The sequence below is a fragment of the Haliotis rufescens genome, unplaced genomic scaffold (assembly GCF_023055435.1).
Source record: "Haliotis rufescens isolate VD_foot unplaced genomic scaffold, xgHalRufe1.0.p SCAF_3, whole genome shotgun sequence".
NCBI lineage: Eukaryota > Metazoa > Mollusca > Gastropoda > Lepetellida > Haliotidae > Haliotis > Haliotis rufescens.
In genome coordinates, this window is record NW_025964001.1 from 25,040,826 (window position 1) to 25,297,871 (window position 257,046).

A 257,046-nucleotide genomic window follows, 5' to 3' on the forward strand; every position below is an offset into this window, starting at 1 on the left:
GGTGCGTCCCGTAACATTCGGGAAACTCAGCCGATTCTGCTGTATCGGATCAAAATCGTAACAATGACCTGTGTTGTCTGGACGCTGTCCTGTGGATCGGGACGTGGTCGTGATGAACGGGCACAAATTGTTAATTCCCGTTTCTTGTCGATTGAGTCCAGATTGCGTCCAGATCTTGCCGAATGCGATCGCTGTCTGATCTCTGTCGGATCGCATTCGGGAGAATCGGGACGCTGTCGGGTCAGATTCGGTCTTTTTTTACCACGCGGAGATCAGATCGGATCAGATTCGGATTGAGAACGGGAGAATCGGGACGGATTCAGCTGAAAACGGCTGAATTAGGATGCTTCCTGAACAATATCTGATTGTTTTTGAATTTCTTGCCACGAACCACATGATCGTGATCAGATTTTTTACAAATTTTAATTGGGAATGGTCCTATCAAGGACGGCAGTAAAAATGCTGAATGTGTGATTGAGCCCTTAGTGTCTTTGTGAAAGATTACATATAATATAAAACGTCAGCGCCAGAGAACAAATTAGTCGCGATTATCTGCCGAAACAGAATGATTCAATTGGGCCTAAAAGAAAAATAGCGGTGACAATTTTATGAATGGATCTCTGAAAATCGAAATGCTCTGTATTGGTTGCATTTTGTTATCCCGAAATTCGTTCAACCTGTTATACGTTAACGTGTTACAAGTGTATGTTAAACAATTGATAAGGTTTCTGGCCTCCTCCGTAGACTAGTGGATAGAGCGTCTGTCCGGAAAGCGGAAGGTTTAAGATGGTACTTGTTGTTACCCTGTCTGGCGCTCGGAGTCAGTATACTGTGTCTGAGTTGGTACCCATGTTAAAACTAAAGCATGATATCTCAGTGTGCTAGCACTATAAAGCCGTCATTAGTCCAGACTTGTAACAAATAAGCACTTTGCCATCCCAAAGCCCTAGACCTTCTCCTTAAGTGACCGTCTGTGGTATCATGGTGTTTTGCAATATGCTAGTATCCTCTTCTTGTAAGGGAGCACGGGTGGCACGGCGCTTTACGTTGCAGCAATACAGTTACATGTAGTGTTTCGTTTGGCGTGTAACAGTGTTCAGATTATGCCTCTGTTCAGCCAGCAGCTAATGGGTACCCGATATGATAAAGGGGTTATGCGACTGTTAACTTTCTATAGCCTCGTAGGTTGTATGTCTACACTGATCCATTAGTGATGGTAGGGCTTTAGCACATACTGTTGTATTGAATTTATCGTATTGTTTGTTTTTTGTTTGTTTGTTTGTTTACGGTGGGGTAGGCTCATGCCAATGTGCAGTCCAAGCAAGTTCGTTTCAGGTCATCCATACACCGCATCCCAAATTTTATTATAACGATCAATCGAGCAATAAGCTAATTCAACATAGGAACAACAAAATACCCAGACTAGATGTGTTTGTTTGTTTTTATGATGCTGCACTCAGCAATATTCCAGCTGTATGACGGCGGTCTGTAAATAATTGACGAGCTTCAACCACGTCAGCAAGCCTGACCACCCGGTCCCGTCAGCCCAAGACACCATGCCTCAAATAAATGTGATCCACAGTATGACCGGGAAGTATGTGAACTGGCAAACATCGCAATGCGTGCTTTCGGAGAGGAATTGTGTGTAGAATATCTATTACGTCAACGGTTGTCGTGTGACTGCTCGAACTACATAGTCCATGGGTGCTGCTGCCCTCACGACTGGAAAAAGACGCAGGCGGCAAAGATGTTGACACATTTACCAGATGTTGTTAACAAGTAGCTCGATGTAACTCTACATGGGCTTGAGTGTGCAAATACCATCTGCGCTGTCACTGGTGTGTGTGAAATGTACAAGGCAGGTGTAAAATAGGTTTTTGCTCTGTTGCAAAATCCCAGGAAGTTAGAATACGCGCATCTCTCATTCAACTGATCCCTGAAGATAAGCATCTTTAATGTATATGGTATATGTACGCGATGTATGTGTGCGTGTGTGGAGAGCCAACTTCCTGGGCAATACTATATGTTTCGCCAAGTTCTTTTCTTTCGAGTCTTTTACGATAAAAGCTTTATTCACTGTAAAGATTTCCTGTGCTGACAGCGTTAGAGCTATTTCCAGCTAAACAGATGTTATTATGCACAGAACTGTCGAAGTGTTACCAGTATAGTTATGGCGTTTCGACAGGTTTTATCAATTATATATTTTGGGAAATGGCTGTATATAAAATCCAATTGCCAACACACCATTTCTTAAGACATGTTAACCTCACTTCGTGTTCACATCAGACTGCTATAAAACAACAGTCACATCTTTTCTCAAATCATCAAAGGAGATACAATGGTTAAAAACATGTGGCACCAGCAATATAATAGGCCCTATTACAAAATTTAGTGCACTCACGAATTTCCAGTATTTGTTACAGTAGATAAGTCGCAAGTCAAAGGAAGGATTCGAACCGCCCTCGTCTTTCGCTTATAAAGGTCGTTGGTTGGTTTGTTGTTTAACGCCTCACTCAGCAATGTTCAAGCTATGTTACGGCGGTCTGTAAATAATCGAGTCTGGACCAGACAATCCAGTGATTCATGTCATGAGCATCGATCCATGTAAATGTGATCGATGACATGCATCAACCAAGTCAGCGAGTCGGACCACCTAATCCCTCGCTTATAAAGGATTAGCCAGAAAATGTTGCCTGTTCACAAGACAAGCTCCTCACAGCGAAACCCTCTACGCCGGTAGAGTAACGAGAGTTCTTGGACGGAGTTTGAACAAGGGAGGTCACTCTAGATCAAGGTCATTACCACAACTCTGCATTATACAACCGCTTCAATCAAATTGTTCACACTTACATCCATCAGAAATAAACTTACACGTACATTTAATACTGCCAATAACATAACTGCAGGACGTAACACTGTTAAGACAACCGTGTAGTGCATTCCCCATTATCGTGTGTATTATACCTATGAGGAGGTAAGACTCATTTGATAATCGACGGTGGAAGGGTCTATGCACCGAATCCTTGCTTCAAGATAATAATGTTTCGAAACCTTAGATATTTTCCTTTCTTTATTGACTGATGTTCACATATCCTGAAGTATCAATGAGTATGTTTGTGTGTCTGTCTGTTGTTTAACGCCACACTGCAATATTCCTGCTATATGACGGCGGTCTGTGAATAATCGAGTCTGGACCAAACAATCTAGTGATTGACATTATGAACATCGATCCACGCATTCGGGACACGATGACATGCATCCACCACGTCAGTGAGCCTGTATGTTGTTACTTATTATGTTTTAACTGCCATAGCAGAGAGTAAAATGAACTGAAAAGTACGATACAAAAAATCAAGGATTTGTCTTACTTTGAAAACAAAAAATACAACGGTTCACGATATTCCGCTTACATATTTTACGTACACTTCTTCGTGTATTTTACCAAGAGGATGTGTACGTTGTGCCACGTCACAAATCAGGTGAAGTTAAATAAGGCTGGCTGCGATCGCAGCATTACGACCACCGTAAGTCTATCGTAAAGAATTTGAATGGAAGAACAGTTTGACGTTGTGTTATTTTTTTTAAGAACAACTGGCTCCCTTGGCGGAAAATAGGCACCAACCCGTGAAGGATATTTCTTTTCCTTGAATTTGGGGTCTGTTCAGGACATTAGCATTGTGTTACGCGTCAAATAATATTGTAATTTGCACGCAGATTCAACATTTACAAATGCAGTACATACAAAACTGCTAATTTTATTTCAGTACATGTAGTTTAAACTTCTAATCGAACCCTTTTCTCAAAGCTTTTGAGATTTATGTTTAGTATTCGTGATTCAGGGATGAGCAATGAAAACATAGATGGAATTCGAGATGCAAGGGAGTGGAGGGCGGGGTGGCACCCTCATATGGGTCATTGAACATGTGTCGATTACCTGTTAGTCATCATTGTTGAATTGGCCGAACACTTAAAGTGAGTATGGTTTTGCGCCGCTTTTAACAATATTCCATCAATATCACTTTTGTGGACACTAGAAATAGGCTTCACTCATTGTACCCGGGTCTACGTCGTGGCGAGCGAACGCTTCAACCACTTGGCTACCCCACCGCCCATGATAAGCTCGGACGAATGGAGATTCAAGACATAGAACTCAACAATGACCATGATGTACCTGGTACGATAGCAGTCTAGCATTCAATGACTTCCCAAGTTACACGGAGAAAATGACTCAGTTTACACCTCCAGCTGATAACAGCATCTAGACATAGACATCTGGACCAGACTGTACAGTGTAGCGCCCATTTAACTACAGCTGAAGTGGAATGAGTCTGATTTTATGCACTTTGATTAATGGCACATCGGTTTGAGAACGGAGGTTGGACTCGCCCATTGTTGGCACTACGTGGTAAGGTAGATTTCTGTGTACTGAACTCTACACCCTTTATGGCAGAGATTATATCTATAGAGTAACGAATGCGTCACGCGCTGAGAAGGAACTTGTTCTGTTAAAGGTCAAAGGAAGACGTCTCAATAAAAGGTTCCATGCACTCACTTCAGTGTTTTGTTGTTAGCGGAATATATGCCGAGTGGCCATGGGTGTAGCTTCATGGGCCGCACACCGACGATTTCAGTTTCATTTCGATCCACACGCCTTATTCTATTACCAACGAAGGTTTACCAAAGGGAAGTAACTGTAAATCATGTTTACATTTGCTACACAGACTTACCTCCCTTTGGGACAAGGGAGGTAACTCTTAATTTGTAGTACGCGGTAAGCTCAAGTTTGCGTTCAACTTCAAGCATTGTTGTGGCCACCTATCACAGTTGGGAGCTTTGACTGGTGGCCGCGATAGTATTATATATAGAGAGATCCGTGAATGGGCTATCACTGTGAGGAGCTTGGTGTGGTGTGTGAGAGTGTAACGAAGGTGTCACGCGCTGGGAAGGAGCTTGTGAAGTTTTTAACAGACGCTGTTCAGAGTTCGGTCAGGGGACAAACACGATTACCTCCCTTTGACCATAAACAAAACCATTCCCGACTGCAGTGCAGTCAGTCCTTTGCGATGTTTATTTGCTATACCAAATTTATATTTAGAAAAAAAGAGAACCCCCATAAAGGAGAACGAATATTCAGATGCACGTTTTATTTTTAATTCACGTAGCTTTACCAGCTTGCATCGGTAGTACCGGGAGGGTCATGAACGCGTCACGTGCTGGAACGGCTTCGTGCACTCATTTCTTTTGTAGTTCGCGCAATGGTATGCTGAATGGCCACGGGTGTGGTTTCGTGGGCCTTGCGATTCGAGTCTGGCTTTATCCGTCAGATCCATCTACCGACAAACATCGATACGACTCCTTGGATTTGAGGAGCCGTGCCAATGATCGAAGGGATGTAACTGTAAATCCTGTTTACATTTGCTAAATTGACTTACCTCCCTTTGTACGCGCTAAACGCTTCTGTCTACCTACATAGCGATAGGCTTGCGTCACCAACAGTGGAACCAGTTTATGAGCACCCTTTGATTGACGGCGTATGCGAAATGTTAAAACAGGACACTGTGCGGAGTTCAATCTCTTTTCCAGCGCGTGACACCTTTGTTACACTTTCGTTAACATCGCTTCCGTCAGTGTGGAAGCGGCCATGACAAGAATCTTGAAATTTGCCCCCTAACCCCAAATGTGGTAACGTTTATACTTTTATTTTATGTCTTTGGGAATGCCATCATAGCGAACTTTAAACAGGTTTACACTGATCAGATTTCCCAGATGAATTTTGGTTTGTTTTATCAGATTGGTTCGAGATTACAGACATCACCTAAACTCCCCACCCCAAACCGTCCCTTACATTCTTACTATGCCAAGTACATGATAGTTTAAATGAAATAGAAATTCAAATTGAAAAACAAAGAAAATAATGTAGCTGGGGTAAGAGTAGATCTATTAGGCGTCACGACTCTCACTACTTGATGTAAACCAAAGACGTATATATACGTCCGTGTGTAAACATATCGGTCAGTCGGTTGCGTATTCAACTCCATGCCAAGTTGAAGCCAGCTATCACAGTGGGGAGCTTTGACATGGTGGCTGCGATGGAGCTCCGCGAACGGTTTATCGCTGTGAGGAGCCTACCGAGGGTGTAGCGAACGTGTCACGCGCCGGGAAGGAGCTTGTTCGGAGTTTAACCAAGGGAGATAACTCTTGAACAAAACACGATTACTTCCCTTTGACCATAAACAATACCACATGTATACCTTGTAGTCTTTTGTGATACATTTTTCTATACTAAATCCAGTTTTAGAAGAAAACAAATTGCATAAAGGAAGAAGAATATTAAAAAGTGCAAAAAGAGTTTTAAATCCGCAGGAATATCTGTTTATAAAGGCGTTTACCGTTTGTTTGTTTGTTTGTTTGTTTGTTCGTTTGTTTGTTTGTTCGTTCGTTCGTTAACGCCGCACTAGGCTATATTCCACCTACATAACGGCGGTCTGTAAATAATCGAGTTGATCGATTGCTTTAAGCCTTCAGTAAAGACCGTGAAAAATGGACAATCCCTCAATTCAAAGCTGAAACGTAGGAGAACAACCCGTGTCGTGTGATTATTTTGTGCTTTTCTGAACATACACACACACACAAAATGTATTCTATAATACATTTGGGGCAGTTTAAACTTACTGCACTTTCATAGACAATTTCTTAACAATCATTAGCAATTTATATGTGGACACTGCCTCCATAAGATGCAATATTAGTATATGAGTATCTTACGAAAACTTTCTCAATTTTGCCTCAAAATAATGGAAATATTTAAATCCTCCGTAAACGCTGTCTAGAGCTACTCAAACAAACCCAGTGGTGGCATATTTTTGTCTTAGTATGAAACAAATAAAGTCCTGGAAGTCTGACGGTGTAACAAGAAGTTTAGACAGTCGGTGATTGAATTACTCAAGTGTTATATGTTTGTTTGCTTGTCATTTCACGTCGCACTCAGCAATATTCCAGCTCTATGACGGCGGCCTTAAAGTAATCGAGTCTGGACCAGACAATCCAGTGATTGATATCGTAGGACATCGATCCACGCTGTTCGGATACGATTACATGCATCAACCAAGTCAGCGAGCCTAACCTCGCGATTCCGTTAGTCCCCCATTATACTTACAAGCATAGTCGTCTTTACGGTAAGCATAGTCGTCTTTACGGTAAGCATAGTCGTCTTTACGGTAAGCATGGCTTGCTGAAGACATATCTCATCCGGGTCTGTGTTATTAGAGACACATAACAAACAATGTCAAAATTGAAAACATGTTTAATCAATGTTTTGCTGCATAGCTGATACTTTTCAGCAGCGATTTTCAGCACTATACGGATTTTCCGGAATTTAAGCTATTGTTTCATTACAACAGCCCGGTCACATCAGCATCGACGGTGTCAAATATCATTTCCAGGTCATTGCTACAGAGAACAATGGAATCCTATGACGTGTAAAATCATATAAATTTTAATTTGAACTTTACACGATATACGGCTTTTCCACCATGACCGTGAAATTGACGTCCATAATTGTATGAACGACACAATTTGACGTTCATACGATTTTAACAAGACTGTATTCTTGAAATGGCGTAAACACTGACGGACTACTTACACATTCCTGGTTTACTTACACATTTTATACAGTTTGGCCCTCATTCTACATCTCCCCGAGGCAAGGGGGTTAACTGACTATGCGACTGGAAACTGGACTTTTACAGTTAGTTAACTCCATTGCTTTCGGGAAGATGTCATCCTATGAAGGTTCATACAAAGTGAAAGTAAAATTGTTTGATTGATGCATGGTAGATTTTCATTTGGCATATTTCCAAAAAAATAACGTAAGAATAAAAAAATAATAATCGGATGTAACTTTAATTTTGATATAAAAGTAACTCGTTCCACCGAAGACGCGTTCACATTGTACATGTACATTTATTCGTTGGCTGACCCGTATACACAAGCTAACATCCATTCTGTTACTCATACACCTGTGTTTTTTAATTTTGGTAATATATAAATACAAACTTAAACAACCGTAACAAAAACGAGGCACTATTTTCTTATATCTAATAATATTCCTATTATTCCATTCGTTTAAAAGAGCATAACTTTGATTCTGTACATCATTGTCAGGACCGATTGATGTTCATTGCAAGCTGGTTGAAATTAGTTGTGACGAAAACGTGGTCGTGCGAGAGGTCAGAGTTACGTCCCCTTACTTGCCGGCGTGAAAACAAAACATGTGTTGACAGTGAGTCTTTCCCTCGTTTTATAGGTAAGAATGAAAGACTTGCTCACACAGAGAAATACTAGTATGTTTGTGAATGTCGAGTGTTTAATTGATAAATATATGTTTTAAAATTATTATCGAGAATTAAAATGTTTTCTCCAACTAGCGCAGAAGAATTTTGGCACCCAAGACTCTAGTTTTATTTAAAAGTCGCAGTATTTATGATTATGGAATTGAACAATAATACATGGTATTGATGGTAATGCTCTTACAAATTATCGATCATAATGAAATCTGACATGTCGATAATTTATTAATTGTTCATAAACGTAGTGTTTATAATATTTATAAATGTTTTGGAAATATATTTATATCTTACATCTGCTGGTTGTGCTCAGAGAAAATTAAATTTCGCGGACGTTTTATCATCTGGGTATTAATATTTCAGTAGCTTCATTCAGCATTCTTCAGTTCAAACTCTATTTCTATTTATATTTGTATGAAGAGAACAAAGCCGGTTTCTCTTGACAGTAAGGCCTATAACATTTTTAAGTGAAAGTGAAAGTATCAAGACACTTAGCCTGTAGGTTGTAGCACTATACACAAAATATTTATATTTAATCATTGTAATGACAACAACAGTAAAAGGCAAATATGAGTCTGATTAACATGGCTCCAAATTGTCAATTCAAACTGAAAAGAATTCTAAATCAATTGGATCAAAATCTTTTACATGTCTCAGGCAAAGATTTTTCAAATTGGATGCATTTATGAGGATCGAGCATTACTGCGCATTTTCTCTTTACCTTTATTATTTTGGAGAAATCCAGTGGATTCCAAGGTAGAATAGATCCGAAGAACCCATGCTTGCCATTAGAGTTGACTAATGAGGATCAGGTGATCACAATGTGTGGCCATGTCAACCATGGGTCTGGCTGGCCAAGACTTGATCATTTACAGGTTGACAGTATATTGCTGGCATATTGCTTACCAAGGTGTAGAACAGTTTACTCTCACTCATTCACTCCAAAAAGTTTAATCATGAGCAGTGTTTTAATTAATAATGAAAGTCATAACCCTTTTGTTAAAATTCAAAGATTTAAGGAGTCCTCCGATTCAAAGACAAAAGTAAAGCCCCAAGACAAGGACATGCACCTCTTCAATTTGAATACTTAACTTTTGATAATATTTGTGATTTTACTTGATTTTACTCTGCACATTGTAAGCCATAATTTCTACCCTGGGACAGAATAGGTTGTCACTATCCCATGTTTGTTGAGGGTTGGTGGTCACAGTGTGCACTTGACTGATTGTGTGTCATCATATTACCTTGGCATTGGGAATGAATCATCATGATCATGTCTGCCTGGTCCAGAGTGGAATCTTTACATGTAGCTGCGACATTTACAGGTCGTCATAATTTAGCAACAATATTTACAATACATGCTCAAGTCGCAATGTTGTAACTGGAATATGTACAGATCATCGTGATGCAGCTGGAATTTTGCAGAAAATAGTGTCTTTATCTTAAAACAATATTCACTCAGTCACTCTAACCACTGAATTTGGTGTGAAACCAGAACGTGTTCAGCAATCAATCATGTTTATTCATGCCCATGTTTTTACAGTACGATCACTGGTGTCCAGCCGAAATAATGACATCTATCATCAAGCTACATGTATTCTCGGGGTCACAAGGAGAGAGCCCGCCCTGCTACATGCTGCAAGTGGATGAGTTCCGCTTCCTCCTTGACTGTGGCTGGGATGAGGACTACAGCATGGACCACATCCGAGAACTCAAACGGTACCAGACTTTATCTTCAGTTGCTCTTAAACCCAGATACCCCTTGATTCGAATACTGTGGTACTCAAACGGTACCAGATATTAACTTGAGTTGCTCTTAAACCAGGATACCCCTTGATTCGAATTCTGTAGAACTCAAACGGTACCAGACTTTATCTTGAGTTGTTCATAGACCCAGATTCCCCTTGATTCAAATACTGTGGAACTCAAACGAAACCAGACATTATCTTGAGTTGTTCATAAACCCAGATTCCCCTTGATTCGAATTCTGTAGAACTCAAACGGTACCAGATATTAACTTGAGTTGCTCATAAACCCATTGCTGTGTTTGAAATTCAGCATGAAAGTCAAAGGGGCCTTGTTATAACCCCATGTAAAAAGGGGCTGCTCGATTCAAATGCATGTACTGTGGCAGCAAACCTCAGGGACCCCTTTGGTTTCTAACAATGCCCCTGGTAGAATTGGCCCAAAGTAACATATGTTTGTTTAAGGGGACTTAAGTCATTGTAAATGGTTCTGGTTTTCAGACTCACTGACTTTGTAGGTTGTATGTCTTTGTACCCAGATGGTGTAAATGATGCTCATTATATCAACCACCGGTTGTTTGGACCAGATTTGATTATTTAGGCTGTCATGAAATAGCCGTGATATTGCTGACTGCTGACTGCTGCGCTAAACATTCATTCATTCAACATTTATTCACTTCTGTCATTCCTTCAAGGGGCTAATTTTCATTAACATAGGTGATGTGTAAAAAGTCAATATTTCATAAGCCCGACCCTTATCCTGTTTATCCAACATGAAAAATGGTTATAGCTGATACCTCACCAGTTTGTTTTGGTTCTGTTACCAATCAAGTGGCAATTTTTTTTAAATGTCGATGCTCACACAGGCGATATCTCCTGTGGGAGAAATAATTCAGGATTATGTGGTTAAATATAAGAACTTAAGAAAATACCAATTTAGGACCAAGTAATTGATTTTTCCCAATTTCCTAGGGCACTTAGTTTAGAATTGTAAATATATCCGTGGATTGTTGTCAATCTGTTTCAGCCACCTTCACCAGATAGATGCAGTGTTGTTGTCATATCCTGACCAGCAACACTTGGGTGCAGTCCCATACCTCGTGGGCAAAGCTGGTCTCTCCTGCCCCATATACTCAACTATTCCAGTGTACAAGATGGGGCAAATGTTCATGTATGACCTGTTCCAGGTAAAGCATCAGTTACCTCCCTTTAACTGGCCAACATTTTTTAAGTTATCATGGTTATTAGCATGTTTGATTCCAGGTATTTAGACATAGTTTTTTCTGTAAGAACTCGTTTTGAGATATGTTTTCTGGGACATATGAGGTTCTATTGATTTGTTTAATTGGAAGTTGGATTTGAACCATGAGAACAATTTGTAATGATTATGAAAATGAAACGGCTTGTTAATGGAATTTGAACAAGTTTAAAAATCTTGGTTATTTATTTTGATTTGCTTTATGAAATTTATGAAATAACATTTAATAAGAATACTTTACCTGTTTCAGTCTCGTCACAACACTGAAGACTTTGATATGTTTACATTGGATGATGTGGATGCTGCCTTTGACAAGATCATTCAGTTGAAGTACTCACAAACTATCACACTCAAAGGTGAGATGTTGGCATGCATGTGCAAGGCCTGTGTCCAGTATGTCCAGTTGTATTGAGTCCAGGGGCGGTCGGGTAGCCTAGTGGTTAAAGCGTTTGCTCGTCACGCCAAAGACCCGGGTTCGATTCCCGACATGGGTACAATGTGTGAAGCCCATTTCTGGTGTCCCCCGCCGTGATATTGCTGGAATATTGCTAAAAGCGGCATAAAACCAAACTCACTCACTCACCATTGCTCACTGTATTGAGTCCAAGAATGTGGATTATTTCATCACCCAACACCAATCTGTGTCATGTTCCCCAGAAATTTGTAAAAATTGAAGGATAGCTAACTTAAGTATCAAATTCAAGCTCTGTTTTAAAATGCAAATTTTAATAGAGTAGTTCCCAAGCACCGATCTATTTTCGCCATATTTGGGTGCCGTGGGGTAGCCTAGTGGTTACATCTTGCCTAAGGGCCTGGTTGAATCCCCACATAGGTACAAATGTGTCATGCCTGTTCTTGTTGAACACTCCCTCCAACCAAACCCAAAGGATTGTCTGATCTGCTATTAGAGCTGTTTCAATGAAATGTCTGATTTTTAACAGAATCATTGATGATCCACAATCACAATGGAGAAACTTGTCGACTCGAGAGTAATATTTATAAAAAAAAAACACCAGTGCATCTTCTCAGTCATTGGGGGCATGGGTGACCCAGTCGTCTAAGGCGCCTTGGGCTCGCCAGAAACCTATGATAGTGGGTTCGAATCCTGGTTCGCCCCAATCATGTTTCTAGGTTTGTCAGCACCATACCCATGCTCGTGGGTTTCACCAAAGTGGTAAATGTCTGAGACCTGCACCACTGTTGGGTTTTCCTCCCACATTAAGCTGACACCCTGTGATATAACTGGAATAATGTTAAAAGCGGTGTTAAATCCAACTCACTCACACTCCCAGTTCTAATGAAGACACTATACATAGTACTGCCATGGTGTGGCTAAATGAAACAATTGATGGTTTCCTGGGCCATATTCGAAAAAAGTAATCTTTCAACAACTCCTCTACCTCAATGATAGTGCAAAGATTGCTTGTGAAATTGGGACCTCTCGCATGAAACTATTTTGTTTCTATTATCAATGTAAACAATGGTTCCTGTGGGAATTCTGAGGCAGTGGAGGGTGCCAGTGTTCTTGTTCAGATTAGAATAGGGGATTGGTTGATCACAGCGTAACCACAGCCCGTTTAACAAAGTAGATTTAGCGCGACAAGTGTTGTGTATGTTGTAGTTTGTAAACTGTAGATTTACAATGGTACTACACCCGTGAAGATCCGGGGTAGAATAGGTCTTCAGCAACCCATGCTTACCGTAAGAGGCGGCTAATATTGTCACAAGAGGCGACTAACGGGATTGGTTGGTCAGGCTCACTGACTTGGTTGATGGATGTCATCATCCCAATTGTGTGGATGGATGCTCAAGATGTCAATCACTGGACTGTCTGGTCCAGACTCTATTATTTACACACCACGGTCATATAGCTGAAATATTGCGGAGTGCAATGTTAAACAACAAACAAACAAACGATGGTACTAGCACTAAGATGTGCACACTGTTTCCAGGCAAAGGCCATGGTCTGCAGATAACGCCCCTAGCTGCAGGTCACATGATCGGAGGCACAATATGGAAGATCGTCAAGGATGGGGAGGAGGAGATTGTGTATGCTGTAGACTACAATCACAAGAAAGAAAGGTCAGTTGTCCAAACCTGCAGCATAGTAATCACATTGATTTGCTTTCAATTTTTATTTTTCATTTTTTAATAAGATATAACCAGCCAACAAAGTACAGTGACATTTATGTGATGTGTGTTCCAGACATTTAAATGGCTGCGTGCTGGAGATGTTCAACAAGCCGTCGCTGATGATCACTGATTCTTTCAATGCAACATACAACCAACCTAGGAGACGGCTAAGAGATGAACAGCTCATGAGTGAGTGGCATGCACAAATATGTCTCATGTGAAATAACTGTGACAAAAGAAGAACCAATTGCAGATATGTCACGAGAGATGACTGACAAAGTCTTTGATGAGGGGTCATTAGAACATGTAGAATACACCAACTTTTGGTGTTCCCCATTGTAATATGACTACAATGATGCTAAGGCTTAAAAAAATAGAAGAATTGGTTCTCAGGCAATGACTTTTGAAAATAAAGTACGGGTGGGCTGTTTTGTTTTTTTTGTGTTTTTTTTCGCTTGTTGAAACTAGAATGTAACCAAATAAACATTGTGTACCATCAACCTGGGAAAGGGCATCCATACATTAACAAGGACACAAACTCCTATTGCCGCCATGACCATTACACGAAATGCGCAGGAAAGCAGTTCGCATGTAAGGGGAAGTAACTGAGTGCGATATTGGACTGCATTGTTTTAAAGTAGGATTTTTTAAATCTTTTTGAAAATGGAAATAAAAACGAAACATGCGGCAGACTTTTGGATGATGCGGGCAGTGCCTGGGAGCCAAGACTATTATTTCTTTTAGTCTGAAAGGAGTGAAAAGTGTACTCCTGCCATGAGATACATGTTGGACCTATGCTTGTTGTAAGAGGCGACTAACGGGATCAGGTGGTCAGGCCTGCTGACTTGGTTGATACATGTCATCATTCCCCAATTGCATAGGTCGATGCTCATGATGTTAATCACTGGATTATCTGGTCGAGACAAAAAGATGTAATATTTCTGAGTGCGGCATTAAACAACAAACAAACACACCAACAGATGAGGATGAAGTTTTTCTGACAAGAAATCAATGACAAATCTATTGGCAATATTCTGATAACTAATTTGTATGTTTCATAGCCACTATCCTACAGACAATGAGGAATGATGGGAATGTTTTGGTTGCTGTGGATACAGCAGGAAGAATGCTGGAACTTGCACAGTTACTGGTAAGTCCTTTGTGCATATCAGCTTAAGCATGTTAAATTTATGGGAACTGATAACAAGATGAGATATGATCATCACATCCAGCTATTGGGAAGGAAAGTGTGAGATGTTTGTGATTGTTTTCAATGTTTGGCACAGTGGTTGTCCAGAAAAAGTGACCTATATTAAAATTGTAGATGTTATATCAAGTTGTGGGAGCTAGAACTATCAGTTCCCTTTTCTTGTGTCTCTCTCCCTATGTTGGAGTCACTCTCCCTCTGTTTCTGTCACTGGCTCCCTGTATGTGTTTCAGGATCAGATGTGGAGGAGTGCTGAGTCAGGCCTCTCTCCCTATGTTGGTGTCACTCTCCCTCTGTTTCTGTCACTGGCTCCCTGTATGTGTTTCAGGATCAGATGTGGAGGAGTGCTGAGTCAGGCCTCTCACCCTACTCCCTTGCTCTCCTCAACAATGTCAGCTTTAACGTGGTCGAGTTTGCCAAGTCACAGGTAATACATGATCCGGCTCAAGCTTAAGATGTCTGCTGATGTATATTTGTGTTCACATATTTTAGAGTTGATACATGTCATCGATCCCAATTGCATGGATCGATGCTCATGATATTAATCACTGGATTGTCTGGTCCAGACTCAATTATTTACAGACCGCCGTCATATAGCTGGAATATTGCTGAGTGCAGCGTTAAACAACAAACCAACCAACCAAGCATATTTTAGAAAGATAAATACTGTGAACATTGTATATGATTTCCTTGTGTGCCTCTTAAGTAAACTGTGAACTGGACACAAAAGTTCATAGTCAAGCGCAATCCTATTTTTTTTTCTTTTGGACACTTCAAATAAATTGTTTAAATTTTGAAATGTTAAAAACTGTTAAAGATCAGCAAACATCCTTAATTTAGTGTTGATATGTGTTCATGTAGGTGAATCTGGTTGTATGAAAATGTGAAACTTCATGATAGGCTTCTTCAGGCGAAACCAAGCAGTTGCAGTCTGATGACCAACATGATATCTGAAGTGACTGCTGCGATAACTGCACTTCATCTGTACGTTGTTCACAGTGTGTCAACCTACCTGATAGGTCATTCAGCATTTATCTTCACAAATGCTCACTCAAGGAACAAGACCAGCTTTCTAAATCCACGGAACCTGAAAAATCGCCCATACCAAAAGACGTTAAAAGATGGTACTTGTTGTTACCCTGTCTGGCGCTCGGCATTAAGGGGCTAAAACAAGGACTGGTCGGCTCGGAGTCAGTATACTGTGTCTGAGTGGGGAATTCATGTTAAACTGCGGCATGGTATCTCAGTTAGCTAGCACTATAAATCGGCATCAGTCCAGACTAGTACAAGCAGCCACACAAACACACACGTACATGCACGTCGCTATATAAGTGCAATAATCTTGGACGTGATGTTAAACCCCATTTCACCTTACATCACCTCAGAGGTGTTTGGGTGAACTGGTTTTAGAAGCTGGACACCATTTGTTTAAGTTTGTTTCCACATAGGATCTAAAGAAGAATGAAAAATGCATAGTGTGAGATAGGATAAGTATATATGATATAAAAATACAATTTATTTTAAAATTTCCAATTTATTAAGTAAGACATTTTGCTGAAATGAGCAAGTTTTTTAGCTATGTTAACTCTGCAATGTTCGCATGATTCGAACATGGATTTCTTCACTATACCTCTATTTAAGGTGGAATGGATGAGTGACAAGATCATGCGAGCGTTTGAGGACAACCGCAGTAACCCATTCCAGTTCAAGCACCTCAAACTGTGCCACAACCTGGCGGAGTTGGCCAGAGTGCCGGAACCTAAGGTAGGCCTTCGCACTAATGCTGAGGATGCATGTTTGGCACCTTGATTTCATTTCAGGTTTTTATTCACAATGCAGCCATAGCATCCATTATAAAGACTGAAATTTTCCTCGCCCGTAGAATACCTTTACCACTACACAGACTGACTTGGGTTTTTGCGGATTTCTGCCCATGCTGTTGCGTGGTTCTGTTGTCCGACTCTAATTGAATTTTATTGTCTCTTAAAATTGCTGTTCAAGTGGTAAAATCACTGAAGAAGGGTAGTGTGTTGTTTCCATGTGGTATGTGGTGTGTGCTGAGTCAGTCTCTGTGACGGATCGAATGAACACTGCAGAAACCTTGACTATTTATTCACAGATTTCAGAGCTAGTATGGCCATTCTTGAAGAACAACTTTAACCCAACTTGGATATAGCTGAAATTTTTAGCTATTATCGTCCTGTAGCAGGGTTTTACCAGAGCTCCAGATAAGCTGCGTATCTGTGTAAAATACGCATCAGAAATGCAGAAATATGCAGTAAAATAAAATCCAAGCATATCAAATACGCAGCGAACATTACAGATACGCTACAAAAATAAAACTTGTGCGTATCATCAAAATATTGTGAAGTAACCCTGCGTATTCGATAAGCAAGTCAGCAACTTATTTTGAAATTATAAACTGGGATTCCGTCAACCTTGCCAAACTCCACAATGACAGTTACATCATGATCATTTGCCATCACACTTTCTTGTGGAAGTATCGTGGTATTTTTTAGTATAAAGCTCTCGAACCCACACGACACCAGTTTGCAGGGACTAGATGTATAGTGTTTTTAAATATTTAACTTAAATACCCACATGTATAAAAACTAGTGGGTAAAAGAAATTTGAATACCCAGATAGAATTACTGATACCCAATGATTTTAAAATGCATGAGTAAAATACCCACAACACCAAAACTTATCTGGAGCTCTGTTTTACAGGATACGCAATATTGCATCTTATGTGGATACCCGTGAGAATTGATGCAAACAATTTACAGTGCAAGTCCTATATGGCACAAGGCAGTATAGCTGTATAACTCATTAAATTTATCACTGTAGCTATGTGTAGGTTGCATGTTACATGTTTAACTGACACTTCTATTCTGACAAAGTTCATTGTGTCGGCATTGTCAATGGTTGCTTTTTCTTCTCTACACCATTGACAACCTCATGGATGAAGGCTGCTGAGGGTGTCCAATGAAATGACATCAATAAAATTATTTGGAATCATCTGAAGGGGGACAAATGTCACTACAGGAAACAGAATTTTGACCCCAGAAGTAATGAATGATCTGTGGGGAGGTGTGTCCTGAGTCGTGCTGGGCTCCCCAAAGTGGTAAATTTACGACCTGTATCACTTCAGACATTCCTCCATCACTAAGCTGACTCATATACATGTATTACGCTGAGAACTGAAAGGCTTTTGAATGTGGCATAAACCAAACTCACTGACCATGCTGACTTAGGCATGTGGGAGACCCCGCAAGTTTGGAGACATTTCCTGTCAGTTTTACTCATTTCCAATTTTGGAGCAAAGTTGAAGCTCTGAGAGCTGTTTCAGAATTATAGCCCATGACGACTACCATCATTTGGTGTTTACTTGTCATCAGCACAATTTAGTAGTCTTCAGCTAGCAGACTAGTGAAATTTTCAAGTCTGAAATGATTGATGTTATGAGCAAAATCTGTCACTGTCTGCACACAATAAATCCATCAAGTCACCAAGCCTGACCACCTGATAGCTTCGTTTGCTTGGGGACCTATTTGTATTGAAATCCCGATAGGGTCTTGCAATATGAATAATGCTAATTCAAAGACCAGGTTTGCATCAATCATAAAAGTCGTACACATCCTATGATGTTAAATATTCATCCTAACAGATGCTTTTAATCACACAACCTTAAGCTCTGAATTACTTCTTGAGACCCATTTTATGCACTGTAGATATTAAAGGGAGACAATTCTGTCGCAACAAGTGCCCTGACTGTCTTGTTGCAGAGCCTGTTATTGAACAAAGTGATTTCAATTGTTTATGCTTGAAGGTAAGGTGATGTTTCCTTTGTTCACACCTTATTTACAAAGAGGTCCTGCCGATAACCCATTAGAGATCACTGTGCATGGTGTGTATCACATCCAGCTGCCATTCAAAAACAAGAGGCTAGGTTTCTTATTGAGGGGAATGCAGGGTCCATGTGGTCTATGTCTCCATTAGGAGCATGGTTTATGTATGGCCATGCTCTAAATGTCAGCCCTCTAGAACTTGTGTGGAAACATGCCGTAAAATATAGAAGTGTAAAACCATGATATTGACCTTCTTCTTTCAAGTCCATTACTGCATTAGGAAGCATGTTTGAATGGAGTTGTCACTCAGGGTGTGGTATCATTCACGTGTCATTCACCTTATCTTTCATGTGGTAATAGGCCGGCTCTGCGGTGTAGGGGATAGAGTGTCTACCCAGAGAGAGAAAGTCGGTGGTTCTATCTACTGGACATGACATACCAAAAGACTTTAACATTTGGTACTTCTTGTTACCCTGCATGCTGCATGGCATTAAGGGGATAAAACAAGGATTGGTCAGCTCAGAGTCAATATGCTTGTTGTGAGAGAAGAAGCCACATACACACACATGTGCACGTCGCTACACACGTGCAATAATCTTAAAACACTCTGTGATTTAGTGATATGAGGATTAAACTTGTGTTGCCTGGTCATGGCGGTATTTTCAGTGGTAAAGTAAGGAAGAGAATTTATGGATGTCAACTTCTTTATGAGCAACACAACGTTTCAGAGTATACCGTATTCGATGTAATAAGCACCCAGGGCGCTCTCAAAATTAGAAATAGTGGGCTCTTATTAGAATATTTTTTTGGTGAGAAAAAACCAGAGTTGAAAATCGGAATTTCATGGTTTATGCTGACAGCCTGAAATACATACGACAGATATATTTTTCGAGAATTTAATTGCCCATAATTAAGGATGCGTATAACACACAAGTGCGCATTATACACGAATAAATAAGTCTTGTGTACATTGATCAATCGGAAGGGGTGCTAACTGGGATTATGCACTCGCCAATATATTAGCAAATATCGCCGTGGGTGCTTATTAGAGTGGGGCGCTTATTACGTTGAATACGGTATGCTTACTGCTGCATCGGGTGAATAAATGCCATCAGACATAGTGTAAGCATGTACTCCGAAACGTTGTGTTCCTCATAATAAAGAAGTTGACATCCATATATTCTCTTCCTTATGTGTATCACTTCTAAATGCCTTGCAAAGAAGTGGTAAAGTGGTTGATTACTTGGGGTATCTTTTGTATCACTCATGTTATTTTGATCTATAATGGTCTATAGACCCACTCTTCCAAAATGTTGAAAAAAAAACCAACCTAAAGAACAATATATTTTTCTTCCAAACAGATTGTTAACTTGTTTCAGAAATGTAAAAGGGACAGGAAGGGAGATTTCCCTTTGACTTTGTCATGGCATTCATTTAATTTATCCCCTCTGACATTTGTAAAAGAAACAACTTTTTAAGATTCTGCTTTGACCATGGATATGTTTTACCTCATGACTTAGGAAATGAGCTGTCAGTCCAGTAATAAGAAAGAGTCAAACTAGAGATGAGAATCAATTGCTAAAAAACAGAGCAAGTCAAAATATATGACTGATAGGGACTTGAGACATGCCCAACAGCATGACACTCTGATGGACATACATGTCATGTATCACTTTTGACTTACTACATGTTTAAAGTTTTTATCAAGTTTATAAGCTGGATTTATTTTCAACAATATGGTTGATAGTTGCCTTCATACCAAGATACCTGTGTCTGTAAACAATCCTTTTGAAAACCATGGCATTTGTGCTTGAGAAATTGCATTAAATACATTGATTATCAGAAATAACATGACTGAACCTTTAATGTCTACTGGCAGGATGTCAAGAAGGTTTATGTTAATGTTCACATCAGCATGGTTTTCTTGGACTGCTGTCACATGACAGTAATTGACAGTAATAAATGACAGCGATATTCTTACTACTGATGGGTTTTTTTATACTGTTTTGGACCTTCACAATTAATTTGTCACTACAATCACTGACCTGCTTACAGATGTTTGAATTATCATGAGATACAATGACATGCATCAACGAAGGCCCATGAAGTTCCGGGTTAGAATAGGTCTTCAGCAACCCATGCTTGTCATAAGAGGTGACTAACGGGATCGGGTGGTCAGGCTCGCTGACTTGGTTGATGCATGTCATCTATCCCAATTGCGTGGATCGATGCTCATGTTGTCAATCACTGGATTGTCTGGATTACTTACAGAAAGCCGTCATATAGTTGGAATATTGCTGAGTGTGGTGTTAAACAACAAACAAACAAACATGCATCAACCAAGTCAGCGAAACTGACCACCTGATTCCGTCAGTCGCCTCTTATGACAAGCATTGTCACCTTTTATAGCAAGTATGGGTTGCTGAAGACCTATTCTAACCCGGATCTTCATAGGTCCAGTCAGTCCCTGTTGTCTGGCTGCCCTTGTGTGAGGTTTAACCCATGGTTTTGATACTCTCACTCAGTCAGTATCTGTGGTCTGGCTGCCCTTGTGTGAGGTTTAACCCATGGTTTTGATACTCTCACTCAGTCAGTATCTGTGGTCTGGCTGCCCTTGTGTGAGGTTTTACCCATGGTTTTGATACTCTCACTCAGTCAGTATCTGTGGTCTGGCTGCCATGGTGTGACCATGTACACATGGTATTGATACTCCCACTCACTCAGTAACCATGGTAACTGAGGCCTGGTCAATTGGTGTCAGATTTCCAAATCAGTCAGTCCTACAATTCCTTTAACTTGACTTCATATGTGACCCCCCTAAATGTCCAAGCTTCCTCCCACACAGTGCACACAATACAATGGCAGAGCGCACAATGACAACCGGTAACATACTGGCCATTTCATCATGCTCATGCAATAATTGACTCAACTTCATTTGAGCTGTGAGCACATTTAATGAAATGTGGTCTGAAATAGCATGTAATAATGCTGGCCGTCCTGTTCAAGGTCTCTGACAAGCCTGTGGGCATTTTGTCTGATGTGGAAAATGTGGTATTTATCCTGGCCCAAATGGAGCAGACACACAGACTCTTAACGATCACTTCTCCACACTCTGCAGCAAAGTAAGTTACAGCCAGTGAATTACGGCTGTCTTATTTTGATTTCAGTTGTCAGAATTCTCTTCAAGGGAACACAGACACACTGTCAAATTGGAAATTTGAAGTGCTAAGTCATATGACCAAGGTTAATTTAGCAGCCACAGTCACGTAAAGGCTAAATTGAATAACATAATGTAAAAAATCAGGGTCCCAGAATGCTGTGGATGCAGCATTGGTTGACCTCTATGGTAGTACAGTACCATTGGTTGGTAGGTGGTTAGCTTGTCCATGGGACAGCTCAGTGGTAGTGCCATTAAGTGCTATTGATGTAAATGTGGCAGAAATATTCAGGGATTAAATATGGCAACTGGGCAAGTCAGTCGGTGTCAAACATATTACAGTCTACTTGTCCAAACTTGGCTCTTTGCACCATTCTCAGTAGCTATTCTATTATTATGTGCAAAATACCGAAAGAAGTTTTTACTCTGGTTTGAGACAAGTGCTGAAGTCTGAGACTTGCTGAATTTTGTCATCACAATTTTTCTTAATTAAAACAAACAAAAAGACATATATTTAGAGAGATACATTTTATCTGTATTCAAGTCCATGAGTTCTAATCAAGTTAACTTTTTCGTTATACTGATATTTGTAGTTGATGGAAGGAGAGCCTGATGTCCCTTTTTCATTGTATTTACTGGTTCTGAGCTGTATGTCATTGGTTCCAGTTGATTAACTGGGTTTAGAGAAGTTACATCAAGGACTACATTTCAAAAACATTATCTGGGAACAGATCATTTCTGACAGAACAATATCAAGGTTAAACATGTTAAAAAGACTTAAAAATTTCAAGCAAAAACTATGAAAGTATGCAACGGTAATCAAGGCTGCAGTTAACTTTTTTTGACAGGGGGAGCAAATAAGATTATTCATATCTTATTCAAGTTAACTTCACAAGGAAAAATGTTTTCTATAAAAAAAACCTGGCTACAGCACTGGTAATGCAATTTAATCGCACATGGGTCGATCTAATGTGTGTGAAAAACATGTTCAAAAGACATTTGTAGTTATGTTTATCGAGCAGTGTTTGGTTTTTTCAAACATGCACATGCATTGCTTCTTCTCACAGGGCAACGACACTATGACCTGGTGTATTGTCTATGACATATTTTCCTGTTGATCTTACCATTATTTTCAAAAAATGGTCACAAAAGTAAAGGAATTGTTTATATATTGATACTAATTACCTGTGGCCTACATCAGGTCATAACAAAGCCAGTTAACCTGAGTGGAGCAATCTATCATGAATAAAATACTCTATTGTAAAAAAACGTTTACGTCACACATTGTCTCTGTGTATATGTAACCATGGTAACTGCAACTTAAAATGTGTGAAAAGGCTTCACACCAAGTGTTTGGACGCTAAGCCTTAGATGTTTCTTGTATTGCTGTGTTTATTTACCTAATTAGCTCTTTGACATTTTCTGTCATCTCTTGGACCATGGGTATATGTATTCTCTAAAGACGTGTACTGCAAGATTGCCTTTGGCAGAGGAGGAAATTGGTATTTGGATTTGAAGAGTTTTATCCGGTCTGATTGGACAATTTAATAATGTTTGTACAAATCCTTTTCTGCGTACAGTTATCAAACATCCGTTATAATTTTTGACTTCGAGTGCTTGACCTGTGGTCATGGTGGTCAAGAAGCTCAGAAAGGAAGACAGTTTTATGGCCTTGAGTTTAAATATCTCATTAAATAATTGTTTGAATTACTTTTTGTAATTATAATATTGACTTATATCATATTAGTTGAAACGGAACTATCAAAGAGGATTTTCCTTACCTGTTGAATGGGTACAATGTGTGAAGCCCATTTCTGGTGTCCCCCAACATGATATTGCTGGAATATTGCTAAAAGCGGCGTAAAACCATACTCACTCACTCACTTACCTGTTGAAAAATAGATCAAACTTTACGTATGACATCTCAGTTTCTGTACAATTTGAAATTATCTGGCCAAATGTGTTCTTATGATATGGATACTATGACTAATGAGGCTAGTTTTGTATGGTAGACTGTTGCATTGCGACACTGTGCAGAGTGAAATATGTGTAGGCTTGCAACCACACATCAGTGCAAATGAAGACTTCAGCTTACTTCACAACATAAGGTGTGGAATCTTTGGTAAGATTTTGACCACCAATGTTGGATTTATAACAGAAGGAAGATCCTGTTCCAATCATGCTTGAGACATCGATTGATGAATGCTCATACTATTGACCACTAGCTTGTGGGATCCAGGCCAGATTTTGCATATCTTTGTTGGTGAAATACAGTAAAAATGCACTTAAAAAAGACATGCTTACTCAGCATCTCCTATGTTGCAGCGTTTGACAATAAAGTGGTGCATGTTTTGGCATTAATGTCTCACAGTGACAGAACTGATAATATTTTATGGACTTTCCAATTGAAAACTCAGTCTTTATGGTGCCTGGAACCAATTTTATGTCGTTCCTGAAAAAGTCATAAGGTAATGACTGTTGTTTGCTGTATGGCTATATAGGGAGATGTTAAGAGTGTACTGTAATCGGCAAACGTGACCTATGACTTATAACAGCTTCATCCCAATGCCCCAAAACGAAACACAGGTCATAAGATATGATGCAACTTCCGGAAATTTCAAATATTCCAGAGATACGCCCATACAGCACAATGTTAAAATGCCCCATTGTATTTGAAAATGTGGGCCTTTTTCAAATTTAGGGGTAAAAGCACAAGGTCCCACCCTAGAATAATCCCTGCCACTTCTCTTTTATATGTGAGGCAGATTATTTTCAAAAATAAGTGTGTAGTTCTTTTCTCTCAGCAGGAAATGGGTAGGATGAGATTGCGATGGAATACAAAACCTTCTTGTACCTAACAGGCAGCTTTGATTGTATGTTCCCCAGGGAGCTGAGAATGTAAAACACGAGGATACATTACCTTGGGTAATAATGTCAAATACTTTGCACTTTTATCATGTTTATTGTGTTTCATGTTTCTGATTGCCCAATTATCATCACTTTTACTTGTTGGCTCTGGTTCCTGCAAGTCTTGTACTGAAATGTCAGTGGCAGTAGCAGGACTGGAAAGCTTTAGCTGACTGTTACATCTGACTCGACAAGACATGGTCTGATTCAAAATTTAAGATTGAACAAACTCTTGTATCAAACTGTTATCACCACTCAAGAGAAGTTAAAGAACACCTGATTTTTGCATAATGGTATGTTCTTGACTTCTTTTGAGTTGCATACTTTTACAAATTCAATTTAAGTGATTTTTATGTCTGTCTGAGCATTAGTGACCTTCTACATGGCACTTGTCAATGCATTATCATGTAGATTCTTCTTGTCAACTTTGTCTTTTTTTGGGCAATCACAAGGTTTTGAGAGTTGAATTTTCCAAGCAATTAAGTGATGAAAAATGTAGTATGTTCAATATACTATAAATGTCAGATGAAAATCATAAACAATAAAAAAAATGTAGGTACATTTATTTTTGACAATTTTCAGTATCTTAATCTTAATATAAACTAATTTATAATTTGATTTATGCAGTGTCCCCTATAAATTACAGTATATGATACCAAACATGATATGGTTTGCTTGACTGGCTGCAGTGTAACCAATAGAGTCCTGTGTCTGGTTACCATGCAGGCAGGTAGATACAGCAACCGCAGCCAGCAGAGAACGCTGTTACTGATGATGAAGTTTTCCCACTTGTAATTCGTGTCCAAGTCTGAGGCATCCAGCGGGAACAGTATTGGAAAGCCTCCACTAACTGGCATCTAAGTGGCTCCGGGCACTTGCTAATGAGATATATCGGAAGAACTGATCAGACATCTTAAGGTAGTCTTTATTGGAAATGGATACTTGTCACTGAAAGGCTGATTCTTGGAATGGATCGGAACATGTTTGGCCTCTGTCGTAGAGGAAAATGATGTTCTGTGTTATTTGTTCATTTTGAAAAAAATGACATTAAGTAGAAAAAGATGAAAGTGATAGGGATTGATTTTTGGCTGCCATGTGTCTTTAATACATGTGATTGAGAGTGAGCTGCGATGCTCTCAGGACGAGTATTTAAGACTGGAGGCCAACTTTGCCTGGAATGAGGCCTTACTCTATGAGGCAACTGATCTTTGACCAGTTGGATGTTTGAATTTTAATAATACTGGTTTGACTAACTCTATGTTCTCACTTAGAACTTGATTTGTTCACTCACAGTGTCTAATCTCGTTTTGTATTAATTTCTTTGTGTGTGTGTACCAAAGTATTTTTACGGTATGTTTTTTTTAGTTATTTTCATTCCTTCAGCCTGTTACATAAGTTCACAAAGAGAATTTCTTGTCAATTGTTGTTCTAGTCAATTGTTAATTTATGTAACACTAGATCAAAGAAACATATTAATTGAAAAGTCACTGCACAATCTTGCTTTGTCAAATAAGTAATTTTGCTTTCTGTTTTGGAAAGACATATTTTGAACTCTATATTCTTTCTACGAGAACTTAAAACGCACACTTAGCTCAACATCAAATTCAAATTCAGATTTCAGCCCTTTTGATCTGACAGGAATAGAGCAAAAATATTTTCTTTGGAACCTGACAAAAAAGCCTGTGGCAAAGTATGTGTTTCATATTTCCATGTATGTATTGCTTTGAAGGAGACCTCCTGTGAACAATGGTCTTTAGTGCCTTTGGCTTCCTTCCACAGAGTGATGGTAAAGTTATGTCATGTTTCCCCCTCTCCCTCCCTCCCTCTCCTTTCCCTGCCTTCTTCCCTACCCCATTGTCACTCCATTCCTCCTCTCACTCTTACCCTCCTCTACCCCTCACTCCTTTCTTCCCTCCTTATTCCTTCATTCTTTCCTTAATTCCCTTTCCTACCTTTCCCCCTGGCTCTTCCCTCCTCATGCCTTCCCTCCCTTACCCTCACTCCTTTCCTCCCTCCCTCTCATTCCTTCCTTTCCTTCCCTTCCTTCTCCCTCCCTCTTCCCTCCTCATGCCTTCCCTCCCTTACCCTCACTCCTTTCCTCCCTCCCTCTCATTCCTTCCTTTCCTTCCCTTCCTTCTCCCTCCCTCTTCCCTCCTCACGCCTTCCCTCCCCTAACCCTCACTCCTTTCCTCCCTCCCTCCCTCTCATTCCTTCATCCCCAACCCTTATCACCCTCCTCCCTCCCTCAAACCCTCCTTCAAACCCTCACTCACTCCAACCCTCGCTCACCCATCCAACCCACCCATTAAATCAGCTCCCCAGTCAAACATGCACTCATCCAGTCCTTCCTTGTCTTTCACCATCTGGCCAGCAAATTGTTGGTACAGTACCATGCCTGGACTCTGCCTGTCAGCCTGCAGCCTCCAGCTTTGTGCTGGTGTGAGTTATGATGGACATGGGACAGACCAATTCCACTTGTTTACAAGCAGCTGGTCACTGCTGAGAGATTCCACTGTGATGGCCTGGCTGGAGTACTTGTCTTAGGACAGGGCAACTTTCAACAAGGGCCACCATTAATTAGATGTACCAGTTGCCTTCAGCTTGTAGCTTCTATCTTCATCTTCACTTTATACACAAAGGATGGTATTTAATTGTGCCCTTTATTTCGGAATCAGAAATTATTTTATTTTTTATTCGCTTTCTCATTATCTGGGGTTCCTTGGGATACAGAGATCATGGATAGGATGACTTGGAGACAAGTTGGAATGGAAAGAATATGTGTTTGTTATGCTTTGTGTGTTGCTGTTGTGTTTCTTAGATCTATCGGGTTAGAATTGGTCTTCAGCAACCCTTGCTTGTTGTAATAGGTGGACAAGACAGAGACACCCAACAGGATCGGGTGGTCAGACTCACTGACTTGGTTGATGCATGTCATTGTATCCCAATTGCGTAGATTGATGCTCATGATGTCACTCACTGGATTGTCTGGCTGCTATCATATAGCTGGAATATTACTGAGTTTTGAGTGAAACAACAAACAAACAAACAAATCTTAGATGTCTGTTAGGCATGTTGTAAAGCTATTGTAGCCTAAGGGTATAATCGTGTGTACTCCAGTGCCTTATGGATGGGTTAGGTGGTCCATTGTTTGTTTTTGTCAGTTTAAGGATACAACTGAACAGAGCCGAAAGCCGTAATCTTTGAAGGAGACAGAGATCTCAACTGATTTGTTCTTTCAATGTAATGTTTTGGTACAGTTTTTCTGGTACGGACATGATTATTTAATTCTGGTTCAATCAGATCTTCAATTGCAGTTCCATGATGGACTGCCTCCGTGGTCTAGTGGTAGAGCATCCGCCCAGAGAGTGGAAGGTTCGGGGCTCGATCCCCAGCCGCGTCCTACCAAAAGACAGTGCTCAGCTTTAAGGGGCTAAAACAAGTACAGGGCCCCATTGCACAAAGTGATCTTAGCGCTTTGACTGTATTAAGCCAATGTTAGAGAAATGCATGTCACTATGTAAGTGCAATAATCTTGGATGCAACACTAAACCCCATTTCACTTCAGCTCTAACTGAGATGGAACGACTTGTGAACTGATGAATAAGGTTCCCTTTGCCAATTGTTTGCTGTCTTGTTAGAATACATTTGTGCAACAATGACAAAGACATGCAGGGATTTTTCGAGGGCTCGAAACTCAGTGCCTTTGGCTGCTGAGGCAATTTGGGAGAAAAACTACTTTTTTGCTCAAATTTGCCAGTGAGATACAAGTCACTTCCATAAAGCCATGATATATGTTATAAGTATATAAAATGACTTGGGAATTTTGTTATTACAATTTGGGAATTTGTACTGACATTTGCTGCAGAGTGTGGCAGACTGTTGGCCTCTGAGCTCTACATTAGTCCTGGTAGCATATCTTAGGGCATACTTTTTGATTTCTTTGTAAACTTTTATGGCTGGGGAAAAATATTATAAGCAAAGCTGAATATTGCTGAATATACTTCTGTTTGAACCAATGTGAAGATGAACTGTAGAGTGTGTGCACCATGTTTAGATTTTTGGGTTAACCTATAGGTTTGCAATTCATCTTCATTTGACAGTATACGGTTGATCTTGACCACATATATAGGAGGTCAGTAAAGAGGTAATTAGTTACAAGATGTTACAATCTGTAATCCTTCAAGACCGACAAAACTGGCTTGTCAAACATGTCTCACATAGAAATATGTTCAGATATATTCAGCATGCATTCAGCAGCAGCAAACAAATACTATTTTATTATATGGGGTCAGCAGGTCTGCAACCTAATTTTGTTTAAACATGTCACACGTGTAATTTCAGTGTTTGATTACAACCCTACCAATTATGGCATCCTTCACATTTATGCCAGTTGTTATTATCACAATTAACACTCACTGTCTGAACACAGTGTCACAATGACTTGGAAGAGATAATCATCACAGTGTGAACTCTGTCAAAGAAGATATATAGACACCATTGGCGCCACTGTCTCTGACATTTCCGAAGAGAAACTGCAAAGGTGTTTCAGGAACTAGGTAAGAGGAATAAGTGACAGCTGATCATTAAGCACATGTAGGTGTTCCTGGCTTGACCAGGTTATCAAATGGGCAATCCATCACAGTGTTTACTCCTGAAGGAAGCCATGGCACTGTCAGTGTGAAAGGTAGGCTTGTTTCCACCTGGGTTGTAGTGGGACTGACAAGCACCTGCTAGGTCTGGAGGCTTCAAACACTGGGGAAGTGAGAACATTGCATGATGTATCATCTCTACTTGATCTAGTTTTGTTGATCATCAACTTGAGAGTGCAGTGCTGTCAAGTAGGAAGCTTCTTGAAGAATATGACACTGTGTGGTCTATACATCATGATACATCGATCATACTCTTAACAGTTTGTTTCCAAGTGATATTCTGTGTTTTGCATAGGGTTGTCATCGTACATTGTCATGTCGATGTATCAATTTGATAAGTATTTATGAATATCCATACTAAATTGCCTATATGTTAAAGAGGGTAATTTATTTTTTATCCATTTTCCGTCTGATAAGGAAGTTTTTTAAAATCATTTTGAAGTTTATTTACTCCACATAGTGAAAACTTTGCGTTCTCTCCGGTGGATATGAGTGAGTGAGTTTATGCTTTACGTCACATCGCCAATATTTCAACCATATCGTGACGATCTGGTTGATATGACCTGAAGAGTAAAGTTATTTTTGTGTACACACATACATTTATCATACTGATTTTGTTTACACTTTATTCAGTGGATGTTACCAAGGTTTTGTAAACACTGTCATCAATCATTTGTCATATTTGCACCGAATGTCACTGAAGCATGCAAACTATAATACTTTCATTTGTGACAAAGAAGTTAAGCAAGAGGTTGATAGTACCTCAAGAGATATTTTTTTTCATTTCCCTTCTCCGCATTTACTATTTCGGAAGCGTGGGTGCATTAGTTCATTATGCTTCGGAAATCAATATACATTCATTCCTCAGAGGTCTGTAAATACCATGAAGATAGTATAATCAATAAAGGACAGTCATCATTTTAGCTTCATGTGTTCATCTCTTAGTGACAACTGTCCAAAAGATGAAGACTTAATTACTTAAGATTCCAAGGAGCAGCCGTGGGTTGAAAGGCCATGCTAGCCTAAGGGCAATATTCCCGAACCTATCGTCCATACAGATGGTCAGTTCATCATTGTTGTCCGAGGCATCCAATATCGAACACCCAGCAGTACCAAACACGCTGGACCCAATAATGACCAGTACTCGACAAACAAAGCATGTAGGGGCCATTGACTTTCAAGGTGATCTGCATAAATCAGTGTGTTTGCTCAGTGGGCAGGCAGGTAATTACCTCAATGGTCATTACCTGGACATGTCCCTGCTGCCTGTGATGACCAAAGTCTGACCAGTGGGGAGAACTGGCAGTACAGGCTATTCCATAATTGTAAACATAGCAATTTGGTTTTTTTCATTAGGCCCAGATTGACATGTGCATTATTGACAGTGTACAGAACTATTTACTGCTTTGTGAGGAGACGGTAGACAGCGCTGGCTTTTAAACCAGGCATTAGGCGTTGATTGTTGCCGCACTTGCATGAAGGAGGAATCATAGAGGGATAATGGAGGCTTGATTATTAGATTAAATATACACAAGATGATTATTAGATTAAATATACCAGATGATTATTAGATTGAACATATACCAGATGATTATTAGATTGAACATATACCAGATGATTATAAGATTGAACATATACCAGATGATTATTAGATTGAACATACACAAGATGATTATAAGATTGAACATATACCAGATGATTATTAGATTGAACATATACCAGATGATTATTAGATTGAACATATACCAGATGATTATTAGATTGAACATATACCAGATGATTATTAGATTGAACATATACCAGATGATTATTAGATTGAACATATACCAGATGATTATAAGATTGAACATACACCAGATGATTATTAGATTGAACATATACCAGATGATTATTAGATTGAACATACACAAGATGATTATAAGATTGAACATATACCAGATGATTATTAGATTGAACATATACCAGATGATTATTAGATTGAACATATACCAGATGATTATTAGATTGAACATATACCAGATGATTATAAGATTGAACATATACCAGATGATTATTAGATTGAACATATACCAGATGATTATTAGATTGAACATATACCAGATGATTATTAGATTGAACATATACCAGATGATTATTACTTTGAACATATACCAGATGATTATTAGATTGAACATATACCAGATGATTATTCGATTGAACATATACCAGATGATTATTAGATTGAACATATACCAGATGAATAATAGATTGAACATATACCAGATGACATTGGCTTGTGAAGAAGTAAATATACATATCTCAGATACTTATTATGTTTTGTATATAACTCATAAAAATTGTTTTCTAGCTAATCATTCTTCAAGCAAAATCTTTTGTGGGGAAAGATGCGATCTCCCTGTTACTGGTTATATATAGTCAAATGATACTAGACTAGCAACTAATATTTACATGTACAGACCTTGTGATGAAATTAGTCAAGAATATTCAACTGAACTAAGTGATTATGTAAAGGTAGTGGTTTACAGTTACCACTGCTTCATAGACAATAATACAAGGTGACGGAATGGAGACCGTAATCTTAGGTGCTACAATAAGAGAGTCAGGATCCATTTGTATGTGCTTCAAGTCCCATAGAAGAAGAATATTTATTGTACATAAACACCCACAGGGGGCAGGGTACAAAACATGAACATGACTAATTAAACATTGACATACACAATAGAACACAAATATTGCTATAATTCTATTGCTAGAGAGGAGATGCAGATTTTCTTTGCCTGAACATTTGGTGAATGAAATTGGAGATAATTTGATCCTTGGTCTGGTTGGTTTATTCCTTGTCTTGTAGACTGCATCAATATGATAAACCTTCTGTGATTATTCCAGTTTAGAACTGGTCCCCAGGAGCATATACTTGAAGAACTAGCTAGAACTAGATCAGGTGGTCAGACTCGGTGACTTGGTTGATAGTGTATCAATCTTGCTCAGCATATCAATCACTAGTACTGACTTGATTGTTTACAGGCTTAGTGACCATCATGTAGCTGGAATATTGTTGAGTGCAGCAACAGCACCAACCGGCAAGTCACTTGACTTTCTTTCCATATTTTCCAACACTCTGTTTTATAACTCAAATTATGTTCCTATGGGTTTAACACCCAACTCACTCCTCATATCCAAAGATGAAGAATATCAGTGGAAATTTCATTTCACAATTGTCACTATACTTCAAAGGAAAAACGAATGACATCTATTTTGAAAAGTACATTTGTTCAATGTCATGATTAAGAATCTTAACTTCCAAATATACCTGCTACCAGGGGTCCGGAAACCGTCATATGCGCCGGACATGTCCGATTGGGAATCTCAAATGTCCGTTTTAAAATATTGCTTACCGGACATTTTAAAAAGTATTGTCCGGACATTCTTAAATTTTGACCGGACATGATCAACAGTTAGGACTGAGCAGTTTCTGTCTGCAGTTGCAACACAATGAAGATTAACTACACTGACAAGCTTTGTTTGTTTTGATTGCGGAAAATACATCGTACCTACATTATAGTCCAATCGGTCAATCACTGTAATAGGCAATAAACTGAGTTGACACTGATTAATCGAGGATTAATTACTGAGAACATCTTGTTAATTTGAGTGAAAGGTGTTTACAACTGTACATTAATACCTTGCATCATCGATGTACCTCATTATCCTCACAATGCTACGATACGTAACCTCAGACAAGAAGCGAAAGCGTGACGACAGCCAGTCGACCGATGCAGATCAGTCGAGCGGATCTGCCAAACCCTCAAAGTCTGGACGATCATTTTGTAAGTCGTGGCTAACGACTTTCACTTGGTTGACATACAATGAGGATTTGCAGATTTTATTGTTTTCAGTAGCTAGTCGTATATTGAATCTTGATTGACCGCCATTTTGCTTTCTCGGACGATCGATATCCAATTTTTTTATGGTCAATAATTAAGTACAGATGAAAAAAGTATTCAAATAACTATTGCTATCAACGATATTTTAGTATTTGTGATTAAATTATCTGTCTTGTTTTTAAGAAAATCTTTAGTTTAAAAAAAACTTTTCCCGTGAGGTCACGTGATAACCAAATATGGGATAATAGTCTCGATCCAAATGTTACAACGCGTACACTTGAGCGGACTCATGAATATGACTCATGAATATTAATTAGACCGTTCACTACGTTAACAGACCGTTATTATAACAGAAACAAACGTATGTTTTCCATGTAAATCTAAAATGATATTATTTGTTATTAATTGTCCGGTGAATTAAACAATTTAAATTGAAAAAATTCATAATTCATCATATTATGAATACTTAAACTTGTAATGTGTGTGAAAAGTCGTACTAAAATACGCTATTTGAAGGGGGCGTGGCCTAAATGCAAATGTCCGATTGGGATTTTAAATTTTCCGGACCCCTGCCTGCTACATAAGGATGACATATTGAATAATTGAAACCCTGATATGTTAGCTTCCGAATCCAATTATATATACTTACAAGAGCACTTAACAATTGAGCGTCTCAGCACGTATAGTCTATAAGCTTGGTCAACTGATATTGGAGGCTCTCGTTTCAGCCCACTTAGACACATCTGCTATAGATTATGAGATGGGAGCATGAAGTGGGTGATCTCCTCCTTTTCTAGGCCATAGTGCTGGTTCCATCAGGATGTAAGACAAATGTCTCAAGCTGCCAGTCTTTGACCCTTTGTCCAGTAAAGCACCTGAAGCATCTGAGGCTGTCAGTGATGTGAGATGGAGCTATTGTCTTCCATCATCTTTTAGACATGCGGGGAGGGGACAACTGTGTATCAAGGTATATCAAGTTGTGCTTCCTCCTTAGACTTACATCTAGTCTCTGAAATGAACATATCGTACCAAAAAAATAGTTGTTAAATTATCTTAATAAAAATTAATAAAAAGGAGCCCAGCGACTCTTCATTTCCAGATACTGCAGAAATCTAGACTTGCCAAACATTATAGACTTGCATGGGCTGTATTTGATATATTTGTATCAGGGTCTGTAAAACAGACTACTTCCTCCTGTACATGGCAACATATGCACAAGCCCCTAAGGCAATACTTATTAGTTGCAATCATAATTTCTAGATTATATAAATATTAAGAACAAGTTATCCCTATAAGGGACTGGTACCCTGTACTGTTCGCTTATCTGGACTATCAGTAGGGTAGAATTACTACACATCCATGGACCTATCTTTCAGTACAGCCTTGGAGCAAGACATGTCACAAGGCAAACTTCAGTGCTTATCAAAATAAGACAGGTAAACTTGCACACATTAGGATCACCTTCACAGATACCCTGACCTTGAACAGAAATTGCTCAGGAGTTTTACAGTTAGCAGGCTTAGAAATTGGCACTAGTCCTGTAGTCCTTACCTATCTGCCCAATAGTAAAGGTATCCTAAGGACTAGTAGAAATTTGCCATTTTTAAAGGTTTTGCCATATGTTATCATTATAAGGACTAGTGGACTGAAACTGTTAGTTTCTACTGCTGAGTTAGTGTGTTCAGGTACTGGTCATATATTAAGAGGGGTAGGGGGTGAAAGTGGTCTTAAGACTGGAACATAATTTTCTGAAAATAATATTTGGTACTGTGAGTGAGTTATGATCATCAGCTGTTTGGTACAGGTGCAGATCATGAGAGATAAGGATACTTGAAAGTCAATTTACAGCTGATCTAGAGTGAGTGAGTGAGTATGGTTTTACGCAACTTTAGCAATATTCCAGCAATATCACGGCGGGGGACACCAGAAATGGGCTTCACACATGGTACCCATGTCGGGAATCGAACCCGGGTCTTCGGTGTGACAAGCAAATGATTTAACCACTAGGCTACCCGACCGCCCCTGGTCGAGAGAGTGAGGGGTAGCCTTGTGGTAAAGTGTTTGCTCATCATGCTGAAGGACTGGGTTCAACTTCCAACATGGATACATTTCTGGTGTTCCCCGCCGTGATATTGCTGGAATATTGCTAACAGCATGAAGAGTGGCATAAAACTATACTCATTCCAACATGGATACAATGTCTGAAGCCTAGTTCTAGTGTCCCCCAGCTGTGGTGCTTCTGGAATATGCCTAAAAGCTGCCTTAAAACTAAATCACTCACTTTCAGCTGTTCAAGGGCAACCTGTATTTGTCTCAAAACCTCAGTCAAATTTTTTATTAAGCTGTCATTCTGGAAGTATCTTCCTGTTCTAACACTTTCAGATGCTCTCCGTGAAGACCCATGCTTGTCGTAAGAGTAACTGGGATTGGGTGGTTAGGCTCGCTGACTTGGTCGTTGCTGGTCATTTTTTCCCAATTGCATGAATCGATGCTCATGATGTCAATCCCTGGATTGTCTGGTCCCGATTTGATTATTTACAGACTGCTGTCATATACATGATATAGCTGGAATATTGCTGAGTGTCGTGTTAAACAACAAACAAACAAACAAATTTCTAGATGCAGTTGAAGGCTTCATGTGTTTAGGAGATGATATCAGTTATCGAAATACTTGGCCCTTGTCTCAGAAGAAGAATGAATTACTGTAAAACGAGATATTCCGGTATTGTTATGGTGATGATCTATTTTTATATAATTCCATGGTTATGTTACTAAATAGACGCTATTGCCCAAATTTGAACTTAGTTTGTTGTTTCAACAGATGTTACAGCAACTATATATTATCGTAGCTATGAGGGGGGCACGGTTTGCCCAGGTGCATCCATTTTCTTTTTGAAGTTGCTATCCCTTGGTCATGCCAGAAACCTATGATTGTGGGTTCCAATCCCTGTTTGCCCCGATTATGTTTCTATGTTTGTCAACACCATACTCATTCTCGTGGTTTTCACCAGTGATTAATGTCTTCAATCTGCATCTCTTCGGGCTTTCCTTCCTCATTAAGCTGACACGCTGTGATATATACTCACTCGTAGCTTATGAATTCATACTAGTATCAACAACCTTTATTCAAAACAACATTTCCAACACTACAGAAAGATGTTTGGTGAATGCATAATGTTTATTGACTGAGATATCACACAAGATTTTCTATTCTTTGAAGAGCATACACATCTATTTAACATTTAATGACTAAGTTATCACTCTCCTTTTCCAATTCTTTGAAGAACATGCATTCTTATTAACTAAATTATTATGAGATATGACCCCTAAAACCAGACTTGCAGCAAACTATACAAATCTAAGATTAGAGATTAGGGACATCCTTTCCATGATCAAATGCTGCTTGCAATCCATCTATTCAGACAGCTGCCTGAAAATTTGCTGAGAAAGCAATATTATTTTAACATTTCTGACAGGTCAATCCAAACAAAATCATTTCATTCCTTTTGGAAATATCCCTATGATAGTTTTGAAAGGAATGTGGCATGAATTGTGATCCTTGTGGAAAAGGTGGAAATGTCAGAGGTTTGTATTGCATGATCGGATTATTGTTTCGTTTCTTCTTGTAAATATCATGAATATGTTGCGCAGACGTCCTTGTACAACTGAAATCCAAGTGAAGCATTTTGTTTTCAAAAATAGCATGTCTTGGTAGATACTCAGTGCAAGATGGATACCTCAGCCTATCATGTGATTACAACCAGCGGACACTGAACACTGCAAGGCTACTTTTCCTTCCCCTCATTACCATGGCAAATACACACTTTGTTCCATGTGACAAAGCACAGAAGCTGTCCTTATTGGATCTTGATCATAGCCTTAGATGGTACAAAGGCCATGTCTTACAGGGTATCGAAAGATGAATTAAAGTGGCCTGTTTTCAGGTCATCGGGAATGATGTTAATCATTTGATGGTTGTTGCTTGTCATGAAAAAGTCTCTGATGGATGTGGTTTGAAATGTAATGTAATGTAATTTGAACCTTGCTGAAAATGTCTTATTGGGCCACCTACAGACCATATATTTTGTTCCTTGAAGAGAAAGAGGAAGAAGTATCAGTTAACAGTTTATTGATTCATTGTTCTGCCAATCTTTTTTTTGTCGATTGATGTAATTGCAAGCAATATATTTTGTGGCCTTTGCTTGCCTCACAAACTGAGCCAACCATAATTGCTGTCTCAGATTTAATACACATACATTATTAAGATAGTTGGTCTTCGTTAAACATTCAGTTATAAAGTTTCAGAAGCAATATTTTTCTTTGGAAAGGGTTTCATGTACCATGCTCATTTACTTGCTGAGGAATATATTTGATCATGATGCAATTGTGTTAACCTGGTCACTTGATCAGTGCCTGAGTGTTTGAAATTAAGGAGGGCCTTGCGTACTTGAGGTCTTCTGAAGGTACCCCTTAACTTTGTCTTATTAGGGTTATGACATGACCTCCTAGACTTTCATGCTTAATTTTGTTCACTGACTGTGCATTCACATTTCTTTGTCAGTTCCATGGGGAGTATACAACCCAAGCTGCCTGCAGTGATTTAGACAGGGACAATGACATTAGGACATTTCATGATCTTTTATCAACTTTTGATGACATTCTGCAAAATTCTAAAAATCTTCAGGATATTTCTGGTGACATCAGTCCATGAAAATGAAAATGAACCGATCTGTTTCCATGTGCCTGGTATGGGTCAGAAATGTTTTCATTCACAGGACCTTGGCGGCCATTTCATCCAACCAGGAACCCATTCAATGCTGGGTGAACACAGGGATTTGTTAACAGAGTCTAAGGAGACAGAAGTGTCATTCAGAATGGGACAGGGGTCAAGCTTACCAAGCATCCATCAGCCTTCTCACCTCTGCTAGAATTGCTGAACTTCACTGTGCACTGGCCCACACACAATCCATATATTGTCCTGAGCTTTGGTCTGGCTTTGGCCTGAATATCCTATAAAGGCTAAGGTCACAGTGATGGCTCTCTTTATTGATATTTTTTAGAGAACTTTCATTATTTTTCAGAACATTTTCATACTAGTTTCTCTAACAGCTTCCAGTGGATTTTTTTTTTTTAAAAAGTCTCCATTCCAATCTTATGCCTTTCACGGCTCTCCTAGCTAATTCACATGTCAATTTCATCAAGAGGCTTTGTGTTCTATAGAAATCGAGGTTTCCTTTATAAATGTTTGTATTCAATCTCATACATGTCATATATATGAACATACAATTCCATTTAGAAAGTGGTCAAATGTAACATGTGTTATATTTGGGAAAACTCTTTCTGAGTGGCTGAGTGAGTTAGATCACTGACTGTGTGTGCTGGTGGTTAGGTGCCTCACAGTGTGGGTTCGAATCCAAAAAATGGTATGAGAATCTGTACTTTACTCAGAAAGTGTTAGATATAACATTTATTACATGGCAGACATAGCTTTATAACAGCAACTATTTGTTAATTGGGGCGGAATCTTGAGATATCATATGAATGTATTGGTTTTTTGACAATAATAATATAATAAACCTTAGAAGAGACAATTTATTGATAACAACTTCTTTATTTACTTCTTTGTTATCCGGGGTCACGGGTGGCCCAGTCGTCTAAGGTGCCGCGATTCGCTGTGCAGAGTTGCGTCCCTTGGGCAAGCCAGGAACCTATGATTGTGGGTTCGAATCCTGGTTCGCCCCGATTATGTTTCTAGGTTTGTCAGCACCATACCCATGCTCATGGGTTTCACCGAAGTGGTAAACGTCTGAGACCTGCATCACTTCGGGCTTTCCTCCCACATTAAGCTGACACGCCGTGATATAACTGGAATATTGTTAAAAGCGGCGTTAAACCCAACTCACTCACTCACTCTTTGTTATCCATAAATTGTCTCTACTATGTCATCAATCAACTTCTAAAGAATGCCTATCAAACAATTCAATAATAAACCTCATTCACAACAGTTCATCTCATACATCCATTTTGCCACTAACAGTTATGTGCAATGTGACACATTTTCTGTTTGTATATAGTTCAAAAGCTTTTCATGTTTAAAATGGAAATAAATCAACTTTAAAAAATGTGGACAGGTTGCATTCATTTCATCCAGAAGGCAGTGATATCAATGAGATTCCTATGTCCTGATGTATGATACTGCAGTGGGGAGCCCCATGGCATGACGTAACCACTAAGTAGGGAACATTCTTGTAATGAAAGTAATTCCTGCAAATTATACAGGAACATGGACGACAAACACGGTCTGTAGCAGCTTGACAGAGAAGCTGACTGCCTCAGGTGTCATCATGCCGTCCAGATAACAGTGTTTGTGTGAACAGAACATCATATATATGGAATTATACTTATATTTAGTCTATTATTACCTAAAGCGAGTCATTTGAGCTACGTGTAAGAGCTATCACAGGTTGTCATTTGTTGGGTTGCGACCTTTAGCAAAATGGATGTTTTTCGGTCAGATGAATCAGGTGACTGGTAATAACTATAATCGAAACAGTAGCATTATTCAGCATCCATGTGATGGGTTCATCTTCTTTTTGCTGTCTTTTTTTTGTGTGATGGATGTAATACCAGAACATCTCGGTTTTGTTAGTGATGGGTTCAGTCAACCTTGTGAACATGAAACACTGTAATACTCAGCACAACTATTCAAGGGTTGTCGATCATGCATGGTGATGTACGAATATGGGGAATCACTGAGGCACTGTGCGACAGATAGGAATGGGCAACATGTGTCTTTCAGCAATGTTAGATGGTGCGGCCACTTGACCAGGACTTCACCAAATGCAATGCCTATTAATGTGAAAATGCACTGTTGACAAGTTGGTAAGAGTGTTTTCTGGAAAGGTGTAATCATAAACTGTCAGACAAAGTCTTGAATGTGAAGTGAAAAGTCCTCTCAGATAACAATTGTCCAAGTTTGGCTTGTAAAATGTTTGAATACTGTTAACATGGTTAAGCGGTGTTAAACCCAATTCACTCACTTATTCCAGAATGTCCTACTGCTATCCTGTCAACTGGTTATATGGGGGCGGTCGGGTAGCCTAGTGGTTAAAGCGTTCGCTCGTCACACCGAAGATCCAGGTTCGATTTCTGACATGGGTACAAAGTGTGAAGCCCATTTCTGTTGTCCCCCGCCGTGATATTGCTGGAATATTGCTAAAAGTAAAAGCAGCGTAAAACCATACTCACTCACTCACTCAACTGGTTATACCAATAGTCACCTGATTCTTTACTGACAACAACTTATTCTTTATAAAAATTATCTCAGTATGCACACAGGCACGCACGCACACAGCGAGTTGCCCCATTATCCCTGTAAACTAAGAAATGCACCAAACTGTTAATTATCATCATGGAAAACTTCCAACGCCCCATTGTGCCTGTAAACTGAGAAATGCATCCAACTGTTAATTATCATCATTCCTATCCTATCTGTCTGCCAACAAAATACAGGACATCATGAAAGCTTATTTGCTTAGTCACAGTGTTTGTAATTCTTGGGGAGATTTGTCACCATTACACAGCAGAAGGAAGGGCCCTCTGGAGGGTCTTCTGAAGGACATGCCACAATGATGTATGTTGGCCGTAATTTTCAGATCAGACTAACACAAAGAACAGCCCAAATCATGTATTCATGATCTGTAAATTAAACGGTTTGTATGAACAATTGTGGATGGTACAGGTTTCATAACAACTTATTATGTCTTTTTGAGATGGATGAAGTTCCTTTGATGGTGAAGTCCACTAATGCAGTCTTGTCTAAACTGTATGGCACTGCTATGTAAGGGTAAATACGATGATGAAGTCTCCTGTCGCTTATCAAGATAAAAGAACATGTCTCAAACTCTTATGCTTGGTAGGGAATAGGGGTGAAATAATATCAACATGATATTTGACCCTTTCTGCAATATAATGCTTGTAGATATCTATTTAGCAGTAGGGGTGCAATGATTGGGCTGGCCTGGTGTGACGATACGATACGCATCTCTGTACACTGGTCACAATATATGTATCTTGATATGCAAGAACACAAAGACCTGAACTTAAACATTTTTTTTAATTTATAATAAAATAAAGTCACTTACAGGACAGTCACCTAAGTCACAGAAAATCCTCTCAAGACTGGTTGGTTGGTTGGTTTGTTGTTTAACGCCGCACTCAGCAATATTCCAGCTATATGACGGCGGTCTGTAAATATCATGAGCATCGATCCACGCAATTGGGATTGATGACATGCATCAACCAAGTCAGTGAGCCTGACCACCCGATCCCGTTAGTCGCCTTTTACGACAAGCATAGTCACCTTTCACAGCAAGCATGGGTTGCTGAAGACCTATTCTACCCTGGAATCTGGCCCATGACATGAGTATTTTAGACTTTAGAACATCTTTAAGATGAAGCTGACTTCTAAATAGGATGAATCAACGCTTGGTATAGTAGCTACTTTGGCATTATGCATGGCACCAGTCGGCTAATGTCAATGTTCATGTGATGATGGCAAGGATCACACTGAGTGAAACAATATGGCCACAGACTCCTTCTGTGTTAACCATTGTGAGGCCATCAGAAAATGTAACAGAGAAGCCAAAATTATCCCAAACAGATGATTTGTAGGACATGGCTGGCTTTTCAAGCTCACATTTGTCCCTGCCCTCTGCTATGGTCAGCTCTTGTGTATCCAGTAGAGATGAGTATTGGAAGTTCGAAGTGAATCACAATATTTATGATGGACAAGGCCATATTGCAATACGTATCATGATATATTGTTTAATTCTAAATTTTAAATTCAGAAGCAATTTGAAACACCAGTGTATGAATTGAAGTTCATTAATGGAACAAAACAAGATGCTGGTACAACATGATATTTATGCATTCAAAAGATATGCTTGAAAGCACACTCCCGGCAAATGCTTAATACGTAACATATGATAAAACACGCTATTTGAATTAACATATAATACAAAATGACACTTTGATACATTTTGTGGAAAGAGTTAACCTCAATTTTTACCGCTATACTGGTAATATCGCACACCCTTAGTATCCAGCCATGTTGAAGCAGTGTACCTGTGAAGCCTTGCGATTGGCTGTTGAGTGAACATGAACTAACCAAAATAGGAAATGTTTAGCATGTCAAGTTGACAACTGGAGAACTTTTATTAGAGCACATTACTTAGCTTGTAGAGCAAGATCGGGGAATTATTTCATTGAGTAAAAATTATGTATTTTGAATTGTCCTGTATTGCGATACAGGTTTGTGTGTATCATACTGAAGGCCAAGTGTAGCAGTGCATTGGAGTTGTGGTGTATAAGTTCACCCACATTTAGCAGTTGGTCCATGAGGAGTCCGTATCCTGAATAGATTTCTTGCCAAATGTAGAGGCATCTAAGTGGATCAGAACGTCTTGGTTGATTACGTGTCATTGTACTCGGTGGTGTGGTACGTGACATGTCTACATCATATTGTATTTTGGTATAATTACATCATGTCAGAACAATGGTATGTGACCAGACAATATCGAATAGAACCATCCCACTATCTTGATGTTAGACCTGAGTGTGTTAAGGCTTATTTACACCTAGGGAAATGATTGCTGTCTGTTCTGAAGGCTATTTCAATATACTGATATAGGTTGGAGGAAATAATTCTTTTGGTGAACCAATTAGTGTGTCCTTCTAACTACAGTTTGTTATTAATATGTATAATTATCATCCTACTTTTCCATGTTGATTATAAGAGTGTCTGTTATCAGTTTAGCTCTGAGGAAGGGTCCTGCCCTTATCATTTGTTGTCATTATTGGTTTTTTGTAGAGGTCCATTTATGACACACATAAAAACCTTCATTAATTGACTAGTCGTAAGGGGGTCAGTACTTAAGTTCTCGTAAGTAGAAATAATGCTTAACCCAGCTAATTTCGACCTCTTGCAATAAGCTTTATGGAGTTTTGTAACCTTAATAGATTTGTCCTTTAGTTAGCCTTCATGACGTTGACTTCTTAGGTGGAAAAGATAGCCTTATATTTCCGTTTTCTTATGTTTTGTTTTATTCTTGGGTATAATTCCTATTCTTTTATGGGTTTTTTAAAAATAACCTGTAATTTCCAAATCATTCTGTTAAAATACATTTATCATTTTTGTGTGACATATATCATGTAATTTCATATCATTTTAGAAAATGTTTCATAGTTTCCTGATCATGCTTTTGCCTTTATTCTGTATTAAGGTCTGAAAGTGATTGACTTATTGATTCCCGTATAATTGAAGCTGGTTAAGAGTGCTTGCTCATGAGTCCGATCGTTGATAAGTCACTTTACTTCTCATGGCACGTTCACACCTCCAGTAGATGAAGACTGAGAAATTAACTGGCGTATCAATAGTTGGTAGGAAAGTAGCAGCACTTGTAAGTCTTAGTAATTACATGGGATCTCTTCAACATTAGACTCAGTAATAGGATGACACACTAAACCAGGTATTTCTACACTTGCGCTATTAATCTCTTTAGCAAGCAGGTGTATTAATTTCCCCTAATAGAGTTCATTTTCTGGTCTACCAGCACTTCTCATAAATATGTCTGCATTTCCTTAGATGACAAATGATTGAGGTTTTCATCTCATCTGTCGATGTAAGACGCACTGGATACTGACAGTGTTACCATTCCACCAACTATTATAAGGAGATGCAAGATTTCTTCCATCCAATCAAATCTTTCAGATTGGATCATTACGAAAATTGGAAATCAATTTACTGAGTCCCCTTCTGTTCCGATTCCACTAAACTAAGCGTCTGGTGAAGATGTGTCCAAACTCACCACTTCTGACACATCCCACGCGTCAGGCATCCCCTTACTCACCGGGGAAACTCGAGAGGAAATCCTTAACGTTTCACACTGATTTAGTTCAACTGTTTTGCGACAAACGAAAGACCATGCAAAATTGGATTATGTGAAGTAGATGTAGTCTATTGTTTTCAGTTGGATGTGTTGCTTCTTTGTTGACATTTTGTTTGATCACCAGCTGTTGCTCCTGGGATAAGAAGGAAGAAACAGGAGTAAATATATTTTGATGTACATGGAAGTGTTACTTTATACAGAACAATAAGAATAAAAATCAAATGAAGTCCCTCGTTGTAAAATCACCAGTTATGCATGTGAGGTCCTGGGTTTTGTTTTAGACAAAATATTCTTTCAGTCATCCCTTTTATCTGAAAGCGCCGTATTTTACCCATAAATTATTCTTCAGAACAACCAGTATAGCCAGCCAACTAGTTTTTAAATTTCTATCAACCAGTGAGGACAAATTATTGTTTTTCACATGCTTGTGCACTGTGGTTTGTTTATGTTTAAATATCTCAAGGTGCTAATTGTTTGTCAGATTTGTGGAGTCAGTTGTTTTGGATTACAGCAGATGATTTGATAGAATTATCATGATAACTTATAAAAGCACTTGCTGTGGATCTAATTATTATATGAAAACTTATTATAAATGTTATATCATGAATAAAAGTTCAAGGCAATCGATAAGACTATGTAGACATATCTTTTGTCTTATTGGATATTATGTCTGGGAGATCGGATCTTGATACCTTAGACTAGTATTTATCTGAAAGCTTTAAATCTATTAAACTATGTAGACATAACTTTGGTCTTATTGAATAGTATGTCTAGGAGATGTGTTCTTGTTACCTTAGACTAGCATTTATCTAAAAAGCTATGACTGAAACTACTGTTATTTTGGATATGCATTTTACCTGATGATATGTATTACTTGCTCAACTCTAATTATATGAAATGTTGTATAACTTGCTGTGGATCTAATTATTATATGAAAACTTAGTATAAATGTTATATCATGATAGAATAGAGAATTTCCCTGCAGAATCCAAAACTATGAAGTGTATTTGTGTGGGGGATGTATTTGAGTTTTATTCAACATCAAACTGAGGATGGAAGGGGAGGGATGTGGATGTCCCTGTGACATCCAGGGATTTAAAGTAAGATGTTTTTGTGAAGTAAAGGTTAGATGTTTAAGAGAAAAAGAACTGAAGGTTTCAATATGAATAGACACAAAAATATGTATACTTTTGTCAGTATTTTCACATTTGATATTTGATTTTAATTTTGTACTTTTGAAAAGGCAGATATATAACCAAATAATTTTATTTATTACATTTATTTGTATTCAATGAGAGTCCTTTGTTAAGATTGATGTTGAAATGTGAATCCACCTTCCTGCTCGAATGAGCAAACAATCTTGTTCTTTCTAGAAGTGTTTGACATTTTGAAGCTCAAGAGGAAATTTGGGTCAAATTGTGAGGGATAAGGGATGCAAAGGACCAGATCCCATACAGATTTCATTTTTTTTGGTTTTCCCAAAGTAATTACTTCCCTGGGAGAAAGCCTTCTTTCCCATCCTGCTGAGGACATCTAGTTAGGTAACAAACCTATCCATGGTCAAAAGAATGGTCCGTACATTTTGAGACAAGCTGAAGCAATAAATCAAACATGTATATATGCAAGATTGATCCATCTAAAGACAACACAACCAGGAGTCTGACTCTAAGGGCCTGAGAAGGTTTAGCTGTCCTTTGAGTGTGTTATTGTCTGAAACCTTATGATCTCTGCCAATCTGTGAAACACTTGTCTACCTCTTTCTGTAATCTTCACAAATTGGGGTCACTGGATTAAGCGTTTGTTTCATCATGGTCCTGACTTTGAATTTATTTTTTTGAGGCAAATTAAGACAACCATGTGCAAAGGATCAAGTGATGTCAAGCAGTTGATTTGGATAGGATACCAACATCCATCCTGTCTGGAAATAAATGAATCATGAGGCCCAGAAGGAACCTGCTGTCTGGTTGAAAAGTGTCCTAGAACGTTTTGGTGACTCACTGTGTCAACTTCAGGATGATTTGGTCTACCTTTTAGCTAACCTTGTTGTGGTTAATCTAGTGGAAAGGTTTCATGGGGTTTGAACCAAATGCTTTTGAATGTTACATATGGACCCCAATGGCAAAAACTTCTTGGGTGTATTGGATGTGGTTAGCACAAACCGCCATTTGTATAAATCAATTGATTTATCTTCTAGAAGCGCACTTACAAAGTCTATGCATTTTGTAACATGTCTCTATGAGCTTTTGGGGTGGTGCAAGGGTAGCCTAGTGGTTAAAGCGTTTACTTCATGCTGAAGACCGTGGTGTGATTCCCCTACATGGATACAATGTGTGAAAACCATTTATTGTGTCCCCCGTCATGATATTGCTTGAATATTGCTAAAAGCAGCTTAAAACCTCACTCACTCACTCACTCACTCACTCACTCACTCCAATAGTGACCATTTCTTTGCAGCATTTGACATGATGCCAAAGGCTACAAGTACTTTCCAACATTGCTATTGCAAAACACGTAATTTTGTTTCAACAACATGAACAATATCACAATCCAGAAGGATCTTGTTTTTTAATAAAGCTGTCGTTAACTCAATAACATGTGGTCAGCAGACATTCCTGATTCCCTCACCATATTGACCAGGTGGCACAAGGCAATATCATATAACTATAAACAAACAAATCTTGTGCCTGGCTGTGTTGCTTTTCACCCACTTTCTGTGATATTCATAGGAGTAAATAGTGTATTTTTAATTATTACAGCAGTAAAAGTACCGTGGATAGTGAGCCCTAATAAAACCATGCCACATGTGTCCAAAGTGCAATCTTCTCCATTTCACCAAGGAAACACTTTTTTGGTCCTGTATTCCAGAAGCTTATGGTGTATAACACACCAACATTACTTGCTTCAAGAAGTGTGGTTACATTGTTATCCTTCCTTCATCAAGTCTTTGGCAAGTGTTAATGTCAGTGCCTGTACAAGTGTTGTGGTCAGATGGAGACCCTATCATTGATGAGCTGATATTGATCTTATGGATTGCTGTTAGCACCAGGATCTGGTCAAATTAGGCACACCCTCACCCACAAGAATGCCAAATACTGTCAGTCGTCTTTCATCAGCATGACTGTTAAACCCTATTTAATGCTGACCACGTGTGTAATACTTCATCAGTGGAGATCTCTGTTTACCATCTTCTCCAGGCTCAGCCTTATACAGCTGCCTGTAGGCCAGTTGTCTGATCAGCCCCGGACAGCGGCAAAGGCTGGGTCCTCTTTTACAGATCATGGAAAGGATGAAAATAAAAGCAACAAAACCCTTTCCAAAATCATAAGAAATCTCTGCTAAATGCAGAGTCGATTGTACAATTCTGACTGTATCATGAGCATGTGTTTATGTGTTCACTTTCAAATGGTGATGATACCAGGTGTTCGTTTCCTGCCCCACTAGTGGCACACATCACAGACACATTCAAAGGCAAGTCAAACACTTGGGCATTTGATACAAGTCAAAACATGAGACATTTTGTCACTGCTATGTCAAATTTGGAAATGTCTTCCACATGTCAACCATGAAACTATTTGAAAGCTTTACTGAGGCCTGGAATGTTGTAACATTGATTAAACAACTTTTGAGTCACTTTTCTCATGCCATACTTCTAGTCTGTCTCACAGCCCTGAACCATTATATTTTCACTTCCTCGTAGCCCTTTCTGGGATGCTGTGGCCCTAATTGAAGCAAGTCTAGATTTTCCACAGAGTCATGCCTGAAACGCCGGGGCTTCTTTTCAATTTAATTCTTTTCAATGTAGTTGCTTGTGGTTTCAGAGATTATTAAACATTAGTGGCACACCTCTTGTAAGGAAATGCTTACCTCTTGTATGGTACATTCCATACCTCTTGTATGGTCAGGTCTATACCTCTTGTATGGCGCAGACCATACCTCTTGTGTGTCACAGACCATACATACCTCTAGTATGTCACAGACCATACCTCTTGTATGTCACAGACCATACCTCTTGTATGTCACTGACCATACCTCTTGTATGGCGCAGACCATACCTCTTGTATGGCGCAGACCATACCTCTTGTATGTCACAGTCCATAACTCTTGTATGACACAGACCATACCTCTTGTATGTCACAGACCATACCTCTTGTATGTCACAGATCATACCTCTTGTATGTCACAGACCATACCTCTTGTATGTCACAGACCATACCTCTTGTATGTCACTGACCATACCTCTTGTATGTCACAGTCCATACCTCTTGTGTGTCACAGACCATACATACCTCTAGTATGTCACAGACCATACCTCTTGTATGTCACAGACCATACCTCTTGTGTGTCACTGACCATACCTCTTGTATGTCACAGTCCATACCTCTTGTGTGTCACAGACCATACATACCTCTAGTATGTCACAGACCATACCTCTTGTATGTCACAGACCATACCTCTTGTGGGTCACAGACCATACCTCTTGTATGACACAGACCATACCTCTTGTATGGCGCAGACCATACCTCTTGTGGGTCACAGACCATACATACCTCTTGTATGTCACAGACCATACCTCTTGTATGTCACAGTCCATACCTCTTGTATGTCACAGACCATACCTCTTGTATGACACAGACCATACCTCTTGTATGTCACAGTCCATACCTCTTGTATGTCACAGACCATACCTCTTGTATGACACAGATCATACCTCTTGTATGTCACAGACCATACCTCTTGTATGTCACAGTCCATAACTCTTGTATGACACAGACCATACCTCTTGTATGTCACAGACTATACCTCTTGTATTGCGCAGACCATACCTCTTGTATGGCGCAGACCATACCTCTTGTGTGTCACAGACCATACATACCTCTAGTATGTCACAGACCATACCTCTTGTATGTCACAGACCATACCTCTTGTATGTCACTGACCATACCTCTTGTATGGCGCAGACCATACCTCTTGTATGGCGCAGACCATACCTCTTGTGTGTCACAGACCATACATACCTCTAGTATGTCACAGACCATACCTCTTGTATGTCACAGACCATACCTCTTGTATGTCACTGACCATACCTCTTGTATGGCGCAGACCATACCTCTTGTATGTCACAGTCCATACCTCTTGTATGTCACAGACCATACCTCTTGTGTGTCACAGACCATACATACCTCTAGTATGTCACAGACCATACCTCTTGTATGTCACAGACCATACCTCTTGTGGGTCACAGACCATACCTCTTGTATGACACAGACCATACCTCTTGTATGGCGCAGACCATACCTCTTGTGGGTCACAGACCATACATACCTCTAGTATGTCACAGACCATACCTCTTGTATGTCACAGACCATACCTCTTGTATGTCACAGACCATACCTCTTGTGTGTCACAGACCATACATACCTCTAGTATGTCACAGACCATACCTCTTGTATGTCACAGACCATCCCTCTTGTATGTCACTGACCATACCTCTTGTATGACACAGACCATACCTCTTGTATGGCGCAGACCATACCTCTTGTATGACACAGATCATACCTCTTGTGTGTCACAGACCATACCTCTTGTATGTCACAGTCCATACCTCTTGTATGTCACAGACCATACCTCTTGTGGGTCACAGACCATACATACCTCTTGTATGTCACAGACCATACCTCTTGTATGTCACAGTCCATACCTCTTGTATGTCACAGACCATACCTCTTGTATGACACAGATCATACCTCTTGTATGTCACAGTCCATACCTCTTGTATGTCACAGACCATACCTCTTGTATGTCACTGACCATACCTCTTGTATGACACAGATCATACCTCTTGTATGTCACAGTCCATACCTCTTGTATGTCACAGACCATACCTCTTGTATGTCACTGACCATACCTCTTGTATGACACAGATCATACCTCTTGTATGTCACAGTCCATACCTCTTGTATGTCACAGTCCATACCTCTTGTATGGCGCAGACCATACCTCTTGTGGGTCACAGACCATACATACCTCTTGTATGTCACAGACCATACCTCTTGTATGTCACAGTCCATACCTCTTGTGGGTCACTGACCATACCTCTTGTATGTCACAGTCCATACCTCTTGTATGTCACAGACCATACCTCTTGTATGTCACTGACCATACCTCTTGTATGACACAGATCATACCTCTTGTATGTCACAGTCCATACCTCTTGTATGTCACAGACCATACCTCTTGTATGTCACTGACCATACCTCTTGTATGGTGCAGACCATACATACCTCTTGTATGGTACATTCCATACCTCTTGTATGGTCAGGTCTATACCTCTTGTATGTCACAGACCATACCTCTTGTGGGTCACAGACCATACCTCTTGTATGTCACAGACCATACCTCTTGTGTGTCACTGACCATACCTCTTGTATGTCACAGACCATACCTCTTGTATGTCACTGACCATACCTCTTGTATGTCACAGACTATACCTCTTGTATGTCACAGACCATACCTCTTGTATGTCACTGACCATACCTCTTGTATGTCACAGACCATACCTCTTGTATGGCGCAGACCATACCTCTTGTATGTCACAGACCATACCTCTTGTATGTCACAGACCATACCTCTTGTATGTCACAGACCATACCTCTTGTATGTCACAGACTATACCTCTTGTATGTCACAGACCATACCTCTTGTATGTCACTGACCATACCTCTTGTATGTCACAGTCCATACCTCTTGTGTGTCACAGACCATACATACCTCTTGTATGTCACAGACCATACCTCTTGTATGTCACAGACCATACCTCTTGTATGACACAGATCATACCTCTTGTATGTCACAGACCATACCTCTTGTATGTCACAGTCCATAACTCTTGTATGACACAGACCATACCTCTTGTATGTCACAGACTATACCTCTTGTATTGCGCAGACCATACCTCTTGTATTGCGCAGACCATACCTCTTGTATTGCGCAGACCATACCTCTAGCTTCTAGTCTTTTGCATGGAAACAAAGAGCTTCTTGAAGTAGCCTTCAATGTCCAAGCCAAATGATATCCAACTTTCCTGACCTTGGTCTGTGGTTGTGCAAATGTATTGTATGTGATTTATGCATGCATCATGTGCATTGACCATAGTGCTTTGGTAACTCGGCTAGAGCTGCTGTTGTGTTGGAAGTACCGCCAAATCTAGGTCATTAGTCTGTCTTACAGACCCTGATACAAATATATATCAAATATAGCCCATGCAAGTCTATAATGTTTGGCAAGTCTAGATCACTGCAGTATCTGAAAATGAAGAGAGTCACTGGGCTCCTTTTTATTTATATTTTTATTAAGATAACTGACCAACTGTTTTTTTATGTACGATATGTTCATTTCAGAGACTAGATTTTAGTCTACTAGGTCATTTATAACATCAAATTGCTACTTCCTTTGTCAGTAGTCCTTACAGATAAACTGAATGAAATGGTTGGTCATTTGAAATTCTTATGGGACAAAATGTGATTGACCTGTTAGATTAGAAGTTTATTTGAAATCAATTCAGTGTTTAAACTATTCATCCAAATAAAAATTGTATCAACATCTTATGATGCACTTTACTTTGTCAGATCCAAGGGAAGATCTGGGTTGCTTGATCTTCATCAACCCATGGCATACTTATAAAATGGCAACAAGCAGGACCAGGTGGTCAGGCTCGCTGAGTTGTCAAGACTTGATGCATGTCATTGTATCCCAATTATGTAGATTGATGCTCATGATGCCAATCACTGGATTGTCTGGTCCTGACTTGATTATTTATGCGTTGCCATAATATAGCTGGGATAATGCCGGGTGTCCTGAAAAAATGTGTAAATAAAACGTAAGTCCTAGCTAGAATCCCCTCCCACTAGAATATTTAGTAATTGGTTCCTCAATCCGGATGCCATTATCTCGAAACCACACCGTCAAGACAATTACACAACATGGCATTGCTTTATACCCAACGTCGTATTTGGCAACTTCATGGATCGGGTGGTCACACACAGTGACTTGGTTGATGGCGTGTCATCGTACCCCAACGTCATAGATCATTGCTCACAATATCAATCACTAAATTGTCTCCGACTCGATTATTGACAGGTTGCCATCATAGAGTTTGAATATTGCTTAGTTTGGCTTTAACACCAAACACAGCATTCGGCATTTCTTAAAAAAATGTTTCACCACATCCACTTTATGCACTCTTTGATGACAACATAAACAATATGATCAACGTTCCACTGAGAAATGACCCAAATTGTCTGTATGGAAGAACCCCCAAGACAGGTGACCTGTAAGCTAGGTCATAGTATCCTGAATAAGCTCAAATTATTCACCTGATTGAGCAATTATGGTCTACTGGCTATCTTTCCCCAAATAACATAAGTTCCTGTCTATTATCTGAGAGCTCGAGGGGCCATGTTCCCTGGCAGTAGTGATGAATTGTTATCCCCAGTTTATCCCACTAGTCCCATACCGGCTTCCTGTCTCAACGTAGCTGTGAGCATGTCAGGAAGTGGAGACAAATCACCAGAGTCTATTTTGACTATAATTTACAGCTATTACCGTGTCCTGATTCTCAAGAATCTGAAGATATTCTGCCTGCATGCAAAATTTAATCACCCCGCTTCTGATAAATGCAATTTCGTAATATTTGATCATTTTTATGCCTTATCTGGGATTGATTTAACCTTGATTTGGGATTTGAGTGTATCCTTAGAAAGTTACATTCATGAATACTGTTAAATGTCTTGATTGTGCAATCAGTGGCAATTGGATAATTTGAGGGTAAGGTGACAGGAATACTTGAATTTTGGAGACAATTACAATTACTTTATTTCAGGAAATAGTTTTTAAGGTTCTTTATGTGGAATGTTTTTTTTTAGGGTAGTTATAAAAAGTTCTATTTGTTATGTTAACCTATGAATCCAGCTTCAACTCATGGAATCCATTAGGGAGACGTTTTCATGAATAGCAGAAAACTTGTAAATGCAGCGTTAAGCAATATTCATTCTCTCAGCAAGTATCAATTGATTAAATCACATACAAAAAATCACTCAATTTGTTTTTGCTTTTTTGGTGTATATCTTTGAGAGACGACCTTGTATTTTTGTCCCAGGGGATCTTCTGAAACCAACCAATACCAAATCAGATCAAGGTTTGCTCAGCTTTAAGCCATTTTGTTGTGGATGACCATTTCTTGAGTTTAGCACACAATCAGTTCTAACATGCTTGTGTCGACATTGTACCTGGGAAGCTATGGTTCGGATTCCTGGCCATCATGGGACACATTTAATGAAGACGTGAACGTGTTACATTCCAATTTCAATTTTTTCCAATCCAAGTCGACTTTGTTTTGCATGAAATGAAAATGGCAATTCTGAAGGTTCGGACATTAAAGTGCCAATATTGAGCAGTGCCAAAGATGATTGACAGTTTAAGCATGAGAATTGTAATAACCCAGTAACTATTTTTCCATGCTAGCGTCATTGTCATGGCTTTGTGCTTGGATGTAGAAGTTTGTGTATTTGAGGCTGCTTCAGTTCTAACTGTTTTTAACATTTCAACCATTTTTGACTTTTTTATCTTCGCATAAAAAAGAAACAATTTTTCATGAAAACATTTAAAGTTTTATTACATTGTTGAATAAGATGACAATTGAGAGTTATAACATGGTTGTGGAAGAATGAAATATCAAATGCTCTCCAGAATCTTGTTAAACGTCAAACACATTTAGTAAATTAACAAAAATGTATTTCTATGTGAAAAATGTGAAAACCATGTGCATCTCATGGAAAAGTCAGCAAAATGTAAGAAACAGGTGTATATTCTGAAAGGTATAGAATATGATTGCAGTGCGAAGTTAAAAATAACTCTGTATACACAGGTGCAGATTCACGTTCCGTCAGTGACCCTTATTTGTCATTTTTCACATGGATGAAATGACTAGTGAGCAATGTGTGCTAATTGTCTTGCATCGTGAGTTCTTCAACCACCTAGAACCATGTATATTAAGTTGTACATACTTCTAGCATTACTTTGAATAATTTGATAATTTTGTTATTCCATTTAATACATTAGTCTCTTTACCTCCAAGATCAATTAATCACTCAGGGGTCTTCTATTGATGTCAATATCTCATATCTCAGAAACAGCAGCATACTAAAACTGAGGTCGAACATTTGTCTATCATTGCCTCAAATCAATAGTGATGATTGATTCTTATTTTTTAAGTGATTCCCAATACTATCATCATTTGTGCCTTCATTGAGAGCCATGAACTGTGGTTGGAGATTCTTTAGAGTTTAAGTACCAACTGGTCAATTCCACTGGTCAAAGCCATTGGCCAGGTCCTGATAAATGATAGCCGAATGATTTGTTCGATACTAACAAGGTCATGTAAAGGTCACGACCAACAGGCAACTGATGTCAGACAGATTTCCATCTGAAATCATCAACAACTTGCACACTTTAACAGATGACTGTGCTCCAGGACAAAGTGGAGATGAATTAGGATAAGAAAAAATGCTGAACTAAAACGCAAAGTTTATGATGCTGCGGATGAAAGAAGCAATCGTTCAAATCAGGATTTTGAATTTGTTGGAAGACAAGGGTAAAGAATTTGTGGGGACATCATATCACCATTAGAAGAAGATGTATTGAAAGCCTGCCCTTATGTTAAGGGTTCACCATACACTGCAGCTGAAATTGTCACGTCTTCACTCCAGCATGAATTTGGACAATACTCAATTCGGATTCATCAATCTGATTTTTCAAAACACAATTATAACTTCTGATTGAAAGATCTTTCCAAAGTTCACTCAAGAATTAATGTTTTGCGCTGTTCGAAAGTTGAAATGTATTTAAAGAATATCTGCATGTATGATTTTGTTATCAGTGCACAACTCAAACTGTTCTGTACAGGAATGTTCTAATGACATAATGTAAATCAATCTATGGCGGATATGAAGCTTTGATGTCCAGAGTCTAATAAGAAAAGTCAAATTATCACAGATGCAGCATTATGTATTTAACAAACAGGAATTATACAGCTGAATGGGAGTAGTGCCTCAACATCATTTAAACTTTGACGTAACTGAGTTGTTAGTACTTGTTACCTCGTTGCCTGACATCATAGCGCTGTATGAGGTCATCCATGAAAAGTAGCAGCACGATAAAAATTGAGGGAAAATTGTAAATGGTCATTTTTTATTGATTTGCGGAAAAATGGTACAATGATAATAGAAGAGATAAATGTGTTTTCATGTGTGGTTAAAATATTTTGTAAAGTTAAATATTATTAATAAGAATTCATAGCAAAACTGAGAATACTGTGAAGGATTTTCTCATTGTGCATGTTAGCTCACAAGCACCCAGCACAAAAAGATGCACTGTTGACACTTATTTCCTTCTTTTATCATTTGGACATTTAGATTAGATTAACTATTTCAAAGATAGGTACATATTTCTAAAATCTGTTTGATTTTCTCTTTTTTAAAGTTTAATGGATGTACTCTAAATCATGTTAATACAGGTCCTGGATATCACCACTTATGCCTTTTTGAGTGTAGTTAAAATAATTTGTGTTGGTGTTTTTTTGCAACCCACGAGATTTATAATGTCTGGTTGAAATTGGTGTGATTATATAAGAAACATTCAAATCCTTATACATTGTTGATAGCATTGATGGTTTCAGTCTTTCATTTTTTACTCTAAGTTGTTACAATGAATGTCAAATGTTGTTACAATAATTGTCAAATGAACATTATAATTTTATAATTAATTTTTTATTTTATGTATATTATCTAAATTGTTGGGGGAGGGGGGGGGGGGGGGGTTGTTGAAAAGAAAATGAATTGTGAATTTTATTGTTCACTGTGTGATAAATAAATTAAATCAGCATCTGACATTTCTTGAATTGCATGAAACAGCATATATGTAAAGAAAGTGCTTGTGAGATAAATATCTTTGAAATACAGGGGTTTGACAATAAAATATAATGTGCTTGCTAACTTGTAGTATTTGCTCAAATAACTAATGATGTTGCATTATACAAACAATAAATATCAGATAAGTATACTTAAAGAGTAAAAATAGTCTGAGGTTTTTCTAAAATAAAAGAAGTTTCAATTTCATGTTCAATGGCATAGCTGTTTGAAATGTACAAACATTTAAAAAAACATTGTTCTGTACCAATGTCATATTCGATCAAACATAATCATTTTTCAAGGACATCAAATTTGTAATGTTTGTGTTAATGCTGGGTCAGGTTCATATTCTTGTGCATAACTTTTCAAAATATACAGAAATGCCAACCAATTTGAATTTGGCAGGACAGTTATGATATTAAGAACATACTTCCACCAATATGGTCAAGTGAAATATTTTACAATCTTTTTCCCAAAAAATGTTGCCTGTAACCATCATAAAAGTCAATGTCATATATACATCCAATTAATAATCAATAAATGGTTTTAGCTTGTGATGGGAAGGTTTACAGATTGTGGGTGATAAAATATAAGGTGAAAGATGATAAATTTTCGTCCAGAACATACAGTCAGAGATTCTAATAATGATTACAAATTTTGTTAAACGCTACTAAATTTAGATGACAAGTACCCCAGATATTCCTCAAGTTGGGGTTGCCATCTTGTGAGTATACATCTGAGATACGGTCATTGAGGAAACAACAAGTTGAACTGTAGATAAAAGCGACAAAACCCTTTCAACATTCATAAGAAATCTCTGCCAAAAGCAGATTCGATTGTACGATTCCGACTATATCCTGAACCTGTGTTAATGTTAATGATACTGGGTGTTCGCGAAAAGGTAAGCGTATCCTGCCCCACCGGTGGCACCTGTCACAAACACATGCAAAGGGCCCTGTTTCACAAACTGATCGTCGTAATTGTCATAAGTCTGTGTTAAGTATAGGAGTTACAATAGACTCACATTTTGTCCCAGAAGTAAAGTTATCATGTTTAAAAATATATGTCTACAAAATAAAAATTATAGTCCAAATGGAGCCCAGATAAATGCTTAATAATTTCCAAGAGCTGAGACTTTAATAATCATTCTAGGCTTTACATCTGTGTATAATTTGGGGTCAAGACATTTAGGCAAGTAGAAGGTTCCATGGTGAACATATGGAGGACATTTCCAAATTTGACACATCAGTGACACTAATAAAAGTCTGATGCAATTCCCTAGTTTAACTTGTACCATGTGTTCCCATGTCTTTTCAGGTCAACAATTGACTTGCCTTTGCATGTGTTTGTTATGTTTACCATCGGTATTGGAGGCTATGCTCATCTTTTCATCATCAGTATTTGATAGTGATTCATAAACACATGTTCATTATATAGTCGGAATCGTACAATCGACTCAAATCAAGAGATTTCTATTTAATATGGAAAGAGTTTGTTACTTTTATTAAGTCGGAATTTAGTTTATTCTCTAGGGTCAAGGCGACACTCTAGCATTACGATAGTCAAAGTGCTATGATTGCTTGTGGAATTGGGCCCAGCAGTACATCTCAGAAATATAAGCAGACTATGTTGCCATTTACAAATGTCATTGTCCCTATTATCTTTTGCATGTGTTGGAAGTAGTGGCTTAAATGTTTGTTGACACTTGCTAGTGTCATGTTTCATTTTATTTGTTATTCAACAAACAGGACATGAAAGAAGTTAACCATTCCTTACACTGACCATCATCCTGTTAGCAGTCACCAATTAACTTACAATGGCAAGATTTACTTTATTGAATTGTCCATGCTTATGAAGAGTTCTCAACAAGGTTCCTTGATTTTTTGAGCATGTAAATGTTAAACTGTATAATCCTTTTTTCCACATGAATGTCACCATAATTGTCCACTTCCTGTGGAAAATGATTTTCCATGAACACTGAAGTCAACAAGTTCATAATCCACAAAAGTGTTCTTGAGATTGCCTCTTTAATTACCTTTCACATTCCTCCTTAACAAGTACAAGACTGAAGCTGCATCCTCTTCGACAGCATTTTGCACTGGAGTGCCTATCCTCACACTCAGGAAAACTTGCTTTTTTTATGAAAAAGACAAGACGAATGACACACTGTATTTCTTTTGAGCAAACACTAATGAAAATGAATATCCACTTGCCAACTTGAAACCGTTTGTTAGTATGGGGTGGTGTGTCGGTCCATCTCAATCCGAGGACTTTGCTGCAGGTTTGTCTTCTTGGTTGGTTGAGCTAAGGAATACCCATTTGTATTGTTGACTCGGCCAAATCCATTTTGATGCCCGACCATTCGCCCTAATTCTTTTCTGAAGTTGTCATTTAACCAACCATAAAGGAATGGGTTTATGCATGAGGAACTCATGGCAAAAATTTTAAGTAACAGATCAATGAGTTTGAAATATTTCCCACGAACAACACTATGATGGAACTCTGCGGTCAGGCTGAATATATTCCATGGAAGCCAGCACAGAGTGAATGTTAAAACCACAGCGATTAAGATTTTGGTTGTTCTTTGGTTTCGTCGGGTTTCATTTTTTTTAATGGGTCTGTTCTTTAACACAGCACAAATATGAGTATAGAAGAAGGTCGTTAACATCAGTGGAATACAGAACTGCAGCACAAACACTGTGACAGCGTATGCCCGTTTACTCTTGTACGAAGGCCAGTTTTCGACACAGTACACTTGATACAGTTTGAACAAGGGCTCATCAATGATCTCCACACGAGTGTAGACCATCAGCGGTATGGCCAAACCTGTTGTTACACAACCAATGACAACAACAACACCCAGCGCAAACGCATTGGTCATCCTCTGCGTGAAGGGGAACACGATGAGGATGTAGCGGTCAACAGCTATGCTGAGAATGGACAGAGAGGAGACGAAAATAGGCACTCCAAATGTGGGCATGGTGATGTGACACAGAATAGATCCGAATGTCCACGTGTCTGTCAGCTGGTAGTGAAGCTGAAAGGGAAGGTTGAACACACACAGAGCAATGTCTGCCACAGCCAGGTTGGCAATAAAGATGTTTGTAACTGTATGCAGCTGCTTGTACTTTGCTATCACTATCACCACCACCAGGTTCCCCAGGAACCCGAACACGATGACCACAACATAGAGGATAATGACCACAACCTGCCAGCGCTTGTCCTTCAAGATGTCCCAGTCGGTCTGCTTGATGTCTTGGGAGAAGTTGGAGTACAGCTCAAACTGTTGCTGTATCTCCTCTGAGGACATGTTCTCAAAGTCCATATTCAACAGAATATCTTCCATATCCATGTTGAATCTTGATGTGGGAAACCAGTGGCTTATTCAGACTAAGATTAGTAGGGAGCCACACACAGGAGCAACCAAGGGTTCCATAATGCTAGGTTGATATTTTAAAATATTGTCTGTTATTGTTTCATACTCATCACTCCTCTTTGACCCTTGATCAGTTTTTGAAGTTATTCAATTGGTGATAAGTGAATAAAAGTTTCAATGTTCAAAACACATGTCAGTTTTGATCACTATCCAGGAGCTCAGCATGTTCCATGTAGAATCTTGGCAGAAATGAGTTGCTTCAATTTTTCTAAAGTCCAGATCTCAAAATTACAGGCAACTCAGCAGTCTGTGTGATAAAATTGCTGGATATCACATTATTGACTGGGACACACTTATTTTCGGTTACACTCAGCTTCAGTATAAAACCTGCTCTTAGATGAAGTGCTGTGATGAAAACTGAAGGAATGTGAATGAGCCCCTAAAAAGCATAAAAAAATATTGGTGTGGGGGGTCCTTTGGCATCAGTTAAACCTTTCATCCTCTTGCTCTCTGATTGACTTGTGCGGTGTTGTGACAATTTTCATATTTACCCACAAGCTGGGATAACGATTTCTTTTGCCTGTTAACACATTTTTCAGTTCTCAACACATTTTGATAAAAGTATATTAAACTTTTCATAAAAAAATGTGATGAAAGTTTTCATCATGTGATTCAAATCTCCAGAGAAATAAGACTGTCTTGTTCCTTTTGCAACAAAAAATCAAAACACACACATTTGGTGCCAGATAGCTAAAAATATTGTCAATCAAGAGACCCTTCCATTCAGCATGCTCAATTCCTATAATAGAAATCACATTGTTTGAGTCTTGTCTCTGGAGGAATGCTGGCCAAGACCCCTGTGGCTTTCTCCAATGTCAAGGTCACAGAGTTAATGGTGGCTGTGTATTGTGAATTAGCTTGAATAACCTGGTCATGTTCGCCTTCTTTGCAAAGCTCTTATGATTACTGCTGATGAAACATTTCCCTCATATGTTGTCTCCCAACATCCCAGCCACCAGAGAAATGGTGGCTTCATGATTGCTGAAGGATTCTGCTTGACTTGTAATCATTCTGTGAATATAAAAAAAGTGAAATTAACATATAAACATTGGATGTGAATGGTAAGCTAGTTGAAGATTTACTTTGAAAACTGCATTCAAACTGGAAAAAAGGTTTTTGTTGTTTATTCAAAACACATTTTTACCTCTTTATCTTTTGGTCTCTTTGATATCATTTTGTTTAAAAGTTGTTTGAAAAACAGCAACTTTAGAAGTCTGAAAAAGAAACCTTTTTGTTTGTTAAATATATGTTCACGATCCTGAGGTCACTGAGACCTCCAATTTGTTTAAATTTGTTGTTGTTTTTCTATATTTATAACACATAGAAGTAGTATTTGTCTTTTTCTAGAGCTTATGTTTGGGTGTTAAAATATTTCCCTACTGGAATTGAGGTGTATTTTGGTTCCTAAATCGATACCTGGTTTAAATTGTTTTTATTTGATTTTTTTTTTTTTCAAGTTGTAAATGTTGAAGTATCTAATAAATGCAACTCTTTTCAAAAGTTGTCACATTGATCAGAGATGCCAACATTATGCGTTTTGCATAATAATTACGCTTTGAGCCTAAAATTACGCCATTATGCTGGTCCTGTCCAAGATATGATTTTTTACATTTGTTTCACGAATTATTTACTTTCATAAGATATCACGGAGAGCAAATTGTTAATGCACTGGTCACATGACACATTCTACTGGGAACTAATTGCATGTAGACCTATATTTCTTCGGAACTCGAAACACCACATTGTCTTTCAGCAATACATTTATCAGATAATGTATTGTCACGTGTTGAATTTGTTTAATGTGTAGATCTGGAATACATGTACTGTTAAAAGCGGCGTTAAACCAAACTCACTCACTCACTCACTCACTCTTGTATGATCACCAATACTTGCAATGAATGCTTGTATGATCATCATCACTTGCAGTGAAGGCTTGTATGATCATCATCACTTGCAGGGAAGGCTTGTATGATCATCATCACTTGCAGGGAAGGCTTGTATGATCATCATCACTTGTAGTGATTGCTTGTATGATCATCATCACTTGCAGGGAAGGCTTGTATGATCATCATCACTTGTAGTGAAGGCTTGTATGATCATCATCACTTGCAGTGAATGCTTGTATGATCATCATCACTTGTAGTGAAGGCTTGTATGATCATCATCACTTGCAGTGAATGCTTGTATGATCATCATCACTTGCAGTGAATGCTTGTATGATCATCATCACTTGCAGGGAAGGCTTGTATGATCATCATCACTTGTAGTGAATGCTTGTATGATCATCATCACTTGCAGTGAATGCTTGTATGATCATCATCACTTGCAGTGAATGCTTGTATGATCATCATCACTTGCAGTGAAGGCTTGTATGATCATCACCACTTGCAGTGAAGGCTTGTATGATCATCATCACTTGCAGTGAATGCTTGTATGATCATTATCACTTTTAGTGAATGCTTGTATGATCATCATCACTTGCAGGGAAGGCTTGTATGATCATCATCACTTGCAGTGAATGCTTGTATGATCATCATCACTTGCAGTGAAGGCTTGTATGATCATCATTTGCAGTGAATGCTTGTATGATCATCATCACTTGCAGTGAAGGCTTGTATGATCATCACTTGCAGTGAATGCTTGTATGATCATCATCACTTGCAGGGAAGGCTTGTATGATCATCACTTGCAGTGAATGCTTGTATGATCATCATCACTTGCAGTGAATGCTTGTATGATCATCATCACTTGCAGTGAATGCTTGTATGATCATCATCACTTGCAGGGAAGGCTTGTATGATCATCATCACTTGCAGGGAAGGCTTGTATGATCATCAATACTTGCAATGAATGCTTGTATGATCATCATCACTTGCAGTGAAGGCTTGTATGATCATCATCACTTGCAGTGAATGCTTGTATGATCATCATCACTTGCAGTGAATGCTTGTATGATCATCATCACTTGCAGGGAAGGCTTGTATGATCATCATCACTTGTAGTGAAGGCTTGTATGATCATCATCACTTGCAGTGAATGCTTGTATGATCATCATCACTTGCAGTGAATGCTTGTATGATCATCATCACTTGTAGTGAAGGCTTGTATGATCATCATCACTTGCAGTGAATGCTTGTATGATCATCATCACTTGCAGTGAATGCTTGTATGATCATCATCACTTGCAGGGAAGGCTTGTATGATCATCATCACTTGTAGTGAAGGCTTGTATGATCATCATCACTTGCAGTGAAGGCTTGTATGATCATCATCACTTGCAGGGAAGGCTTGTATGATCATCATCACTTGCAGGGAAGGCTTGTATGATCATCATCACTTGTAGTGATTGCTTGTATGATCATCATCACTTGCAGTGAATGCTTGTATGATCATCATCACTTGCAGTGAATGCTTGTATGATCATCATCACTTGCAGTGAATGCTTGTATGATCATCATCACTTGCAGTGAATGCTTGTATGATCATCATCACTTGCAGTGAATGCTTGTATGATCATCACCACTTGCAGTGAATGCTTGTATGATCATCACCACTTGCAGTGAAGGCTTGTATGATCATCATCACTTGCAGTGAATGCTTGTATGATCATCATCACTTGCAGTGAAGGCTTGTATGATCATCATCACTTGCAGGGAAGGCTTGTATGATCATCATCACTTGCAGGGAAGGCTTGTATGATCATCATCACTTGTAGTGATTGCTTGTATGATCATCATCACTTGCAGTGAATGCTTGTATGATCATCATCACTTGCAGTGAATGCTTGTATGATCATCATCACTTGCAGTGAATGCTTGTATGATCATCACCACTTGCAGTGAATGCTTGTATGATCATCACCACTTGCAGTGAAGGCTTGTATGATCATCATCACTTGCAGTGAATGCTTGTATGATCATCACCACTTGCAGTGAATGCTTGTATGATCATCACCACTTGCAGTGAAGGCTTGTATGATCATCATCACTTGCAGTGAATGCTTGTATGATCATCACTTTTAGTGAATGCTTGTATGATCATCACTTTTAGTGAATGTTTGTATGATCATCATCACCTTTAGTGAATGTTTGTATGATCATCATCACTTGCAGTAGATGTTTGTATGATCATCATCACTGGCAGTGAATGCTTGTATGATCATCATCACTTGCAGTGAATGCTTGTATGGTCATCATCTGTGACTTACAGAATGCCATGAATACTTGTATTATCATCATCACATACGAAACAGGAGACAGCCTTTCAACATTAACAGAAATGTTAAGCCAAGAAGAAATGGATTCATGCATAAGGTAAACGAGGTGATTTCAAATGTCACATTGACTAACCTGGGATTGGCAAATCTAGTGTCCTATTCAGTTTGACCTGTGCTCCTTTTGCTGACGAATCATGTTTGTTCCAAGTACTGTTATGAAGTCCCTGAACACATGATGACTACCGTGTGTAGGATGGCAACCTGGTCATCCATTAGGTCAACAGTTCACATGAGGAGCTATTTCATTGCTTGGACTGCACAAACAGTCATTAACAGGAAGCCCGATTGTTGGCGTATTTGTGAATTGATCTACACAAATATCCAAACAAAAGTCACAGAAGTCATGTAACATAGATTTGGGCAAATGACAAAATGTTCTGACCAGGAACCCCCACAGCTCCAAACATATGGTCTCCATATTGAATTTTGTAATTGGGTTTTAATGGTCAAGTAGGGGTACCAAGAATATGTCCATGAATACTGACTATCAGTCTTCAGTGTAATAACATGTCAGATAATATTTGCACAAAGTTTTCTTTTTCATCACCTACTGCTTCCCTTTAGGGGATACAAGTGGCACAGACAGAGGCTCTAAGGCGAAACTGGCTGTGGGGTAGCCTAGTGGTTAAATCGTTCGCTAGTCACTCTGAAGACATGAGTACAATGTGTGAAGCCCATTTCTGGTGTCCGCTGCTGGCTGTTGCTGGAATATTGCTTGAGGCAGCGTAAAAGCACACTCACCCACTCTAAAGATGCCACAATTCAAAGTGCAGAGTTGTGTTCCTTAGACATGCCAGGAACCTATGAACCTTGGATTGAATCCTGATTTGTCCTGGTTATGTTTCTTGGTTTGTCAGGACCATGCTTATGCTTGTTGGTTTCACCAAAGTGGTACATGTCTAAAGAAGTTGCTGTCCATAAAAATTCCACATTTAAATGCTGTTATACATGCAAGGCATTTGAGTAATTGTAGACTTGAATAGAACAAGATTTTTCTAATAAGAGAAAAACTCAATTTATTTTATCAAAAACTACCTGACACCAACATCAACAATTTAATCTCTGAATATACAGCTGAAGGAATTGGTCGTTGCAGAAACCTGTATTATTCACTTGAGCTTGTTATTGATTTTTGTTCTCAACAGTGACAATCTGATTAATAGGATAAAGTACACATAGGTTAGTGATGGTGAAAGAAGTAACTAGAGTCTTTAAGGCATTTATTATTTATATATATCTTGACAAAGGAAGGACTGAAATATGTCAATACCTTCCATTATTTGTTTGTCATTGTAGCAGAGCCATTGTGTCCTGCAGTCTCCTCATGTCTTTACTTTATGCATGATTTACGAAGACCAAAGTATATTTGTACATGTCTTCAATGATCACTAATTGTAACAAGAAGGATATCAGAGTTGGTGTTCTTTCGGGGTTGTTGTTGCTATTTATTGAAGTTGATCGTAGAAACAGTTGAGTCATGTCTTCAAATTGATTCTTTAAAACATTTTTAGCTTGTAGTCTGTGTTACGTGTTGAAAATGACTTGTAACAAAGGGATAACACCGGCAATTTTTCATGTCATTAACAATAATCCACTGTTAGATCAGTGTAACAAATTCTTTATGGTTAATAATAGGATATTTTGCTTCAGATAAAATCAAGTAATAAATTTCCTTTCAAATTTTCAAATTCTCTGTTCAATTAGCTCTAAAACTGCTGCTGCATTTTGTCACAAACATTTTGTCATGAATTCACTCATGTATCATGTACATATGCAGTGTAACAATTAGGCTTTTTTTCATGACTATTACAGAGGAAATTGTCTAACTAACAGAAACATTAATGGCCAATTGTAGTTGTATTAGTGTCTCAAAGTAGCTCTCTCACAGCTGATCGCCTTGTAACAATATAATTTTGCTCTTTAGCTTGAAGTAGAAATGTCAACAGTTTACACCTATCTAATTAGTTTGCCTCTGGTTGAAGTTTATGCAAAATGAGAATAACAACTAGCAGTATGTGTTCCATTTGCAACAGAGGAGCTAAGGAAATAATGGACACCTGGTAGTATTATGTCTCACCTTGCAATTATTTTCTTTTTAATCGCTAAAAAGACAAATCCATTTTGTGATGATTCAGCAGTTCTCTGAAATACTCAATGTAGAGATCTAAATGTTTGTTTGAAAGGGGTTTCTATTAAATCTGATTGCCTTATAAAGTTTTAAAGCTGGAAGACAAAATTAGTAACCAAATCAAAAATCTCTTTTTTGAATATTCAGACAAGTGATTCAGCAATAATTTAGAAAGAAATTCTTGTTCGATAAGAATGATAAAATGAACACACAACATTGACTTCTTGCAAATGGAAGTGCCAAAGCAAATTAGTATCTTCCACAATTGTCAGAGAAATCAATTTCTGCAGTTGCCAATGGTGTCAATGTAGAATTTCTCCTAGCTTGTCACAGCAGTGGGGAGCGATTCAAAGGAATCTAGCCATTAAGTACATGATCTAAAGGTATGCATGCCTTCGTCAGCAGATTCAGCTGGAACAATTTTCTGTTCCAAGAAGCAAAACAAGTTCTTTCACATGTAACGGAAACAGCACTGTTTACCTACCTAATCATCAGGCTTAAGTAATCCTTATCTTTTTAAAGTGCGAGCAAGCAAGTCTGACCAAGTCCAGTTGCCTATCAATTTGTTTTCCTTGTGACTGAGATGAGATTGGTCAGCCTAAATCAATACATGCTGGTCACTGCATTGTCTGGCGTCCACCGTCACTCTTACTACATGTCCACTCTTCTGGACAGGCATGTTCTGTCTTAATCACTGGTGCTAGGGCAGTTCTCAATTACTGGACATGCAAGGCCAGTGCTGGATCGCATGCCTCCTGATCTTATTAGATAGGCAGCCATTGCTTCTCAATGAGATTTCATATGGCTGCATCTTCATTTACAAGTCACAAATAGAGAGAATGGGTAATAAATAGGCTTTTTATTCTGATGTTGTGGGGAAACTGAATCATTAGGTTGACTGGCTTAGTATTGTCATCATTGGGGAAATGTTTGTTTTGAAACTGACTTTGTGTTTTTAAGATGTATCATATAAGGGTAACGCTATTTTTCAGGGCATTATCATTTGCAGAAGCCCGAGGTCTTCTGTTAACTGCCCGATGAAGGAGGGCAGTTGAAAAGACCGAGGGCTTCTGCAAATGATAATGCCCTGAAAAAAGGTGTTACCGTTATTATAGCTAAAATGGATGGAATTTGTTATCAAATAAAAAGAAACAACAATATCGGTTTTGAAACATTTACTACAAGCAACACCAATGTCACTGACCAACTTTTACAAATATGGAAACGTCATAGAACAAACCAGATGACGTGACTATTGAACGTGATGTCACCTATCCCTATCCTATGACGTCACCTAACAAGGGGCGTGATAATGGCCCGTCGTCAAGCAATATGAGGGCATTATCAAGTTACAGTGGCCTGCTCATTTTTGATAACATGCAGGTGGTTTCATGATAATTCTATCCATTTTAGCTATAATAACAGTCACACTATTTTTCAGGGCGTTATCATTTGCAGAAGCCCTCGGTCCTTAAGATGGGGTAGGCAATGGTAAATGAAGGTTTTTACGAGTCATTGAAAGAAATTGCCTGAGACCATTCATAAACATAAACTTGAACATGTTCATGCTAAAGCATAGGATAAGTCATTTCAGCTGCATTGGCCAATAGCATAATCACGGACTAGTAAAATTCAGAAAAGATATTGCGTTTTCAATATTGTTAATCACCAAATATGGTCCCATAAACCACTGGTATATAAAGCAGCATTGTGGATGAAAGTTACACCTTCATCACTTTCTGCAAGTGATAACGAGGACTTGACAGGAAAAGAGTTAAGGGGACTAATGATGACTTCAGATAATCTGACAAATATGATGCAAAGACTTGCATTTTTACACTGTCAGATCAGTATAGGCCCCCATTAACCCATTTCAGAATCAAAGCAACATATCTCAATATACAGTTGACATTATGTCCCTGGAAACGGAAAAACAAACCGATTTGTGTATTAAGAAGCTAATCACCCCAAAAACATAACTGGTTGCATTCAACTCAGAAGTGCTTATTTTCCCACCTTTTATTGGGTTTTTGATGTGTGAAAAATTGTTTTCTAATGTTTTGAGAACTTTGGTTGTAATATTCCATCGATTTTAATTGCTTTGGATAATTGTATTTGTAGAATTTTGGCATAATTCGAACATAATTCTTCCATTTTACAGGATAGGATAGGATAGGATTTTCATTGTTGTATCCACACAATGAAGAGCTTTAAGTGTTTGAGTACTGGATTTTTGCCTCACTTCTTGATTTTCCTGTCAGCCTTTGTAACATTTGTGTCGTGTTTTGAAGCGCTTGCTGTCTTTGATATTGAGTTAGGAAGATATGCCTTCCTCCTTTACCAGAATATGCTATGTCTTGAGGAAATCATTTTTCGTTTGAAGAATAGTTTTTTATGTATGTCCTGATCCAAGTAAACATGATACATGTCACAGGACGGAACAAGAAATCTCTTTTGCGTGTCGGTGTTGTCAGTGTTGAAAGCCACCCATATTCTGAACGGGGATCAGCTGTTTGAACAAACACTCTAAGCCCTGAATGTGTTTTACAAAGGTGTTGGGTGGATTTGAATAGATGTAGGTGAGATGTTTCTCATCAGTATGTTCCAGCTTTGGTGGCTTTGTCTGTTTATCAGTGCATGGTTAGCTTGGATATTATGGCATTTCTGTTTTTGACAAAAGAGAGAATGAGTCTAATTTAGTCTGGTCTAGTGCCTACCCACCAATCCAAGACGAGTAACATTTTTACAGGATCAACTGGCTATGTACACCTATGATACTGGTTAAAACCACACTTATGTACTCCAAACATTTTCTTTATTTATTCTGTTTCAATTGGTATTTTCCAATACAACAACTCCACACATGATGATAACATAACCAGAAAAATGGCGTAAGGAGTTGACATTGTAAAGGCATTGCTTGACCTTCATCCTGTAACATGTTGATGAAGATGATATAATCCTCTACTTGAGGCTGATGTGACATGGCAGTTGCAGTAGCAGCAGCTCTAACAAGAGAAGAGAATCAAGAATAATTTATTGTACAAAAACACCCACTTGGTACAAAAAAATAGTGTTTATATGGTCAGATGTGGAGTCATGCAGACTGTTTGGGGTGTGGGGGAGGAGGATGGGCTATGCCACCTGTGTGTGAAGTTGTCACTAGTACAACAATTGCAGCCTGTTATCATGCTTTGTTTCACAGATCTAGTTACCATTCTCTGTCAACTAAAGGCATCAATAGCGGTAATCTGACCATGGTTGCTGTTAAAAACAGTGAGTTGTGCGATCTTCTGATCGCTTCACAAACGATTTCGTCGAAATTAATTAAAACAATATTAAAAGGAATTTTTAATAAAATTTATGAAATAAGTTACAAACATAAGTCCAGATATACAAAGAACACTTTTTATAGCCAAACTGTGTAATGACATGATTAATTTGTTGACATGGTATTTCCGGTGTTACATGCTCAAGGTAATGTCTTTCCATTGGGGGAAAAAAACATCAAAACTCATTATTGCGTGTATAATGCGCACCCCCTTCTACACAGCTGTGGTGGGGTTTTTTTAAAAGTGTGCACTATACTCCATAAAATACGGTAGATTAGGAATCACTTACATATCAGTGTTTATCTATTAAGTAATGGTGGACCTGTTGAACACTCCTGCATCTGTTCTCCTGTGCTTCACATTTGGTTTGGATTGTTGTGTGAAACGTATGTATGGTTCATTTCAAGGCAGACCCATTTCATATTTTGTTTACAGTCGCTAAAATAGAAATAAAATTATTATCCAGGGTGATTTGATGTTGACTTCAAAATGACAGCAATATTCCAGACAGTGACCTGGAAGTAATCAAGTCTGGGTCAGACAAGCCAGTGATTGATATTATGAGGAACAATGTATGCCGTCGGAGTATGATGACACACAATCAGTCAAGTATCTGACAAGTCTGACCACCCGATCCATAAAGCCACCTCTTTATCATTGGCATCAGTTGTGGGGGACCAATTAAAACTTGGAATCCCATGGCATACCACAAACCAGATGTTATAAAGCATATGTATCTATAGAGTAACTATGTTGATACCTATCTCCAGTTGACGTAATTAGTACCATGATTGAAACTGAGATGTTGTCTCTGTATATTTGGCACTTAACTGCAACATTAATATTCATGATCGATTTGAAAACAAAGTAGGTTTTGAGGGACTTAAGGCCTTATATTGTTTGGTTTGGTTTACGACACCAACCGACAAACATTTTTTTTGCCAACTCTATTTTACAATAAGGTGAAATGAAAAAAAACCAAAAGATATAAGTCCACTGTATCATAAGAAATGGTGAATAATGTGTGTAAAAAACTAAATCAATTATCTGACGGTATTGTTTAGTGATCGTACTTCCAGATTGGTGTGAACGTGTTTTTATTCAATAGTAGCAGTACTAATCTGAAAGTTGGTAGTTTTTCAAATTTGATGTCGACATTTTTTATAACCAACTTATAAAATAAAATTAGAGACCAAAGACAAACTTGTTGGGGGTGACATATCTGCCAAGGTCCTACATACATAATCATCAAAACTCTTTTTTAATTTTATATTCATCCATTGAACTATGATGATGCACTGTTTCATGATGTGTTGCCAATGCTCAAACTTTGAAAACTTTCTTGTTTCTGTGCACGGTAGTCATTGAGTTAGCTTTGAGGTTAAGCAATAATGAATACATGTTTCAAATATTTACAAATGTAGACATTTGCTAATGGTCAGTGTGTTATTGTCTGTATAGTAACGACTATGTCCCATGACAATTCCAACAATACTACCAGTGTAATTAGATGATAATTTGTCATGGAAACCCTGAGAATAAAGTTTGAAGTCATTTTAAAGTTGGAGTACAAGGTAAGGAGGGACATTTAGGTGCAGGTTCTAACACTGTTGTCAAGCTAATGAATCAACCAAGTAAGTAAAAGATATATTGATGAACAACTTCTTTATTACAATTAGGAGGAACGTTGCTTGATAACGTTGTTAAAACGTACACTGAAATGTCATTCCCAATTGCAATGACGAAGTTATTCATCCTTTAATCATATCTTTACTTAATAAAGTTATGTGAAAATAGTTTGCCGTTGGTAATGCATTTAAGATGTTTTATGAATGATACCTTCCTGATTTTTTTTGTATTTTCATCTTGAAAAGTGTAAATATTTTGAATTAAAACATGCAAGAGACAAAAATAATCAGCATTATCGCAAAGTGATGTCTGGTGCTGGGCATGCATGCTTCCAGCATATCTTTAGTGATAAACATCACAGCTCTGGTCAGGTGGACTTACTGTGATGAAGTTAACCAGCTTCTAATTTTGGTGTGGAGCCGGTGATTAGCTTGCTTTGCCTTGTAACAGAGTGCGTAGCTTTCTTGGCCACAACCAGCAGGAATCTTTATGTTCGCAAATTTAGGCACTTAGGACCTTTAATTGCATTATTGATTGTTCCATAGGAAGCATGTCTATACCCCATAGGGTTAGGGCAAATCTCCGGGGTCTAGATGCTACCCATTTAGTGTCAGAAATTAAAAACAAACGTCAAAGAGCCTTGTCATATCACTAATATTTAGAAAATTGATTAGATATTAAGTTAACCTCAAGGACCCTGTTTTCCTCTTAATGTTTGATGGTGTCCCAGCTGACTAGGTTGGTCTGTTATCTGCTGGGTCTTACTTTGAGACCTAACCTGTACCAGATACCAAGATCTACATCACTTTGTCCTTCCCACCCAAAACCCACCCACCCACCCACCCACCCGCCCACTCACTCACTCACACACTTACTCACCCACTCACTCACTCACTCACTCACTCACTCACTCACTCACTCACTCACAAACCTATCTCAGTGTTATAAATCAACACAAGCTCATGGCGATTACATTTCAGAAAAAAAAAATCAATTTTTTACTGGGTGCTTTTCGATCTTGGTGATTCACTCAGTTGCATCCATTAGGTGTCCCTGGACTTGGGATTCAAATCCCAGATTTGCCACATGTATGATCCTTTGCCTTGTGCTTGTCAGTTATGGGTTTCACTGAAGTAGACAGTGCTTAGTATTGCAGAGAGTTGGCATTGTGAGATTTCCTCAAACATCAGCTGGCACACTGTCTGGGTTTTACAGGATGCAAAGTATTGCATCATGTACGCATACAAATTAGGCATGGACGCAAATAATTCACATTGCGAGTCCTGTGGGATGCAAAAATGTATGGCAGTTTGAATGATAAAATGAATCAATTTTGTACATTCCTGTAACTCGTAACTGACATTTCTATTCTTGTAAGAAATACACCCAATGTGCAGGGTGTCAGTGGTTGATTTTCTATCGACAATAGACCTCCTGAGCAAATGCAACAATTGACATCATTTGAAGTCCTGATAAACAAGCGAAAGGGTCCTTATGTTGCCAGCCTTGTGCTCCAGCATGTCTGTCCTTTAACCCGAATGTTCATTGCTCAAAGAGTCCCCAGGACACAAACTTAGATAGAACCAGGTAAATCCCTGCCATAATATGACTGAAATAGTGTTCAAATCAGTGTTAATGTGTTTCAACCCTTCCTAATGTTATCTGGGTTTCAGCAGCCTCTTGTGAGAGTCTGTCTAAAGCAAACTCACTGTACCAATCACCACTGAACTCTTCTGAAGTGAGGGCTATGGTGCATGTTCATCACAGCTTGTAAGTGTTTCTAACTAGTCCAAATGGTCAGTGAAGCTATAAATTCAATTTTCCACTATGGCATATTCTGAATAGAACTCAAGATGTGCTACATATATCTGCAGGGGGTTATCATGGATGGCACTCTAACTGTCACTTAGTACTAATAGTATTCCAATGGTGTTGTATAGAGTCGGGAGCTTTTGCATGAGTTTGGAACTTTGGTCTTTTATAATATATCTTGGGGGCACGGGTGGCCCAGTCGTCTAAGGCGCCACGATTCGCTGTGCAGAGTTGCGTCCCATGGACACGCCAGAAATCTATGTTTGTGGGTTCGAATCCCGGTTCGCCCCGATTATGTTTCTAGGTTTGTCAGCACCATACCCGTGCTCGTGGGTTTCACCAAAGTGATAAACGTCTGAGACCTGCATCACTTCGGGCTTTCCTCCCTCATTAAGCTGACACGCCGTGATATAACTGGAATAATGTTAAAAGCGGCGTTAAACACAACTCACTCACTATAATATATCTTGGTAAAATGAAGTTCTTGTTTCTTATGACAAACCTGACCCTAAATTTGTACTGGCACCATTTTTTACCAGCCCTTCTGGATTCTATGTAAGAGGGGGCACGGGTGGCCCAGTCGTCTTAGGCGCCGCTATTCGCTGTGCAGAGTTGCGTCCCTTGGGCACGCCAGAAACCTATGATTGTGGGTTCGAATCCCAGTTCGCCCCGATTATGTTTCTAGGTTTGTCAGCACCATACCCTTGCTCGTGGGTTTCACCGTAGAGGTAAATGTCTGAGACCTGCATCACTTCGGGCTTTTCTCCCACATTAAGGTGACTTAATATGTAACTGGAATACTGTTAAAAGCGGCGTTAAACACAACTCACTCTTTGTAAGAATATAGGGCCCCAGCAGCCTATGCTTGAACCAATAGATGACTGAATCAGCTGGTCAAGCTCAGGGACTTGGTTGATAGGTTGTGATCATATCCCAATTACATGTATCAAAGCTCATGATTTCAGTCACTAGATTATCTGATCCAGATTTGATTGTTCACTGGCCACTATCACAGGAGTTAACCAACAGAAAATCAAATGCTACCTACTAGAGAAATATGATAATAAAGTAAAGTACTCCCTCCCTACCCAGTAATTTTTTACTGACTTTTTTTAATATAAGCCCATATTTGATCCCATCAATATCTACAGAAATCAATTCTTCTGGGGCTTTAAACACACAAGTTCTTGACACAGACTGGTATCTGACATGGTCAGTGTTGAGAGAGACACAACATTCAAGGACATGTTTCTATATTTCTCTTTTGGTAAGTTAGAAAAGAGACAGAAACAAGTTGAGGCTAATTATAAGATAAACATGATGGAGAAATCAAGAGAATCTTTGATTCCAGAAGTAGATGCAACATGCCCCAAAACGTGACATTGATTCTACTTCCAGAATCCACCGATTCGAGTCATTTCTCTGGCTTAAACCATGTTATATGTGATATATAATGTCTCTATAAGTTTGCATAATAATTGCATCAGTATTACTTGTTTAAATGCACATTCAGAATGGCCAGTAAATTCCGTACACCGAATCAACTGCAAAACCAGTATCATAACATCATCATAATGGTTAAAAGCCTCTTTATCGAATATGTCTTCGGCAACCCATTCTTGCCATAAAAGGCAACTATACTTGTCGTAAGAGTCGACTTACGGGATCGTGTGGTCAGGCTCGCTGACTTGGTTGATGCATGTCATCGATCCATGATCATGATATTAATCACTGGATTGTCTGGTTCAGACTCAATTATTTACAGACTGCCATCATATAGCTGGCGTTAAACAACAAAACAAACAACCAAACCAAAATTTGTCAAATACCAAAGTCATGTTTACCAATGAATTAAGTGATATCAAAAATTCCCAACACTATTTTCTTGGATCTTACCAACTCGTCCAAGCTTGTCACTAACAACTGATAGTTGTTTTGAGACTTTTGAAGCACATGATTGTTGTGGCAAGAACTTATTCCATTGTGAAAGAATCTATAAAATGCCAGTATGAGCAAACAGTTGGCAAGAATTAAAACGATTCCAGGCAGATTTGTTTACCGAACAGAAGTCAAAAACAAACAACATCAGTGTCAGTATTGAAAGATAAAATCAAATGAATAATAAACCAGAACTGGATGTCTGTTGGGAGATTAGACATTGATCCAGGAGCTTTGCTAGAAATACACCAGAAACCTGCCCCAGGATGAGAGTCACAGCTGTCGTTAGTGTTTGGCTATAAATAACCACCAACCAGGTATAGTTTTAATTTGTGTTTTGCTTTTGATGGTTGATATGATCTGTCTGTACTTTAGTACTTATTGTTTTCCAAAAGACGTTTTGCCTTCTTTCAAGAGAAGAAGATTTCTTGGATGTAAAATGTCTATAACTCAACCTGGGAGGATTGCTTATTCAAATATGATAATTATTCATAGGAAAAGTTATACTTTTGGAAGAAATTATTAAGAGAACACATCCTATGGAATATGTTTTATGGGAATGTTATGTATTGGAGGAAATTGGATTTGTGACAGAGTATTTTCTTAGAGAAAATTGAAATACTTTGATTGTTTTGAGATTGATACAATTGTTCAGTTCAGTTCAGTTCAGTTCAGTTCAGTTCAGTTCAGTTCAGTTCAGTTCAATTGTTGACCCATGAAGATCCGGGGTAGAATAGGCCTCCAGCAACCCATGCTTGCCGAAAAGGCGACTATGCTTTTCGTAGGAGGCGACTATCGGGATTGGATGGTCAGGCTCGCTGACTTGGTTGATACATGTCATCATATCCCAATTGCGTGGATTGATGCTCACTGGATTGTCTGGTTCAGACTTGATTATTTTCAGATTGCCTTGATCTACTGTAGCTGGAATATTGCTGAGTGTGGCGTTTAACAACAAACAAACAAACAGTTCAATTGTTACATTCAGTATTAGAGCACGCTATCCTATCTTAGTCTCTGTTTCACTAACCAAACTCACTTCCTATCTCTTGCCACCCATTTCACCACCCAATAACATCTCACCATCCATCTCGCCACCACATCTCACCACCCCATCTCACCACCCATCTCACCACCACATCTCGCCACCACATCTCACCACCCATCTCGCCACCCCATCTCACCACCCATCTCACCACCACATCTCGCCACCACATCTCACCACCCATCTCGCCACCCCATCTCACCACCCATCTCACCACCACATCTCATCACCCCATCTCACCATCCATCTCACCACCCATCTCACCACCACATCTCGCCACCACATCTCACCACCCATCTCACCACCCATCTCACCACCCCATCTCACCACCCCATCTCACCACCACATCTCACCACCAATCTCGCCACCACGTCTCACCACCCATCTCAACACCACATCTCAATACCACATCTCAACACCACATCTCACATTACACTACCTTCCAACCCATTCTCAACATGCTTTGTTTTGTTTTTTTGTTATTTTTTCCACAAGCATGGGTTGCCGAAGAAGGATTTTAATATGTATCCTCATGGGTCTCACCATGCCACTGCCCATTTCACCACAACTCTCAACCACGCCACACTTGTCTAAGCACCATCAGAACAAACACTCCATCCCAACAAATGGTGGAATTAAAAATATTATCATCTGAACTGTTATTCAAACATTTTTGCTTGTCACTTACAAAATTCCACACGATTAATTCAAACACATAAGGCATTAAATATTGATGATGAATCTTTTCTTTGACAAAACAGAAGTAACTTGAGCAAATAAAAGAGGATCAGAACAAAAAAATGTAATTTAGGCAGGAATAACTGATGCACATAACTACTTTGAAATCGTATTTGTCATCATGAACTACTAAAATAGATTGAAATAAGATTTGTTGGGAATGGTTTAGTTTTCATCCCGCAGTGAAATCCTTAAATGGTGAACTAAAGGCATGAGATGAGTAGGATATTTGTGTTTTATGTGGATGTGATTTTGGCAATGGGGACCCCAGCTGGTTCGTGATTGCAAATGGATGGAGCTGAATGAGTCATGCTATCTATCTACGAGACACCCTTCCTCTCCACTGATTATCTTTACTGGTTCAAAATTGCAATTTCGTTGGATGTCAGTTTAATTTACCTTGTGGCCTTTTTTTTCATTTCTATTTAATCTATGATAAAGGATTAATTACTTCTGTGTGCAGCTGATATGAGACGATGTCCAAGTTACTAGCCTGTATTGATATAGATCATATATGGTTATTATGCCCATATCGACTAGATTTACAGTTTGCTCACTATGATTAACGTCGGTAGACTTTGTCAAATGGATTTATTCACGATGGAGAAGGATTCTTTGAAATCAATGACAATTTGATGGAAGAAAGAAAAGGTATGAATCCCAATTTGGTTCAAATGTGGCTGTTGAGGACTAAATGTGGCTTGTTTCGATCATCATGCTTTAATACGTCAATTCCGAAGTCCCATGGTTGAAACATTTTGTGGATTTTATCATACTGCTGCTGTGTGAATGTTAATGAAGAAGTGTAAATATAGCGACAAAACCCATTCCATATCGAATAGAAATCTCTGCATAAAGCAGTCAGTCGATTGTACGATGCCAACTCTTATCATGAGCATGTGTTTATGAATCACTTTGAAATAGTAATGATAACAGGTGTTCGCTAAAATGTGAGTGTATCCTGCCCCAACGGTGGCACCCATCACAAACACATGCAAAGGCAAGTCAATTGTTCACCTGATAAAACTCAGGAACATAAGGTACAAGTCAAAATAGGGAATTTTGACCATGTCATATCAAAAGATGTTAAAAGATGGTACTTGTTGTTATCCTGCTTGGCGCTCGTAATTAATAAGCTTAAGAGTCAGTATACTGTGTCTGAGTGGGGTATTCATGTTAAACTGCGGCATGGCATCTCAGTGAGCTAGCACTATAAAATCGGGATTAGTCCGAACAAGTTCAAGCACACACAAGCACACACAAGCACACTCACACTCACACTCACACTCACACTCACACTAATTCTATATCCTGGAATTCCAAATAGCGTGTTTATTATAATGAAAGATTATATAAGCTGAAGTCATGTGACTAGAAATATTCTCAAGGTGAAAGTGATTGATAATATATATGTATTGATAACTGAAAATTAGGAATAATTATGACACTTGTTTTACCCATATATCAGTCTTCTAACTGTGTATACAACCTGTCACATCAGGCAAGGTTAGCTTCCAAAAGTATATCCTCAAACTTTCTTTCCCTGTAAACTGCTGAACATTTCAAGTGGACAGTGAAAATAACCAGACATTGTCCGTATCTTGTGTGAGAAACACAAAAATAGCTTGGAGGAATTTAGATACTGAACTGAAAATCTTTCAAAAGCCCAATATAATGCCAGTAGCTTTAAAGCTTCAAAGAAATGCATTGGACTTATTTAAGTACCTCCAGAAAATAACAGATAAAAGCATGATCACAGTTTCTTGTGCTTATGTATGGATATTCTGTGTCACTTCTGTTTTTTCTCACAGATCAATATGAATCTCATGATTTGTGGCTAGATCCTGATATCATGTTTTTTTAGTAAACCTAACAGTCGCCGAGTCTGACATCCTTTTCCCGATGCACCTCCACCATGTTTGCCCAACCCAACATAGACTCCATGGTCAGAGGGAAGACCTCATCAATGAAGTTTATCCTGACTGTGGGAAATGTTTAAGCTCCAGGGGAAGATGACCCCATGTAACAAATACCTCCTTTGTGCCTCTTCCACCAGGATTAATGTTCAGAAAATGAAATTTATTTCTTCCATTTCGATTTTTTTTCACCCACTCCTGATATGATTTGCTATCCTGTCTGAAAACTTGTTAAGTATGTGACCACTGTCATCTTTTCAGTTTCTATATGCATATAGACTTCCACCTGTTATGATGTAGATGATCTAGTTGTGGAGTTGTTATTATCCAGTCCAACACATAACATGTAATTAATGGAAGTCGGACACCACAGAGGAACCCATCACCAGGATTGATTTGAATTGTACTTGGGGCTTCGATTCAGAAGCCTTTAACATTTCTGGAACTTTTTATGAACTGTTGTGGTTTCTGTGGTGGATGTTTGTATTTGATAAACTCATCATAGTCCGAATCTGTTTCATGTCGAATGGGAATATTCAGACACTGAAACAAGGGGCCATTCCAATTATTAAGTGATGGATAGCTGCTGTTGTGCTGTGCTGTTGAAATAGTGCCACTATTTCTGTATGTTATCTGACTTTAATGTGTCCATTTAATTGGGAAATAAATAGAGAATATTCCTTGACTTTACCTTCGTCTGAAAAGAGGTAACCTCAATTGGCACAATGTCATATCTCAGTTTCTTAAATAAAGAGAGAAATGAAACTATAGATATGTTATCATATGGTACATTGTTTATACGCCGCACTCAGCAATATTCCAGCTATATGATGGTGAGTCTGGACCAGACAATCCAGTGATTGACATCATGAGCATTGATCCACATAATTGGGATATGATGACATGCATCAACCAAGTCAGTGAGCCTGACCACCTGATCCAGTTAGTCGCCTCTTATAACAAACAGTCGCAAGAATGGGTAGCTGAAGACCAATCTACCTTGGATCTTCACAGGTCTCATATGGTACATTCAAGGTGTAGCTGTCTAGGACCTGATGGAAAATTCCATCTGTGTCTTGCCTGGAAGTATCTTTTTCTTGAGTTAGAATATGCAATAAATTATACAAAGAGTTGCAGCTCAACTTTCTGAACTCCGCTACAGACACACATTACTCAGCTGCATTATGTCATAGTGGCTGATGTTTTATGGATCTATAGAGTATAAAATCCTTTTTGATGGGAATATGCTCAACGATATATCTATTTGGCCTCACGTCTACAGCAAATATTGGTCGAATTTTTCATATTGAAATTTCCCAATTCTGTAAGACAGTGTATAGTAATGTTACAGTTTTGCAAAAGGGAAATGTATTTAACTGATAACAGGACCAATAAACAGTGATAAAGACAAAGACATTGAATACAAGGTTAAGATACTCTGAATTTAAGATACTTCACAGTGCACAGTTCATGTCTAAATATTTGTCTGCCATGGATTCTTTATTAAAATTTAAAGATAACTCCTGATATTTGATTTGCTTTGGCTTAAGGTTAATTGTCTGAACCAATGAATACCAGTTATCAGGAAAGGCTGATGTTGTGATCTGGTTGCTTTTGAGAGAGGTCGGTTTCAGCACCTCTCAGTGAGTGATGGCCCGAAGTACACTCCTGAAGAGACTGTTGGCTGGGTGTGATACTGTAACACTGCGATCCTTGGAGACCCTTGACGTGGCAAGACAGTGCAGGTCAGCTCCAGTAAGTCAGGCGATGACCTGCAGTCCTGTTCTGATGAGAATGTGTGGGCTGGGTGTAATACTACAGACTTAGACCCTTGGTGGAGACCCTTGACATGGCCACCCAGAGCAGGTCATCACCAGTAAGTCAGTGGACCAGACAGGCTAATGCAAACATGACAAATTATCTAGGAGATTGCACACTTAATGGAAGAAAAATATTTGTGAGTGCACTGCCAATATAATCTTGTCAAGGAGCCATTTGTAATTATCTTTTGACACACTGACCAATGTCCGTTTTTCTTGCTTCGGGCTCTTGGAAGAGAATGGTCAAATTTGCTATTGCTTCTGGCTCGGGTAGGATGAGTGGTTGAACTGTAACTCTTCCTTCTGGCAATAGGAGGAGGAGGAGGAGTCAAAGACTCCTTGCGTAAACTCATCGTCATCATGCTCTAGGCATCACCTTATGAAGCATAGATTTGGTGACCTCAATAAAATGCCATTATGGGTATATATCATTGTAAGTTGATTTTAGCTTTTGGAAGTATTTGGAAATAATGGTTTTGGATCGTAGTATTTAGCTTCCAGATACCTCATCAGATAAAAGTATCTTGTTTCACATCTTATTTCAGCTTGCAGCAGAGCTGGATTTAGTTTTTTGCAGATTGGTTTGAATAAATTTATATGAATATTTATTTGAGACCATCAAATCTTTACATTATGTACCATGCCTTACAGTCATATGTACTGATATACTAAAAACTTGCAGTGGTTAAGTTATTTGCTGTTCAACTGCAATATAGAAGTAGGAATAAGCATGGGATTTGCCTTCAATCAGGCCACAACTCTTTGCATGTTTAAAAGACTGTCATTTGCTGGTTTACTGGACTTTCACCCAAGGTTGATGGCTGCTACAGGATTTGACTTGTGACTCCCCAAATCCCTTACAATGAGATGTAACAAATTTATCATTACTCACAAGCCAGAAGGATCTATTTTCAGTCAATTTTCTTGTGTGCCCATTTATCTTAGATCCCACTGCTGGGTCAAGATTCATGGTTTCATGACAGTACAGTTTTAGGCCAAGAAACCGACTTTCATTGCTGTTCACAAATCAACCCATTGCAGATTTTTGCTGGAGTGATGATATTGTAATGTCGACATAGTGCACTAACTGCAGCGTATGAAGAAGTTGGATATACATTTACATGGCTGTGATTGATACAAGTGCACTTCAGTATTCATGTACATTATCATACCATGTTCACACATTTTGGATGCAAGGAGCCGATTTTAAGAGTACATTGTGGAAAAAAGTTGTGACATTTTGGATCTAAGAAACTGATTCTAAGGGTACATTTTGAGTTTAGGTTCACACTTTTTAGAAACTGTTTTTAAGAGTTCATTTCAACTCCTTGTTGAATGAGTCCATTGCGTAAGGAAATCCCAGTTTCTGAGGCTGAATTGTGTACCAGATATACTGTCAGCTCATGTCTCCAATCCTGCACTCAAATAGACTTAGTGACATTATGATAAAGTGCATGGACCTTTTGAAAATCAATCTCCTCACCATCTTGCACTTATCTACCCAGCCTTGCTCATTTACTGCAATTAATCTGATCAGCCACAAGAGGACTTGAGATTTGATGAGGCATCCGAAACAAGTGTGATGAAGTTGTCTTCTGCGACATAGTTGATGGCCTTGTCTTGTCATTATGACCGCTAAGTGAGAGACTTACTGAGGAGCCATTGCCAAGTTATTACAAGTTGTGCCCAACAGATATTATAATATATTACAAGGGGACATGATGGCCGAGAATCTGTTGTTTTGAAGAGGTCATCTGGGCCCTCTTGCACAAAAGAGATTTCAGGGCTAAGACTGTTTTAAACCTATGTTAAAATGTAAACATTATGTTAGTGCTTAGATAGCTCTGTTGACTCTAAGTACTCTCATTATCTACTGGTTTATCTTAACTGATTAATGACAATCTCATTAAAATTAGATCCTTTACTCTGATAGAATACCTCTTGAGGAAACCATAGGAGGTTGTGTCAGGTGAATATTCTAATCAGGCAATCAGTATCAAGGATTCTAGCAAAGCATTCCGACCAGCATGTCATATTTGTGTATCTGGAAAACGAACTAAAATGACTAGTTCTGAATGGAGAAGAATAAAATCGTGCCAGTATGACCTGAAATTGGACATTATCTAATATTAAGCTGACAAGCTTTGATGATACTGAAATATGCAGGGTACCATGGGTAATCAGTGTTCAAACTCACTAAACCAGACAAACAGACTTTCTCATAGCTTAGGAATTATGTTATGATTCACAAAACAAACCCAATGCTATTTTGGGGAGGATGTTGGTGGCCTTACTACAGTGATGACAGCTGATGTGGGTAGTCATTGGTATTTTTTAAATTAGATGAAATTTGAATACTATATTTATATGTTTAATTTCTGAGATTGAAATCTGTTTTGTTTTGTGTATCACAATGATAAACATTGAGTCAAAGTGTCTCCAATGTTTGACTGAGATCGGAAAGCAGTTTACTATTTCTTTAACTTATTTATTAAAAAAAACAGGTAGTCCATATTTAAAGTGCTTTTTCATATCTTGACAAATCTTATAAAACTTTCAAATTTTTTACCCACATGACAAGAATTGCCTTCCCAACCAATTGATTAACCTTCCTTTATGTAAGTCCCCATACTCTATTATTCCAGCACCATGCTTTCCCCCCTGTCCATTGTCATTTATTTCCCAACTTTGTACATATTTCTCTGAAGCCAAGTAGTCTTGGGTAATCTAGCTGACAGCCATGTGTCTCATCTCTTGCCAAGGTGATATCCATGTGTCTAGCTTCCTGCTAAGCCAATGCACCAATGTCACCAGGCCAGTTGTATACAACTCAATCACAATCCTACTTGCAACTTATCTTCCAAGATGTCCTGGGTAATTCTATCACCTTCTCTGTTGAGACTGAAATATTTTTTCCGCACTCCCGTAAACTGGGATTTGTCACACTCCATGGAGTGGTGTAATTACATTGGTGCTGAAATAGTCACATCCCAGGACTGATTAAATTGATGCTCAGTAATCAAATAAACTTACCCATCCATTGTTATTTTTAGTTCAAGTGATACCCTTAATGTGTCAATGTGGTGTCAGAGTGAGTAGGGAGGGTTTTACAGCACTGTAACTCTCTCACAGCTGGAGACACAGACTATTGTCTTCATTCATTGCATCCATATAGGGATCTGAACTCTTGACATTCCATGATGAGCGACCCCAGTACCAACTGTGCCACCTGAAAACCCATCTAAATTGTTCATCTGTTCAGTGGTGGAAACTCATTAAAGTAACCATAGTACCTACTGATGTTGGTATGGACAATGGGGACCTGAACCCTGACAGTCTGTGATGAACCAACACCGTACCCACTGTGCTACATCACAAACCCCTGAAATTGTTCATATTGATGTCAGATTTAAACTCGATGAAGTCACTGTAACACTTATGATAATGTGTATTTGGGGAAACTGAACCCTGACAGTCTGTGATGAGCCAACACCGTACCCACTGTGCTACATCACAAACCCCTGAAATTGTTCATATTGATGTCAGATTTAAACTCGATGAAGTCACTGTAGCACTTATGATAATGTGTATTTGGGGAAACTGAACCCTGACAGTCTGTGATGAACAAACACAGTACCCACTGTGCTACATCACAAACCCCTGAAATTGTTCATATTGTTGTCAGAAACTCAATGAAGTCACTGTAGCACTTATGATATGTATCCTGGAAATCTGAAAGTCTCAAGGTTGTATCTTCAGGTCATCACTTTTTTGTAAACACGGGAACAAAAAACTAACAGATGTCCCTTGCAATATTGACGCTGTCAATCAAGCTCATGTGACTGGCGGCTATTGATTTCTCCCATGTGTATTTGACTCCCTTTGAGGGCTTATTACCAGCTGAAAGTAACCAGTGTGATCCACTTGTTTGTGAAAACACCACAGCAAGTACCCTCATTTCCGCCAACCACTTTTCTTCATCACTGATGCAGTATTACTTACAACAAGCAGCTTTATGCCTGGCATGCAGGCTCCCTATAGCCTTGCTGACAACCCGCCACTTTAACTGAGATTATATTCTCTTGTTTCAAAGGGAACTCAGCTTCATCGCTTCAATACAATGCGTTTATATTAGCACAGCATATGTCTATTTTCTGTGGATATGAGGGGCGATGGGGTAGCCTTGTGGTTAAAGCGTTTGCTCGTCACGCCGAAGACCCGGGTTCGATTCCCGACATGGGTACAATGTGTGAAGCCCATTTCTGGTGTCCCCCGCCATGATATTGCTGGAATATTGCTAAAAGCGGTGTAAAACCATACTCACTCACTCACTCACTCACTCACTCACTCACTCACTCACTCACTCACTCACTCACTCACTCTGTGGATATGATGTTCGGAACTTTTCTTTGTTGAAGAGAAAAAAATTGAAATTTGTTGTCAGATTTAGATAATATTAACACAGGACTCATGAAACACTGAAACTTTTGGCGACTATGCTTAACATAAGAAGTAATTGCCTGGATCAATGTTCATGATATCAATCACTGGATTGTCTGGTCCTGACTCGATTATTTACAGACTGCCGTCATATAGCTGGAATATTGCTGAGTGCAGCATAAAACAAAAAACCAACCAACCAACTGATCTTTGGCATGATTAGTAGATGCTTTAACCGCTGACCAACTTCTCAGACAATTATTTTCTCCAAGTACTGGAATGGTTCTGGTCTTTGTTCCATGAATCATCAGCAATATATTCATTACTATCAATCATGTTTACATTTTGACCCTTTTCATTTAAACCGGTACGTTTTTCTCAAAACAAAAAATTTAAAAGTACTCACTATAGACTGGTGTCCATGCAAAATACTTTCAAAGGGCATTGGTTTGGGGAGATTGGCCAACCTCCTTTTCTGTCCCTTGGATCTGACTGTTAAAAACTCCTATGCTCAGTGCTATATGGTGTCTTCTCAGCTCACTTCTTCTGATATGAAGCCATGAGCAACATATGTTAGCTTGCTTGTTTGCCAATCCCTCCACTTTATGGAAATAAATATGTTTATATCATGTGTTAGCATGCATTGTATATGGATTGACCTCTGGTTCAGCTGCTGCCTGTTTACCATTTCCCGGATTGTTCACATGTATGCATGATAGATCATTTAACAATGGTTCAATTCTAATTAATAATAATTGACATGGTACACATAATCCTTGGAAACGTTTTAATTGAGCTCCAGCTGGTAAGTCAAGTGTTGCTTAATGAGCACTGCATTTTCCTATATGTCAATACTGTAAATTGTGAAATTAGAGTACTTCTGCTAAATTACATGCCAGTGCCGTAGCCAGCCTAGGGGGGGGCAGGGTGGGCAGGGTGGGCAGTTGCCCCCCCTGGATTTTTTTTATAGAAAACAGTTTTATTTGAATCAAGTTGGGGACAAGTGATACTTGTACACATATTTGCCCCCCCTGTCAAAAAAAGTTAACTACGGCCTTGCATGCGTGCTGGCTTGTGTCGGCCTATGACGCAGTTGCAAAGAACAAAGACACCCTGTCGCGAGGGTGGCATCTGTCTGAACTTGCAGGTGTGATCAGTGATGACATAAGTGAGTAGAACTCTTGTCTTCACCCCAGCAGTGACAATTCACAGGATGTAATTACTGTTTGAATGACATTGTTTATATACTTGTTACAAGTGCTGCTCAATAAACAGTGGTGTGGAATACATAGTTGTTTGTTTTCAGCGTGTGTCTAAGTTGGTATTTATAATATCCAAAAAGTCTTATTGTTGATATAAATGCAAGTTTTAATCATGCAAGCAAAGACCACTCACATTTTTCGCATTTAAATCACGCTCGCGTTAATTTCACGATTTACAGTATCTTTTCACACTTCTAATTGAATTGTCTTCAATTTATGTCTCCAACAAGTGTGAGTTACATTGGTTGGTTCAGCTCTGATTTGAACAGCATTGTGGCTACACCATGTTGTAAGTCAGAGATCTTTACAACATAGGCACAGATATGGTGCTGACAGACCAGTGATAATTATTTCTATCTGTTCCTTGGATGCCAGATCCTGACTTAGCTAAGGGATGTAATTCTGCCCACAGAAATGCAGCAGCTTAGAAACTCTTCCACTTATGCTCCTTTTGTGAGGCAATAAACAGCAACGAGATGACCACAACGTTTCAATGAAAGTTTTCACTTTCACAGAGTGGAAGTAACTTTGGACCTATTCGGCCACAGAATATGATCATGATGGATGCAAAAGAGAACTGATCTCCTTATGCAATGATACTCACGTTGGTATTTATTTTCATAAGGATATTGCCACTTCTTTAGATTAAGGTTGGGTGTAAATGGCCATATTCCTGTCTGAAAGGTATGAAGATCCTTTGTGGACTGTCTGGTTAATGAATGAATCCATTACTAAGTTTGAGACAGTCGGAACAGGCAGCTGCAAATCTTATGCATGTTTTGTCTGCAAGTGCAATTAGATCTTTATGTACAGGCTATGACCTATTGAAACAGCAACACTTGGCCAATATTTCCAGTTTTAAATGTCACCTTAGTCACCATTCTCTTGTTTTTGTAGTATACTTAAATTATTTCAAAGGACAACAGCGATATATTGATGAATCAGAAAACTCTTGGGAAAACTAATTATCAGGTGTGCCCTTTGCCTGTTTCAGTGTGGGGTGTTTTTCTGTCTGGGGATATGTCAGTGAAGTGCTACTTATGGTCCTAATGAAATAATGTCATTGTTTGTTTTATTCCGCAGGGGGATAAGGGGGAGATAACTGTGTCTGGACCAACTAAAGTAATGAAATCTGGACCGTTTGATTTGGGTTCTGCATAGTTCTCCTTCTTGACCGCCATTTCCATGAAAAAAAAAGGATCAGCAAAGTTTTTTCGTACAAAAAGTACATGTTATTAGGAAAATACCAAGAATTTAATGTGTCTTTCAAATATATTTCCTTATTGATTTGGTGCTTTGTGTGTCCTTTGGTAGCCTTTCATCGCTAATACTTATTTCAAGAGCTGTATTTCTTTCAAAGAATATAGAGGCCAATATCAAGGAAGTTTTTTATGAGGACATTTAGAAATATATGGTCATGTATCATACATGCATGTTTGCTGAGCTCACTCACTCACTCTCTCAGTCACTCTCTCACTCACTCATTCACTCACTCACTCACTCACTGATTTGTCCACATCCACATTAGCAATGAACTTAATTACCTTTCTTTGCTTCATTATTATTCATGGATTACCAGTGCATTATGTATTATGATTAGTGTTGTGCAGGATGTTGTTTCCTCTCGAACAACCTAATATAATCAGGGTTTTATGCGAATCACCAATGTGCGTCCAGCACTCACAAATGTTTAGATTGGACGAAGAAAAAGAATATACTGCATCCCGGGGGACACAGCATAATATTCATTGTACCTACATCATATCAAGAGCAGTTATGGGTGTCTGTTATTTCACCCATCAATCATGACCACTGTCCACATGATCTTTGATTGATACCAGGCTCTAAAGTAATTATCTGAATGTACAGTACACTACACCATTTCATTACTTTACAGGACCCTCATATTGCCTGCAGGGATGCTTAAAATTAATTATTGGGGGTCCAGTCCCCCACTGTTGTAAGTCAAGGTAAAACCCTGTATCATGTTTCTGCAACACTCCATTTCATGTATAAATTATGAGTGAAGTAGAAAAATGAAACCTGTAACAAATATTTTTATTACTTTTGAACTTATTGTTTTGCTCTGCTGTTTTTTGTGAGAAAGTTGATATAAGCAAAGCGATATGTGACCATGTGTTGACAACCCTCTGATGATGTCCTCTACGTGAACTCGGCAATATTCCATCTGTATGACGGTGGTCTGTAAATAATTGAGTCTGGACCAGTTAATCTAGTGATTGACATCATGAGCATCCATCTGCGTTATCTGGATCCAATGACATGCATCCACTAAATCTGCGAGCCTGACCACCCTATACCATAAGTCTCTAATGGCAAGCATGGGCTGTGAGAACAATTCTTCCCCGAATCTTCACGGGGAGCATTGATGTTTGAAGATCGATGCCTGTATTATTTTGAGGAATTGGTTGTCAATTAACTGAGATGTAGTGTTACAGCTAAAAGACAACATTGTTTCATATTTAAGATGGGGATTATAAATTGAGAAGCCTTCCTCCTAGTTTTCTTTATACTAAGGCTGCAGCTGGCTTCACACTTAAATGTCTCAAATCAAAACAGAGGGACAGGTGATCTATGGTCTGTGAAGTAATCAATGCAGCTGCATGTTGCTGTGCAGTGCTGTATACCTTAGTTGTGCTTCACTGCCGTGTTTGATTCCAACATTTGGCCTGTGTAATGCCCCTTGATTTATCAGCACCAAACCAATGCTTGTGGGTTTTGTCAGTGGATAATGCCCTGCAACCCTTTGAGCTTTCCTCCAACATTTCTTGACATGCTGTGATATGACTGAAATACTGTTCAAAGCAGAATTAAACTCAATTAACTCGGAAGAGGCTATCAATGATGAAAGTAAGATAATGTTACTGGAATCAAAGTTGTGAAACAATCTGTACGATAAACATCACAGAGACCCTCAGTTTGACATTTCTATTTGTTGCAAATACTTTTATCAGCAGCACAGATGGCAAGTAAAGAAAATTTCAAATGTCCTTTAAACCTAAAACAGAGATGAATGGAACCACTATATGAACAGAATCCTGTTTATGACCTCATCTCCATCTTATAATGTCTATTTATGAAGGCCGCTCCATAGAATAGACATTGGGATAAAAAAAAGAGTTGAACCTTCCTTTGTGGGTCTCTGAATCCTTGCAAATGTCTCCTCTCATTTAGGATATTCTGGTGAGGATGAGTGTTCAGGAAAACCTCATCTAGACAGGTGGGCTGAAAGGGCTGGTGACATTGAGGCTGTCCAGGTTATTTTTATCTATTCCTTTGATGGTCTCAGTTGTGGTGGAGTTGACATGGAGGCCAGATGGGGAAGTTATTTTCTACCTCAAAGTCTCTCGAAGGTATTTAGGCTATGGATGCTGCATCACACAAACCTTCTTGCCACCAGACATGAACATTGATTTTTGTTGTGTAACTCTTCTTTTTAGGAGGAGCAATTATCCTCATCGAGATAACTACATATTTTGGGGGGCAAAAGCTCCCATTACACTCTCATATGTTGAAATATTTCGATCATCAATTTGGGTGGCAGATTTGAGAGTTTTATCTTATGGGGTAGATATGTAACTGCAGTGATGGTTCAAGACTAAGGTTGAGTGAGCGTGAGATGCTGATATCATGGCCAGCTACTGCCAATCTAAGGTCCCATGAGCCGGCCCACGCGATTAAGGTATTGAAAATTGCTGGTTGTGTGAAGGAGGAATTATTGATGGGTTTCATGTGTGTATGATTTTATGCCTCTTTCAGCCATATTCTGGAGAAATTTATGACTCATACAAAATGAGTGAGTGAGTTGGATTTGCCGACACTTTGAACAAGTTTCAGTTATATCACAGCGTGTCAGCTTGATCTTGGAGGTAATGGTTTTGTTTGTTTGTTTGTTTGTTTGTCTGTCTGTTTGTGTTCAATGCTGCACTCAGCAATATTCCAGCTATATAACGGCAGTGTGTAAATAATCAAGTCTGGACCAGATAATCCAGTGATTGACATCATGAGCATTGTACACAATTGGGATACGATGACATGCATCAACCAAGCCCGACCACCCGACTCCTTAGTCACCTCTTATGACAAGCATGGGTTGGTGAAAGTCTAACCCAAATCCTCACGTGTAGGAAGATCATGGTGATGCAGGTCTTTTGCAACTTTGGTGAAACCAAGAAAGTTAATCAAGGAGAATCGTGGATACGAACCCAGAGTCACAGGTTTATAGCACCGTGACAAATGACAATAGTTTGAATACGTTAATACAGAAGATAGTTTCTGTGTTGGAAGATGACGGCTGCAGACCCACTGCACCACTGAATGTCATACCTTAACTGCCACATTCACACAGCTAACATCTAGCCGTGTAACTTCATATAGCAGCACTGGCTTTTTACTAGTGATGGACTAACGTGATCGGGTGGTCAGGCTCGCTGACTTGGATGATGCATGTCATCGTATCCCACTTGCGTGGAGCGATGCTCATGACATCAATCACTGGATTGTCTGGTCCAGACTCGGTTATTTACAGACCTCAGTCATATAGATGGAATATTGCTGAGTACAGTGTTAAACAACAACAAACAAACAAACAAACAAAATTGTGATAGGTGTATTGGCCTGGATTTTTGTATTGCAATTTATTGCACTAATGATTTCATGTATTGTGATACATACCACAATATATTACATACATTCCATCATCTGTAATTTGTTATGAACCTGAACAAAAAAACTCCCCCTGCAAGTTTTTGACAATTTTATGTTTTGTTGGATGTTGCTATGGTCACCAACTGTCGGTAATAGTTTCATTGTTTTGACCACAGGAAAAAATAGCTAATTTCTTAATTTCCTCTTGAGTTGACACTTGTGTCAAATCTGCCAACAAGATGATATGCATGATTTTGAAAAACGCAATATACCAGTTTTTTCCAAATGTATTGTGCTACTTATTCATTGGTATTTAATATTGTGGTATACCAATGTACCAGTAATATCGCTCACCTCTATTTGTCACAATACACATTGTCCTTATTGACTTGTATCAATATGATCTTTCTGAAACAGAGGTTTATTAATATATTCATATGTCCGTTTAAACTAGATATCAGTAGGGAATACGGTGTTGTCAGAACTAGCAATACGTTTTGAATGCACCCCATAAAATCAGTAGAAAACTTTAACTTAAACAATCTTAGACTTACACTGAATTGATCAAACATTCTTGGTGAATTGGAAGAATGTCTTTAAAAGACATATCACCATGCTGGTATTTAAAAAATATAGAGCTGCAGAGCATTGTAAAAAATCGCAATGCAATTTTAACTGGTAATACTGATCACCTGATCATATTACTTCCTCACGAAACTGGCCAATATGATGAAGTTTCAAACTACAACTAATTGCTACATGCTTAGACACACATTATGCCATGAATTATAAATATACTTGAGGCTCATATGTTCAGTCCAAGGTTTCAAATTCAATATTACCACCTCTGATAGCAATGTCTGATTTGACGACTACATCATTGCTGAAACAAATTAATATTTATAGAAAAGTATTTCTTTCTTATTCAAAGTCTATAGGTCCCATCAAATAATGTTATTAACAAATAAAGTTTGCTTCACAGTTGGTTTCAAGTTCAATTTTGTGCCCTAAAATCTAGAGATAGGTTGAAAACACTGACACCATGTCTGTCTCCTAATTATACCTCACACTCAGTCAATGAGATTGGGAAAACATTGGCCTTTCCTGACGTTAAGAGCAGTGAATAGTCTATCAATAGATAATTATCCCAAATATATCATTGGGTTTGGGACAATCGTATCATTATGAAGTGAAATAATATTCTTTACTACCGAATGTTATATTCTTACGACAGACTGTTGACATTTAGGTATGATGAAATAATGTCTAAACAAGAAGAGAGAATACCTGTTTGGTTATGCATAATTGCCAATGTTAGTTACCTTTGATTTGAAAATTCACTTTTATAAAACCTTTTGTTGTTGTTCGTCTTATGGTTGTGTTCAGTTTATGTGACATGTCATGGATTAATTCAATACTTGTCAGGGACATGTCATGGATTAATTCAATACTTGTCAGGGACATGTCATGGATTAATTCAATACTTGTCAGGGACATGTCATGGATTAATTCAATATTTGTCAGCAACATCATGGATTAATTCAATACTTGTCAGGGACATGTCATAGATTAATTCAATACTTGTCAAGGACATGTCATGGATTAATTCAATACTTGTCAAAGACATGTCATGGATTAATTCAATACTTTCAGGGACATGTCATGGATTACTTCAATACTTTTCAGGGACAGGTCATGGATTGATTCAATACTTGTCAGGGACATGTCATGGATTAATTCACTACTTGTTACTTCAGTACTTCTCAGGTAAATGCCGTGGAATAATTCAATACTAACCAGGGACATGGATTTTTCTCCACCAATAAAGAAGGTTACTGATATAGTTCAGCTAAAATACACTTTGTGCAGTCTAGCAGGCAAGTTTTCATCAGTTCCTCTGAACTAGAAAATATTTATTTATGTTGACAGTCAATTTTATCCCATGCTCTTGTTTTATAGCTTGTGAAAAGAATCACCTGAAGCTGTCGTGGTAGTGACACATCTATAACTTGATTTCCTTCCCTTTGTACAAGCGGGAGACGAGTTTCCGTGTATGTACCTTACGGCTACTCCGACTCTCTGCGACTCATTCAGGCCTTTTTAGAAGAAATTGGGACCGATGATTACCATGTTACTTGGCTCTGGCTCATTCTGAGGCATAATCGATTCCGATATCTCGTGTCAGTTCGGTTACTTTTTCCAACATGGTGTTAAGAACATTTCTATCCCACAATCATGACTACCATCCTGTTCGTTGGGCGTGCAGGAAAATTGATCATGTAGTTTTTGTTGAACAGTTTAGTGAGTAGTTTATACATTAAGCAAATTTAGTGCACCTTTTCAAACATGCTGGGGTCCCAATCTCTTTGGATTTCATGAGCCTATTGTTATAGCCAAGTTTTATTTTTCAACCTATTCATCATTCTTTTCACAGAGCAATGTTAATTTGAATCCACAAATAGTCCCAAGAAATGTAAATCAATTGGATTTGATCTTTTTCTTAATGTGATATTCTCCCTTCCTGAATTAATTCAGTGTGGTGAAGTTTGAATATTATTTTTCAAGATGGTAATCTTTATTTAATTGTGAACAAGCAGATGAGGATTTCCTTATCTTTATTCTGAACTATATTTGAAGTAGCAGTATTGTAAGGAGAAAGATGAAACACTCTTTTAATAACATTAAGTGAGCCGGCAGTGAACTTTAAACACTATTAGTGGAGGCTTTGTTTGTTCTGATAATTTCTTTTATCAGAGGCAAAATTTTGAATTGTTGTAAACTTGTTACAGAGGGGGCTTTCTGCTTCTTCAGATGAGATTTCGTTTCTGCCAAAGTTGATGGAATTGGTTGTGAGAAGTAGAGATTGGATTTGAAATTTTCCATGGCTTAATATTTGTAAAGGAGGTATTTGTTGCCATGTGCTATCAGGATGGTTTCTTCTACTTTCTTGTGCATGTTCAAGTGGTTGTTGGTAATATTTTGAGAACCATTTTACATCTCTTGATACCCATTGAGAGTACATGGAAATAGGAAACTTTTAATTGGCAAGAAGTAGCTCCTGAAATGATACAAAGTAGAAGTAAGTTATTCCCATTAAAGTTTCATGCCTCCACTATATGTAGAATTATGATTTGGGGTGTTACATTTCAAAGGTTATTTGTATTGAATATTGGCACTCATTATATTTAGGATAAGTGCATTGTGATTTTTCTCAAAATCGCACAGTGACATTGTCACAGAAATAGTCTATTATCTTTCCATATCCTTTTTATTTCAATACATTGTTTACTCCAAAACCATTTTTTTTTTTAAATGTACACATTATAGGTAAGGGAATTGACTAAGGGCTGTTACCAATTGATTACAATTTACTAAAATCAGGGAAATTGTTTAGTTCTAAATTTGGATATCAAACAGTATCTTCATGTATATCTTTGACAAACATGAAGGGCTTTTTGCAGAGTTCCAAAGTTCTCTGTCAACACTCAGGCATCATATATCACACACACACATTGTGCACAGGGCTGGATACATGACCATAGGCCAGCAGCAGTTAGATTGGAACCAAGATTCAGTTTAATGTCGCCAGATCTTGTAAAGTAGCCACTGGAGGTATTGACAGACTAATTGTGTTTGAGCGCCTAAAGGTAGTGTTGTATTCCTCATTTCACGACTTGTGTGAGGTTGTTGATATTGTTTGAAGTATTTTAATATTGGCGAAAATGAACTTCATCGTCAATATTCTCGACATATCTGCTTAATTAGACAAGTATTTGACTTTCAGAAGACATTGTTATTTCTGTTAAGAGATGTCTTTCACAGACACTTCTGTCAGTGTGTAGACATCTGGCGTGTAGAACTGGATGAGGTATTTGCATTTGGAGTAGTTTTGATCTGTTCGATTGATTGAGATAATAGTGTCTATGATTTTTTTTTTAGATGAAGGTTTTACTAACAGTTAGTTGAAAAAGGCAAATCATCTACTAGTTTTGTTGTCATGTTCACGGTTTTCCGTAAAAACGAAACTTGCATTATCAAGTTCCCATGGTTGGCAAATAAGTTTATGTGATTTCTTTTTCCACAAGTGACTTAACTGAAAACAGCTTTTGACAATGTACTTACCTGTGAGTGAATGGTAGATATTTGTTCCTGATGACTATGTCCTAGAATATTGAAGAAGGTAACTTCAAATCAGCTAGTATCAAAAAGCATGTGTAGTAACAAGAACTTGTTTCCAATAATACAACACTGACTTGAAGTGTGCTATTGTTCCTTCCATCACACCATACCTCCTCATGCTCTTCTTAACACATATTGATTCACATGCTGACCAACCCAGTTTCCTGCAATTGACTCTTCCACCAGTCACATTCAGACCATCCTATTCCATACAGAGGGTTGGAAGGTCAGTCTTGTCCAAACTCTCCCTGGTCACAGCAGTAGGCTGACCAATGCCAGGAGAGCGAGGAGAATTCACTGTCACCCAAAGGGGAGAAGAATTCTCCGATGGTGTTCTAGTGGGTGGAAAACAAGCCTGGCTTATCTGATTGGTCAGTGGATTGGCTCTGATTTATAGATATGGTTTCATCTGCCAATGAGACGGCAATACAAATAAGCGGAGCAGGTGCCCAACCACCACCTGACCCCAACGACTCATTTGGGACTGACAGTGTGAAGGAATCATGTGTATACTATAAGATTTGCAAATTGGGAGAGATGGCATTGATCCTAAATTCTTATCCATCCCTCTGCCTTCGTATCTCCTTGTTGTAACAGCATTGTCACTGGTCCTGGAACTAATGCTTTATAGATTATTTCAAGATATTGGCAAACATGGTGACAATTGACATGCTGAGTTATGTCTGGTATTTGGAGTAACTTTGTTGTTAGCTCTTTCACATTTCATCATAGTTAGAGGGCTACATGAATATTTGATTGATCTTTCTTTCCATTTGTTATCATTATAATTATGGATATATCAGCTGACTGAAAATAGGGGTATATCTGCTGATCTGGAAATATTGGTATATCTGCTGACTGAAAAAAGGGGTACATCTGCTCTTCTGGAAATGTGTAAAAAGTGTTTTTTAAATTTATGAGCTGATCAGTTTTAGTTTTGTTTACATCCTGAGTTTTTAATGTTGAATTATTGTTTAAGAAATTAGGGTTTGGGGATCATGTAAATATTTTATGGCCCAGGACATTTAATGTTTTGTTTTTTTAACTATTGGCTGATTATTATCCTTGGTCGGTCAGCGCAGTTGTGTCAGGTGCATGTAAGACTGGAAAACAATAAGTGACACACGCTGTTGAAGTTTCCTTTTTGCTTAAAACCATGGCTCTTTTTCTCAAAGCAGTCACAGCACTTTGATAGAACTACCATGCTATAACATACATTCACTGTTGTTATAATGCCAAGATTGCTTGAGGAACTAGGCCTGGATTGCAGTAAAATGGTCGATTGAACAACCTATGTCACTCATGGTTTTACAGACCTAAATAAAACTGACATGCTAGGAAATTCCGTAATGTTACAATCAACATTAAAAATCCATGTCCAACTGCGGATTGTTTCCTATCTTATACACTGGCAACAGATGGTGGAGAAAATTTGGTTATTGATTATGGAAAACAAGTCCATTAGAAGGGACACCATGTGTTTACAAACATCAGTAATAAACAGTACTCATTATGAGCAGATTAAGTTGTATGTTGAGTTGAAACTAAAGCCCATCATATGATAGTTTGAGGCATATGATCTGTGCTATTAGCAACTTGACCTTGACCTAGGTCATATGAATTTCTACATGTGTAAATGATATGTTTGGCTGACTGCAGCACACAACAATAAAGAATCTCCACCTGTTACAGCTACCTGGAAATAGTTGAGTTTTGGCCGAGCAAACCAGTGGCTGATATTCTGAGCAACATCCCCACACACACAATGTTGATAAACCAACCAGCCTGACAAGCCCAGACCTCATTAATCACCTCTTGTCACAAACAATAGAGTGCATATTATAACAACATTAGAGTTGGTTGAAGTTTGTATGGTGTAAAACCATACTCACTCACTCATTGTCTTATTAAAAACCACATGTCCAAAAGAGCTGAAATTATAGTTCAGTACGTCAATGGGAATTTTTAGAAAAAATACACAATCAAGTCAACTTTTGAAAAAATGAAAATACAATCTGGGGTTGTTTTTTAACTGAAGCTATGATGATGATGATGATGATGATGATGATTTGTTTGAAGTAATAAGCATCATAATAAACAGCATCATGTTAGATGCAATTGAACATATTGTCATCACAAAGAGAATTTTTTTGTAATAATGGCTCATGAGAAATACTTTGAAGTTGACATTGACAGCATTGTTTTGGATCAAACTCTGCCTGTGAAACAAGGTTAATTGGCTTCACAAACACTCCATGTTTGAAACTTTGAGGCTTCAGGAAACTGGAGACTGTTGTATCTTAACAGTGTGTTGGCTCACATTGACAAGAGTACAGAGATCGATAGAACCGAGTTCACCTGTATAATATGTGTAAAGATCTTGATCTATTTTAAATGGCTGATGAGGAAGCAGATGGGATGGTGCTGAAATATTCATGGTGTGTTTGGCACAGGTGAAACGGATCTGTTGGTTATTATTGCAATATTTGTCAGTGCCATTATTGTGCTATTTGTCAGTGCTATTATTGTTTTACGTTTTGGTGCAATTATTGGATCACAAAAGTTTCATCATCAGAACATTATAGAAATATGTAACTTGCCATAAACATTTAATTAGTCTCCACTGTTTACAATAGTCTCTGTCATGTTGTATCATGTATATGTGGACTGATTTGTTCAGTATCCATGGCCTACAAACTCTGAATAAAACATTACTACAGTAACATCAATGAATAGGTTGGTTGGTTGGTTGGTTGGTTTGTTGTTTAACGCCGCACTCAGCAATATTCCAGCTATATGACGGCGGTCTGTAAATAATCTAGTCTGGACCAGACAATCCAGTGATTAATATCATGAGCATCGATCCACACAATTGGGATCGATGACATGTATCAACCAAGTCAGTGAGCCTGACCACCCGATTGCCTTTTACGACAAGCATATTCACCTTTTACGGCAAGCATGGGTTGCTGAAGACCTATTCTACCCCGGAATCTTCACGGGTCTCGATGAATAGGAACCAACTTGGATCAACCTTGGGTTAAAAGATAATTATGTGTTTGTGCATACGAGGCTATTTGCATACTTGCACCTGGAAAACTATAAGTTCTAGGCAATTGTTAAAACATGTTTCTCAAGGCAATAAACACCCAGTGTGAGATCATTTAGCAATCTGTTTGTGTCTAAAGAAATGTAGAAGTATATTTTCATTTGTGGAATGTGAAACATATGGGAATGATAAATGTAAAGCTGTATATTTATATAGGTGCCATTGGTCTGCATTAAGTAGCCATTTAGACCAAGCGTCAGAAGTACGGACCCAATGTCCACTGACCTTCATCTCGATTCTCAGGGGGACGCCTTGTTTTCCAAGGAAGTCACACATTTGCATTGAGATAGGGTTGTTTTTTCAGATGCGGAAGACGTGCTGAACTTAATGTGAAGTAAATTGATACCGTTATAGTCCACGACAAGATACTGTTTACATGGAGATAGTAATTTCGGTAAATAAGAACTGGATATTCATGCCTTGTTGTGCTCCCTGCAGACATTGTTGTTGCTTCAGTGGGAACAGGGAGGTTCGTTTGCTTTTCTACTGACCAGAAATGAATCAGTTATTCCCTTGAGTTATTACTTCCCACACACCAATGTGTTTTCAGTGTTGTCACTTTCATTGAGATTCAGTTTGTAATTTTACATTGTCTTTTTGACTAGGGCTAAAACAAACAGATTTTTATGAAGTCTGAAAGGCACCAATAACCATGAATCCAAATCTATATATAATCAATACAGTTTCAATGGCTTTTTAGTTTGATAACATCAAGAGATAAAATGTGTAACATGTCATTATTTATGGGGGCGGTCGGGGAGCCTAGTGGTTAAAGCGTTCCTTCGTCACGCCACAGACCCGGGTTCGATTCCCGACATGGGTACAATGTGTGAAGCCCATTTCTGGTGTCCCCCGCCGTGATATTTTCTGGAATATTGCTAAAAGCGGCGCAAAACCACACTCACTCACTCATTATTGATGATTTGGGATTTTTATTTTGGATGTTACTGAATATGAGGGTAGTGCACGTGCCCAGTGCAGAACTTCAAAATCGTTGAGTATTTCTTGATGAAACTTGCTATACAGATCAATCTAGTGGTGAAATAGTGCCTTTTGATAATTTGTGTTTTTGAAACAAACTGAACAGCATTATTTTATTCTTCACTGAACTGACTTTTGTATATAGAGTCTGTGAGTCTACTTGCCTGGTCTTGTCATTATTTCAATAGATATTAGTCTCAGCATATGGACTAGCATTAGACCAGGAGACCTTTTACAAAACTCAGACTAGTGGCTGAGGTCACAGACTGTGTCCATGTCGTTTTGCAGATCACGATGACGTACTATGTATTGTGGCTCCTATGAACTTGTTTTTGAATTTTAGTGACCCATTCATGTCATTTTCATCCCTTTTTGCAAATTTATGCCCAATGGAGTCTGTTTTGGCAGATAATCAAGACGTTGATGTTTTATTTATATAATTAAAAGCAATTATCATGAATTGAGAAAGTTGCATATTCATATAATAATTCGTAGGACTATAGGTTTTTTGGGGGGTGTATCACAGATAAGGAAAAAAATCAAATTTATGACAATCATGTTTTAAATGTGTCAGGAATGACAAAATGACTCATATTAGCTGTTGAATTCAGATGTGCAGATTCAGTTCATTTTCAGATCATGCTAATCTTATTCATTGATTTCACAGAAGCAATTTACTATCATATTAAAGGGATCGATTAGTTTTGAAAGAGCTGCCACTCATAGTTAGAACTTTGGAGGAGGTTGTGTCAGAATTTTAATTTTGAATTTTGAAATGGCAGAATGTTATATACTTTGCATTAGGTGTTGCTTCAACTTTAACATTTCTCAACATTTTCCAGAATTGTCCCCAACAACAAGGTACACATGCAATCCAATGTCCCTTCCAGCATATCTACATCAAGGACCAATATGGTGGAGTTATCGAGACCTGTTCACAGATGCCTCAGACTCGAATGGGGAGCCCTCGTAGACGACCTCCAGATCCACGGCTCATGGACTTTGACGGAGCCGAACCTTCACATCAATTGCCAGGAGATGAAAGCATTTTTATTCGTCCTTCAATCTTCTACTCGACTTATCAGTTCTAGCGGCCACTGACAACACCTCAGTGGTGGTATATGTCCAGAAACAAGGGGGAACCAAGTCCCCTTCGCCGATGATGGGAACTACCCAGCTTTTTGCCTTGGCATATTCGTTCAACTGCCAGATGGAAGCGAGACATATTTCCTAGTAGACAGTCTGTTCTGAAAGGGCATGATCCTGTCTACAGAATGGACTCTATCGGGACGTATTCAAATGGTTTCAAGTCAATGTGGGACACTCAACATCTAGACCTATTTGCTACATGTCTCAATCATCAGCTTTCCCCTAATGTCAGTCCAGTACCAGATCCATTGGCATTCCAACTGGACGCTCTATTGATGAACTGGACAGGTCTCTTCACCTATGCAATCCCTTCTTGGTCTCTTCTTGACAAGGCTTCTACCCAGAGATCAACCATGGTTAGACATACTGTACAACAATCTCAACTGCCTGGAATGTGTCTCACAGAAAATGCAAGCCTCTGGATTTACTAAGTCTGCCTCCTCAGCTGTTGCTCGTTCTTAGAGGCCCTTTTTTACGACAACAGATGGGACAAATTTGTCCAGTCGAGAAGACCATCATGTTTAGATGAAAACCAACTTAACTTCCCAATGATTTCCTCTTACATCTCAGACAAGATAATAAGTTCTGCCATGGGACAATTGAAGGTTACAGATCTGCCTTTCACTCAGCTCTTCAAAATGACAAACTATCATTCAGCAATCATTCCATGTGATCTTTTCTTTTGGGGGATGTTCGCAGTCGAAAATTTCCTAAATGGAATTTATCAGTGGTTCTTTCTGTTTTTCTAAGAGAACCAATGCTACACTGCTGCACAAGGTGGAGAAAGCCACCTTCCTTTTAACTATGGCGACTGCTGCAAGTGTTTCAGAACTACACGCTCTAGATTATTAAAACTTTACCTGTTAGAAGGATTGGAAATCCATCACCTTACATACTATCCCTGATTTTGTGGCCAAGAGTCAGTCTTCAGCTATGGGACCATTAGGACACACACACAATATCATCCCTGCTCTAGGTCCCATAACAGACCATCCAGACTGATAACTATGCCCTATCCACACTCTTTAATTCTACTTGGCGGCTACCTGCATTGGAGCCGTAGGAAGAGACTCTATCTCTTGCAAAACCCATTCTGATTGGGACATCACTAAAGTCACTATTGCAGGCTGGCTTAAGTCAACTATAGCTGCAAGCTAACGCCAAGCACAAGTTACTCCTCCTTTCCTGGGTTCTTGATCAGCGTATGAGATAAGGGCTCTGGCTACCAGTTTAATGTCTTGGACTTCTGTTTACGTTGGACAGGTCATTGCAGGATGACAGTTGGGTTCACATAATACCTTTACCAGGGCTGGAAAAATTCCTTCAACCCAACTTGTCCTACAGGGCAAGTAGATATTATTTTCTACTCAGCCTGCAATATTTTCAGTTTTCCTATTCAATTCTATGTAGTTTTATGTTCCCAGTTAATTTACCATTGTTGATATTTCCAACACACATTACAAAATAATTACATCTACATTCATCTAGGGGCGGTCGGGTAGCCTAGTGGTTAAAGCGTTCGCTCGTCACGCCGAAGACCCGGGTTCGATTCCCGACATGGGTACAATGTGTGAAGCCCATTTCTGGTGTCCCCCGCCGTGATATTGCTGGAATATTGCTAAAAGCGGCGTAAAAACATACTCACTCACTCACTCACTCACTCACTACATTCATCTCTGCCCATTCAAGGTCACTCAGCCATGAACATTTCGGTGTTTTTTTACAGTCATAGTCATACTTGGTTTTTTAAAATAAGTTCATTCCTTGGCCTCTTGGGTAATCAAATCATGTTTTTCTCGTCAACCTCACCATTCCCAATAAAAACAGCCATTACCCTTACAAAACCATTCACTTCCACTTTGACATTTCAGAATCAGTAACAAGTTGTTTACAACAAGAACAAAAATGCATGGGTTTTTTAAAAATAGCTTCGAGAACTGCTGTGCAAATTCCCTTTTTGTTTATTTCTTCAACAGAGAGTTGCCAAGTATGCAATCTATTCATGATAGATGTGATGTAGTTCATTATTATTACCATGAATGTAAGATGAATGAAACATATTTTAGGTTGAAAATTATCCTGCATATTTTATTGAAAATGACTAGAGATGAATTGATATTGTTAAAGTATATGTACTCGCCAGGTAGGACGAGTGTTTCTTCATTTCTTTCTCGCCCTGCACATACTGTGACTCGTCACTATGAGCTGACGAGTGGATTTTTCGAGCCCTGCCTTCACTCTCTTTTCACCTAAGTGATGTCCAACCTGATCTTAAAGGGATCTTTTCATGAGGCCACACAAGCTATAATAAAGGCTTAGTTTCTTCTCTCATTTCTAAGACCTGCATCACTTCGGGCTTTCCTCCCACATCAAGCTGACACGCCGCGATATAACTGGAATACTGTTAAAAGCGGCGTTAAACCCAACTCACTCACTCACTCTCTCATTTCTACGGAAAAAAATGATGTGTGTGGGAGGGGTGATTTTACCAGCATCTACTGAAGGTGCGTATGCCTTTTTTCACTAGCTCTGGAGACCCGTGAAGATTCCGGGATAGAATAGGTCTTTAGCAACCCATACTTGCCGTAAAAGGCGACTATGCTTGTCGTAAAAGGCGACGTCATGACTTTTCGGAGACCGAGTATGACATCTAGAAGGAAATGACGTCATGTAGACCAGAAGTGAGGTCACAACCTAAATTGACCAGATTATGGTAATGATGTAATAGAGGTAGTATTCTTGGAAAGATTAACAATGATAACTAGTCTGCAGAGTTTGTAGGTAGTTCTGCAGGAACAAGACAGAAATGTTTACTATATTTACATTTTCTGTCAGGTTTATTCAGTTCCAATTTGTAGCAAAATTGTGTGGCCCAGTCGTCTAAGGCACCGCGATTTGCTGTGCAGAGTTGCATCCCTTAGGTACGCCAGAAACCTTTGATTGTGGGTTCGGTTCCCAGTTCTCCCCGATTACATTTCAAGGTTTGTCAGCACAATACTCGTGCTCGTGGGTTTCACCGAAGTGGTAAACGTCTGAGACCTGCATCACTTCAGGCTTTCCTCCTGAAATTCCAAAGAAATGGTTCAGAATAATAGCTCTAAAATGGTACTAGTCAATGATTTTTACTTGACACAATTTATGATTGACTTCAATATGTTTTTGCATCAATTGAGTTAACGTAAAAACTTTACTACATGGCTTTACACAGTATGCACAATATTTTATATTTATACCACTGTAGATGAAAAAGATGTTGAAGGCATTTCTTAAGTATACATCACAGGCAGTTTTCATGGCTGATTGCATTCAGTGACAATTCTCCTCTATCATACCTGAGGAGTAGAGTTATGTTTGTCATTCCTTGTAAATAGTTGATGGAGGCAGTTAAGTAAATTGTTGGGGTATTTCCCTGGAGCATGATCTCTATGATTGATTGAGACAATAATTAATGGCCTCAGTTGATTGGAATTGCCAAGGGATCCATATAAGTAGAACTGTCTGATCGCCTTCTCTTTGTGCCCATATGACCAGAAGAAGTCCCAGGAGTATATGTCAATCATCTTTTGGTGGTCAAGTGGGTGGGTGGCCAAGTCATCAAAGGTGTCGCAGTTTGCTGTGCAGAGTTGCATCCATAAGATGTGCATTAACCACTGGTTTATGTTGCCCACAATATTACAAGCCATGTTATAATAACTGGAATATGGCTGTTTGAGGCATTTTACAACTTATAATGATAATAATTACCACAAAATTGCTCAAGTGAGTTCAAGGCTTCAGAGAGCCTTAATGTATTGAATGTAATGTTGTAACTTGAAACTCCACAATCTCTGCTCAGATCCGAGCAAATTCTGATCACTTGAGGATATAGTATATTGGTTAAAAAGGTCTCCCAGCCAAGCCATGAAGTCACATTGGTTTGTGTGCAATTGCTTGAAAATGAGAATGCTGATGTCCCCATCTGGGATTCTAGATTACAATAGGTCACTAGTAACCAAGTTTGTTGTAAGAGGCAACTAAATGAATTGTTCCTTGATTGATGCATGTTATCCTCCCCCAACTGTGTTGATTGTTGCTCATAATATCTTTCACTGGTTTGATGTAGATTCAATTATTCACAGGCTGCCTTCAAATTTGCTTGAATATTGCTGAATGTTGCGTTAAACAACAAATATAGACATAACCATATTTGTCCTTGGTCAGCATGGTCAAATGGGTAGCTAAACACAGGCTTTCTAGGGGTTTTCTGTGTTGGATGTGTGATAGAAAATAATTTGTCATTTGATATAACAGACTCTTGACATTGAAGTAGAAGTATATTATTATTTAATTCAAAAACATCATTTGTTTTTGTCAAACATAGTAATGATGAGATAATTGGTTTGTAAAAAACGTAGCATTCAGAATTGAAATAGGTTGATCCCGAGGTAGTTGGCATAAAAACTCAAAGTAGATCTGAAATGAAAAATGTGATGGATTTCAGTTTTTGTGTCATGCATAACTCATGCAAAAAGTATCCGCTGTGTTTCCTAATTGATCCCTCGGCATTGGCTAGCAGATTATATGTGTTTGAAAAAAGCGTAGTGATCATCATTATTTCAAAAAGGAATAAAAAGTGTTATTGCACTTAGCTGAACTGCAGTAGAGGGTCGTTATGATGTTTCAGAAGTGGACAGAAGTGTCAGTTATGCTTGAACCATTTCTTACTTATTGGATGTGAATTACATGACCATTAATGACAAAATGCTTGACAAACCAGTGATTGAACCATGTCGATGGGATATGACGAAAGCTCATTAGGTTTTAGATTGCAATGCCCTCTCGTAACTATTCACACCAACATTCCCTCATGCTTACTCCAGAAGGGGTCATAAAATTTGCCATCCTTAGTTGTGCCACCATCTGCTCATCACTGCTCATCACTGCTCATCACTGCTCATCACTGCTCCCTGCATTCACAGTCAATGTTCACGTTGCTTAACAACTGATTGGGTTGACCTTTGCAACGGACATTCAAAATAAGTTTAAGATCATTTGTTTTGCACCTAGTTTAGTATTGAAACGTCATTTACGGCATTGTGGAATGTAATTTGAAAGGCATTTATTTGATATCCTTGGTATTCGTACTAGACTGATGAACCTGATAAGATTGGTGTTGCCCTGTGTCTGTTTGTTGTTAAATGCTGCACTCAGTAATATTCCAGCTGTATGTTGACAGCTGGGCCAAACAATCCAGTGATTGACATCCTGAGCATTGATCTATGCATTTGACATGCATCAACCAAGTCAGCGAGTCTGACCGCTCAGTCCTGTTTGTGGTCCCTTACAACAGGCATAGGTTGCTGACCCTGGTCTGCATGGGGAGTGTTGCTCTGTGATGCTAATGACATCAAGACAGTTGGTGAAAGGTAAATGCTGTCTGCAAATAGCTGATTGGGGCATAAAACATCATACAGTATTAACCACAGAGCGATTCAAGTGACAAGTGAAGCAGTAGCCACAACTATTTGGAAACTGCATGCTATTTTTTTCTGCATGATATGATTACTTGGAATCACTGGTGGTGCAATACCTGTGTTTGTGGTTTCCCCATAGTGGTAAACATCTATCACATGCACCACTTCGGGCTTTCCTCCAACACTGTATAGGATTGAAATACTGAGATTGGGTAAAACCAAGTCTTATATCAGCTAGAATCAGTTAGAATCTAAACTGATATGCAATTCATGATTTTTGAATCAAGCTCTTTTGGACAGTGAGTGAGTGATTATGATTTTTCACTGCTTTTAGCTATATTCCAGCAGACCAGAAAGGGGTTTCTGAAATGTACCCATATTGAACCCAGGCCCTAAGCATGACCAGCGAACGCCTTAACAACCATGTTGAGTTCAAAAGTTTCAACTCAGATAACAAATACACATTATTTTGATGTGCTCTGAGTGTGTGACATTTCTTTACCAGATTAAGTTAATGACTGAGTGAGTTTGGATTACCACTGCATTGAATCCTCTGTCAGTTGAATCATGGTACAAACAAACCCTGAGGCATCAGTGCAAATTCAAACCCACAGTCACAGCTTTCTGCTATGCTGAACTGGGAGCTGGTGGGACCAGTGAACATCTGGATCTTCACCAACCCATGCTTGTAAAAGGCGACGATGTTTGTCGTATGAGGCGTCTACCGGGATCGAGTAATCAGGCTCGTTGTCTTGGTTGATGCATATTATCGTATCCCAATTGCGTGGCTCAATGCTTTCGATGTCAATCACTGGTTTGTCTAGTCCAGACTCAACTATTTACAGGCCGCCATCATATAGCTGGAATATTGCTGAGTGTGGCGTTAAACAACAAACAAAGAAACAAACCACAGCTGGTGGATGTGTTGACCACATTTGACCAAGGTGATGTCCCATTTCCACAGCCTCAGCTTCTGTACAGGGCACGGCCAAGCTCAAGATACTTTCAGGAAATTAGTGTAAAAAAATCTCCATCCTATTCTTTTTACACTTCAACGGTATTTTTAAAAGCAGAAGCTGCAGACTCAGTGAGAGCATTTGGGGGAGTCATAACTACAGTGTGTGTATCAAGACCATTAGAAGCCTTACTGTCTGAAGAAGTCATAGCGATACATCAGTGACCAATCAACATGTGATAGTAAATGCTGAGCAGGACGCAACTAGGAATTCTCAGCCATAATTTCTCCCAAGCAGACTCCTGAGTCCATCATAAATTGTAGTTTCCTGACAACTTTCATAGAGCAGTAATTTGGCATGTTACTTGTAATGATTCCATGAGTAAATGGTGTTGGATGCTTGCATTAAGCTCTATTTGCTTCTTTCCTGGATTCTATTTCCAGCTATGTAGTATATGATGATAACCAGCTGAATATGACTTGGGTTGTTAAACTAGCGGGCCAATTTTCCTGTAATTACCCTGCTGTCCTAATGTCCAATTTGTTGCAATGTCATTTGATGTCCTCACTGGAGTTCTTTATATGTGAGATGTCTGGGTGGGAATTAAGCACTAAATGCTGACTGATGAAAGACACTTGAGTGCAGTTATGTTTATCAATGTCAGCAGGCTTATTTCAAAACATTTGTGTGTAGCTGACAGTGAACTTTATAGCAACAAATCTCACCCTAAGAAAAGTTGTTCACTGGATGTCCTGAAAAAAACTGTGTTCTGCTGGAAACTTTCCAGGGGTATTAATTGTGAGAAGCAATTATACAATTGGAGTAATGATATTGTAGTTTAATCAGTAAACTACACAGGGTCACAGGTGGACCAGTTGTCTCAGGTGCCACTGTTGGCTGTGCAGAGCTGTGTCCCTTACGTGTGGCTGAACCCTGTGATCAGGTGTTCGAATCACAGTTTGCCTTTATTATGTTTCTAGGTTTGTCAGCACCATAATCGTTCTCATGGGTTTCACCAAAGTAGTAAATGGCTAAGGCCTGCATCGCTTCGGGTTTTCCTCCCACATCAAATGATAATTTAATATTGTGGTTTGTGCAAATTCAACTTATTTTGTTTTCTACATGCATGTCAAGTGTATTATAAAATTTATTCTCATGTACGTGTTTATGTTGCGCTACAACTATCCCTCGTAAGGTTTCAAATTCCCCCTCTGCGCATGCGCACGGGAGCCCCTTTTTACCCATAAGCCCCGTGTCTCTCCATTCCTCTCCCAAAGCTAGAAGGACAACAACACTCGCTACAAAATTGCCATACCCGCCAGCCCACCCTCTCTTCACCGGCTTAGGTGCTCACCTTTGTACCATTTTGCTGCTGCTTTGTAAATATGTACAGTTTTCAATTTTGCCTTTTATTGTCAGGGGCTGACTGATTGGCCTATCATTGGCCAGGCTATTTCCACTCATCTAGAGTGTCCTTTTCTCCCCCAAGTCCAAACCAGAGCTCAGGTCGCAGACCACCGTCCGAGCCACCGCAGCAGCCCCAGGACCCTAGCCTAGCTCTCGGTCGTCCCTCTCCTTGTAAATAAGCTAGCACCAAAGGTCCGCAGACCACCGTCCGAGCCGCCGCAGCGGCCCCAGGACTCTCGCTTAGCTCTCGGTCGTCCCTCTCCTTGTAAATAAGCTAGCACCAGAGCTCAGGTTGCAGCCCCGGTCCGCAGACCACCGTCCAAGCCTCATAGCGGCTCCAGGACAGCACCTAGCTCTCGCTCAGCCCTCCTCTGTGATAAAAATCAGTCAGCTCCCAAGTTCGTGCCAAAACCATTATATGTATGTGTTTGTTATAATGTACATTAAATATTTTTGCATTCTACCTCATTGCTTGTTGTGTTTGCACAAATCTGACAATAATCAAACTCGCTCATTCACTCAGTAAGTTATACTGCTTGTTTATGTAGTTATATTGAGAGAATATTTAAACTGACAGTAATTATAGAAATCCACTTTGGAACATTGTTTTGAATGAAAGTTGAGTGACAATAAGGTCAAACATGCCCATCATACACTAGGAACATTCAGTTACAGTTTAAGCAGTGACTTGGATTCCAGATATGAATTAAAGATTTCGAAGAACAAGTTATCTCACCTCAGTCAAAGTATAAACATCAATGTTGTAATGTGAGAATTTTTTGCCAATATCTTACGATTTATAGCGTGAATTTCATTAAGCCCTTGTATTTAATGTCTTGGAATGATTTAGACACAGTTTTTTTCACTCAAATTCCAGTCATTATCAGCAATAAATCATTTACTGAAACAAATACAAAGTCTGTAAGTTCTCAAGAGGCCAGCTTCCCCTGTAGTTTGGTTATCAAGTCGATTATAGTAGTGGTTCAGAAGGTAATAATTCCTCCAATAATGTTCCTTCATCAAAGCCTAGCAAATGATGAACTATAATCAAACACTTTAAAACAGTGTTATAAAATCTCATATCACCCCACCTTCCATATTTCTCAGCTAATTTAAGTGATTTGCCCAGGCTGCCATAAAGGATCAAAATGAACCCTGTCTTAGAAAATACAGGCGTCAGGAATAACACCCCTTGAAGGATTGTCAGATAGCTGAACATGCCTATTATAATCACAGAAGCAGAGGAAGTATAGCTTTATAGGAGACTCTGTTTGATACTGATATACAATTGATTGACTCTTAACCATCAGACATGGATCACACTCAAGTTTATTTTGGTTCTTATTTTTCTTGGTAGGATCAGATTGTGAAGCTGGAGTCTTTGTAGTGTTGCAAGGTTGGGTGTGTGACAGCATCGAATTGAGGCAGGGTTGGGAGTGGGCAGTTGCAGGTGTGTAGCAGGGTTGGGAGTGGGCAGTTGCAGGTGTGTAGCAGGGTTGGGAGTGCGCAGTTGCAGGTGTGTAGCAGGGTTGGGAGTGGGCAGTTGCAGGTGTGTAGCAGGGTTGGGAGTGGGCAGTTGCAGGTGTGTAGCAGGGTTGGGAGTGGGCAGTTGCAGGTGTGTAGCAGGGTTGGGAGTGCGCAGTTGCAGGTGTGTAGCAGGGTTGGGAGTGGGCAGTTGCAGGTGTGTAGCAGGGTTGGGAGTGGGCAGTTGCAGGTGTGTGACAGGGTTGGGAGTGGGCAGTTGCAGGTGTGTAGCAGGGTTGGGAGTGGGCAGTTGCAGGTGTGTAGCAGGGTTGGGAGTGGGCAGTTGCAGGTGTGTAGCAGGGTTGGGAGTGGGCAGTTGCAGGTGTGTAGCAGGGTTGGGAGTGGGCAGTTGCAGGTGTGTAGCAGGGTTGGGAGTGGGCAGTTGCAGGTGTGTGACAGGGTTGGGAGTGGGCAGTTGCAGGTGTGTAGTAGGGTTGGGAATGGGCAGTTGCAGGTGTGTAGCAGGGTTGGGAGTGGGCAGTTGCAGGTGTGTGACAGGGTTGGGAGTGGGCAGTTGCAGGTGTGTAGCAGGGTTGGGAGTGGGCAGTTGCAGGTGTGTAGCAGGGTTGGGAGTGGGAAGTTGCAGGTGTGTAGCAGGGTTAGGAGTGCGCAGTTGCAGGTGTGTGACAGGGTTGGGAGTGGGCAGTTGCAGGTGTGTAGCAGGGTTGGGAGTGTGACAGTGTTGGGACTGGGGCAAGATCAGATGTGCGACAGGGTTGGGAGGGTGACGGGGTTGGGAGTATGACGGGGTTGGGACTGGGGCAAGGTAAGGTGTGTGACAGGGTTTGGAATTGTGTTGGGGTTACGACATATTACGACTACGATAGTCAAAGTATGGTTGGCCATTCTCTCCATGCACACCACAACTTGCATGAAAAATGTCTCTGTAGTGAAGTAACTATTTAGTGCCAATAAATCCAACTCCTTTTAACAAGCATAACTGAGGAATTTGTTTCTTTGACTTTTACTATGCTGAATTCAAATATCGCAAACAGGCAAAGGTCCCTTGTGACAGCAAATTTTCAAATGAATGAGACTATTATTCCCCATTTGGGAACAAGAGATACCATTTATCTTCAAATGCATTTCATTTGGAAATAGCTGGAACCCTTTATGCTTTCCACATTGCTTTTTTTTACAAAGTTAATCTTTTTTGAAAACATCTTTGTCAGTATATGGTATTGCAAAGATTTTTTTATTTTAAAATCTGTCTGTTTCATTGCCCTGTTATGATTTCCTTCATCTGAAAGGTTTTTTTCAAGTGTTATTTCAGTGATCTATAGCAATAGCATAGAGATTGATGGCCTCACTGGTATCACAATTCGTTGAGAATATTCCGGGCTAGAAATGGTCCCAAGCCACCTAGGCCAATCATTAAGAGGCGACTAAATGGATTAGATGGTCTGGCTTAGTGACTTGGTTGATATAGCTTGTCATCGAACCCTGACAGACTTGACCATAATATCAATCACTGGATTGTCTGGTTCAGACTTGATTATTCACAAGCCATCTTCATATACACATGTAGCTGGAATATTTCTGTGTGCAGCGTTGAACAACAACAAACAAATACCTTTACCACCATAAAGTCAAGTCTAATGATGTCATCTTCTTTATTGTACAATCGACAATCGAGATTTCTAATGAATATGGAAAGGGTTTTGTCACTTTTTTTATATATTACATTATGCTACATATTGCATGAAGAAAGTTCATGAAATGTTCACTGTTCGCTGTAGTTCATAAACACCTGTATCAACAGCAATCTTCTTTCTGTAATTGCATTTCCTTGGTTTTACCATTGAAAGGCCCACTATCCTTTGCCTTCAGAATCTGATATACCAACAAAAAGCTTTTAGTAAAGTTTTACCGTCACTGCTGTCATCCTTTTGTTCATTCACAAATCAATGTACATTATCCAACCCATTCCCTTGTATTTCACCATTTCACTTAATTGACATGTAAATCTTCCTTTTGAAATTCTAGGAGCTTTCACCCTCCTTATCGCTTAAGTAAAAGGATATACCATTGACTACTGATTACTGGACATTGGAGAGACGACAGTGATCAACTCATGGTTTTACTCTTCCCTATGTTAAAGTCTTGGTCAAATATGGCTGCCATGGAAGGTTTGATTTAAATTCTCCAAATACCTCTTGATTTGTCTCCCTCATATTTGATGACTTGTTTGTTTGTTGACATTGCTGTCAGCTATACTCCAGCTATGTTGCCACTATCTAATTGTTGTAAGTGTTAATTAATACCTGAAATTAGTCATAGGAAGTGGTTGGGTTATATGACCACTTATTAATTTCATCCTTGTAAGCTCATTCTTTAAACGCATAGATTTACAAATTTTATTTTATTTTTAAAAAGGAATGAATGTGTGAGTGATTATTGCTTAACACTGCATTAGCAATTTTGCAACTATTTGAGGCGACTGTTAAAGAGGTGATAAGATCCATGTAGACAAGATCTTGTTTCTTTACCTTGAAGTACTGATTCCTTTTTGTTGGTGTGTTCAACAGTTTTAGTCAGTACACTAGGGTGAAGGAAATCACAGCAATCTGAATTGTTGAAAAAGTGATTAAATTGAATTCGAAGCCCAGAAATCTCCTGGCTATTCACGGAGCATGAATAAAGTTCTTTAAAAGTATTTTTTTCTCAATACCAAATTTATAAAACATGCCATGTTAGCTTGGTGAAATAGATTCCAAATTAATTAAATATCTATTTGGATTAATATTTATGAAAACAACATTCAGTTGGCTTTTTTCTACATTCTCACCAGGTGAGGTCGGTTATCACAGAAGCATATGACATGATCCACTGTATCATGATGCCACCGCGTTCATGATGCCACCGCATTCATGATGCCACCACGTTCATGATGCCACCACGTTCATGATGCCACCACGTTCATGATGCCACCGCGTTCATGATGCCACCGCATTCATGATGCCACCGCGTTCATGATGCCACCAGGTTCATGATGCCACCAGGTTCATGATGCCCCCGCGTTCATGATGCCACCGCGTTCATGATGCCACCGCGTTCACGATGCCACCGCGTTCATGATGCAAGGGTGACATCAAAGCATTCAAGAGAGAGCATGTTCTTCAGAAAATGACTGATAACTTTTGTAACTTACAATGTTGATAAACATTATATGTTTTAGTTTCATCAAAGTTATGAGACTTTTCACTTTGAACAGGTGAGCTCCACTGTATATATTTACAATTCACCAAATAAACCTTTCATTTATACACAGGTGAGCTTCATAGATGGCTGCAAAGTGAATATTATATATTGGATTCGCCAAATATGTTGTTAAGCTTTTCATTTGAACAAGTGAACTTCATGGCTGTGTATGTTAAAGATTCACCAATATATATATTCACCCAATACATGTTTTTGCTCTCTGACATGTAAGCTTATTGCCTCAGTCACATTTGCTCTTTGGCTAGGATACGGCTGTAGCCCCTGAAACCGAGACATACCTGCAGCAGCCGCAGAGAATCTGCGGTGGCCTCAGGGTGGCCTGAGGGCCTATCCCTATCTATTACAGGCCGTAGGGGTCGCTGTGGGATTTTCGCACAGAGTTTTAACCTTTTTAATTTCTAGGTTCGCCTTGGCAATTAGACACACCTTAGCCATGCTGTGGAGCAGTTCCACAGCGGCCATACGTCAGGCATACGGTGGCCTTGCGTTTGCCGTTTGGCTGCCCTGTGTAGCAGTAGTGTCAGTCTGGATGCACGGTCACCGTATGGTCCCCTTGCTACCTTGCGTATGCCTTGGTATTTGTCAAAAGTATACGGCAGCCGCAGGGCCCCCTCAGGCAACCATACATCATCACTTCAAAGGCCGTATGGCGGCCGCAGTTTTTCTGTCAAATTCAAAATACGCTATGCGGCTACCTTACATATGTGACTGCTACAGTATGTGACCGTGGGAATGCTGCGGTAGATATTTTAGACCCCATGGCCGCCACAGCAAATGTGACTGAGGCATTAATGTGACATGGCCTGCCCCTCTGGCATCAGCTTCAGTGCTGTTGCACTGTCTTGAGAATGTTATGCACCCATGGTACTCATATGTAAACAACATTTATAGGCTGTTTCATTGTTATTGTGCAAACCCTAAACTGCCTCTCCTGATTGCCAGGTTGCCAGGTTGCCACAGAAGGCCAACTTGGAAGTTGTATTTGGACAGAGAAGTCAGTCGTGGGGTAGAATGGCTATTATGCTCCAGCATGCTGCATCACGGATCATGTACCGGGAATTGTGATGTGCCAGGTATTCTATGTAATTTCACAATGGCAGTTTATGGCACATCTCTGCAGCATGTGATAACGGCCATGTTATTAGCAGGTGGTACTTCTGCCTGCTTGATTAACCACCTGTCAGTAATCAAAATGAATTGTTATTGTGTGAACTGGTGCAGTAACAACTTTTTTACATGCTCAGTGGGAATTGATACTGAAACTACACAAGTTCCTTTGACCTGGTGGCACGGTGCCAGATATGTTGAAGGGATTACACAGCTGTGGTTCTTTTGGCCAAGTTGGTGGTAAATGGGGGAGTTTGTGTGGTAATGTTCATGCAAGGTTGTCAGTGAAATGTGAAGTGTGTCATGAACTGTAGGTTATTTTTGGCCATTTCATGCAAGGTTGTCAGTGAAATGTGAACTATGTCATGAACTGCAGGTTATTTTTGGCCAGTTCATGCAAGGTTGTCAGTGAAATTTGAACTTTGTCATGAACTGCAGGTTATTTTTGGCCAATTCATGCGAGGTTGTAAGTGAAATGTGAACTATATCATGAACTGTAGGTTATTTTTGGCCATTTCATGCAAGGTTGTCAGTGAAATTTGAACTATGTCATGAACTGCAAGTTATTTTTGACCAGTTCATGCGAGGTTGTCAGTGAAATTTGAACTATGTCATGAACTGCAGGTTATGTTTGGCCATTTCATGCGAGGTTGTAAGTGAAATTTGAACTATGTCATGAACTGCTGGTTATTTTTGTCCAATTCATGCAAGGTTGACAGTGAAATATATATTTGAATAATGTCATTAACTGTAGGTTATTTTTAGCCAATTCATGCGAGGTTGGCAGTGAATTTGGAATAATGTCATGAACAGTAGATTATTTTGGCCCAGTTCATGCAAGGCTGTCGGTGACATTTGAATAATGCCATGAACTACAGGATATGTTGGGTCTATTGCTGAACAAATTTCAGGTGTATTGGATGTTGTCATGAACTGCTGGTTCTTCTTGGTCCATTGGTGCACAAGTATTAGGTTTCAGGCGAAGGCTGATGTTACCTTAGGCTAGTATTTATCTATAAACTATTCAACTGAAACTAATATTGTTTATTTGCATTTTCCCTGAATACTAATATATATTTGGATCTATAATTATATGAAGATTTGTATTACACTTGCTTTAGGTACTACAATTACTTGAAAGTTTGTAGAAATGTTACACCATGATAACTCATAAAATCACTTATTGTGGATCAGGGATTAAAGTCATATATTTTCATTTTTTCCCCACCAGTTCTCCAGTTGTTATAACCTTGTTCAGTAAACTTAAACATAAATCTTGAAACAAACTTTATAAGATTGAGAGTGAAAAATGTCTAGGGAAATTGGGCTGTAATAGGATTTCTGAAATAGAAAGTTTTATTACATGATTTTGGTGAGGCTTAAAAATAGACTATAAAACACACACTCAATAATTTTCATGTTCCACAAAGTTTGTAATAGAAGTTTCTGATGAGAAACTGATGGATAATTGAGTCTCTTTAAGTAGTTAATCAAATGTATTGCCCATGGATGAAGTTGGGATGATATGTTACAGGTATATAATTACTCATTGATTTGTTCTGTCAGAAAATGACATCAGCTCAAAACTATGAAACGACAATAATTATACTCCTAAAATGTTCCAATGTGCGGCATGACTGGTTGCAAAGCATTGTACACCAATGACAGATCATTGCTCATTCTTTCCTTGCTCGTTAGCCTGTCCCCAGCTTAATCAAGGTGTGCCTTTCATCTTTGCAGTACTCTTCTTCAGGTTGTTCATTATTGGTGCCGGTGCATGTTAAATCCAACTTACCGACACATAAGTAAGGGCAGCGGTGGTCTTGTGGATTTGGATTTTTAGCACAATTAGAGTTGCATCCCATAGCCATGCCAGGATCTCCTGTTCAAATACCTGATTTGACCTCTTTGGGATCTATAATTGGTCTGTCAGTTGTATACTCAGCATCATACCCAATTCACTGACTCATAATACGTGATGAAATTGTGCTCTTTCTTTTTGAATGAGTACAAGTAAGAAAATTCTGAAACTGTTCTTTAAAAATGATTTAGACCCCTGAAGATTCCGGGGTAGAATAGGTCTTCAGCAACCCATGCTTGCCGTAAAAGGTGACTATGCTTGTCGTAAAAGGCGACTAACGGGATCGGGTGGTCAGGCTCGCTGACTTGGTTGATGCATGTCATCGATCCCAATTGCGTTGATCGATGCTCATGATATCAATCACTTGATTGTCTGGTCCAGACTCGATTATTTACAGACCGCCGTCATATAGCTGGAATATTGCTGAGTGCGGCGTTAAACAACAAACCAAACCAAATTAATAATGATTTTCTCAATTTCAGACAATGTCACTTGGAATGATCAGTGGCTGATATTATACAGGATTCCAGCTTATATTGATCACTGTCTTATACATAGTTTAAGTCTGAGTTCAGCAATTGCTTTTCAGTGTTGGACACATGAGAGACAAGGGGTCCTTGTCATAAGCCTGGTGTTTTATTGGTCCCAAGTTTCCCCCCTAGGTCCCACATTCATTTAGAAGACTTACACTTTTGAAAGTTTTAAATATAGTTATTAACAAACTGGGTTGTGAAGAAGCAAAATTGATAACTGAATATCAGAAAATGTCTGAAGTGAAATACTCTATCAGGTGGACGAAACCCTGACTGCCTAATAGCGAGAGCTGGGGCATTCATTGACATGGATAGGGAAGCTGAATTGCATGTAAAGTGGAGGGATGTCAGTATTTCCAATTGGAATCTCCTTTGTGGTTCAGTCATTTGGATAATATGAAGGATCCAAGTCTTTTAAAGACTTATATACGCCATTTTTAATCAATTTCATATCTGATTGTGTTACTTTGGAGTCAAATTATGTTTGCTTCACTTGATCATTGCAAGATTGTAATTTAATGACTTCCTAACTGCCATCAGAGCTGATTCAATCTTACGTTGCAGCAGGTTATGATATTTTTTCTTATTTCATTAAAATTTCTTTTTTGGCATATGAGTCGAGAAAATTTATCAAGTTTTTATAAAAGATTAAAGAGGAGGTCTTATGTGTTCTTTCAAACCTAAATACTAATTGATTGACATGAATATGTAATAAAGTATGTGCCTATCATAGTTGATATTATCCCCTGCAGGAACATGGGGTTAACTAGTCCTCAGCACTGTCAGGTGTCATGATGATGATGATGATGTCAACTACTGGTTTGTCTTTTTCCTGACTGAGACATGAAATGACATGAACGACATTTTTGTAGCAGATATGTGGACAGTTGTGAAAGGACTCTTTTCCTGAGAGGCGCGGTCGGGTAGCCTTGTGGTTAAAGCGTTCGCTCGTCACGCCGAAAGACCCGGGTTCGATTCCAAAAATGGGTACAATGTGTGAAGCCCATTTCTGGTGTGCCCCGCCGTGATATTGCTGGAATATTGCTAAAAGCGGCATAAAATCAAACTCACTCACTCACTTTTCCTGACACTGCTATGGCTTTCACAAACATAGTATGTCATTTGAAACCAGTATCAATTAATATGTATGTTACTATTCATAGTTTCGATGAATGTAATGAATGTTTCATGAAGCTTATAGCTACAGTTCAGTTATTCAAAATGTACATGTTGGTATGCAGCCATTATAGATTCCCTCTCAATACCCTTTGTTACTATGCACTACAGCATGATCAAGTTGTGAATAAAACATATCATGTTAGAGTGACAGGAACAGGATACTGATTACAGTAGTTCAAGTAAACAGGACAGGCGTGGAAGCAGTTTCTATTGACAACACAATCTCCATTGGTGCCTGCATGGACAAAACACATACATCAAATTATGACTTGGTTCTCATGTGATGGGCATGGCATGTTAAAAGGTGAAATTAGGTGCAAAACCAAATTTGTGGATAAAAAAATGTTTCTTAGCAGTACTAACAAATACACCATTTGGGATTTGTGCTGAACAAGAAATGTAATTGTGACAGGCCTTTGGTTTTCTCTTGTCACTCAACATGGGTACAATGTCTAAAGTACCTGCTTCTTGTCACTTAACGTGGGTACAGTTTAAGTATCACAAGGGGTACATGTTGTCCCATGTTAGGTTCAATACCATGAACTAGAGGCAAGTGGTATAAAACCTAATGTGGGATGTATAAAATGACATGTACCCTGAGCGATACTGCTACAACAAATGTATCTTACCGACATGTTTTAATCTGTCTTAGGAAAGAATTAAAACAAATTCAAAATTGATAGATTAACTTGTGCTGTCACGTGACTTTCATTGACTCGGAAAAAACGTGCAGCCATTTGCTTCAAAGCAGGGTATAAGGGATTTATTCTCACACTCAGAAATCCACATACAGCCTGTCTTCTTTGTGGCGGAATATAAGGGATTTATTTTCCTGCTCAGAAATGTATTTCCCTCCCTGGCAGGATACATATTATTATTTCAAGATCACGCAAACCAATCAGATCTCATCAGTCTGACGTGGAGGTATGATAATAGCTGAAGAACCTGCTTCTTGTCACTCAACATGAGTACAATGTCTGAAGTATCTGTTTCATGAAGCTCCCCTGGTCACATATTCAGCACCTTAAATGTCAGCATCTAAGAATTTGTTATCAGCATCAATTAATCAAAAGCAGATCGCCTTACTATTCCAAAACCATGGGCAGACATGGATGGCCATGTTCACAGTAAGGCATTTAATTTCATTGTTCTGTACATTCATCCCACCTTGCGTTGTGTAAACATCATGATATATATAGTACTTACTAGGCATTCACCTGATGAAGGAGCAAGAAGAGGCTCTGAAACGTCGTACAAAGAATAAATGAAATTGCGATCTTTAAAAAAATGTCATGTATTCTTGTAGAGAGTTGCTTCCCTTTTGGTATGACAGAATCCAATGATTTTGGGTCTGCACCGTGATTCCCCTGTGATGATTATCATTTCTCAACACCATACTTTAGGATTTCAACTATAGTAAGCATCCCTAAACTTAATAACTACAGGCTTTTAGCATGCCATGATAAAACTGAAATACTGTTCAAAGCAGCATTAAACCTTATTCACCAGCTTACTATCTCATGTTTTTCTTATCACATACAGCTTACAAGCTCCAAGATGTGGTCAGGTAATTAGATTAGGGGTTGAAGCAATGCTCATGATGTTGACAATGCAGCCTCAGTACACTACATGGGTACAATAAGTGCATAATTTGTGCCACTGCAGTATTGTCAAGAGCAGCCTAAAAGCCCTTCCTCTCTCACCCTATCTGTCCACCTTTAACCCTAGAGGATCCAACAACCTTGGTCCAAATCAGATCAGAGCCAGCAATTGGTTGTATGTGTTAACCACATTGAAGGAGGGAAGATGGACGTGTTTGTTGCAGCGCCTCTCCATTGTCTCCAGTTCCTGGCCAAGTCGCCAGGACACTAACCATGCATATGACAATTGGATTGCTCACTCTAATTCACTGCTTGTGAGCAAAACGCACAATGATTTCTTGTTTCATTAATCAGTGAAACTTTGTTACAATCCTCAATGGATCACAGCACTGGCAAGAAACTTCATAATGAAACCCCCAGTAAACAGCTTAGAAGAGATTTGTATATTGGTTTATTGGCACTGCAGAGTAATGGTATTGATCAATTAGGAGCAGATTATCAGCTGTTGCCCATCCTGCTCAGTGTGTGCCGCCTTTCAGACAGGGAAGCAGGAAAGATGGTTTCACTGTTGCATTTGTGGGATGGAAAAAAACCGAAACAGCTTTATTGGAGGCATTGACAGTGAAGTGTTTTCTCTCAGTAAATGAAGGGGATCATTTCAGCAGTGAATTACTATTGAATTCTCACGTGTGACAGTCAAGTGTTTTTATGAGCAGTTTGAAATTAGATTAGCACCTATGTTTCAAGTTTTAGTTTTATTTATGACCAAGGTAGTACTTTTTATGGTGATGCCAATCTGGGTTATTTTTCTCACATTCAAATAGTTGAAGTTAACTAAGCGTTGAGTGATATGAAAGTGTGGGTTTTTTTTAAGTTTATTTTCTTGTGGAACCCCTCAGGGGTTAATGAAGCTATGCCATGTTATTTTACTGGAAGATGTCACACACACTTGCATCTTAGACATTAGCAGTCATGACAGTTCTTCACTCATCCAAAATTACATGAATAACTGAACCTGTTTTTACTTGACACATTTTTCTCAATGCCTCTATGTTTAGTGCATAGATCATCTGCCTGGAGAGAAGAAGGTTGTATCATACAAAAAGACATTGAAAGATGTCGCTTCTTGTTGCCCTGTATGGTGCTTGGTATTAAGGGAATGAACTGGTTGGGGCTTGGACTCCTTATTGCATGTATGAGTGGCATATCGATGTTAAACTGCAGCATAGTATGTCACACCCACTCACACATACATACATACTTTATATAAGGTCAGTAATCCTGAATCCAACCCAGTTTCATCTCGCCCACAGAAGTAACTGTTTTATGGAAGTTGAGATGAATTAATGGAAGACCTAATGTTACATGTTCACCTTGTTCCTTCTTACAAAGCCATCTGTAGTATCAGACAATACATGCGGAATAATTGACCGTCTTACACACAATAGGTATTTCCTGATGAGGATATTTGGGTCAATTATCTCATAAGTAATGTCACTACAGCACTAAGAGTTGGAATAGAATTGTAAAGCACTGCTTCTGCCAAATGGGCCAGTGCTTCCAGCTGTCCCTGGAGGCCAGACCAGGGAAAGGTGGGTCAGTTGAAAAAGCTTCTTCTGTGTGGTTGCTGAATACAGTTTCTTGGATACTGTTGTCGAAAAACAGGCGCTTTCAGAGACTGTCATAGTATATTCAAAGAGTTCTTATGAAACTTCTTCCTCTATTACATTTCTGCCATAAATCTTATATTTTGGCTTCAATCACACTAACAAAAATTTGCTTCTTTGGACAAACGTAGTCGCCTTTTACGACAATCAACGAAGCCACTGAGCCACTCTGACCACCTGATCCATTTAGTCGCCTCTTACGACAAGCATGGGTTGTTGAGGACAGATGTTCTTACCAGCTGCAATTATCCACACTCACTCACTCACTCACTCACTCACTCACTCACTCACTCACTCACTCACTCACTCACTCACTCACTCACTCACTCACTCACTCACTCTCACTCACTCACTCACTCTGACCACCTGATCCATTTAGTCGCCTCTTACGACAAGCATGGGTTGTTGAGGACAGATGTTCTTACCAGCTGCAATTATCCACACTCACTCACTCACTCACTCACTCACTCACTCACTCACTCACTCACTCACTCACTCTGACCACCTGATCCATTTAGTCGCCTCTTACGACAAGTATGGGTTGTTGAGGACAGATGTTCTTACCAGCTGCAAGAATCCACACTCACTCACTCACTCACTCACTCACTCTGACCACCTGATCCATTTAATCGCCAGCTGCACTCACTCACTCACTCACTCACTCACTCACTCACTCACTCACTCACTCACTCACTCACTCACTCACTCACTCACTCACTCAACCCTGAGCATGAGAAATGTCAACTAGATCCTAGTAAAATGTCATAATATTTTTTAATACAAAGTTTTCCAAGTGTTTCAAATTTGGCAATGAGACGGGCAAAAAAATATATCGAAACACAACTAAAGATCCTTTTTTTAAAAACTACAAAAATGAATCACTTGTTTCCAAATTGGTAGCATTGGGGTTAAAAAGAGAATTTCAAAGCGCTTGACCGGAATACCTTGGAGAAGCTCATTTCTTCTCCCAAACCATGCCATAATGTACTCAGGCTTTGACAGGACGCAGATTTAGTAAAGTGCTGCCACCTAAGACTGGGATCCCATGTGACAAATATGGAGGATCATTGCAATCTTTATCAGTCTATAGTTAGAATCAGAATCGGTGTTTCTGTGTTATTGTTTTTATCCTTTGCTTACTTTACTGGAGATATTGAAAGATAAAACCTTGCCCTGATCTGCTTGAGGTATTTTCTTATACCTTTTCTAATTGGAAAGACTCTTCTTTCTACTCGAGTGTCATGAAGGGTTTAGTAAAACATGATAAACATAGGTTTGGGCAAGTTATTATTAAAAGGTTCAAGAGAAGGTAGCATGTTTAGCCTTAAATATTTTCTTCAAAACCAAATATGTTTTTGAATCTATCTCCAGGATGCTTGAAGATAATAGTATGAGGTGTTAAAGAGAATTGTGGAGTTGACAGAGAGAACTGCTGAAAATGACTGCTATCTTTTGTATTTCAAAATGTCAATGTTTTGTGTTTTCAAATTTGGGGATGTTATTGACTATTTAATGCTCAGAAATTTGAACATTGGATATCTCCTAAGTAAGGTTTTAAAAAGATGGAAGCACTCCTTACATGTCATTAAAATTTTCCAATATTGGAATCTTGAATATTTGATCTGCAAAAACTGTTGACTAAAGCTACACTTGTTTCTGTGTTAAGATGCTAATAAGATATTCATCCATAGTAATCTTCCATACTGTCCATAATGCTCAAATACTAATTTAGTTTCCTAATGACCATAAAAAGCACCCAGAGTGCTTTGAAAATTGCCGAAATTGGGACATATTGAGACCCTACTTAACTTAAATATTTTGTCAGGATAATAAAACTGCTTTGATTACAGTTGCAAATTTTTTTAAAGAAAAACAAAAAACAGTTTTGTTAGGTTTTGCATTATCCGACGCCTTATTCTGTCAAATTGGCATGCTAAAATTCACAATTTTTACTTTGATGAAGATGGATGTCCTGGCAGGAAAAATTATCCATCCAAGAAGAGGAATACTCAAATTAAGCATAGTCTTGAATTTCAAAGCGTTTTTTTTTATTGACATTAAGATTATTAATTGGGATCGATGGCATGCTTCTACCAAGTCAGCGAGTCTGACCACCCGATCCCTTTGGTCGCCTCTTACGACAAGCATAGAATGGGTTGCTGAAGACCTATTCCACCCCGGATCTTCACAGGTACATTTGGGAAGGGCTCATAGATACATGTAACATTAATAAGGGGGCACGGGTGGCCCAGTCGTCTAAAGCGCCGCGATTCGCTGTGCAGAGTTGCATCTCTTGGACACGCCAGAAACCTATGATTGTGGGTTCGAATCCCGGTTCGCCCCAATTATGTTTCTAGGTTTGTCAGCACCATACCCGTGCTCGTGGGTTTCACCGAAGTGGTAAACGTCTGAGACCTGCATCACTTCGGGCTTTCCTCCCACATTAAGCTGACACGCCGTGATATAACTGGAATAATGTTAAAAGCGGCGTTAAACCCAACTCACTCACTCACTCACTCACTCATTAATATAGACACGAGTACAGGTTGACATGAATGAGTATACAATGACAATGACAACTATGCATTAAATTTGTTTGTTTGGTTGTTGTTTAACACCTCACTCAGCAGTATTCCAGCTATATGAGGGCGGTCTGTAAATAATAAAGTCTGGACCAGACAGTCCATTCATTGATATTATGAGCAATTGGGATACGATAACATGCATCAACCAAGTCAGTGAGCCTGACCATCCGATCCCATTAGTCGCCTCTTCCGACAAGCATAGTTGCCTTTTGGGGCAAGCAAGGGTTGCTGAAGACCTATTCTACTCCAGATCTACAGGGGTCATTAAAAAGGAATAATTGAGCAATAAATGAATGAAAGGCATCTTCTGATTAACAGTCTATGGCTTCTTTAAAATAGTGGCCTTATTTAACAGCGAGAGTTTTAAAACTAATTCTTAAGATGTTAACATAGCTTATACTGGATTGGAATAAAAGATGTGAAACACTGTGTTACTTTACTGCCAATTGGAAACCTATTATGTGGGTATCGCCATTATGAAAAGATGTGTTTTCTGCCAATGGTAAAACCTGGGAAGAGGTTTTACATTTTTACCAAAACCCTGGGATGAGGTTTTTGTAAATTTAGTAAAACCTCATCCCAGGGTCTTTGTAAAAAGGTAAGACCTCCATACCAGGTCTGGCCACTGAAAAAAATACATTCCCGATACACACTGATTTCACAGGGTCTTACTTAAAGGCACATACCCGGACTTCTGCACAAAGACAACAGAAAACAACAGCCAGTAACATCCTTTAATGAAAGTTAAATGTAAAGTAGAGAGGCCCTTTTTTGGATAGACCTTCCAGCCTTGGACTTTAGATCGTCGCTGGTGCGTTTGTAGATGCGGAGAGCACTACTCCGGTGCCCTAAAAAACATGTTATAGTTAATTACAACAAAGTATACAACCGAATGTTCTAAACATCTATAAAGCATTAAGCCACTTTAGAAAATATGGCTACATCAAAATACATTTTTATAGTAAAAATTAACCATTTCTATACGCTTGTTAAGGGCGTTTCATTTTATTCACAGATAATATTCGAAACAGTGATAATCATAAAATATTGGTAAAGGACTGTCCTATACATTGAACTTAACTTACCAGTTTGTTCGCAATTCTGCTGCTCGCTTACTTCCAGAAATAGGTCTCCGCCTTCCTCCTCGCTCGACATCTCGAACTCAACTGAGAAAGACAACCACGTGTTCTTACCGCATGCATCCCACGTGCACGGTTCGGGTTCTTTCTATACGCTTATCCTGGCAATAGTGAGGTAGTAAATCCCCGTTATAGTGCCCTAAATGGGAGACAATTAAATTTACAGTAATTCTAAACGATTAACAGTTTCTAAGCCGGATTAAACACTCCTCCTCGGTTTTGGTAGAGAATGTTAAACCTCGGGAGTCGGGAAATCCCTCCTCCCGAGGTTTTACATTCTCTACCAAAACCTCTGAGTCGTGTTTTCTCCATTACGTAGTTGTATGGATGATGACTAGTACCTTGAACACATGATGCCAGTGGGCATGTGTCCAGGGCCCTGTTCCACAAAGTGATCTTAGCGCTAAGTTGATCGTAACTCCTATTCTTTAACACTGACTTATGACAATCATAGCGCAAAGATCGCTTTGTGGAACGGGGCTCAGGGCTTAGGCATGAGGAAAGGTGCAGTAAAGAATTCCTATCTTCTAGCCAGGGTCCAGTTGTAATGTTTTCATGTTGCCAGACATTTTAATATTCCTCGTATCTCCTTCCCCGTGATTCTTCCTATCTCCTTCCCTCTGATTGAGGAGAGCACAAGCCACTATTGCTGATGGTGTATGTGATACTGGAACTATCTTTGGTTCAGTGAGTTTGATCAATTTCTCTCAAGTTTCATGAGATGGTGAATCGCATATAAATAATGGTTCTTGTAAGTGTGTCCAATGTCGTTCGTTGTTTGGTCATGTTTTCCATGTCCAGTCATTCTCCCATTTAGTGTTGTGTGGTATGACCTGATTCAAATGGGGGTCTGTTCATAGGTATATTTTAGGCGTGACTTAAATTCAGAAAAGAAAGATTTTGGATGGTGTATATGCTGCGGTTCCCATATATAATCGAAATCAAAGCTAAACAGGATATATTTACATTTTAAAACCCAGTTGTGTTTGCCTTTATTAGATGCCTGTAACATCAGCTAGGTTGTAACACCATGTTGTAACACTGTATGGATAACGGGACTCAGGCATAGAAATAAGCTGGAGCCAGTAACTAATACATCTTTTGTAAGCATAAATACATAATGGATTTCGTCTGCACTCTCCACGCATGATGTGGTTAGGGGTAGATATCTTGACACCAAGAAAGCGCTCACACGCCAACATATGTACGCTTTCCATTTTATCATTTTGATACAACCCCATACCTCTTGTCCATAAAGCAATATTTGGGTTATTTTCATGTCAAATATTCTGAAAAACAGTTCATGACCAAGAGTATCCACTTCACATAGAGACTTCAAAATGCAAAAAAAGTTTTCTTCCTTGCAAAGCAGCATTTTCGAAGTATCTTGACCATGAGAGATTTCTAGAAAACATTACGCCGAAGTATTTGTACAAAGATACACACTCAAGTCTCTTCACTTTGTAAAACCATTTTTCAATTCTTGATAGATGCCCCCGCCCTTCTTGAATACCATCGGTACCATCACTTTGTTTTTATCCAAATTAACATCTAATTGATAATCAATGCAATATTTCTCCATAACATCAATCCGTTTCTGCAAACCCCTAATAGTATCTGAAATTAGGATAATATCATCTGCGAATAGCAAAAGAAACAGTTGCGTCAGATCAGGGTGCAGCAGGATTCCTGGTTTGCAGCTTTCCTTAATTTTGATTGCTAGCTCATTAATAAAAAGGGAAAATACGCAATTCTGACGGACTCCGCGTGGACATTGAAAAATTTCAGAAAATGTGTTTTTACTGAGTTATAGACTGACTGAACACATCTTATCATTTTTGGAGATACACCTTTTTTTTTTAGGACTAGATACAATTTCGTACGACTAACACTGTCAAACGCTTAGGAAATCCACAAACAGTGCATTACACAGGTAGACTATAATATAAAAATATTGTCCACTGTCGAATACCCATGTTGAAAGCCTGCTTGTGATTCTACAATGTTACCATTGGCATTACACCAATATTATAATCTTCTGTTGAGGATAGACACGTACAGTTTACCCGCTACACTTAGAACTGATATACAGTAGAACATGGATATAACAAACAAACTACAAGGGTCCGGAGAAATCAGTTTGTTATATACGTTTTTCGTTATGAACGTTTTTGCTCGGAAACGTCCACCATCTTGGCTAAAACAAAACACAATATACATTAACTTTTATACACGTTTCCTCTCACATCTATCTGCGATTCAGTTAAAAAGTACCCAATGATACAACTTTAATTTTTTTTGATGCAATAGTCGGAAGAAATTGTATCTGAATTAATTACTTTATCAGAATAATATAATCAAAAATCGTGTTATTTTAGTTACGGCTTTTATTACATATATTTAGAATTATAAGAACCATAAGCATAGCACTTTGGTACAGGTGATTGCTATTGCCTGATATATTTACGTATGAAACAATTTGACCAGTCACTGTAGGGACTTCCTGCACGACATGTATTTAGCTTGTGAAAACGTTATGTTGACATTTAAAAGTCAAACTGCCTTAAATATTACTTTTAATGAGTCAAAGTATGGCATTTATGATATATGTAGCCATTCTCATGCAAGTAAAGTTTGTCTCAAGGCGTCAATAGCAGTAAACTGACCATAGTTGGATGTACAATGTGCATCTCCATGCTTCATCCTGGTGGCAATTTAAGTCCAGTAGAGAAAAACTTTGGCAATCCAACAGGCAGAGCACTACATTGGAATAATGAAGTTATGCATCATGACAGTTTAGGAACAGTTTTTCTCACCCCTTGTCTACATATAAAGCGTCTTTCAATATCATTTGGTTTATTGTCTTTTGATGTCATCATTATACAAGACCCCATGATCTGGTGCTCATTTCCAACTGATGTCTAGACGCTGTATTTAGTGTAATCTGTTCAATGTCCTTTTGCCTCTCTGCTATAAGGGTGATCATTATGGCTACATTTATTTGTAACATAGAATTTAACGAGCTAAGTCTGTTTTGATTGACTTGTTTTGAATATGCTTGGACAGCCAATTAGTTCTCCTGTATCAGGTGGGTGAATAATGTCATTACTCAAAATACAGTTTAGTTATAATTCTGCTACATTTGTTCGTGAATTGCTTGATCTTGCTAATAAGTAGACGATATTTGCACAGGCTTCAATGGCCTTGATTTGGGTGTCCAGCCTTGATATGTCCTTAAAATTAATTACAAAGGCACTAAATTGGCAACCATGGGTAAATAAGTATGTTTCAATTTTGTGTTTTCTAATGATATTTGATGACATTTTGCCAAAGACAGGTTGGTAACTTGATAAATGATATTGATTCAGTATTCTGACATTATGAAGTAAAGTAAGAATGTCCTAATTAATTCATTCATACCAGCTAATGCCAGGTTATAAAATAAATTTTGTAATAAATAATTGTTGATTTTATTTTGATACTTTTATGTCAAAGTAAGAGAGTGCATTTGTGGTAAGTGTATCATATATCTTCGGATCATATGTTTTCGGACATCATGCGTTTTCAGGCTGACATGATTATTGCAGGTACTCCCGCTCTAACGAGGATTGTGGCTTCACACAGACATTGTAAATACTCAGGTGATGGCCTGTTTTTAGAGATAAAGTTGTATTTTTTTAAGTGGGTGAGATGTTGTCAGTTGTTCTTTTGATTGGCGCAAAAAATTCGACTGTTTCTTAAGCATCCGAAAACCAAGAGCACGGGGACACACACTGCAACATTACATGTGGCCGAGAGAGGGCATTTGTCATAAGTGTATTGTTTGTCATCCATCTGTCAGGAGGTAATAGTGGCCAAATGAAATGGAGGTCTTTCACTAGTCTCAAAAGACCCTTCCAGAACAGAGCTAATAAAAATGAAAACATCTGGGATGTTTAATTCAGCAAACAAGTGACTGAAAGCATGAGGTAGCACTGGTGGTGGTGTCTTCTCTGTTACGGAATTATGTCCCTTAGGCATATCAGGATCCTATGATCGTGGTTTGTCAGCACCTGCCCATGCACTAGGGTTTCACCAAAGGGGTAAAACATCAAAGACCTGTGTCACTGCTGGCTTTCCTCCAACATTAGACTGGCACAAAATCAGTGAAGTCACAAAGCCTGATCATTCTGTTTCAGTTTGCTCATATAAAACGCATGATGGTAACTGAAGACAAATCTGACCTTGAATCTCTAAAAACAAGCATGGACCAATTCCAGTGAAGTTGGACAGAATGTGTCTGAGTACTTTGTCCATGTCATTCAAATGTATTACATTTTCAACATCCTTTATGAATAAAATACAACGCTTCAAAGATAAATATCATACTGGGAATTATAGCATGAAAGAAAAGAACTCCAGCACACTTTGCAGAAACATGTCTGATTAGCCTCCTCTGACAGCTGATGTATGTACAAAAGTCCAGTGGTAATTATCAGGAAAGTTTCTCTGCACAAGATCAAAAATGATGCTGGACAAAGACTTTCTTCATTGGGAGTGACATGTGACATCAAAGATGTTTCTATCCTGTTGCAGTTCATATTAACCTGGTTTACCCAAGATGGAATTCTGTGATACATCTGTGACACATCTGTGATGACTGATCTGCCTGCAGTTAGGACTCATTTCTATAGGGATCACACGTGGATTCTGTTGGATCCGAAAAGCCACATCCTGATTATTCTTCATATAGTTAATACAAATTTGTCAAGTTGAATTTGTCAACATCAGAATGTAATTGGTAAGGCTGGAATTGAACTTTGAGAAATTGACAATTTCATTAAATACGATGAGGATGATTTTTTTTATATTTAATCAGTTTCATCAGAAGCTTATTTTCTAAGAGACCTCAGTACACAGGGAACAGCAAGTTTCCACACACACAAAAATCTACTTTTCATGGCCTGTTAGATAGTGCCCTTAGAGACAATGTTAGTTTCTTTATATGTTTGTTATATAGCACCACTCTCAGAAATATTCCACAGCTATATTCTGACAGCTATTATCAAGGCTGGACAAGACAACCCAGTGATTGGTGCAAGTCCCCCATGATCAGGATACGATGACATGCAATCAACCAAGTCACTGAGCCTGACCATCCAATCCACTTATTTGCCTCTTATGACAATCAAAGCATAGGTTGCTTCTTATGACAAGAATAGTTTGCTGGTGACCACATCTGACCAGGAGTCCAAACCATTCATCGCTATTTTGTTGAGAAGACAAAACAATGTTTAGTTGAGAGACATTGTCATCATTCAACCATTACTTGAGTACAATTGCCGGGTGATACAAGGCCTGGTACATGACAAAATAGGGAATTGCATTGGACATAAATTTTGTATCTGATGCGTCAAATTTGGAAATGTTCTCCACTTGTCTCCAAGAAATCTTGGACAAAGTATTGTAGACTTGCCAGGGAATTTTGGGATATTTGTATTTCAGGGTCTATATATATATATATAGATGTCTTTGGAAATAAATGTGTTTGTGTTTGCTTTGAGTTTTGACCCCTTTTAAGACCAGTGCCCTTCTTCAGTGGTTTGTTTCACTCGTCATGCCGAAGACCCGGGTTGGATTCCCAACATGGGTACAATCTGTGAAGCTCATTTGTGATGTTCCCTGCCATGATATTGCTGGAATATTGATAAAAGCGGCATAAAAACCTCACTCACTCACTCACTCACTCACTCACTCACTCACTCACTCACTCACTCAGTGGTTTGTAATTGGAAGTAATTGTTTGCACGGAAGATGCTCATCCCAAAATATATAAATTTGTCAAAATCTGATGGCCTCCCCCATAAACTCCCCCAAATTATGGACCACAATCCATTGCAAGGATGTTTTAAGCTAAAAAGGAAAATATCCATTCGCATCTCTGTATATATAATGTTGCAAATTAATAAGTAATTAAAGGCCTCAAGGCACTTATCTAACTAGAATATAGTTGAAATATTTATGTAGGATTTCAGGTTTTGGAATCTAGATCTGTCTTGTGTATCAAGCCATATATATTTAGCTGACTTAATAAATGCCTCCGTGATCATCATGAAGTATAAAATGACAAAAACAAAATAGATTGAAAATCCAGATTTACTCAATTACTGATGGTGAAGCTGCATTGAGAATACCGAAGGTGTAGTTTGTTCTTAAATTTGACATTATCAAATTTCAAACCAAAATTGAATTGATCTGAGCATCAGCTAATGGAATAAATCGTCTGTTTCAGGAAAGATTTAAACTGAGGGTTTTAATCATATGAGATGATCGTTTTCGGAATTGAAGTCACTGGTTGCTTAATTGCAACTGTCAGCTGTTTCATGCCCGGATGCATTAACCATGAATGTTGTATCAATGGCTGGAAAAAGCCAAGCCAGACAATATTACTCATATTCCCCATATTTCAGAATTTGAGATGATTTTGAAGAGCATTGACACCACCATTTCACGCATATTTAGACTGTTCTTTTAGACAGACGTTTTAGATGGAAACCTGAATTTTGGTAGTATCCATATATAGACATGTCACCATAAATTACATTTTCTTCCATGAGAAATCCAACCTTGATCCTTCTCATTATCAGCAAACACATTCACCACTGTTCTACATCAATTTTTCTTTTGGAAAGTGGAATTTCTGTTTTTTATTATTGGAAAGCCATCTAAGATGCTGCAATTTGAAAAAAACAGAGTTGAAAGATAAATTTTGTGGTTTATGGTGACAGCCTGAAATGTTTATGTACGACACATATATTTTTCCAGAATTTAATTGCCCATAAAGCCCATTAAGGGTGCATATAACAGACGAGTGTGTATTGTACGCGAATAAAAAAGTCTTGTGCACATTGATCAATCGGAAGAGGTGCTAATTAGGATTGTTCACTAGCCAATATATTAGCAAATATCGCCGTGGGCGCTTATTAAGTCGAATACGGTAACTTATCAATGTTTACCATGGATATTCCCCTGAAAATGTTTCTGGTTGTATTCACTGGGAGACCACTTGTTTGTGAATGATGGGCAGTATGGTTGTGGTGGACTGCTCCTACTCTGATGAAGACAAGGTCTGACAAGGTGGTCACCAGGGCCTCATTGTGGCTCTACATCAATCCCAGTGATAATGATCATGACCATTCCATTGCCACTGGTCAGCTCAACCTCGGAGGTCAGTGTCTTGACCATGTGGCTGATACTGCCCTGGGCCCACTTGCACAAAGTGATCTAAGCTCTAGACTATTGTAAGCCTAGGAGTTACGATCATCAAAGCACTTTGATCGCTTTGTGCAAGTTGGCCCAGCAGTTCCAGTGATTGCTCACATCCACTCCCTCAGAGGGGTAATGTAGACTGACATCTACTCTCTGAAATGAACATATCTTACAGAAAAACAGTTGTTAAATAATTGTTATAAAACATAATAAAAATTCTTCATTCCTGATATTGCAGTAATCTAGACTTGCCAAACATTATAGACTTGCATGGGTTGTATTGGATATATTTGTTTCAGGGTCTGTATGACAAACTAAGGGGTGATGATGATACATGTTTTTTTCCTCCCAGACTCTCAGGGGAGAGCAGCTGTTTCTGTTTGCTTCTGAGGCAAAACTTATATTGAATTGGTTATACTGGAATGTTTATTCTCGCTGTGTTGGGTCACAGACACTTGTTCCTGATGTCAGCTCATCATATTCTGTTTCTGCTTGTCTTAGCTCCCATTGAGGGGGGCACCACAATTCACTCTGAAGGTCGTACGGGAGATAAGGTGCCATAATTGGCTCTGCAGAATTGCATCCCTACATATTGTTCGAAATTCAGTTAAGGGGTCCTTGTCATTACCCTGATGTTAGAGATTAAAATATAAAGGGGTACCTAGATTCAAGAGAAACTACAAGGACACAAGGACCGCTTCTAGTTTCTAGCATTGCCTGTGATGCAAGATTCGCCCTGATAATAAGTTCTGGTGAAGAAGAATATTTATTGTACATAAACACCCACAGAGGGCAGGGTACAAAACATGAACATGACTAATTAAAACATTGACATACAAAACAGAATACAAATATTGCCATGATTATATTTTAGGGAGGAGATGCAGATTTTCTTCGCCTGAACATTTTGTGGATGAAATTAGAGAAAATTTTTGCAAAGAGCTCTGGTGGATTTAACAGTATTTTTAGCGATAGTGGGTGCATAGCAAAGCCAGGGGATGAATTCAGTTCCCCTCTCAGATCTTTGTAGAGAGGGCATCGCAACAGGAAGTGTTCCTCATCTTCTGTTTCATCAAAATCAGGTACATAATGTGTAAGCACCATTGCCAGTGCTCGTGGGTTGTACCCTTGTGGTAAACAAGTGCATCACTTTGGGTTTTCCTACAACATTAAGCTGACACATAGCGATATAACTGAAATACTATGCAAAGCTGTATGTATCTTTTTGTGTGTATATAATTGTTGACATTCTGGAACTAATTATTATTCTCTTCATTACAGGTAAGTCTCAAAGAATGAAACACTTCTGCCATAGCAGTATCTTGATTGCCAGTGATTATTAAGGTAGGTTTTATCACGAGACTACATTTGACAACATGAGCATCGATGTACACAATTGGGATCGATGACATGCATCAACCAAGTCAGCAAGCCTGACCATCCGATTCGTTAGTCACCTCTTATGACAAACATATTCGCCTTTTACAACAAGCATGGGGTGCTGAAGACCAATTCTACCCCGGATCTTCACAGGTCTCATGGTGTAGATGTTCATGGGCTGCAAATTAGAGATATGATCTTTACCTGAGTACATACTGCCATTCCCTGCTAATTCCAGGTTAGAATTAGTCCACAACATCGAAAAGCTGTCACATTGCTAACTGTGGTGTTGTGCAACAAACAAACAAACAAACAAACAAACAAACAAGCAAAGTCTTGATCTCACACAAAGGTTTTGTAACTTTTAACTCTTTATCTGCAGTGTATTCCTGTTTTAGATTTTGTCTTCTGAGTCATGGGGTTTCAGACTGGAGCAATTTGTGAACAATATAGTAATAATTCAAAAAGTGGAGTAAGATTGAACACAGTTTTAATTGGCTAGCGCTTTCAACTCATACCACATACGAGTCTCATCAGCAGGCCATAACTGAATAACGGACATTGTTCGTGGTACGAGTTGAAAGCGCTAGCCAATTAAAACTGTTCAATCTTACTTCACTTTTTTAATTATTAATATATGTGTGTGCAAGCTCCGACGTTCATACAGTTTGGCCCTCACTCTATGAAAGGTTCATACTCCAATGAACTCACACAAAGTGAAGGTCAATTCTTAATTGCATCCAACAAGACTTTTAGTTTAGATTATTTGCATCCATTTTAAATTTGTTTTCATATAGGATGCATCATTTAGCGTCCAGTAAAATGCTTGTTTTCATATAGGATGCAACATTAGCATCCAGTAAAACACTATTGTTTGCATATAGGATGCAACATTTAGCATCCAGTAAAACCTTGCTGTATGTATTGGATGCAATATTTTGCGTCCAGTAAAACGCTCGTTTACATATAGGATACAACATTACCATCCAGTAAAACACTCTTGTTTGCATATAGGATGCAACATTTAGCGTCCAGTAAATCTGTGATATATATACCCTTGTTATTTATGTACTGTCAAATCTTGATATGTACATGCCAGACAAGTAGAAAAAGTAGATAAGTTCATTCCTTTGTTAAGTCCATAAATTCCAGTTGATAACTGAAACAGTATTCATGGACCAATCAATATTATTGAAAATAATATTATCGAAAAATTATTCATTTAATTAATGTAATCTCTGTCGTTTGAGTTTAAGACAAATACTTGGATACACATGTTAGATTGTCAGTGAAAAGTGTTCTATGAATGGCATCCCCTTTGTAAAAGGATGCAAAATGGAAAATATTTTCCTCCAAGGTTATCAGCCTGCATTTGATTTCAACTGTTTTGAATCCGTTAGAATCTTAATATTGCAAGACTTCTGAAAGATAGACTTTTAAAGCTCATCGATCTAAAACTCCTTGTCAGGAGAGGTCTATTTGTAGTTAGTGCCATGCATGATAGTTAAACATTGTTTTTGTATGATTGGGGTAATCATCAACTGCTAGACATATATATATAACAGTTGAGTTAGCATACAAAGTGGTGAGTTAATGACTTGAAACATGACCTGCTTGTCTCCCTTAAATGTTGTGTTAATGAGTGTAGTTTCAAGTTTCATTAGTTTCCAGAATGACAGGGATTGTTTTTGAAGATGTCATCCATCTATTTGTAAGTGACACCAAAGATGGGGTAAGACCCCCTTTTAGCCACAAAATGCAACACTGGCTCCAGGATGGGACAACCACTTCCTGTTCTGTCAGTTTAAGCACCATTGGCCTAATAAACCATGACCACTCATGGCTGGAGACGGTTCCAGAGATCCCCTATATTGTATGGAGTGCTCCTTTGTTCGACTCAACGTGTCATTCCAGAGTCCATGCAATTAAGAAGAGTGTACCTTCTGAACAATGGTGACTATTTTAAGTTTTCGCTTCATTGGGTCAACTGATTGCTTGTTAGCATTGATAATTGACTGTTTACTGGAGATGTCTTGGGCATCCTCTGGGTCTCACTTAGACACCTGAATTCCATGTCTTTCATATACTTGTAAGGTTGACCCTGTCAGCAAGCTGACACGGTAAGGATATCATCTGTGGGATATCGATGACTCCATGCCCTGCTTCATAGACAAAATACAACATTGAGATTGGATCTTCTCTAGTTTCCTTTTCATTTTTACCACAAATGTAATTTGATGGTCACAGATAATCTGCTGTGTAGACAATAATGTCATGGTTCTGTTTAGAAATATCTGGACATCAAGTTTGACATTGAATTGACCCTGATTCATTAAAAGTGTGTTAATCTGATCTGTCTCTCTACAGATTGAGTGGATTGTTCTGAGAGGCACTAGGTGATAGCAAGATGCATCACCTCCAAACATCTCCAGGTTGACGTCATAGCTTTCTGTATCAGGTACTTGCTCTATACATAAAGATTCCACTCTTCCATCCATTGTAGAGTGTGTTTGGATGGTGGATATTTTCTACGATATGACCTTGTGACCAACATCCATGAAGCAACATATTGTGGAAGAAGGACAACACTTAAGAAACTTCATCATCTGGATGTTTTCTCTTGTCCACAGTCTACACACCATTGTCAGGATGTAGCCTTTGAGTAGACAGCAGTTCCCACTGGATGATCTATCTTGTCTTTCTGAAGTTGTCTTTGTGTGCAGGTGTGTGGTGAACACCAGGTGTCTTCATAGACTAGCAGTGATCCATTCATAGGTTTCACGGTTATTTTGCCTTTTACCTCGTGGAATCCATTTCAGCCGATGGTGTTGATGTTTTATGTTTACTTGAACGGGATCACTGCTTCTTTGGTTGACTGAAGTCCCCGAGTTTCTTTTTAAGCTCAGTAGCATTTATCAATTATCCCGAGTCAACTACAAAGGAAATGTTTGTGCCTAGACATTAAACCCCCAAAGTTGCAAAACAAACATAATTCTTAAACATTTATCTTTACTTATGAGCATCATAATATCTGCACAGCAGACATAATTCAAAACTACCTTATCATTTTTAAGTTTCAACGAAATCAACAAATGTTATGGTGTCACTGGATCTTCTGGCACATTGCTTCATCTTCTGGTCAAGACTTGATTGTTTGCAGGCAACCATCATATGGCAGGAGTACTGTTTTGCCATGCCCAGCAACAAACAAACACTTACTTTTTTGTGCAAATTGCTTGAGAGGCGAGTGCTTCCAGTAGGGTAGCACATGCTTACCCTTTACATGAACACCTGGTGTCATCACTGATTTTCAGTGATCCATTCATATAATTTTCACCTTGCACCCATTTTGCCTTACGTCCAATGGAATCTGGTTTGGTAAATGATCGGGACTGATTTTGTGGCATTGATGTTTTATGTTTGTCTCCAGTTATTCTCTTTTATCTGCTTCTTTGTGGACATATCTTGATTGAGATTTATCTCGTGCTGTTCAGAGGCCATTAGTTTATCCAAATTCTGCAGCAACTGTCAGTACATGTTCCAAAATTGGAATTACCGTATTTGACGTAATAAGTGCCCAGGGCACTCTCAAAATTAGAAATAGGGGGCTCTTATTAATTATAATTTTGGCGAAAAAAAAACAGTTGGAAGATCGTAAATTTCTAGGTTTATGTACCTGAAATGATACAAAAGAAATGTCTGTGTGTATTATACACGACAGATAAAATTTTCCAGAATTCAATTGCCCATAACTAAGGGTGCATAGAACACACGAGTGCGTATTATACACGAATAAATAAGTCTTGTGTACATTGATCAAGCAGAAGAGGTGCTAATTGGGATTGTTCACTAGCCAATATATTTAGAAGATAAATACTATGTGTGTGTCTATTTCCGGGATTTTATCGAGTATTTGCATCTTGGAAATTCATCTCGAGACCCGAAAGCGTTAGTGTGACTCCATGACTGACGCAAAATCACGCACAACGACAACGGTATTTATCAGAATTTCTGACTATTTACGTTGGTTTCAATGAAAAATACAACAACAAAAAACAGTACACAGATTGTCAGAATGTTTCTGATTACTTACATGTCACATTTATGTATATACGATCCCTGAATCAACGAAAGTCCCCTCGTAAAATCCCGCGCACTGTTGACAGTCAACACGCCATTTTGTAAAACTCGGTCACCGGTAGTGATGTCAAACTTCAACATATTTGTTGTACATATTTGGTAATTTCTCTGAGGTGAAGGTCCTTGAATGAAAGTACACACGATCATTGTTACTGCTTTTTACTGTTTCATGATGTAGATCTTGCATATCTTTTGTACATTTTTTTCACACAATTAATTTCACTTTGGATATTAATTTTAATTAAAAATTTAAAATCCCAATAATTCCCATGAATAGAGAAAATCAAAAGATTTGTTATGAATGTTAATTTTGTATTTCAATTTGCGTCCATTGTTAATTAGTATGCAAAAAATGCTGAGTAATTGTGTATTCCTACACAGTGATTCGGTCGCTTGCTTCAGGGAATGCAAATCATATTTTCACCCTTTGACATTTGGTCATGTGACCCAAATTAGCCAATCACAACACAGAACACTCTTTCTATAGGTTTACAATAGCAGATATCACCGTGTGCGCTTATTAGAGCGGGGAGCTTATTACATCAAATACGGTAATAACTTCAAAATTGATGTTATCGTAGTCATCACTAATGTTGTGGCTTTGTAGAGGTGACTTGTATTTCACTGACATCAGCACATCAGGACAAATAAGAGGAGAGATTTTGCATTGAATGCAATAGTAAAATACTGTTACAATGTTTTGTCTGAATGTAAAAAAATAAGAACAACCAATTTAAACAAACAATTGATGTCTTAGTTTTGAATCTTAGATATCTACTTGTACACTCCTTCACTGTGAATTTGTGGCTTCGGAAGAAAGATCATCTGACAGGATGCAAGTGTTGTCATGGTTAAGATAATTCAGTTAAATTCCTTGATAAACATTTCATGAATGACAAGCATTGTTTTCATTCACACTCATTTTTCCTATTCGTCAATCTGATTCCATGTGAAACACAAAAATAATGCGATCACTGTCAGTCAGGAATTATTGTGGAGTGAATTGTTTTGTTTGGACATTTGTAACTTGTAGATGTTTTGAAATCATGAAAACTGTTAATCTTATATGAAACCGTTTCAGTTAGACAAGTCACTGGTCACAGATTTGTCAAACCGAGAGATAAAGTTAAAGCATGAGTTGAATCACACCAAGGACAAATGTTCTATTCAACACAATGGGTGCAAAATATGAAGCCCTTTTTTTCATGCTCATGAATAGCACCGTAAGATCATAAGCACACTCCATAATACAGAACTGCAAAATATGAACCCTTTTTTCCATGCTCATGAATAGCACCGTAAGATCATAAGCACACTCCATAATACAGAACTGCAAAATATTAACCCTTTTTTTTCATGATAATAGCACCGTAAGATCATAAGCACACTCCATAATACAGAACTGCAAAATATGAAGCCCCTTTTTGATGATAATAGCACCGTAAGACTAAAAGCACACTCCATAATACAGAAGAACTGGCCTAAGACTCCTCCTGACTCATCCGCGTTCACAGTTGAATGTGTCTGTCAAGTTACCTTCAATAGAACAAGGTGGTAGGAATTGGGTCTCTAATAGATGAAAGATTATACACAGACTGCCGTCACTTAGTTGGAATATTACTGAGTAAAACAAGCAAACACAGACAAACTCACTCATACTGACATATGTCATCTGATAGATCTAATGTTAATGCCTGGGGTTACCTATGCCTCCAACCCTTACTCACTCACTCACTCACTCATACTGACATATCTCGTCTGATAGATTTAATGTTAATGCCTGAGGTTACCTATGCCTCACTCATACACTCACTCACTCACTCACTCACTCACTCACTCACTCACTCACTCCTCGCACTAAAATATATCTCGTCTGATAGAATTAATTTGTTAATCCCTGACTTGATTTGATAAAACAGAAATACTATCCACAGTGAGCGCAGTTACACACCTCACACCTCACACCTCCGCACCTAACCATCCACACTACTGAAATACCTGCTCTGATAGATCTACTTTGCCCGTCCCTGACTTGCATGGTAAGTCCTTGCTTCAGACACATGTCTGTTTGCATACTCAAGGTGACGCTGAGGCAATACGTTTTATCCAAACAGCAAGGCACAACTTCCTTCATTGAAGTGACTTGGGGTGTCTTGGAAACCTGCTCAAGGAGTCTTCATCAAAGTTTACCACACAGGAGGATCAATGACCCAAAACATTGGGTGAATATCCTGTGTTATTTTAAAATTTGGCAAAGAAATATTGATGGATTATTTCAGGAGGAAGTGTGTCTGAGTGGACGTGACTCCTCAATTCACCACGTAGCCTTGAGTGAAAGTATGAATTTCCCCTCAATGGGCTCACTTCCTGACAAGGGGGTCATTCAGCTTCTTCGTATATATCTATATACACTCAGTGTCATCCAATCCTGCAGCCTCGGTGCCAGCCGTTATGGATTAATTTGGTGTGATAAGGTCATAATTGTTAGGTGGCTTGATGTGTTTGTTCTAGTTTATCATGCCAGGGGGGTATTTGTATAGTCATTAGCAGGTCTATATACATGTTTTATCACTTACTCTTGCAATATGTGGGATAAGCGGTAATCATATAGATGGCACATACTTTATTCGCCAGAAAAGATGAAGAATTCTTTGGATTTTGTCAAGATGCTCCTATTTGTCACGAAAGACACGATATTCTTTCTTAAATAGAACAAGGGAGATGGGTTTGATGCTGTTGAACAGTTCTTCAGTTGTATCATGGTGTGAGCTTCCTGGTGAGGAACTTGAGTTCTTCATTGTTGGACAGTTGGACGAATCCGACAAGTGTGGGTACCGTATTCGACGTAATAAGCGCCCTGCTCTAATAAGCGCCCACGGCGATATTTGCTAATATATTTGCAAGTGAACAATCTCAATTAGCAACCCTTCCAACTGTACACAAGACTTATTTATTCGTGTATAATATGCACTCGTATGTTATATGCACCCTTAATTATGGGCAATTAAATCCTGGAAAAATATTTCTGTCGTATATAAACATTTCAGGCTGTCAGCATAAACCACGAAATTTACGATCTTTCAACTCAAAATAATATTCTAATAAGAGCCCCCTATTTCTAATTTTGAGAGCGCCCTGGGCGCTTATTACGTCGAATACGGTATATGGTGTTGACAGGCCATGATCATCATCAGGGTGAATCTTGGATTTGAACCAAAGACTAGTGGATCCTGGCACACTGAGCTGCAATGTCCACTGGGCCTCAGAGCCCTGCTTGTGTAGTATGGTGTAGGATATCCTATGCACAATTCTTTTGGGGGGGGTCTAAATTCATTCAAGAAAGTTGATGCTAAGATAAGTGATATTTAAATTAAACATTTATAGGGTATTTCCTTGTAGTATGTATATATATGCAATAAGTCAAGACGGGTTGATGAGAGGGACTGTCTTCCATGTCCCTGGGCTATTTCAAGTCAAGGTCAATGATGTTCTGTAAGTGGTGACATGTGTCAGACTATGACTCTATCTGAGTATGAACAGGGTAACCATGGCCGTACCTTCCAGTCATCCTCAAATTGTGTTTCACATCAAGCAAAGTGATCAAGTTTTCAATTACTTGAAGCATGCTGGCGAGGACTGGCCATTTGCCATTCGTCACCACTTACACCTTTCTGTAACCTGCAAGAAGACTCTCTATCGATGAGCGTTATGTGCGAAAATATGACAAACCAATCAAAATGCACGTATGGCTTCAAGTTTTTCGGTCAAAGTATCCCTCAGGAATAATTTTTTATTTTACACATCTCTTGCATCTGAAACTATACCCGAGATAAAGTTATACGTGTTCAATCATACTGTATGTCCCGATGTCCTTTAAACTGCATCTGAAATTATATAACATATGGGGAAATATACGTGAATCATTACGCAACGAGTTGACGATGCTTTTAGCTATGCCCCTTTGCGCTTAGACGGAACCTGGTCTCGCAAAAATGTCCACGAGAGGGGCACGAGTCGCAATTCGGCTTGTCCCAGAATAAAACGAGTTGGTCACGAATGGCAATTTGCCTGAACGTTTTGTCCACCTTTTTAAAACATTTTGCCTCTGTTAAGATAAGAGCTAACCTGTATGAGAGTCCAGGTCTTGGGGCAAGGTTACTGAATTAGTGCCGGGACACCAATCAGGGCCGCATCATTTTGTTTATAACTTTGCTCCATGAAATTGAAAATGGGAGTCATCCCTCCTCAGACCCGTGAAGATTCCGGGGTAGAATAGGTCTTCAGCAACCCATGCTTGCCGTAAAAGGCGACTATGCTTGTCGTAAAAGGCGACTAATGGGATCGGGTAGTCAGGCTTGCTGACTTGGTTGATGCATGTCATTGATCCCAATTGCGTGGATCGATGCTCATGATATCAATCACTGGATTGTCTGGTCCAGACTCGATTATTTACAGACCACCGTCATATAGCTGGAATATTGCTGAGTGCGGCGTTAAACAACAAACCAACCAACCATCCCTCCTCATCATCACATAGTACTAAGGATCTGCCCTCAAATGTTGGTCAGGTCAAAGTAAGTTGAGTTGAATTTCTGGTGTCCCCCGCCGTGATATTGCTGGAATATTGCTAAAAGCGGCATAAAACCATATTCACTCACTCACTCAAAGTAAGTTGAAGTTACTATTAGGGTTAAGTTTCTTAATGAAGATGCCATTGTTCTAAAACAGTAGAGATATCATTGATAAGAAATCACTATATGTCACAATATATCAGCATGAGTATGCATATGATACTAGATGTGATTGCTATATAACATTCAGCATGAACGTTGATCTAACAAAGAGCAGCCATCAACTCCATGAGTTATTTATAAGTGACATTTTTAGCTTCTTTGAAACGGGCCAGATGGATTAAGATGTTCATATATGTTTATCACCATGATGAGATCAAGATGAAGATGAAATTTATAGGCATGATAATCCATTTTGGATGGTAGTAACAATTTAGCTTCTTAGCTAACTCTGTTTTCAAAAGGATTAAAGCTTATATAAAGGTGAACCTTCTGGACATATTCCTAAGGATATACAAATATACCATTCATATTTAATGCACTTTTCCATGCTGGAGATCATTCTCATTGCAAACTATTTTTACCCAGGTCAATGGATCAGTGCACACTTGCATTTAATATGTTAAATATATATTTATTCAGCTGCTCAGTCTATTTAGAACAAAAAGCTCTCTAAACTAGATCTATAAACATAAGACAAATACATTACTCTTATTTTTAAGATATTTAGTGAAAAATTAGTTTGGTGGGGACAATACTGGAAGAAATTATTTTGCCATGGATACCCTGAAAACAGTGTGTTGAGGTTCCCTAAAAAACTGTCAAGCTGCTTTTTTTTCAGAGAAAAACAATTATGTCTTAAAACAATAGTAACAGGACAAATGTACTGTGGCTAGCAAAATTCCAGTCTCCTCCCTGCTTCCAAATATTCACTCGTTGATCACTTTACAGCCTGCGCATTAACCAAAATTAGCATTTATTTAATTCGTCTACACAGACCAACCCAAATAACTTTATACAATCAAGAAAATATTATTTAGATGTACCATTTTTATAACTTTTAAACTTCTGGTAATTGTTCAACAAAATTAAAGCAATAACTTATGAAAGTGTGGCAACAATTTGCTGTTTGTTATTCTACCTGTAGGGGTGGTCGGGTAGCCTAGTGGTTAAAGCGTTCGCTCGTCACCTCCGATGACCCGGGTTCGACATGGGTACAATGTGTGAAGCCCATTTCTGGTGTCCCCTGCTGTGATATTGCTTGAATATTGCTTAAAGCGGCGTAAAACCATACTCACTCACTCACTATTCTACCTGTATGTTTTCTCCTATTGTGTGTTATATTTAAGGAGCAGTTGTCTGGCCGACTGATTGAAGCCTATGTCAGCACATAGTTTCCAATATTTAAAAAAAATGTAAAGTGTTTTACATTTGAACAATCTTTCCTCTTCATCTGTGAAATGATAATTAGAATTCCTTTGAACATAAGCAATGTTTGTAAGCCTTTTCTTCTTTTGGGGGTAAATAACCATTAAAGACAAGGGCCTAATCTCTAAATTGATGTGCAGCATAAAGCATAGCAGTCTGGCCCTAATTTGTTGCCAAGGACATTATCAACATAACCCAAATGGAAAATATATATTCATCATTATGGATCTATATAATAACCTGGTAGACAAATGACAGACAGTTACATCCCTCTTCATAATAATAAAGGCAGTTTCATGAGTAACACATGTCTTCAAGTTTAGCTATTCAGATTGGATTTGTCCAGTATAAACCTCTGCAATATTTTGTACAATTTGTACAATTTAATATTAGGATTCCTGTTTAATGTCTTGTCAGCAGACTGCGTCATATGACTGATGGCAATGAGACAGAAGATGGTGGTTCCACAGTATATCAGTTGCACTACATGATTCACATGGCTCCAGTCTTTCGAGATACATGTACTAGTAGGTCCACTGCTTATCCAAATCACAGCTCACAGTAAAGGGATTTCCAGCAGCATTACTTACTAATGATTAGGGCTTGGAGAAAGCATCGTGTTTAAGGAAGACTGATCTGAATAATATTGTTCTCAAGTTGTTCTCAAGTTTCAACTGGTAATGAGGCAATGTGGATATAATGACATTGTTTTATCCCGTAATTACAGCTGGGCTTTGCAGGAGTCAACCTGGGACATTTGCGCTGGCTGGCTGGCAAACAACACTTCCGAAAACTTAATTGGGTATCGAGGCAGTCAGGTTTACTGTTAATGTGCAATTGTGGGGAAGAGTAGAAGGCAAACTCTGTTCAGCATTAACATCAGCTGTGTAGGTTGGCCACCATGGCGATCCCCAGGGTTACAATAGGTCCCCAGTTACCCGTGTATGTCACACAAGGCAACTAAATGCATAGCATCAGCCGTGTATGTTGGCCACCATGGCAATCCCCGGGGTTACAATAGGTCCCCAGTTACCTGTGTATGTCACACAAGGCAACTAAATGCATAGCATCCTCTGTGTATGTTGGCCACCATGGCAATCCCCAGGGTTACAGAAGGTCCCCAGTTACCTGTGTATGTCACACAAGGCAACTAAATGCATAGCATCCTCTGTGTATGTTGGCCACCATGGCAATCCCCAATTACAATAGGCCCCCAGTTACCTGTGTTTGTCAGACAAGGCAACTAAATGCATAGCATCCTCTGTGTATGTTGGCCACCATGGCAATCCCCAATTACAATAGGCCCCCAGTTACCTGTGTATGTCACACAAGGCAACTAAATGCATAGCATCCGCTGTGTATGTTGGCCACCATGGCAATCCCCAGGGTTACAGAAGGTCCCCAGTTACCTGTGTATGAGGGGGCATGGGTGGCCCAGTCGTCTTGGGCGCCGCGATTCGCTGTGCAGAGTTGCGTCCCTTGGACACACGAGGAACCTATGATTGTGGATTCGAATCCCGGTTCGCCCCTATTATGTTTCTAGGTTTGTCAGCACCATACCCGTGCTCGTGGGTTTCATCGAAGTGGTAAACGTCTGAGACATGCATCACTTCAGGCTTTCCTCCCACATTAAGCTGACACGCCGCGATATAACTGGCATACTGTTAAAAGCGGCGTTAAACCAACTCACTAACTCACACTACCTGTGTATGTCACACAAGGCAACTAAATGCATAGCATCAGCCGTGTATGTTGGCCACCATGGCAATCCCCGGGGTTACAAAAGGTCCCCAGTTACCTGTGTATGTCACACAAGGCAACTAAATGCATAGCATCAGCCGTGTATGTTGGCCACCATGGCAATCCCCGGGGTTACAATAGGTCCCCAGTTACCTGTGTATGTCACACAAGGCAACTAAATGCATAGCATCAGCTGTGTATGTTGGCCACCATGGCAATCCCCAGGGTTACAATAGGTCCCCAGTTACCTGTGTATGTCACACAAGGCGTTGGAATTCCTACATAGGTCCCCAGCGACCTATGCTGGTTGTAAGAGGTGGCCACACTTTGCTGATTGCGTGTCATCCTTCCCAACGATGTGGATTGTTGTTCACAATATCAATCACTGAATTGTCTTGTCCAGGCTTACGTGTTGACAGGCTGCCATCATATAGCTGGAATACTACTGAGTGTGACATTAAATAACAAAACAAAGTTAGGCTCAGAATTTTTCAGCCAACCACTGTATTACAGTTAGAAGTGCCCACTGATTCTTGTATGCTTGTCTTGTACATAAAGCATGGATTTGTTCTGTGAACTACCCTGAGCATAGGATGTCAAGACAGGAAACTGAACCTCATTGAATCTATCAGGTATCATACTTGATTTCCTTTTATGGTCAAGATCGCTAATAAATGTCTACGTTTAACGTTCCGTGTTAAATCAAGTGTTATTCCCAATGGGGATAAGGAATGAAAGTATATATATATACGGCCAAAACCTTGATTCAATTTCCAATACCTGTCACTTTATTGATGGCAAGATGGCTGGTTGTCTGCAGCTTTGAGTACCAATTCCTACATGCATTAGTATCTGCTGTAATTTAACAGTTCTCTTTGTCTGGGGAGATATTTATTTGGTTAACATGATCCTATGAACAGCAGTGGGACCATTTACTGATTCAACACTGCAGCCACACTCTTGGTGATCATAAAATTCTTGTCATCCTCCTTTGGGATGTGATGTCTGTCACACCGTATCCCTGCACCGAAATGTTTGTTTTGTTTTATTACATGCGGCCAGGAAAAAATAAACTTTATAAGTGATAATTCCTGTGACTTGTTCAGCAAACATGGTAGTGTTTGATGTTTTATCCCTTTGGGTCTGTCTGAAAAAGGCCAGAGATTTTCCTCGGTATTGAACATCAGATTCAGCGAGTAGAGGCATCACTCTTTTGTGTTGAGGAGCAATCAGCTTATAGGATGGAGTGGATCTTGTAGGCACACATTGACCAACAGGCAAAGCATATTGGTTCATTGGATTCCAGAGTCTAAGCCATGTATCAATCTTAGGCTGTTAATCGAAAAAAGATCAGTCTAATCTGGTTTAGGTAGTAGGACTATCTTTTACTGCTAAATGTATCAATTCATCCGCCTACTTACTTTTTTAACCCATGGGGATTCAAGGTAAGAATACTGGTCCCAGCAACCTATAATTGATCACCAGCAACCTATGCTTATCGTAAGAGGCAACCAAATGGATTGGATCGTCAGGCTTAGTGAATTGGTTGATTGTGTGTCATCGTATGTTGTTGCTGAAATGTTGCTGAGTGTCTCCTTCAACAGTAATAAAGCAAACAAAAGTTGAAGAGATCTATGTACATGAACTGTCGACAGATGTGATGTACAGGAAGCTTCACTCACTCACTCACTCACTCACTCACTCACTCACCTGATTCTTGGTATGTTTGCATCATACCCATGCTACACTCACTCACTCAACCACTCACTCACACAACCACTCACTCACTCATTCAACTACCCACTCACTCAACCATGCTCACTCTCTCACTCAGTCAACCATGCTCACTCACTCACTCACTAAACCACTCACTCACTCACTCAACCACCCATTCACTCAACCACCCACTCACTCAACCACCCACTCAACCACTCACTCACTCAACCACTCAACTACCCATTCACTCAACCACTCACCCACTCAACCACCCACACTGCTTGTCGTAAAAGGCGACTAAAGGGATCGGTTGCATTGGTCAGGCTCTCTGACTGGGTTGATGCATGTCATCGATCCCAATTGCGTGGATCGATGCTCATGTTATCAATCACTGGATTGTCTGGTCCAGACTCGATTATTTACAGACCGCCGTCATATAGCTGGAATATTGCTGAGTGAGGTGTTAAACAACAAACAAACAAACCCACAGAAAACAAGTAGGTGTGTAAGCAACAGATGTTCATTTGGGTGTAAGTAACCCTACACTTTGTTGCAATATGATACTAATGGTGATAAGAACATTGTGAAACTTACCTAGAAACTCAACACATGTCATGTTAAAGGAGTCCTATTCCACCAGGGAATAAAAGAAGATCCAGACATTTAACCTTTGAGTGATTCTTAAAACAAACTCTTATACATTCCGTCATAACACAGTATTTAACAATTCTTTTCCTTAGCATTTTTCAGTTTAGTGCTGTGCAAAGCAAAACGTAAAACAATCAGCATGCTTATTTGGTGACCATTAAAACGGGTACTAGTTTGTGTGAGTGAATATTGTTCACGCCGCTTTTAACAATTTTCCAGCAATATCACGGCGGGGTACACCAGAAATGGGCATCACACATTGTACCCATGTCGGGAATCGAACCCGGGTCTTCGGCGTGACGAGCCAACGCTTTAACCACTAGGCTACCCGACCGCCCGGTACTAGTTTGAAGTTGAGATGACAATTGAACACCCAAGTGTCCATTAATGAGAGGAGAAGTCATGAGATAGTTTGATGGCTGTGATCCTACAGGAGATTTCCCACTCTCTTGAAGCAGCTCAGGCATGCCACAATCAAAGTTGAAATATTTGACACGACATTCGAGTTAAGAAGGTGGTGTGAACATGTCCGGATGTGTAATGAGGTAGGTTGGTGTTTTGCTGAAATGAAGGCATCCAATTAATGCTGGCGTGTCAATCAGCAGACAAGAGGCTAAAAAGCTGAACATTTTGCTCCTTGTGGATTTGCCCTCTTTTTTGGGGGGGAGATATAATTAAATTCAGGTCAAATTTATTTATAAACAAGGTAGTATTAATTATCCATTGTATTTTTATTAAATTTGAACAAAATTCTGGCATGTAACTTTTTATTTTGAAACTCTTAAAGAATTTGATAAGAAGACAAGTATTATTACTTCAGAGACTTTGGTTAAATAATAGCTTTCAAAATTCTGTGAATGAATGAGTGAATGAATGGATTAGAGAGTGAGTAAGATTATTATTTGTACAGTGAGTGAGTGAATGAAGGAAGGAAGGAATTTATTTCAGTAATGGCCAATGACCATTACACATAATTCTTATGAAACTTCTACCTCTATTACATATCTGCCATAAATCCTGTATTTTGGCTTCAATCACACTAACAAAAATGTTCTGATTTTCAACAGACATCCTCTTCACTGTCAATTACACACAACTAGTTGCCGCCAAATAGTCTTGTAACTACGCAAGCCATGGCGTCATAATGGCGACAACCTCGATTTTTTTTCCTGTGTGTGGAGTCAACACCTTCTATAGTAGTAGTGACAACCTAGCACCTGGTAGTAGTCACATTAACCTAAGATTATTCTTATGTGATTGCTATAATAACAGACATATAAATAAATATATAATTAAAGTAATAGTGCTGCTGGAAGAGACTACACGCACAAGAGTATAGCTGGTGTTGAGTTTGTGCAGTCTCTCACCACCCCTGGGTGTAAGAAGTGTGGTCTATTTATGATCTTTGGAGATCTTCATATAAACTGCACGAACTGCAGAGGGAAGACCTGCACCTTGGAGAAGAGATGTGAACAATGCAGCCACACTTCTGAAGACATTGTCTCCAAACTGTCAGAGGCCGCGACTAAGGCCAAGAGGATTGAGGTGGCGAAGAAGAAAGTGGACAAGATTACCACTGAGAAATCTGTGTCTACCCCGGCTCCTCCCTCTCCGACGAACCCATCATCTCCTGCACTCACCATGAGTCTCCTACAACAAGTATAGAGAGAACAACAGGAGATGATGAAGGACATGCTAGAATCTAAACTGTCCGATATAGATGCTAAGATCAAGACGGTAGCTCTGGCAAAGACTACCAGATCTTCATCCACGGCAGGGGGCCATGCTACGCAAGAGCTACAAGCTGAGCCGCACGGCCAGCCCACGAACCACGGCCATGCCATGGGCTACGGCGTGGCTCCCGGTCACCAAGCCAATGTCCATTACATATTTCCAGTCACAATATGCTAGCATCTTCCCAGGGCAAGAGAGTTTACTTTCTATAAAAGTCCAGTTTCCACCCTTGCCAAACTATGCTGGAATTTCGTCGCTTGATGGAAGCACCACCAGTGGCTATTATGAGTTATGTCCCCTCTATGTCCCTCCCATTGACCAATCAGATTCAACCTCTCACATCACTTGCATTTGCTTCAAACAAAATGGCAGCACCCAGTCAAGATGATCTGATCTATAATCAAGATCTATATAGTAATAAAACGGATCTTACCCAGCAAAGCGCATCAAATCATTTGAGCACCTTTATCAAAAACATGAAAAGATTTGGAAAATATCTCTCGACGCCCAGTTGACCGTACACATACTTTGCAAATCTTGCAGTCAATTGAAATATGCACGTTGAAATCCATGTTTATGAACCAGATGTCTAGTTCATTGCACATTTATGATTGGACTGTGCATAGACTCGTTAGTACAGCCAAACTGTAATTCCGGAATTCCAGCCTAGTTCGGCAAGGGTGGAAACTGGACTTTAACGGTCAGTTAGCTTCCTTGCCTCAGGAAGACGTTATGTTAGGTCCTGTCAGGTTGTGGAGCAGCATGCATGTTCACACTGGAGCTGATATGTCTTATATGAGAAGAAACTTTTCACATTTTATGAAGGCAAGATATATATATTTAGCAAAACAATTTATGAAGTTTGGGTTCCTAGATGTACATGACAGGAGTAACTTGTTAAATGATGGTTAATACAATAAAAACCCAGCTGTTGTATGTTCTTTCAGGCTATTCAGATATTCATCTTCGGGGATAAAGCATAGTGGACATAATCTTTTGTTGCATAGAAGGAACAATTTTCTAACTTCTAATTGGAGATAATGACTTTTACTCAATAATATTCCAACTAAAAGACAGTGGCCTCTAAATAATCAAGTCTGGGCCAGGCAATCCAGTGATTGATATTGGGAACAACAATCCACGTCAGAGGGTATGATGAGACACTATCAACCAAGTCACTGAACCTGACCTCACAATCCATTTATTTGCCTCTTACAACCAGCAGAGGTTGCTGGGTTTGTATTGCAACCCAGAATCCCTTCAGGGAATCACTGACCTGAGCAATGAAGGTGGCTTTAAGGAATGTGATATGCTTTAGCATGAACACAAGAATAATATTCTTCATGATAACAGTAGTGTTTTAACCACAATTAATTATCTTCTATGATGTTATTAATAGTATTTCATTAGTGAGAATATGTACCAAATGAGTTGAGAAGTAGATATGCCTCCTGATTAAATGCTATCATTGACGTCGGATGCATAAAGGTTGGATTTCAAGTCAGCTTCATGTTAAGTCCCAGGTAATGGTGTGCTGCTGTGAATCTGACCGCCTCCGTGGTCTAATGGTAGAGCATCCGCCCGGAGAGCGGACGGTCCGGGGTTTGATCCCCGACCACGTCATACCAAAAGACGTTAAAAGATGGTACTTACCCTGTATGGCGCTCGGCATTAAGGGGCTAAAACAAGGACTAGTCAGCTCGGAGTCAGTATACTGCGTCTGAGTGGGGTATTCATGTTAAACTGCGGCATGGTATCTCAGTGAGCTGGCACTATAAATCGGCATCAGTCCGGACTAGTACAAGCAGCCATACACATACACACACGTGCATGCACGTCGCTATATAAGTGCAATAATCTTGGACGCGACATTAAACCCCATTTCACTCCTCTCAGTGAATTTATTATACCAATCATAAGTGTAATTTCTTCCAATGAGAGTTGATACAACATTTGCTCCTGAGCATGACAGTTCAAGCACCATCTTCCATCTCCATAATAATACATAATAAGTTGTGCTGCCTTCAGGGACGAGTTCCATTACCAAGAATAGTGTGAGTGACAATTACACTTTCTCTTGGAGTTATGTTCATCTTCGCATTGATCATGTTTGACATCTAATCTCATGTTTCAATTAGCTTACATATCAAACGGCACCAATTTTCATTCAGATGCATGTGAGTTGTGCTGTTATGTTGTGGAAAGCCTGTGGCTTACACAGTGCTGCATGTCATTTGTGGCGGCTGGAACTGAACAAGGTTGTCATGCGGCTGGGCTGCTGCCTCGGATTTGGCGATGGTATCATCTCATATCAATGATACTCAGTTAGCATGGTGTTGTTTTTCTATAGCTTCATTTGGGGCACTGATGAGCCAGTCGTCTTAGGTTGGCACAATTCACTCTGCACGGTTGCGTACCTTAGGCATGCCAGCAACCTGTGATCAGGGGTTCTAATCCTGGTTTACCCTGATTTTCTTTTTAGGTTTGTAGGCACCATACCCATCCTAGTTCGCTTCACCAAAATGGTCAAAGTTTGAGAGACTTCTCCCCACGTCAGGCTGATATGCAATGTTGAATGGAACACTGCTCAAAGCAGCATTACATACAACTCATGAACTGACTGGGGATTATGGGTTAGGGTAGGACCCCAGTAACCTATATAAATGCATTAAGAAATGACAAAATTGGATCCGGCTGTCAGGCTTGGTGACTTATGTGTCATTGTAATATGACATTGAGGAACATTGCTCATAACATCAGCAACCCATGCTTGCCGTAAAAGGTGACTATGCTTGTCGTAAGAGGCAACTAACGGGATTGGGTGGTCAGGCTCGCTGACTTGGTTGATGCATGTCATCGTTCCCAAATGCATGGATAGATGCTCATGTTATCAATCGCTGGATTGTCTGGTCCAGACTCGATTATTTATAGACTCCGCCATATAGCTAGAATATTACTGACTGATAAACAACAAACCAAACCAAAAATCGTAACATCAACCACTGGTTTGTGTTTACAAGCACAGATAGGATTATTTAGTCATAAAGCAGGCCTGCTGATTTCAGTTTGAGACAACAGTTTGCAGCTTTAAATACTGTTAATGCAGCATGGGATGTAATTCGTGCTATCAACCACAGGTTTGCATGACCCAGATTTGACTAGTCATCATGATGTGATAAAGAACAACATTCACGTGTGGCTTTATGTGTACTTTTGCTGCCACTTACTCCGAGACATCCTGACCATGTCCATGTTTTTACCTTGTATTGTTATTCCACCTGGGTTTGTCAGCAAAATGAATAATTTGCAGGTGGCGGCTGCACAAGTGCCATTAGTGGTGGCTGAGGAGATGTGGCAGAGGCAGGAGAAATTGTTCCCTCTCTGCCCTTTCTGTGGTCATTTCCTGAGGAAATGACCTTGCTGCTGATGTTGGTGTGTCAGTATGACCTGGTTGATGGGTTACTCCCTGTTGTATGGAGATACTGGCAGCACAACAACCTTGTTTTATCTGGTGCATCTAAGTTTTCAACTGGGGCAAGTTAAATCAGGTTAAGATACCCGTGAAGATGCAGGTTAGAATAGGTCTTCAGCAACTCAGGCTTGCCGTAAAAGGAGACTGTGCTTGTCGTAATTAAGACGCGACTAACATGGTCGGGTGGTCAGGCTCGCTAACTTGGTTGATGCGTATCATCAATGCCCAACTGTGTGGATCGATGCTCATGATATTAATCACTGGATTGTCTGGTCCAGACTCAATTATTTACAGACCGCCGTCATGTGGCTGGAATATTGCTGAGTGCGGTATTAAACAACAAACAAACCAAACAAACCTTAAATCGAGCCCTGTTTAATGCTGCACTCAAAAGTATTCCAGCTGTATGACTGCGGTCTGTAAATAATCAGGTCTGGACCAGACAATCCAGTGATTGCAATCAACTAAGTCAGCGAGTATGGTCACCAGATGCTTTTAGTGACCTCCTACAACAAGCATATGTTGCTGTTGACCTAAATTCTTACCTGGGTCGTCAAAGTATTTATCTCGAAAGTAATTGATGATTTCTGGGATTAGCAAAAGGTGAATCACATGACGTTGTCAGGCTACATGAATCAAGTTGTATATCTTTATGATTGAAAGCTTCTTTCACTTTGCTTTATAGCAAGCATTCCTCATTCTGAAACTTCTGAGAGACACTACATGCTTGTCCATGCTAACTTCAGCCAAACCAGGGCAGCATCAACTGAAACTGAATTAAAGATAATGTATTGTCTTTTGTCATAATGAAATAAATATTCACAACAGGAGAAGGACCATGATGTTGAATTTTAAATTCACAGAACATCAGCCTGTAAACTCAATCTGGCGACAGTTACCAGGAATAATAAATTTCATATTCCTATGAAGATTTTTGTTGAGGGAATATTTATGATGTATATGGCTCCAGTATATTGTGTCTTCTCAGCTCTGTTGTATACTGTCTCAGTGTTGGAAATTAAGGGAGCATTTGGGGCCCTGTGGTTTACTTCTAAAGTTTTTGAATCTTGGTAATTTTTAAATTTTCAACTTTTAACATTAGGATTGTAACATGGACCTCTTGAGTTTCATGCTTGAGATCAACAACTGTTGTCTTGGCTCTTGGCCCGTTCCACAAAGTGATCACAGCTTTAAGACAGTTGTAACTCACATACTATGTCATAGACTTACAACAGTCAGACTATGATTGCTTTGTGGAATGGGACCCTGTACATACGTCTTCTTGGCTCTGCCTCGAGGGAGGGTGTCACGTTATGATCCTCATGATCAGTTCATTAGTGGCCAGTATCCCCCTTACTCCCATCAATCCCCCCTCACTGCAACTGTCCTAGACCTGGTCACTTAGTCTCGTCCCCCTCACTGCCACTGTACTAGACCTGGTCACTGAGTCTCGTCCCCCTCACTGCCACTGTCCTAGACCTGGTCACTGAGTCTCGTCCCCCTCACTGCCACTGTCCTAGACCTGGTCACTGAGTCATGTCCCCCTCACTGCCACTGTACTAGACCTGGTCACTGAGTCCTGTCCCCCTCACTGCCACTGTACTAGACCTGGTCACTGAGTCCCGTCCCCCTCACCGCCACTGTCCTAGACCTGGTCACTTAGTCCCGTCCCCCGCACTGCCACTGTCCTAGACCTGGTCACTGAGTCCCGTGCCCCTCACTGCCACTGTCCCAGACCTGGTCACTGAGTCCCGTCCCCCTCACTGCCACTGTCCTAGACCTGGTCACTGAGTCCCGTCCCCCTCGCTGCCAATGTCCTAGACCTGGTCACTGAGTCCCGTCCCCCTCGCTGCCAATGTCCTAGACCTGGTCACTGAGTCCCGTCCCCTTCACCGCCACTGTCCTAGACCTGGTCACTGAGTCCCGTCCCCCTCACTGCCACTGTCCTAGACCTGGTCACTGAGTCCCGTCCCCCTCACTGCCACTGTCCTAGACCTGGTCACTGAGTCCCGTCCCCCTCGCTGCCACTGTCCTAGACCTGGTCACTGAGTCCCGAACCCCTCACTGCCACAATGAGCTGAAAGGTGCATCAGCAGGCGAGGGATATACGCTGGGTGTAAATTGTTGCATCCCTCACAAGCCCGATGTTTGTTCAACCTGATTCCCAAATCTGATAATTGCAGCTTTCTAATTGAATTGTGATCAATGAGGCCACATAAGATGATATCTCTAGTGACCAATAATGCCCTTGTTGGTTCAACATCTGTGGTTTTATTGTCCAAGTGACCCAAATCGTAGATTAATCCCCTACGGAGTTATGGCTTTAAGAACATGTGGGCATCTTGAAGGTTATTGGACAATGGTGGAGAGTATGGCAATAACCAAAAGCTGTTCCTTGAGAGGGACTTGTGACAGGTAAACGGGTATCGGTTCCTGCTCTCACACAACATCAGCAAGAAAAACATTGCCCTAATGAACAGCCTAGACTTGACGTCAACATTTAAGAACTGCTCCCAGTGGAGGGAAATCTGACTTTCATGAACTTATTGAACAAGTATTGGGTGATCTCCTCAATGAATGGTGATTGGGAGACAGCCAGCACACCAATTGACCCCGTTCCTTGTGATCTAGTAGAACCTATCATTACAAAGGGTAAGGGTCCTGTCAGGCGGTCCTTGCCAGATGCTGTGATGAGAAAGTGGGAGTTTGACCCATCTGGGAGCAATCTCATCGGTATCAATCAGAACATGGCTTCAGTAGCATGTGATAACAGTGGGATTCATAAATAGAGTTAATAGGTAAACAGTTTTGTTGTTTCACAAGGTGTTGCTCACACCCAGCAGAAAAATAGAGTGAGAGGTTTGTTATTATTTATACCAGAGACCATATTCCGAGGGACAGGCCTCATCAGTAGATTATCCTTAACGATCAATGCTGTGCCAAGGAGTGTAATTGATACACGAGACGTCGTGTTGATTTTCACCTGGCAGCGGTCAAGGTGCATGACACATGTGTAGATGCTCTTATCTGAGGAATTCTGTAGTCTGGTAAACAATCTTACACAATGCTTGAATACTGAGAGTTAATTCCCTTCGCTTCACCTCAAGGGAATGCTGACATTACGCTGATATTTCGAGTATTAGGCGAAGTGGAGTCAAATACTACATTGTATCGCTTCAGGGGAACAAACAGAAGATCGATAACAAACTTGGTCAATTGCACAATGAAAATGTGAAAATTGCAAAAAAACATCACTAGACATGATCATTTACCATTTCAATTAAATGTCCTGTTCTGCTAGGCATTGTTTTCTATGGAGAGATTAAGATTACGGCAGTGTGTCTTTGTCTCGTAAACTAAGCCGGAAATAGCTATCAGCTGAACGAACACACAGATCTACCAGTGGCTCGGTTAAAAAATACCAATGATAAAATTTAAAGGTATTTTAATGTAATGATCGGAAGAAACTGTGTGTTAAACTATTTATTTTGCAGCAATGGTATATTCCAGTATTGGATTACTTTAGATGCAGCTTTTTAAATTATTAACAAGCAGTATTAAATGTAACCACAAGTGCAGCACTTTGAAATACAGCCAGATTCTTTTGTGTATGGAACAGTTTAGCGGGTCACCATAAGATCCTTCCCGCTTATTCTATCTCGAATAGAATATGTTGACATGTAATAGTCAAATGACAACAAATATGACTTAAAACAAGTCAAAATATGGCATTCATGATATATGTATCCATTCCCTGTCAACTAATGTAGTTTCAAGGTGCCAACAGTTGTAATTTGATCGTCGTTGCTTTAAATGCCAGTGAGTTCGAGCGATCTGCTGATCAGATAACACACATCTTTGCTGAATTTGATGTAAACAGTAATGAATGAAGGTTTGAATAAATTCAGTAAAATAGATAACAAACATAAATCCAGATATATAATGAACACTCTTTATAACCAGATAGTGTAATAACAGGATTTACATGCGTACTTTGTTAAATGCATCCCACCTCACTTTTTTTATAAAAGTTGGATGAGAAACTGGTAATTAATTTATTATGGTCTCATGTACGACAGCAATAAAATAATAAAAACAGGGAAAAAATCTACAATTCGCAAGAATGTCAACACATACATAGTGTTACTTCTGTGTAATAATTGCTCTTTACCAAATAAAAAAAACTGACATGATTCGACATTTGTTAATGTGTAAAGGCTTGGACAACCGATTAGTCACTTCATGAAAACCTCTCATGTACATCTTCAAATCTCGCACAGTCTCGCTTGAAAGTGCTGCTGCTCACAATTGACTTGCCTTTGCATGTGTTTGTGATGGGTGCCACCGATGGGGCAGGACATGCTCACCTTTTCGCGAACACCTGGTATCATCACTGTTTGGTAGTGATTCATAAACACATGCTCAAGATATCATCAGAACCGTACTATGGACTCTGCTTTCTGCAGATTTCTTATGAGCATGAAAATGGTTTTATCACTTCTTTTTTTAAATGGGCAAGTGAGAGTCTCTACATACACTCAATACTTTCGGATTTTTCAGCTTATCCTTTTACTGAGGTTAGAGGTCAAGCCATACTTTTTTGGTCATCTGTTATACAATTTGATTCTTTCTTGTATTGTGACAGTTGTTAGATTACACTAAAAAAAACTTGGAAATTGTAAATTGAAATTAAAATAGGGTCTATTTCTGTTTGGCATTTAATGCAAGCACATTTACGCCTGATTATGTTGTGTGTAGTTTTTCTAAAACCTTTCATCCCCTTCCCGGAAGGTGTTGTATTGGAACTAATAAATAATATTAGCCTTTTACAAGGATTGGACAAACTAAAAGTACGACATGCAGGAGGCCATTATTGACACAAGGAGAAGCATTGAAGGTCAAAACTATTTCCTTCTCCTGCTGAGTGGATGTACGTGTTTTTCAACATCTCATCCACAAAAGGATATATTTTTTTTAAATCAATAAAGGCAATACATCTCTGAGAGCAATGGATGATATTGCATGAATTTTCACAGAACCATTGATGAAGAGATATCAGCTTTTTGTACCCTTTTTAAACAAGAGCCTACTGAGAGATATTACTTACATGTATGTGTTCTACTTTGTGATTACGTTATACCGATATTTTGTGTGATTATTGAAGATGCACCATGATGTTAAGTGTTGTATTAAACACTTGGTATTGTTTACCTGCTTAGCTTGTTTTCCATGTAATTTAGACCGCCTCCGTGGTCTGGTGGTAGAGCATCCGCCCGACCGGCTGAATGTCTGCAGTTCGGTCCCCGGCCGCGTCATACCTAAAGACGTTAAAAGATGGTACTTGTTTTTACCCTCTCTGGCACTCGGCATTAAGGGGCTAAAACAAGGACTGGTCGGCTCGGAGTCAGTATACCATATTTGAGTAAGGTATCCATGTTAAACTGCGGCATGGTGTCTCAGTGAGCTAGCACTAAAAATCGGCATCAGTCCGGACTAGTACAAGCAGCCACGCACCCATGCACGTCGCTATGTAAGTGCAATAATCTTGGACGCGACGTTTAATCCAATTTCACCTCACCTCACCTCACCTCACCTCACCTCACCTCACCTCACCTCACCATGTAATTTAACATTTGAAACCTCTTCCAGAAGGATGTTAGCAAGCTCAGGCATACTTGTCATTGTTGTGTGCTTTCATTATGATATATTTTCTGTTTCTTCCATGATTTGTTTGTTGGGAATTTTTGACTGATGCAGACTTAAGCCTTAAAGAAATTGCTAGGTGTATTGAATGGCCATGCATAGTGCAGTCTGTATCTTTAGCCACAGGTCCAATGCCAGGGTCTCTTTAGCGTTAAGTAAGGATGAGATATATGGATGAACAACTTCTTTATTACAATTGTTAATTCATATATCTTATCCTTACTTTGTACTCCAGCTTCTAAATGACTCTCAAAGAAGTTCTCTTTAGTGTTCTTTTGCTCGAGTACATTCATCCAGTATTTGAAATGGTATTAAAATTAACTAGTGATTAAAATAATACCGAAAGACAAGTTCGGGCTAGTTGTCGTGGTTGAATTACTCACTATTGTTCAGGTTATAATGTTTGAAAAGGAACAAGTATTGTCTGTGAAGAGTTTTGAAGTTCACTGTATGCACAGAATGTCATTTAATGCTGTAGTCAGGAATATTCCATGTCTATCTGCAAATAATTGATTGAGGACCAGCCAAACCAGTGGTTGACATTATGAGCACTATTACACCCCGTTGAGGTACAACGACACACAGACAATCCACCAAGTCACCAAACCTAGGCACCTATCCAATTTAATCGCCTTTGGCAACAATAGAGTGCAAGGGACTTTTTCTGACCAATGTTCCGCATGTTCCAATTTCATGTTATTGCTATCATATAACATAGCTTTACAAATGAAAAATAGTCTATTTATATCCCAACTACCAAGAATATCTCTGCATTAAAGTAGTGTTAATGTATCACATTCATATTCAAACATTTCAACAGTAACTTTTGATGACTATATGACAACATAAACAACAGAATTTCAATTACTGTCTAATTCTAGCACTAGAAAATATCATGTTTAGTCCTCTAGTCCTCATATTGATAACATATAGCAAAACCCTTAAAAATGCCACATTTCTACTTGTCCTTATGATACCTTAACTATTGGGCAGTTTTGCAAGGACTACAGGACTAGTGCCAAGTTCTAATACTGCTGTCAATGTTGTCATCAAGCCTGCCAAACTGCAGGAAATTCCCCAGCCCCAGAGAAAGATGGCGGCTCGTGTGAGTCTCGAGTTTGATGACCCTTGTCAGACTTCATCTTCCCACACCTATCAATTGTCCCCGTGTCAGATCATCGGTGACCATCAGGCTCTGTTGACACAATGTTTAAGAAAGACAAATGATCACCTCACTGTATTGATTCCCTCCATTCATCATCCTCAGTGTCAGTGCAGTGCTTACAGCTCTGTCGGAACATTCCAGCAAGAGACTCAAAAACTGAGGGGCAAAAGAAAGTTTGGTATTTATGTAATTGAAAGTTGAAAGAACTGTTGTCAAATTTGATGAGGTCTATTTAACCATCACTCATTCCTGCTACCATTTGTAAAAAGCGATCTGTGGCTGGGTAATTTTGTGTAAAAATAAATTCGTTCAATGAAGACTTGGGAAAGAAATGAATTTCCAACCACATGACTCCTACTATGTTTCAAATGTAATTTTGTGCCGATTAAAAACAAATTTATTGGTTTTCGAAGATAATGTCTAAAATACCCATCAGCAGGTATGTATTATGTAACTTTCTTCTTCTTGGTACCATGATCAGGTAAACTTGGTACCATGATCAGAAATATTTGGTACCATGATCAGTTAAACTTGGTACCATGATGAGAAAAATAGAGGTTATCACGCGAGTGTGTTTGGGGATGGTAAATATCCTGCATTAGGAATAAACATTGTATTTAGCGAGCCTTGGCGAGCTAAATAAATAGTGTTTATTCCTAATACAGGATATTTACCATCCCCAAACACACAAGCGTGATAACCTCTTTATCATATAATGTCATTCTTTAATTCTGTGCTTAAAAATCGCTTTCCCTCACTCACAAACATTACCGAAACATTGCGAGTTTTCCTGGAATGCGCGCATTAATATTTATTACGTCACAGGGTAAGTGATGTGTCAGTCGGACAGTGACAGTAGCCAATATAGTTCCATCTGAAATATGTTTCTTATACAGTGGCCTAGCAATATATACGCAAATCAACAATTGTTTTTAATTGTCTTTCGCGGCAATCCATCGGTCTGTCCCCTAGAGTAACTGCCCTTTGTCAAAGGGAAACTACTCTAACCCTAGTCTATGAGCCGTCACGGCCACAGTCAGATGTTGGCGACAGTCGGTCTGTCCTGTCATAACGATAAGAAGTGTTGTCAGATGTACACACAGCGACAAAACGAAACAAGGTAACAATTCAAACATATTTCCGCCAAATCCAACTAGGCCCTATTTTAATTTGTGGAGGAGGTTTCAAGCCGCAGAGGTCTACAAGCACAGATATGGCTACTGATCCCGCTTGGCTAGGTCTCGTGCCCTAGCCAAATTGTTTCGAAATGTATATCTCCAAAGTTGCCAAAACTTATAAAATGCCTTAGCTACGTCACAGTTAGACACAGATTTTCAGTATATTAGACTGTTTTTTTGATAATGATAGCAATTATCCCTGTAGTTTATCCAGATTCCCGATGGTTAATTCTGACTCGATCGCCGAATGACGAGTGCGACGCCGTGTTTGTTTATAAACAGTGAAAGTAGTCCTTACGTGACCTTTGATATTTGCATCTCTATCCGCATATGACCCCAATGGATATCGTTTTTATCCATTGGCTTTATCCTGCCGAGAAACCTACCCATTATATGATAAACATTGTATCTTGATCAGATAAACTTTGGATCATGATCAGGTAAACTTTGGATCATGATCAGATAAACTTGGAACCATAATCAGATAAACTTGGTGTAACTGAGGTCACCAAGCAGGAACTATGTAAGCTTCATACATCAATGCAGTGCCTGCTATGTGCTCAACTATAGCCCAGTGCTCCTAACCAACAGGCTTCCTAATGTGTATACCTGTTCACATGTGAGGCTGCAATTCATTTGGCACTATGATAAATGGGGCAGGTTACTCCTGCATGATGTACCCATACACAGTTTCTAAAGCTACAGATTTGAGTGAAGTTACACATGTACCAAGGTAACAAACTCACTGTATATCCCCTGACTCTCTGTCACCAACACTGTATGGCTGCACAGCACTGAGATCCAGGACACCCAACCCTCATGGGGACTATATCTACCCCTCAGAGAGGTCTTTCAATTCCAGTGTGAAGCCCATTGGTGGTGTCCCCCGCCGTGATATCGCTGGAATATTGCTAAAAGCGGCGTAAAACGGTACTCACTCACTCTTTCAATTCCATGTTGGCATAGGTTCCTGACCTTGTAACTGGACATAATGTCCATTACTGTCTGCCACATGTCTGTCCAGCTTCTGAACACTCCAGCCAGTAGCGGAGGAATTGGTCCAAAATGGAGTATTAATTTAAAAGGGATGAAAGATATAAATGTCAGAAGTGGGCCATGATGTTAAAGATCAGACTAAAATTACATACTGTATTTGACGTAAAAAGGGCGCTCTCAGTATTAGAAATAGGGGTCTCTTATTAGAATATTATTTTTGTGAAAAAAACAGATGAAAGATCGTAAATTTCGTGGTTTATCCTGACAGCCTGAAATTTATATATACGACAGATATATTTTTCCAGAATTTAATTGCCTCATAATTAAGGGTGCATGTAACTATGAGTGCGTATTATACACGAATAAATAAGTCTAGTGTACATTGATCAATTGGAAAGGGTGCTAATTGGGATTGTTCACTCGCCAATATATTAGCAAATATCGCCATGGGCGATGTTGACTATGGTATGTTCAAAGGACAGAGAACCAAGACATTTTAAAGTATCATTAAAAGATCAACACACACATCTTTTGAACAGTTACAAAAAGCTGAAATATGTACTTGAATGTGAAAGTGAAGTATAAGGATAGCTCTCCCAAGTATTGATTTGTAACTTAGCTTGCAAAGAAATTCCTGTTGAGAGAAGTGACAGAGTTTTGATAATCCCAGATCAGGGCATTAATTAATAGAGAAACATTCCCTAATGTATTGACAGTGTCTTTGTGTTTTGGAGTACTACATTTGAAAAATAGAACATCTGAAGATGAGGCACTCTTTAATGAGAAAATTAAATGTGGCACTTTTGAAGTGTTAACATTGATTGATTAGACAAGAACTTACTTTAAATATCTGCCTTTAATCTTTTTTGCTTGTAATTGAATTATGCAGTGACTGGTTTTGTAAAGTGAATATGATGATTTGAATTTGGGATGGCTAATGAAGTAGGAAAGTACAGCACTGTTGACAGGATGGCAGAAGAGCTGGCTAAATCTGACATTAATACCTTCACTGTCTGGTGCATTTGCAGGGTTCAACATTCTGTGTGTGAGTAACTATGATACAGCTTCAATCATAATGGCACAGTTAAATTAAGTTCAGGTGCTCTGAGGGCAAACGTAGAAATGATTCTTTGGTTAAAATATGCCTTGTGACATGGTTTATAAGCCAGTGATTAAAAACTTAAATGTTTTTAAACCTCACTCACTCACTCACTCACTCACTCACTCACTCACTCACTCACTCACTCACTCACTCAGTGTAACTATACTTTCCACTTGACTGGTTCCAGGTTGTTCTTGCCAGCACCCCTGACCTACAGTGTGGCTTCTCAAGAGACTTGTTCACAGCATGGTGTACCAATGCCAAAAACAGCATCATCCTGACCAACAGAACCTCTCCTGGGACACTGGCTCGATGGCTGATAGACAACCAGCAGAACAAGACTGTCACTATGGAGGTATGGACATTGATGTCATTTACAACTACTTTTATAATACAATGGCGTCATGGACAGTTACTGTTTTGTTACAATGGTGGCATGGTCAGTTACTGTTTTATTAAAGTGGTGCCATGGTCAGTTACCCCTATATTACAATGGTGCCATGGACAGTTACCTTTATATTACAATGGTGCCATGGACAATTACCTTTATATTACAATGGTGCCATGGACAATTACCTTTATATTACAATGGTGCCATGGTCAGTTACCTTTATATTACAGTGGTGCCATGGACAGTTACCTTTATGTTACAATGGTGCCATGGACAGTTACTGTTTTATTACAGTGGTGCTGTGGACAATTACCTTTATATTACAATGGTGCCATGGACAGTTACCTTTATAATACAATGGTGCCATGGTCAGTTACCTTTATATTACAATGGTGCCATGGTCAGTTACCTTTATATTACAATGGTGCCATGGACAGTTACCTTTATATTACAATAGTGCCATGGACAGTTACCTTTATATTACAATGGTGCCATGGACAGTTACCTTTATATTACAATGGTGCCATGGACAGTTACCTTTATATTACAATGGTACCATGGACAGTTACCTTTATATTACAATGGTGCCATGGACAGTTACCTTTATATTACAATGGTGCCATGGACAGTTACCTTTATATTACAATGGTGCCATGGACAGTTACCTTTATATTACAATGGTGCCATGGACAGTTACCTTTATATTACAATGGTGCCATGGACAGTTACTGTTTTATTACAGTGGTGCTGTGGACAATTACCTTTATATTACAATGGTGCCATGGACAGTTACCTTTATTATACAATGGTGCCATGGTCAGTTACCTTTATATTACAATGGTGCCATGGTCAGTTACCTTTATATTACAATGGTGCCATGGTCAGTTACCTTTATATCGCAGTGGTGACATGGACAGTTACCTTTATATTACAATGGTGCCATGGACAGTTACCTTTATATTTGAGAAAAGAATGAATGGACAAAAGGCCATATAAAAAATAAACAGGAGACATGCCATACTGAGATTGTTATTAATTTTCCTTCCTGATGGCATCAGACTTGAATATGAATTATGTACTTTGAACCTGATTTGCTGGTTGGCCTGTAATATTTTGTGGAGCAATAAGAAAATGGTGGTTCTTTGAATGCAAACACTTTCCTTATTGATGAAACAATTAAATGCTTATTAGCAATAAATAATTTATGAAAGTATTGTTCACACAAAATCTGTGGTCCCAGTGTTGGCTCAGTGCAGGTGTACTGAGGCTGACTGTGTTTTTCTTGCTGTTAACATTCATTTATTTATTTGTTCCCATTGAGAAAGTCTGTGAAGCTTGCAGTTAAATTAACTCCCAACATACAGACCAATTTTAAGACATTACTGCATGACTTGAAGCTTTGTTTATGTGAAGTCAGAGAATGGTTGACCTTTTGAACATTTCGATTTGATTATAGACTTCATTAAGTGCTAGTGCCTTTCAAGTATCTTTTGAACACTGATGTGTTTGGGGATCAGGGTATTTATTACAAGGTTATTCACATCTGAGCGTAATGTCACTAGACATGCCATACATTATTGTCAAAATGTAATCAGTTTTTCTTTATCCTGGGAAAGTTTCATTTAAGTTCCAATTACTCTGCCCTTTAGTGGCCTTGTGTGAAGTCAGTCACATGTTAATGTTAAAGTGGTGCTGGTATAATGTCGCTCTTCTCCAAAAAATATTTTAACCACTGGTTGAGATTTATGATTAAATGGCACAACTCTTTCAAGATACATTGAGTTTTACTATCTTTTTTCCTTGGATCGCACTTTGGGATATTGTCAAATTTTTTCATGCAAATAAAATGTAATAAAGTGATTGCTGCATCCAATTTGAAATATTGTATTAAGATGCCAATTTAAAAAAGAAGCTATTGTATCATGCATGACATATTGAAACATTTTCATACTGTTATTTTGTTGTGATAGATTCTGTATTTTTTCTAAGACTGCAAACACTAAACCTAAGTGTTTTTAACATGACGAACATTAGGTTTTGATTCCATATTTATTGCGCCATGTCCATCACCGTAAGCCTGTTCATGGTGCAATGTAATTACTACCCTGTCCATGGATCAGTGTGGACTCAAATGGTATTCTCAACTCCCTGGGAAGTATACCACCCAAGCTGCGTTCTAGCTGTTAGAAGGTTTTGCATTCACATTACCATCTTATCTAACAGGGTACCCATGCTGTGCTTGGTGAACAGACGTTTGGGGCACAGACTGTCATTCAGACAAAATTACCAGTTTAACAGAGATTACGTAAGACAATGGACTGGGTTATGTAGCTGGCTTTCTCATTGTATCTACATATTACTGTTCCTTTCAGCCTTGGGGTTCAAGCGATATTTGGTATGTTTTCGTAGGTGAGACGACGGATCCGTTTGGATGGACCTGAACTAGAAGATTACATGAAGAAAAAACAGGAGAAGAAAGCTCAAGAAAAACTCAAGAAGACAGAGCTGTCTAAGTTGTGAGTAGTAGTCAACTGCAGACAATGTCTTTCACTGTTTGTGCTTTTTTCTTCACTGATTTGGTATTTTTACCTGTACAGGTTGTCCTGATAGTACTTCTATGTGAGCCTGCTTTGTTTTTTGTGTCCTATCCCGTTAGTCGCCTCTGACGACAAGCATAGTCGCCTTTTACGGCAAGCATTGATTGCTGAAGATCTATTCTACCCCGAATCTTCACGGGTCTTTTAATAAGGAGATGTGATGCATTACTAATGCCTGAATTGTTTGTTTTCAGAGATCTGGCTGATGAGTCGAGTGATGAAAGTGAAGCAGAGATGGAGGTAGAGGCCTATGGCAGCAAACCTGGAAAGGGCAAGCATGACCTCATGATTCAAGGGGAGGTAAGTCTGTGTTCCTCATGTCTGTTAAAAGGCACACCATCAGCAAAGTCAAGTCCTTTTTTCTCCTTCAACAATCCACAGTTGGACTGCAGGTTAGCATTGGTCCACAGCAATGCATGCTGGCCATGACAGGTCACGTCATGGATTGTGTTGTTTGACTGCGTGACTTGCAATTGGTTGATTGTGTGTTGCCTAACTGTGATATTGTGAGACATCATTCACTGGTTTGTCTTTTCCAGATTCAATAATTTGCAGATCATTGTCACATGGCTGCGTGGCTTTAAACAAATATATGCATTTTTCAACAAGCATTGTGTTGCAGAACTTTTCTGACCTTGAATCCCCATAAAGAAATATAAATCTGAGAAACATTGAACAATGATAAAAGTACACGTTTTCTTATGATTTCTCAATAAACAGGATTTGTGATCAGATGAAAGTAACTTGAAAGCCTTAAATGTCACAAAGGAAATATTCTTTAAAAATATAAGCTAATGCAAACTTAATCTTTTTGTCAAAGCTGTAATATAATGAGGGAAAGAAATGAGAACACTCAATTTCTCAAGACTACATTTCAAGACTGTGTGTTTCCTTAAAGTACAACACCCCTTCAAAAGTCCTTGAATTTGGTGGCTTGTTATCTGCACAAAGCAAGTATTAATTCTTGCAAAGAAAACTCCCAACAGATAAAAACTGAATTTGTATTGAACATACCTCAGAACGAAGTAATCATTCGAATATTTCAATACAAGTTACACTAAACAAAATGTTTTGGTCAGAAATGCAGATTTAGACTTGTAGTTTCAACCAGGGGTCCGGAAACGGTTATATGTGCCGAAAATGTCCGATTGGGAATCTCAAAACTCCGGTTTAAAATATTGCTTACCGGACATTTAAATTTTTCTGTCCAGACATTTTCAAAAACAAACAACACTACCTTCGGGGTCCAAATAATTGATGAGCCTTATCGTATCCCTTCAGCGAATTCAGGTGAATAAACAGGTATAACAAACTTGGTCAATAAAAGTATGAAATTTGATATAAAACATCACTAGTTATGATGATTTACCATTTAAAATGTATTTCCTGCTCTCCAAGGCATTGTTTTATATGCAGAGATTAGGATTACCGTGTGTATTTTCTCGTAAACTAAGCCGGAAATAGCAATCAGCTGTGCACACGTTTCCTCCCAATCTACCGGTGATTCAGTTAAAATGTACCCAATGATACAACTTCAAAGAATTTTGATGCAATGGTCGGAAGAAATTGTATCTGAAATTATTATTTTATCCGGAATAATATATTCCAATATCGTGTTATTTTAGTTTCCACCATATATACTTTCCAACATACATATTATAAGAACCATAAGCGTAGCACTTGGTACAGATGGTATGCAGGATATTTTTTGACGTATGTAACGATTTTGACCAGTCACCGTAGGGACTTCCCCCGCAACATGTATTTCGATTGCGAAAACATTATGTTGACATTTAATAGTCAAACTGCCTCAAACATGACTTTTAGCGAGTCATGGTACAGCATTTATGATATGTGTATCTATTCTCTTGCAACAAAAGTTCGTTTCAAGGCGTCAATAGCAGTAATCTGACCGTGGTTGCTGTAAATAACGGTGAGTTGTGCGATCTACCGATCACTTCGGATACGATTTCGTCGAAATTATTGTAAACATCATTATAATTATTGAATGAAATATTGAATAAAATTAATCAAATATTTTGCAAACTCTAGTCCAGATAAACAATGAACAATTTTTTTTATCACCAGATATTATAATGATAGGATTAAATTGCGTACTTCAGTTCGGATTTGTTGACTGGTATTTCCTGTGTTAAGTGAATGGGTGATCAGCTGATAATGTTTTCTGAGATGGGGGAAAACATTGTGTCATTCGAAAACTTGAGTTTGTTAAAAATGTTAGTAAATTTTGGGAGCTATACTTTACCGCGCGCTATAACCGAAGCGTGCAATAACGAGGGAACACTGTACGTAACAACTTGTAAAGTGTGTGAAAAGTCGTACAAAAATACGCTATTTGAAGGGGTCGTGGCCTAAATGCAAATGTCTGATTGGGATTTTAAATTTTCCGGATCCCTGCTTTCAACTGTATCTGAAAGAGAAGTAGACATTGTGTCTATCTGTAAAAAATGGACACTGTATCTCTATAAGTGCATCAAGGTCAGCAAACAGCGCCCCTCCTATTCCAAGAAGCTGTAACCAGGCTACAGGTGGATGGTATGTCTGTACTATATTGTTGTCTTCTAATGCCACAGGTCTGGCAGGTGAATTATCCAAAGCCTCATCAGGTCCTTAATTGCCACCCCTGGCTCCCCCAATCTGTTTCCACAAACCAACTGACCATCTCCTGGGACTTCTTACCCCTCAAAAAGCCAGCACACGTCTGCCAAGGTCTCAATTTAGCGGAATCCCGGATGCACGGGCATCGCATAATGTAGACAGATCGGGTCTTGCATGATTATTGCCACTGTTTGTGATACGGTGATATATTGCAGTTCCTTTGATACTGGCAGCTCTACAGAAAGTGTGAATTGATAATAATTGTAGAAAATGACATGTGAGATGCAGAACTGATTGTCGCCTAAGGGATCTATCAGATTTTCATTAACTCTAAGAAGGCTGGATGCGACAGTGCTAGAGTGCTTGCGAAATGTCACCAGTAATTATGAGAGATAGAGTGTTAAAGGGTCAAAAGTTTACAGGGTTTCCGTGGTAGTCTTTTTCAGGTTATTTTGTTAGCACTGATGACATATCAAAGTAATCCCGTTTTAGATCTGTTGACATGCTCATTGTCTGGATCTGGCGTGACACGCTGGAAGGATAAACTGTCAATATAAGCTAGGTGTGTGCGAGCATCTTCCTTAATGTGGTGTGTGTCCTCTTGTAAACATGCGAGGAGCGTGCTGCGTAGCCCCGATTGAATCTCTGATCAATGGCAAGGAATTGAATTTGTTAGACTGCAATCAGAAGTGTTTATGTGCTTTCTCCTGTGATGCTTAGCAAGTGTTTGTAAAGGAATCACAGTCTTTTTGCAGGAAATGGAGAATTTTGAGAATTTGATATTATCTGGTGAATTAGATGGTGATAAAAGAAAAGTAACGTTTACAAACACATTGGAATGGCAATTATTTTCACACTGGCATGCCATATTGTCAGTTAATTGGGCTTCAATGAAACTACATATGAATTTAAAGTTTGAGGCACTGTTTGAACAGTGACCAGGCTTCATGGTAACAGTTTCCATGATTTCTGGTTTTTTTAAGTCTTGATTGATTGTCAATGGATGTTGTTTGTTTGTTGTTTAATGCAGCACTCTGTAATATTCCAGCTATATGACTGCGTTCTGTAAATAAATGAGTCTGGACTAAACAATCCAGTGATTGACATCATGAGCATCATTGGGATACGATGACATGCATCAACCAAATCAGTGAGCCTGACCACCTGATCCCGTTAGTCGCCATTTACGACAAGCATATTTGCCGTTTACGGCAGCATTGGTTGCTAAAGACCTAACCTACCCGGGATCTTCACGGGTCGTCAATGGATGTGGTTGATGTGTGTGTTTGGTTTCACTAGGTTTAAAGTGTATTTGGTCATTGGAAGAAAGAAGGGAATGCACAAAGCAAGTTTCTTCATCTGTAGATACTTGATGACAATATAATGCAAGACGAGGTATTTGGTAGTGAGCCAGGTGGGAATGAAATGTATTATAGCCTCTTATGGCTTGAGTGCTGCCAACATTCACGTACTCACTGAACTTGGTCCTGGGCTTTGTACTACAGAGCAACCTTGGCGCTATGACTGTCATAAGTTGAAGTATGATGGTTATGACAATCCTACCGCTAAGATTGTTTTGTGGAATGGGGCTCTAGTGTGTTTGATTCACAATTACAGCACCAAAAGGTGAGGTGAAATTGGGTTTAACGTCATGTCCAAGATTATTGCACATAAAGCAACGTGCATGCGTGCACATAAAGCAACGTGCATGCGTGTGCATGCATGTGCATGCGTGCGTGCGTGCGTGCGCCCGCTTGTACTAGTCCGGACTGATGCCGCCAGACAGGGTAACAACAAGTATCATCTTTTAATGTCTTTTGGTATGATGCGGCCAGGGATCGATCCCCGGAACTTCCGCTCTCCGGGCGTAAAGCACCAAAACCCTTTCCATAATCATGAGACTTAAAGCAACAGCCATTTTACAATTCAGATCATTTCATGAGCATTTGTTTATGAATCACTATCAAGTAGTGATGCTACCTGGTGTTTATAAAAAAGAGCGCATTTCCTGCCCCATCAATGGCACCTCACACATCACAAACACATTCAAAGACAAGTCAATTGTTCACCTGAAATAGCATCGGAACAAAAAGTACCATTCTCAATAAGGAATTGTATCGGACATAATTTTTGTCACTGATGTGTCAAATCTGAAATAGCATCCTCATGCCTACCATAAAACCTTTTAGAAAGCTTTGCTAAGGCCCCGAATGTTTTTTTAAAACCCTGATCTATCAACTTTTGAGCAAGATTCATATGATGCTCTTTGATATCTTTGTTTAAAGAGCATGCTCGTTTGTACCTCAACAGGAGTGAAATGTAGACACTAAAGGCTGGAGCTGCTGGAATATTACTCGACACAAAGGGAAAGTTGAATATTGGAAAGTTGAAGTCATTAGGAATCTTCACAAGCCACAGCATGTTTGATATTGCTGATTGTGGTGTAAAACAACATGTATTCATGCCAACACAAAAAAGATGCACCACTAACCAGCCAATATTCAAAACACCAGAACCTCTGCCAAGCTACCAAGAATTTCCGACCGCCTCCGTGGTCGAGTGGTAGAGCCTCTGCTCGGAGAGCGGAAGGTCCGGGGTTCGATCCCCGTCCGCGTCATACCAAAAGACGTTAAAAGATGGTACTTGTTGTTACACTGTCTGGCGCTCGGCATTAAGGGGTTAAAACAAGGACTGGTCGGCTCAGAGTCAGTATACTGTGTCTGAGTGGGGTATTCATATTAAACTGCGGCATGGTATCTCAGTGAGCTAGCACTATAAATCGGCATCAGTCCGGACTAGTACAAGCAGCCACATACACACACGCGCGTACATGCACTTGCTATATACGCGCGTACATGCACTTGCTATATAAGTGCAATAATCTTGGATGTTAAACCCCATTTCACCTCACCTCACCAAGAGTTTCCCATTTGAATATCACATCAGTGGCTGTCGCTAAGCATTTAAACTACTTACATGCTTCACTAGCTCATAGACCATCAGGTGACCAGTACAATGAGATCAGTGGCATGTATTTATCAATCAGGCGAGGACCAGCATGGACAAGCCGGCTGAATTATATGGAGTGACCATGCAGAAATGCTGAGTGACAATAAATGGCACATTAGGAGGTTGTTTTATTCCATTAACATAGGCTTAAGCAATGTGCGTGCTTAATGTGTCAATCACATGCCATCCTTGTTTGTCTTCCTAATCAGCTTGTCAATTACCTACGATCTTGTTTACTTCCTCTGTGCAAGTCAAGGTAACAAGAAGTAGGGTCTAAAGGCTAGGTGTGTACAGTGAAATCATGTTGGGTAAGCCCAGCCCAATCCCCAGATTAATTAATTTCAGGATTAACGAATCATAGATACAGAGTAATGTCCTCAATATGCAGATGTTTCTGTGACAGTATCTGTTCAGAAGGTAGACTTTCCATACAAACCGTAACAAGGTTTCAGTGTATCACTGTTTCTGTATAAAGTAATATGAACACACAATGCCATTTAGAAAGTGGTCAAATGTAACAAGTGTTACAGTTGGGATAACACTTTCTTTGTAAAGTACAGATTCTCATACTTATTTGGGTTGAGTCACGTCTGGGATTCAAACCGACACTGCCAGAGTGAGGCACCTAAAGCTTGTCTCCAAGTCAGTATACCGTATCTGAGTGGGTTATCATGTTAAACGGTGGCATGATATCTCAGTTGGCTCGCACTATAAAACCAGCATTTGTCTGAACTAGTACAAGAAGCCCATGGTCATGCATAAACTTCACTATGTAAGGTATTCAATAATGTTGAATGCAATGTTAAACCCTATTTCACCTCACCCACCTATCTTTGAGGGTTAAATGTCTGGTAATTGTCAGTCCAGATTAGAGATGGAAGAGGTAAAGAATTATTTTCCATTTACCTCACTACTCATAAAAGAAACATTTGGGGATCCAAATATGTCATGACAGTGTTCGGTTGTGTATGCAGGTGGAGGATTGAACAATCTTAAAAACCATATTGTCCATATCATAAAAGGTATGACCAAAATCTCAGTTATGATAAAATATATATAGGCACAGTGACTTTTTTCCTCAATTATCTGTGTTCAAAATTAAGCCCGAAAGGAAAGGGGTCCTTGTCATAACCCTATTGTTAAAAGTTTGAAATTAAGTAGCCTCCTTGATTCATATACTATTGAAGAAGGACTCCAGGACCCCCCTTAATTTGAACACTGGATATGATGCACACGAACAGTTGATAATTTTAAGCAACTATTTTACAAGGCCTCCCACAAATTGATCTAAATGCCACGACTGTTGTAAGTCTAATTTTAGGATGGGTTGCGAATAGTCTTATGGCTAAGAAGGCATTGTTTGAATGGGCCCTGAACTCTTGACAGGGTTCAATATCAATTAAGCATAATGTTTTTCAGACATGTACGAGTAAGGATTAACTATCATTGCCAGTAATAAATAACCAAGTGGAAAGCAAGGGCTTGTTGTTTTGTGACGTAGGCCAGCTGGCTGGATATCACAAATAATCACTGTAATGGCAGGACATGTTTTAATGATTGTTTACTTGACTGGGCTGGTGAAGCAGCACCATCTCATGCAAGCCCACCACACTGATGAGCAGTGCTAATTAAACCTGCTACCCTCAGGCCTATCTTAGCAACAGGACTCCTGAAAGTGGGCAATTTGATAGGCACTTACTCTATGAGAGCCATCAATGATTCACACGTCTACAACCAGAATTTCCTTTCTCATAAGCGAACTACTTTGGTTTCCCACACAGCTGATCATAGAATCATAAATGTTTGATATTGTAGTGTGAAACCCAGGCTGGCATGTTGCTGACCCTACATCTAGGGTACTTAGTGCCTTGGTTTCAAGGCCACGTGTTCATGTCAACTTGCCGTGATTGTCAACAAGGGCTTGAAGGCATTAAGTACATTGCGAATGGAAGGCTGGCTTTCTTGGCTGGCTGTGGTCAGACATGTTATAGTAAAGTGCTTGTCTGATGCTGGGGAACAATTTATCCTTTACAGGGATTGGATTAGGTTATGGTCAGATATGACCTGAGTATTGCTGTCGTGAAGTGGTTATAAGAAGGTGTGGAACAGCTTCCCCTTTCCAGGGCTCAGGGTGGCTTGTTATTTTTCTCTGAATCAGTTGGCTTGACCCTTCAGTTTGTGTTGTTTTGTACATTTCTTAAATTTATTTCCTGAGAGAATTTATAAAAACTGCTGGAATTTGTTTTTGTTTAATAAGAAGGTTCTAAGCAATTGCGTATCAGTGAGAAACTCGACACTTTTTGAAGGGAACATTTTAAAAACATAAGAATTTAAGAATATAAGAGGTCTCTAAAAAGCAAATGGTTTTGCTTTGCTGTTATTTATTGGGTATTCTAAACACATGTTTTCTCTCTAACAATGATCTTCCAACCCTTGTTTCTCTAAATATCAATCACTGGATTGTCTGGTCCAGACTTGAACTATGTCAATGGTTTCCTTGTCACTGGTATCACAATGCGTTGAGTATATACCGGGCTAGAATTGGTCCCCAGCCACCTATGCCAGTCATTAAGAGGCAACTAAATTGATTAGCTTAGTCTGGCTTAGTGACTTGGTTGATATAGCTTGTCATCATACCCCACAGACTTGACCATAATATCAATCACTGGATTGTCTGGTTCAGACTAGATTATTTACAGGCCACTATCACATGTCTGGAATATTGCTGAGTGTGGCATTAAACAACATTCAAATAAATTCATCAAAACAGATTGTTGAAATGTCAAATATTCTTTGCTCATTTTTACCTGGTATTCATATTCTTAAAATGTCAGAGGCGGTCAGGTAGCCTAGTGGTTAAAGCGTTCGCTCATCACGCAAAAAACCCGGGTTCAATTCCTGACATGGGTACAATGTGTGAAGCCCATTTCTGGTGTCCCTTGCCGTGATATTGCTGGAATATTGCTAAAAGCGGCTCAATAATATGCAATAAAAGAAATTCCCTCATTCCATCTATTCTGAATTTTGTGAATTTCAGGGAAAGCAAAGGAGTGGTTTCTTCAAGCAAGCCAAGAAGTCCTACCCGATGTACCCTTTCCATGAAGAAAAGATTAAATGGGATGAGTATGGAGAAATCATCAGGTAAGTCAATTCTTGTCTCTCCATGTTGATTCTGTAACCCTCTAGGACCTGCAGCACATGGGGGTTATCTCTCATTTGTTGACATGAAGTCATATTCCTGATATACTGGTTGAGGATTTGTCTCCTGGTCTTTTTTGAGTATGATGAAAAGAGTACTTTCTGAAAGACATGTTTTCTAAAATCTGTATTATTCAATCCAATTTTCCAATTGAAGAAAAAAGGAGTTTAATGTGCATTTTGTTGTGCAAGGTGCACCTGTTAAAACACGTGTTCCTCATAATAAAGAAGTTGACATCCATATATTCTCTTCCTTATGTGTATCACTTCTAAATGCCTTTCAAAGACCCAAAGAGTGATGAGGTAATAATTTTAGTGATACTTTATGATGGACGTCCCTTACAAAATACCCAAATGAATAACGAAATAAATTATGCCAATAAATCTTCCGATTGACTCCAGTAACTAAGGAATTTGTTTCATATTTAATGGAGTAATTTGTACTGGAAAATGACTAAATTGTGAATTCCTCACAGGCTGCCATTTTCTTTTTGTATTATAGAACAATGGGATGTGGTATGATGTTTCCATTCATTAATTTACAAGAATGTCAATGTATACACATAGTTGCTTATATGTTATAAATTGCATTAAAATTCTTTGGTACTTTTTAACTGAATCCCCGGTAGATTGGGAGGAAACGTGTGCACAGCTGATTGCTATTTCCAGCTTAGTTTACGAGAAAATACACATGGTAATCTTAATCTCTGCATATAAAAGAATGCCTTGGAGAGCAGGAAATACAGTTTAAATGTTACATCATCATGTCTAGTGATGTTTTATATCAAATATCATACTTTTATTGACCAGGTTTGTTATACCTGTTTATTCACCTGAATTCTCTGAAGGGATAGATGTGGGGTTTTTTTAAAGCGGATCTTTTTTTACACTATAAACAAGAGAATAATACACATAAACTCTGAAACGTGCAGATGTAGATGGTGTTAGGTAGGCAGAGCATGTATACTGTTTTGTTGGTCATCTTCCACCTACGACTCAACCTTCGTTAAACCGCTGATCATCTATAATTCTCATAAATTATGTGGACCCCAAGGCTAGCGTTGTAGTGAGGGATCACTGTATTGCCAACACTCAAAAATGTGTCTGATCTGAAAAAATGGAAATGCCACCTGATGGACTGGCTCCAATTTTACATTGAAACGTTGCAGCTCATCATGTCAGCTTCACTGAAGATCTGATGACAATTGTCACCATGATTAAAGCCTTTACACCAGTTCAGCATGAATTTTCAAAGAAGCCCAAATTTCATCCCAGGCAAATATCCTTATAATCTTTCCATGTCTGCCACCAGGTTTTCAGTATGTATGCCGGGAATTTGGATCATTTGGGACATGACATGGATGATCACGAACAGCATTCAGAAATCAGGCTGATTAAAAGAGGACCTCATTACTCCTAACACCAAATATGTATTCCATGTCTGGACCCTTTTCCAATTACCACATGGTCATCGCAACTTTAGGTCATGTTACCACCACTTGGGAGAAGGTCGTTGAGTCCATGCCGGGCTGAAGCCAGCAGCCTTCTTTCTATTCTATATGGCAGCTCAATGTTCCATGAATTTCAAAGACCTTAATATGTATTCCGTGTCCAAAGTGGTCCATCACCGTTTGGTGATACTAGGTTATTAGTGCTGAACTTTGGGAAGGTGGTTCAGTGCAAACACACTCTGCTGTCTTGTAGAACTTTGAAACTCGGGCAATGCTTCGAGTCCGATTAACTCATATCAGAAGGTGGAAATAATTGTCATTCCATGCTTCTGTTTCATGAAGGTTGCTGTGTGATGGTCACTGGTCACACGACGGTCAAAACATATTTGTATGATGGTCTGAGGTACTTGTGTGATGGTCTAAGGTACATGTGTGAAGGTCTGAAGTATGTGTGTGTTGGTCAGTGGTACATGAGTGGTGGTCAGTGGTACATGTGTGGTGGTCTGAGGTACATGTGTGTTGGTCTGAGGTACATGTGTGATGGTCTGAGGTATGTGTGTGATGGTCAGTGGTACATGTGTGATGGTCAGTGGTACATGTGTGTTGGTCTGAGGTATATGTGTTTTGGTCTGAGGTACTTGTGTGGTGGTCAGTGGTACATGTGTGATGGTCTGAGGTATATGTTTGATGGTCTAAGGTACATGTGTGATGGTCTGAGGTATATGTGTGATGGTCTGAGGTATGTGTGATGGTCTGAGGTATATGTGTGGTTGTCTGAGGTATATGTGTGATGGTCTGAGGTATGTGTGTGGTTGTCTGAGGTATGTGTGTGGTTGTCTGAGGTATATGTGTGATGGTCTGAGGTATATGTGTGATGGTCTGAGGTATATGTGTGATGGTCTGAGGTATGTGTGTGATGGTCTGAGGTATGTGTGTGGTTGTCTGAGGTATATGTGTGATGGTCTGAGGTATATGTGTGGTTGTCTGAGGTACATGTGTGATGGTCTGAGGTATACGTGTGGTTGTCTGAGGTATATGTGTGATGGTCTGAGGTATGTGTGATGGTCTGAGGTATATGTGTGATGGTCTGAGGTATATGTGTGATGGTCTGAGGTATGTGTGTGGTTGTCTGAGGTATATGTGTGATGGTCTGAGGTATATGTGTGGTTGTCTGAGGTATATGTGTGGTTGTCTGAGGTATATGTGTGGTTGTCTGAGGTATATGTGTGATGGTCTGAGGTATGTGTTTGATGGTCTAAGGTACATGTATGATGGTCTGAGGTACTTGAATGGTGGTCTGAGGTACATTTGTGTTGGTCTTAGGTACTTGTGTGATGGTCTGAGGTATGTGTGTGGTGGCTGAGGTACTTGTATGGTGGTCTGAGGTATATGTATGGTGGTCTGAGGTATATGTATGGTGGTCTGAGGTATGTGTATGGTGGTCTGAGGTATATGTATGGTGGTCTGAAGTATATGTATGGTGGTCTGAGGTGTGTGTATGGTGGTCTGAGGTGTGTGTATGGTGGTCTGAGGTATGAGTATGGTGGTCTGAGGTATGTGTATGATGGTCTGAGGTATGTGTATGGTGGTATCTGAGGTGTGTGTATGGTGGTCTGAGGTATATGTATGGTGGTCTGAGGTGTGTGTATGGCAGTCTGAGGTATATGTATGGTGGTCTGAGGTGTGTGTATGGTGGTCTGAGGTGTGTGTATGGTGGTCTGAGGTGTGTGTATGGTGGTCTGAGGTGTGTGTATGGTGGTCTGAGGTGTGTGTATGGTGGTCTGAGGTATGTGTATGGTGGTCTGAGGTGTGTGTATGGTGGTCTGAGGTGTGTGTATGGTGGTCTGAGGTGTGTGTATGGCAGTCTGAGGTGTGTGTATGGTGGTCTGAGGTATATGTATGGTGGTCTGAGGTATGTGTATGATGGTCTGAGGTATGTGTATGGTGGTCTGAGGTGTGTGTATGGTGGTCTGAGGTGTGTGTATGATGGTCTGAGGTATATGTATGGTGGTCTGAGGTGTGTGTATGGTGGTCTGAGGTATATGTATGGTGGTCTGAGGTATGAGTATGGTGGTCTGAGGTATGTGTATGGTGGTCTGAGGTATGTGTATGATGGTCTGAGGTTTGTGTATGATGGTTGGAGGAATGTGTTTGTTGGGTCTGAGGTACATGTATGGTGGTCTGAGGCACATGTGTGATGGGCTGAAGTACATTTTGGATGAGCTGCATGTACGTGTATGACAGTCTGAGGTCCAAGCAACAACCTCATCTTTGCCATGCAAGCTCTCCATCACCATGTTATGTCCACGCTAACTTGAAACTGTTGGCTTAAATGAAGGGAACCATGATATATTTGTCTACCACACAACTCTGTTTAGTCTGTGAAGTGACTGTTGTGAACTTTTCCAGATTGGATTAGCATTACTTATATCTGCTTGGGAAAACAATGTGCTCGGTCTCATCTGTCCGACTGATGCACACGGGGGGTGTGAACTGCTTGTTCTCTGAGTGGACTTGACCATGATTGAATTCAAGGGGCGTTCTGATGGAAGACAGCCACTGGGTCAGATAATGCTGACAAAGTTCAATTAAATTTATGCTCCTAATTTGATTAATAACTTAGATTATATATTTCTGTGGAAGACCTGTTTACCATCGAAAAAGCCTGCGTGATACCACACAGCATTTAGTAGGCGATAGTTGTAAGTGTTTAGGTTTAATATCTATGAATTAGAAAGGGGACTTTTCTGGTTAGCCTAGATATTAAGTCCGATGTCATAGGAATTCTCACATGGAATGGCACTGGGCTTTGATCCTGTTTATTTGAAAGCAAGTTAGAAAACAAAAACACTGTCATATATCTGGAATATCCGACATACAATAGAACAATAAGTGTTGGTCTTAGTCACCTCTTGGAGAGCAGTTCGAAAAGATTATATCAGGTAAAAAACCTAAATTCAGACATACATCCCAAATAGTGAAGATACTCGAACATATTTATTCTTAGGGAAAACACACAAATCATAACAATGCCTAGAATTTCCTTGGTGTGTTGGTTTGTGATGCAACACCAACACACCAAGGAATTGTTTGGTTAACAGGGTGTGATTTTCCACTGACAAAACTGCATTGGTACAGGTTATAATATAAGTCTGTTAGCTGACAGTATAATATTCATTCCATGGACAGGTAAATAAATGTCACTTGCTTCAAATTTATACCATGCATACAAGATCTTAACATATTTAAATAAAATTACTTTCATTCTGCACAATGTTAATGTTTTCATCCTGTTTATGTACACAACATATGCCAATATCTGCTATACACCAATTTGATTTTAGTAATACCGTATTCAACGTAATAAGCGCCCAGGGCGCTCTCAAAATTAGAAATCGGCGGCTCTTATTAGAATATAATTTTGGTGAAACAGTTGAAAGATCGTAAATTTCATGGTTTATGCTTACAGCCTGAAATGATAGCACAAAAGAAAAGTCATTATACACGACAGATATATTTTTCCAGAATTTAATTGACCGTAATTAAGGGTGCATATAACACATGAGTGCATATTATAAACAAATAAATAAGGTTTGTGTACATTGATCAGTCGGAAAGGTGCTAATTGGGATTGTTCACTAGCCAATATATTAGCAAATATTGCCGTGGGCGCTTATTAGAGCGGGGCGCTTATTAGAGCGGAGCGCTTATTACGTCGAATACAGTAATTCCATTTAGTCCATTTTTGAGGCACTGTTATTCCAGTAAAGTATGTGGTGAAACCAGTTTATCTGTTGTGCAGTCAGTTGTTAACTGCAGCCTACACTAGGTAGGTGCAGTGGAGAAAAGCACAATGAAATCACACCCTGGTTAATAAGTTACAGAGATTGATAATTTTGTTACGGTAATTATTATTGACAAAGTAATATTCAAAACAGTGATGTCAACTCTATGTGTTGGTAGTTTTGTCTGCATCTTCCTGAGGCAAGGGAGAACACTGACTCTACTAGGCTGGAATTATGGAGTTATATTTGGGCTGGACTAATGAGTCCATGCATAGTCCAAATCAAAATCACATATAGAAAATCGACATCCTATTTGTAAACTGCCGTGCAGTTTCCATTCAATTGCAGGAATTGCAAAGCATGTGTACTGTAAACTCGGCGCCAACAGATATTTTCCAAATCTTTTGGACGGAGGGACATAACTCATAATAGGCGCTACAATCAAGCCTAGAAATTCCAGCCTAATTTGGCAAGGGTAGCAACTGGACTTTTGCAGTCAGTAAACTGCAAGTGTTGTCTTAGCTTCAGCAAGATTTTTATTTTTACACGTAATTCGGTCAGTGATTTTGAAACAAGAACTTGATTCCTAGAGATGTTCAAGCACTGTGAAGTGTAGCTGTAACAAATTAGAGTAGGTTGATGTGATGAGCTCATCCTGCAGATCTTTTTCAGGGAGCATCATCCAAATGACAAATGAGCTTTTATCCTTAAACATTGTCAGCCCACTTTGTTAATATGTGTAGGCCAAAAGCCTTCCTTTTAGTAAATAGTGGCTTCAACACTGCATGAGAGTCTCTGTTGCGATGAGGTTGTGAGTTGAACTATTTTTTCTCAAAGAGTGGATTGCTTACAATACTAGAGATTTCCATGAAGTAACAGAGCCCAAAGTTTTCCTCAGGTCTGTCTTTCAACATAGGCACTGGACCTTCAAATTATCTGCCTGCTATTAGGTAAACAGGGTTTATATAAATTTTAAACGTTTTTCTGTGGAAAGCTTTTCAATCCTATGATAATAGGATCTGGCAACCCTCAAGGGACACAATTCTGCACAGTGGAATGCAGCCCCTTAAACAACTCTGCCCCCTCACAAACAAAATGCTTGAAAAGCACTTTAGTTGTACTAACAGTTGTTGAAAAGTGCTGGAATTCTAAGAGGAACAAACTTCCACTTATGATGTGCGAAAATAATTGTGGCTCTAATGTCAAAGCTTTGTTTATTTCCCTCTCAGCTCTGTGAGTGATCAACATTACAACTGTGTTCCTCAATATCATATGACATCTGTACATAGAGGAAAAACCATGAAAGAAAATTTGAAGCTCTAAAACGGTTGAATTGACTTTTTTGGGGTTGAAAGTATATCATCCAAACTTTCACAGGACAAATGGGCTTATTTTTTAATGAATCTATATGTCTTTGAAACCATTTTTTGCCCTTCTGGGGTCGATGGTTATGTGCGAAGATTGCCAGGAAAGACTGCCTGAATACTAGGATTGTAAGCTTTGCGATGTAATGATAGACTCAAGGATATCCTGTTGACCCTGCAGACATTATGGGCCGTGATCTGTCCTGATTTTAATAGATCGTAGCCAATATTCTCTCCACAAACATCAGTAGCTGATCATATGTGTTTTTGCCCTGCATAGGACCCCTGAAATGTATATTTTGAGGATCTCAGCACTGACAGTAGAGGTTAATACATATCTGAAGGCAATCTTTTTGTTATTTGAGATAATGAAGGCTGTCTTGGTGTGGGATGAACATGATATTGGGTTGCATTCAGAACCCGTCACCTGAATCCCAGAGGTCAGCAAAAAAGAATTTAGGTGTTTCAAACTGTCATTGAACTGCTAAAGCTTGTAATAACATTTCTAGCTCACTGTGGCCTCAGGTTCATGTGTGCTTGCCGTGTTCGGTTCCTTATCCTGTTTTAAAGGGGCACTGATCTAACGCAATTCCCCGGGACTGGTTGTTGCCTTTGTTATTGTTTTTCCCCAGTGAATACCCGGATGTATAGCAGAAATCTAGACTAGTTCGCGACCTCTGCTGCGCCATTCGTAAGCGCATTAGTCACTTTTATGGGTAGTAATAAGGGCGTATGGTCACATTGATCAACAAAATGAAATACAGTTTTGGAGATAATAAGGAAATGTAGGTATCTTTGTGAGTAGCATCGGTAATGGTGACGAAGTTTTGATAAGTCACTTGCTCGGTAATTTTGCGATTTTCGTTTACACTATTTTGACTTGCAACACAAAGTATATATTTCACCTGAGCATATGCTTTTTTTATAGTGTGTATTTTTTGTTACTGTCAAATGTGTAACAAATTTATTAAACGTCTAAATATTCAGTTATTTTACAAAGTGACTGAAAAACATTTCCATCTGTATTATTATGACAACGAATTCCAAACATTTTGATGTTTAATGTCATCACCAAGAGACTGAAAATGTAACGTTGAAAAGTACATTTCTAAGTTGTTTGGCTTTTAATCCTACATAATAATCTGTTGTGATGTTTGTAGGCCCTTTTGATCGTCTTGATCAATCTGGACAGATTTTTTAGTCAAAATGACTGAAATATTTACACATTTTATAAATTGCCTGAGAGAATCACATTTTACAAATTGACGGTAATATATACACACTTACAAAGGAAAAGACCTGTGACAACAACGTCTATCGCGCATTGAAGAATTTCCCAACCAAGACGTAGAGAAACAAGAACGAATCGGTTCAAATGAAGGAAAACAAAATGCAGATATCATAATTACAACCTACCAAATTTATGTGTATAAGTTTTAGGCAGCTTCCTTGTTCGAGGAATGTATCCGTGAATATCCACACAAAGGAACAATATCCCACTCGTCTGCAGCTGCACAAAGAAACTTATTCGATGTCACGTGTCTCAGTAACAATCAAATATTTTAAAAGATATATATCGTTTCGGGATATTATAACCCGTGTTCGTTTCTCAACTGATCGCTTGGATTGTTTCAGGTGTTTTAGATAGGTGTCAAGTCTCAAAGGTCGGCTGAGAAAGCCCACGTGACAACTATTTTCATAGCGTCCACGGTTCCTAAAAATTCCATTGAGTGATAGATAACAATGATCAATCAATCAACGTATTATCAGTTAACCCTTTGAACAAAGTATGTTCTTTTTACTTCGGCACTTCGCGCCATGATATGAGTGTATTCCCTTTGTTTTAGTAAACCTAGACATGTAAACACTCTCTCTTGACATATCCACTGTGCAAGATAACAGTGATTAATAAATCAACGTATTTTCTGTTAATCCTTTGATGACTAGGAACGATCCGTTGATTTACAAAAAAAGTAAATCAACTGATCATTCATCTTTGCTGGGCTGCCACGTGCATATTACATAACACACATTTCACCTCACTTCAAACCTGGATTTAGATTGAATAATTACCCCAGACACAATAAATGCCAAATGGGAACCTTTGTCAGGTAATATAAGTGGTGCTACCACTAATTGTACCTGTAATAAATTCATTAACTGAGCATCAAGTGAATGACGACAAATACACAAGTGTAGGGTTATACGAGAAAACGTGGATGACAACAAGGGAGTAGTAATCGTATTATCGACGCAAGCCGAAATCCGAAAATGCTTTCACTGCATGGATACTGTTTAGTATCAAACTATAACCATCTGGGGTATTTCCAAATGACGACATCCGATGAGCTCCCTTGTTCTTTTTGTCTGTTTGTTTAGGCTGAAGAAATGAATTAACATGCGCCCTTTGTCGAAATCTTTATAGATCACAGTTAACCAATCAGCCTCCAGCCTCCAAGTTTATTTAGCTGTCCTTGCAGACGGTACCCCAGTCTCTGGTCACGCTCAGTTGCGTTGCGTATCATCCGGGTACTCACGGGGAAAAAACAATAACAAAGGCAACAACCAGTCCGTTAGATCAGTGCCCCTTTAACATAGGACCTATGATGCTGAAACACTGCTCAAGTGAACCCAGCAATAGTGTCTCTGAAATACTCTCCCATCATTCAGCCATGTATGCATTTGCTTTGTTTCCTTTCTCTGAAATTATCGGACTGCCTCCGTGGTCTAGTGGTTGAGCGTCTGTCCGGAGAGCGGAAGGTCCGGGGTTTCGATCCCTGGCCACGTCATACCAAAAGACGTTAAAAGATGGTGCTTGTTGTTATCCTGTCTGGCGCTCACCATTAAGGGGCTAAAACAAGGACTGGTCGGCTCGGAGTCAGTATACTGTGTCTGAGTGGGGTATTCATGTTAAACTGCGGCATGGTATCTCAGTGAGCTAGCACTATAAATCGGCATCAGTCTGGACTAGTACAAGCAGCCACACAAACACACACATGTACATGCACATCGCTATATAAGTGCAATAATCTTGGACGCCATGTTAAACCCCATTTCACCTCACCTCACCTCTGAAATTATCGGGACAACTTGTCTTAGATGCTGCATTTCATTGAGCAGAGTTGTGTCCCTTGCAGGCCAGCTATTATCATGGGTTTGAATCCCAGATTCACCTGAATTATTATTCCTTGTTTCTTTATTTATCAGCATCATACCCAAGCTCTTGGGTTATACTGACCAAAGTGGTGTTAAACCATTTACTCACTGAAATTGCTATGAAGCTGAAACTTGATGAATGATAACAGCAATGGTCACTAAAAATTACATTTGAACATGTTATGTTTGCCCATTAATTGGCAGACTGCCTCCGTGGTCTAGTAGTAGAGCGTCCGCCCGGAGAGCGTCATACCAAAAGACGTTAAAAGATGGTACTTATTGTTACCCTGTCTGGCGTTCGGCATTAAGGGGTTAAAGCAAGGACTGGTCGGCTCGGAGTCAGTATACTGTGTCTGAGTGGGGTATTCATGATAAACTGCGGCATGGTATCTCAGTGGGCTAGCACTATAAATCGGCATCAGTCCGGTCTAGTACAAGCAGCCACACACACACACACGTGCATGCACGTCGCTATATAAGTGCAATAATCTTGGACGCGACGTTAAACCCAATTTCACCTCACCTCACCTCACCTCACCTCACCATTAATTGGCAATTCATTTCTGTTTGGGCGGGTGCTTCGGGACAAAGTATGTTGAAGTGTTAACATACATAGCACATTTTTTTCTCCCAATTATCACCGTTCATTATTATTTGTTGTGGTTGTTGACACTAATGGTAGTTATGAATGTGACCTGTGAAAATCCTGGGTAGAATACGTCTTCAGCAACCCATGCTTGCTGTAAAAGGTGACTTGTGCTTGTCGTAAGAGGCGACTAATGGGATCGGGTGGTCAGGCTCGCTGACTTTTATTGATGCATGTCATTGTATCCCAATTGGGAAGATCGATGCACGTGATGTCAATCACTGTATTGTCTGGTCCAGACTCGATTATTTACAGACCGCTGTCATATAGATGGAAAAAAAATTAAAAAATGTTAGGTATGTATTTTCACGTCCAAGATGATTCAACTGCATTGCATTGGAGAGATGTTTTGATCAAAACTTTGTTTAAAATAAATTAAATATATTAAAAAAATCAAGTGAGCTTCAGAGCCTCTTGGCTTTATTTTGTTTCACTGATGTAGATAAAAATTCAGAGTATCAAAAGTCAAAACAATTTTCATGAATAATGCTATATGGACATAATATACATGATATCCTGTCTCAGCAGGGGGAATATGTTTGCTTGAATCTTGATTTAACATTGTTAACAGACATTGCATTTGGTATAAGATACCTTTATTATGGAAGGGATTTTCTTTTTTGTTAAATCAATGCAAGCTGAACAGATATTATACATTTGACAAGGAAAATACATCAAACTTCTTTGGTTTTTATAACTTATGAATTGGATTGTCTCCGCAACCTGTGCCTGCCTTATGTGATATTTGGCTGTGTGTGTGTGTCATTGATGTACATTTGTACCTTCAAATCACTGTTGTAACAGTTAGTCCCTCAAAATTTCATGTACCCTACCCTATTATAAGAAATTTGCAATTAAAAGAATTTTCAGTTCACTTTTAGCAGTCTCTCCGTCCTTATTGTTTCTATGGATCATTGCAGCCAGATATACTGTTAGGTTTTCTTTAAGTTTGCTAACTTTAGGGTAGGCATATCAAAGAATCAAGAACATACATTGGTCCATCTATATGGCAATTATGGGTGTCTTTTGTCTAAAATTAAATTAATGTTTATGGTTTATTCATCAAAAAAAGTATTTGCTTTGGTTCATATCAGGAATGAAAAATACAGATCTACTTTTTTTACACATGCCGATCTCATCAACCATTTTCCTAGGTTTAGTAAGTAGCTAAGCCTTTGTTAAAAGTTAGGATACCAACCTTTTCAAATTCTTCTTCTTCCAATATATTATGTTTCAATTCACCTTTTATTTTCAAATTAATCCCAGTCCCCTGTTGAATATAAATTTGCTTGTCCCTGAGGAGGTAGCTGGGTGACGTCTGAGAAACTAATTCTGAACATGATTTGAAAGGATAAAAAATTCATTGTACTTGAATCAGTTGTAAATTAAACCCGTGAAGATCCGGGGTAGAATATGTCTTCAGCAACCCATGCTTGCCATAAAAGGCGACTATGCTTGTCGTAAAAGGCGACTATTGGGATCAGGAGGTCAGGCTCGCTGACTTTGTTGATGCATGTCATCAATCCCAATTGCGTGGATCGATGCTCATGATATCAATCACTGTATTGTCTGGTCCAGACTCGATTATTTACAGACCGCCGTCATATAGCTGGAATATTGCTGAGTGCGGCATAAAACAACGAACAAACAAACAAACTACAACAGATTTCTGTAATTTGTCACATCTATCAAAACTACCAATAGTCTGGCAGGGTATTGATTTTAGCTATTGATGTGTCATCTGTCATTGATGCAGTGTCAACAACCCTAATTGCAATGCATCAATAGTTCAGTCAATTATCATCACCCCCTACTATATTTACACAGGACATGTGTTGCCAATAGCATATGCTTCATCGATCTGCAAACTCCTACTTCCATGTGTTTGTTTCGACATGTGTTCATGTCGATGTGTTTGATTTTCGTGCTTCCATTTAGCTCACCTGAACAAGAGTACCATATTAACTCTCTAAGCGATGAAGTCTTCATACAAAATTAGAACTTATTTTTTGTCACTTATACTATCTTGTCATCAGTTACATATCCAACTTCCCAATGCCACTTATTTCTTGGGGGGGGCATGGGTGTCACAGTCGTTTAAGGCACCACTATTCGCTGTGCAGAGTTGCCTACCTAGGGCACGCCAGAAACCTATGATTGTGGGTTCGAATCCTGGTTTGCCCTGATAATGTTTCTAGGTCTGTCAGCACCATACCCGTGCTTGTGGGTTTCACCGAAGTGGTAAACGTCTGAGACCTGCATCACTTCGTGCTTTCCTCCAACATTAAGCTGACACACCGTGATATAACTGGAATACTGTTAAAGCAGCATTAAACCCAACTTACTCACTTATTTCTTGGAAGAAGTAGATTTGAACACAGGGGTTGAATGTATTATAGATGCCAAATAGAGCAACCACAAAGACTAGGACACATTGTTTCAATAAAAAATGTATTACTAACTTTTTCGTGGTTGTAATAAATACTGGTAAAGCCGTTGTCTGTGAATAAAAGTACCGTATTTTCTTGAGTATAGTGCGCACCCGTGTATAATGCACACCCCCCTCTAGTGGGTTCAATATTTTGGAAAATAATTTTTTTTTAATATGCACAGAAAAAAATTACACCCTACCCCTTCAGCGAAGTCCGGCAAACGAACAGGTGATGAGAAACTTCGTCAGTAAAAATTCGAAATTTGAGATAAAAAATCACCAGACATGTTGATTTACCGTTTAAATTGTATTTTTGTGTTCAGCTAGGCATTGTTTTATATCCAGGGATTAAGATTACCTTGTGTATTTTCTCGTAAACTAAGCTGGACACAGCAATCAGCTGTACACACGTTTTCTTGGAATCTACCAGTGATTCGGTCAAGACACACCCAATGATATAACTTCTGACCTGTCACCGTCAAGGCTCCCGTGCACATGATCGCGAGAATTACGTGTTGTCATAGAATCGTTCAACAAAAACAAATATGACTTTTAACGAATCAAAGTATGGCATTTATGATATATGTATCCATCCTCTGTCAACTAAAGTTCGTTTCAAGGCGTCAATAGCGGTAATCTGACCGTGGTTGCTGTTAATAACGGTGAGTTGTGCGATCTTCCGATCGCTTCACACACGATTTCGCCGAAATTAATTAAAACAATATTAAAAGGAATTTTGAATAAAATTAATGAAATAAGTTACAAACATAAGTCCAGATATACAAAGAACACTTTTTATAGCCAGACAGTGTAATTACATGATTATTTTGCGTACTTCAGTATGGATTTGTTGACATGGTATTTCCGGTGTTACGTGCTCACAGTAATGTCTTTCCATGGGGAAAAAAAACATCAAAACTCATTAATTCGTGTATAATGCCCCCCCTTCTACACAGCTGTGTTTTTTGGAAAAAAAGTGCACACTATACTCAAGAAAATACAGTACATGAATATTTTTTCTTTAGTTTACCACACATGGTTTGCATTGTCAGGATCCATTCTGAGAAGTTCTTGTTGACTTGAGTTTCAAATTCAGTTTAACAGTATCAAATCTACAGGTACCATAGATCTACTTTGATATCACAGTAGGTTACATTCTTATTGGAAAACAGTATTACCGTTTTTCATCATGACATGTTGAAATTTGATTTAAAAAATAGAAGTTAGAAGGTTACTGACCAAAATAGAAAATAAAATGAATTGGCTAATCCTTTGTCCTGGACTTTCTATATTCATTAAAGGTCAAACTTCAAGGTAAGTTACAGTACCTTCATTTTGTTACAGAGCTACTATTTTCAATCTGTTTATGTCATTGACATTGAGATCACCCCTGTTTTTATTTGCCCAATAAATTTCCCTGTTATGCCACCTGCTGATGGTGCAATTCTGTCTTTTCCAGACTGGAAGATTACACAATACTTGATGTGGTGGCGCCTGACGAGGACATGGCCACGGTGAGTAGGCTTATTGAACTGTACCTTGCTATCTTGACACTGAAGAAACATTGTCCAATGAAGCATTTAGAGTCACTATCAAGCTTATTGGAATCATCTCGGACAAGAAACCTGCACACAATTCATACTGTTTTGAATAGGTTGTGTCTCATTTTCAACGTTCAAGTTTAATATAAAGTGAATCAGAGCTGAAAATAGCCTTGGCATTGATTTAGTTTAATTGGCAAGAAATATTTGAAGTTTGTTATTTTGTAGACATTTTTTAAATGAAGAATTGTTCAAAGCTAATCAACCCTCAATCCTGCTCTTCTCAAAGAGTTTAATAACAATTTGAAATTGATTCAATTAATGACATCAGTCAGCTGTCTGAGGTTGAGTTCTATTTAGATTCGTAAATGTTATTTTTATCAATATTGACTGAAAAGTTACTTTGGAAATAATTACATTATTGATTGAGTTTTTCAATTGCCTGTGCATTTGTTTGAGGTGCTTTTGTTACTTGAATCCCTCTTGCTGTGTGTAACAAATGTCGGATCAAATTATCATTCATATACAGCTAATATTTTAAGCTCTTTTGGAGTTGTCCATAATGGCTATATGAAACACATGTCCAAAAATCATTAGCAACCTTCAGTCAAAGTCTTCCTAATAAGGCAAAGTGCCCCAACCTTTTGTTTTGTACCAAATTGAATTGTCGTTGAAAGCACTTCCGTGTCTCCGAACATTTCAGAAATGTCAGCTCAAAATGGCCTTTATTTGCGATCTGGCAGTGACACAAATGGAATAACTCAAGTGTTTGTCCATTACTTTCATACCACCGTCATATAGTTAAAACATTGATAAGTGCACACATAAACAACTTAAATATAGTTAAAACATTGATAAGTGCACACATAAACAACTTAAATGAATCATCAACATTTAAGAACAACAAACTGATTTGACATTGGTTAGTTTATCTGCTTGTCTGTAATCACCATCCAAGAACAGCCTATAACCCACTGAGTGAGTGAGTGAGTTGTGTTTTCAACAACATTTCTGTTATATCACAGCATGTCAGCTTCATTTTGGGAGAAAAGCAGAAAGTGAAGCAGGGTTTAGATACTTGCCACTTTAGTGATACCAACAAGCACGAGAATATCCCTGACAAACCTGGAAATAGAATGAGGGATTCATATCACTATTCCTTCATTTTGGACACACCTAAGGGATGCAACTCTGATGTTACCTGGTGAAAGGAGCTAGCTTCCTTTCCAACATTGTCATTCAGCAACCATATCAATGTTTGCTGATTTGAATATATATGATATGGTATACCTTTTTTGACTAGTTTGTGGCTTTCCTGCTTGCACAGGACAAAAATGTTTACTATGTTTACATTTTCTGTCAGTTTTATTCAGTTTCACTTTGTAGCAAAAATGAAGCTTTAAGAACTGGTTCAGAATTATCCCTCATATACTGAAACTAGTACTTGGAGTTTTACTTGTCCTCAGCACGATGTAGGTGTCTTTGGCACGAAAAATTTAGAAGGCTGACAAGTTTCCTGATACCTAGGTAGGCGTATCGTGACACTTCTGATGACTGCTTAAGTTTCAGGAAGAGTACTTACAAAAACAAAGCAAGCCATGTTACAGATAGGCATCTTGACAGTGTATAGCAGAGTTACTGGCAACAGTTCTGGTGCAGGCAGATAACAGAGTATTGTCCGTCAGACATGCAAGGGTATCTTTAATCACTTCAGTATCATACAGTTGATCGATTTAGCCTCTCTGCAGTGTTACAGCCATCCTGATGGCTGTTTCAAGAATCTGTATCTGTTTGTGGGTGAGGGTGATATACTCCTTAAAAATAGTTAAGCACCATGTGTTTGTGTCTTGTGCAACTGGTGGGGGCGAATACACTGAACTTGGTATATATGCTATTTCATAGTAGTTCATTAACACATGTTTATGTTATAATCAAATTGTACGATTGACTTTGTTTTTTGTAGAGATTTCTTATGATTATGAACATTTATTTTGTCGCTTTTATATATTAGTTAAAGCTATTTTTGGAAATCACACCGTCTATCAAGTTCTTCATGATACATGTTCACACAATAGTTTTTATTTACTAGGTAACATAATTGTGTTTAAATATAGAAATGGAAATCGATATTTTAATAGGAATAGTTATTTGACTACCCTTTCAGTGGCTTCTTCTGTGCATCATGTGATAAGACACCATAGTGGCAACCATCTGGAGAAACATGCAGGTTCTTTTGCCAATCAGTGTTGTCATAGATGTTTTCCAAATGAGATCATCCTCATGTACTTCCAGAAGATACATTAAAGTTTAGGATATATGATGGTTTTTTTGTTTGTTGTTTAACGCTGCACTCAGCAATATTCCAGCTGTATGACAGCGGTCTGTAAATAATCGAGCATGGACCAGACAATCCAGTGATTGACATCATGGGCATCGATCCACGCAATTGGGATACAATGACATGCATCAACCAAGTCAACAAGCCTGGACACCCAATCTCATTAGTCACCTCTTACGACAAGCATAGTCGCCTTTAACAGCAAGCATGAGTTGCTGAAGACTTATTCCAGAAGTCAATGGTTATTGTGGGAATGGTTATTCGTGTCATTATATTTTCAATAACATGTTATTGATATGCAAATAAATAATAATTTTGATGATATTTGGACCATAATGCCTCCCAGTATAATGTATATCTTTGATTGCTTTCAGAATGAGACGGCAACTGCTGATGACACAATGCAAGGTAGGTGTTTAACATTCTTCCCAATGAGGGGTAGCGTAGTGGTTAAGGTGTTCACTCGTTATGCCAAAGGCCCAGGTTTTATTTCCCCACATTAGTGCATTGTGTGAAGTCCATTTTCTGGTGTCCCCCACCACGATATTGCTGGAATATTGCTAATGAATAGGCCAAACTATACTCACTTATTCATTCACTCACTCTTCGCAAATTGAGATTGTAGAATGGGTTCAGTTTTCAAAATGAACCGATCGAGCAGATACTGTCAGTATGATATATAAAAATATCTCAAATGATTTATCACTATCCATTTTACTGTTTTGAAAGAATATTTAGCAGAGTTGGTTATGTCCTTGAAGTGGACTTCCTTAAAAACCATTGATTTCCATCTTAATGTGTCGTAGGTCTTCATCTGTAAGTTATTGGTAAGTGGGGCACTGGTGAATCATTGATCTGAGACATATGAATTGGCTCATCTTCCCGAGGCAAGGGAGTTATATAACTGACTATAAAAGTCCAGTTTCCACCCTTGCTGAACTAGGCTGGAATTTCGGAGTTATATTTTGATGTGGAACTAACGAGTCTATGCATTGTCCAATCAAAATCACGCAACGAACATGGGTTTCAATGTGTAGATTTCTGCAGAATTTGAAAAGCATGTGTACCGTCAACTGGCCGCCGACAGATATTTTCCAAATCTTTTCATACTTTTAATCAAAGTGCTCAGGTTATTTGATGTACTTTGAGAGGTAAAACCCGTTTTGTTAAAATATAGGTCTTGATTATCAATCAGATCGTCCTACCAGGGCACCACAATTTTGTTTGAAGCAAATGCAAGTGATATGAGAGGTGGAATCTGATTGGTCAATAGGAGGGACATGGGAGGGACATGCCTCGTTATCGCCACTGGTGGCACTACAATCGAGCCAAATCCCAGCCTTGTTCGGCAAGGGTGGAAACTGGACTTTTATAGTAAGTTAACTCCCTTACCACAGGAAGATGGAACTGGCTGTGCTTTGTTGTCATCTGTTGATCATGATGATTATAATCCTTGGTTCATCTGCATAGTTATCAAACTATCGGTGTGTTGCAATTGTTTGCTCTACGATCGTACTATATCACTAGGAATTTAAAAACACTGATGATATTGTCGATAGTGATAGTTTCAAATTGTTGCAATTACTTAAACTCAGTTATTACTTTCAAATTTATTTCAAACCTGCTGTGTGTTCATAAGCAAGCATTACGATCTCAGCTGGTTTGATTAGTGACAGGAAGGACAAAAAGACGACTTTGACATTGTCGGCAATGTGTTATTCATTTCTAAACATTGATTAATATAGTTAACAAGTCTTAAAGTTGGTTAATACTATCACAATACTATTGTAATAGTGTGGGGTACTTATATTATACTATTGCAATAGTGTGGGTACTATTGCAATAGTAAATATAGCCCCAACAGTGACATAGGAACCAGTTTTTCAAGGAATGGATTAATAGGGAATATTCAGGGATGGCTGAGGAGGGTCATTAAACACATGTGAAACCTTTACAATCGTTATGGAAAAAAATCGACACTTACTTGACTTTTATATTGTAGGGATCAGTTGAGATTTTATCATCAATCATTGGGTGTAATCGGTTTCTTCCCAGCAATCAATCATCAGTTGTAATCAGTGGTGGTTTTTGTCTGAATTTTCCAGAAATTGTGTGTTAAAGAATTTGATGTGATTTTTTTAGAATCTTTTACCATGAATGCAAATACTTGACTTTTTGCATATTGATGATGAATGTGTTTATGCATAATTATTTTACAGATCAAAGAAATGATTGAAAATGTTGAATAAACATTTGAAATCGACTTGCATATTTCAATTATTTTTATTATAAAAATATATATTCAAAATTGAATTTTTTGGTTTAAATATTTTCAACTTACGTTCTGATTGTGTTTGCCAATCATCTGGTATTATTGTTGAGCCAATTCTTTTTCTACATATTTCAATTTTTCCCCTTTGACCTTAACATAATCCTTCAACCATGTTAGCCTAGTTTTACTGCAGTTTAACATCTCTGCTGAAATCTCTTTGTTTATGAACATAAAAGTCTATTTTTATGATCCCAGCAATGTTGTCTTGAGCAACAAACATCCAACCTTTGACATCGAAGACATATTGAAAATGTAGTCATAACTGCATGTATCATATGATGGACTTGTCTTTATGCTTGCATGTTTTGGACATTTGGCATTATAAAGTACCTAAACATGGCGTAAATGAGTAAAATGGAGCATTTGTAACTTCAAGAGAAGATCTAACTATGAGTCTGTGACCCAAGGTGAATTTTTAGCCATTTCTGTTCAAAATGGAATGAAATTTGGTATGTGTATAGTTATTAGCGGGGTTCAACATACACAAACCACTTTGAATTGTTTCCTTAATTTGACCTTTGCACTTTCACCACACTGAAAGCTAAAACATCATTTGGTCATTTCTCAGCCATTTCTGTTCAAAATGTAAAATATAATAAGTTTATTTTAGTAGTAGGGTTCAACAAATTTTCCAAATTATTTGATCTTGACCTAATTTTAAAAAGGCATATGGCTTTGTAAATTATTATTCTGAAATTGACAGATGGGGAAGCAGATATTTCTCCTTATGGTGACATATTTTGTGCGAATCATTAGATTTTAGTGTATGTTTTTAATCCTCAGTGATTATGCTAATAATATTTGAATATCAGTGCTGTTTTTGTTAAAACTTTAAACTGTTGGCTACATATTCAGGTGAGCTACTGTGCATATGTCACTATTTTCTAACCATATCTTTGTTCTGTCTTACCTGTGTCACGCCGAAAATCCGGGGTCGATTCCCGACATGGGTATGTGTGAAGCCCATTTCTGGTGTCCCCCACGGTGATATTGCTGGAATATTGCTAAAATCGGCGTAAAATCAAACTCACTCACTCACTCACTCACTGTCTTACCTGTACCTCCTGAGAAAATCAATTTGGGTTTAAGATTTGCTCTTGTTCAAATATGCAAAAACTAAAATCAGCCTTTTTGACACAATTTAGCCTAAGCCTTAAGTTTTACGTTGTTATAAGTCAAAAACAGGTTAGAAAAAAATCTTTAATTCTCAGTCATATGAAATCAGCCATAACGATTTCTTAAGATTTTGCTTCTTTCTTAAACTTGACAGATCCTGTGGGCTAAACAAGGACTTAATTATCATACCTTGTTCTTTATCAAATTGTGTTGGAAATGGCATTGAGAATTGAATATGGAACTTCATTTAGCCTGGATATCTTACTGATAAAGAGCCAACAGCCATGTCAAAATTCTGATGTATGACATATTTTGTATTAAAACTTCAAGAAATCAGGCAATAGTGTGTGGCTTGGAGCAGAGCGGCGAACGGATATTATGTTCTGGCATGGCATGTAGCTGGCAGACAAATATATTATGAACAAAAAATGAGCAAGGAAATTGGATGCTTCTGCTCATAAAGAGACCAACGGGGAATATTGGATTGGCTGTGGGTTACACAGGGTAAATATGTTAAAGGCTAATTACGGTTCATAAATGTTAAAAGGAATATAAAAAAGACAGGAAGTGTTCTTTCTATCTTTGAACATTACCAGTGGAGAAATTTGAATATAGAAGAATACAGAAGAATATGAAATTTCCCCCCAGTCCTGTTGGCTATGAGAAAGTTTATGTTGTTGTGCAGGTACTTTTGTGTATTTAGGGGCACGGGTGGCCCAGTCATCTAAGGCGCCGCGTTTCTCTGTGCAGAGTTGCGTCCCTTGGGCACGCCAGAAACCTATGATTGTGGGTTCGAATCCTGGTTCGCCCCGATTATGTTTATGCTCGTGGATTTCACCAAAGTGGTAAACGTCTGAAACCTGCATCACTTTGGGCTTTCCTCCCACACGCCGTGATGTAACTGGAATACTGTTAAAAGCAGCGTTAAACCTAACTCACTCACTCACTCACACTTTTGTGTATTGGTGCAGTCAGCTGCAACGTTGACTGTGAGAACTGTAAGGTGAAACATTTGTTGTCTAAGCACGAACATGAATAATGGTCAGACTTTGGGTCATGTGGTCATATTTTCTGTGGCAGGGTACATGAGTGGTTAAGACATTTAGTTAATCATTAACACACAGAAAACGAGACAACAGAACAAAAGTGTTAACATCATTCAGCTCAATAATGCAACACAAGCTCCGCCCATCCTGTTATCATGAAGCAGTAGTCCATTACTGGCCGTGGCTCTTTTTGTTTCAGTTTCTGGAAATATACACGCAAATCACTTGCAATTAATCTATAAGCACCTGTACCCTTTTTTCTCGTTAAAATCTGTAAGTCAACCCTGTCTCATAGTTGTTAATTATGATATCCTAATTAAGATCTCACACATGTGCTGGCAATAGCTGTACTTAGTTTGGAAGTGGGCAACAGAACATGCAACACTGTCATTGAGCACTTTAAGACACTGCTGACCAATAGGCACCATTACATAAGACCACCTCCGTGGTCTAGTGGTAGAGTGTCTGCCCGGAGAGAGCAGAAAGTTTGGTGTTTGATTCCTGGCTGCGTCATACCAAAAGACAGTAAAAGATGGCACTTGTGTTTGCCCTGTCTGGCGCTCGGCATTAAGGTGCTAAAACAAGGACTGGTCGTCTCGGAGTCAGTATACTGTGTCTGAGTGGGGTATTCATGTTAAACTGCAGCATGGTAGCTCAATAGGCTAGCACTATAAATCGGCATTAGTCCGGACTAGTACAAGCAGCCACAAACACACACGTGCATGCACGTCGCTATATAAGTGCAATAATCTTGGACGTGACGTTAAACCCCATGTCACCTTACCTTACCATTACACAAATTAGCTGTCTTGAAATGAGTAGGACTTGTTTCACCACAACAAGCATGATTCATGACCTGTGGAGAAAATAATCAGGAATGTTTTACGCCATTTCCTAATTGTAGAGCGTGTAAATTAACTCAGAGGTTGAAATGTCTCCTCAGGACTTGATATTGTAATTTCTTTCCCTTGTCTAAAGCCACAAAGTACTTGATTAGGCCTGCTTACAAGTCCCTTCAGAGATGTTAACATTATCACCTACCAGTCATAGAAAATCAACCAGCATCTTGTTTCTTCCACCTCTCTTTTTCTGTCATTAAGGAATGTTGTACGAGCCCTCGGGGACAATTTGAGTAGATTGTAGAAATTACTTGTCTGCATGTCATGACGTCTTACAATATCCAACATTATACGAGGCCCAAGACACACAGTGTCAATTACATGATCGGGGATCATGTGTACTCTTGGGCCTCCAGGCTAGTCACAGTAGAGGACATAGGTATGTTTATATTTTTGGTTGGGATTTGGGACTCTTTAATCATTTGTTGTATATCAGTTGAATTATTTATGCCTTTGTCTGCGGCATACTAGTTGCTTGTAGCTTAGAATGTTTGAAAGTACAAGTGTTGAGAGAGAGTGGACCTTCTTAAAAACACTTCTGACAGGAAACAACTTGAACTTCTGACAGGAAGGGATGGGATGTCTGACAGGAAGGGCTGGGATTCTGACGAGATGAGCTGGGACGTCTGACAGGAAGGGTTGAGGCTTCTGATAGGAAGGGATGGGACATCTGACAGGAAGTTTGAGACTTCAGATGGGAAAGGGTGGGACTTCTGACAGGATGGATTGGACTTAAGCAAGTTTCTCAAACATTTATACCATGAATACTCCAAAGTAATACTCATTCTAGGAAACCTGAAAGTGGTTGTCATGACGAGATGCATCAGTTTGAGGTGAACCTTTCTCAACTACCCTTACACAACAGAACATCTACCATGGGACTGGGATACAAAACATAAAGAAGAACCTTCTAAAAGTCTCTTTTGACCATAATGTCCTTAAGAAAATCCAATCCAATCAGGAGGCTTTATATGACAAAACATCTCAATGTCTTCTTTTCTTTTACATTATCTAGAACGATTAAATATTGCCATTTAATTTACTGTGGTTAAATTTGATTTAACTTCAAACAGCAAATTACTTCTAACACTATTTTTTAGTCTTCTTTTTCTCTCTAGGTTTCTAATCTAATGACGACATTAGACAATGGTAAAATTAGCTAAAGGACATTTTCTTTAAAATGTTTTTCTCAATTAGATGTAGAAAACATTTCTTTCATCTGAAATATATTTAGCATTCCTTTCAGGATGTTGGAAGCCCTTCGCATGTTTTTTACATCTGTTGGAATTCATTTGAGAAACGTGGGCAAAAAAAGTCTTACTAGAAGCAAATTGTGTATTAAAAGCTCTCACAGCATTAACTGACTCAGAAATATCAGCCTCCTTTGACCCTTATTGGAAATTTACAGCCTTACAAATTGCCCAAAAAATCAGTATTGTATTGAAATAACTCCATCTCCGTATCAAATAGTGATCACATAATCCCAATCTATTGGCAATAGCTGGATCATTTGGAAGGATCTCCAAATTATTTAAGCTAATTGGAGATTTGAAAACTTGCATTTCCCTTAAAGTGATTGATTTATGAGAATCTTAAGATTAATTTGGAGCAAATAGCAAGAAATTTGGGACAGAGAGGCACTCCATTTGTTGTTTTTATGCTTCTTGTTATCTCACATCTTGGTTAACTGATATATATTTTTAATATAGGAATTAGTTTTACTTGCTAGTGAATAGCAAAATGGCGGTATTTTTTTTAAAAGAAAGTAGGTGTTAATTGCATTAGAATGTGGCATGTTTGGTTTAGAGGAGGTAAGTGGATGTTTTTGCAGTCATCATAGAGCAATATGTTTACCAGATTAATATGGTGTATCTTTTGCAAATGCTTTTCTTAGCTCACCTGACTGAAGGTTAAGTGAGCTTAGGTCATTTCATGTTTACCCAGCATGCATTATGCAGCTTGCCTCATATGGCATTTGGGGGCACGGGTGGCCCAGTCGTCTAAGGCTGCGATTTGCTGTGCAGAGTTGCGTCCCTTAGGCACGCCAGAAACCTATGATTGTGGGTTCGAATCCCGGTCCGCCCCGATTATGTTTCTAGGTTTGTCAGCACCATACCGGTGCTCGTGGGTTTCACCGAAGTGGTAAACGTCTGAGACCTGCATCACTTCGGGCTTTCCTCCCACATTAAGCTGACACGCCGTGATATAACTGGAATACTGTTAAAAGCGGTGTTAAACCAAACTCACTCACTCATTAACTCATATGGCATATACATCTTCTACCCTGAAACCACGGAACCAATTCATCTGAAATTTCACACACTTGTTTCCACCAATGATGATACCCCAATTTGCTCAAGAAGTTAAAATGTAATTTTCAATTATGGCAGCCTTCGCAGGTGTATTAAAAAACCTCTTTGTGGCCATTTCTTTGTCCTTATTGTAAGAAATGTAATAAGAAATGTCATGAAATGTGGTACATGTGTCATTTATAGCAGGGTTTAATACAGGGGTCCGGAAACCGTCATATGCGCCGGACATGTCCGATTGGGAATCTCAAATGTCCGTTTTAAAATATTGCTTACTGGACATTTTAAAAAGTATTGTCCGGACATTCTTAAATTTTGACCGGACATGATCAACAGTTAGGACTGAGCAGTTTCTGTCTGCAGTTGCAACACAATGAAGATTAACTACACTGACAAGCTTTGTTTGTTTTGATTGCTGTAAATACATCGTACCTACATGATAGTCCAATCGGTCAATCACTGTAATAGGCAATAAACTGAGTTGACACTGATTAATCGAGGATTAATTACTGAGAACATCTTGTTAATTTGAGTGAAAGGTGTTTACAACTGTACATTAATACCTTGCATCATCGATGTACCTCATTATCCTCACAATGCTACAATACGTAACCTCAGACAAGAAGCGAAAGCGTGACGACAGCCAGTCGACCGATGCAGATCAGTCGAGCGGATCTGCTAAACCCTCAAAGTCTGGACGATCATTTTGTAAGTCGTGGCTAACGACTTTCACTTGGTTGACATACAATGAGGATTTGCAGATTTTAATTTTTTCAGTAGCTAGTCGTATATTGAATCTTGATTGACCGCCATTTTGCTTTCCCGGACGATCAATATCCAATTTTTTTATGGTCAATAATTAAGTACAGATGAAAAAAGTATTCAAATAACTATTGCTTTCAACGATATTTTAGTATTTGTGATTAAATTATCTGTCTTGTTTTTTAAAAAATCTTTAGTTTAAAAAAAAACTTTTCCCGTGAGGTCACGTGATAACCAAATATGGGATAATAGTCTCGATCCAAATGTTACAACCCGTACACTTGAGCAGACTCATGAATATAACTCATGAATATTAATTAGACCGTTCACTACAATAATAGATCGTTATTATAACAGAAACAAAAGTATGTTTTCCATGTAAATCTAAAATGATATTATTTGTTATTAATTGTCCGGTGAATTAAACAATTTAAATTGAAACAATTCATAATTCATCATATTATGAATACGGAAACTTGTAATGTGTGTGAAAAGTCGTACTAAAATACGCTATTTGAAGGGGGCGTGGCCTAAATGCAAATGTCCGATTGGGATTTTAAATTTTCCGGACCCCTGGTTTAATATATAGGTTCCATTTTTTTGATATTTTAAATTTGTCCTAGATTTGACTTTTGCTCTTCCAGCATACTGAAAGCTGAAATTTCCAATGTCCATTGCTCAGGCCAGCCCTCTTGTTAAAAATGTAATGAAATTAGGTACATGTGTAGTCAAAAATGAGTCAGCACATTTTTTGGTGATATTTTGAAGATTGACCTCAATTTGACCTTTGCACTTTGGCCATGCTCTTTGATTCTCTGAAAATGCTTTTTCTTGCACTGTAAACACATCACAGAAACCACTTGACCAGTGTAGCGAAGGCTTCACAACCTTTTGCCCACCATGTGTGATACCTGAATTTGTTTAAGAGCATCATATCCGATTTTCAATATGTCTACCATGGCAGCTATAATTTATGACATTACTCGAATAATTCAGAATGGATCATTTAACTGCTGGTGAAAACTATTCTTTGTCCGAAATTATCTACTGCCCAGACAACGTTTTGCGATAGGGATAGAAATGACATGTTCCATCCATCCTCCCATCCATTCAACACGTTTCGTTTTCCTGAGCAGAACTTAGAAATAAATCAATATTTCTTCATGAAACTACAGACATGCACTTTACGATCTTTACGATATCTTTTGCTATTCAGGAATTTTTAAATTTTACTTTTTTGCATTTCCATGGCAACAAGTTTGACTAAGGATCAAATGAGGATAGGGTTCATTTCCGGAACATAACCCATTAACTTCAATATATCTTATCGTCACACCGAAGACCCGGGTTCGATTCCTGACATGGGTTCAATGTGTGAAGCCCATTTCTGGTGACCCCCACCGTGATATTGCTGGAATATTGCTAAAAGCGCTGTAAAACCATACTCACTCACTCACTCACTCACTCACTCACTCACTCACTCACTCAATATGTCTTTATGAAACTGTACAAACATTTGGCAAGTGCTAAACTGGTGCCTTTAGCTATTCGGGCGTTTGTTTAAATAATTACTCTTTCATTACTAAGTCTATAATAAGTTGTACTTGGGTTCAAATGAGGGTTTCAGTTTGCAGGGCATAACTTGTAAACCATTAAATATTTCTTTAAACTTTGGAAACATGTGAGATATTCCTACATAAAACAACAGTGACACCTGGTTAAAATACGTAGGTCTCCTCTGTCATAGGTTTTTTTTGAGAGGAGACTAAATGGATCGGGTGGTCATGTTTTGAGAGGAGACTAAGTGGATCGGGTGGTCATGTTTTGAGAGGAGACCAAGTGGATCGGGTGGTCATGTTTTGAGAGGAGACCAAGTGGATCGGGTGGTCATGTTTTGAGAGGAGACTAAGTGGATCGGGTGGTCATGTTTTGAGAGGAGACTAAGTGGATCGGGTGGTCATGTTTTGAGAGGAGACTAAGTGGATCGGGTGGTCATGTTTTGAGAGGACACTAAGTGGATCGGGTGGTCAGGCTTGGTGACTTGCTTGGTGACTTGCTTGACTGTGTGACACTGTACCCAGACAGAGGGGAACATTACTCATAATGCTGTGTTTATTCCGAAACCACCATAGCATCACACATCAATCCATGAATTGTTTAATCTTGTCTCTGTGTAGATACTGAATTATGATTTAGAGCTTTGAAAATATTATGTACAACACTGCTGTCAAAAAATAAACTCTGTCTATTGAAAAGTGCTCTGGAATGTATTGAAAGCATTTGAAGAATAGAGGTAATCGTTTTGTTGTACTCGCAAGCGTAAGGATTAACCTTTATTGTATGATGAGGTATATATGTACTTTGATTCAATGCACATATTTAAAAGGGCAGGGAATATCACACACTTTGTCTTCTTGTTTATCTCACCTTGGCATAACTTTAGCAGTTGTCTTCAGTCTGTGGACACTTTAACCATGATGACTTTGACCACACCAAGGGCTTCCAGTTGATTTAGTGAGTGAGTGAGTATGATATAACGCTGCTTTTAGCAATTTACCAGCAGGGGACACCAGAAATGGGCTTCACACATTGTACCCTTTGCGGGAATCGAACCCGGGTCTTCGGCGTGACGAGCGAAGGCTGTAACCGCTAGGCAACCCGACCGCCCCTCCAGTTGATTTAGAGTTAGGTTGGTCTTTGTCAAAGTTACATTTAATTTCGAAAGAATTTTAAATGGCTTTCATCAAAGATAAGGTTTGCGTCAATAATTGAAATTGATCACTTTGTAACAGTAGAACAATTCCTCATCTTGTTGAGAACTGTAATTGGAAATAATTGATATTTGATTCATTTATAATGGCAGCCATTTTTGAAAGTATTGCTTCTTTGAAGTTTGTCTTGTATCCTCCATTACCTTAAAAGACGACTCTTGTGCTTTCTATGAATAAATCATTTTTGAAAATGCAGCTTGATATTGATACTTACTGACTGATATTTGATATTTCAAGACTTTAAGTTTCTAAATGTATTTGTTTGTTTCAGTGTATAATGCTTAATGAGAAATATTGTACAAAGTGTTGTCTGTTGAAATGACTCAAAATGACTTTCAGTTGATGCTGTTTTTGAAGCCGACTGGCTTGAGATTAATAGCATTTGTTTGAAACTTTTGATTACGCTTCAGATGTCTCTGATGTTCCAACAAAGTGCATCTCCTCCAATGTGACGCTTGATATTAACGCCAGTGTACTCTACATAGACTTCGAGGGCCGATCTGATGGTGAATCAGTTCGCAAAATATTAAGTCAGATCAAACCAAAACAGCTGGTGAGTACACTTTTATCTGCTCATCTGTCCACGTGTACATATGTTCAGCTATACTTGTGTTTAGATATACTTGTGCGCAGCTATACTTGTGTTTAGATATACTTGTGTCCAGCTATACTTGTCATATGGGCAGCTATACTTCTTATTAGTCCAACTGCTTGTGTGTCATATGGACAGCTATACTTCTTATTAGTCCAACTGCTTGTGTCTTGTGTTCAGCTATACTTGTCATATGGGCAGCTATACTTCTTATTAGTCCAACTGCTTATGTCTTGTGTTCAGCTATACTTGTCATATGGGCAGCTATACTTTTTTTCCAGCTGTATGAATACTTGTTGCCAGGCATACTTGTATTTTGTGTCTAGCTGTCTTGTGTTCAGTTATACTTGTGTCTTGTATTCAGCTATTGTTATGTTGGCTGTACTTGTGTACAGATACCGTAAGATATTAACCAACAAGTTTCAAGTAAACAAATGGTATAAGCCGTCAGTTTGTGGCAAGGGATTTCACCCTTCATTATCTGTATTTAAGTGTTTTGAGGAACGTATCGTATATATTACTGTAAATTGTCAATTCAAAAACAGAAAATGAAAAACATAACATATGGAATGCCCTGAAATGTTAGCATTTGAAACCTCCAGTATCAAATAAGCAGTAACATCCACAGCTCTGGAAACACATAGTTATCTCCAGACTGGAAATATGATGCAAGACTGACGTTTTGCTAAATACTGTAACAAATTTGAATGGAGGTTAAGAAAATTGCAGCCGTAAACATGAATAGTAAAGTGGTCAGGTTTACATGACAGCTACAACATGTCAGATGAGCACAAGTCAAAAAAGATTTCATGTTAATAGATATAAAAAAAGGAAGAGGCATTTATGTATTTCCATATGTCACAGTATTTCACCGGATGATTGAAGAAGTCACTGAAGTGGACATCATTTCCCTTGGGACATAAAATTGCAGTGAAAGAGTCAATTTTCTTGCTAATGACAAATCTGAAGAAGTGCTCTCACCAAATAAAATGTACAATTTTTTTACTTATCCTGCATTACTCCTTAATGCATATTACTGCTTGTTCTTGACAGAGAAAAGAGCTGTGTGAAGGTCTTTGCTTGAAGAAGTTGTTCCAACTAGCTGAGAGGCCAACGTTATCACGCAGCTCCCACGTGACCAAAGGAAGTGACGTCACAGATCCTCACATTACTCTTGTCACTTGCTGAGAGAAGACCTGTTTTTGATCTGTAGCATAAACTTGCTCAAACCCTTACATGTTTTGCTTCTTGAGTTAATGTTCATTGTGCTTGTGTTGTGCACACGGTTTGTATCTTGTGAAACGTTGTATGTTTTAACATGTGCATAACTTTTGTACACCTGCTGGCGTTTTCTTTAGAAAGAAAACAATAAATGGTAAACCCAGGTGTCTTGTTGTTTCAAGTAGCCATCTTGAATATTTCATGTGGCCAGTTATTAACTGGCTTGCGTTCTATATTCTTCTTGCTTTCTATATTCTTCTTGCTTTGTACCCAACCATTGGCGTACCCTCGCAAGTATTTTGTCTTCGTTTTGTATGTTGTCTTACGTTTGCCGTAATAATTGTTTTATAAACTCACGCAGTGGGATAAACAAATTATAGCATACGTAATCGGAAGGGGACGCATTGTGATTTTACACTGCTTCATTGCAGATATCATGCCCTCATGCTCAAAGTGCCAGCGTAATATGTCAGCGTGGATGACCATTACATGGAAGGGAAGAGTCAGGTATGCGTTGTGTCCTGGTACTGCGCAGCCTGACAATAACTCTCGGTTAGGTCGAGACTGGTCTCCGCTTTCCCCCACAGCTTTCAGACGGTACCTCCGTATGTCCAGGAAACGGAGAAGGCAACAGGCCTGGAAAACACCGGCGCCAGATGTCTGACTTATCCGAGTATTCGCCCACAACCCGACCGGATATCTCGGACAACTACCCGACCTCTATTACTACCATGATGTCGGGGCCCCTTTGGTCTCAGTCTCTACCCAGAGCTCCCTGACAACCACTACTGCGTCTATCTCAACAGCGCCTATCCAGTCCACCGGACAGACGCATGGCTCCCAACAGGCACCCCGCCTACGGCCCAGACGCCTATGATGGATGCGGACGCCTATTGCCCCAGCGCTTATACAAACGCCTCCACAAGCGCCGTCCACAGCGCCTCTGCAGACGCCTCTACTAGCGCCTATACAGTTAGCGCCTATCCTTAAACAGAGCTTCGTTGAACGCCTATACAGACGCTAGTGCCTCGTCTGACGCCTATACAGATACGCTGTACATCAATGACTCAATCCCGAGTCTCAGCCTTCGGCCCAGAAGAGACAGCTATCAAGACCCTGGCTAGGGTGTCACAGCCAGCCTTCGCTGAGGCATCCCAGTCTGGCTCACACCAGCTGCGACGCAACACCTTCCAGCCCCAGTGGCGCGGCACCACCTCAGCCTCTCAGGGCAGAGGCAGAGGAAAAGGCAAGGCATCGGGCACATAACAGTCCCGCCGCGACCACTCCAAGGGAGGTAACGTCGACCACAGGGACTTCAAGTGAATAGCCATACAGGCACGACTGGGACTTCCACCCCCAGCCGTCCAAGTTGTCGACACTCCAGTACGTGGGAAACTGGGTCATTTCTGGCAGAATTGTGTGATCCTGGGGGACCCATATGTCACCAACATCATTCGACATGGGTACAAGCTGGCGCTTATAGACGACGCGCCGCTACCTACCCCCCCCAACTCAACAGCAGCTACCAAGCCAGTACTAAGCCAGTACATCTCGGCGCTGCTGGACATGAAAGCAATAGAGGTTATACACGCCCCAGCCATAACATCGGGCTCCCTTGTCCCCAAGAAGGATTCAAACACAGGATGATGTTTAGGATTATTTCAGGATGACCACCTAAGGCGATCCCGGATCCAGGCACACGATGTATTCATCAGCCTGGATATGGAGGATGCCTATCAACATGTCCCTATACATCCCATTGGGGATGGGCTAGGCGTGCACAACTTTGTCCGTTTGTAGTCACCCTAAGCCGACCACACAGCCAAGGATTGGCTACGGAACAGAGTCTGGAAATAAAAGATGAAAGTCCACATCTGAAGGTATGCCTGCCTCCGGCGGTTCCGTCCGATAAAGATGCATTAAGGAGTAATGCAGGATAAGTAAAAAATCTAGTAAAATCCTAGATATTTTTTATATTTGTATACTTATCCTGCATTACTGCGTCTAAAGGGACCCACCCATCGCAGATCTACCTCCCCACGATGCCTTCCAATGTCCTGACTCCAGAGTAATGTGAGGATCCGTGACATCACTTCCTTTGGTCACGTGGGAGCTGTGTGATATGGTTGGCCTCTCAGTTAGTTGGAACAACTTCTTCAAGCAAAGACCTTCACACAGTTCTTTTCTCTGTCAAGACCAAGCAGTAATATGCATTAAGGAGTAATGCAGGATAAGTATACAAATATAAAAAATATCTAGGATTTTACTAGTTTTACTCGTTGGAGAGTACTTGTTGGGATGTCGTAGAGATAACCTCGTTCTGACAATGTTTTGTGGCAGTTTCCTCACACAAGCCTCTTGTTAAAGCAAATCTTTGATATTTAAGGGCTGCAAGTTGGTAAAAAGATGTGAGTGAATGGGTGAGTTGGATTTCATGTTGCCTTCAGCAAATAATTTTCCAGCAATATCACAGTGGGGAACACTAGAAATGGACTTCACACATTGTAGCCATGTGGGGAATCAAACCCGAGCCTACAAGCGAATGCTTTAACCACTAGGCCAGCCCATTGCCCATCAAAGGTATGAACATTGCCTGGCAATAGTCACATCTGCAATCCAAGCCAACAGTGATGGTAAAAACAAGGAGACCTTTATCTCAATGTATTCGATCCAAATAAATTTAGAGAATTTGATTTTAGAATTTTTAAGATACGAGGGCTGGTCAAAAGGCTAAGTCTGACTAACTTTCAACTATGGGCCATAACAAAGTGAATTAGTCAATGTAGTACATTGTTTGAGTAGTTCATTGCAAGTGTAGTTGGTGTGTTGAGGCCATTTGTGTATTAGTGACAGACAGTTGAATGGACACAAAAATGGAAAAGAATGAGTTCCAAGCAGTCATCAAGTTTTTGACTCCAGAGAAAAGTACTCCCCATGAAATTTATGACCACGTGTCACAAGTGTATGGGGATAAGTGCCCTAGCTATTCCACTGTTAAACATTGGGCAGCTATGTTTAAGGCGGAGAAAACCATCCTTTATGATGACCCTAGGTCCCTAAAGTCTCTCAGCTTCCATCAATCAAGATTCAATCAATGAGATAGAAAAACGTATACCTTCAGATTGCAGAACTTGAGGCAGACACAGGTCTTAGCCATGTAGCCATTGAAGCTATTGTTCATGAACATTTACAGATGAATAAGATATCTGGTCGTTGGGTGTCAAAGTTTCTAAATTCTGATCTGAAGGAAAAAAGAACTGACATTGGCAGAGAAAATTTAAAGCTAATTGAGGAAGATTTTGTCAAATTCAAAAAGAGATTAGTAATGGATGATGAAACCTAGGTCTACCAATATGATCCTGAGTCAAAACGTCAATCAATGGAATGGCACCATTCCACTTCTACAGCACCAAAGAAATTCAAGTCTTCAAGATCAGTAAAGAAAGTTATAGCCACCGTATTCTGGGATGCAAAGGTTGTGATCCTTGTAGATTACTTTGAAAGTCAAAAGACGATTACCGGTGCCTCCTATGCTGATTTGCTTCATCGCCTGAGAGATTCTAACAAAGAAAAGCAGTGGGGAATGCTGACTGATGGAGTTCATGACAATGCCTCTTCTCACACCTCTCGACTTGCCAATGCTGCTGTGCAACAATGTGAGTTCGAAGAGCTTCCTAACCCTCCATACTCGCCAGACCTGGCACCAAGTGATTTCCACCTGTTTCCTAAACTGAAAGAACACCTTCGTGGAAAGCGCTATGACGACAATGAAGACCTCAGAGCTGCCATGAATGGGTTTTTCAGGGTGGCTTAAGAAAACTACTTTCTGACTGAAATTGAAAAGCTTCACTATCGATAAGAGAAGTGTATTGTAAAGCAGGGAGATTATGTTGAAAATTATAATTAAAAACACTTTGATCGGTTTTGTCTGTTAGGCTTAGAACTTTTTGACGCGCCCTCATAGTTTAAGGTGGGTTCAAGGCATCATGGTGAAAAAGAAGCACTTCTTCCTTTTTCTCGGAAATTGCTATACTAAATATGCTTAAACTTTACACGTTAGTTTCACCTCAAGGGGATTTTAGTGTTAAGAAAACAGACATCTAAATTGAAAAAAGTATAATCTATTTTTTTTGTAAAATGTTGTATCTTTCATCTTAGTTTTTATTCCACAACTTTAAAGAAACAATCAATATTTTTTTTCGGAATCTCTTCAGATGGCACAAGGCCAAGACAGTGAGAAAGATTTTGAATGGAAAATTGTTCTTAGAATCCATATGCATTACAGGACTTGTTGACATTCTGCCTGTGTTGCATGATAGCGTAAATGGTTTCCCTTGGGGGAAAAAGAAAATCAAAACTTGTCTGTGTGTATAATACTCCCAAGGTTGACCCTTACGTTTTAGAAGAAAAGGAAAACCCTGAAATCTGGGTCAGTTGCACAAAGAGAAAATGCTTAAAGTAGTATAAAGATATTAAAGGATACCTACCACGTGAGGGCTATACAGTGGAAGCATCCTTAGTCCTGGAATTTGCTGCATCTATGGACTTTGGATAATGATCAACTTATGTTACTCAACAAATTACCGGTCATGACACTTGGACAAGAGCTTTTAGTTCATTTGGTTTACGAAATCCACTGACCCTAAAACAATGAAAAATGGGGGAAAATTAAATGTTAGGGACATTATTCTTTCATTCCTCAGAATGAAAATTTACATGTTCACAATACAAAATTGTTCAGACAATAGATGAAAGTACAATTCTGACAAGATAAACTTATTCAAACAATTTTTTGAAGAACAGAAACTGAAACCGGTAACGTCATATTTATTGTATTTTGGTCCTAAACCAGGGTTTTTCACAATAAGTCTGTAAACTAGCAACCATATTTTTTAACCAACCGCACTGGAATGAGCTGAAACCATATCTTAACAAGACCCTTTTTTATATTAAATTAACAATTTGAGATACAGGGCACAGGGCTGTAACGAGAATCTCTCAAATCGCCCCTGGCACAAATAGTATTAGAATGGTTTCTCAGAAGCAACCTCTTTGCTCCATTATCGTGGATGATGTAAGGACGAGGTTGTCTGGTTTGTTGTCAGGCAAGGAAGGGAATGTTACATTTGGAATTATGATTTGTGGTATTGTTTCTCAGCTGTAGATATCTACAATCATTTGTTTGAATCCTAGGCTCACCCTGAATATTTCCAGGTGGTCTGTCAGCACCATACCCGGTACCCATGCTCATAGTTTTCACCAAAGTCATACACACCTGAGACCGGCATCATTTGGGGCTTTCCTCCCATATGAAGCTGATATGCTGTGATATAACTGAAATATTGAAATATTGTTCAAAGCAAACTCTCTTCTGATGGAACTACGAACGTCTCCAAATCTTGAGATGCTCAAATGTCTGAAAACTTATCTGTTTAAGTGTTTTGCATAAATCCAAAACATGGTTATTCTGTTTGTACTCTGAGCATACCAGTTGTGTGTGGAGTTCCGCGCTACATGAGTGTTACTATTATTTTTATACTTATCATCATCATCATCATCATCATCATCATCATCATAAAAAAATAATAATTTATTATATATTATTTATTTAATTGTTTATTTGTTTTTTATCTGATGTATTTTTAACTATGACTCAGGTGATATGCACATCAAACAGTAGCTTAAATGTTGCATTGTTTATGGGTGGGGCAGGTGGTATTCACATCAAACAATATCTTACATGTTGGGGGCGGTCGGGTAGCCTAGTGGTTAAAGCGTTCGCTCGTTACGCCGAAGACCCGGGTTCGATTCCCGACATGGGTACAATGTGTGAAGCCCATTTGTGGTGTCCCCCGTCGTGATATTGCTGGAATATTGCTAAAAGCGGCGTAAAACCATACTCACTCACTCACTCACTCACTCTTACATGTTGTATGTATATTATGCAGGTGCTGGTGCGAGGGTCATCGGAGGCCACTGATGCGCTTGCAGACTACTGCAAGTCCCAGTCAATAGTCCAGGGCAACATATTCACCCCCAGGGTGGGCGAGGTGATTGATGCTACAACAGAAAGTCACATCTACCAGGTACGCTTTAGTCATTTAAATTGTTAACAGTTTCAATATATTTTCTTCATAGTTATTCTTTACCCAATTATATGGTCGAATGAAGATAAATAGTCTTTTTTTCTTAGTGTATTCAAGCCCATGAAATGACAGGTCGATATAAATATATATATATGCTTACGAAAATAATACAATAATAAGTTGCTAGGAACATGATCACTTCTGTCAACCTGGAAACCAATACATGTTGCACACATGAAGAGAAACATCAAATATATGTATCAAGTCGTAATTCCTCTCCACTAAGTTCATCATGTTTTTAGTTTATTATTTACCAGCTACCGTATATCGCTGTATATAAGGCGAGTTTTTCGTACCCAGGATTAGGGGGCCTTTAAGGGGGGGTCGTCTTATACAGGGTTGATGAGTTTTGATGTTTTTTTCCCCAAATACAGACATAACTGTAAGCACGTAACACTGGAAATACCATGGCAACAAATCTGAAAAGTTTAATGATTACGATCTGTTTCCCAGAATTTGCTGAAGGAATGCAAGGTATATTTTTTTCTGCCGAAGACAAACACGTTTTTATTGCAAATGTACGGAATGTGAATGCACTGGTGACATGCTTCATTCTGATTCGCTTTATAGACGGGGGATATAAATTAGCATTGATTTTGAAGGCTTGGAGAGGGGGGTCACCTTATACGTGGGGTCGCTTTATATGTAAGTAAGGTTTCTTTGAAATGTTTATAGCTATCCCAGTTGTTTCCTAATCTACTATTTGTCATGTACTCATCTTCATGATGCCAGAGTCTAGTTTTCACCCTTGCCATTTCAGGCCTATTTTTTGTGTTAAAATATGAGAGGACTCTCGCATTATATTGATAGTCCAATCAGATAACCTTATACCAAATCAACATCGCCTGCCAAATGTTTGCTGATATTAATAAAAAAATTAAGCAATGACAAACATTTTCAAAGTGGTTATACTTTTTTAGTCAACTCACCCAAGAACTTTTATATATTTAAGTGCAAACTTGGTTCTTTTATGACTCAAACGACTGAATGCTTATCTCAGTGTCTGTGATGTAGTGCTATTTTAAGACCACACCTGCTGAGTGTTTCAAGTTACCTGAATGTGCAGTGTTACTTGATACTGTGAAATGTGGCAGTAATATGGATCTTTACTGTGGTAATCTGTCATTTTGTTTTTCTATCAGGGATGAAATACTGAATCTTTTCGTTATTTGATCAACCTGGTTGTCTGTTATGGTAGTCATCATTGTGAAGCCATTTGAAATATGAACGGCAATCTGATTGAATATCGCATTTAATCACAAGGATGAAAACTAGACTTTGATGTAGGCTAGTGGACACTCTTGCCTCAAGAATAAGTCATATACTATGCACAAGTAGTGCTGACATTCACCATCAAGTTGGTTACTTCATCTGAAATGATTTGATTGGTTGTTTGGTTGGTTGTTTAACGCCGCAATATTCCAGCTATATGACGGCAGTCTGTAAATAATCGTGTCTGGACCAGACAATCCAGTGATTGATATCATGAGCATCGATCCGCCCAATTGGGATCGATGACATGCATTAACCAAGTCAGCGAGCCTGACCACCCGATCCCGTTAGTGGCCTCTTACGACAAGCATAGTCGCCTTTTATGGCAAGCCTGGGTTGCTGAAGACCTATTCTACCCCTTATCTTCACGGGTGTGAAATGATTTGAAATAGCATTGTTAAGCTAATAATGGCACAGTTGAAAAAGGACACTGATTTGAAGCCAATGAGAGATGTACTTTCACACAAGATCACCTCCATGGTCCAGTAGTAGAGTGTCTGCCCATAGAGTGAAAGGTCAGGGGTTCGATCCCTTGCTGTTCATACCAAAAGACGTTTTAAAAAATGGTACTTGTTGTTACCCTGTCTGGTGCTTGGCATTAAGGGGCTAAAACAAGGACTGGTCGGTTTTGAGTCGGTATACTGAGTCGAGGTGGGGTATTATGTTAAACTGCGGCATGGTATCTCAGTGGGCTAGCACTATTAAATCGGCATTAGTCCGGACTATGACACACGCGCACAAACATGCATGCACATCGCTATATAAGTGCAATAATGTTGAACGTGATGTTAAACTACATTTCACCTCACCTAACCTCACTTTCACACAACTGTACTTGACAACGATACTCAAAGATATTGCAACTCACAAACAACAAACAGAATCAGTGTTAAACTATTACTGCATGGAATGAAATGTTATTACATGGACAGACAAGTTATGGTAATGATCAACACTGCTGGGCACAAGGCCGTATTGCGATACATATCACAATATATTGTATAATTCTAAGTTTTGAATTTGGCAGCAATCTGATACATTAAGGTATGAATTGAAGTTCATAAATGGAACAAAACAAGATGCTGGTACAATGTGATGTTTACTCAGTCAATAAATATGAAGCCATCTTGCGGCCCCCGGATGCATGCTGGGGGGTAGCGAAGGAATTTGGCAAGAAAATAACATTAAAACAATCGCTATTTGACATCACCCAATATATCGAGATGAAAAAATGATACTGTGATATGTATTGTGGAAAGAATGAACCTCAATTTACCAATATACCGATATACCAATAATAACGCACACCCTTAATATTTACATACTCTTTCTCTGGTTCAAATCCAAAAATTCATTCCAAAAATTCCATGTCACAATAACTTTTGCCTCTGAGTATAAACATTGAACACCCTCAGTGCACAGTATGTTTAACACAATAAACCTGATGGGAGTACTACACTTTATGAGCTGCTCTCTTTCTGTGCCGCTGAGAGGATCAAACTCATATTGCCAGCTTGAAGCTAAGCTAGACTAATGAGTAATCTGATAGCTTTACCACGAGACCATGGGCATAACTTGTGCTTGTTCTCCCCAAACTCAAAACTTGTTACAAATTGTGCAGGTTTTCCTCAAATTACAATGAATTAATGAGATGAGATAGCTGATGCATACCCTAATGAACAGTTAAAGATTGTAATTGGGTACCTAAACCTGAAGGACATGAAGGAGTGGTTGATCGGAAAGAGGAGCTTCACCCTGATAGTTGTAAAGGGGTGGTTGATCGGAAAGAGGAGCCTCACCCTGATAGTTGTGAAGGGGTGGTTGATCGGAAAGAGGAGCCTCACCCTGATAGTTGTAAAGGGGTGGTTGATCGGAAAGAGGAGCCTCACCCTGGTAGTTGTAAAGGGGTGGTTGATCGGAAAGAGGAGTCTAACCCTGGTAGTTGTAAAGGGGTGGTTGATCAGAAAGAGGAACCTAAGCCTGGTAGTTGTAAAGGGGTGGTTGATCGGAAAGAGGAGTCTAACCCTGGTAGTTGTAAAGGGGTGGTTGATCAGAAAGAGGAACCTAAGCCTGGTAGTTGTAAAGGGGTGGTTGATCGGAAAGAGGAACCTAACCCTGGTAATTGTAAAGGGGTGGTTGATCAGAAAGAGGAACCTAACCCTGTTAGTTGTAAAGAGGTGGTTGATCGGAAAGAGGAACCTAACCCTGGTAGTTGTAAAGGGGTGGTTGATCGGAAAGAGGAACCTAACCCTGATGGTTGTAATGGGGTGGTTGATCTAAGGGATGAGGATAGAGTTTGGGGTAACCTGCATTAATCCTAAGGATCACAAAGCCTGCAGCTGGAGTCAATTATTGCAGTACGCTGAGCCCGTAAACTGCAGTCTTCCTGATTCAGAAATTGGAAAGGGTATTATTAATATCTGTGAAAAGGTATTTCCAAACTTTCTACTACTGCTTATCATCTAAAATGAAGAGAAATGTTGAGGGAGGATAAAGTGTATTTATCTTGTTGGCAAACTTTAATTCCAAAGAGTTCTTTATATACTTCTCAAAGTTTGCTAAGAATCACCACGTTAAAAGGCAATATGTCAAATTGTGTGCATCCATTGAAATAGCCCAAGACAATATTGCATGAAGACATGTTTAATTAACAAAAGTCTGTTGTCATGTGCCACACAATGCCAGCACACAACTTGTGACCAATAATCAGTCAGATCACCCGTCAAAATGACAGTATCTCATCAAGATGACACAAAATCGTCGCAAACAAATTCATTTTGGAAACAAAACACTCTCAGTCACATGTATGTAATTCATGTGATGTGATCACAGCCTGGCACCGTCGACTCATGCTCCAAATAAGTGTCTGGGTGGTTTGCCTTGGGAAATGTGTTCCTCTCTTCATAAAGAGCACTGCTGAGTTCCTGGAGAATTGCCGGAAGGACAGGGCATCATTGGAAGGCGATTTGCAACTCATTCCACAGCGTACAGTCTATGAGTGCTATCAGGAACACTTGAAAGAAATACCTTTCTATGCCTATCTGAATGTTAACTGAGAATGATTGTGAAAACTGAAGTAAGTTTGTGAGAGTATGTAAACCCCTACCAGATTCGTCATTCTTCCCTTCATACAATAGAGAAAAGGGTGTAAAATGTGTGCTAAGCAATTTGAAGTTTCAAACTACAGATCATATATTTTATGTCATAGTTTTTTAACAATTAGAAATGATGGAAGAGATCAAAGTGACAAAAATAAAGTTTAGTACACTCCTTGATTTGATTTAAAAAAGTGAAACTTTGCTTTTACACTTTGATCATATGTTTTATTCAGTGACATTGCTGATGAGAGATCAAATGTACTGGTAGCCAGCATGTCCAAGGACACTGACCTCCATTCCCCTGCATTAAAGGCCTTGAAGTTTCATGGTTACACATCAATGTAGAAAGAGTTGCAGCAGATGGATGACAGTTATCACTTACTGGTGGCTGTCCTGTCTGGTTTATCTCAGTAGACTCATGTAATGAGATTTGGCTGTACATGTATATCAATCCCCTGTGCTATTGTCAGTGTAAATCTTGATATGTAACCTGGGGATCACACTGATGCTGTGAAACCAGCACAGGCTCCAGGAAGTTGATTCAACTGAATTTTACAGATTGGAAAGTCAGTCCCATTGTTTCTGTGATTGTTTGTTATATCCTGTCCACTATGGCTGTTCAGATGCTCTCTGCCCCAGACATGGCTGCAAGACTCATAAAAATGTATATTGGACACAGTTTTTTGTGTCTGTTCATGGAATGTTGGGGCTTTTACTCATATCTTGTGCCAAGAACATTTTACATTGTTGCCAAGGGTTTCATATCTATTGACAAGGGTGTCATATCTTTGGACAGGGATTTCGTATCTGTTGACAAGGGTTTCATATCTGTTGACAAGGGTGTTATATCTTTGGCCAGGGGTTTCATATCAGTGGCCAGGGGTTTCATATCAATGGATCGGTTTCATATCTGTGGACAGGGGTTTCATATCAGTGGCCAGGGGTTGCATGTCAGTGGACGGGTTTCATATCTGTGGATGGGTTTCATATCAGTGGCCAGGGGTTTCATGTCAGTGGACGGGTTTCATATATGTGGACAGGGGTTTCATCGCTGTTGAGGCTGTTGCTTGTATCTGTTGATGTCATGGTTGCCCATCTGTCTGTTCATGTGTGTAAACGTTGTGTGTTGCAGCTGAGGATGAGAGACCACCTGGTCACCTCCCTGATGTTTTCTAAGGCCAGGGACATCGAGCTGGCCTGGATAGATGGCTATCTCAACATGTCCACTGACAAGACAGATACTGGCGCTATGTTTGAGATCGAGGAAGGCGATGCCATTGACCAAGAGAAGCGCAGACTTAAAGGTGGGTGAAGCTATCATAGGTTCATGCTCCAGATATGGTGAAAAGGTAACGTTAAAGTAGTACCGGTGTGTTGATCACTGGATAGTCTGGTTCAGAGTCTAATATTCTCAAGCGGACGTCATATAGCTGGAATGATGCTATGTTCATGTGTCTACAGCTAGCTTTTCCTTTGGAACCTGATATATATTTATAGTCAAGAAATTTCCTTGTGATTTGATGTAAATATGCATATATCATGATACGTATCGTATATCTGTATATCGTGACCTTGCTTTATCATTTCATCCCTACTTATTATAACTACATCTGGTAAAAGTGGTAGACCACAAGTCAATATCACACTCCCTCCAGAATTTTGCAGGTGGACTTGTTAGTTTTGACAACTTTGTCTACACCCATGGCAACAATTCATGGAAATATTTACTTTGTTCATGATTTGAAAAACTACACACATAAGGCCCATGTTTGGTTCCGAACTCAATCTCGCACTGTCAAATCTGCAGGTACACCAAGGTAGCATGTATGTATTTTGTCATAACAGACTCACAATTGCTGACATTATTCATTGGCTTGTTCTTTAATAACTGAAAGAATTGTTCTTCATTTCAGCCTTAGAGGATGAGAAGGAAGCTCAGGATCTGATCCCTACACTGGAATCCTTCCCTCCGACTCAGGTGTGTTGCTGGTTGGCTATTGGACTGACATTGTTCACTTTTTTACATGAGAGAGAAATGTATCAGTCTAGATTTGAATCTTTTACTACAAGCCCGGTGCTTAAGCCAACTTTTTTAGCCAACTTTTTAGCAGTCTCTTTTTAATAATAGATGTAGTGTTCAAACCCCAGATCCCCGTTGTGATATTCAGTGTGTCAGCGCTGTACCTATACACATTTTTGTCTGCATCACTTTGTCTCCTCCTGCTTGAACCTAACATGCTAGGCCACAACTGAATTGTCCTGAGTACCAATGATACCACTGTACAGGTTCCACTGCACTCACTCACTCACTCTATGGTCCCGACTAAGCCATCTAACAGGTTTCAGTGCATTCACTCACTCACTCACTCACTCACTCACTCACTCACTCTATGGTCCCGACTGTAATCCATCTAACCAATGGACATGTTTCAGTAGTGCACTCTCACTCACTCAACCACTCACTCAACCACTCACTCAACCACTCACTCAACCACTCACTCAACCACTCATTCACTCTATGGTCCCTACTGTAATCCATCTAAACAATGGACAGGTTTCAGCACACTCTCACTCACTCACTCACTCACTCACTCACTCACTCTTGTCCCGACTAATATGTGACTTCTTCCCCTGAACAGGTCCCAGTGCACACCTCGGTGTTCATCAATGAGCCCAAGTTGTCCGACTTCAAGCTGGTGCTGCTTCAAGAAGGAATCCCCTGCGAGTTTGTGGCTGGAGTGCTCATCTGTAACAATGCTGTGGCAGTCAGGAGGGTGAGGAGGCTCTGTTATTGTAGTCGAGTGCTAGGTATTGTGCTGGTGTGAGATACAAACAACAAAGTTTGCACTGAAACATACAAGGAAAGTATGAAAATGGAGGAAGCCAGAATCAAATGTTCTGTGCATCAAGAATCCTTTAGTTTGCATGATGTTCTACACAGTGACAGAGAGCTGAAACTGAATCTTCTGAAACAACCCACTACCTATGTTTGGCATATATAGTTGTTGTTGTATTATGCATTAGCACTTTTCCAACTATTTGTATTTGTAAGATACTCTATTTTCTTCAAATTTATAGGGCAGTGGGCTAGCCTAGTGGTTAAAGGGTGTATTGTCACGCCCAAGGCCAGGGTTCGATTCCCTACATGGGTACAATGTGTGAAGCCCATTTCTGGTGTCCACCATCTTGATATTGCTGGAATATTGCTAAAAGCGGCGTAAAATAATACTCATTCCGTCACCCTTAATTTAAATTTATTATTCATTGAAGAATTACAATGTTTAAGCAATGAATAGTGTTCTATGGTCATGTGTATTTTCATGCATAACTGAAAATTGTAATAACTTAAGGTGGTTCCATATCCAAAAATGATAAGCATGATGACTTTACCTGTGTGTGTATAATGTTGTTTTGTATCCACAACAGCAACACCCAAGTGAAGTATTATCTTGGCCACTTAGGGGCCACAAATGCTGTGTAGAATTGTTCCCCATAGGCATGCCAGTAACCTATGACTGTCGGTTCGAATCTGAGGCCCAGTCGTCTGAGAAGCCGCGATTCGCTGTGCAGAGTTGTGTCCCTTGGGCACACCAGAAACCTATGATTGTGGGTTCGAATCCCAGTTCGCTCCAATTATGTTTCTAGTTTTGTCAACACCATACCCGTGCTCGTGGGTTTTACCAAAGTGGTAAACGTCTGAGACCTGCATCACTTCGAGCTTTCCTCCCACATTAAGCTGACACGCCGCAATATAACTGGAATACTGTTAAAAGCGGCGTTAAACCCAACTCACTCACTCTTCATTTGACATACTGTGCTACCTACTCAGCAAGTGTAGTTTCATGCACATGCATGGAAGCATGTTTTTGTGGACAGACCTCTTGTTTATACTTGTAAATCTTTTATGGTCTAATATTGTACTTATTCCAGAAATCTCAAGGTGAGCTACAGCACAATTTCAACAATGTGACTAATAAGGTTATTCCCCAGACAGATACTGTTACACTTTAATCTGGATCATATATCTTTAATAATGTGGGTGTTTTGAGTGGCACATCAGAGAACAGAATAAACTGTAAAGGAAAGAATTTGGCAGATATGTGCAATATGATGGTGTGGAAATTCACTCAAATGATGCTGTTTTTGCCACTGATCCCTGGAGCAGTGATTAGACTGCAGGGAAACAGTTGTTCGTGGTTTTGTCTTGGGATAGCTCATCCAAATACACCCATGGATTACCTTGGGACTGCTCGCCCAAACACACCCGTTACAATACAAATTGCACATGTTTTTTTTAAATCTGGTGCTTTTCATGCTCTGTATCTGACAGATCACGTAGAACAGGAGATGACATATTATCGTTGTGGGGCGAAGACATTCATAGGACTCCAGTCAGGAGATTGCTTTTGATAATATTAGAAAGAAGTTCCATTGTCAGGAAGTTACCATTTTATGATAGAAAGTGGTTAATTATTCACACTTTCAGTGTATATTAGGGCTGCAACGAATACACTGTGAGGATAATACGATTCATATCACGAATATAGGGTAACGAATGCGAATATTAATTCACAAATACAATGAAAAGTCAGCAGTTGATTTATTATTATTATAGTCAGTGAAACAATAACAACATAAATTATTTGACATGGTTTGTTAATTATTAATATATTATACTTTTATATACTGCACTTATCCAGGTACTCATATCTGCTCAAATGCGACAATGACCAGTGACCACAATACTGTCAAATTAAATATAATAAGAGTGTTGTCATTGAAAGAAATCTATGTTTATAATATGTTCTTATGGATATTTTTAGGTACAGGGTATGTAAATACACATGATTGCATATTCATAAATATTTGATTCTAGTGGCCACGAATAACGAATTTAATTCATGAATGGTTACGGTTCGATTCACCGAATACGTGAGTGAATCGTAACAGCCCTAGTATATATATAGAAAAAGTGTCATTGTGGGGATTTATTCCTTGGTGTAAAGAAGTTTTTTTCTGTTTTTTTTTGTCTAATTAAATTTCAGACATTTTATTTTACTTGTTTATTCAATGGGGAATAAGAACTGCCTCATTCCCACTGGTATTGACAGAGATGTAGATTAGTCAGAGTCTGCTTTGACAGATTTTATTTACAGTAAAGTACGGTTATAACGAACTCAAAGGGACTACTAATTTTAGTTCGTTATAACCGTAGTTCGTTATAAGCATGTGTACCATGACTACATAACTACAGCAAATAGTCGGGCTCAATAAAGTAAGTTCGTTTTATCCGTCAGTTCGTTATAAGCGTGTTCGTATAACCGTAGTTTACTGTAGTTATTTCCCTGCTTGATTTACTATAAGTTGTGTACTTGTTCCAAAGTATCTTGTGCTCTACACAGTTTTGCCTGTATGACTTTCAGTCTGGCTATCTGTGGTGTTATTTTTATTGGCATGACAAGAATTATCTGAAAGTTTTTGTCTTCTTAGGGAGCCAGGTCACAGTAAATGTTGGCCGGGTGATTTACATCTTGGAATGCCACCACCATGGACTGCATGATTAACACAGGTCTCTGACATGGTCTTTAGCAGACCTGACTTTGTGGGTCTCAAAAGGAACACATTTAGCCTTGTGTCAACCAGCCCTTTAGCAGACCTGACTTTGTGGGTCTCACAAGGAACACATTTAGCCTTGTGTCAACCAGCCCTTTAGCAGACCTGACTTTGGGGGTCTCACAAGGAACACATTTAGCCTTGTGTCAACCAGCCCTTTAGCAGACCTGACTTTGTGGGTCTCACAAGGAACACATTTAGCCTTATGTCAACCAGCCCTTTAGCAGACCTGACTTTGTGGGTCTCACAAGCAGCACATTTAGCCTTGTGTCAACCAGCCTTTTAGCAGACCTGACTTTTTGGGTCTCACAAGGAACACATTTAGCCTTATGTCAACCAGCCCTTTAGCAGACCTGACTTTGTGGGTCTCACAAGGAACACATTTAGCCTTATGTCAACCAGCCCTTTAGCAGACCTGACTTTGTGGGTCTCACAAGGAACACATTTAGCCTTGTGTCAACCAGCCCTTTAGCAGACCTGACTTTGTGGGTCTCACAAGGGACACATTTATTTAGCCTTATGTCAACCAGCCCTTGCTTTACAACCACAGCATTCGCAAACTCTGGGGAAATTGAAAACATAACTGACATTCTCACTGGTCACTCATCATCCAATCAGTGGCCTGTATTGTCACAAAGTGTGTGCCGTGTGTTCCACAAGAGCTAGTACTGTGAAGGGCTACCAACTTGCTAGAAGAGCACTTCTTTCTCTTTCACTCAGTCATTTGCCAGCACCCACACCCACCCACACACCAAACCAACCACACCAACCAACCAACCAACCCACCAAACCAACCAGACCAACCAAGCAAGCAACTCAACCATCCATTCACTCACTCAAGCCATTTTACTATTGTGGAGTCATGTATTTAGTGGTATGCAACTGGGTGAGATTGAATTAGCTCCCTTGCTGATGAACACATGTTGACATCTGTACAATGCAATGCCAACGCTTGTTAACATCAAATGATCATGAAACCTATGAAGACTGATGTCTATATTTGAGAACTAGACAACTGTCTCTGTCTAGATGGTTGTATTTTCACTCACTCAACCACTCAATCACTCACACAACCACTCAATCACTCATTCAACCACTTACTCAATCACTCACTTAACCACTCACTCACTCACTGAACCACTCATTCACTCACTTAACCACTCACTCAACCACTCTCATTCACTCACTAAACCACTCATTCACTCACTCAACCACTCACTCACTAGTTTTCAGCTGTGCCTGTGACAGAAGCATTTCCCGGCTGTCATATAGATCAAGGCTGGAAGCAACATGAAAGTACCCTTATCATTCCATACTAAATTTTCTCCACTTGTTATTATCCTAATTACATTTATTGAACCTTTTTTTTTTTTAAACCTTCTCTGTTAACATTGTATGCTGGTTTTAAGAATAAATATGGAAGTTTCTCTCTAACCTTTGATGTTGAGTAATACTCCGAGGTTCTGTGAAATATCGTTGAAGTATTTACACATTGTGTTTGACATAAGCCATGCCTGTTTCTTTTGGACGATAAAGGCATCAAAGATGTTTTCTCTGCTGTGTGTCTTAGGCAAAGACAGCTATATAATAATACATGCAAGGATGTAAACTTGTATTGCCAGTGTATACTTCATTCCAGGTGACAAGCTTTGATAGGAAGGCAATCATGATTTATCTTGTACAGTTGTTGATATAGTCATCCATTGGTTTCAAAATAAACTGCAAGCTTGGATGGTGAAAAATGTTGCAGTCTTTGATGCTGATTAATATTTTCTTTTTTTTAAAGGAGAATGAAGAAGCATTTCTTGGAATTGTCAAAAAAAATCAAAGTTTGTTTTTTTAAAATGTGCTTCTTCTCAACTATGTAAGTCACTGGGGTGCTTTGTTAAGGTTACAGAAGGAAACCTCTTCCATGCATGCACCGTTGGTGATGAAGTTCACACACTGACACTTCCACTGCACTGATGTGGGAATCGAACCTATAACAAGCCAATGTGTTAACAACTGGGCCTCAGTACAGCCCTCATACTGTAAATACCGACCCATGAAGATCTGGGTTAGAATAGGTCTTTAGCAACCCATGCTTGTCGTAAAAGGCGACTATGCTTGTCGTAAGAGGTGACTAATGGGATCAGGTGGTCATGCTCGCTGACTTGGTTGATGCATGTCATTGTATCCCAATTGCGTGGATCGATGCTCATGATATCAATCACTGGATTGTCTGGTGCAGACTCGTTTATTTATAGACCGCCATGATATAGTTGGAATATTGCTGAGTGCAGCATTAAACAACAAACAAACCAACAAACTGTAAATACCCTGTGGTGATATCAGAGCAGACTAGGTCCCCAGCAGCAGTGGCTCCCTGTTTGGATTCCAGAGAAGAATGGGTTCCAAACACAGCATACTTTTAATCCCTATGGGGAGTCTGGAGCTGAATTGCTTTCCAGCACCACCCATGATTGTTTCTCAATGGGATTTCTGGAATAGAATATGTTCTAAGCACCCTGTGCTTGTCTCTCCTCCAGCCCCATGCTTGTCTTCCAGTGGGGATTTCCTCCTCCTCCTCCTCCTCCTCCTCCTCCTCCTCCTCCTCCTCCTCCCCACCAAGGTTTCTTGAACACCATGCTTGTGTGGATCCCGAAGCAGAAAAGCTCCCGAGTGCACCATGTCTGACTAAAGAGTCTGACCCAGACATGATTATTTCAAGATTCTGTGCTATTCCTGGAACATTGCTGATTGCAACATAGCCTCACTATTCATGTCACTTCACTTTATAAAATATACTTCTCAAAAGAGGTTTAAAAAAGCACCAGATTTTATTCTTTGTCTGTAGCTAATACAAATTTACTATACCTATGACTACATCATGTGATCATTAACGTCTCCTGAGTCGTATACACGGATCATATGCTGCGCTTGTAACAGAACAAAAAACACTTAAAAAACAATACAACCTTTTTAAAAGTCATTTGTAGACAGTTAAATCTTCACCTGTCACTTAGTCGTCTAGGGCGCCGCGATGCGCTGTGCAGAGTTGCGTCCCTTGGGCATTCCGGAAATCTATGATTGTGGGTTCGAGTCCCGGTTCGCCCCGATTATGTTTCTAGGTTTGTCAGCACCATACCCGTGCTCGTGGGTTTCACCGAAGTGGTAAACGTCTGAGACCTGCATCACATTGGGCTTTCCTCCCACATTATGCTGACACGCCGCGATATAACTGGAATACTGTTAAAAGCGGCGTTAAACCCAACTAACTCACTCACTCACTCACTCACTCACTCACTCACTCACTCACTCACTCACTCACTCACTCACTCACTCACTCACTCACTCACTCACTCACTCACTCACTCACTCACCTGTCACTTGTAATCAGTTTTAATAGCATCATCATCAAATTACAACCTGTTTTTATAACATTTTTACCCTTTTTGTATTTATATGTTCCATTTTGAAATCTGAGTGTCTTGTTTAGTTTAAATATTATGTAGCAGGAGTCCTTTTACAACCTGTTTTAAGTCAGTCTCTTGCGAATAAAAGGTGATTCATAGACTAGAAGTCATGTAATAACCATAGAATAAGTCCAATATTATGACACATATTGCTTATTGCCAATGAGAACAAGCCCGCAATGTTCTTTAAATAATGATGTGTCTGCATTGTAAATGTCATTGGACTGTATGGAATATTCCTGCACTTTAGGAATTAAAGGAAATATATAAAGGCACTCATTAATAATATCCATTTCATCAAATATTTGCACACTAACAGAAGAAATGATCGTCTTTTCTTATAGTTGAATGTTTTATCCGTGCGCTGTTAAACTATTGTGAAAAGTTAAACACTATTAATTATACTTTTATGCAAAACTGTTACGACGGTGAGTGATTTCCCTTCATGCCGCTAGTGTAAAGTGTAAATTTGGAAAAAAAAGTCATCTAGATTTTTGAAATACCTATGTTAGAAAAAGTTAGATACTCAATATACTGATCAGACCGCCTCCGTGGTCTAGTGGTAGAGCGTCTGCCCGGAGAGCGGAAGGTTCGGGGTTCGATCCCTGGCCGCGACATACCAAAAGACATTTAAAGATGGTACTTGTTGTTACCCTGTCTGGCACTCGGCATTAAGGGGCTAAAACAAGGACTAGTCGGCTCGGAGTCAGTATACTGTGGCTGAGTGGGGTATTCATGTTAAACTGCGGCATGAGCTAGCACTATAACTCGGCATCTGTCCGGACTAGTACAAGCAGTCACACACACACACGTGCATGCACGTCGCTATATAAGTGCAATAATCTTTGACGCGATGTTAAACCCAATTTCACCTCACCATAATACTGATCATTGGACATCCTCAACTCTGGCAGGCTTGAACTACAGTTTAGGGGATACCAGGGCCTCAAAGTCCTATTGTGACCTAATGTATGCTTCACAAGGCCATGGAGAGAAGATTGGCCACCATTGCAGATGGGTAGTATTATATACGTTTAATATGGGCACGCATTCATTTGTTTTGTTTCTGTTACTTTGTAAATTCTTGTTGTATCTGGTGTGTATTTGATAATTGACCTTTATGTTTATGAATATTCTATGATTACATTTTGTGTTTCAGAACGAGGCTGGGAGGATACAGCTAGAGGGTGCTCTCTGTGACGACTACTACGTGATCCGGGATCTGTTGTACCAGCAGTACGCCATTGTGTGACAATGTTTTCTGTCACTGACCCATGATATGTGTAAAACTGTTCTCAGTCCACAAAGTGATCTTAGTGCTTAGACGATCGTAACTCCCATACTTTATCTTAGGCTTACGACAATCAATGTGTTAAGATCACTTTGTGAAACGAGGTCATGGTCACTTGGTCGTCACCATCAGATACAGTACTTCCAAATCTGCATGAGAAACTGGTTCACCTGACCTCGAGGTCATTTCTTTCTGACAAAGAATGATTCCCGGTACTTGCAATTGGTTGTACAACTCCTTATATGTGAAGCAGTTCTATTTCTTTTTCTTTTTCTTTTTCTGATGACCATGAATTAATTTTTTCAGAAGTATTAAAACATACTTCATCTTTCCTACAGCACAATGTACATGTTATGGTTTTATGACTCGGGGGGAAATGATTGCATTCTGGTACAGTTTCAGACAATGAGTGGGGTAATGTAAAACTTTAGACATTTGCATGTTAATCAAATGTTATCACTGGTGTCCATCTGGGCTAATGTCTTTAAATGATTCTTCACAGCATGGAGTCACGAGATTCACTGTTACAGTTCGTATGTCGTTTGTGGCAAACTTGTCCTTCCTGTATGACAGTAAAGCATAACTACCACAACTGCATCTCAACAGACATAATCAAAACATCCTTAGTATACTGCATATGAATTCCTCATTTTCATCAAGTCATTTTTGTGAACTGTGTATATAAATCATTGACACTGTCACCACAGGATGAAGAATTATGGTGTCCAGAACTTGAATTACACTTCATGTACGCATCTTCATAGACCGCCATTTGTTACGCCATCATTCATCACTCGATAGTTGTTATGGTGACAGACAACTTTTGCGTCAGATTGTAATTTTGAAACCTGAAAAGAATAAATTTTACACAGGTTATAATCGTATTGGTCTTTTGTTGGATCCATGTTTTTGTTTAAACTGTTGCCTCTTCTGGAGTGACTGGCAGTGGTAGGATAGGTGCCACTGCATTTCACTGACTAGGGAACTGGTATTTTAATTTTTGGAGGAGGCTTGGCATTTTTGTTAGAGACAGAAAATCTTTGGGGTAACTGCTTCAAGATATTCAATTTTATTCTGTGAAAGGAGGAGCTGAAAATTATCAATTTCATTCACAGCACATTTTTTGCACAACACCCAGTATGCCTTTCGAATAACGTTTAGCCCCTTGAGTAAATGTGTGTCTCTTGACTGACAGCATGTATCACTCCTCCAACTGTTGAGGATTCTGGGTCAGAATAGGTCCCAGTGCTCATAGGAGGAAACTAGAATGTAGCTGTAGTGACCATAGCCCCTCATCCTCGCAATATCTGTTTTCTATATGACCTAAACAGTACTTGGACCTCTATTTCAGATACCTTTGTATGTCCATGTACATGCTTGTCTGATTGTCAAATGGACACACTCAAATACTGTGAGGATAAAAAGCAAAATGTGCCCTCTGGCCATGCCAGAAACATAATTGTGAGTTCCAATCCCATTCCTAATAATGTTTCTAGGTTTAGAAATGGGTTTCAAGTGGTAAACTCTAAGATCGCCACCTCAGGCCGTCCTGCCACATCAAGATGACATGCAGTTATATAACTTGAATACTGTTCAAAGCAGGTTTAAATGCAACTCACTCAAGCACCCTAATGAAATGATGGAATATAAAAATATAATACTTGGCAGGCTGGTTGTGTGTCATCATGCCCAGTGGATCATTGCTCATCATGTCACTTGTTTGGCCTGGAACCAATTGTCTGCAAGCCTAGGTGATACTACAGGAATATTGGTGTCTTCTGTGTAAAACAACAAGCATTAATAACAAAATAACGAATATGCTCAAATACCAAACAAACAGAATCGGTGAATATGGAATTATATCACACAGAAAAAAACAATTCCTGAAGGTACCATAAAGAGCAACCGTCCATGTGAAGAGCCGTCCAGCCATGTGCGAAGGAGTCATGTCGCACCAGGGGGTTTAAAGGCAAGTAGCGAGTGTGTCCACATTGTGCATTGATGCCTGCGTGACACTTTTGCCTCATTGAGGCCACTATATGTGGAAGAAAGGTGTTGGAAATGGCCTTTTATATGTGTGCAAGTATTTCCATTTCATCCTGAACATGTTTGATTGGTGACAGAATCGTGCAGGCCAGGGTAACACATCACACGGATGCAGGAGATGGGACACATAGTCGGACCGCCCGTTGCCCGAGTTTCTGTCTGGAAGCTGTGTCGAAGATGCGTGGTTCGAATCCATGTCTCGATGATGGGATATCATGGGTGGGCGGTCACAACGGTCATTGACGTGATTGTTTTGTTGCTAACGTCGGTGTAAGTATCATATGGTGTTCCCGTGAACTTTGAACTGGCGTGCGACATAACGCTGCAAGGTGGGGGATTCAAACATTCGTGTGGCTTGCCATCTGTCATGTTCATTTAGCCCTGGCATGGTGAAATACGATTAAAAGACGTGGATTTACACCGAGTGAACACCAGTTATTACATTTATACCTCCATAAACGAAAAGCATATTAGAGTCCGTTAAACAGAAAATCTGAAGCAATTTCTCCCGAATTTTAGTTATCTCTTGTAAAATATTGCAAATAAGCAACATGAGGTTCGTCACGTTTCTTACCGGTGTTTTCCTTTGTTCAAAGCCAGAAATTCATATAAAGGTTCGTTATTGACCAAAACATCCACGTCACAATAACCCTTGCCTTTGAGTTTATATAACTGGTTTTTAGGAAGAGAATAAAGTAAGTCTAGGCCGCAATGTAAACAGGTTCTGTTTAACAGCTTTTTTCGGATATCAGTGTTGACCTAATAGCCAGTGATGAACAATGTGGAATGTTCCTCTCCCAAACGCTATGTACTAGTATTAGAGAAGAGGCAGGGTTGTAACAGACAAAGAGACTTCTGTATTAGGATCAGTGACCAATTTACCACATTAATTATTATTAACTGATCGTGCCGACAAACAGGTTATCAACACTTGTTTAATACCGCCAACACTGCCAACACAACCAATACCGCCAACACAACCAACACCGCCATCACGCCCAACCCAACCCAGGAAGATTGTAATTTTCGCTTTACGGGTGATGATTAACTTCTTTGCCTTTCGGCCTCGTAGGATACATGGGTATAGAAAATATGTTCAGTGTCATCCACGAATTCCTGTGTTTCTATATAATATTTATTATACAGACTTTGTGCCACATTCAAAGTGTTCCATGTTTGTTTGCACTTTGCACCAACTCAATAAATGTCAACATGTTTCCATAAGTTGTACGATAATATGGTATATACCTCACACATAACAGATTTATCGTGACAGACTACAGGTTCATTGAATTTATCCTCTCATACAATGCAGGAAAACGCAGTGGTTATAAAATGTAGCCTAAAGGGTTTCCATCTCTCTGTTTCTATACTGCGGCAGCTTTTCTCAATCGTGTAAGTGTGGTACTAAGTCGTGTCAGAGGCAGAAACTATCCAGAGCCAAATTACCTGCTACTGCGTTCTAACTTTTATAAACAGGAGACTGGTGAATAGATTAGCTTGAAGACGCCACAAGATGACAGTGGGCTGTTAAATATCAATAAAGTTCATCTCCAGGTGCAGAATATATGATTGCTGAGAAACAGGAGAGTTATTTGAAGACATGGTAAACTTAATAAAGAATCACTTCATGTATAAACTCGAATATTCATAAGTATTATCCTCTCTAAAATGTGTTCAATATGTCATAAATAATGATGTAGTTGTTTTGGGCGTCAGGATGGTACATATTAACTGTATACAGATTTTGAGTCATGCATAGAGATCTTGTATATGAATTTATTCTCAGAACTATACCAGAATCCCAGATTATGTAACTCAATTACACTCGAACATCGGCAGTAAGGTACCAAAGTGTTCTCACTTGACTAGCGTTGACACGTGTAAATTGAGAAATGAGTGAAAACGAATAAAGATTATGTTAGTGAAGCTATTATTCGAGCTATGACTTATACGATTGTCATGAAATGAAAATCAGTATTCAATGTTACAAATGGGTGAATAAAATATTAAACACAATGTCACATGATGAATGAATTTCATTATTTGTTACAACATGGCTACCGATGTTGAAGGTGGTGTGAAACCAAAGATGACGAGATAACATGTAATATTTCATATTTTGATGATTAGTTTTCGAAAATTCACTTGTTAGTTGTCTCGAACCCCGGAATTGCGCGAACTTTTGCCAAGGTCCACACAAGTTCAACTCAACGAGGTTCCACTGTTACTTTACACCCGTGAAGATCCGGGGTAGAATAGGCCTTCAGCAACCCATGCTTGCTGTAAAAGGCGACTATGCTTGTCATTAGAGGCGAATAACGGGATCTGGTGGTCAGGCTCGCTGACTTGGTTGATGCATGTCATCGTATCCCAATTGCGTGGATCAATGCTCATGATGTCAATCACTGGATTGTCTGGTCCAGACTCGATTATTTACAGACCACCGTCATATAGCTGGAATATTGCTGAGTGCGGCGTTTAAAAACAAACCAAACCAACAAAACTTTAATTTGATAATAGGGTCATAGGGTGACCACGGGATTATGAACTTTATTTTAAAACAATGCAGTTGCACGCCTTTTTGACGACCAAACACCCAGTCATAATAATATTATATGATCCTGCCAACCCCCTTATGGTACGCGGGGGTCTGTTGTGAGAGTATTCGGGACTATTATGTGATACGCGTTACGCAAATAAAATCGTATTTGTTACGTATAATCAACTTTCTGGCAAACGTAAACACTTTATTTATATACTTTATGTCTTCGATATTTTTTCATTAATTTAACTTCAAATCGCACCCTTTATGACATCGGAACGTATTCTACAGGTTTCGTCTATTTCCGACATACGTCACCACATTCTTTCCTCATTTCTGACCAACTCGTGTCATTCCGAGACAAGACGTGCCCCTATTGGAGGTTTCCGTGTTGGCATACAGAACCAAACCACAATGACACATTTTGAGATCTCAGCCTTGTACTTTTTTTTAACTTTTTGAAGTAACTTTCCAACGCAACTGGACACATCCTTGGCAAGAAACTGTTGCTTTGTACACATCTCGAGATTTTCTAGAAAGGAGATTCTTTTCACCGGTAGTCTATTTTATAAATGTTTGTATTAACTTGGGGAAAATGAACAAAGTTTGACAAATATCTTATCACGTTAAATGCCACATACTAAGCATTGGAAATTGTGAAATGAGGGAATATGACAACTAACGACCATGTTCTATTATCTTTAAAATGCCAAGGGTCAACCCGATAGGACAGGACAGGATCCCCATCTCTCATCGTGCTGGCCAGATAGAGGTAGGCAAACAAATATTAGACGTTAATATCTTTATCATCCACCCTTATCAAATCACCCGTACCACGTATACATTGCATACTAGCATCTGGTAAACTATTATTCTTACTAAACTTCACTCATTAAAACCTTTATCATCAATGCCTCAGTCAACTAAATTATATAATTCTGTCCAGATAGCGCCACTAAAATTCGCAATAACAACTTTAATCAGTAAATGAGTTTATCTGTAGTAGCAAGAATAGGAATAAATACGGACGACAGACAGTCATTCTGTGGCTGTGTGATAAACTGACTATTTATTCACTCAGGTCTTGTGTTGTTGTGTGGGTTGGTCGCGTACAGTGGTAACTCTGCCAAGCGCTGATTCCCCAACTCTCGTTTTAACATTTGGTTCAGTGTGGCTCCTGTTTAGTCATAACGATTTCAACTAAAATACCAAAGAGATCTATCCCCAAGTTTCATCAATCTAAACACGCACATACACAGACACAGACACAGACACACACAAACACATACACACACATCCACCACACATACCCACACAGACACACACACACACCACACACACATATATATATATACATCATAAACAAACACACATACATCACACACACACACACATATATACACCACGCACATACGCCACACACATACACGCATACAACAACGCATACATATACACCACACACACATGCAACAACGCACATATACAACACACACACACGCACAACACACGCGTACACCACACACATACATCACACACCATACACACACAAACACGCGCGCGCACACACACACGCACACACACACTTTATTGAAACAACAATCAATACAATAAAGCAAACAAATATATTTGGCATCTTTTGATGGCTCTTGTTTATATTGTTGTGGCTTGGTTCAGTATAGCTTCATGGTATCCCTGTGAACACCAGAACGGTGAGGTGAGGTGAAATGGGGTTTAACGTCGCGTCCAAGATTATTGCACTAACATAGCGATGTGCATGTACGTGTGTGTGTGTGTGTGTGTGTGGCTGCTTGTACTAGTCCGGACTGATGCGGATTTATAGTGCTAGCTAGATACCATGCCGCAGTTTAACATGAATACCCCACTCAGACACAGTATACTGACTCCGAGCCGACCAGTCCTTGTTTTAGTCCCTGAAAGCCGAGCGCCAGACAGGGTAACAACAAGTACCCTATTTTAACGTCTTTTGGTATGACGCGGTCGGGGATCGAACCCCGGACCTTCCGCTCTCCGGGCGGACGCTCTACCACTAGATCACGGAGGCGGCCCGAACACCAGAACGATAACTCAAACCGATTTTTACAGTAAATGTAGGTGTAACGGCAGCGCTCGCTCATTCCTGTTGTCAAAGTATTGAACCTCTCTTATATAAATACACATTTAATGACTTAGAAAAAATATATTATGTAAACAATTACACTCTTTCATTTTCAGTTGTTCATCTTTTTTTTCAATTTTTTATTTTGTTTTAATTAAGATTTTAACATTAGATTAAGAAAACAGACACTACGAAATTCGTTTTTGGTTTTTAATAATTTCAATAATGAATATCGCAGACATATCAAGTTAAGACTGGTAATTATTATTTTGTCTTTTCCTTGCTTGAAACTTGAATTAAAAGCTCATTTTTTTAGGACAGATTTGTCCTTTCGTGGACAACGCAAACAAATAGTAATAACTATATTAATGTAATTAAGTGTTCATCACAATAACTTCATGAAGGAATGTCATATCCACCATGCCTAGAGATGTACAGAAGAATTTCTAAATACATACAAACAACATAGTATGGCCATTATTATGTATACAACCTAAGGAGATTCCGAAGCAGCCTTTGCTTGTCGTAACGGGTGGGGTGGTCAGGTTTGGTGAACTGGTTGATTGTGTGCCATCGTTCCCTGACTCTGTCGGTCGAGGCTAACAGTATCAATTACTGGTTTGGCTGGTCAAGTCTCGACCATGTAATCCAGTAAAGACATGTAGCTGAATACAAAATTTGTGCTGGATATAAAATACAACAGCTTTTGTGTAGTTGATATTTCACTAAAGACATTGTGGAAATAGCATAGTCCCTTACAGGTTTAACACGCCAGACAAAATGTGCGTCACCAATTTAGGTTGTTTAAACCCCTAATATATATTATTAATTTTCTATTAACAATTTCTGTACGAAATTAATACTGATATATGGTAACTTCCTTATGTATGTTATAATTTTTTGCTTTACAAATTTAGAAGTAATTCGTTTGACTCTATACTGTGCGTGTAGACCCGTGAAGATTCCGGGGTAGAATAGGTCTTCAGCAACCCATGCTTGCCGTAAAAGGTTACTATGCTTGTCGTAAAAGGCGACTAACGGGATCGGGTGGTCAGGCTCGCTGACTTGGTTGATGCATGTCATCGATCCCAATTGCGTGGATCGATGCTCATGATATTAATCACTGGATTGTCTGGTCGAGACTCGATAATTTACAGACCGCCGTCATAAAGATGGAATACTGCTGAGTACTGTGTTAAACAAGAAACCAACCAACCAACCAACTTGCAGATTGGTGCTTCTGCAGCTTATGAATCAATCCTCGCATATAGCGACACTCCGCCTTTCCATAACTGGTAATTTAACAATGTTTAATTAGTATTTTAATGGGTGGATATGTGTGAATGGGTTTTAATTTCAAAATTAAGACAGCGATATGTAAAATATATTTAAAACGGATTTACTGATCTTGTTCGGTAAGTTATCCCGACACATACACCCACCGTGCCGCATACCTTCATTACATCAGCAAGAAATGACTGAACCAAAAAATACAAGCTGCTTGAAAATAATCGATTCCTCAATAAACATTCACGATTACATGTTGGTGTGCCACAAATCATACACGCACAGTTGGTTGGGTCCAAAGTACAAGCACTTGAACACTGCACGTTCCTCAAGTTTATCCACTTTTCAAAGGTCACAGACCCCTGCGTACTTGTGACTCAAGTTGTTTTTTGTCTGTACCTCTTCCACATCATGTTATGTCCACATCAAAAGATTTCCCTGGTTGATCTCATGGCCTTTTACCATGTTATAAGAGGCAACGTTTTAAAGACACACCAAGAACACCGGAGCAGAGAAGCTTTGGTTTCACGTTGCCAAATGAATAGCTCTTCTTTCCGATCTCAAGAAAACCATTGTTGCCGAGAATGGATATTCTGCCTTTGTAGTGTGAGTGAGTGAGTGAGTGAGTGAGTGAGTGAATTTGATTTTACGCCGCTTTTAGCAATATTCCAGCAATATCACAGCAGGGGACACCAGAAATGGGCTTCACACATTGTATCCATGTCGAGATTCGAACCTGGGTCTTCGGCGTGACGAGCGAACGCTTTAACTACTAGGCTACCCCACCGCCCTTGTAGAGTGAATTCTGACGAACTTTTTGAGATTTGTCTTCAGTAGTATTCGGGACTCAGGCATGAGCAAAGGAGACTCGGAGTAAAAAAATAGATTCAGTATTCGGGATTCAGTGGGGAGTGGGGTTGGCACGCTCATAAATACACCAGTGAAACGCCATTTCTAGAGCAGCAAACTTCCATGGTAGCGTAGATGCTATTCTCAATGAAATACGACACAGTTGATGCGAGTGGGGTGTAAAGTTTCAGAGATGTCATTAACACAATGTTACATAAAAATGTTAAGAGAGTCATCCAAAACGGTGTTTGATTTGTTGTATGGTGGGTTATGTTTTAACAGAAACACGACAGTAGAGATTTCCTAAGCTCTTTTGGGGCTACGTTGATGCATTTGTTACAAACAGTGAGTTGAAACTAGGTCAAAACTCAAATTCAAGCTTTCAAAATGTGTTATGGTGAATATGTGGAGGACATTCAAAATTTGATCATATGTTTTCGTGTTTTTTTTAGGTGAACAATTGACTTGCCTTTGCATGTGTTTGTGATGGTGCCAACAGTGGGGTAGGATACGTTCATCTTTTCGCGAACACCTAGTATCGTCGCTATTTGATGGTTATTCATAAACACACGCTTCTTATATTGTCAGAATCGCACAATCAACTCTGTCTTTTTTGGCAGGGACTTTTTTTCGCTTTTATCTTTTTACAAAAAAAAGAAGAAGAAATATTGAAATCCCTTTTCCTTCAATATCACAAAGCCATGAGTAAATTGTGACATTATACGTAGCTGACATGTTTCTCGTAGATGTCTTGATCGGCATTTAACGTCCTTTGAAGTCTATAATGCAAAGAAAGGTCTTTTTTCTGTTAATCTTGTTTCACCTTTTCAGCCTGGGATTTGTTTTTTTGATAAAACTGGAAAATACGTTCCCTAGGTTTTACCCAACAAACTTCATTGTTTGATGGATGTCGTGATTTTTTTTCAAAGAAATGAAACGGTGGAAACCTTAGGCGATGTCCTGCTGCCTGACACCGTGCAGACACTTTCCTGCATCATAGACACACATTGGTCCCCGGCCGCGTCATACCAAAAGACGTTAAAAGATGGTACTTGTTGTTACCCTGTCTGGCGCCCGGCATTAAGGGGCTAAAACAAGGACTGGTCGGCTCGGAGTCAGTATACTGTGTCTGAGTGGGGTATTCATGTTAAACTGCGGCATGGTTTCTCAGTGAGTTAGCACTATAAATCGGCATCAGTCCGGACTAGAACAAGCAGCCACACACACACACACACACACACACACACGTGCATGCACGTCGCTATATAAGTGCAATAATCTTGGACGCGACGTTAAACCCAATTTCACCTCACCTCAACTCCTGTGGGGATTCCGATACCTCACGCATGTCGCAAGAGACGACTAACTTGGGATCGGTAGTGGGGCCATGTGACTTGGCTGATTGCTTGTCATCGTACCACGATGGAGTAGACTGTTGCTCATACTTTCATCCACTGGTTTGGCTGGTTCAGACTCGAACATTTATGACAGTAGTGATATAGCTGAGATACTGCTGACTGCAACCTTTAACAGTATTAATGATTGATTCACAGACTTTTCTTTTCCAGTCTGGAACTAGACGATGTACGCATTGTCCTGATTGAAACTGAGACATTGTCTCCGCCTATTAAGGCTGTCTTCACACTGCTAGATCGTTCTATGGAACACGAGCTCGCAGACTAATACAGGGGATGTTGAATCAAATTTTCAATTGCCTCTTTTAATGCTAAGTTTGGTCCATGAGCGCAACACTGTTTATGTCGTGTGACACAGCAGTAGTATCAGTGACTGCAGGGTAAACAACATTCACCCATCACTCATCATACTACAGGTCACATGACACAACAGATCATGTGACAGTTTATGTGACACTTCAGTTAATGTGACAGTACAGTTAATATGACACTCCGGCAAACGTGACACTACACGTTATGTGGCACTACAATTAACGTGACACAACAGTTAATGTGACAGTACAGTTAATGTGACACTACGGCAAACGTGACACAACAGTTAACGTGACACTACACGTTATGTGGCACTACAATTAGCGTGACACTACAGTTAATGTGGCAGTACTGTTAATATGACACTCCGGCAAACGTGACACAACAGTTAACGTGACACTACACGTTATGTGGCACTACAATTAACGTGACACAACAGTTAATGTGACAGTACAGTTAATGTGACACTACGGCAAACGTGACACAACAGTTAATGTAACGCTACACGTTATGTGGCACTACAATTAGCGTGACACTACAGTTAATTAGGCCACTAATGACACTATTTAGGTCATGTGACTAAAGCAAAAGTGGCATTGTACATGCCATGAATGTGGCACTACGGGAATTATTGTCAAACCTTTCCCCAAATGATCTGCTAAAGAAATACAAGTCTAATCTTAACCTGCCATGCTCATTATTTTGGTCGGGCAATTCGAGGATTTCTACAAGAGTTACAATCAGCCCTAATAGTCAAGAAAATGATCATCTGAATGGAAAAAAAGAATGAACTTTAGCTAAATGAGTTCTTAAATCAATTTGAAAAAAACAACATAAGTTAAAATAATGATGCTTAAGACCACTGGCTCAGCTCTTGATTGCCTTTAGAGGACACATTATTCCATCTTTTCTGTGGTGACGATTTTTAGAAACTTAATAAACTTCTGGAAACTTTAGTATTTTTTCTGTTCTTCATAAACGCGTGTAAGATAACTATTGTTTAGCAGCAGTGGCAGCATGTCACCTCCAACTTCGACAAGACACCGGTGGTCCAGTTGTTATACGTCTGAATTTGCTGTGCAGAGTAACGTCCCATAGTGGCGCAACGATCTGCTGATTGTTGGGCCTTCAGATTCGTACTGATTATGAGTTTGTGTGTGGGAGAGAGAGAGAGAGAGAGAGAGAGAGAGAGAGAGAGAGAGAGAGAGAGAGAATTCCAATGTTTTGTATTTTGCTCACTCTCAACTAGAGACAGATACAAATACGCTGACTTTAAAATGTATCCGACCGGGTGATTAACAAACCGTTCTGCTGACGAACAGCAAAAGATTTAAAGTTATATATTTCCCTGTTGACAAAGTAACCACCGTTTGTATCAAGTAATGCCTATCAAACAATTCATCTGTTATGTAGATGTTGATATTTACAAAGTACTTGATTTCACTCATAGGTATTTGGCTACTAAAGGCGTGGGCTTCCGTTTCTGATGTGTATTGGACATTTGTTTTTACTGACAGCTTATAGGGAACTCGCTTTCAGGGAGAGCGCTATACCTTTGATTTGTGTATTGCGTCTTCTTTACACATCTTTGACGCTAAATAATAATTGCTTGCGTTTTATTAATAATTGCTTCGCTTCTCATTCTTGGTTTCGTTGTCGTATGTTTTATAGATCAACCATATCTAATTATGACTTGGACGAGTAACTGGTATTTACGCAGATGATACTCATCTCACACATCTCATGACTCATTTGGTTTCTGTGTTAGATGTCGGTCGATCCTTTGATTACTTGTTATTTTTATTAATGGAAATGGAATTAAGAATCACGGCGTTTTTTTGAGGGCGTGCTTAACAATGAAACCAACTCGAGATGGCAAATACACAAGTATCGATTACGTTCATTCAGAACGTGCGCAGTTATTGATTAAAGCTTGTATTTTTACGGCAATTAAGGAGCGAGTGAGTATGGTTTTACGCCGCTTTTGGCAATGTTCCAGCAATATCACGGCACCGTACAAGAGAAATGGGCCTCATACATTGCACCCATGTGGGGTGGCTGAAACGGGACACCCCGTGTGTGTTAAGTTATATTGTAAAGCACATCTAACTGTCAGTTTGGCGAACTCCTTTCCATGCTCAGCTTTAGAAGGTGTGGTTGAGCGAAGGGAAAGATATATTTGGTTGAGTGTCAACTGATCGGTTGCCTGAAGTATACGATAAGTGCAAATATGGTCAACAGTTTGAAGCCTTGATCTCCAGAGTTCGAAGAATATTTTATGTTTTGAAAGTACACTCACGATGTCGTTATTGTGAAATAGTCGAAGTGAAACGGGGCGCTTAAAGGCAGGGGGCCGACACGAAGCTACAGTCACTGTTTGTTTCCTTCAAATATCCACTCCATAAGAATAGATCTTCACCAACCCATGCTTGCCGTAAAAGGCGACTAACAGGATCGGGTGGTCAGGCTCGCTGACTTGGTTGATGCATGTCATCGTATTGCAATTGCGTAGATCGATGCTCATGATGCCAATCACTTGATTGTCTGGTCCAGACTCGATTATTTACAAACCGCCGTTATATAGCTGGAATATTGCTGAGTGCGGCGTAAACAACGACAAAAACACTCGAAACTTTATAAACTATGTAGCGAATGTGTCTTCTGTTTTTATACGGGATATTCATTATTTCTTATCATAACGGATGATGTTTATTCAGACGGGTGAATATTTGGATATCTTGACACGAAAAAAAAATTAGACCAATTTAGCGAACGGGCCAAGGTATTTATCATACTTAAATAAAGATGGAGATTTTCTACCCTGGGCAATCGAGGATGGTCGTACATCTAATTATATATGTGCCTTGACAGACCGATGATACGTAATATGCATGTAGGTGCAATATAACTAACTGCGGCGTTTAACAACAATCAAAATGTAAAAGTGATTCGGCAAATATGACTTTTTTTCATTTGAGATCATAATCAGTAAATAGTTCCCTCTATGTAGTTATTAAACCGTGATAAATGCGCTGGGATTACCTAAGTCCGCCCATATTCAATTGTTTTCTTTAACTGTAATCAACTTGTAAAACAATCTCATTAAAAGCAGATCTAGGTTCTCGCTGCCGCTAAACAAAGATCTGAGGACATCCCATTACGGGTCACGTCAGAACAACCTTTCGCGAACTTTGACCGACCGCTGAAATGAGTAACAAGAAGTCGACATCAGCCAATTAGAGAGCAGCTTTCTCGAGCTTCACGACACTCGTTTCAACCTGGCGAGTTCTATTTCAGACTACGCTTGAAAACTGTGTTGACACAGTTCTCGATTAAAATTTTGAAAACTGAACAAACGAACCTTCCGAAATGTACAATATATGGTTCAGATTGTATGGCAGTTCTTCCCGCGTACTTTGCAACGCCTCCTCTGTTCAAACTTTTATCGCACGGTAGCAAGAGATAGACGAGAATTTCGACAGAATCAGTCGTACGGGCCGTAACTGTCATTCGGAATACCCCGTGTTAACGTTTTCGACGTTGCATGATTAGAAAACACATTCCGACTGTCACTTTCATGATCTGGTAAGCGACGCTTTGATTGGTCGGATGAAAGGTCGTTTTGACGTGATACGTTATGGGATGTCCTCAGATCTTTGTTTAGCGGCAGCGAGAACTAAGATTTGATTTTAATGAGATTGCTTGTAAAACGACTGTCGAGTGTTGTCGGTGGCAGGAAGTGATCAGAGTTATCTGCCCCTGGTTGTTGTCAACGTTAGAAGAGGGCGATTCGAGTTTTTATTGTTGTAATTATTCCCCTAGTAAAACGTTGGAACTATCAGCGTTGCTTCCTGTTTGTGCGACATCGTTGCTCTTTTCACACAATTAGATCAGTTGTCACCACTCCAACCTTCCGTAACACACTCGGTTTGTCACGGAATGGAATGGAAGAAGCATTCGTCACCACTCGCCTCTTTTCGTAACCTGCAAGAAGACTCGTCCCTCTATCGATGAATGTTATGTGCGAAAACATGACACACAAATCAGAATGCGCGCATGATTTCAAGTTCTTTGTCAAAGAATCCCTCAGAAATAATTTTTGATTTTAACAGAGACCATATAATAGACCTATTATATGGTCTCTGATTTTACATATGTCTTGCATCTAAAAATATACCCAAGACACAGTTACATGTGTTCAATCATACTGTATAATTCCGCGTGTCCCGATGTGCTTTCAATTGCATCTGAAATATATGTATATACAAATATGTATAGTCGCTATTCGGCTTGTCCCGGAATAACACGAGTTGGTCACGAATGTGAAGAAGACACGAATCTCCACATTCGTCATCACTCGCATCTTCCCGTAACTCATTTGACTTGTCCCGGTATGACACGAGCGGTCACGATATGACAATCAGACACGATTTGCTGGAATAAACTTATACAACCGCTCTAGATTATTTTGTAACTGTAAAAGTTTCCTCAAAAGGTTTTGTGTAACTGTTCGCGCATAGATACTGACACATTACACATACAAAAAGACATTGCAATGAAATGCCACATGTATTAATTCAAATCTACTCAAAAACAGTTTTATGTACAACATGCGTGTCAAAACGAATCTCATCAACTTAAGAACTGTGGCAGAACAAAGAGGAATTCGTTAGAATTTCATCTTGAACTTTTTAAAGGTACAGGTGTTTTGAATTATATGAAGGCCATTGATCTTGTTATATGGTTTTAATTCCACACAAAATGTGACATCACCACTCCTATTTTTCCTCTTCGTGCTGCTTTTTTGCATGAGGACAAAGTTCAACAGGACGTAACAATTGGATCAGTTTCATAACTTTAAATGCGATCATTTAATATTTTTTCTTTATTAAATAACTCACAGCATTTGGATGTTGGGTATATTTTTTTTGTATCGCTTTCCTCTCAGTTTCCATCATTAAAGGGGCACTGATCTAAACCAATTCCCCGGGACTGGTTGTTGCCTTTGTTATAGTTTTTTCCCAGTGAGTACCCGGATGTATAGCAGAAATCTAGACTAGTTCGCGACCTCGGCTGCGCCATTCGTAAGCGCATTTTTTTAGTCACTTTTATCGGTAGTAATAAGGGCGTATGGTCACATTGATCAACAAAATGAAATACAGTTTTCGAGATATTAAAGAAATGTAGGTATCTTTGTCGGTAGCATCGGTAATTGTGACGAAGTTTTGATGTCACTTGCTTGGTAATTTTGTGATTTTCGTTTACACTATTTTGACTTGCAACACAAAGTAAATATTTCACCTGGGCATTGCTTTTTTTATAGTGTGTTTATTTTTTTACTGTCAAATGTGTAACATTTCCAAATTTATTAAACGCCTAAATATTCAGTTATTTTACAAAGTGACTGAAAAACATTTCCATCTGTATTATTATGATAACGAATTCCAAACATTTTGATGTTTAATGTCATCACCCAGAGACTGAAAATGTTACGTTGAAAAGTACATTTCTGTGTTGTTTGGCTTCTAATCCTACATAATAATTTGTTGTGATGTTTTTCGGCCCTTTTGATCGTCTTAATCAATTTTAGTCAATCTGGACAGATTTTTCAGTCAAAATGAATATTTACAGATTTTATAAATTGCCTGCTCCAGACTCAATTTTTTTCAGACCGTCGTCATATTGTTGGAATATTGCTGAATGCGGCGTCAAACAAAAAACAAACAAACAAATCGTAGTATCGAATTTAAGTTTGTTAACTTACACACTTATAGCCTATGCTTGCCACTTGGGATGAAATACTATCAAAGCGGAAGTTTCTCATTCCGACGTCCGCGCTGTGTTAAATGTACTCTGTGAGTTTCTCTCAAGATGGGCCACTGTTTGTACGACCGCGTCAGTGCCCCGACGCAAGTTAAGAGATCGTTTGTGCTGACAGAAGCTAGTTACCTAACACGTGGTTTGAGCCGAAGACCGTTAATCTATGTAGACTGGCTTCGTGGCAATTTATACCTGTGTATATTTGTAATACCCTCTGTGTGTTTAGATCGGATAAGGTGTATATTAAAAGTGACTAGTTTACGACCAGTGATGCCTGTATCTCACGCTGTGAGAGTTCAACTTGTCACTACTTACTCAAAGCCTTAATGCTTTCGCTTGGTTTATTGCTAAGTGTTAACAATAAATCCTAAACATCAGTTTGGTTTATCTTTGTCAATGCGCCTTAATGCAATCTATAAATTCGGTTTTCTGTTTCACGTGTGTGTACTCATGCTCGGTAGTAAAAAAGTTTGACAATTACGAATCGGTTCCTCTGTGACATGGATTTATAAAAGAGAAGAATATATTACAATTGTGCCGTTTGTAATCACGAAACAAGCAAATTGACAGCAATGACACATAGTTAAAGTGCACTGGCAGCGAAAATAGAGGATCCACGAGGACAACAAGGACATTAGGGTATGTTGTCAGTTTGCAGTCGCCATTGGCTCCAAGACAAGTGAGGTCATCCACAGTTCGTTAGATTGGTTGGTTGGTTGGTTGGTTGGTTTGTTGTTTAACGCCGCACTCAGCAATATTCCAGCTATATGATGGCGGTCTGTAAATAATCAAGTGATTGATATCATGAGCATCGATCCACGCAATCGGGATCGATGACATGCATCAACCAAATCAGCGAGCCTGATCACCTGATCCCATTAGTCGCCTTTTACGACAAGCATAGTCACCTTTTACGGCAAGCATGGGTTGCTGAAGACCTATTCTACCCCGGATTCTTCACGGGTAGAGTTCGTTAGAAGTCGGACTACATCATTCGATCGTCGGCGCCATTCTTCCCTGAGTGCCTGTATCAAGTTGGCAGGGTTATGTTTTTGTTTGTTGTTTAACGCCGCACTCAGCAATATTCCAGCTATATGACGGCTGTCTGTAAATAATCGAGTCTGGACCAGACAGTCCAGTGACTAACACCATGAGCATCTATCTACGCAAATGGGTTACCATGACATGCATCAACCAAGTCAGCGAGTCAGCGAGCCAGACCACCCGATCCCGTTAGTCGCTTCTCATAGTCGCCTATTACGGCAAGCATGGGTAACCGAAGACCTATTCTCCTCCCGGATCTTCACGGGTCACGTTGACAAGAGGGTTGGGTCGTGTTTTAATCTGACGGTCAAGGTGGTACCCCACGTGTTGCCAACATGTCAGAAAAGCGAGTTGTCCAAGGCTAAACGTTGACGTTGTTGACATGAAGAGTGTGACGGACGATACACGTTGTATGTTTTGTTTGTTTGTTGTTTAACGCCGCACTCAGCAATATTCCAGTTATATGACGGCAGTCTGTAAATAATCCAGTCTGGACTAGACAATACAGTGATTGATATCATAAGCATCGATCCACGCAATTTGGATAAGATGACATGCATCATCCAAGTCAGCAAGCCTGACCACCCGATCCCGTTAGTCGCTTCTTACGACAAGCGTAGTCGTCATTTATGGCAAGCATGCATGGGTTGCTGAAGACCTATTCTACCCCGGATCATCACGGGTGTACGTTGCTTGTGGTCTTGCGTTATCATGTTGAAACAAGAGTCGTGGGTTCTGTTGTGGGAAGGGAAACAGAACTGGACGCAAAACCTCGTCGATGTAACGTTAACATTTAAGGCAAAATGTTCTTTCATGACCACAAATCTCATCTTCCCGAGTCAAGGGCGTTAACTGAATGTAGCAGTAAAGTTTCCATCTTTGCCGAACTTGGCTGGAATTTCCAGGCTCGATCTTAGTGCCACCAGCGGCTATTACGAGTTATCTCCCTATTATGTCCCTCCTATTGACCAATCAGATTCCATCTCTCATATCACACGCATTTGTTTCAAACAAAATGGCGGCGCCCGGTGAAGTCGATATGATCGATAATCAAGATATATATTGTAATAAAACGGGCCTTACCTCGGGAACTGAATCAAATCACACGAGCACCTTGATTACAAACATGATAAAAACAGCAAAATATCAGTCGACGCCCAAGTGACGGTATACACATGCATTGTAAATCCTGCAGTCGACCGAAATCAGCACCTTGAAATCCATGTCGTTCGTTACGCGATTTTGATATGCATAGACTCGTTCGTCCAGCCTAAATGTAACCCCGGAATCCCAGCCTAGTTCGACAAGGGTGGAAATTAGACTTTTATAGTCAGTTAACGGCCGTGCCGCGGGAAGATGACAAATCCCGGTGTAAACCATTACCCTGCCACCTCCAAATGGTAAGTCCCCCAGATAAAACAACGATCCGTTGGATCTCCCTAACAACGATACACACGTATTCCACCATCTGCTCTGATGAGCTGGAAACTGCTCCCATAAGAAAACTTGACTCTCTTCCAATTGCTGATCTGCCATCGTTGATTACTGTGCGCCAACCTGATCCTTTGACATCGATGCAGTGACGTGTCAACGCGATCCCCTGAAGGGGCTATAGGCCCGAATACCGTGGTGACGCAATCTGGATGTTACAGTCAGGCGGCTGACAACATTCCTCGCACAGTTGATGCTGAAACAGTTTCTCAAATGAAGACGGAAGTAACGATGTCGGGTAGATGTGGTGATACGTGGTCTGCCTGCCCTGTGTCTGCCATTGTCTACCTTCTCCGCCGGTATCGTGACAGCACCCTTGTGATTGTTGCGCCAATGCAGCCAAAGGGTTTAGAGACAGTGCCATGTATGGTTCCCAACTGCAGCTATATGTATTGCCCTGTTTCTCTGTTCTGCCGATAAACGCGACATGTTGATTTCTTAACTCCCTGTGAGCATTTTGTGAATAATGTTATACACATATGCACCCTGTGGTCACGATCCACGTTCATTTTAAATCTCAGCGAGTAAAGTCACTTAACACGGAATTCAGTGAACTGATGGAAGTTTTCAGTTGCACCTGTCATGTATTTTTGCGGTTTTACATGATTTGGGAACATTATTATTCCGCGATGGAATCCAAATTTGAATACATTTGATTTGGGTATAGTTTTTTTGGAAAAAAATTCATCCAAAGAGCAAGGAAACCCACCTCACTCACTCCACTCCTTAGAGTCAATAGCTGGGCTGAAATGATTTAGCGCTTTAGATAGCAAACTATTTTGTTTGGGGTTTTTTCCTTTGTTAATTCGGTAATTTGCATTATGTCTGCAAAAGCCTACTTTCTAATAGTGACAATGATTAAATTTGTTCATCTGTAAGAATTCGCAACATATTTACTCCTGTGGCATAAAGTATGGACACTATCGGATATACAAGCAATGGCACAACTCATGAAAAACGAGAAAAAAATGTTTTAGAGTCGGGCTACAGATTAGGGTCGGGGAACCGGAAAACACATATATATCATATATTGTCCTAGTGACTTGAAAATAATACACTGACGGGCAAAAGAAAGTATACACCCATGTTGAAGGTAGCTAAAATTAAACAAGCAGGAATGGTTATTTGATGGTGATGTATGTAGGTATCATTGTTGTATTTTTTACATTACGTTTGCAGTATTTCGGCGACTTTTTCAGTCTAGTAACGTTTTGATAAAGTTTGTAATTCTGTGGTCAAATCAAATTTTCAAGTGTCTACTTTCTTTTTCCCGACAGTTTACATCAGGCCATGTATGAAAGCCATGAGAAAGTTTGAAATTTACAGAGTGATGGTGATGTTGTCAGCACTAACGTCACGGTGCAGACACATTAAACTTTCTGGTATACGTGACACCACCTGGGTATTTTTTATCGCATAAATCCATCCCATCCTGAAATATATCAACGTCAATATTTTCTCAGGAGGGACGACCGATCACCCCAGGGGCCATAACTTACACCGTGGTATTCATACGGGGCTATTCATCATGCTAGCTTAATCACTTCCATCATGGACTCATGTATACAGAGTGCCAACTAGCTTGTTCAAAGGAACAGGGGTATACAAGTAACCGTTAGACGTCACTGCGTTGATGTGGGACATATATGAAACTGTCTCGACCTTCTTGATATTTCCCTACATAGCCTGGTCCATGGGTAAAATGGATTCTGATTCTTGCCGTCATTGAACAAAGGTATATCTCGAAGTTAGTAATTTGGCTCAGGAAACACTACACATGTAATAACCATAGGTGATGATGATTATGATGATGATGATGATGCTCCTGGTGTTGATGATGATGATGATTGATAATGATTGATGATGATGATGATGATGATGATGATTGATAATGATTGATGATGATGATGATGCTCCTGATGATGATGCTGCTGCTGCTGCTGATGATGATGATACTATTATTATTACACAAATTAAAATAGATAGATTCAGCACAGATGGTGGCACAGTCAGGCTGGCTAGGTTCATCATCAGCTCAGGGCCTTTGCCCCCTCTACACGCAGCCCAGACAGCGAATGGGACTTCTCCCAGGAAGCTCTGCTTTGTCAAACCCACCCAGAACCTTTCGGAGAACGTGAAGACTCTTCAACACTGCAGCCTTCTGCATTACCCAGATTGCCAGAAGGGCTGTATTCCTGGTAGCAAACCCGGGTGCTCTCCCGATGTCAGTCAAGAAATTGGGAGGTACCAAACCTAAGGCACCGAGAACAATGGGGCGTCGGACAACTTGGTAGTTGGGATGCATGCGTGACATTTCGTAAGCTAGGTCCGCATAGTTGCCATTTTTTTCCTGTATCTTGTCAATCACATTCGTGTCAAAAGGGACCGTGAATTCAATGAAGTAACCGATTTCATTCGATTTATGAAAAAAGACAAGTTCAGGTTTGTTGGCTTGGATAGGCTGTGTACCATCATATTTCAAATTTGCATTTTCCATGCCGCCCTCTGCATATTCTGGGTCGTACCATGGATATTATCATCATCATCATCATCATTGCATGTTTTGTATAATGTGGATATTAAGCAAAACGTACTCAGTATTTAGTTATTTACACAGTAAACAGTAACTAAACACTACTGATATTTCGAAAAGGCTGCAGTGCATGTCAATGCCTAAAAACGCTTTTGAATATTTCTCATGTACGTAGGGGACAGGATACATTTTATGGTCTCTTCACTGCGGTGAAAAACTGCCCTGTGTGTAACGCAATATTTGGAATGGCGAGCGTATGCTTTTGTACGTAGCTCCCTGATTCTTGACGAAGCTGGAACTGCTGCAGCGAAATCATAAAAGCCAGTTTTGTATCATGCATCACTTACCCAACACACTGTGATCGTTTAAGCCGTGACATGTGATCACACGTCAAAACATGACCGAGTAGGTGTTTACAAGTCTTCAGCAACCCATGCTTGCCGTAAAAGACGACTATCCTAGTCAAGAGGGACGACTAACGGTAGTCAGGCTCGCTGACTTGGTTGATGCATGTCATCGATCCCGTTTGCGTGGATCGACGCTCATGAAGTCAATCACTGGATTGCCTGGTCCAGACTCGATTATTTACAGACCGTCGTCATATTACCGGAATATTGCTGAATGCGGCGTTAATAAACAACAAACAAACAAACAAATCATGTCACCGACATGTCACCAAACACCCGAAATGCTGTTAATGTGGCGTTTGACAAACACTCATTTGCACTGTCACAATCACGCCATCAATTGTCGATTAGAGCTTCTCAACCAATACTCTGTGAAATAGCATCAACTCAGTTGCTCTGCGAATGTTTTAAACGTTGCACTGAGAATGGTACGAGCATCTTTAATACTGCCGCTATTGTAGTCTGGGTTATGTGAAACGGATTCACAGCGGTTGGAATCTGCCAACCGTCAGGTGTAATGTAATTGCTTTTGACATACACAATAATAATCCGTTTCTCCCTTCGTCATTGGATACACTAGGTGATGGACAATCGTCATTTTATCTCAACTACAATAGATTCACACGATTATGTCAGCGTTTTTATTGATTTTCAGTAATTTAATGAGAAAGGGGCTGCAGTCAATGAGTGTTTATAACGTGCGTGGTGATGACTGATGTCTTGAACGTGAAGACGTATATATAATAACTGAAGGAATTTTTAAATGGTTTTACATGTCAGATAATTGACATAAAAACGACAGAAAGATTCCATGTGATGCGTATGGGAATTATATATCTCTTCTCTCAAAGCCATGTGTTGTATAGTTATATATTGAAAACATAAAAGCTATGATAGAATGAACTGTAAAAAGATTGGGCTCGTCGAGCATAATAGTATTGTACAGTAAACTACGGTTATAACGAACTCATGGGACCACTTATTTTAGTTCCTTTCAACCGTAGCACGTTATAAGCATATGTACAGCAAATATACAGCAAATGGCCGGGACTAAAAAGGAAGTTCATAATGTCCGTCAGTTCGTTATAAGCGTGTTCGTTATAACGAAAATACATTTATTCAAAATACAGTCAAAAGCATGGATACGCCTCAGATATGGTTCCCGTTAGAGCAATCTTGACTCACTGAACGTATACAGGAAAGGCCGCTCAAGTTTCATTAACAGACCAATGACAATTAGACTGTTGAAGACATTACTATTATTATACTATTTGTATGTTACAGACATGTATAGGTGTTAAAGCAAAAACAACCTAGCGTTCTAGACATTGAATATTATTTATTTCCGGCAGTGAATCCAGCTACTTCCTGTGGTGCGTGTGACAGATTTTCAAACAGAGAGGAGTGGTATCAGAGTATATACACCAGCAAGTGTATTCGCGCCCATGAACAGAGGAAATTGACCCTAGTGCGTTCGGGGCATACAGATTTTTTTTTTAGTACAATTCATTCCAATTACATCGGACTTTTTTTTATAGATTCAGATGTTTCTGAATGATATACTGGCAATTTATCAAGTCACGCCGTTCTAATTCCGCACAAAACGGCTCATAGAGTCGCTATTAACGCTACTGTTTTTCAACCGAACGTAGTTCAACGGGTCCGAACCAGTACAAGATAGCCCCTGTGATAATTCCATCTGATCCCTTCTTGCACCGCTTCTACCGTTTCTTTGAAGGACAATTCCTGGTTATGGGTGTTAGTTCATTAAGTGTGAACGTGTCTCGTTATGTGTAATGGTTTTGCACTTCCACACAGATTCGTACAAAGACGATAGTATCGGTCTAGGGGCGCTAGTGTTGGGGTGAGAAAGTGAAAGAGTGTTGTTTTACGCTTAGTTGGTAATATTATAGTTGTAAATAATTGAGTCTGGGCGATGCACCCTATTGCTGGGCAGCGATGTTGGGGTGCGATGACACCAGCAGCTGGGGCTGACATTGTGAACACACGATCCTCAGTTGGGATGTGCGGGGTACGATGACACCAGCAGCTGGGGCTGACATTGTTAACACCCGATCCTCAGTTGGGATGTGCAGGGTACGATGATACCAGCAGCTGGGGCTGACATTGTGAACACACGATCCTCAGTTGGGATGTGCGGGGTACGATGACACCAGCAGCTGGGGCAGACATTGTGAACACCGGATCCTCAGTTGGGATGAGCTCAGGGTACGATGACATCATCAGCTGGGGCTGACATTGTGAACACCCGATCCTCAGTTGGGATGTGCGGGGTACGATGACACCAGCAGCTGGGGCTGACATTGTGAACACACGATCCTCAGTTGGGATGTGCGGGGTACGATGACACCAGCAGCTGGGGCTGACATTGTGAACACACGATCCTCAGTTGGGATGTGCGGGGTACGATGACACCAGCAGCTGGGGCTGACATTGTTAACACCCGATCCTCAGTTGGGATGTGCGGGGTACGATGACACCAGCAGCTGGGGCTGACATTGTGAACACACGATCCTCAGTTGGGATGTGCGGGGTACGATGACACCAGCAGCTGAGGCAGACATTGTGAACACCGGATCCTCAGTTGGGATGAGCTCAGGGTACGATGACATCATCAGCTGGGGCTGACATTGTGAACACCCGATCCTCAGTTGGGATGTGCGGGGTACGATGACACCAGCAGCTGGGGCTGACATTGTGAACACACGATCCTCAGTTGGGATGTGCGGGGTACGATGACACCAGCAGCTGGGGCTGACATTGTGAACACACGATCCTCAGTTGGGATGTGCGGGGTACGATGACACCACAGCTGGGGCTGACATTGTTAACACCCGATCCTCAGTTGGGATGTGCGGGGTACGATGACACCAGCAGCTGGGGCTGACATTGTGAACACACGATCCTCAGTTGGGATGTGCGGGGTACGATGACACCAGCAGCCAGGGCAGACATTGTGAACACCCGATCCTCAGTTGGGATGTGCGGGGTACGATGACACCAGCAGCCAGGGCAGACATTGTGAACACCCGATCCTCAGTTGGGATGTGCGGGGTACGATGACACCAGCAGCCAGGGCAGACATTGTGAACACCGGATCCTCAGTTGGGATGAGCTCAGGGTACGATGACATCATCAGCTGGGGCTGACATTGTGAACACCCGATCCTCAGTTAGGATGTGCGGGGTACGATGACACCATCAGCCAGGGCAGACATTATGAACATCCGATCCTCAGTTGGAATGTGCGGGGTACGATGACACCATCAGCTGGGGCAAACATTGTGAATACCCCATCCTCAATGGATTTAACGTCACTTCCAACCGTATGTCAGTTATGTCATGGCGTGTTAGTTAATACCGACGTGCATGGGAGGAGGGAAAAAAATGACCCAGGTCGGACACAGCTCTGTTGCAACGAGAACGGGTATGGTGTCCACAAATCGTTATGAAAGTTCATGGGGGTTCGAACCCCGAACCGTGCAGCGGATCCTGGCAGCGTACCGGTGGTGCCTACCACAGTGCTACCTTCGCTCTCACATATTGTCGGGGGAATCCTGCAACAATGATGAATTACAGTAAATAGAGAGACAAGATATTAGTTGCGAGAAGGACAAACACGACTGTCATCACAATCCGATAGGAATCGAACCTGGAAGGTGCGTGTGTACCGAATGAACACGCTTCTTTCTGACCTGGCCCTCCACATCAAAGAGTGAGTGAGTATGATTTTACGCCGCTTTTAGCAATATTTCAGCAATATCACGGCGGGGGACATCAGAAATGGGCTTTACACTTTATACCCATGACCCATGTCAGGAATCGAACCCGGGTCTTTGGTGTGACGAGCGAACGCTTTAACCACTAGGCTACCCGACCGACCCTCCCGCATTCAAGAACTATCCGATTATGTTTACCATAAAAAGGAACTGAACTTATTTCTACTATAGTAAAGTATTACTTTTAGTTTTAATGTTGTAAACATTTAAATCATTCGACTCAGTCTTCTATTTTTAGACCAGGCGTGTAATTGGTTATTAACAGAAATGTACGAATTGCCCGTCTCCATTCCCACTATCATGTAGGAGACGCTTTTCTTAACAACCGTCACGTGACTGTGCACGTGATCCGCACAGCGATATCAAATAATCAATTACTAGTTTGACACTCCTGCTTGATAAAAAGACCATTTAAATCCGATTAAACCGCGAACCACAATTAACTCTAACTTCAATCAGTGTAACTCGCATTCACGTCTGTGGGTGAAATGGATTGCGTTGTAAAATATGTTCTGTACTGTACTCAAGGGACAGTGCATGGCTCGGTCGTCTGAGGTGCCGGAGTTGCGTCCCTTCTATAGTCGTGTCAGGATCCGCTGATCGTGGGTTCGAATTTCAAATTCGACTTGATTATGATCCTTGGTTTGTCAGCACCATACCGGTGTTGAAGGTTTCACCAACGTGGGAATATTAATGTACACGACCTTGGTCACTTTTGACGTTCGCACAGCAATGAGCTTAAAGTTCAACATCAACGTCCAACACACTCCCTCCGCTAAACAAACGACATTTTGAGCAACGATGTGTAGAACATAATCACAACCCCTGAATCGCCAAGTTTAGTCTGTGGGAGTTATCATCATTGAAAACATTATCATAAAAATATAATAAAAAACGTGTCCTTGCCCCTTGAATCGGGTTGAAACTGGACTTCTTTAGTCAAATAATGCCCCTGTCTGGGGATGATGCATCTCTCCTATCACTAACTAATCGCAAGATTTCCCTAGTTTATAATGTAACAACTGGACGGTGATTGGATTTCTGACTATGGCAGAGCTTTTCAGTTTGAAAAGTAGTAATCCTTGGAATGGAATACCAAGACCATTCATTAAAAGTGTGATCGTGATCAATATTTTCAAACAAATTATCAGTTTCTAACCCAAGATGTAAAATATTTGAATTATATTTGTCAATGGCGTTACTATAGAGGTGCACACCTTTAAAGACTATACCCAGCCGTCATGGCAACAGACAGTTTATCTGCGATCTCTGCAATTTGAGCTCCTTACAGCGAAACGGCGTCGCGTAATGACTATTAACATTGACATTAGAGGTACGTGATGCACAGAGCCTGAACTTTAACAACTTGTCTGGCTGTATGGCTACAACAAACGCTTCGCATTTCAATCTCGTTTTCAAATTATGGTAAATAATAAACATGGCAGTAATATAAAATTGTTACAGGTTTATCCCTCTGTGTAGGAACGTCAACCTGTTGTCCCACGCGATAAGTCTGCAACACCCCACGTGCCAGTGACTGACAAGTCCTCAGACAGATGGGTGGATGCAGGTATCTTCTGACACAGACAAGTTGAGCAATTACCTTCCAAGTGGCATCGTCTGGGTTTTAAATAGCATTTCAATCCAATCCTGAAATGTAGCCAGGTAAATATTATTTCAGTAGAGACGGCCTATCACCCGCAATGGGATAGTTACATTAGAGATTTTAATCATGTTCAGCTAAATCATTTTCATTATAAACTCATGGATACAAGATCCAGTTACGTATTCCATCGTGCAGGAATGTACAAATAGCCGTTGTTAGACGTAAATACAAATTGCCGTTGTTATTTACGTTTTAATACATTACCTGAGTCTAAAATACACTGTCTCGGTGTTTTCCTTTAATGAACTTTCCCCATATAACGTTGTCCGCCGGGGTCAAAGGGTCTTCTCATATTCATTCAGCGGATTTTAATCCAGTCGAATGTCGGTTGGTCTAGACATTGGTATTAAGTGAGTGAAATGAGAGTTTATGGCTATGACTGTTAAAGATTATTTGTGTGTAATTCAAATGCGATATATTGTCATCGTTAATTCATTTATGTATCTAGTTTAATCCTCTACATTTGTTAGTATTAGTGTGGGATGGTTGTGTGTGTGGGTGGGTGTCGGTTGTGTGGGTGGGTGTCGGTTGTGTGTGTGTGTTCGGTTGTGTGGGTGGGTGTCGGTTGTGTGTGTGTGTGTGTTCGGTTGTGTGGGTGGGTGTCGGTTGTGTGTGTAGGTGTCGAGTGTGTGGGTGGGTGTCGGTTGTGTGGGTGGGTGTCGGTTGTGTTGGTTGGTGTCGGTTGTGTGGGTGGGTGTCGGTTGTGTGTGTGGGTGTCGAGTGTGTGGGTGGGTGTCGGTTGTGTGTGTGTGTGTTCGGTTGTGTGGGTTGGTGTCGGTTGTGTGTGTGTGTGTTCGGTTGTGTGGGTGGGTGTCGGTTGTGTGTGTGGGTGTCGAGTGTGTGGGTGGGTGTCGGTTGTGTGGGTGGGTGTCGGTTGTGTGGGTTGGTGTCGGTTGTGTGTGTGGGTGTCGAGTGTGTGGGTGTCGGTTGTGTGGGTGGGTGTCGGTTGTGTGGGTGGGTGTCGGTTGTGTGTGTGGGTGTCGAGTGTGTGGGTGGGTGTCGGTTGTGTGGGTGGGTGTCGGTTGTGTGGGTGGGTGTCGGTTGTGTGGGTGGGTGTCGGTTGTGTGTGTGGGTGTCGAGTGTGTGGGTGGGTGTCGGTTGTGTGTGTGTGTGTTCGGTTGTGTGGGTGGGTGTCGGTTGTGTGTGTGTGTGTTCGGTTGTGTGGGTGGGTGTCGGTTGTGTGTGTGGCTGTCGAGTGTGTGTGTGGGTGTCGGTTGTGTGTGTGGGTGTCGGTTGTGTGTGTGGGTGTCGAGTGTGTGGGTGGGTGTCGGTTGTGTGGGTGGGTGTCGGTTGTGTGGGTGGGTGTCGGTTGTGTGTGTGGCTGTCGAGTGTGTGGGTGGGTGTCGGTTGTGTGGGTGGGTGTCGAGTGTGTGGGTGGGTGTCGGTTGTGTGGGTGGGTGTCGGTTGTGTGGGTGGGTGTCGGTTGTGTGTGTGGGTGTCGAGTGTGTGGGTGGGTGTCGGTTGTGTGGGTGGGTGTCGGTTGTGTGGGTGGGTGTCGGTTGTGTGGGTGGGTGTCGGTTGTGTGTGTGGGTGTCGAGTGTGTGGGTGGGTGTCGGTTGTGTGTGTGTGTGTTCGGTTGTGTGGGTGGGTGTCGGTTGTGTGTGTGTGTGTTCGGTTGTGTGGGTGGGTGTCGGTTGTGTGTGTGGCTGTCGAGTGTGTGGGTGGGTGTCGGTTGTGTGTGTGGGTGTCGGTTGTGTGGGTGGGTGTCGGTTGTGTGTGTGGGTGTCGAGTGTGTGGGTGGGTGTCGGTTGTGTGGGTGGGTGTCGGTTGTGTGGGTGGGTGTCGGTTGTGTGTGTGGCTGTCGAGTGTGTGGGTGGGTGTCGGTTGTGTGGGTGGGTGTCGAGTGTGTGGGTGGGTGTCGGTTGTGTGGGTGGGTGTCGGTTGTGTGGGTGGGTGTCGGTTGGTCACTCCGCCGTGGGGTCCTCAGCCTAACACTTAGTCCAGCTCTGACATTCAGATTGTTGGTTTGTTGTTTAACGCCGCACTCAGCAATATTCCAGCTATATGACGGCGGTCTGTAAATAATCGAGTCTGGGCCAGACAGTCCAGTGATTGACATCATGAGCATCGATCTGTGCAATTGGTATCGATGACATGTATCAACCAAGTCAGCGAGCCTGACCACCCGATCCCGTTAGTCGCCTTTTACGACAAGCCTTGGTTGCTGAAGACCTATTCTACCCCGGATCTTCACGGGTCCTCTGACATTCAGGGTTTGAATGAGGGATTATGGGCTCCGCTTCTCTCAGTCTAACTAACTACAGCGTAAACCACATATTTATGTTTAACTGTGGACACGTAATGAAAATTAACTGTCTATTAGCCATACGGCCTTGCGTAGGTGGTGTAATGACAATGTCGCATGTTATGACGTCGATATGAAGTTTAAGAGACGGAGCCCAGCGTATAAGCTTGCGCTGCGTATAAACAGTGCAACCAGTTTACGTCACGTACATTCGAGACCAGCTCGAGATTTATGATGTCACTATGACGACAGTTTCACGACTGATATCGCCATAGTTATGACTGTCATATTGATAATTTTCTACTGCTGGTTGCTTCGTATTTTGCTCATATTCGCTTGTCAACATCGCGAACTCCCGTCTATACGATAAACTTTCCTTTCGGTTTGAGGGCCCGACGAAGAAACTTCCAGAGCATTTGTCTGTGTTAAGATTGCCTTTACATAGTGTCACGGAGCTGTATTCCAGAAATCTTGGCATTATTAAACAAGGATAAAGTAACAATGAAAACGTAGTAATGGGTTCACAGGTTTATTATTATCAGCTAATTGTAGGCATAGATGACAATAAAAAGGCCCCCAAAACCCAATTTACAATGACAACGAACACAGATTAATTGTACCAGAACAAATATACAAGCTGATTACCTTAGCTAAATCAACAATTTGACAAGATACAGACAAGATGCATAGACAGCCAATTAAGTCGGCTGCGACCAATTAACACCTGAGAGTTAATGAACTCAACACTCTTATGAGTGAATAACCTCGAGTGGGTTAAATGGCGGGAAATAAACACAGAGGGCCTGTCCCTAAAATAAGTCTCTTGGACAATAACATAGGCGAAAAACGTCCGAATATTAAACCAGTCTTATTGACTTTAGTCTCTGTCACTTTGACAAGGCAAGGGAATTCTAAACTTCGCCAAAATACAAGGTACTTCAGCTATAGAGTATCTAGACTCATAATCATTAAAAAGGGTACTTGACCAAAAGGGTAAGTTGTCTCCCAATAGTAAATAGGTACTTGACCTAAACTAGACAATCGCAAAGTTGGTTATCCTTGGGTACGGAATATAAAAGCCTAGCCAATAGGTTTTAGCTCAATACCACCAGAGTAAGACAGTACCAGGGAGAAAACTGCCCCATTACCACTTACTAAGGACACCTAGCTAAGTTTCGACCTGACCAAACCAGTAGCACGACGACCCGTAAACGGTCGAACCATACCTGGGGGTGATGACACATGGTTTCGCCAAGGGTAATATACGTGTGCGCGGACCTCGGAGAGGGCAACCTGTCCTGGTCAGCAATCTGAATGCAATAACCTTGTGAGGTAACCAAAGTGTGTTTTCTAAAATAGGGAAAAACCAACTAACTACTTAACCAAAACGGAAGATGTAAGTACCAAACTATAGTGCTGAACATAATTTACCTACATAATCTACCACAAAAGATTTACAACCAGATACGTACAATTATTGAGGCGGCAAAAATGACCGTAAACACAGTACTAGATAATCACTACTGTGTGAAAATCTGAGTTACAAAAACATTTTCAATACATGAATAAATTTGCATACATTTACGAGATAACATATATCAAATCAATACATAATAAAAGTATGCAATCAAATCTCCAGAGAATAAAATTTTCGGGTCACCAACAAAAGGGAGTCCTACCAGTGTAACTTGTCGTTTCTTAGTTCATTTCGTTTTCGCTGGTCAAAATGTAGAATATTTAGTCCTTATCAACAGTTTACAAGGCCCTTTCATCAATAAATAGAACCAAAAGTAACTAACATATATGTTCCAAGGCAACCAAATACCATTTCTTTTTCACACAGTTTGGACGGTAAATTGTTTTTAGAGCCAGCAGTTTGAACACATACTTAGTGTTCGTTGAGGATCCATTTTACTTTGAGTTACCTTCAGTATTGTAATCTAAGGTGTGAAATTGTTATTCCTTAGAGTTACTATTCTAACGAGGCGGTACAGAGGAGCCACCAGCCACCAGATAAATATGGGAACCGTGATCTCTGTCATGACTGTTGCGCTGCCTAGGTTGAACGGGCTAAACAGTCTATGACACTAGGATAATCTATTAGACGTAAATACGTTAGTCTGACACATAACTACTGTCTCGGTCTTCGTTAATGAATTTTCTCCATATAACGTTGTCCGTCTGTGGGTCAAAGGTGCTTCTCATCTTCATTCAGAGGATGTTAATCCGGTTGATTGCAAGTAGACCTTTATGATACGTTGCGTTTTACATGCACTGTGTTTGCTCCTGGGTATTCTAGTGTAAATCTGCCCGTAGGGGCAAAGAATGGTTCGCTGACATGATTAAAAAAGTTAATAGGTTTTTTTTATTCCGGTCGCTCTCTTACTCTGAACTGACGTGTTTGTTTTAATGGAGACACTTGTGCGAGGACAAATGTCTTGAAGAAGGCGGAGAAACGTTCTTGTGTAACAGATGGGATGATGAATCTACCGTTTTCCCAGATGTAAAATAGACAGAAATAAGCATCCCCGCTTTTCATAGTTTCGTGTTAGTTAACGGGCATGAAGTTATTTATTATGTCGATAACTCGCGTGGTAATGATATCTTATGGCCCAGGAAATGATACAAATTGACATTTGCTTTCTCATGTATAACACAGTTTTA

At 39.5% G+C, this 257,046-nt stretch overlaps 2 protein-coding genes across 3 annotated transcripts; one reads left to right on the plus strand and one right to left on the minus strand.

Moving 5' to 3' along the window:
• Window positions 1-8,206: 8,206 nt before the first annotated feature.
• On the plus strand, window positions 8,207-225,688 carry LOC124144542 (cleavage and polyadenylation specificity factor subunit 2-like). Its single transcript, XM_048403949.1, has 21 exons — window positions 8,207-8,305; window positions 9,889-10,064; window positions 11,118-11,277; window positions 11,599-11,704; window positions 13,301-13,430; window positions 13,555-13,670; window positions 14,543-14,631; window positions 15,017-15,115; window positions 16,330-16,452; window positions 162,546-162,713; window positions 165,159-165,265; window positions 165,541-165,646; window positions 174,012-174,115; window positions 188,465-188,519; window positions 191,259-191,292; window positions 202,530-202,672; window positions 209,881-210,018; window positions 215,581-215,752; window positions 216,362-216,426; window positions 217,088-217,222; window positions 224,676-225,688. Exons 2-21 carry the CDS (start codon window positions 9,916-9,918, stop codon window positions 224,766-224,768), a joined length of 2,292 nt encoding a protein of 763 aa, XP_048259906.1. The 5' UTR covers window positions 8,207-8,305; window positions 9,889-9,915; the 3' UTR covers window positions 224,769-225,688.
• Window positions 55,936-94,944, minus strand: LOC124144550 (neuropeptide Y receptor type 6-like). 2 transcript variants are annotated; one of them, XM_048403950.1, is made up of 2 exons: window positions 94,608-94,944; window positions 55,936-60,492 (listed from the first exon to the last, which is right to left on the minus strand). In XM_048403950.1, the coding sequence occupies exon 2, from the start codon at window positions 59,395-59,397 to the stop codon at window positions 58,276-58,278; it is 1,122 nt and encodes a 373-aa protein (XP_048259907.1). In that variant the 5' UTR covers window positions 59,398-60,492; window positions 94,608-94,944; the 3' UTR covers window positions 55,936-58,275. The 2 variants fall into 2 exon arrangements, with proteins under 2 accessions (XP_048259907.1, XP_046369966.1); XM_046514010.2 differs by lacking the exon at window positions 94,608-94,944 and adding an exon at window positions 84,962-85,370.
• Window positions 225,689-257,046: the final 31,358 nt, after the last annotated feature.

Coding starts and splice junctions, on each gene's coding strand:
- LOC124144542 (XM_048403949.1), top strand. CDS start 9,916: ATGACATCTATCATCAAGCTACATGTATTCTCGGGGTCACAAGGAGAG. Junction 16,453..162,545: donor CCAGAGTGCCGGAACCTAAG/GTAGGCCTTCGC, acceptor GACTGGTTCCAG/GTTGTTCTTGCCAGCACCCC. Junction 215,753..216,361: donor AGAGAAGCGCAGACTTAAAG/GTGGGTGAAGCT, acceptor TCTTCATTTCAG/CCTTAGAGGATGAGAAGGAA.
- LOC124144550 (XM_048403950.1), bottom strand. CDS start 59,397: ATGGATATGGAAGATATTCTGTTGAATATGGACTTTGAGAACATGTCC.